At 35.5% G+C, this 253582-nt stretch overlaps 4 protein-coding genes and 1 long non-coding RNA gene across 6 annotated transcripts; 3 read left to right on the top strand and 2 right to left on the bottom strand.

Annotated features, from left to right (window-relative positions):
* Positions 1–552: 552 nt before the first annotated feature.
* On the top strand, positions 553–66226 carry LOC121738607 (neprilysin-2). The gene is made up of 16 exons (XM_042130778.1): positions 553–619; positions 25946–25996; positions 41921–42057; positions 51652–51762; positions 52395–52640; positions 56965–57176; positions 58223–58399; positions 60788–60979; positions 61341–61525; positions 62059–62148; positions 62471–62621; positions 63651–63819; positions 64221–64339; positions 65066–65197; positions 65506–65646; positions 65989–66226. Exons 1-16 carry the CDS (start codon positions 615–617, stop codon positions 66187–66189), a joined length of 2319 nt encoding a protein of 772 aa, XP_041986712.1. The 5' UTR covers positions 553–614; the 3' UTR covers positions 66190–66226.
* Positions 66227–75984: 9758 nt separating this feature from the next.
* LOC121738986 (neuralized-like protein 4) lies at positions 75985–115816 on the bottom strand. The gene is made up of 32 exons (XM_042131286.1): positions 115456–115816; positions 113853–113954; positions 113292–113405; positions 106303–106464; positions 104728–104854; positions 103856–103922; positions 103335–103467; positions 102024–102179; positions 101067–101207; positions 100593–100680; positions 100057–100159; positions 99585–99761; positions 98811–98901; positions 98544–98661; positions 96035–96143; positions 95382–95575; positions 94486–94659; positions 94051–94175; positions 93413–93525; positions 92713–92845; positions 91408–91549; positions 90837–91015; positions 88609–88696; positions 87401–87571; positions 85757–85839; positions 81831–81983; positions 80848–81033; positions 79673–80378; positions 79350–79496; positions 78678–78852; positions 78051–78110; positions 75985–76373 (listed from the first exon to the last, which is right to left on the bottom strand). Exons 1-32 carry the CDS (start codon positions 115606–115608, stop codon positions 76274–76276), a joined length of 4770 nt encoding a protein of 1589 aa, XP_041987220.1. The 5' UTR covers positions 115609–115816; the 3' UTR covers positions 75985–76273.
* Positions 115817–122873: 7057 nt separating this feature from the next.
* LOC121739422 lies at positions 122874–216858 on the top strand. The gene is made up of 9 exons (XM_042131890.1): positions 122874–122937; positions 164100–164248; positions 187677–188145; positions 196402–196525; positions 203147–203233; positions 206105–206266; positions 207928–208083; positions 212562–212664; positions 215463–216858. The coding sequence occupies exons 1-9, from the start codon at positions 122877–122879 to the stop codon at positions 215550–215552; spliced, it is 1401 nt and encodes a 466-aa protein (XP_041987824.1). The 5' UTR covers positions 122874–122876; the 3' UTR covers positions 215553–216858.
* On the top strand, positions 173101–184713 carry LOC121739424. The gene is made up of 4 exons (XR_006037444.1): positions 173101–173117; positions 174218–174219; positions 178111–178114; positions 184637–184713. It is a non-coding gene; the product is annotated as an uncharacterized LOC121739424 (long non-coding RNA).
* Positions 216859–226072: 9214 nt separating the features above from the next.
* LOC121739423 (G-protein coupled receptor 52) lies at positions 226073–247118 on the bottom strand. Of its 2 annotated transcripts, none has more exons than XM_042131891.1 (5): positions 247081–247118; positions 233977–234054; positions 232876–233047; positions 230575–230831; positions 226073–228741 (listed from the first exon to the last, which is right to left on the bottom strand). In XM_042131891.1, exons 3-5 carry the CDS (start codon positions 233045–233047, stop codon positions 228145–228147), a joined length of 1026 nt encoding a protein of 341 aa, XP_041987825.1. In that variant the 5' UTR covers positions 233977–234054; positions 247081–247118; the 3' UTR covers positions 226073–228144. The 2 variants fall into 2 exon arrangements, with proteins under 2 accessions (XP_041987825.1, XP_041987826.1); XM_042131892.1 differs by having other exon boundaries at positions 230587–230831.
* Between the last annotated feature and the right edge of the window lie 6464 nt (positions 247119–253582).

Below are 253582 nucleotides of genomic sequence, written 5' to 3'. Positions count from 1 at the left end.
ACTAAAAAAAGAAACTTACTAAAAAGAGTTATAGTAAAACACCCACCTTATGAAACCATACTACAGAAAAACATTACTGGCCAAGTATTTTTAAAAGAAAATCCAATGCTTATGTTACGACCGTCAAGAAAATTAGCTAAAATATAATATTATTATATATCAAACCAAAAAAATCGCAATAGGTGAGGGAAACCTAAAAATTTTAAGAAAAAAACCTACTTCAGAGAGGTTTTCAGAGGAAAAACTCTCTGAAGTAGGTTTTTTTCTTCACAGGTACCTGTGAAGTATCCTCTTTCCAACAAAAAAATAATCATCAAAATCGGTTCACAAACTGCGAAGTTATCCGCAAACAAACATTTAAAAAAATATTATAATATACGATCAAATTGAGACACCTCATCCTTTTCTGAAGTCAGTTAATAAAATAGATATCAATCAAAACAAACACCAATATTCTATGATGTAGGGCAGCATGCTAGGGTTGTCGCCGGCGAGAAACCAGGCGGGGTATATAAGTGAGTGTCGGTCGGGCGCGCGATTCAGTCCGCCAACCTCCACAGCACAGGCCGCAAAGGCCGCGCGACATCTCTCTCTACACTCCTTACCCTGTCTCCATGAGGTAAGCGCTTGCGAAGTGACAGTGAAAGTTACGATATTATTCGTGGTGTTCAAATTAAGAATTATCGTAACTTTTATACTTTAATTTTTTTTTGTAATAAGTGTTTTTGTTTATACAAGATAGATTGATAAAACTAGCGTTTAGTAGAGTGTTATGAATTTGATAAAACAATATACATGATGCATCGTCGTCTGTTTGTCCAAATAATTATAATAATTAGACTTCGAGGTCGAAATATTGCTGAAAAATTGCTGTCACGATGTCCAATTGTATTTTTTTTATTGCGAATGTATAAGAAAAAACTCAGATTGTGTGAAGATAGTTTTTGTTTAGAAATACGTAACAAAAATATTCAAACTCTCTCGAGTCTAAGTAATATTTAATAGAGATATGATTTGATAGAGATATGATTTTAAAGTTTGATAAAAGCTGTGCGTCTAGATAACTGCTGGCTGTATTTAAATCGAACTTTTTTATTTAATTTTAAATAAAAGTTTTCATGTTACCGCAGATCGAATAAAAAGTTGTTAGAGCTCTATGAATAACAAAGTGAGGCTGTTTTATCATTCATGTGTGCGTCAAACTACGCTACTTTTTTTTTTAAACGGGCAAAAGGCCCACCGCACATTCCCCCACTGCAACTCCTGTGTCGCCAGGATCAACAGTGGTAACCAACCACGAAAACCCTTTGATATGATCTCAGGGATGCCCGAGGGAGAACCTAAATCTGTCTCGGGACCCGCAACGAAATTAATCAGAAGAAATTTAGGAGAAGTAGGAGATATAATATAACGACGCTGCTGCATCCATCACGTAATTAAATATAAAGCAAAGTAGCGAGTTTAATGCATGTGTACGCGCGTAAATAAGTGGATTCAGTTAGAACAAAGACCATGCGCAATCTTGGTTTTTTATTTGATCTGAGATTAAGTCGAACAATGTGTAAAGTAACATATTTTAATCTTATATTTAAATCTGTAAATGTATATATTTAATCAGCAACTATTTAGTTATCTATAGGAGACTTTTGAATGAAAGTATCAGGAAGGCGGGATTTCGCAAAAATAAATAGACAGCAATAGATAAAACTAGATGACACTTGCCACTCCGTTGCACCAAAATTCGTTTATCACGAAGGAACCGTACATTTTTCCGGGATAAAAAGTATCATATGTCCTTTCTCGGGACTCAAAGTATCACCATACCAAATTTCAGCAAAATCGGTTAAACTAGATGACGCTCGCCACTCCGTTGCACCAAAATTAGTTTATCGCTAAGGAACCGTACATTTTTCCGGGATGAAAAGTATCTCCATACCTTTAAAAAAAAACGGTTAAGCGGTCTCAGCGTGAAGAGGTAACGGACAGACAGCCATACACCCTTTGTATTAATAATAATATTATTAGTATGGATATAAATTAAAATTTTCTCAAAAAAAAGTATTTAATAATATGAAAACAAGTATCAGTTAAAATGCGTACCTGGCCGTTGTTAAATTTCGGGGAAACGTAAATTTGAATTCCGGATATATTTTAACCCTGACATTGAATTTATTTTCTAGGAACTGAAAGCATATAAAACTTTTGAACTCATTCATCATCATCCAGCTTTCACCGTGAGAACGTTTTTATCCGACAACGTTAAAGATAATTAATCATTACACATTAAATTAATCATCGTTACACTGTATTCAGTCTATCTTAGATGCTGTAAATGTTGTAACGTTCCACGGTAACGCCTAAACTACACAGAAAATATCCTGGCCTTGTGACTTTCGCGGTGGTGTTTACGGTATACGGTGCGAGTATTCTACAAAAATATTTTGATTTATTTTAACTTTTTAATTTTACACGAGGCGCGCTATAACATTTAAGGCTTAGGGAAAACCTTTTTTTTACCGCTATAATATTTAATGAACAGAAAATGCACACTCGGAAAGCCTGAAAGTCCCAGATTAAAAATTATCGACCCGATAAACTTCGGCTTTATCTTATATTCTTAATCCTTTTATGAGGTTCCATACCCAAAGGGTAAAAACGGGACCCTATTACTGAGACTTCGATGTCTGTCTGTCTGTCTGTCTCCAGGCTGTATCTCAAGAACCGCTATAGCTGGACTTCTAAATCTGTTGCCGCTATAACAACAAATACTAAAAACAAAATAAAATAAATATTTGAGAGCTGTCCCATACAACAAACGTGTTTTTTTTTTTTTTTGCTCGTATTCCATAATGGCAACAGTATTTCAACAGCACTTGAAATACTTATTCACAAAATCCTTAATTATGTTTATTAATAATAAAATTCAAATAAAATAAATTATTAAGCCCATACAAAAAACATTACTTTTTCGCACTTTAACGGTACGGAACCTTTCGTGCGCGAGTCTGACTCGCACTTGGCCGATTATTTTAATAATTGCAAATAATGCAATTATTAAAATAATCGGCCAAAAGTGAGTGTGTGTGTGTAATTAGAAATTAGAATTTTAATAATATTAGATGACGCCCGCAACTCCGTTGCGCCAAAATTTGTTTGTTGCGCGGGAACCGTACATTTATCCTATGTCCTTTTCCGGAGCTGAAAGTATTTCCATACCAAATTTCAGCAAAATTGGTTAAGCGGTTTGGGCGTGAAGTAACAGACAGACCATCACTTTCGTATTTATTATATTAGTATGGATAGAATAATAACTAAAGCTTTTTAACCGACTTCAAAATAAGTAAGTTATCATTTCGACCTAATATACTATATACAATTCGAGTATGTAATTTGTAAATATTTTACTATCGTTAAGTAATTCATTTTTATTAATTTTGTCATATTTCTTGTTTGTTAACCATAATAATCGAATTAAAAAGTCAGAAAATCGACTTACAAATACATAAAAAGAAAAGTAAAACGAAAGCTACATTAAATTGTTTATTGAGTGAGCAACGATAAACTCTTTATGTAGAAACTAATGAAGGAATAAAGGAAACTGAAAGGATTGCGCCTTTTAATAAGTCCTTTTTAAAGGTTATTGCAAATAATTTTCCAGTGGACACGTGCACCACCTTTTTTGAATTTTGTGCTCTACATCAGGGGTTCTCAAACTTATTTTGTCTACTGCCCACTTTGAGAAAAAAATATTTGCGCCCACATGGTTTCAATTTTAAATGCATCCAGATGAAAATTCCAAATCACCCCCAAGCCTTTACACATCGTCCCCATTTTTTTCTGGGTCCCACACCCTTTAGACCTTCAGCGCCCACAAAGGGGCGTTATCGGCCTCTTTCGGAAAGGCTGCTTTACATTAAAAACTATATCGTAATGTAAAGGATTTTAATATTCCTATAACTAATATTGCAAGAAATGGGCCAACAAAACACCAGAGGCGTGGTTATAGTTACAGTTATGGTCAAAGTTATGGTTATAGTTAAAGCTAACTTTAACCACAGAATTTGACAGATGACAGCTGGTCCGACAAGGCTTTAAATGAAGGTGGGCAGGGGCGTAGCTGGTAAAGGAGAACTGTCACAAATGACTTTTTGTATGATGACAGCGTTAGTTCCTTTTTTCGCCACGTTCATTTAAAGCCTTGTCGAGCTCAAGGTTATCGTTAAATATGGCGTCCGTTATAGACTTTAACCAAAGATTTTACATTTTGGATTGTTATAGTTAAAGTCAGTTGGTGCAACTCACCCTTAGTTAAAACAGTTGAAATGATTAAGAGGATTCCACACCGCCATTTTTTCCATACAAACGTTGTCCCCTGTTTCCTCCCTGGATAATGCTAGTAGAGTTATAATTTTTTTCCTGAATATCTACGGCCACTAATACAATGTCCCTATGTTTTCTTTTTTTTCATAATTTAATTATTAAATAAGATATGAACGTTCAAAAACCTAAAAAAAATGGCCAGATTTTCCGCTGTGTTCAAACGTCCAGAAAACAGATTTGGCTAGATTATACAAAAAAAGCAAAACATAGGAACACAGCTCAAGCCTTTTTTTAATCTTTAATGAAAAAAGTACTTAAATCGGTTAAGTTTTGGAGAAGGAATCAGGGAACAACGAATCGTTGATTTTCTGGATTTTCTGCAGTTGTCTCTATCGCGTTCTGCGGTATAGGCTTGAGGTAAGGGAGACAGCTATAGATATTACACGTACTTTTTTTCATTTCTCTAGCCCCTGGTGTATCCTCTTAAGACCTACTTTGAGACCTGTCATACACAGACACGGGAAACTTTTCGGTTTTCACATATTATACTTTCTTCGTAAAATAAATTGCTATGGAAAAAAGAATGCTGAGAATTAAAAAAAACGATTTTGAAAATAAGTACTATATTTCTATACTTTTTTTTTAAGTGGATGAAGTAGCTAACTAACAATTTCAAAATTTTCGTTTTTTTTTTTGCATAAGTCAAGGCTTTAAAATGCCGGGAAAATGATTTGAATTAAAAATAATCGGCCAAGTGCGAGTTGGACTCGCGCACGAAGGATTCCGTACCATAAAACAAGTTTTTGTTCCTACAAAAAATTGTTTTTTGTATGAACCTTAAATATTTATTTGATATAAATTTTATTATTATTAAAAAATAAATACAATTGAGTATTTTGTGAAAATTTCAAGGGCCTATCTATTGTCATCATTTATATCGAACAAAAAATGGCAAAAAAATCACGTTTGTTGTATGGGATATTTTTTTTACCCCTTAAATATTTAATTTATTTTGTTCTCAGTAGTTACAACGGCAACAAAACATAATCTGCGAAAATTTCATCTCTCTAGCAGCTATTACCGTTGAGTTACAGCCTGGAGACAGACAGACGGACAGACAGACATCGAAGACTTAGTAATAGGGTCCCGTTTTTACCCTTTGGGTACGGAACCCTAAAAAGGAGGATTTTATAATGATGAGGTAGGTAAGTTACAAGGTTTGTCTAAACTATGAGGGAAAAATGAGTAATTGTCCTTTTGTTATAAATTTTAGTTATCCCCTTCATCTACTAATGTCTTCAATTCTGTTGAAAGTATTTCTCTTATCCGCTTTTAACAGGAGATTGTGTGCTCAATCTTCAGCCATCGACAGATATTACCATACAATGTAAACTATTTCCCATCTACTATCAGACAAGTAGATTCATCAGGCGGATAGCGCACATCTACGTTATTTGGTCGGGTTGTATCTAATATTGGGTCGGTTAAGACGGTTTGACATAACGTGACCAAATTACTATCTGTCATTTTATATAATATCAATTTCTTCGATGGTGTTATGTATAGTGATCAACTTACTTTTTAAATCATTCCGTTTCACTTAATTTGATAATGATCTGAGTGTAAACAAAGAATGTTGATAGACTACTCTAATCTATACTTCTATACTAATATTATAAATGCGAACGTGTGTCTGTCTGGGTGTCTGTTAACTCTTTACGCCCAAGCCGCTGAACCGATAAAAGCTATGGACATAGGATACTTTTTATAAAAATTTTGCGGTTCCCGCGCGATAAACGAATTAAACGATGTCATGGCCTGTATTCACTTTGATTACTGCGAGTGCAGGTGATAAGTGCAAGTGATTAGTGATAAGAAGAAATTAAAGGACTTGCACTAATCAGTCTCTGTCTACACTTGCTTTCCCCTGATTACTAAACACCTGCACTTATTACTAATCAAAGTGAATACAGACCTTTTGACACAACGGAGTTGCAGGCGTCATTTTATAGTCTTAATATTTCAAGCTAAAGAGTTTGTTTCTTGTTTATTTCAAATCTCTCTAATCTCAGGAACTACTGAACCGATTTTTATGAAATTTGACACAGATATAGAGGTAGAGCTGTTATAGTCCACCGGACATAGGTATTTTTGTAGGAAAAGGTACTGTTCCCCCAAAAGTATCTATTTGCGTGGGCAAAGCCGCACGGAAAAAATCAAGCTTTTTGTAGAATTCTCTACAATTTATCGGAAAAAATCAATTCCATCTTTTTGTATCTATTTATAGCGGAACCATTTAACTGAAAGTATGATTCACTATCACAAATAAACGAAATGCGATTGATAATAAACTCGCTGGAATTACAATGTAAAATGTTAAAGGTGACGGGTACGGGGTAGCTCGCACGTATACTGAAATCCATATTAATATTATAAATGCAAAAATGTGTTCATCTGTCTATCTATCTCTCTGCCTGCCGGGCTAGCACGGCCACCGGTAGAAATGCGAAAGTATGGACAAACGGTGGACATAAACTTAAGGTTCGTTCCGATCTTTACCGCGGCTAATCGCGACCGATAAAAATTCAAATAAAATGCCACTTTATGACAGACTATAATATTATTATATGTCATGAAGGAGGATATTATTTGAATTTTTAGGACTCTGTCTGTCATAAAGTGGCATTTTAATTGAATTTTTCGGAACGAAAAAGGATCGGAACTTCACCTTAAGTTTATCTCCACAGTTTGTCTATACTTTCGCATTTCTACTGGTGGCCGTGCTAGCCCGGCTGGTCAGGAAAGGACATAGGATTTTCGTGCGGTTTAGGTGTTATCGACGAATTTTGGCCCAACGGAGTTGCGGGTATCATTTAGTAATGTATAGTTTTAAAGGGATGAAGTCAGAAGTTCATTTATTGCGCATTGATCTGATTGATTGATTGATTGATTTTGATAAAACTTTAACAAGTATAGTAAACGCAGTGTCTACTTACTTCTTACTTATATATAAAATTCTTGTGTCACAATGTTAGTTACCGTACTCCTCTGAAACGGCTTTACTGATTTTTATTTTTTACCAAATTTTATATATGCATATTCAGTAGGTCTGAGAATCGGCTACTTGGTACTATTTATATTGACAAGTGCATTTGTTGAATAAATAATAGTAAATTATTACAACTCGAGACTAACGGTGACCATTGTTTGTGCTACGGGATAGCGATGGACGATGCCATGGTGCCATACTTATTTATTAAACTTCAATAAAATAATATCAGCTAAATACTTTATATGGCAAAACAACATTTGCTGGGACAGCTAGTAATATAAACACGAGGGTCTGTCTATCCCTCTTCTCCATTAACTCGGTATAGCTATTTCGAGTTTTGGCATGGAGATATTTTGTTTGCCCGAGGGGATAGTTTTTAGGATGAAAAAGTATACGGATCGCAATTCGCATTTTTTTTTATCTAGGACTATAATTTTAATCCTTTCAAGCGAAAAAATGTCCTTTTGTCCATGTGCAATAAAACACAAATTTGTTGTAAGAGATGTTTGATTTGTAATGTTACGAAAGAGCTAATACAGGCGATACGGTCGGTAGGTTCAATAATTGTAAGTGGTACACCACATATCCTACTGACTCTAGTTATGTGCTAAAGCATTGAGTTAGTACTCAATAATATACTAGTTGCGTGCGTCATCAAGTCACCTCACCTCGGTTGCTCCAAAATTCTATTATCGTGCGGAAAGGAAAACATTAAAAAGGGTGTAACCGGCGTTGTAAAATCACCATATTATTATGTTTTCATTTAAATTTTGAGGAGGTCACCACTTTTGCGAACATGGTACCAAATTGGAATAATAAATACCCTATACAATAAAACAAAAATATTGAAAATCGGTTCACAAACGGCGGAGTGATCGTTAAACATACAAAAAAAAATATCCACAGCCGAACGTATAGCATCCTCTTTTTTGGAAGTTGGTTAAAATCAGAGTAACTACTTAACTAAGTTATTCGTCTAAATCTCTTCCAAGGAGGATGAATCTCCAGACGCAAAATTTTAATATTTTTGCACCCGAAAACTCGTCCAATCCTAATTTTATTCCCCCTGATAAGCTCTACACACAAGTAAGATTGAATCTCATCTAAAAAACTAAAAATTTAAGCGTCAAATTCTAAGTAGAAGTCAGTGCAGTCAAGGAGTCAAGTCTGTGGATTCTGTGAAGTGGTAAACGCTTTTCTGAAACCTAGTCTAATGGAGTTTAGGAGGGAACACAAAATGCACGTTTCCGCCTATACTTATGCAATTATAAATTACATTGCACATTAAAACCCAGATAACACATTTTTAGGAAACTAATACAAAAAACACGTCACTTTTTTATATTCCCGGAAACCTCTTCCTTCGTATAAAGGCCAAAAACTTTGACTTAAGCTTGTGAACCTAAGACTGCTGTTGTTTTTATTTATTTTTTTCTAGTTGCTATGATCTGTTTTATTTTATCAGTGGAGTAATATTTTACATAAAATTTAACAATTTATTCCTTTGTTTATATTATGCAAAAAATAGATATATAAAATGATTGCCTACAACTAAATTGAATCTTTTTATTCAAACAAGAACCAGTTTTATGCAATTTATCGTTAGTCCGCAGACTACCTAGGTATTCTGCAGATAATCACGTTAATGTAAGAATAGAATAAACTTTTTGCACTTTAACTGACTCAGCCAGATAATCTGCAGAATACCACGTTAATCTGCAGTCTAACTGGTATACGCACATTAACAGCAATAATTACTGGTTTACGCACAATGCACATTAATTAAATTAAATTTATTTTAATGCACTTTTGACATAAATATATGAAAAATCGGCCAAGTGCGAGTCGGACTCGCGAACGAAGGGTTCCCTACCATTATAAAGCAAAATTAGCCCAAAATTTATATTTTGTATGGGAGCCCCCCTAAATTATTATTTTATTTTAAAATTATTATTAAATATTAAAGTACACATATAATTAAGGACTTTGAACCAAATTTAAGTACCTACCTGTTGTCATTATTGATATTATACTTAGAGCAAAAAAGGCCAAAAAAATCACGTTTGTTGTATGGGACCCCCCCTTAAATATTAATTTCATTTTGATTTTAGTATTTTTTGTTATAGTGGCAACAGATATACATAATCTGTGAAAATGTTAACTCTCTAGCTATTACCGTTCTTGAGTTACAGCTTGGAGACCGACAGACAGATAGACAGACAGACAGACAGACAGACAGACAGACAGACAGACAGACAGACAGACAGACAGACAGACAGACAGTCAGACAGACAGTCAGACAGTCAGACAGGCAGACAGACAGACAGACAGACAGACAGACAGACGGACAGACGGACGGACAACGAAGTGTTAGTAATATCCCGGGGTCCCGTTTTTATCCTTTGGGTACGGAACCCTAAAAATAAGTGCACGGGTGAAGGATCACATACAGAAATCTAAGGGCCCTTCCACACGACGTTTTTTTGCGCTCGTTTGTATCGATACAAACGCAAGTTGAACGCTCAGCAAACGGAAGGAAGCCGACACGTTTAATCATCCATAAAGACATTCTACCCAAAAAAATTAAACTCTTTATTTTCTGGCTTGCTCAGTTTATACGTCACATATAATCGAAATGATTTGAAACGCAATTTGTAGTAGAGTGGATTTCAACAACTTGCATTTTTTATATAATTTTGGTGGAAATTTTTGTTTCCACCAAAATTGGGGATTAGGTGTTTACGGGAAACTGGTACGACAACCACCACCTAGACGAGTTAGCTTGTGACAGAATGAAGTGAATGGCGTATTTTTTATGCTTCAAGAATCAATGGTATTTTGTAAAAATAGCGTTTTACACATACCCACCCACCAAAATTGGAATTTGCGAGAAAACTTATATTTAAAAAAAAACTACGTGCACTAAAGTTATAGCACATTAACTTAACTATAAACAAACCAAAACTCTACCGATATTCAAAATAACAACATGATATTATTGCCACAAGTATGATAATTTAAGTACACCAAAATTGCATAAAATCGGGGGTTTTATGTTAAAACGGTTTTCTTTCATTTCTGGCTGGAAACTGGTACGACCTAGCCCACAGCCACCTCCTAAACTGGTTAGCGTGTGGCTGAACGAAGTAAATGGCGTATTTTTTATGCTTAAGGGATCAATGGTATTTTGTAGAAACAACGTTTCGTAAATCCCACCAAAATTTAAAAATTCTCCGCGACAGACCTAAACTGTGTCATAAAAACTGAACTACAGAAGTTAGTACAATAAAATTCATATATTTTGAAGAGTCAACTATATAAAACGATTACATAAAAATAAAAATCTAATCCAGTATCAAGTTTTCTGTTAATCGGTCTAGATATTGAGTAAAATAGGTCGGCGACAAGCCACCAAAATTGGAAATCGCCTATTTATGTTTGTTTTCTTGGAAAATAATAATTATTTAAAAAAAATAAGGATAGGCCCAAATTATAAGCATTATGTTTTACTTTGAAAATCAAAAATTAAAACGATATCTTGAAAAAATAAGATAGTTTTCAGCCTTGCCGTGCAAAAAAGCGGTTTGGGAAATCCAGTCAGTAATATGGTAGGTGAAGCTATAGTCATCATTAATAATAATATTATTGTATCTATGGAAGTATGTTTATGTATGCTTTTGGTCAATCACATCTTTGGTGGTTAAACACGTTCCTGTGACTAGGGTTGCCCCTTACAAAGTTTTTATTATTCGTGTAAATCCATCCATACTCCCTTATTGATATTATGAAGTTGTATTTGTCTATCTGTCTATGGCCTCTTCACACTTCTTAACAGATTTAAATAAAATTTGGCATGGAGATACTTTCAGGCCTGGAAAAAGGACATGGGATAGTTTTTACAGAGGCAACGTGTACGATTCCCTTTAATTGAATTATTGTGTAACGGAGTCGCGGGCAACACCTAGTATTATAGATCTTATATATAAAATTCTCGTGTCACAATGTTAGGCCGTTACTGCTCCGAAACGTGATTTTAACCAAATTTTATATGCATATTCAGTGGGTCTGAGAATCGGCTTGGGGGTAATTTGTATATTGATAAGTGTATTTGTTGAATAAATAATAAGTAGTAAATTATTACAACACGAGTCTGACGGCGACCATTGTTTGTGTGACGGGATAGCGATGGACGTTGTCATGATAACATACCTATTTAGTCACTTCAATAAAATAATATGGGCGAAATACTCGATTTATATTATGGCAAAGCAACGTTTTCCGGGACAGCTAGCGTAAATATAAAAAGCATAGTCTATCAGGCATCAGCCACCTCTTTAAACTTGAAATACTGAATCGATATGGATAAAGTATGGAGATAGGTACTTTGATTTCCGGAAAAGGACATAGGATCATTTTTATCCCGGAAAAATACTTTACCGTGCGTTTCTAATTTCTAGGCAATTATGTTGCGGGAATAAAAATAATATTATTATACATACAGTTGGAAATACCAAATACGCAGGAGGCAGCCCTACGTATAGTTCTAACTGACAGGTCACGAATTACAATCCCACAAACCACCTTGTTTTATGTTATAAAACATAATATAATATGACGATGTGTTATATTCGACCACCACTATTAAATTCCTAGATAATTATGAGTGTTTTACTTCATAGTAAAGTGTGTGATAGGATTTAGGAAGGATCAATGTTTTGGATGCACGTGTACCTAAGCAAGCTTTGCACCAGTTAATTGCTCACGTGTATTGCATAAATACTTGGGACTTTGGTACTTTAAAATAATTCCTACCCACTAAATAACACTAATCCGCTGCAAAGTCTCGCCTAGAGCAGTGTAATGCTTAAACCACTGCGCGTGTGAATCGACATTCGAGGTATAAGAATTCGGTCCCTGGTTCCTCGTAACTGGGAAAGAAAAGATTTTGTTTTCGTGTTGAATAGAAAATTATAAATGATATCGCTACGTTTTTCTCGCGCCGATGCCACCGCTAATCTGCGTTGCCACATTTGATTGAATCGTAATGGAATCACATAATAAACTCTGAACATATTTTCTGAAATATGAATTTCCGTACTTCCGTTCCGGCATCAGAGTTACTAAGTTAAGATAATTTAAAAGGGCGATGTGGACTCCCCACACCGCCCTTTTTTCCATACAAACGTTGTCCCCTGTTTCCTCCCTGGATAATGCTGGTAAAGTTATAATTTTTTTTCTGAATGAATGAGTCCCTATGTTTTCTTTTTTTTTCGTAATTTAATTATTAAATAAGATATGAACGTTCAAACACCCCAAAAAAATGGCCAGATTTTCCGCTGTGTTTAAACGTCCAGAAAACAGATTTGGCTAGAATATACAAAAAAAGCAAAACATAGAAACACAGCTCAAGCTTTTCTTTAATCTTTAGTGAAAAAAGGACTTAAATCGGTTAAGTTTTGGAGAAGGAATCAGGGGACAACGAATCGTTGATTTTCTGCATTATGCTGTATAGGTTGGTACTACTAATATATATTCTGTGGTATAGGCTTGAGGTAAGGGAGACAGCTATAGATATGACACGTACTTTTTTTCTTTTCTCTAGCCCCTGGTGTATCCTCTTAAAGGTTATTGGGACGCCCACTGTCTTGGTACTCGCACGGACGTAAAAAAATGTACCTGTATGTTGTTCGTAGCTTCGTGCGCACAAAAAAACATTTCTTTTTTAACACGCTTTTATTAGCTTCTCTTATGTATGTAAAAAATCTTGGAATCTTAACTTGACCCACTTCCTGGTTAGTACGGGAGACCTAGAACAATTTTTTTTTTATTACTATCAAGCTAATTTTTTGTGACTAGCATTTTTTACATCAACTTTTGTATATTGATAGATTAATAGTCATATAATTTAAGAGTAACATTGTCCTACAAATAAAACAGTCCATATTTTAGGACCATCAAGTCAAAGTATGAAATCCTTTCTATCTCTGTTAGCTACCACTTTCAAGATTTTTCGCAAATAAAAATGTTGTACGTCTCATTAAAATGAAGCTACTCACAAAAATTTGCTTGATAATCATAAAAACAAACATTGTTCTAGGGCTCCCGTACTAGGTCTTCGATTAGGATGAAATTTTGCACACGCTCTAAATTCTGATGACAAAACATGATGAAGAAACGTAAATATGGCAGCTTCCCAAGAACGCGTACAGGCTATTTGAAATGCACCCCCATTATATTGGTATCAATTATCAAATGAAAGAAAAAATAGACGAAACAAATAGTCACACGACTTAAATGCAACATGATGGACATCCAAGATAGGTTGTCCATAGGTGGATTGGCTAAAGCGTGTTTTTTAGTTTTTAATTATACTTAAATCATTTTAAAAACAATCACAAAAAGTGATGTTGTTGACTGGACCCCTCTGGTGCTATCGAAACTCACTGTTCTTTAGGCAACATAATTTTAATGAAAATTATAATTTGAACTAAAGAAAATTTTAATTGAAATAGAGAATTTCGACTAGGCATCCCGAAAAATGAATAAGTAAATAATAAGTAATATCCATAAAGATACATTATAAATCTTGAATACATTTTTTTATAAGAATAATTAATTATAATCGATTAACATTTACCTATTAGCAGTTCCTAATACTAATTAATATTCTAGATATAGCATTATTCCATGCGTGTAGGTTATAAACGATTATCTTTATATTATCTTCGTTATAATATATCATTGTCGGAAAACTTCAATATAATACATACCTATAGGCTTCGATTTAGTACAGTCGAATATATAATTACTATTAACTCCCCAAACTTTTTTCTCATTTAATCGAGTAAAACATCGCCGGACAAAGTATACTGCTTTCCTTTTTTAAAGCAAATTAAAAAATCACATTTAAATCTTATATATAAAATTCTCGTGTCACAATTTTAGGCTTTACTCCTCCGAAACGGCTTTACGGATTTTAACAAAATTTTATATGCATAATATTCAGTGGGTCTGAGAATCGGCTACTGGGTACTTTATATATTGATAAACTATGCATTTGTTGAATAAATAATAGTAAATTATTACAACTCCAGACTAACGGCGACCACTGTTTGCGCGACGGGATAGCGATGGACGTTGCCATGGCGACATACTTATTTAGTCACTTCAATAAAATAATATTGTCGAAATACATTATTAATATATTATTAGGTATGGCAAAGCAACGTTTGAACCGGCAAACGTACAGCTAGTAATATGTAAATACACAACTCGATAAAAGCAGGGAAACGTGAAAAGAAAAACAAATCTTTGGATTTGTTTGAATCTGATTTAAGACCACAAAGATGAAGAATTATTTCCAACTTTATAAAAGTTTCATAAGTTAGAGAGGAGTCCACACCTTTTTTCCATACAAACGTTGTCCCCTGTTTCCTCCCTCGATAATGCTAGTAGAGTTATAATTTTTTTCCTGAATATCTACGGCCACTAATACAATGTCTCTATGTTTTTTTTATATTTTAATTATTAAATAAGATATTATGAACGTTCAAAAACCCAAAAAAAGGCCAGATTTTCCGCTGTGTTCAAACGTCCAGAAAACAGATTTGGCTAGATTATACAAAAAAGCAAAACATAGGAACACAGCTCAAGCCTTTTTTTAATCTTTAATAAAAAAAGTACTTAAATCGTCTAAGTTTTGGAGAAGGAATCAGGGGACAACGAATCGTTGATTTTCTGGATTTTCTGCAGTTGTCTCTATCGCGTTCTGCGGTATAGGCTTGAGGTAAGGGAGACAGCTATAGGTATTACACGTACTTTTTTTAATTTCTCTAGCCCCTGGTGCATCCTCTTAACATCGAGTTATGCCCAAGTTCATTGTTGTTCTTTTAATTTATTTTTTAAACAAAGGTGTTTTAATATGAGATACTTTATAGCGTAGCGTTATGGCTTTTTAAAGTTTTCATTATTTTACAACAAATATAATTTATGTAGACTATTTTAAGAGCTTTAAATACGAACGTAATTGGATATTCAGGAGGTATCTGCAATATTAGTTTTTCTTTCGACATTACGACAGAGCCTTTAATTATAGTATCATAATATTTTAAAATATTTGTATTATTTAAATAATACAACCGCGTAAGGCGTACCGCGTAAGCAATGGTGTTCTCGACTATACAGTTACCTTCAGTTACATCGCATTTCGTATGCCTCGCTCGTATTGGCATCTAATGAAATTGGTAATATATTACCCTACCTTACTTTCTCTCTAAAACAAACATTTTTATTTTCTTTCCATCTCTAGAGTTCTACTTATATTCGTTAAAGATAGAAAATGTCTTTCAGCTACCAATTTGATCCTATCTTTTATTATGTTAGAGTCGAATACTACTTGGAGGATTTTCAATATTAAAAATTCGTATAATATGGGAGATCGCAGACGACAGACTTTTTTAGATTGTATTTTAGTGCTTAGATTTCTATCCTATTATTCTTAATAGGATAGAGGGCAGGAAATATGAATAATAGTGGTTTTCAAATATAATCTTAAGAGGTGGGAGACGTGACGTGGGAGAGCCATGCTTCGGCACGAATGGGCCGGCTCGACCGGAGAAATACCACTCTCACAGAAAACAGGCGTGAAACAGCGCTTGCGCTGTGTTTCGCCGAGTGAGTGAGTTTACCGGAGGCCCAGTCCCCTACTATTCCCTTCCATCCCATCCCTACCTTCCCCTATTACCCTATTCCCTCTTAAAAGGCCGGCAACGAACCTGCAGCTCTTCTGATGCTGCGAGTGTCCATGAGCGACGGAAGTTGCTTTCCATCCTTATTTCATAATTTAAGTAATAATTAAATAAAAAGGTAGACCTACAGGCTACACTATAGATAGACACACTTTTGAGCGTTGTGCCTATGCAATAACTAAAAAACATCGTATTGTGGTGGTACCCACAATTCGTCTAAAAATCCTGCATCGCACTATCGAAGTTTCGGAAAACGGCAAAATAACCTCTGAAATGAAATCAGTGGTCTCCGGCCCGGCCCGACCGAGCAAGCGGGGAATTCACTACCGGGTTGCCAGGAATTCACTGCCCGTGACGGGCGGCCCGTAGCGGGCGGCCCGGTAGTCAATTCCCCGCTTAACACCTCGCTCGGTCGGATGGTCTTCCTTTATGGCCACCACAACTGTCCACAAAATAAGTACTTAAAATAATTCTATTTAAACACACCTACCCTTAGTTTGAGATTCATTCTTGAAGGAAATTTTATTACTAAATGATAATAATATTTTAAAAATAATGAAATCCGTATAGTTGTAAGTAACTAATTGTAACCTTCCAGGATTCGAATAATAATAATATTATGTACTTAAACGTTCCATGTAATGCTTAAATTATATTATTATTATCGATGTCTTTTTCTTATCATTGGACCAATGTCTCGAGTCTGTAACTCGTTCCGTATCATTTTCATTGAGGATGTTAAACGCGGTTAAAAGACATGTTTTAAGTTTATCAAAATGTTAAGTTAAAAAATAAATAAAAGAGAGAAGTAATGTGGTACTTACTGAAATACTAAAACTCATTTTTATTAGGTAATTTAATGTAAATTAGATGTTGCTAATACCTTTAGTCTAAAACCTACCTCTTTTCTTGTTATAACTATGAGTTAATACCTTACCGTCTAGTGGTCAGTGAGGAATGAGCGTTCAATATTTTTAAATAATTTATATTTAACTCTAACTAAACTAAAATAAAATACTTTGAGCATTTGGCTCGATCCGCAAACTGTAAGTTCCCGTTAAAAATAGAGACATAAAAACGCCAAATAAATCTGTGCGTTCATCTAAAGCGCTTTTTACATTGTCAGGAAAATAGCTTCATATAGTTTTTGGTATGAATTTTTCTTAATCTTTTTAAGATATTAGGTGTTGGGTGCTTCATTATCAATTTTTACCGATAGATGACTGGAGAGTGGAGTGTCATCGGTCGTCCCAATCTCGCCCATATTATGAGGAAATATTTTTATGCATCTCAATTATGTTTTCCCTCAAAACACCTCGAAGCAATTTATGCCTAAATTATTAAGTATAATTGCTAATAGATTTCAAAAAACCCTTAATACCTGAGTATCTTATTGACAGTCTCTACTACTACTCGCATTCAGTCCAGGTCGAATGCCCAAAAGGCTCAGTACCTACAAGGTCATACCAAAGTTTATGTGGTATCTATATCTTATATATAAAATTCTCGTGTCACAATGTTCGTTCCCGTACTCCTCCGAAACGGCTTGACAGATTCTCATGAAATTTTGAGAGCATATTGAGTAGGTCTGAGAATCGACCAACATCTATTTTTCATACCCTTAAGTAATAAGGGTTGTTCACCCTTAATAATTTATATGGCAAAACAACGTTTGCCTCGTCAGCTAGTCTTATATATAAAATTCTCGTGTCACAATGTTCGTTCCTGTACTCCTCCGAATCGGCTTGACCGATTCTCATGAAATTTTTGAGCATATTAAGTAGGTCTGAGAATCGGCCAACATCTATTTTTCATACCAAAAATTATTTATATGGCAAAACAACGTTTGCCGGGATAGCTAGTAGGAACATAGATATACCATATAAAAAAAGTTGCAAATTACAATACTCCCTAAATATAAGTGTATTTGTTCCTCACATAAATCTGATAAAAAACTAAGATAGTTTTCGCGTAACAACAGATGGTATGGATCCTTTTAAACGTACCCATAAACACCGAAACGCTATGACCCATCAATCTCTAGTTGACTTAAAATAGATTTTTCATAGAGCCATAAAGTCTATGAACTAACGACTGGAAATAACAATCCAGGAAAATACTTGGTAGGACAAACCATATTTCATATTAAATAATAATTAGCAGTTCGTTATAAAAGCATAGAAAATCATAAAAATGACATGGTTTGATTTGGGACAATGTGTTGCGGGACGAATAGCCAAATGACCTAACTGCATTTAACTAGAATTTGGATTTCTGTTTAGTATTGATATCTGAAGTCAATATTTTTCAACAAAAAACTAGCTGTTATAAATTACAAGATGACGCCCGCAACTCCGTTGCGCCGAAATCCATTTATCGCGCAGTAACCGTACATTTTTCAGGGATAAAAATTATCCTATGTCCTGTCTCGGGACTCGAATATCTCCATACTAATTTTCAGCAAAATCGGTTCAGAGGTTTGGGCGTGAAGAGGTAGCTAGTATGTTAGTATGCTAGAATGGTAGTAACTATTATTTTGTTGTAATTGTATTTGAATGAATTCGCGCACCGTTTACGAAGTATAAGTATCTGAAAACAAACACGTACAAGTGCTAACGTATATTCTTATAATAATGGGGCTATCGTAAAAATGTCTATAATTTCTGAGTGAGCTATTCCATCATCGTAAAACGGTGGACGGTAAAAGCTTCGATCCTCTGCTACGTTTTTATAAACCACTGAAAGATCTATCATATTACACTTTATAGTGGGCTTATTCTAACCAGTGGTCCAATCCAGCGCTGGATTGGATCACTGGATTGGAATAATGGAAGCGGGCCTTTATTCGTGCATGTATGACTTAAGAGCTGACTTTTCTGGTTCAGGTTTACACTTAATTCTAACTTATAATTGATCATGCTTTTAATTTTCCGATGTTATAAGTTTTATATTTCTAGATATTTTACATAGCTAGCTGGGCGTAGATTTTTATAGCTATATATTAGTATATATTATAATATTATACTTACGAAGATAAGTGGTAAGAAAAAACCGTTCCTGAATCATATAGGTCTCAACTAGGGCGTTCTTAAGTCACGTATATTGAGATTTGCAAATTGCAACATATGTAACAAGAACATAGTACATCACGTGAATCCAATGCAGAGAGTTAAAAAATTGTTCTCGAATCCCGATCAAATCCGCATAACTATAAGCGCCGTAACCTGAAGGGCTACTCCGAAACGGCGCATTGAAATCTTCGGATCCGACTGAAACCCGACCAAAAGACCTTTCTAGGAAGTTACATCGGGCTTATCGTCTATCGAAGTCACGTGAAAACTTTGAGGGCAGGGGCCGTACCACGAAACCGTTTTGAGACTCAAACAATCGTACGAGAATGCCGCTCCTCCTCTAAAAAACGTGAAATGACGTTGTTAGAGTAGGACGCGGCATTCACGTCCCAATTGGAGTCTCAAAACGGTTTCATAGGTAGGCCTACAGGTTACAAACTTCTACAGTCGTCCCGAGCCCCGAACTTTTGAACAAAAGCATTTCGGAGAAGGGAACAACCCAATCATTCGGTCGAAAGAAATTTGCACTTCGGAGTAGGTCTCCTGCATCTACCACCAATCCGTAAAATCGGCTGTCTTGAATTCTAAGCATCGGTTTCACACGAATAAAGCGATTGGTTCCGCCATTAATGTATAGTATAGTATACAAACACAGTTTGGTAATATCCGTCCAGCTAAAGGTCACGAATACAATTGATTTCGACAACTTGAACCCAGCCGTGCGTAATTGGTTTGTAATTACGATAAAATGTATTACGATTATTATAAACTGTATGATGATACCGACAGTATATAAATAAGTCTATGGATGATACTGTATGATGATGATGATATGAATATTATGTACTGTACTGTACGATACGTGTTATACCTATGGGCATATTTTATAAGTTGGTTGCAGGTCCCAGAATGGGCCGGGATATCCTAGGATTAATAATTAGGCTTCAAAGACTTTACAGGTCATCACATCCTGGGGTCTACCGTCTAAGATTCATAAAACATGCCTTTTTTTTTCGTTGGGAAATGCTTGATGTATTCCCGACGGCCTGGGGGGCCGCCAGGATATGTGGGACTCCTCGGGTGCTGCGGCAAGGAGGAGCACCCTTGGTTACCCACCAAAACCCAACGGTGCCTCCTCTCCGCGTGTCGCTGGGCCGCTGGACTCGCCTGAGGTGATAACTGCAGCAGCCCAGACAGTGGCATCTGCTCTGCCAGCAGAACCATCCGCGCGGCTTGACTTCTGCCCCTTTCTCCGGGAGAGCGGTCCGAGGCATCGGACGCTCTTCTACCGGAAGGGCTCGTGGGATAGGCGACGGATTCCTCAGTCCGTCGCCCTAGCCCTATTATGGCGGGAGTTGCCGCTCATGTTGAGCGCGTCTTCTACCCCCACGCCTTCTCCTTATCGGGTCAGCTGCTTCATCTGCCTCCCGATTTCTCTCAGCGGCCTCTTTCTGTGTCATTATGGACTCGCAGAAAATGGAGACTGCCTGCCAGGCTTCTCTCGACCGGGCCAATGATCTTATCTTTATTTTATTTTATCTTCATAAAACATGCCTAGATAATTAATATTTAATATGCATGCTTGTTGCACCCTATTTAGGGTTTACAAAAGAGGCAAATCTTTTCAAAAATGGAAAACGAAAAATTAAAAAAATAATCGTATATTTCAAACAAATATTATGCCACGCTCACGGTAAAGTTCTAGATAGCAATGGTAAGTAACAGTAAGGCGTTTATTCGAAACAAAATTTAATATTCTGCGCTCACAGAATCACTTGGCAATTTAAAAAAATGTACTATCGTAAAGTACTTTTTAAAACTTCACACCTCACGGTTAATTTCTAATGAGAAGAACAAACATTAAAAAAACTCCGTTAAAAACCAGATGAAGCAAATGTGTTCACGTAATTTCCATTTGAAAGTCGATTATTTAAATTAATATTGTTGCATGTTTATTATTTGTTATTAAAGCCACGAGCATACGAGTGGGTCATTAAGCAGGTATTTTAGTGTCGCAGTTTAAAAAACTAGTTAGGGAAAACTGCGTATTTCCATGTCACATGTTGGCCGCGACAGCTTCGTTAACGCCAAGGGTCAGTACACACCTACATGCAACCAGTCCAACGAGATCATTGGACATGATCCCCAAAATTTATTTCGACATAGATATTGTGTCCGCTACTATTTGTGACCTTCACTCCAAGTCATGAACCTCCAAAATTTCAGTTTGTATCTGCGTCTGAATAGCAACCATGATTGAAGAAAAACGTTTTTAAAACAATCCCTTTCTCTGGAGACAAGAAAGCCCGAGTTCGAATTGGACGTAGAAAATAGCTAATAGGTCTCAAATAAGATTATGAGTCGATATTAGTCGTAGGTGCCAACACTCGTTAAGTAAGATTAGTGGCTGGTAATCTTAGCCCTAATTATATTAGGGTGAACTCAAAGTGATGCCGATTAACAATTCTCGCGAGTTTCACTTAATTTTCATGATGTCGGCCGCGTTTCTTGCACTATGTGTACCGGGCTTTACAGTCAGTTTAAACTGTGATTATATTACGTGTTTCAAAGAGCCTGTGAGTGTGGTTTTCCTTCTTTACCATTACATCTAATGGTACTGAGGTGTAAAGTAACAATTAGCAGTAACCGACAATATACGGTAAATTGTTTACTTACCACTTGACTATTAAATAAATAATAATAAATATTTATGAATGTGTCACATCAATTAACCATAAAATTCATCTAAAACACATTAACTATTCAATTAAAATTAATCTTCAGTAAATAATATTATCTACATTTTACTGCATATTATTATACTGGACGAACTTAATTTGTTTAATTAATGAATTGCTGTATGACTAATGTGTTACAGTTGTTTTGTTTCTACGATAGTTTTAGCAAGTACAAGATTAAGCCTGCTTTGTTACGGTAGGACCCTTCATTTTTCCGGAATAAAAATTATCCTTCGTCCTTTTCTGGGATTCCAAGGACATACTAATTAATGTCTTCAAAACTAGTTTAAGCGTGAAAAGGAAGCAGATATACTTCCATTAACACACTCAGCAAGACGGACAAACAATTTCGAGTTTCTAAAGTACGAATTTTATTCTATTTATAATTTATTTATTAACTTTAAATCGATAATAAGGAAACTGGCAGTTATCAATATGTTGCAAAAAACTCCAGCTCGTACAGAGTTGTTTTGCCTTTAGTTTCTACAAAAGTAAACCCTAAGTCATCGGTATAAGGGTCCCGGTAGATGAAAAATATGAGTGCAGTTTATGTAACGTATCTGGACAGTATATCACTGAGAATAATGTGCTATAATCGATCTGTGACGTTGATATTTGATTTATTTCGCCACCAGCCATTGAGTCGAATCATCCAGATAGCTGCCAAATGGAATACAGAAATACATTGTAAAGAAAAATTCTAGATACTTTAATCAGCTTGCGAATTTTTACACAATGCTTCAAATATGGGGATCTTAACAAACTTATTGTTTAATTGCTCAGATAATAAGTTACTTAGGAACTTGTAGGAACTTGAGTTCATAAAGATTATGAATCTTTTATATCGAAAGTTACTTGCAAAAAACTATTGACATTCGGTAATCGTTAACGTTTTAAATAAGTACGTAGGTCTGTCTGTATCTGTATAGAGGAACTCTTATAACCTTTTAGAAACAGCCTGCTGTAAGTTGAACATTATAGATGTCTAAATTAACAAGGAAAGAACTATTGAATTGTCTATATCCATAAAAAAATATTATTAGAAAAAAATCCAGCTAGATCCTTTTTATCATAGATCCAAATTGGATCCAAAGAGTAGTTAAACTGTTAAGAGGATACCACAGCGGCTAGAGAAATGAAAAAAAAGTACGTGTAATATCTATAGCTGTCTCCCTTACCTCAAGCCTATACCGCAGAACGCGATAGAGACAACTGCAGAAAATCCAGAAAATCAACGATTCGTTGTCCCCTGATTCCTTCTCCAAAACTTAACCGATTTAAGTACTTTTTTCATTAAAGATTAAAAAAAGGCTTGAGCTGTGTTCCTATGTTTTCCTTTTTTTGTATAATCTATCCAAATCTGTTTTCTGGACGTTTGAACACAGTGGAAAATCTGGCCTTTTTTTTGGGTTTTTGAACGTTCATATCTTATTTAATAATTAAATTATGAAAAAAAAGAAAACATAGGGACATTGTATTAGTGGCCGTAGATATTCAGGAAAAAAATTATAACTCTACTAGCATTATCCAGGGAGGAAACAGGGGACAGCGTTTGTATGGAAAAAATGGCGGTGTGGAATCCTCTTAAATGAAATCATCACAACGCAAAGAAAATACGCAACTCGTGGACGTGCTAATTTTTATAATCAAATAAGTAATATGGCGCATGTGACGAATAATAAACACGAAACAGTTAATGACATTATGGGGTCAAGGTTGTAGAGCCACATGAGGGAAATACATTTCAGCGGGCGAAATACTTCAAATAGTTCCCAGGTCAGCCAAGGACTGACGGCCATTCGGCCCGTCACGCTACACACCTTCTGACACGCGAAATGCGACATGCGATGACATGAACACATAATACTTTGTCCTTGATCTCTACCTCAGTACATTCACTGGCAAACCTGCAGTACCACCATAATATATCTTTTACAAGTTAAGAGGTCCAAAAGTGTTATGTAAGTAAATAATTAGTGAGGTTGTTTTTGTGTCATTGTCACGACAGCGAAAGTACGAAACTTTTAAGGTATGGGATGTGTCATGTGACATAAGACATCACTAAGTAACAAGACGCTTGCGATTTTAATTTTTAACTCTCATACTTTGCCGATTTCTAACTACGGTTTTGAAACTATCAAATGTGATTGGACTCGGTATCATAAATAATAATACAATATATTATATTGAGACTCGGTATCCTTGTACTATCAGAGAAGTTGAATCCTAGGCAGATGGAGGACCTAAGTAACTTGATCTGATCACAATTCACAGCCATTGAATTGACATAAGCCGACCAAATGACGTAGGTCCGTCAACTGCCTAGGAATCAATTTCCTCGATGATACATTGGTGACCGTCTACGATCTACGTGAGAAATCGTCGACTAGTTACCATCAAGACAATACAGCGTTTAAAACCTCATATTTAATCTCAAAAACTAAAAATCTGTACCTACCTATTATTAAGATAATCGAGGTTGAAGTTGTGAAATCAGCCACGCCATAAAGAAAACTTACGATACAGCCCTTCTTTAACAAAAACTTAACGCCATCGTAATAATTTAAATTAAAAAGCATAAATTCTAAATTCGATTATCGATGACAGCTGTCAATTTTGAAAAACGATTCCACAGTCAACTGTTTATTCTTATTTCGAAAGTCGGCCGAGCCGTCCTGTATATTTTGAATGCACGATGCAGTCATAATCACAACCAGTAGAAAGTAGATCTGGTTAGAGAGATCTCAGAACCGGTATAGTTCATTAAGTAAAGACAGGTTTGACTTAAATCACACAATTATGTATCTAGCAAGTAGATAAGTGTAACTTTTCCCAGACGTAAAACTAGTGTAGCATGTTACGCATGTTTGTCTTATTTTCTTATTTAGCATTTGCAGATGCCAATTGAGTACTGGAGCATAAATTGATATAAGTATGACAGGAAGACTATAAAAATTAAAATTTATCATAACCATTAAGAGATTTCGCATAAAGAATTAAGGCATTTTTTTGCTAATTATAGTACCTAACCATAACCGCAAATGTTTCATATAAAAATTTCGACATGTTACTTAACTCTATCAGAATAAAATTACGATTACATACTTATAAGCTACGGGAACTCATGCTAAGTCTACAAGACTAACTGCCGCACTCAGAGTAAAACATTAATTACTTAATCTAAAATTTTGACATAAGCTTCATACAATTATTATCTGTGAAACTCTTCATTAAATCGAAGGTTATACACAAATAAATATCTCTGAGTGCGGTAGTTAGACTATAATATGTTATTATAAATAGTTATAAACTGCATAAGACTATATACAGTTAATAAAAACTTCTTAGCTCACATCCATGCAGCTCATCTCTAAATGTAGCTGGTCTTAATTTTTATATGTCACGAGTATTACAAGGATTCCGGAAACCGCGTTGCGGTAAAGTAGGAAACTGATCGTTATGCAGGCGGGCAACGTGGTATAATCTAAGATAATTCGATATTGTTTTGTTTGAAGGACTCGTCAATAGGACATATTACTGCGATGTTATCGCTAGACGGCAGGACCGGAACAGACGGTGAACAAAACGTTTTTCGGAATTTCGGACGGATAGTTTACTAATTAGCGCCCATTGCATGAACCTTTGCGCAATATTCCCTATTCCTAAATCAGCGGTTAGGTTGGGTTAGGTCAGCATTTTTTGTTTCTAACAAAATGAATCCGCTGTACAAATACTTCACATTTTATATTATGAAGTTCTGTGCCTCGTTCGTTTACAGCCATGCACATGAGAAATTATATGATTACTTAACTTTAATATAATGAAGAGTGATAAAAACGTATGGCGTTCACGATCTTTATTAAAATAAAGTTACAAAGCGGCCGTTAGACTCTAGTAACATAACTTGTTATATCATCTAAGTATATCTTAAGATTATACTCGTCATTAATAACATTAATTAAAGTTATGTAACACGGCGCAAGACGTTGCGATTAAACAACCATTGTTTTGTTGCAGCGCGGAGTCGGAGTATATCACAACCAACTACAACATGAGGAACAATGTTAAGTGAGTATGAACTTAATACTAAGTTTAGTGAAAAGAGACGATACGAGAACAAAGAGAAACAGAAGTATTGTTTATTGAGCCTGACAGTGGTACTGCGTCACGTTCCTGAAGAGCTCACCTGACTCTAAAAATCAAACATCGTCCTTCTCTCTTCACACTCACGCCCGTCTTTCATATGCCAGGTGAAAAAGGACGACGCGGAATCATCGCCGAGTTAGTTTTACTTGAATAAAAGACGAACTATAATGATTATGAAAAAAATGTTTTGAGCAAATTTAGGTTTATCAATACCTTTTTAGATATTAAAAAATATTAAAGAAAAGACAGCAAACTTCGAAGATCCAAGCAAAAATGTGTCTAAAACAAGGTTTTTTATAAAAAAGAAACTATCGAGCATTTTTTGAGTAATCGTGTTTTCGTCTTGAGCATTTAATCTTTATGAACTGAAGTTACTTGTGTAAAAAAATCAGTTTTCTAGACCTTACAGATTTTGAGATCGAGGTTAAAGTATGTAGTCAAGTTAGGGTCATATGGGCTCTTTCAATTTCGTATTGCTGTGTAGTATCGTTTCGTTTCAGCAAATTATTGGTACTCTTTGTTACTAACCATATTTTACAGAGTAGTTAAATAATTTTTTGCTGATAGTCTAGAGACTGTGTTGTCTGCTAAGCACTCACATGTGGTTTTGCTCGATAGTTTTACTCCAAATCGAGTAATAATTACTGTGTGGACCGTGGAATTAAATAATAAATCGATTTATAATAAAACAGCAAAACCGTATGTGAGTACTTAGCATAAGATTAGATTAGTCGAAATTAATGTAAAAGTTATGCGTTGTTTTTTTTCCCACCTCATTGTTTTGTACTTAAAAAAAAACTAGCTCACCGGTTATCCAATTAACTCTAACCTTAATATTTTAAATAAAATAAATCAAATATTTGAACACTGCACTGTTAAGTCAAAGTTTTGCAGTGAAAAAGTAGAGTTATGAGAATGTAGAGATATACTCGACTAGTGTGTAAATATGGCTTATATTGCATAAGTTTCTTAGTACAAGGAAGCTTCAAATTTAAAACTAGACCTTTGAAACACATTGAACCATAAAACATCATCTTTATTAATATAACAGAAAGAGCAAGAAGATAGCGACACTCGGGACATTGCAAGTCCCAATTAATACTACAGTTTCATATGTCCATATAAAAAGTCCTGTCGGTTTTCTTTGAGGCCATGGTATTGATTCGCTCGAGCATACTCATTCATCCCAAATTCGCCGACAATTTCTTTATAACTGTAAAAGCTCATATTATAGTCTATTGAATTTTTAACATAAATTCGTGGTTATTTAGAATTTTTACCACGTTCCAGTTTCGAAGAAAGCGATTTGCATCTTTAATGTCCTAGCTGTTAACCCAGAAACATGCTCGTATTAGGGCTTTTCTATCAATAAATAAGCATTTTATCGATTGATGTTAACGTAAGGTCTCTTTCAATTTTACCTTTTTCATAGGGCCTGAAATATAATAGTCGATTCATATATAAGGTATCTTTCGGAATTCTTATTGGTCCATAAACTCTTAGGGTTTCTTAAAAGTGTTCGCTGTTACCATCTCACGCGATATTGAAATAAAATACTAGATTAATCCTTCGATCGTGGATTCTTGGAAATCTATCGTTATTCTATTGTATCTTGCTCACCGGTGAGCTGGGGCTTGATGGGTTAAGGGACAACTAGACGGTTTCTCTCAAATTCTCTCATCTCAAATTCTCTAGTTCACATAACCGTTCATTACAATGCAATTTGAGCTATTCGGATTTCGGAACAATTTGCCAAGGCTGTCAATTCATAGTGTAAAGTTTCAGTTTTGTAAGAAAAGCATCGCAGTGCCTCATCACTGATCTGACCCTTAATCATAAATAGATTTGCAGAGCTTAGTGCACTGGAATCCACTGAATGCACTACAATGTGAACAATGGACCCAGTGTTATGGAACATACAATGCTACTAGTTCGTATGGCAACTATCCGATTCTACTAAGCGCGAAGCCATAACTCTGGTTGCGGTGCGATAGGACGCCTTCACATTATGTCGCGAGTAGTGCGGCAGCCGCGCGACTGCTATAATTTAGTATGCCGCGCGGCTCTTGACTTAATGTGAAGGCAGCCTTAGGCCGAAACGGCGGTGTCGCGCCTGCGCTTTACATACTTTTAGTGTCTAAGCACACTATGCCGAAGTTCCGTGGCGGAAATTCCGTATGATTACGTCAGCAATGTCAAACGCATACAGTGTAGCGCGACGGAATTTCGGCATGGTGAGTCATCGGTAATTTAGATTTGCAGGCGGAATCAAGCCGAACTTCCGCCGCGGAAATTCGGCGTCGTGTGTTTAGATACTCATGATATTATGTCTCATTGATCCTATGCATTACGGTGCATTATCACAGAAACCATATCGTCTATCTTTTATAAACATACTATCTGTGCCACGCGATTTATTAAGGAAAAATACATTGTGATAAATATCACAATGTAAAAAGTATTCTACGTGTTAATCCAGGGTATCAACTAACTCCACGTCAAATTTTACTAAGAGGGCGACTAACCCAAAAAAATAAAACATCGACCTTCTCTCTTCACACTCACGCCCGTCTTTCATATGCCAGGCGAAAAATTACGACGCGGATTCATCGCCAAATTAGTTTTTTCTCAATACCTCAATAAATATAGATAAATATACAAAATTTAAAAAATCCGCTAGGTCGGATCTCAATGATATAATTTTATACAATGTGTTAAAATATTTTAACCGCTCTAACCGTTTAGACGTAAAGAAGTAACAAACATACAAAGTCACAAATTTTCTCCTTTATTAATATGTTAGCGTGATGTGATTTTATAATAATTATATTATTACAATTATCCGTATCGTCGTCGGATGCGGTGTTTTCATATTGTAGGATGGTAGAATATCGCGTTGCGCTGTCACTATATCTAGTACCTACTGTGGTTTGGTATATCGGGCGTCGCAGCAACGCAACTCTGTGGCTGACATTGCGATATTCCGTACCGACAACGCACCGTACCGGAGCTGTATGGCCTCACCAAAGCCGATTATGTGCCATAGAGTCTCCGGTTCTAGCATGATCTACACAGTTAATATTATACAGGATAATAATATGTTTGTTTGCAAATAGAATGGACCACGAGAAAGGACATATGCCATGGAAGTATTAATTAAGCAAAATGAATGGCAAAATGCATACAATCAATCACAACACATGTTCTTGTAAAATTATGTCATGACTTACTTCTAAAATCTGTGGTCACTGGATGGCGCTGTCAAAACGCGACTAAATCTTATGTAAATCAGGATTCGGACTCTACCATCACTGTAACAGTGCTTAACTGCAAACTACACCTTAATTAATTACGTAGGTCACGACACACCACGGCCGCATACAGAAACGTTCAATAAAAAAATTATAGGTTCATAAGCGCCATTAATTTTCTGTGAAACTGTTCAATACAAATAAAGCTAAGTATAATAAAATAAAAGATGGGTGATGAGATGGTATTTGGTAATAATTAAACGTCGCGTCACAGAGTGCAGCAGCTAGCCAGTTCATTAGATGGCGTAATAATAAAAGAATTGGCACAGGAAAAGCCTAATCTTTATAATATGGGAACAGGGATAATAAAATAAAATATGAGTATCTTCGGGCCGCTCTGGGTAAATCGCAAACCGGTACACCTGCGGATGAGCCCACAAGGAAAATCATTGCCAATATAAAATACAACATATTTTACAAACTGGAAATACAGATGCCTGTTTTGCTAAAGGTACTTTTTGCTAAATGTTATGATTGTGTTATGTTTTGTTACATAGGACATCTAAACCAAGTTACGCCAGGAATCAGGATGGAAGAGGAAACAAAAAGAACAGAAATATACTAATTTTAAAGATTTTTTTACTCTTACAAAGCAAGCAAAAATCACGATTCATATAGTATGTCCAAAGAGTCTTTCCGTCTGTAATATATTTACGCCTAAACTCCTGTGCATCGATTTAGATGAGTGTAGAGATGCTTTGGGCACCGAATATATTAATAGAGAGTGACCAAACGTACGGCTTCACGCGAAAACTACAAAAATGTTTTATTATAATTTGTAGGCTTTATGTCTCTAGCTTATATCCATTGCGGTGAGAATTTACGCAGAAATAGAGAGTTGCGAGAGAAAAGTATTAAACATATATCGATGGGAAGTGGATCCCAACACAATGATCTATCTGTATTGGGAAGGTTTCTCCTCGATATGAGTTTATAACAATTAATCACTGTGTCAAAATTGTTGACAATGAAGTTGGAAATCAACAAAAAAATTGAGGGAAAAGGAAACCAAATGACACATTGATCTTAGCGTTATGTCGAACTTTTATATTTTTAACCGGCTTCCAAAAAACGAGGAGGTTATATATTCGGCTGTGGATATTTTTTTTTTACTTGTAACTCAATTGTCGAATACAAAAATGTATAAAAGGCTCCGATAGTAAGGCACATCTTCAAGCGTTATCTTTGTATCAAAAGACAAAATTAAATGACAAGATTTGAGTAAAACTGTTTCTAACGAAAACATATTTGCTTATTAACCCGATTTTGATAAGATTTAAAAATGTTTAAAACTCCATCACTCGGTCATTAGGTTCGATTAGCATACTGGCTGACATAGAAACAGACCGTGACTATATATGTTTAATGTTTAGGGTATACCAGGGCTCCCAAACTTATATTTTGTACTATGACGCCCTTTGGACTTTGCCATTTCTTTACGACGCCCCCAAAAATACTTTCTAATTTTAGAACCAGCCTACATAGGTTATCATATTAACACTATTTGGATATTTATCAACAATTTATCAAAACATAAGCATAAAAATTAAAAGAGATATCTATAGAGAAGTAAGAGACATAATATTATGCTCATAGAATTAGCACGCTGAAGTCTAATATATGTAGAAAGATGGACAGTCAGAGTAGAGTCAGTAAAGATGGTGGGAGATAATAGAATGAAGACCATGTTTAGGTAGTGGCAGGCAGTTAATGGATGAAGACATACCAACATAGGCAGGATAATAACGTAACCTGTTACCTACGGCAGCAATGCAACCGGCAATCTGCTGCCTTTTATATCTGTCGGAAAATACGTAATCGCCCCGCGATTGGCATTTGGAAAAGGCCGTTTAGCAGCATACGGGTGATGATGATGATAGAATGTAAATTAATTTGTCACCGATTATTTTTTATCGTGTTTGTATAAATTACAATAAAACTGGTATTGTTCGACAATATGAGGTCATTCAACTTAACGGAGTGAGTAGCGTTATCCTTACAATAGTCCTGTCCCTAATCATACCGTACCGTTAAATTGACATACTTTGTTTATTTTGTTAATTAAATATTTAGCTAAGTTTAATATGTACACTTAATGATAATTAAGCATAATATGGAAAGGTAGGTTTTATAATCTTTTAAAATATTGTATAAAATAATCGGCCAAGTGCGATCCGGAATCGCGCACGAAGGGTTCCGTACCGAAAAGAGCAAAAGTAGGCTAAAAATTGTGTTTTAAAAATAGTATGGGAGTCCCCCTTAAATTTTTATTTTATTTCAATATCAGAAGTAAATATTAAATTACACATTATATTATAAAAAAGGTATTTGTGAAAAATTCAAGTGCCTACCTGTTTCCATTATTCATATAGAGCAAAAAATCACAATTATTGTATGGGAGCCCCCGTTTAATATATATTTTATTTCGTTTTTAGTATTTGTTGTTATAGCGGCAACAGAAATACACAATCTGTGAAAATTTCAAAAGTCTAGCTATAGCGGTTACTGAGTTACAGGAAAGGATGCTATTTTTCATTGTTGAATTTAGAGTACTCTCGAGATTTCATTTTACGCATGCGTAGTCGGATTAAATAACAAAATAGGCGTCGATTTTAATAATGTAATAGTTTAACATGGGTTCGTCTCGGGGAGATACGAGAAATTAATAATTTAGATAGAAAAGGTTTAAATAGACCTTAACTATTTACATACAAAAGGGACGGGATATTTTCTAAAAGGTATTGAGACTATAATCGGCTTAGCATGCATATCAAATTTATGTTACATCAATAGCTTTTACAATAACCGATATCTATACTAATAATATAAATGCGAAAGCGAATTTGTACTTTGAGACCGAGATGCATCTTGAGTACTGACTATTTATACGGGCCTAAGTGTAGTTTTGCAAGGCGATACTTCAAGTCCCCAGAAATCAGTTTTTATCTCAAAAAAATTTATGGCTCCAGGCTCCAGCATGATTAACTTATATGTACCACGGAGTACACGGAGGGTCTCCTCCGTGTACTCCGTGGTACATATAAGTGGTACATATAACTGACTTTTATGCTAAATACTCACATACGGTTTTAATCGATATTTTTACTCCAAATCAAGCAATAACCACCGTGTGGACTGTGGACCACAAAACTGACGGCTTGAAGGCTCGCTTCGAGCCGGCTCGATGTAATTAAATTGTCAAATATGTCATTTCCTTCGATTCGGAGTAAAACTATCGAGCAAAACCGTATGTGAGTACTTAGCATAATAGATGTTGCAAGTTGCATATTTTTGGTAGAGAGTAGACACAGAAAATACTTGGGGCTTCAAAGTTAAATGCACTGCTTATCATATTATTATAGTGGTCGACGGATTTTCTTTTTATTCTAAAGTTTGTATGCTACGTGCATATTTTATGCTGAGGTGCTGCAGGAAAACGATGGTTCTTTAATAATTAAATAAAGAGCTATTGCATAGCATATTTTATCAACTTATGCAATTATAGTCGCATGCACCCAAATACCGTGCCGAAGTCTGTCGAACTAGACGATGAACGACAACGCCGCACTGACCGGTCGGAAGGGAGGTGTTAGGTTTATTTTCTTGATATTTCTTGATTCAGTCGCCGAGCGCAAAGCCCGTGATGCAACCGCATAAAATAAATATTTTAATTTAGTTTAGTTATATAAAACAGCTTGTCTATCATGGATTTCTGTACTGTTATAGGCATGTTGTAAACAAGAACACCCCCTATACCCCTATATTATGCAACGAGTGGCTGGCCAACATTTTTAAATCCAGACCGGTCTTAGTTCATCTGAGGTCGTCGGACCCAGCTGACCCCAGGAAATACTGGTTTTACCTAATATATTACTTTTTCTCTATATCTTATTATTTTTATGCCCATTATTATCCATTTTGGAGATCTATTGTTTAAGTTATTTAAATATGTTGCCCGTTAAATTCGTTTAGCGATGAATGTCCTATTATGTCCTTTCTTGGGATAAGATGTATGCAGTATACCAACAAATATCAATAAAATAAATAATCGACAAAATTAGTTTCGCAGTTTTTAGCGTGAAGAGGTAATAGAAAAAATTTAATACACTTTCTTAACTATACCTAATAAATAATAATATAACAAATGCATCGTCTTAAAATTATAAAGTATAAGTAGATTAGTTAGGCTGTGGTCCTTTATTTTTAATTACTGTTAGAGTCTTCCAATTAGATACAATAATAATATTATGCTTTTGTTTTTAAGAGGATACCACAGCGGCTAGAGAAATGAAAAAAAAGTACGTGTAATATCTATAGCTGTCTCCCTTACCTCAAGCCTATACCGCAGAACGCGATAGAGACAACTGCAGAAAATCCAGAAAATCAACGATTCGTTGTCCCCTGATTCCTTCTCCAAAACTTAACCGATTTAAGTACTTTTTTCATTAAAGATTAAAAAAAGGCTTGAGCTGTGTTCCTATGTTTTGCTTTTTTTGTATAATCTATCCAAATCGGTTTTCTGGACGTTTGAACACAGTGGAAAATCTGGCCATTTTTTTGGGTTTTTGAACGTTCATATCTTATTTAATAATTAAATTATGAAAAAAAAGAAAACATAGGGACATTGTATTAGTGGCCGTAGATATTCAGGAAAAAAATTATAACTCTAATAGCATTATCCAGGGAGGAAACAGGGGACAACGTTTGTATGGAAAAAATGGCGGTGTGGAATCCTCTTAAGTCTATTTGTGGACTATACTTACGTAATCAAGCCAATTATAGTGAGAATTCAGGAGGCTTAACTGTACATTTCTAGAATTTTATAGAACTCGGATTGGGTTGAGTGCTACTTTTCATTTTACGTGTCATTCTATAAAGGAATATATTACTCGTATAATACTAACTTAGTTTGAATACTAAGGTAAGAAAAAAGTTGTTAATATAATATTGTACGAGTTTATACTTATACATAATATTTTTTCCATGATAATAATAAAAATGTGAGTAGTTTCTAATGAGGTTGATTAATTTCTTGATTTCTAATTTATATATAATTTGCACACCTGCAAGTGCAACATAAACGTTTTACGATTAAGTACTTTCTTCTATTCCAAATAAAAAAATGTCTTGAAAAATATTTTTATATAGAATTTACCTAGATTCTATCGTAGAGCGATATTAGTTTTTCTGACAGTATATATTAAGTCTATGGTTTTTCTCGTTTCAACTTTCCTATTTGTTTTGCGTTCAATCTATAAACTCGTGTGCCGTATCAATCATTCAATTATACCTACCATTGCCACAGAATATATATTGGTAGTACCAACCATTACGTAATATTTATACATTAAGGGGGCGACTAACCCTAAAGTGTCGATTTTATAATTCATTTTTATACTTGAAAATGAGCCCTGAATTGTTTCATTTTCTAAAATTAGATACTGCATTATATTTCCGAGAATTCGATCTGAGCAAAAACACGATGTCTTAAAATTTTCTAGATAGAAAAAAATCACAAAGATGCATCTAATTTTCACGAATTTTTCATTTATTGCCATTACCGTGCATTGAACTAAGTCAATATTTTAACACATTGTATAAAATTCTATCATTGAGAGATCGACCTAGCGGATTTTTAAAATGTTGTATATTTATCGAGTTATTGAGAAAAAACTAATTTGGCGATGAATCCGCGTCGTTCTTTTTCACCTGGCATATGAAAGACGGGCGTGAGTGTGAAGAGAGAAGGACGACGTTTGATTTTTCCCAGAAAATATTTGAAATATTTTGTAATTAAGATGAGTCATTCCTGTGATTAAGCCTCACTGATTCAGTGCGGATGACACGGGAGCCGTGTCATACATGTTTTTAACGTGTGGCGTATGACACGTGAGCCGTGTCATTTAAAAAACGATTGTATCTCCCTCAAATTACACTTTAGAAGGTTCTACTCAAACAAAATCATCATAATTTTCCACGTAGAAGAAGCCTATAGGCTTCGCCTCTGAATATTCTGTGAATTGAAAAAAAGTAGGGGCCGTCAACCTTTTTTAAAGGTGCATTCATTGCGGATTACGCGGCAGCCGCGTCTTATGGGTGTTTAACGTGTGGCGTATGACACGTGAGCCGTGTCATTTACAAAGCGATTGCATCTCCCTCAAATTACACTTTAGAAGGTTCTACTCCGAACTAATCCGTCTTAATTTTCCACGTTAAACAAGCCTGCTGCCTGAGTATAGGCTTCGTTTCTGAATATTATGTGAATTGAAAAAAAAGTAGGGGCTGTCTTTTTTAGCCCGGCCGTATATTATCTGAAATTTCTGATCTTTTAAACAACAGCGAAACTCCCAAACAAGTATCTATAAGGAATCAGGAGTTCTGTTCAGCACCTTCGGAACCGTGGTATACCATGGTGAAAAATTCTACGTTTTCGTAGCATAATAAGATCAAAATACATCCCATAAAACCAAAATAACCATATGTTCCCATTTGATTTTCAAGAAGTCCCCTGGATTCCTCATGGTTCCCATCGTCAGACCACCACTTTTGTGAACATAGTACCAACTCGGAACCGGATCTGTCGGAACAAATACCCTATACAACAAAAGATAAAATTTTGAAAATCGGTTCACAAACGGCGGAGTAATCGTTGAACACACATAAAAAAAATATCCACAGCCGAACGTATAACCTCCACCTTTTTGGATGTCGATTAAAAAAAACTTAACAACGAACTTCGTTAACTTTATGTACGAACGTATAATATTTTACATCAGAAACCTAGATCTATTTAATATACTTAGTCATTTTTCTAACTTTGAAACATACAAAAGGTTTGCAAAATCTGAATAAAAAATCGCTTACCTGTCATTTTCAGGTTAACACTTAAGTAAAACTGCTCGAAATCAACTCAAAACAACGAAGCTTTCCGTTAATATCAATGGTTTGGGCTCAAGAACCAAACCAAACCAAACCAAACCAACCAAAAACAAAGAAAACCAAGAAAAACACTAAACCTGGTGATACGGTAGCCGTGTCATCTACTTCTATGGCGTATGACACGGCTAACGTGTTCGTTTTCGTATTGAATCGGTAGGCTTTCCATCTAATAAATAGACTAGCGGTATAGATTAGAAAAGGCTACAGACTTAGACTCTAGGGTTCCTTGTTGACTACGGAACCCTAAAAATGGAAGAAAACATAACAATATCAGAAAGACGGCCTTACTTCAAAGTTTTTTTTTTTCCAGATAACCGAGTATTATTTCCTTTCTATTTATTTATGGTAAAGCTTTGTTATCCAAATTGATGCTAAATCGTGCATTTGATACTAAAACATGTTCGTCCTTGACTTCTAATGTACAAAATGTCACGTCCATTTAGTAATTACCTTAATTTGGAATAGGTAAGATTAAGTAGGACAAGATGAAGTCATACTTTAGTCTTCTGCCCGTACTCTTTTCTGGAAGACAATTCTATCACCACAGAGTCCTGCATTAGTCTAGGTCTAGTAAGTAGTATCACACTAATTTTATAAATGCCAAAGTTTGTGAGTTTGTATGTTTGTTACTACTTCACGTCTAAACGACTAGAGTGATATTAATAAAATTTGGTATGGAGTTAGTTGATACCCAGAATACACAGGCTACTTTTTCTGCGGGAAAATATCACTATTTATTTTCCCTAACAATCCGCTTGTAACAACGTGGGCACAGCTAATCCTACTTCCTACTAATATTATAAAGGCGAAAGTTTGTTTGGATGTATGGATGTATGGATGTTTGTTACTCTTTCACGCAAAAACTACTGAACGGATTTTAATGAAACTTTACAATAATCCTACTAATATTATAAAGGCGAAAGTTTGTTTGGATGTATGGATGTATGGATGTTTTTTACTCTTTCACGCAAAAACTACTGAACGGATTTTAATGAAACTTTACAATAATCCTACTTCCTACTAATATTATAAAGGCGAAAGTTTGTTGGGATGTATCGATGTATGGATGTTTGTTACTCTTTCACGCAAAAACTACTCAACGGATTTTAATTAAACCTTACAATAATATAGCTTATACATCAGACTAACATATGTGTTAGTTATACATCAGATTACTTATACATCAGACTAACATATGTGTTAGTCTGATGTATAAGCTACAATTTTAAGCGACTTTCAAAATGAGGGAGGTATTATGTTCGTTTTTTTATGTTCAACGATTACTCCGCCGTTTGTTAACCGATTTTCAAAATGTTTCTTTTTGTATACGTGGTATCATCCCAATTTGGTATTATATTCACAAAAGTGGTGATCTGATGAAGGATCCATAAGTACTCGAGGAAACTCCTCAAAATTTATAAGGAAACGTGTGGTGGCTACGGTTTCGTGAGAAGTATTCCAAGCATATTATGCTACCAACAAGTAAGATTTTGCACCGAGGTATACCTGGTACACCATGGTTCGGTAGGTGCTAAGAGACTCCTGATTCTTGATAGATACAAGTTTGGGAGTTTTGGCGTTGTTTTAAGAACGGAAAGCATAATATGCTACTATGTAAATTACATTCATCATCATCATTACCATATTATACTATGCATCGTCCTAACTCCTATGATTATGAGCCTATTATGACCCTTTTATTGGTACTTTTCATAGTCTTTTAGATCGAGACTCGAGTTTGTCAAGCGATAATAAAAAAAAATCTATACTTAATTTTATAAACCTGAAGAGTATGTTTGCTTGAACGCGCTAATCTCAGGAACTACAAGTCCGATTTAAAAACTTATTTCAGTGTTAGATAGCTCATTTATCGAGTGAGTATAATATCTCTATCTTAGCGTGATAATTTACCTGAAGAGAGTAGGGATATACCTAAGCTATTTTTATGGGAAAATGCATGGTTTTCGTAAACTTCCTAATTTATGCGGGCGACGCCGAGCGGGACATCTAGTTAGAAATAAATTAATAATAGGCAATAGCTTCCACGCTTAGGGAGGTTTCGGCTTCGGTAATTGGTTTCATAGCTCTTTCGTATAAATAATTTCTTAAATTCTCATAAAACTACAAACTAATGTAAAAGCGTTTTTTTTTTGTCAAAACTCCAGAAATCGGTAACACGTTGACTAGATCGAATGTTGAATTAAATAAAATCCACTGCGGATACCACCATCGGTATTTTTAAAATTTATGGGATAGTTTGAGTGCGTTTATAAATTCATATTACAGACACAATTCGACAAATCGAAAAGTCAATAGGTGCTAACCGACACCAATCGACATCCCTAAACTAGGTTACGCGTCCATCAAAATATTAATTGGATTACGAGGATTCCACAGTTTCAATTTCGTACAAAATTGGATCTATGATTGTTACACGGCATGTGTCAACGGCAGAATGTACCGAATCCGATATTCCTTTACACCGGCAGGCTGATGGTTACACGTGTAGAAATCGGCACGTTTTAGGGTCAATTCAGACCGCAACAGGCGAGGCTCGGCGCGGCATTTTGTATGGATTTGACACATTTCAATTGCGCGAGACGTCTTGCGAATCTGTCAAATCCATATAAATTAAGAAATGCATCTACGCGTCGCGTTGCAGTCTGAATCAACCCTAAGAGTCTAAACACACTAGGCCGAAAATACGAGACCGAAGTTCGGCATGATTACGCCAGCAATGCGCTACGCATACAATATTAAACTCGACGTAATTTCGGCACAGTGTGTTGTCAGCAATTTAAAATACATTGCAGGCGTAAATATGCCGAACTTTGGCCGCGTTTAGAGTTTAGACCAGACGTCCCGATTTTGGCGGGATGTCCCGATTTTTCCATCAAAATTAAATGTCCCGCACGGGACAGGCTCAGTCCCGCTTTTCGGGGAAAGGCCAAACGTACGTGCAGCGTGCTGAGAAAGAAAGGTGCGTAATAAAGATAAGAGTGTGGGAGGTAGAGGGGTTTATTTTATATGGCTACATTAGCTATCTATTGTCACCTAAACGTTATTTTAACGCAAATAAAAAGACAAAAATTCAAAAACTTTTGATTTTATACCTTTTTTTACTTTGTCCCGCTTTTGACCGAAAAATCCTGCTTTTTCACTCAAAAAGTTCAAAAGTCCCGACTTGGCACAAAAAAAATCTGGCAACGCTGGTTTAGACACTAAGGGATACGTCGGTTGATTCAGTCTGAAATCTGTTAAATCCATAATTTATGCGGGGCGCCGCGCCTCGCCTCGCCTCGCCTCGTCCCTGAATCAACCCTAATGGTTGATTCAGACCTTAACGCGACGCGTAGATGCATTTCTAATATTATGGATTTGACCGATTCGCAAGACGTCTCATGCTCAATGACAGACTTCAATTGCGTGAGACGTCTTGCAAATCTGTCAAATTCATACAAATTTAGTAATGCATATCTACGCGTCGCATTGCGATTTGAATTGACTCTTATAGTGTTACATTTTATTAGTGACTAGTGGCTTAGCACGGGTGGACATAAAATTTTTGTAGGTTTTGAAAGATAGATAGATAGATAGAAAATGCTTTATTTGTACAAAAATTAGAAACTAAATTACAATTTAAAAAAATATATGACCGCCTGTACAAACAATCGGTCTTACCGCTGAAAGCGGTTTCTTCCAGACAACCTTAAAATTTTGATATGTTCTTTAACCAATTAAACAACAACTTTAAACAATGCGGCGCACAGTTTTTAAACTTTCAGGAGTGGTGGTATACAATTTCCTCGTGACACGTTAGCCGTGTCATAAGTCATAGAAGTAGCCGTGTCACCCGCCATGTTCAAAAAGGTTTATTGTTTTACTTGGTTTTTACACTTGATTTATTAAGTTGAACCCAAACCATTGATGTTAACGGAAGGTTACGTTGCTTTGAGTTGATTTCGAGTAGTTTTACTAAGTGTTAACCTGAAAATGGCAGGTAAGCGATTTTTTATTCAGATGTTGAAAACCTTTTGTAGGTTTCAAAGTTAGAACTATTAACCGCACGGAAACGTTTTATTCTTATGGATAAGGAATTTTTGCGGAAACAGCTAGTTAGAAATATTTTCGAAAGAAACAACTTAGATTAAAACAAAAATCGTTAGTGGATTAGTGATACTTTGATGTCAACGCAAGTATTTTTCTACATTATCGTTTAAAAAAAATCGCAAGAACTTCGAAGTCTAAAATAATATAGAAAATTTGGACTTCCAATATTACTTCTTTATTTTCTAAAAAGTTTACAACTAAAAAGCCCGGCCGCACACTATCCGAATTGCTGATCAGAAAAATTGGGACGCTCATATATTTTGACACGTCAGAATTCTGATAGTACGCGGGGTCCACATCAAAATGTATGAACAGAGTGCGTTCCGGCGGGCGTCCGAATTTTCTGATCAGCGGATAATGTACGGCGGGCTAAAAAGAAGGACAGCCCCTAGTTTTTTCAATTCACAGAATATTCAGAAAAAAAGCCTATAGGCTTGTTTTTCATGGAAAATTAAGACGGTTTTTTTGGAGTAGAACCTTCTAAAGTGTAATTTGAGGGAGATACAATCGTTTTCTAAATGACACGGCTCACGTGTCATACGTTAAAAACATATATGACATGGCTGCCGTATAATCCACAATGAATGCACCTTTAAAAAAGGTTGACGGCCCCTACCTTTTTTCAATTCAAAGAATATTCAGGAACGAAGCCTATAGGCATGTTCTACGTGAAAAAATAAGATGGTTTTATTCAGAGTAAAACCTTTTATAGTGTAATTTGAGGGAGATACAATCGCTTATGACACGACTGTCGTGTCATGCGAACTGAATCGGTATTATAGAACATGTTTTTGTTCTATCATTAATAGTTTCTGCAGTACTCCCAAATTAATAATGCGCATGCAAATCTTCATTAATTGTCGTAATCACGAAATCACCCAAATCGATGAAACGTAAGGATCAATTCAGACCGCAACGCGACGAGGCAAGGCGAGTTGAAATCTGTCAAATCCATACAAATTTGCTTTGCTTTATCTGTTTTCTCGTCTTACATTTTTTTTTACAAAATATTTTTGTACCACGTGTTCACTCCCTTAGCTAACAAATTGCGGATCACGAAATTAGGTTATGAAAGCAAATTGGAAATTTCGCGCCAATTTTCCTGTTCAAAGAGTGCTTCATTTTTTGGACCTACATATTTTTTGGGGTGAAATTAAAGTTTGGATTTCAAATTCATTTATTGTAATAATAAACATTTACCTTATGGCGCTACTGAATCAGTTAGATACTTTTTGAATTTTTGTTTTACCTTTTTGGCATAAATATTTTTTTCAAAAATCAAAAACGGCGCGGCGCTCTCGCCATGTTCTAATAGGTGTTTTCTATCTTTGAACCATGTATATCTTTGAACCATGTATATCTTAAAACCTATGAAAATACTTAAAAAACTTATCAAACCATAATATTTCCTTCCCCTACAATTTACGTTAAAACTAAACTGCTTTTCCTTGATTTATCCCAAAACTGAACAACCTCTACCTTGCAGACCATCGTTCTGGGAGCAGCGGACTCGTCTGGAGAAGCGGCTGCTGCTGGCAGTGGGAGTGCTGGCGATCCTGGCCATCGCCTTCCTCGCAGCCTTCCTCGCCACAGCGCTGCTGAAGAACTCCGTCGATGTCACTGGTAAGTCTTACCAGCTGTTGTTTTATCTCTGGGATCGGAGTGATCAGTTATTTTACCTGTAGGACCTTTATAAAAATCACTCACAAGATTCAAAAGCAGCTAAAATGAGTGATTGCAGACCATTCTGTTGAGTCTGTGCAGATTTCCGCGCTACCTTTCTCTATAGAGAAAGGTAGCGCGGAAATCTAGAGACTATAGTCTCTAATAGTCTCTACTAGTTATCTCACTTATGATTACTTTACTTACGCGCATGAGCGAGAGGCAAGCTCTTAGGTTCCCTGAGATAATGCTTCCAAAAGAATTTTGTCTAAACTGCCATGGCCCATCGAGTATTGACAACACCAAAGGCTCGAACCTGAACCCTCTCGATTGCCAATCAAAGGTCTACCCACACTAAGCCACAGGATCAGAGAAGTTACCATTTGTAAGCCTTCAACCTTATATTGAACTATGAAACTCGGTTCATTGTTTTTGATTATCGCGAACAAATTCGTGAGTGTACAATGCGCAACATTAGAATACAAAGAGAGTGAAACTGACACAGTCACGCGAACAAAGACACGTTCGTATGTCATTTGTATGCTGTTGGTAAAATCATATATGACCCTTATCACGAAGCCATAAGGACCATTATCACACAGGTAAATTAACCTATCTTAAAGTTCATTAAGACGTGTATTACCATTTACTGTACCTGATGAATAAGATGGTAATTATATTGGTAGGATTTAACGCCTAAGGGTCAATTCAGACCGCAACGCGACGCGTAGAAGCATTTCTAAATGTGAATGCCCAAAAATGTATGGACCAAAAACTCGGAATCGATTCAAAACATATTTTACTAGATGTCCCGCGTGGCTTCGCCCGCGTCAACAAGGATTATTTGAAAAATTCAATTGTCTACTCTAAATACTATTGTCTATTGCCATTATCGATGTCGAGCAAAAAAGGGCAAAAAATCAAGTTTGTTACAACAAACTTGATTTTTTGCCCTTTTTTGGGAGCTTCCCTTAAAATATATTAATTTTATTTCATTTTTAAGTAGTATTTGTTGTTATAGCGGCAACAGAAAGATAAACGAGATAACAGAAAATTTCAGAAGTCTAGTTATAGCGGTTTTTGAGATAGGCAGACAGACGGACAGACAACGAAGTCTCAGTAATGGGGTCCCGTTTTTACCCTTTGTATATGGAACCCTAAAAAGGCTAGTCTACTAGTTGACCCGGGACAAGGATATTAATTCCAATAACAAGGATTGTAGGTACAGTTGACCTTTGAGAGAACAAGGTAAAAGATGTTTTTGTGGTTGCCCTTTCATCGCGGTCACACCAAATTATCAAAATAAAGACGAACGTGAAAAACGGAACACTTCACTTATCATTATCAATTCTTTGTTATTCTTGTAATTATAGTAAATTGTCTTACATTCCTTTCTAATAATAATAATATCCATGGACGCTTCACACCACATCAGTCTGGCCCCGTGTACGTGTACTTACATTCTGTGCCCGTGGTAAGTAGGTACCTGAAGGACTTGTGTTAGGACTTATGTTCAACGGAAATATATTTAATACTTTTATATTGTGAAAGTGCGTTGAAAGTCTGTTGATGCTTAAACAACTATGAAATTATTATTTTTAACAAAAAATTAAAACCGACTTCCAGGGTAAAAACAATAATAATTTATAATGAACAAAAAAGTACTTATTAAATAATTTAATAATTCTTACTCTTTGAAGTGCCTTAGGCATAATTCTCCTAAACCTCAACTATTTCTGTACACAATCTTCATTATTTTGAAGACGGTACCAGCTAATAATACTGAGTTCTATGACAAAATATTTTTATATTTAAAACTGGTACCGACTTCAAATAATGAAGATTGTGTACAGAAATAGTTGAGGTTTAGGAGAATTATGCCTAAGGCACTTCAAAGAGTAAGAATTATTAAATTATTTAATAAGTACTTTTTTGTTCATTATAAATTATTATTGTTTTTACCCTGGAAGTCGGTTTTAATTTTTTGTTAAAAATAATAATTTCACTCTTTTCAGTCATTTATAAGGTTTCCTGTACAGACTTATGTGTTATGCTTAGTGACTTTGGATCCAGGATACACTTTCATGATGTGAGAACTCATTGTCTGAGATCACTACCACTTCAGAATTGCTTTAGCAACTCCAAGCATATACCACTGTATAAGTACCTGGATGACCGAGCTTTGCTCGGTATAGCAAACACTCATTGGCTTCGTGTTACTTAACAACGCCATCTGCTGGAACAGCTTTAGCTGTTGTTGTGTCGTTAAAGCAATTAGTTGCTCACGAAATAGTTTTATTATTCACCAATAGATGTTAGGAACAGACCAATTCGGGTTTCGATCTTAAAGACGATTAAAAGTACCAACAATAAGGGTTATAATTAGATAATTCATGGTCTGGTGACTGGTGGTAGTGATGATGATGATGATGATGAATGTAACTTGCATAGTAGTATTTTATGCTTTCAGTTCTTAAACCAACTCCGAAAGCCGCAAAATTATATTTATAAGGAATCCGGAGTTCTCTTCGGAGCCATGGTATATTATCTAATTGCCTAAAATCTTGCTTTTTGGTAGCATATGCTTAGGATACTTCTCATATAATCGAAATCACTATATGTTTCCATATAAAATTTGAGGAGTTCCCTCGATTAGTCATGGATGTATGGTGCAATAGTGGTGATGATGATGATTAATTAAATTTGCAAAGTAGTATATGCTTTCAGTTCACAAGACAACGCCGAAACCCCCAAATATGTATCTATAAGGAGTAAGGAGTTCTGTTCACCACCTTCGAACCATGGTGTATCCTGGTGAAAAATCTTACTTTTTGGTAACATATGCCTGAAATACTTCATATGAAACCAAAAAAACTATATGTTTCCATTTGAATTTTGAGGAGTTCCCTCGATTACTCATGGATCCCATCATCAGGTCACCACTTTTGTGAAAATGGGACCAAATTGGAGTGAAACCTAATATAACAAAACAAAAATTTTGAAAATCGGTTCACAAACGGCGGAGTAATCGTTGAACATACATAAAAAAAACATATAAGACGACCTTAGTGATGAGCGCGTTGGTAGCTCAAGCCGGGGGTCGCGGGTTCGAATCCCGCCGACGGAACAAAAAGCTTTTCAAAGTTCCTGGGTCATGGATGTGTATTAAATATGTGTATCATATAATAAAAATCTTAAATATATTATGTATAGTATAAAAAGTATTAAATATATATCCGTTGCCTGGTACCTGTAACACAAGTCCTTCAGGTACTTACCACGGGGCCAGACTGACGTGGTGTGAAGCGTCGATTTTTTTTTTTTATTATTATTATTATTATTATATCCACAGCCGAACGTATAACCTCCTCGTTTTTGGAAGTCGGTTAAAAAGGATCTGCATTACAAAGATTCACAATTTGGTCTGGGCCCTGGGGATACCTTGAATCCTGATCAAGGATAGTTTTTTATCCCAAAAACTGTGGTACCCGCGCAAACGAATTTTGGTACTTCCAACAAAATTTCGTGTAACATCCGCAAACGAAATTTTGGTGCAACAAAATTTCGTGTAACATCTAGTGCTAAAACTTTATTCTTTTAAACACGGTTAGTTTGATAACGTAGTTTGAAAGATTATAAATTACCTTTTAGTAATTTGGCCATGGTTTGAACTATTCGATCACAAAATATATTGTTTTGCAAACTCATGGGAAACATGCAAACAATATTTTTGCAATAATATGTACGTCGAATCCCAAAGTTAGGATTAATTATTATTTATTATCCTCATGAAAATGATTATCAGATTATAAACCTCATCTCTGACAAAAAATTACCAGCCGTAGACTACACAATGAATAGACACGCCCAAGTTGTAATTTGGTGGGATGAAATAAAAGAAACTGTTTATTGTACTATCAGAGAAGTTGATTCCTATGCAAATCGGGGACCTAAGTAGTCAAACCCAGCTGACAGATCACAATTAACATTGAATTGACATATTCGACCAAATAATGTTGGTCTGTCAATTGCATAGGAATCAACTTCCTCGATAATATTTCATTATTTATACTTAGCTATAAATACTAAGTGGCCTAGTGGTGAACAGGCTGAGATTTCATTTGTACTTGAGAGGGTGCAGACTGCAGATAGTTATCCAGGTGGCAGCATCTACCAATGAGCCTTATAAGACCTCAAGTTTGCGCTTGTACGGTGAAGGAAAACAATGTGAGGAAATCTGCACATGGCTGGCTCTATATTAACCAGTCCCTCCTCTATTTTTCTCAATTTCCCTAGGCATAATAATAATATAATATATCTATAAGCGAAACACAACTTATCCTTGAAAATTGTGTGTCGTACCGCATCTGTTTGTTAGTTAATCTAAGTCTGTATTGTTTTTTTTCTGTAATATCATAGGAATCATCACGTCATCCATATTATATATATATATAAGTTCATGGCCTTAGCAGGTGAAATAACCATTTACTTTTTATGCGATGACTGGGATTCAATACATCAACATTATTATTTATAATAGTTCCTATATTTTAGGGAGAAAAGGTGCATTGCGCTGGCTCCTTAATTACTGGACCAATTTTGGTGAAATTTTGCATAGTGGCTCACGCAATCCCGCGCTTCGCCCAGGCTGAACCGTCGATTTTTCTAAATAGGGTTTTGTCCACTTATTAATTTTAAGACCATTATTTTATTATTTTTAAGACCCCCATTCTATGTATTATCAGACAAGTTGATTCCTAGACAGACCGCAGATGGGGCACCTACGTAGTTTGGTCGTGTTACATCAAACCTAACCGACAGATCACAATTAACAATGAATTGACATGACCCGACCAAATGACGTTGGTCTGTCAACTGCCTAGGAATCAGTTTCCTCTATGGTACATTCTATGTATCTCCCGCAGTTTTCGACGTAAAATAATACATAATGTGGTTTCCGGTAGGCGTTACTTTGGTCCCGTCACTGGACACCATAAATTTAGCCAATTAATCAACGTGCACTATGCTTTGTTTTGATTGCCTTCTACAAGCCTTATGTAACTAACAAGCTACACGTAATAATATATGACCCCGGAACACCTGACATATTCGCATCAGCATGGACATTTGCTTTCGTTATGTAAGTAGCATGAGATCCTACCAGCTTTTAGGTATAAACTTAGGGCACCGGGAGAGCACCATACTACCTATTCATACATGCATGCATTTGGTCTATTTTTGAGTCCTTAACTTCTTAACTAGCTTGGTAAAGTTAATCGCTGAATGAATCTCTCTCTCGTTTGTCTTATGAGTAGAAGGTTTTAGACAAAATGTTAAGTAAACGGTGATATTTGAGTGCTTATTTTTATCACTGTTAGTCGCGAACAAGTTATATCATAGAACCTAAAAGTGGTAAACCTTAATCTTTTCTAGTTAACTACATAGCGAGTACTGACAAAAACTTGCACTAAGGAAATAGGTAAACTACTTACACTCTTAGCAGTATTAATATTTAGTCTTTTTTTTTTTTGTATTTGTATTTGATAAGTCGACCTTATTCCTGCATAGCAATAAAATTACAAGTAGCACACCGCATTGTCGACGATCGTACTTAGTTAGCGATAGCGGCCGGTAAATAATTTAATATAAGAAAAGAAAGAAAGAAAACAACCTCACAACATTTTTACAAGGGGTGCAATCTGACCATGAGACCATGAGACTATTCACTGCTTAAATACAGCTTCGTACACACAATAAGCTATAAGTAATATCTGCTAGTGATAAACTGTAAAGTGTAAGCAATGCATTGACACTATTTTGTAAAAAGTCTGTCTGCCGACTGCCGCAATCAGAGACGAATATTATCACATACACTATGCCGAATTTCCGCGGCGGAAGTTCGGCTTGATTTCGCCTGCAATGTATTTTAATTTTAAATTACCGATAACATACCATGCCGAAATTCCGTCGCGTTATATTGTCATGTGATATTGCTGACGTAATCATGCGGAATTTCCGCCGCGGAAATTCGGCATAGTGTGCTTAGACAATTATTATTTAATAAAGATTTTGACATAAGCCTCATACATTACCGTTCAAACTCTTGAAAAATGTCTCGGAGTGCGGCCGTATAAACTTTATCTACCAGCTCTGTTTATTGCAGTAAAGATTTTAGTTGTCCACGTGAAAGAGTTGTAGCAACAAATTAAAATACATAATAATTAAGTGAACTGTGAAGGGAAAAGGTGACTTCATCTGCAATTAATGATTGTTGTTAAACCTGCTCTGTGCTCATAATATGTAAAAATGAAATTATTATTTTAAATATACATAACCGCAGAATCAATTGATCATTGATGGTAATCGTGCTAACGTAATATTATTATTGTGACTTGTAACAAACTTGCCTTGTCGAGTAAAAACATTCTAAAAACCCACTTCTTGCAATTTTTGTGGTTTCGCTAGTCTGCTCCTGGCTTTATTTGAATTATAATTCATCAATCATCATCAATGCAATTTGTTTCAAAAATTATCATTATTTTGTTTGAATTTTCCAATTCGGAAACTTTGTAATTTATTTATCAGTATATACTTAGGTATAATATAAGTAGGTATATTATATATTTTTATTTTGTTACATGATTCGTTTTGCATAGTTTTCAGTGTTTTTTTTGTTTGATTTATTATGTAAACTTTATAATGTTTTTATTCTGTTTTGTTTATTATGTATTGTTTATATTGATTAATGATTGATACTTGATTGTGCATTGCTGAGATGAGTGAGGCTGTATTTCTTTCTATGTATTATGTATGAAGATATCATCCTTATCCTATAACTAATATAGTGTATTATGTAATGTACAAATATTGTACAATGTACTATCACAGAAGTTGATTCCTATGCAAATCGGGGACCTAAGTAGTTTGGTTGCGTTACGTCAAACCCAGCTGACAGATCGCTATTAACATTGAATTGACATATTCGACCAAATAACGTTGGTCTGTCAATTGCATAGGAATCAACTTCCTCGATTGTACATCAAATAATTTATATAGCATTCTTACACTCTGAGCTCTGACAGCTGATACATCTTCAACTTAGTTCATATTTATTCTACCTCCAAGTTACCGTGAAAATTATCTCTATGATGTCCGCATTAGGTTCTGTACGTCAACTGTGAACTATTGAGGAAGAACCAGTAAAAACCCTAGGTCGTGTTGTACGGAGCGTTTAAGACCTTGAGTCACATACGTCACGCGACAATGAACCTTAATATTTAAGTGATAGGCCGCACGCAACTTTAAGATTCCTCGGCAGAAATGGAAGGGAAAAGATTTTAGGTCTCTTTGGTGAGACGGGTATGTGGGACTGGCCGCGAATCAGCCGTATACCGAAGGGGTGTCCGGGATCTGTCAAACGCAGGACTCCCGTCATGACCGGCCTGTCTACCTCATAAGGAACCGGACTTCCACCAAAGAAAGAAAATGCTTCAGCAAATTAAAACGTTCCAAATATTGGTAGAGCACTACATATTTTATGCTGTATGGGCGGTATGACTAAGGTAACCATACGTCCCACTTTCAGGCAGTCTGTTCCGCTGTCCGCCGCGAGGGCGAAATTGTCCTGCTTTTGCATAGAGACCAAACGATTGTTAAAAGTATTTTTATGATTGAAATACCTGAGTAATGCCTGGAAGTAACGCACTCGCATTCAACAGAATACCTATGTGGTTATTCTGCCGGATTTTGCTCATAATAAGTACCTACTAGTCACTACTCACTAGACATTCACAAATTAATACTCAATCAATTGTATTTACCTCTAGTCTACGGCCTATAACACATTCGGTAGTGACGGAAACCGCTTTTGTCATATTCTAAAACTATTTTGCCATGATCACTAGCCCATGTCGTTGCGAGAGACTCTCGGTATATAATAGAAATTGTTGCAATTAATATTGAATAGACATAAAAGGACTGTTTTGCAATCTACTAAATACAATAATTTCTTTATGTCATAACTTATTATAAAGAACTAGATGTCGCTCGCTAACTCGTTCGCCAAATAAAATCAATTATTGTATATCGTGGTAAAAAAATATACAGTGTGTAACAAAAATAAGTGATAATACTTTAGGGTGTGTACGTGTTCCTTGTAGAGAGTTCACTGTGAAAGTAGCAGCTCTGAAAGACGAATTTTTTTTTTCACTTTTGTATGGGCAAGGGCCCGAGATTCACGAGTTTTCCCATACAAAAGTGAAAAAAAATTTTGGTCTTTCAGCGCTGCTACTTTCATAGTAAACTCTCTACAAGGAACACGTACACACCCTAAAGTATTATCACTTATTTTTGTTACACACTGTATATCTTTTTCCGGGTCAAATTTCATCCATCGGTTTAGCGAGTAATAGGACGTGTGGAGTGGAGAGATAGCAGACATGAGATAGAGCAATAGATTTTTCGTAAAATCAAACTTATTCTATTGTTGTTACGATCACCGGTGCTCTTATGGGGCTTGAAGAATTAAAAGTTGATTCGTGATTGTCTGATCCTAAATCATCCAAAACACTTTTAGTTTGACTCTCGGGCTCCCGAAATCACATTTTAATGGTTATTTCGTCATTGGTTATTTGGTATATATATTGGTCCATCCTGGATTACAGGAGTTGAAGTGACGGATAAGCTTAGTATGGTCCTATTTTTCTTACGAGCAATCTACGGATATTGGACAAAAATACCTCCAGGATGCAATAAGCGTTTAAAAGTGAAAATGTGTTTGTTACAACACTAAACGTGTGCGCTCTCACAACACAATATAACTTGTGTAAATAGTTCAAGTTCAATACGTGCTTCTGTTTTATTGGCTTGACTTTTCCACTTCGAAAATAGTTTTCGATCGTCTAAGTTGACGTTAAAAACGAATAGATTCTAATTGTAATAGATTGAAGAAGGCGAAACGCATCTGACGTGCCGATTTTCGGTGAGTTTGGCTCCCCCCCTCCTGAAGCACGGCTTCTCGTGATTTTAATATTAAATCCATAATTATACAGTTTGTTTTTGAAGTATTAATGTGTCAGTGATGGCATTGGGGTATGATTCTGATAACTGCAATGTCGCTTCTATCGTAGGCTTTCGTCGCGTGCGTGGACAGCCTGTGATCCAAACTATATTGGACATGATATTATGAGGTCTTCATAACGAGAACAGACAAAAAGTTGCGAGATACAAACCAATAATTATTATAAGTTATAGGCAGTCATCCTTTTATTACTTAGAATTAAACATTTTTTCGGTAGTACGAATGTTAGGATTTTGTAGTCTCAACTCTTGAAGTACCAGCCCTGGATTTATAAATAGGCCGCATAGGCCGCGGCCTAGGGGCAGCAGCATCCTATGTGACCGGTTGATTTCGTACATGTGGCGGTGAAAATAACGCCACAGCCTACTCTCACAAAAGTATAAATCCGGGACTATATTACCATAATATCGTGTCATGTACAATGTACTTACATAGATACATTACCGCAATTATTTATGATTGCTTATTGTTCGCAGACATACCTCAAACCAGCGAGCTGAGACTGACGCCGTCGCCACCTGTCATCATATCTAAGGACAAGCACAGCCCACAAGCTATATGCACCGCGCCCGGATGCGTTCATACCGGTGAGCATTAGCGTTTTTAACAATTTCCAAAGGGTCAGCCCTGGTTTCATATGAGTATAGGCCGTATAGGCCGCGGCCTAGAGATGGCAGCGTCCTAGAAGCCCTCCTAGGACGCTGCCACGTCCAAGAGGGCCAGAAGATTTCGTACTAGGAGCGGCGGAAATAAAATGGCCTACACTCATAAAAAATATAAATCCTGCACTGCAAGGGGTTCCAGACCCTATTGCTAGATAAGCCTTTGTTGCCCTCACTAGCGGGGCCTGAGTCCAAGATGCATCGAGGAAGCCCTTGAAGCCCAATAATCCTAGCTAAGGCCCTGTTATTGACTCTATAAGGAACAGCTTTCTTCTACCTTCCGCCTGTCGGGAAGCGAATGTTTACCATGGACCTCCAAAATACTGCAAACGTACAAAAATAATCGTAAAATCTTAAAACAACACTTTAACTCTTAAAGAGTAAAATGGTTATTTTGCAAAACTGTACGGTTAGGTACCGTTATAGTTTTGCAAAACATTAATTAATCAAGATCTTCTAACAGGTCGTTTAGCCAAGTTGCAATTTGATGATTTACTTTACCGTCCATCGAATACAATGACTAAACGTCCAGAAAGTAACTGACTCTTCTCTTCCAGCATCCAAACTTCTCGCCAATATGGACACCAAAGTGGACCCGTGCGATGACTTCTACGACTTCGCCTGTGGAGCCTTCGTGAAGAACACCCGTATACCTGACGACAAGACTTCCGTGAACACCTTCTCCATCATCACCGATCAGCTCCAGGAACAGATTCGGACGCTACTGGATGAACCCATCACCCCCAATGAGCCGAGACCCTTCGTTCTCGCGAAGACCCTGTACCAGGCTTGCATGAATAGAAGTAAGTTTTTTTAGTATGTACCATCAAGGAAATTGATTTCTAGGCAGTTGACAGACCAACGTCATATTTTGGCCGGGTGATGTCGGGTAGGTACATTGTACGCCTATAATTGTCGTGCATATTACCTTGATTCACGGACTGGACAATCATAAGACTATCATAGAATGCGCCATGTTCGCTAGCGCTACTATTGCATGGATTCATTTAAAGGTTCAGCGGTTTATGGTGTAATAATTGTCTAACATTCAAGTATTTTGTTTAGTTTTAATTAAAAATCAGAAATTAAATACTATGACTCAAAGTGAGACCATAATATAAGACATACAATTACTATACCATAGTAAAAGGAAGGGAAGTAAGTTATCTTCACACAACAAAATCTCAGCGGTGCCAGCCTCTAAAACCCCGCCGAGATTTTGTTGTGTGCCGTACGTAGCGACGCATTAATACTATGGCGCACCCATACAAGCCGCGCGCGGTGCGTTTGTATGAAGATAACTTACTTCCTCTCCTTTTACTATGACTATACTCATCAAATTTTTCAATATTGTTAAAAACGGCTACTGAATTCCTACGGTATCTAATCTGGAATCTCTAGATTTAATTTACTCCTAAGTAAATTATTAATATAATTTTTTGTGACTTGCTGCAAATTTCGGGCCATACTTATAGAGATTGCAATCCGGTGTCATTTTCAATCCGGACCGGATTTGTTCGGATTCCCATCAATCAGGCCGGATCTGACCGGATTGATGAAACTGAACTAAAAAAGAAAAATCATCACATTTTTGCTTTTTGATACAAAAACAATCAAAAACAAGAATGCATCCGTTGTGGATGATTATTGATTTATGCATTTTTTAAAGCGAAGAAACAACTCTCTAAATACCGTAATGGGTAAAACATGATTTTATAATATGTCCGTTTGTACGGCCTTCTTGCAACATAGTCGGCCTAGTCCAGGGGACGTCTGGGACCATATTTTCTTCACCGTACGAGCATTTGTATGTCGTGATATCTAAAAATGTCTGATTGGTTCACGCTTTCACCCGGGATTGGACCTGCAACCTCTAAATTGCGAACCACAGGTCTACGTACTAGGCCACGAACGCTCTTTCAGTTCAAAATAAGTGAGTTATTCAAGTGTCATTAAATTTAATATAATATTATGTATGTTGTTTATTAAAATAAATCGTAAATATAATTTAAAATTTATTTTAAACCCAAATCAATGCAAAGAATTATAGACATCAAGAAAATAATTTAGACTTACTGCGCTGTAGTTAATAGCGAGTTAATATTAACGATTTAAACTTAAAGAAACTAAAGCGTCACCTAGCAATTAATGACTTCTAATATAGCTGCGTATGTCCGTAAGGCCCTTTCAGCTTCTAGTGAAAAGATTAGTGTAAGTACTATTTACTAATTAGCTTAATTGTCAGCAAAATATCATAACAATGCAAGGAAAAGCTTAAATACTAGGCGTAACTCATTTAAAGTAAATAGGTACCCTATTCATGCAACAACCATATCAATTTGCCACAAATTGCTAGCATCGGATTCGGTTTCCAGATCCGGTATATTGGGACCGGATCCGGTAATCTTAAAAAGTTAAAATGATGCCGGATCCACCGGATTACTGAATCCGGTTTTTCGGATTGCAATCCCTAGACATGCTTAGTGGTCGACTATTAGCGGCCTTTAATGTTTATTATACTCGTACAATTAAAATGTTGTTGCATTTAATTTGGATTTGTAACAATAAAACTAAATTGCTAATTATATTTCTAACTGTAATCAATTATACGCCAATTTTATGGTTATAAAACAGCCTAAGTACCGTCTTATTCACAGGATAAAGTTGATAATACAATTAGGTTTATTAGTGGCTTTCCGAGACCTAGGTTGTTTAGGTTTATTAGCCGCTCAGACAATACCTAGGCTGCTCCAGTTTAGACTCGTGTCAAAGTTACACTCATATTCAATTAGTGTGTGCTATTGTTTTAACACGAGCGTAGCGAATGTTACTTTATTGGGGTTCAAACTATAACTAACTGCTGTTTCAAGACAATCCGAAAGATCAAAGAACTATGTAATACCTATGAGTAATTAATTCATGGATAGATGGCGGATCTACGTAATTTTGTCGGATCTACGATCTACGTAAGTTTGTTACGAGGAACAAACGATTATAAAACTATAAACCACATTAGTTTATGGCATTTAAATTAAAAATTAAGAAGAACTATCTGTAGATTATCCAATATCCAGACAAAAACAACGAGGCCCCACGTAATTCGATGTTCACTCAGTTGTCATTACTTATTAGGAACCATCCATAAAGTATGTCACACCTAGAGGGGGTCGATGAAGTGTGAGTTACGACATGGTGTGACAAAGAGTGGGAGGAGTCTTAAATTTTGTTGACGTCACAAAATTTAAGACTCCTCCCATTCCTTTTTCATACTCCACATTTTCACTTTTAATTTTAATAATTTGAATAGCGAAAATAATATTGAGGTGGTTTTAATTTTAAGATGTAAAATTGTAAGTTTGTGACGTCACACTAGGGACGGGTCTCAACATTTGTAACAAGGGGGAGTGGGGAAAAATCATAAAAATCGTGTGACGTAACTTGATGGTCCCTTAGACGGTTGTCGAATTCGAGCTACGAGAATTGGGCTCCTGAAGCTACGAAACAGCTATTACAGTGAAAGTGAACGCTTCCGATGTTTACACAATCGTGACGCAAACAACACTGTAACAAGATAATTACTTCATTGTGAACTGTAATTCATACCTTTTCTGTAACGTAACTTATTTGTTTTTATTCATTTTGAACTAATTATAAAAAAATGACCATTGATCATAATGCTAAATGCTACTGATTTAATCCATCAATCCCCAAGCGACAGCTGGCTGCCGTATAACAATTGAAAATCTATTTTGTCTGCGATACCCACGATGGAGGTGTTAAATATACACGGTACGTTACTTTGATCGATTTCAGAGTACCTATTACTTTTAGATCAAAGTCCATAATTTAAACGATGTTAGTTTAGTAAGGCAGGTAGCAGGCTAGTAATATTTCACGTATTGCAATCTAGTCCCAGGGGTAGTAGAAATTAGTAAGTAATTAAAAGTAACTTCACCATATTGTGTTATGTACCTACTTGGGAGACAGCAGTTTTACAAACATCTTGAATCCTCAAACTGAATATTATATTGTTTTAAGTAGGTACCTACCTACGCGTATAAAAATAATTAAATATAACCGAAAACATGTCCCTGAAAAGACTAAGGGCCGACCCACACGTACCAAAACCACACCACGTCGCAACGACAAAATGCCGTCAAGCAGTGGCTACGTGTGAATGGAGTCGCTGCAGCTTTTTGTAGTTGCGTCCACCCACAAAATGTCGACGTGGTTGCGTTGTCGCCAGTAGTTGCGATGTGGTTGACATACGAAAGTCTGAAACGGAGGGGGGAAGAGCGCGGGCGGTGCAGTGCGCGCACTGTCATTGCATCGACGCAACGTTGTGGTTGCGATGTGGTCGGTCACTAGTTCGCTTGTGGTTGCGATGTGGTCGGTATTACTCGCGCGGTCGACAACGACTGTAAAATTACGTGTGAATAGTCCAGTTCATTTACAATACGAAATATACGCCCGACCACGTGGTGTGGTGGTGGTGTTGTTGTGGTTGGCCCTTAAATGGATAAATATATTCAATAAGCCAACAACAAAAGGCTTTTACATAATGAAGACAATGTTGTTGCCTGTTGGCGAGCGTCCAAAACAAGTGAACTGTAAATAAACACTGAATAAACCATAAGATAACGTTGACGCATCGGATTATGAATGACAGCGACATATCAATATTCATCCTAACCTATTAAATAAACGTTCAAAATATCTTATACTCCTGGTATTATTATAAACGGAAGACTTATGCGTTTTATTTTGCTGTATGTTGAGAATAATTAAACTTACTTAATAGATGATTTGTTAAATTAGTCTTAGAAGAATTATAATTTAGTACGAAGCTGCCATTGCCATACTGCTAATAGTCAATAGAGCATTAAGTTGGATAAGTTACCAGACGAAAAATATCGGCAACCGTCAACCGATCTATTTCGACGACTAGCCACACTACCCAAAAAAGAAGCCTATAAAATTAAGATTATTTATACTCCTATATTAAATTTTATTGTATTATGTAAAATTTCGTAACTACGAAAGTCGAAGGTTACAAGCAAACTATAGTAATTTGCTTGTAACTTGTAACTAATTTGGACTCCTCTGATATGTATCTCCTATTTACAGCTGCGATCGAGGAGCGTGGCACCAAGCCTCTTTTGGACATGCTGAACCGTCTTGGCGGTTGGCCGGTGCTGGATGGAACGAATTGGAACGAGGACGGCTTCACCTGGGACGAGTCGGTCTACCGGTTCCGTCTCGCGGGTTACTCCGTCGACTACTTCTTTGATTTCTCTATCAGTGTTGATGTTAAGAACTCGACGAAGAGGATTATTGATGTAAGGGTCATTTCAGACCACGACGTGACGCGCAGATACATTTCTATATAGTAACGAATTGACAGATTTCGTGAGCGTGAGACGTCTTGCAAATCTGTCAAATCCATAAAATTTAGAATTGCATGTTCGCGTCGCGTTGCGGTCTAAATTGACCCTAAGAATTGTAGCAGTAGTTGCATCGTTATTTTCTACCTAAATATTTTTCGAGAAGCAATTGAAGTGATTATTATCCACGTTATTACGAGAGAACCCTAATTAGAAAAAGATTTTCACCGACGCTACGACGACGTATTATACCAATTATCAAATCCCATCAAAATCGGGCAATATCAGAGCATCAATGCAAACAAAATCTTTTATAATCGTAAGGTTTAACAGAAGTCATCGTTCTTAGTGAATGTTGACATAATATGCGTTCACCTTACCTCGTCCTTTCTATTATTCTATTGTGATGTCCTACATGACTTTGGTAAGATTCACACTAAGCAAATATTTGACTGTGACTAACTTTTTGTTATTTGTAACTTCCATAAGACAGCATATACTTTTCACGAAACACGTATCTCTTGTATATTAATTAGTACTGTAGTTATTGTTTGTTATTTGTTTCTTTTTACTAATTTTAATGAAGAGAAAAGTTTATTTTATTTGCATTAAATGGGTTCTGACTTCTGAAACAACTCCACCGATTTTGATTTAACTTGACACATACATTGATTTAACTAGCTGAGGAACATGGTCTTCTTACAGTGAAAAATATACAGTTCCCGCAGATTTTTTACGAATAAAGACAATCAACATTTAGTAACTTCGTTTGTTTAACCGTCTGCTAATGCCACTTTAACTCTATCTTCAATGCTGTGTTTCCACAACACTTTACTCTATGGCCGTTTGTGCACTACACGGAAAACCATCCGGCGCGGCGCGGGCTTTCGATTTATTACGTTTTGATATGGCAAACGCTATAAACGCCGGACGGTAAAATTCCGTGTAGTGCACAAACGCTCTATTGCTGTATTTCCTCATCGACTCTTTTTCTCCTGCAGCTCGACCAGGCCTCTCTTGGCCTGAGCCGTGAATACCTGAACCGGGGTTTCAGCGACAAGCTGGTCCAGGCCTACTACGAGTACATGGTTGACATCGCGGTGCTCCTTGGTGCTGAGAGGACCCGTGCCGAAGCGGAGCTGAAGGAATCTCTCATGTTCGAGATAAGACTTGCCAATGTAAGTTAATTCCAGACGAAGTTGCAGTAATGGGTCCGATTTTTTTTGTGTACTTTTTGGAACGAAGTTCCTTATCGCGCCTTGCAATTAAAGGGGGCCAGGCGGAAAAAATTAAGACCAAAATCTGTAATGACACTTTTTGCTATAGTTATTAGCCGTGCGGCGTGCGCGTGTTTCTCTGCCTGTCTCTCTCTCTCACATAGGCAGCAACTTCGTTTCATCCGTGTTCCTTGACACCTCTCAAGTTTTATTGAGACTTTATAGGGCAAACGAGCAAACACATCACTTGACGGAAAGCGAGTGCCGTTCGAGTCTTGCGCGTTACCGGATTTTACAAGGGAACGGGATGCGTAGTATGGCGCTAATGATGCTTAATGACCACCACATTTTTTGTCTGACTTCCCTGTTGATATTATCGAATGCATTTTGACTAAGTACACTGGACTGGAGGGAGTACGGACTGGAGTCAGTCAACATATTATTTTAACAGTACATACTAATATTATTAATGCGAAAGTGTGTATGTCAGACACCTTTAGTTACCTCTTAACACGCTCTTCAGTTCAGTGGTTCACGGCGATAAACGAATTTTGGCGCGACGGAGTTGTGGGCGTCATCTAAATTGTAATAAATTAACGTCTATTGCTTATTGATTCATAACTAAGTTAACATGATGTTACGTTGTTGTTTTCATTAGGAAGTGATGTAATACGGAATAAAATTATTCGCAAATTGTTATCCGCAACAATTAATACTGTACACATAACCGACGATGAACCGATTACGGGGCGATAAATCGATCTAGCTAGAAATCATTTTTAGAAAATGTCATTTTATTCGTGTTTTATCGAATACCGAGCAAAGCTCGGTCAAATAGCTAGTATTTACAAATAACGAGCTCTTAAAATGTAAGGTGGATGAAAAAAATATATAGGAGAAGGTGGTAATGTGGCCCCCCACTTTGTTTATCAAGCATTATTTTAAAAATATAGGAATTAGAAACCTAAAACATACATTATGGGACTTCTTATTCATTTGTTTAAACATATTGACTAATTATGGAATAAATAAAACTCGTGCAGGATAATCGAAAGTTTTTATTAAGTATCCTTCACATTTGGTATTTTGAGATCAAGTGATGGTAATGTGACCCCCCGGGGATGCCACATTATATATATTGCACAAGGGAAAAAGTCAGCTTTGGAGCCTCCACAGTCTACATAGCCCATTAGTCAAAAATTTGATACTATACCCATGGCTCTACAACTATCGAAATAAAATCACACCGGTCGCAAGTTTAAACTCTATTAAATAACAATCGAACTTGACAGCCTCTGTTGGATTTGGATGGTGCTAAATTAGTAGCATGCTGCGAGCATCCCGTTCCGCCAAAATTAGTTAAAATACTGGATAGCGTTGTTAAAACATTAAAATATTGAAGGGGGCCAACATAATATATGCAGGTTCCACATTACCTTTTCCCTGTAATTTGAATATTATTTGTCATTGAATGTTGCGATCACACACATGCTCACGAGGTAATAAGTATGTAGTTCATCTACGTCTGCGGTCGATGCGGTCATTTCATATGGCTACTGTTTTGAGACCTCCTAATGAACTTTACAATATATTTTAGCCACTTACGTCCTACATTACTCCACATATTATAAGAGCTTTGCTCTTGCGCATAGTGTGAGCACAGCTTTATTATGGCAGTAAAAGTGCCCAAGGTCCAAACTGATTGGTGTAATTACAGTAGATGATGCCAATTGGACAGTGATATACGAACATAATGTCTTATACACGTCTTCATACAATATCGGCTCATTCCAATACTCACTCTGCACTAGGTAGAGTTATAGTAATGTTAATGTGTGGTATTGCTTCTTACAATAATTTGTACTATACCGGCATCTTTCATTGTTCAAATAGCCTTAGTTATGGCAGTCAGTTCTTATAATACGAAACAGCTAAAAATTGGATTATCTAACAGGGCTACCACATTAGAAATATATTTAACGCTGAAGCGAACGACAATAACAACAGAGTTACCTGCATAAGCCCCAATTTCACCAACGTCTGTTAGTGTTAACAGCTTGTTAAAATGTCATGTCTTCTCTTTCATTCATAAGAAAAACGAAAGAGGTTACGTGATACTAATTCGAGCGTTAACTTTAACAGTCGTTGGTGAAATTGGGGCTAAGGCTATTTAACCTCAACAAAACGTTGTAAATTCTAATATTTTTTCATGGAATTTATAGACGTATGTCGTATATGTAACTGCTTAACCATAGCAAAAGGGGTTTGTTATGGTTTTTCTTTATTTTCTTGCGTACCTATAAACTCGAAATAACCTACAGTTTTTTTACAAACATTGAACTATTCCAGATTTCCCTGCCCTTGGAGAAGCGTCGTAACGCAACCAGCCTCTACAACCCTATGACAATCGCTGAGCTGCAGCAGAAGTTCCCGAAGATCCCCTGGTTGTCTTACATCAACCGTCTCCTGGCACCTCACGTGGAAGTTGGACTGGATGAGGTTGCTATCGTCAATGTGCCCAAGTACATTTCGGAACTGGAGGTTAGTTATGAAATTATTTTATTTAAAACGTTTAAGATTGATGTGTTTTTATGGTAAGTTTATTTGTTACTAGGTTGTTATTAAAAAGAACTGATTTTGATCTAGTTTCATCATTTGACAATATCAGTTATGAACCAATTTTGTTGGTTAATTCATGTAACTATAGTAAATACAGAGATTTTGGATGTTTAAAGCCTTTGCTGTCCTAGTTTTTAGAATCATAAAAATGAAAGACACTTAAATCATTATAGGAAATAACCATATTCTTCTGGAATAAACCACGAATGTTGTTAATTTTAGATCCTACTCGAAAATAACTGCCCACCCTTCCAAACAAGCCTAACCAAAGCCTTTTTTCTAGATCCTTCTCGAGAAGACTCCCAAGCGTGTGCAAGCGAACTACGTGATGTGGCGTGTAGCTGGTGCTTCTGTGTCCTACTTGACTGACACTCTCCGTCGGCGACAGCTTGCTTACGTCACAGCTTTGTCCGGCAAGACAGAGAGGGAGAGCAGATGGAAGGAGTGTGCCGACACCACTAGTGCTAGGTAAGATTTTAGGGCACGTCTGTGTTTTGCTGGGAAGTTGATGGTAAGCATAAGATTAGACTCCATTAAAGTAGAATGAATAGACAATGAGTGGAAGAAGAGAGCATACTTATAGGAGAGTGCTTACACTACTGCAGTGCTAGGTAGGATGTTGTTAGACATATTTTCTAGTCTGTGTTTTGCTCAAAAGTGTTTCTTTATGCCTACTTAGACAAATTTAACGTTACAGGTAAATATAGTGCGAAAGAGAAATATAAAAGAAAGAGCAGATATAATTATCTGATACCAATTCTCTATATTACAGAATGGACAATGAAACAACAACTAATTATCTAGATGAAATTATAGGTTATAATAAAGTTGCCAAACTCTATGAGCGGAATCAATTATACACAGCCTCTAAGGCTCCAAACGTCCTTACTTAGAATTAGGCTCTAGGGACTAAAACTGTTTTTATGTGAGATACCTTTACACCGTTGAATGTTGAAGACAATTTTGTACCTGTTTTTTCAATGTATGTAACTGTTTGACAGCATGGCGATTGCTGTTGGAGCTCTGTACATCCGGAAATACTTCAACGAGAACTCTAAGGCTAATGCTCTGGAGATGGTGAATGATATCAGGTACGTTCAAGCATGAGTATTGTTCCGTAAGCAGTTTTTCTGAAACGAATAAAATTTGCCGTATTTGCTAATACCTATTACCAAAACCAATTTGCTAATAGTTTTTAACGTGGTTTTTACTTTTATATTATTTTTATGCCATGCAAATGACAGAATATGATGTAATAAACGATGTGTAAAACGATAATACTTAAAAACCTTTGGAAGCAACGTTATTGCCATACTTTAAGCTATCTAGGCAGTACTTTTAAAATTGTGTTACTATTTCTTTTAATACTTTCTTTCATTTAAACGTTCTCCTTCATTTAAACGTTCTTTTCAGACAACAATTCCGCAAGACCCTGACGGAGGTGGACTGGATGGACGACAAGACGCGGCTCGAGGCCCTGGACAAGGCAGACTCTATGGCCTCCCACATTGCCTACCCGCAAGAGATGTTGGACGATAACAAGCTAACCGAGTTCTATTCTGGGGTGAGTTGTTACGTGTAATATGGTCCAGAGTCCTTTCACAGGCCATTAAGGGAGTACCTTCGCCTGTGAAAGGACCATATGACCAATTAAAATGACGAAGGCGGAAAGGAACCTCGGCCTATTACGAACATGTACTATCAGAGATGTAGATTCTTAGGCAGATGGCGAACCTGCGTAATTTGGTTGCGTTATGTCAAAACTATTCGCCAGATTTCGACGATTCAGACATTCAATGTTACTGAATACTGTGTAACATTCAGACTTTCATTCATTCATTCATTCAAACTTTTGCCAAAATACACCCAAGATACCGATTATATTTCCTGAGTTTCGATGGCAACATATTTTAATTTTTCTTTCTTTTATCTAAAACTATGTAATGATTGAATATATTTGTTACATTACACAGTTGACAGTATACTTACCTAGTCCATCCAAAAGTTGACAGTATACTGTAAATTGTTGCTATATTAAGTATTAAGTGTTGTTTTATTCTTAATATAGCAACAATTATATATCTATATCTAGTCTTAGTACCTAGTAGTAGTACTTTCTACCTTTTATCTATTCATCCTATAACTTGTACATTTGCTCTCTATTGAATGCATTGTTCAGTATTAAATCTAGTAATATGTAGTTATTTAATCTGTATGTAACTCTTTTTTTAAATAATATGTACTTTGGTTACTGTTTGTTGACTCAAATAAACTAAAAAAAAAAAAAAAAAATTTTGAATTGATCTAGCTCTGTCATCTGCCTGATGGTACCAATGATAAAGATGTAAAATATGTATTCATCTATGTTCGTACGTCGATGATGACGATTATGATAAACAGCTATTCGCAATCGTGGTGGTATTCGGTTTTTTACCTACATGTTACCCAAATAGTGTTTTCTTGATGTTGGTTTAAAATATGAAGTTTGTTACAATATAACTTTTTCCCATCCTATAATCACAAATGTGAAATGTCACGAGTTGCTAGCCAAGAGTCAATCAGATCAGAACTACAACTCATTGCTTGCTTTCAGCTCGAAATGACATCGGACAAACTCATGGAGTCCGTACTGAACCTGACGCTATTCGGCACCGAGTACCTGTTCGGTAAACTCCGGGAGCCCGTGAATAAGACCGACTGGGTCACCCACGGCAGACCAGCCATCGTAAACGCCTTCTACTCTTCCATCGAAAACAGCATACGTAAGTCTTATTAATATTACTAGGCTAGCTGACACGGCAAACGTTATTTGCCATATAAATTATTTCTAGTATCAATATAAAAGGTAGATAAAAACCTACTCTCAGGCCTAACGAATGTACTCTCAGAGAAGTTGATTTCTAGTCAGATAGCGGAGTGCGGACCAAAGTAACAAACCCATCCGACCGATCACAGCTAACATTGAATTGTTCCACAGGTCCGTCAACAGCCTAGGCATCAATTTCCTCGATGGTACATTTGCGGAGGGTATTTCATAGAAATACATAGAAACCAGTAGTATCGCGACGACACGTCGTCTGTTGCAACTTCATTGCTCTCAACTTGTACTTTTATTGTTAAAAATTTTGAGAGCTCGATTTCAGCGAAATAATTTTTTTCACAGAATTCCCAGCTGGTATCCTCCAAGGTGCTTTCTTCTCTGCTAAACGTCCTGCCTACATGAACTACGGAGCTATCGGCTTTGTCATCGGCCACGAGATCACCCACGGTTTCGATGATCAGGTAAATTAAGTTGTAAGATCCACTATGTCACATTAATATACGAGAACGGCTGAAAAATCATCTATTTTTGAAACTAGACTGGCGATTTTGGACCGGTAAGTTGGTGTTTATTGGTACAACTGTCGTAGCTTAGCTTCTGTATGTCTTTTATTTTTATAACACGCAGAAATTTACATGGTATCAGCTCTAATATATTCTATAGAAAGAGGTGCCTAGTTAACTTCTGCGTCCTATTTTTATTTTCGTATGCTAGATAATTATTATTTAAAAGCATAGAAATAGAATAGAATTTTAAGCAATTTAATGAGGTGCAATTTGCAACATTCTATTCTGTTTCATTCGATCGAAAGATACTCCTTGGTTAGTGATTGATCATCACTGGGCATGTAACTAAGTACCTACTTAAGTGGTAACTCTAGTAGTTATTGATAGACTTAATTTTCTTAGGACCAAGGATGACGCAAGGGTCTAGCTTAAAGATAATCTTGGGTTAAATAACACAGAGCCTGTTTCATAAAATATAATATGAAAAAAGATATCCGCAGTTAAATCTCGTCGTTATTGGCAGACGAATAAAAACGACAGTGATCACAAATGATACGATATTTAACCTAGGATAAACTTTAATTTAGATTTTTACAAGTGGGTCTTAATAGCGTAAGTATACCTAAAATATTTTTATGAAGATAATTTGGGGATACCACTATACTAGCGCCTATGTCACAGGGTCGTCAATTCGACAAGAACGGCAATCTCATCGACTGGTGGCAAGAAGTGACCAAGGAGAAGTACCTGGACAAAGCCAAGTGCATCATCGACCAATACTCCAACTACACTGTCAAGGAAGTCGGAATGAAGGTTTGTTTATTTTTTTACCACGTACTTCTGATTAACTTCTTACTAAAGTCTACTTAGAATATTGCAGTCTGTCTTGACTCTTATCTGACAAGAAAGGTGATAAGTACTTCGGATGATGATAATTTTACTCGGATGGGCATGTAGGCAGACACTAAATCATAAAGACTGACTAGGAGACCGATTTTCTAAAAGACCAAAACGCTATAAGTACTTAACTTATCCAATTATCGTTGAAAAATCCATTTGCAAAAATTAAATTAGTATACATGTGCTCTTCTAGAAAAATTTAACATTCGATTGTATTTCAGTTGAACGGCGTGAACACTCAAGGGGAGAACATTGCTGATAATGGTGGTATAAAGGAGGCGTACTACGCCTACCAGGCCTGGACACAGAGACACGGCGAGGAATCCCGACTGCCTGGACTAGAGAAGTACAGCCCCAGACAGGTAAATATTGTGTTTAAAGCAAGGAGGATTTAAAAAATTCGAAAAATAAATAAAGAGACCAGCATACAAGTTGATAAATGTGCGAACATTAATAACGAATATCCGAGAGACACCATAGTCCATAGCCTCTGAGAGTTTGCTTTTTATTGTGCTGTGTTAAGAGAGCCTATAGCCGGTATTGATTCCTACTACATGGGTCCAATTCGCGTACTTAGTCCTATGTTTGGCCGTCCCTTTCGCGCGCGTAGACACCAAAGGTACGCAAACGGGATACTAGTAATATTAATTTATCCGAAGTCACTCTATATAAACAGCTATATAAAAACGTGTTTACAATTCCAGCTATTCTGGCTATCAGCGGCCAACACCTGGTGCTCCGTCTACCGCAACGAAGCCATCAAGCTGCGCATCACCACCGGTTTCCACGCCCCAGGCCGCTTCAGGGTCGTCGGCCCAATGTCCAACATGGAGGAGTTCGCATCCGACTTCCAGTGCCCCGTAGGATCCCCTATGAATCCCGTCAAGAAGTGCAAAGTGTGGTAGTCCAATAGGGATGGAGAAAATAAAGTAGAATAATGGACTTGTCAAGTTATTCTATTTGGTTTTCCGGTTTTCTGGTAATTCAATTCGCAGTGTGGTTTAAGAATTCTGAGTGCTTAGTCAAATTGCATTCGCTAGGTTCGATAGCGAGGTTAGATGTCAAAAATGTATGGCATTTGACATAACGCATCGCAATCGCCATGACACTTGGCGATGCGTTGTGTCACAATTTTAGACATATATCTTCTTTATCTATCCTAGCGAATGCAATTTGACTCAGACTCATCGCGTGCAAGCGATATAAAACGTGTCTAGTAGAAGTACAGATAGGCAAACGCCGGTCTTTGGGCATCTACCTACATATACATGGAGAAATATCCAGGGGTTTTGGCATTTATCCACTTCTATAGATTCGAAAATGTCCAGACGTTTCTAGCATTTCTAGGCATTCCGCCTATCTCATACTCGATTTACACTCGCGGCGCGGCTCGCGGCTCGCAGGGCTCGCGTCGGGAGCAATTTCCAAAGGAGCTCGAGGGGGGCGCGAGCTTTGTGTTTACACTCGCGCTTCGACGCGAGCTGCGAGACGCGCCGCGAACCGAGCCACGAGGCGCTAGTATAAATCTCGTATTAGAAGCGTACTGCAAATGAATTACAAGAATACCCGTTGGTCGGAGTTACGTGTTTGATGTTGTACATAGGAATAGTTTGTATCGTTTTACCTTTCCACGGCGGACTTAGACTGAATGTGTCATATCAGTACGTTTGACATGGTATCGAACCCAGTACCACCTGCTTCGAAACGTCCTTACTTAGATTTTACAGTACAGAGTCTTAGACTCAACTATACACATTTTTAACATAACAGTTTTCGAATCTCATATAACTAGATGTAAGATTTAAGGATACAGTTCATATGTTTTGTATTTGGTATTTACTTAGACTTCGCAATGAATAAGTCACAAACCGATAAGGGCGATAATTTTTTTACAAAGATAATATAGTTTCTATTGTTTTAACTTATTCTTAATGACCGCAGGATTTTTTCGACGACGAGGGTAATTAAGAGAATAGTTTACAATATAAGTACAAGTGTTTCTCTCATTGACCGAATTTGATGTTACTTAAGGTTAGGGACGTCTCACATAAGCGATAGCCTGTTGATCTCGCAGTTACTTTAACAGTCGTCCAGGGTACTTAGACAACTTGTTTTCGATCGTTTTGTCGGTGAAAATGTATGTAATTTCAGCACTTAAATACGCGTTGTGTCCATACAATTTTGATTTCTGTCTTCGTTGTCGAAATTATCGAACCCAAGTTTTCTAAGTACCCAGCTTATGTGAAATGTTATTTAGAATATTATTTATTGTAAGTATAATAGATGTGCACAACACTTTTTGAATAGTATTTGCCTTCGCTAAGTATTTTACGTGTTGTAAAACTATTTTCAATATGTCTAACTTTAAAACGGTTGTACTATATAACAGCTGCAGTGTCGTTTTAATAAACAGTTAACTATATGTTTCATATTTGTTTTTTATTTCGTGAAAACTCAAGAATATTGAGTGTCGATAAACTCGGTTAGCGCGACCGACAAAAATTCATATAAAATGGCACTTTATGGCATAAGATATAGGTTTAATTTTGCTCTACGATAATACAAAACAGCACCGGCATGGATCGCTAGACCAATGTCGGTAGAAAATGAAGTGTAAGTATAGCCTATAAAATGTAATAACAAATAAATAAAAATTGTTTTATTTCTGAATAGATTTGTAACAAATACTGTCAGAACGTTGCCGCGCGTTGATACTACTGGTGCCTACCACCGGTTCGGGAACTATCCCGGCGAGAAGAACCGGCCGCGGCGTAAGAAACTCGCACGCGGTTAGGACCTAGAATCTGGATAATAAAGTGGCATTTTATTTATTTTTGTCAATCGCCATGGCTTGCGGCACCTTAATTTGAACTGTGAAATATAGTTGAGAATAGAATATTCTAATATTTAGTTTCCTTTGGAACTCATTTTTCACACTCTCAAAGCCCAATTTGTTTAATAAATGAGTAACAAATAATCTGATAATATTTCTTTATTGTTCAGAATATAACATTGAATCTACACTTGCATGCATCTTGTATGACATACATACATACATAAAATATATCCGACAATTAGCAACTTATTCGATATACTCCTATAAAATCTGTATAAACAAAAATGGCCGTATTACAATATCACTATTGGTCTATTTGCTTTAACTTTGCAGTGGTACTTCAGTGCTAATATGTCAAAAATTAACCAATTAACATAGTAGTTAACGTCCTCTCGGTGAGTTGGGACTTAACACACTGGTCTTTCGTCTGACTACACGGGTTGATTCAGATCGCAATGCGACGCGTAGATGCATTTCTAAATTAGTATGGATTTGACAGATTCGAAAGACGTCTCACGCAATTGAAATCTGTCAAATTCATACAAATTTATTTCGCGCCGCGCCTTGCCTCGTCGCGTTGCTGTCTGAATTGACCCTAAGGCTGCATTTCCACCAGAGATGTGTTGCGAGGAATGTGTTTTTGAGAACCAATAGAATCGCTTCACGTGAGCTCGCCGTGACCTCGCTCGGCGCAGCGATTCTATTGGATCTTGAAAACATTCCTCGCAACACATCTCTGGTGGAAACGCAGCCTAATAGGGAATATTACGCAAGGGTCGGAGTAGAGTGCGCTACTAGCACATAGTACATAGCACAGTCCAACATGTTGCACGCGTCATAAAAGAATATTGACAGAAATTTTGTCAAACGTCGAACATAACTTTATGTTTACTGTTTATGCTGGTGCTGCACTCTAACTCTAGCTAGTATATTTCAGTAATACATAATATATCTTTGTTTCCGTTAAAAATATCCAAAGACCTATTTCACTACACGATTTATAAAGATATTGTATATAATATAGAAGATATAATATACATAAAGTCATTTTGGACAGTTGACGCACTGCAAACTTAACGCAAACAGACTATAGACACTTTTATCGCGAACTGTACTTTGGTATAACAGCAGTTGGAATGTATTTAAATTCACTTTTGCATTTCATTGTACAGTTGAACTAATAAGTGTCTTAACACACTATGCCGGAATTCCGCGGCGGAAATTCCGCATGATTACTTCAGCAATGTCAAACGCATACAATATAACGCGACGGAATTTCGGCATGGTGTGTTTAGACACTAAGGGGCGATTTCACCAAAGAAATGGAACGCGTTCAAAGCACTCTGAAATAGTTCAAAACGTATAAACGCGATTATAACATCGAAATGCATTTCACCAGCATAAACTGAACGCGTACAGCAAATCCGAGTTTTATCTTCTGAACGTCCAAAGTCCGAAGTTTAACGTCATAAAACCCGTTCAAGCCCTGTCATGGCGGAACGAAAAACATAGACAAAAGAAATGTGAAGATGGCAGTTTTGACACATGCGTTTGTTTATTTATACTTTATGTATTGCTTCTTGCTATTTTGTAGTTAAATTAACGTGAAAAGGCTTTAAAATGATGAAAACATATAAAATAATCGCGTGACGTCACGTAAACTTAGATTTAATAATCGCGATCAAAAGAAGTTTGTGAAATCCAATCGAAACAAAACGAGAATTACGTCGCAGCATGAACTCGTTCAATGGGAACTAAGTTTTATGTGTGTTTGGTGAAATCCCACCTAAAGCTTGAAAATACAAAATTATCTTACGTACGAAAACAGACTAAGACAAAATAGGCTTAATTTGGCAGTTTAGGAAAGGATAGACTAGCTTGTAGTAGTTATTACTTATTTTTGGAAAGTGGCTTCTAATGTCTGTGTTTTGCCTTTCTGTTGTAGAGCGAGAATTTCTTTGTTACATTCGAATTCGAAAAAAAAAACTCAGTTGATATGTCGCGCGTCGTCGCAACGAAGTAACGCTTATCTGCGTCATGGTTTGTGGCGACCACACTACGAATATAAAATGCAGAGGCGTTACGCATCCCACTACCACTCCTTTTCTACTTTATCAATCCGTTGAAACATCGTATCTGAAGACACAACGCATGAATACAACTTGTCATATTATTATGTAAAACGACGCATATCTCTTTGGTAACAAAGCAATATAGCAATGTGCCTGTCATTTCAAATCTGAGCCCCTAGCCAACACGTTTTCTTTATCGCTTCTTTATAGAATCGCCGACCATAAAAAGGCGACGTTCGACTCATGTCATGTCATGTCATCATACACTTTGATCGACCATTCTAAGAGGAAACGGTAAAGCAAATATTGTGTTGGCTATGGTCTCTGGATTGTCATATTTTAGTATAATAATATGTAGTCTATGTATTTGACCTCCACTCGGCAACAATAATAACAAATAACTATCACAAGCTTACGCCACACTATGGATTACAAAATATTCATCTTAAAGTACAAAATAAGACCAAAGAGTGGAAAATATTTTCACTAGGCTCTTGAAATTAGAAAAACTAATATGAACGAAGCTTGGGGGAAGCAATATAAAAATTGTGCTCATTATATAAATCTAAAATAATGTCAACGACGAAAACCCTTTGGCGTTATTTTATACGTGGTATTGTAGTACATGTAGTTTACGTAAAGGCTCCGCGACACGTTGGGCCATGATGTATAAGTTAAAACCATTATGGCGGAGATGTATACTCCACGTTAGGTCAAGATAGATAGCCACGATTGCCATCATGATTGCGAAGCTGTCTATAGCATTTACAATCGACTTCTAACACAGTTATAGACTAGTAAGCCCCTCTACATAATCGTGCAGACGAGGTTATTTTTATCGCTTGTATTAGTGATGCATCCATGAGCCAACGTGGGGAGGACGCATTAAGTTTGAGGTAAGTTATCAATTTAACTGTCTGATGGTTTCAATTGGTGGACATGGTCTAAACGTCATGAAAGATACTCACTTCAAACTTAAGCGAATAGACTATTCTCTACAACGTTACAATGACTATTTAATTTTACACCAAGCTTTACCCCCTTACTAGTAAAATATTCACTGCGGGTATCTTCAAGGATGCTGCTAAGGATAAGGATGAACTAGACAAAGTTGCCTATAGTACATTGAAAATGTCACTACAGAGACAACGACCGAGTATTAGAACAAACCTACGCGTCAGTGACGGAGCGTCAAGTTGTCAAATGTGTTTTTTTGTATACAAAACACACATTTGACAACTTGACGCTCCGCTTCGCAGTCGCCTGGTTGCGCAGGTTTGGCCTAAGCTTAAATATTTTTATTAGTAAGGGGGTTAAATCTGCGAGTTCGCTGCATTGCAACCAGGGGCCGTACCACGAAACTATTTTGAGACTCAAACAACGTACGAGAATGCCGCGTCCTAATCTAACAAACGTGAAATGAGGTTGTTAGAGCAGGACGCGGCATTCTCGTTCGATTGTTTGAGTCTCAAAACAGTTTTATAGTAGGCCTACAGATCGTACGGAAAGTCAGCATTTCGTTGCTTTGTCGTAAAAAAGCCATCGTATTGTTTAAACTATAATACGATATTAAATAGTGACAGGGCGCACGGCCCAATTCCGATGCAGCGGACGCACAGCTATCTATTGCCAACATTTCGAGCAATGAAACAGGAATATTAGTTAAAAGTGCATCATCTAAGTATGTGTAGCTACACGCACCAAAGGTTTGGATTGGTTACAATAAAACCTACTTGCTCCAACTTAGCTAATCCTCTGTTAACTTTAATGAGAATCAACTTTAATGTCCACATTCAGAAACATATAAATATTACTTAACCTTAGTTTAAAAAAGAGTTTGTCGGAAAATGTATGGAGTTAATGTCAAAATCTTCATTTAATTAAAGTTAAGTAACAATTAAATTATACTCTGAATGCAGCGACAAGATTAGCGCAAATCGGCCTAATTGAATAAATTTTAGGCGCCGACTATACAGGTAAAACCGTACATTTTAAATCGATCAACAATTTATTTCACGCTAAATTATATATAACTACGCATTCGTAAACACGTGCATATACAATTGCACCAATTTATACAATATAATATTATATCGCCATAACGTATAATAATAAAATGCCATTATTCAATAATTTTGAGTTCTGTTCCAATAGTGCTTCCGACATTATGTTCTTTCATAAAACATTACATACACTTAATATATCAAAGATCAGATTTTATTAAATAAAATTACACTTATAAAACGGTTGTTTTATTAGGGTTCCGTAGTACAAGGAACCATTATATTATACAGATAGGTAGACATTTGATCTTGGAAGGGTTTCAAGTTTTAACCTAAGGGTCAGTTCAAACGTAGAAGAGACGCAACGCAGCGCCGTATAAAACAATTCGAAATTGAACTTATTTACTACTCAAAAATATTACATAATATTACGTTTTACAGACGTAACTTTAAGGAAAAAAATATTTATTCGCTCTCAAAAATGTAGCATATCATTTAAGTGTAAGCTGACCTTATGTCCTACTAATAGTAAGACAGTTATACATAAGGTATGTGTACAATACCTGACATATTTATATATGTAAATTTAGCGGCAAGAGACTAGATTCTAAAAATTGTAATGCACTGTGCAAATTATTGTTTATAAACTATATTATTTCGAACAATCGTTCATAGTTTTATGCAAGGTCCCATACCCATTACTAAATATCGACAGAGAGGATAAATAACTAAGGTCTTTGAATGTTACATTGAAAATATTGTCATGCCAGAAAAAAACAGCGTACGAAAATTTTTGAAAAAAAAAGAGTTACTTTCTGAGTTGGAAATAAAACATATTAATTCATTTGATAATTTAGACCCAATCCATACTAATATTATAAATGCGAAAATGTGTCTGTCTGTCTGTCACGTCATCACGCCCGAACCGCTCAACTGATTTGGCTGAAATTTGGTATGGAGATACTTTGAGTCCCGGGGAAGGACATAGGATACTTTTTATCCTGGAAAAATGTACGGTTCATCATCTAGTATAATTATAATATTACAATCCTCGATATAATATACACTGGATATTTTAAATGACTAGCCAATGTCTCGTGATAAAAGCAGCAAATTGACGACTACGGAAATATGAAAATTCGTTCTACAATATATTTTGAAGTGAATTTTGTATACAGTATACAATTATAAAATAAATTAAATGAGATCATAAAAATCATCAATTAGTATGTCAATAATAAAAGAAATACAACAAACTTATTAACTTAGAATTACACTATAATAAAATAAATATAAATCACTTAGTAGACTACGATCACAACTCACGAAATAGAAAGCTAGTAGCATATTATAATATAATCTTAATAGCAGCATTAAGGTACAAGTTGAAAGCCGGCTACATGAAGTTGCAGCAGACGACGTGTCGTCGCGATACTACTGGTTTCTATCTCTATGAACAAGTGTCGCTAGCTTCGTGTCGCTATCTGCGGAGGGTATTTCATATAAATACATAGAAACCATTGGGGCCCCGACGACACGTCTTCTGCGGTTGCTTCATGTCGCCCGCTGCCAACCGGCACCTTTTATCAAAAGGTGCCGGTTGGCAGCGGCGTACAAAGTACAAACCGAAAAACTATAAGGGCGTTTGTGCACTACACGGAATTTTACCGTCCGGCGTTTCGATTTCTTACATTTTGATATGGCAAACGTGAATTTTATGAACGCCGGACGGTAAAATTCCGTGTAATCCACAAACGCACTAAGGCAGGATTTTTATGCGTGCGGCGCGGACGAGCCTTTTGGCCGCTACACAGCGAGAGCACGAGCAATACTATGTAACGATTTATTTTAATAGCGGCGCGGTCGCGCTGCCGTTTACATACATTAGCTTGTCATCTCACAGTGTAGCCGCCAAACCGCGCGTTCGAGCGGACGTCGAGCCTCAATTATTATAAAAGTACGCTTCAAAACTCAAATAGTTCATCATCATATAAAAAGTATTAAAGCATAACTTAATGATAGCAAATTTAACTTCATTGCTACTTTGAAAAGCAATCTCACCTCTTATAGAATAAACAAAAATTAATAGTTTGTGATCCTTATTATATATTTTTGTTTATATTATGATTTTAATTTTAAGGGCTTTTTTTTCTTTTAAATTAACTCAACTCTCATAACTCAACACATAAGACAAAGACAGCAACATGAAATAGTTTGTGTTGAGCTACGAATAATAAAAACTATAGGTGTTGAGAAAATATTTTTATAAGACCCTAATATTTTGGTTACTTTAACCAATTTCCTATACATAATATTATGTTTCCTACCCATATATTATTAAAATGACTGAAACTGTTATATTTTATATAACATACAAGTTATAACATTTCTAATGACTAATATTATATTTGAGAGGAAACAGCGTTATAGCTTTGAAGTAATACGAACCTAATCGCTGACAATATAAATAATTATTGATAATAATCAACATAATCATGATCAATAATACATAATAATTATGATATCTACATTTAAAATGTCAAGGAATATTAGTTCATCGACTACATAAGCATAAGGTTGCCTTTGGATCAAAACGACCGCAACAAGAAAGGTAAAGAAGAACAGCGTTATAGCTACATAGGATGTGAAATCGATTTCACTATCTGGATGACTAATGAGTAATGACTATTATAGGTCCGCTATCTGATGAATCAACTTATCTGATTGTATATACTATATACATTATACATAGTATATACATTGTCAGGTTGTTAAGTGTTAAGTTATACACTTTCTGCCAAACCTTATTTTTTAATTGAATATCTCTAAGGCTTCAATGATTAAATAATTCAATTTAGGAAAGTGGAATAGGAGCTTTAATATGCAGCGTATGTAACGTTATTTATTTCGGTATCATACTATATAATATATAGTATGATACCAAAATAAATAACAAACTAACAAAATAAATCGCAAGTCTCAGTCGCCAATCACAAGGCAACCTGTACATATTATAGTGATAAATATTATTTAACAAGTTCAAACATCGACTTACTTCTGTAAGTAAACAGTCTTACGCTCTGTTATAGCGATGATACTTCGATTCTAATTACAACTAACATACCGTTTTCGAACCGTACGCTATTCAGTCGCATTTTAATATTTGAAACACACACATGTATCCCTATTCTACTAACAATGCAGACTCGTTCCTCGTTCGACCCAATCCGTTTTTCATCAAAAATTAAAATGGTACTCTCGTGTGTGTAAAACAAACATTAAACGATTGATTAGAATCTAACCAATCAAAATGTGTTTGAAATTGATGTGACATTTCTTGAAAATACCATTTTGTATATTGATAAGAAACGGATTGGATCGAACAAGAAAATATGAAGTTGCATTAGAATAGTAAAATCAGGGTACTGATTTAACATAAAATGATATGGATCTGACATCTGTTAAGGTAAGACCGCACTGGAACTAACTACACTGCAACGGAGCGACGAAACGCGACACAGCCAAATATTTTATGAAATTGTATGCCACACATCGCACTATGCAGGAGTAAAACATCACGACACAGCACTGCGAAAAAAGTTAACACATCATCTTTCGTAGTGTAGTTATGCCTTATGTGGTTTCACCTTTAATACTTATTGCATTTAGCCATAGTATAGCATTCCAAGTTAGCCAATATTTGTCACATCTAAACCAAACAAAACACTTGCCATTTAGCAAAATTAAAGCATAAAATGACTATAAATATAATTATCATAAGCACTAAAACTTTTAAATTATCAAAAAGTAATAGTTACTTAATTTTTTTTAAATAGCCGACTCAGAATGCCTACTCAGTACCATTTATAAAATCCTCTTAAATTCTGTTGCTTCAGTACAATAAAAACCTCTTGAATATAATTTAAAATGACATATCGTTTATTACGACGAGGTTTTTAGTACTTATTACAGAACATATTATGAGGTTTATTTTCGGCTATTACGTCCATAAGATCCTTTTAATGTTATAACAGATTTTTAAATTGTGCTCATGAAGTGTTTTTAATGTATGTTGTTTTTACTCATCTAAGCTCGGTGGGTTGTCTTCAACGAATACGGCGTGTGATTTCATGTAGATCAGGAATGCGAGTAATCTATCGTTGGCCGCATCTGATCCCCTGGAAATAGTTAATCCAAATAAAGTTGACCATAAAATTAAATTAAGAAATTTAAAAAATCGGCGCAAACAACTTTAAAAAGTAACGAAATTTCTACCAATCACTACATATTATAAAACAAAGTCGCTTTTTTCCCTCATGTCCCTTTGTTCCCTTTAATCTTTAAAACTACGCAACGGATTTTGATGCGGTTTTCTTTAATAGATAGAGTGATTCAAGAGGAAGGTTTATAAGTATAATAACGTCATTCATTAAATAGTGAAGAAATGCTGTAACTGTTGGCGTTTCTAAAGTGATCTCGTAAATAATTACATTTTTTCCGCTTACATTGCAAACGCAAGCTGAGATTTATCAAAATAATGTACTAAGTATTGTACACATGGAAAATGTCTACAGAAAACTCCGAGATGGTATATGTATATCTCTTATGGATATCAGACAACAGTTTTTTGTCATTTACTTTTAACAACAAATAATGTCTAATTTTCGAAGCGATTTTAACTATTACGGCACTAATCCTTATTCAATTAAACACTTTAAATACATTGTTGATTTAATATAGATCTATATGGCCCTTTACAGCATATGATTTAAATTAATATTTTTGAAGATATTACATATTTCAAAATTTGCTTTTTGCGTAGCTTTTGCAGGGGTACCGACCAACGTGGGCCACGGGTAGTAATGAATATAAATCAAAATTACTGAATCGATTTTAATCATTTTTTCAGTTATATTTTATACCCGTACGAAGCCGGGGCGGGCCGCCAAGAGTAAAGTTTCAAAGACCGATTCTAGTTGACATACGGATATGGGACAGGCACGGATTGCTTAGGACATCGAGTAGTCTTAATCCGTCACTGTGACCATCAACGACTGCAAGTTGCTAACGGCCTTTCATGAACCAGATAAACCGAGTTTTTCCAGATTATGAACTAAAGCTAAGAACACTCTCGATCATGTCAGCTTTCAAACAAAAAAACAAAATGAAAATCGGTCCAGCCGTTAGGATGATACGATGCCACAGGCAGACACACACACACAGACGCTATACAATGCTTTGTCTTTGTTTGATAAATGAGAAAATTAACTTGAATAAAAACTTGTCTGGCAAAAAAAAAAATTACACCTTTGCAGTGGCATGGCGGCCATTGGGCGCTGTCGGAAAAGTATGGCAAGGTGATTTTCGTGAATGGCTACTCGACGATGATTAGATATGCAAAAATTAGCCTGGTACAAATTGTTTAATTTTTTATTAAAATTAACGTATTCGCGTCGGTATGGCGGGCTGTAAGCCGCACCCGACAAGTATGGCATTACGCTTTCGCCTACTTATTTTTTTTCGACTATGTGAAAATGCAAGCATTTTTGTGGAATAAATCGTTCGACACTCGTTATTTATCCGACACGCTCAATTAACGCCCACGCGTTTGGGCTGCCAGTGCGAGCGCTATGACCATCATTTTCCTTTTTGCCTTTACGTAATTATACCCCTGTAAAACCGCCATACTGGTACAAATGACCAAGAATTTTGTGTCAGTATCTCCAGGGTAACTAACAAGGGTAGCCAATGTATAAACTATAAAAAAAATAATAGTAAGAGCGTTCCAGTATCATTTAAAAATAAGATTATGAAACAAAGTTGTGAAAATTACTTTCGCTAGTTCGAATACTCACTCAATATCAATTTCGATGGCCAATATTGTTGTGTGTGGTTTTCCTTCTTCATCCAACCACCTGCAAAAGAACACCATTTAAACATATTACGTCATAATATATCACATTAATTTAGGACCAAATTTTTATAACGATAACATTTATAACGATAATTAATTAGTATTTATTTCATACTATTTATAATTATATTCTTTACCTTTTACTGATAAAGACTCAGAGTATATAACTATTCAAGATTTCTCTTTCTGTTATGTGATTTTTCTTTATGTGTCGGACAAAGTCAAGTAGATCTTGTGTAGTTATTCACTGTATAAAATATAAATACATATTTATATTAACAACAAACAATATTGATTCTACCTCTCAACGCACATATAAAATTCATATTTCAGGACTCCAAATAAGCATCCGATCCCATCTAACCCTAGAAATATTACCATAGTTCAACTTAGCCGGCCCCTAGACGATCAATTGTATTGTGCAATATCATACTTCAATTTTATTGAACAGTTTATTTGACAATTAGATTAAAAGCGCGCGATGTTCAATATCAACCCTGGACGATCAATAATATTACGCAATACGTAAAATTGCGCAATAAAATTGCTCGTCTACGGGCCCGCTTACCCATCATCCACTGATATAGTATTGGAGGGTGCGGAAGCGAGACAGCGCGGTCGCCGCACTATATCCCTCTCTGTCGTGGTCGCGGCCTGCGCTGCGCCGAGCGTGGAGCGCTGTATGTGCCAGAAACCGCGCGACGCGGCTCCCACACCATCTATACGTTCTATGCGGACCCAGCCTGAAAAAATTTTAAAAGGTTTGGGTGCATACTCGACTATAGTAAAGGCAAATTATATGTGTCGCCTTAGATATTAGGCTAGCGTTGCAATGGCCATATAAATTAAATAATTGTGCACTTTTCGTAATATAAAATATTTTTTTAGAGCCAAGGTAGAAGCACATAATTTTCATTTAAAATATTACAGTTAATAAAACCCAATGATATTCTATGTTACTAACGTAACTAGATTGGAAGTTTACGGTAGCAACGCGTTGCCACTTCGAAGATGCCTGCAGGCATATCTCACATACATAATGACATAACGAATATATGACTTGACATTGTCTTTTGAACAAAAAAGTGGTTACGCATTTCTGAGAATCTTTTGTAAGACATTGCTACTCTAGTATTTTAGAAATTCATTGATAAAACCAATATGCCGCAGTTTAATTTTAATGTTTACTGTGATCTTAGGCACATGATGACCAACAGTAAATCGTATTTTCCTAACTCACCAGCCAAAGCCGGTTCCGCATCAGGCTGGCAGTTGGCGCAGTAACACCGGACCTGGCCCCACGAGACCGCGTGCCGGAGCTGAGGGTACGGCAGCACCAGGAAGTTCCAGTACTTTAGCACCAGGTGGAGATGTTCACAACCCTCACCTGAAAATTATTATAGAAAATAACATGAAAAACTATCTATAATTATATAGTTACAATAATCGAAATTGAAAAAAATATATATACCTATATATAAAGTAATGGATAATAAAAAAATATACTTATGAAAAAAAAAACGGGGGAAAAGAATAAAAGGGGCCATTTAAAAAAACTCTCACCTGAAGCCTCCCACTCCGCCTCCAAGCTTTGTAGACCAACGTCGTCCTGATCCAAACACAGTATCCGGTTCAAATAATTCAAGTTCTCCAACGTCAACGGTTCAGTAAAGAAATCGTCTCTACGCGTCGATTCGTCTATAGATGAGGATTGCTCCTCGGTTAAATCTGGTAGGTTACCCGTTTCTAGAGTCAGAGCATCCATTATTTCGTTGTCCAAATTATCGACGTCGTTCGCTTCGGGATATCTATCGTTATGTTGGATGTTGGTGTCACAAAACTGTTCTATCACCACTTCATCATGTCTGAAGGGCCTTCGGAATTCTTTTTCATCCAAATCCGATATGAAGTTGTGTGTGGAGTGGCTCCTTTGGACCGCTCTGACCGCGTCATTGTCTGGTTGAGTGAGGATCAAACTGTGATGCATTGTTCTACAAGGTCCTGGGGTTTGTTCTGTAGGAATACTCTCGGGTGGGACGTATGAGCTAGGGCCGGGCTGGGCTGGTTCTATTTCTATGAGGTTGTCCTGGCTGTACGCTTTGGGTTTGCGAGTGGCCCGCGTGTCAATTCGGTCTGAGTGAGCGGATACGTCGGGTGAGGCATCCATGTTGAGCTCTGCAAGGGTTTCCTCGCGACGGTTCTCAGCTATAACCGGCAGATCCAATGAAGTCCCACCCACTACGGTGTAAGGATGAAGCAATACTGACACCTGAAAAATAGATTCTATTTTAAGAAACTTGAACTTTGAAGATACTCCTTAGGATACATTGATTTATCAGTTATCCTACCTACCTACTCAACCTTCTTAAACGTTTTTATTTAAAATATTTTTTGCAAATGTTTTCCGAACGTCGGTACTACTGGTGCCTACCACCTACAGAAATGAAACTTTAATATTAAACAATATGTTTAATATTTCATTCGATTCTTCTGCATTGAAGAGGTCTCTTACTACAAGCATTTTATAATCGGCTTTAATTATTTTAAGATAAATAAATGACAATGATTATAAAGCAATTTAAAGATTGTGTTGACTTCATTTATCGGAATTTCGTCTATTGGAATGTCTGATTCGCATTGTTTTTTGCGTCAAAGACAAATGAGTGTCAAGCGAACGAAAGATATATCAAACAAGTAATAGATCAAAAAGTTACAAACTGTTGTTGCCTAATACGCACTTGGCTAATCTTCCCATACAGGTCCACGATGGGATACACATGGCTGAAGGTCCTGGGTACGGACCCGATGATGCCCACTACAGTACCGTCGATATCCACCACCAGCTCGCTGTTGAATCTGAAGTGTATAGTGAGTACACTCTGCTCACCAACGTCGTCGAATTCTACCGTCACGTGAGAACTTAGCTGCAACAAAACGAATTAATATTTTACCTGAAAAATTGGGGCTAGCATGCCATGTATGGCAAAAACCCTTTATTATATAAAGATTTTAAAAAATAGCTGAAAATTTTATTCATACGTAGGAATATGCGTAGTGGCCGCAAAGGTAGACCTTCCGACCGAGCGGAGTGGTATGCTCGATCAGGCCGAAGCCCACGTGATTGATTTCAGCTGTGGTATATACCGATTACCGACGCACATAGAAAACTTCGATAGCGCGATGCAGGAATGTGGCGCTAATTGTGGGTGCCGCCACACATAGACAGACAGAGGACCTACATAATTTGGTCGGGTCATGTCAAGCGTGGCAAACATGTTATCATGACAATATTGAATTAACAAAACCCGGCCAAAAAGCCTACTAGCTAAACACTCGACTACAGATACACATACTCCGATACCGCTATTTTAATTCAACATTAATTCACCTTGATTCCAGGTCGAATTGCATTTAACAGTAAAAATCACATCACAGTTATCATTGAATTGACATAATCCGACCAATTGACGTAGGTCCGTCAACCGCCTATGAATCAATTTCTTCGACGGTACTTTATTAGGCTGCATTTCCACCAGATATGTGTTACGAGGAATGTGTTTTGAAGATCTAATAGCATCGCTGCGCCGAGCGAGGTCACGGCAAGCTCACGTCAATGGAGTGATTCTATTGGTTCTCAAAAACACATTCCTCGCAACACATCTCTGGTGGAAACGCAGCCTTAATGTTGAATTTAAAGCCGAATCGCGGCACAGATTCTTACCTGTGACCCATTATACTGCAGATCGCTGGACAGAATCCAGGCCGGTGGGTCCAAATGCATGGCACCCTCAGGTAGACTCTCGGTGGGTAGAAACGGCACGCCGCCTATGCACAGGCTACCCTCCCAGTTGTTGTCTACTTTATCCACGCGAAACTGTGAAACAACTTGCATTTGAAATTACATAACACCCCATATAAGTTATAATACGACCTTTTAAAACAGGGGTTCCCAAACTTTTCTTGCTCTTGAAGGCATTACAAAAATAAACTGCAATAATCATTCTAAACATTTAAAAAAATCAAAAGGAAATAAAATATCATAAAAAAAACCTTTGATTCTGAACATGCATTTTTTTCATGGTTATCCTAGGATTAATATTGTTGAGTAAGTGAGTAATGTTAGTCATTCACGGGCCGCATTTTGGCTCCTGCGGACCCTGGTTGGGAACCAGTGTTTTAAAAGAACATACAATTTAGCAACAATCGCTTGGTCAATAATCAGTTAACATCAAAAAGTAATCCTGGCAATTTATAATCCACTAATGATACTAGTAATGATTAACTATTATTTGCCAACCAGTTCTTAGGAAGATCATTCAAGACGTGAGTATAAGAATAGGGTAAGTAACATGTTCATTTTTATAAGACAAACAACAATTTCCTCTGCGAAAATTCTCGAAAGTGGTAGCTAACAGAGATAGAAAAGATTTAATATTTTGATTTGATGGTCCTAAAATATGGATACTTAGTTCTATTTGTAGGACAATGTTACTCTTAAATTATATGACTATTAGCCTATCAATGTACAAAAATCAGCTGGTTAGGGTCCCGTTTTAGGGTGGGTTGCACCAACTTACTATAACTGTAACATTAACTATATTAACTACAGTGCAAAATGTCAAATCTTTGGTTAAAGTCAATAATGGACGCCATATTTAACGATAACCATAGAGCTCGACAAGGCTTTAAATGAAGTGGCGAAAAAAGGAACTAACTCTGTCATCATACAAAAACGTCATTTTTGACTGTTCTTCTTTACCAGCAGCGCCCCCGCCCACGTTCATTTAAAGGCTTATCAGACCAGCAACAGACATTTGTCAAATTCTGTGGTCAAAGTTAAGATTAAAGTTAAGTTAGCCTTAACTATAACCATAACTTTAACTATAACCACGCCTCTGGTGCAACCCACCAGAGTTAGGGTTCCGTAGTTAACCAAGTTTTGTTAACTTGATAGTAATAAAAAAAAAATGTTATAAGGAACCCGGACTAAAACTGTCTAGGTCGTGCAAACCTCATAAATTCAGATGAACAAACAAGAAAGATAAAAAATTGAAATAACAAGAAATAGCCAGCAATATATCATTAAAATTTTACCAAAGATTCCATTCGCAATTCATAAGTATAAAAAATAAACAAACCAGTCATCAATTATATACTTTATCTTTTGACTAGTTGACATCATTACAAGTTACGACACTCTAGTGTTCGCCCTAACCAGCGAAGTCACAAGATATTTTGACCAAAATGTATTCCAAATGATACTAACCGCCTTATAATATAATTTAAAATCATAATATCAGCCAGGTCATAAGATATTTTGATTTTTGACCAATACTAATAGATACTGCTAGTATGATAATTTGCCCTATGATAATTTCAAAATTAGAGCATCACAATATTTATGACCGTCCTTTTAACGCTTCATAGTTATATTTTTTTACATTCAATACACTTACACAAATATACCACAAAGATAATAAAAATAATAATAATTAATAAATCACTAGATGTCCCGCGCGGCTTCGCCCGCGTAAATTAGAAATTTTACAGAATCCGTAGGTACATTTTCCCATAAAAAATATTGCCCCCGTTTTTCCCACATTTTCCTGAGTTTCTTCTGTCGTATTAGTCTTAGAGTAATAATATAATATAACCTTCTCGATAAATGATGAGTCTTACTCGATAAATGATCTATCTAACACTGAGATAAGTTTTTAAATCGGACCTGTAGTTTCTGAGATTGACGCGTTCAAGCAAACATACTCTTCAGGTTTATAATATTAGGTAGATATAGATTTTTTTTAATTATCGCTTGACAAACTCGAGTCTCGATCTAAAAGACTATGATATGGTAGTGATGATGATGATGATGATGATGAAGAATGTAATTTGCATAGTAGCATATGCTTTCTGTTCTTAAAACAACGCCGAAACTCCCAAACTTGTATCTATAAAGAATCAGGAATTCTCTCAGCACCTTCCGAACCACAGTATACCAGGTATATCTCGGTGCAAAATCTTACTTGTTGGTAGCATATGCTTAGAATACTTCTCACGAAACCGAAGTCACCATATGTTTCCCTATAAATTTTGAGGAGTTCCCTCGATTACTTATGGATCCTTCATCAGATCATCACTTTTCTGAATATAATACCAAATTGGGATGATACCCTATATACCAAAAGAAAAATTTTGAAAATCGGTTAACCAACGGCGGAGTAATCGTTGAATATAAGAAAACGAACATAACACCTCCCCCATTTTGAAAGTCGGTTAAAATTGTAGCCTATGTGTTATTTATTTAATATTTTAATCAGCGCATGAATTGAATAACAAAATTTTTTTCAAATTAATCGTAGCACCATCTGTCAGGACAAACTAAAATTGAAATAGAATAATATTGAATGCGATGATAGCGCCGTCCGCCGGATCTAATGTAAAACATTCCAAAATCAACAACTCCTTATAAATAAGAAATTAATTGAAAAAACATTTTCCAGTAGACCAAACTGTAAATCTAAACCATTCTCGAATCTCCACGAACACACACAAAAAATTTCATCAAAATTGGCCAAGATAAGATAAATCCGTTCAGCCGTTCTCGAGTTTTAGCGAGACTAACGAACAGCAATTGATTTTTATATATATAGATTTATCTTTCGATTTCTATATAGTCTTATTAAAAAAATAATCGGACAGAGTAACAACTTAAGTTAGCTAAAATAAAAAAATAATCGGACAGAGTAACAACTGAAGTTAGCTAAAATTGTGTTTATTTATGTACTATGTATTTTGAGACTATGCAATTTTGTCGCGTTCGCGATTCACTTTCACTTTTGTTGAGTTTCAGAACGCGATATTAGGTCCTCCAACGCGCACGCGAATTTGAACTTTATGCAGCGGTAATAAATTACAAATTGACTCTCCATTTTATTTAGAAAACGTTTGTATGGGAAATAGAAAAATGCTGTTTTGAGGATTTTCCCGGCAATTATTCGAATTTTTCTCACCTTTTAAACCTTCCCTAGACCTCCACGAATAATTCAAGACCAAGATAAGATAAATCCGTTCAGCCGTTCTCGAGTTTTAGCGAGACTAACGAACAGCAATTGATTTTTATATATATAGATTGTAATATTAAAATCGCTTTTGGCTTTTAACAATAATAATTAATCACTTTGGACTTCAACCCGGAAATAAATAAAACGTGTACCTATATCAAACTTATAAACGACTTAAGTAACGAGTAACAATTCAATAAAATTAAAAAAAAAACGCATTAGCTTGTTTAATGGTCGGCATAACTCAATAGTTTTTATCTTAGATATTTAATCATTATTTTTTGCAAAATTTATATTACATGTTTACAAAATTCGCAAATAAATTAAACGTATGTGGTGAGAGTAATATATCATAACAATTACATAATATAGGAATAGACATATTTTGAATTTAATAGGCTGCGTAGGTAATGAACCGGGCTTTCATGAAATATGGCACAAAGAGTTTACCACGCGTACATAGTTCGGTTCGTTCGGTTCCCGCAGATTATTTTATAATGCATATTCGCATAGTCGCCAGCAACATCTTACAATATACAAACACCGACTCCCCCTTTTCGGAAATCGGTTAACGTGATTTACTTACTCTGAACTTGTGACCTCTTCGTAACGGCTGACTGACTATGGCGATCGCGTCTTGATATCCGGACGTCCTCAGAGCTACGGTATCTGAAATATACAATTAAGGGTCACCACTGATATACAATTTCAAGTTGGCTGACTATCGGCCAACTAAATTGCGTAGTTTCACAATTTAATTGAACAACTTTTGAATTTGTTGTTAATCGAAAAGGAATCGCATCTCTTATACGATCAGTGTCCAATTATTTAGTTGTACAATTTTGTTAGCGCAATGTGCGAGCTCTCATAAGCCGCTATAACTATTGGTATACTATGCGATTTAGACCCAATTTCACCAACAACTGTTAAAGTTAACCATCGAATTAATATCACTTTACCTCTTTCGATTTTCGTATGAATGAAAGAGAAGACATGACATTTTAACAAGCTGTTAACACTAACAGACGTTGGCGAAATTGGGCCTTAGTTGGCCAACTTGAAATTGTAAGTCTGCGGTCGCTCTAAATCATTTACTCAATATTTACATGCACGTTGTATTGTTACAACTGCACAATTGATTAACTTTTTTCAATCACGGTTACATATTATATATTTGTTGTAAAGATTTAGAAAAATTTTAAACGTAATTAACGAATTCTGATTGAAAGAACTGAACTACAATGTTATGTACGTCAATTAACCTTTTTTCTTTTTAGCCCGGCCGCACATTGTCCGAATTCTGATCAGAAACAGTTGAATTTCGCCGGACCGCCACCCCGCACAGTATCCGAAATATCCTTCCGGCGAGTTCGAGCTCACTCGGCTCAATACAAAATGTAAGAGACAGCACGGACGTTCAACTGTTTCTGATCAGAAATTTCGGACAATGTGCGGCCGGGCTTAATCTCTAGGTATGTTACTCTAAAAATTTAAAGCGAATAAGTAGAATCAGATACAATAATTACTTGTGATGAAATATCCCCATGAATTAATAAACACGCTATGAAAAATAACACACTATTATATGACATAAATAATGGTAATACTTTAACACTGCAATTTTTCTTGTACATTATTTGCTTGTCTTATTTTTCTCCTGAGATTTACAAAAGAAAAAGTAATAGTGGGACAGGGATTCGTCTACTTAATTATTTTCAAAATTAAAATATTTTATTTTATTTTTAGTTATTATATATATTTTAGTTTTTAAGCAACCCACCTCGCAGAATCTGTATAGATTAATCTGACAGAGGTCAATGTTACCTGCTAAAAAGACCCGACTGTAGATTTGAATATTACAATAGCTATGTCCACACTGTGCACTTTCATCTTCAATATTCGTCATCAACTTTCATATTGGCGCATTCAATTATTGAATGCTTCAAAGAACGCAACGCCAATATTGTCATTTTTAAAGTTTTGGACACGGTCAGAGCGCATACGTCGCTGGTATGCCTCACGTGCGCAACAGCGCTGTTCAATCAAGAGCATGCGTTATAGCGCAGTCAACAGACTGCGTTATAACGCATGCTCTTGATGACTTTTTTGTTCATCAAGAGCATGCGCAACAGCGCTGTTCAATCAAGAGCATGCGTTATAGCGCAGTCAACAGACTGCGTTATAACGCATGCTCTTGATGAACAAAAAAGGCATAGCTAATCGAACTTACCCGAGCTACACAGCTTAATATTCTTCCCGTGTATATAATGGAATGTGTACGGCAGGCCAGTCCTTCGCCGTCTGTTCTCCACCGGCGCCGGTGGTTCTGTCTCGCTCACAACTGTCTCACACACTTGAGGCAACTCTTCTTCAACTTTCATTTGATCGCCGTTGTTGGGTACTAAAAATTTGATTAAACTCATAAATACTTTTGCTTTGTAGCGTGTGTACAGACTATACGTGTCAGAAATCAAACTTCTGTTCAAAATCGTGACGGCGTCTTGACGCAATTTTTTAAAAGCCTATACTACCCCACTGGGCTGGGCAAAGGCATCCCCCAAAGTCATCCGTCTGTCTCGCTCCAACACCACCGCACGCCAGCCTGGCTTGTAGGCATCCAGTTCATCACGCCATCTTTTTCGAGGCCGTCGGCGGCGGCCACGGCGGCGTCGTCCGTCTTCTGGTGCCCTGGTACTCTGGCACTCTGGTGACCTTTGCCCACCAGTCAGGACGCATGCGGCTGGTATGACCGCTCAGTCCCGCTTTAAGAGTGCGGGTGCCATCGCAGTAAGATAGTAGGTAATTACTAAGCTGAATAATAACTCAAATATGGTAAATATTCTCGTATGGGAAATGATCTTGGTATTACGTTTGTATGAGAATTGCGACGTACGGTGATATTTTTTTTAATGAAATAAGGGGGCAAACGAGCAAACGGGTCACCTGATGGAAAGCAACTTCCGTCGCCCATGGACACTCGCAGCATAAGAAGAGCTGCAAGTGCGTTGCCGGCCTTTTAAGAGGGAATATGGTAATAGGGGAGGGCAGAGATGGGGAAGGGAATAGTTGAGCGTAGGGAAGGGAATGGGGTAGGGGTCAGGGGATTGGGCCTCCGGTAAACTCACTCACTCGGCGAAACACAGCGCAAGCGCTGTTTCACGCCGGTTTTCTGTGAGAACGTGGTATTTATCCGGTCGAGCCGGCCCATTCGTGCTGAAGCATGGCTCTCCCACGTATGCCATCTATTGCGATAAAAACGTAATTTTAGCATAATTCAATACTATGCGTGCAGTTAGTTCCTCTTGTAAGTGCAGGCGCTGTATTAGTTAGAGTTAGAAGGGTTCCAAATGAAGTATGGCGATTGACTCTCTGTTACGCCAGTATTATAGTACTCTGTGGTATACATATAAAAACAAAAGTCACAATGTTTGAACTTACTAGTTAGTGGTAGGGCATTGGGATTGCCTCTAGACACTGCTTGTATCTTGAACACGGAGCCAAACAATTCCATCACTACGTACACTTTCTGTAAAAGAAATGTCTTATAAGGCATCCTAAAGACTAATATTATAGTTGCGAAAGTGGGTTTGCATGTCTGTCTGTCTATTACCTTTTCATAAGTAAACAGCTGAATACTTTGGGACACGGGGAATGGCCAAGGATAGCTTTAAGGAACAAAACTTCCTTATGGGTGAAGGAATATCGGAGCAACAAAGTTGCGGGAGTCAACTAGTATACTAGATGTCGAATTGTTTATAGTTGGGGAGGGGAAGAGGGGATTTCGGGACAAGCTCGAGCGTGTCAGATTAAGCTTGTATAGGCTACCGACATGTGTCTAGTTATTATGATATAGAAATCAGATTTCTCACGTAATGGGTTAAATTTTTTTTTGAATGTTGAAATGTCATCGGATTTGTCAGATTAAGATAGGGGATCTAGTTTACATCTAGTATACTTATGAGATTGTTACACTAAGGAACGTACAGCTATTGTTACTACTACATTATAGATTTAGCGACATTTGTGACATGGTAATGTACAAAGCGCGAATGGACTATACAGGGTATAACAAAACTAAGTAATAATACTTTAGGGAGTGTACTGGTCCTCTGTATTTAGTTCACTGTGAAAGTAGCAGCTGCTCCTAAAGAGTAACTTTCTTACTTTTGTATGGGGAAATTCATGAGGCTAGCCCATACAAAAAAATGGGGTTTTAGAGCTGGTACTTTCACAGTCAGTTTTATACAGTGCTCCCAAAGTGATAATGCGCATAGAAATTTTCGTAATTTTTCGGCAACGGTCGTTTTTCCTGAGTGTCGGAAGACGTCGCTGCAAGCGCTGTTTTAAACTTAACTTTAACCTAACCTAACGTAACTAAGAAAAACAGCGCTTTGCAGCGACGTAGAGGCGTCTGACGTTGCTTGGACGCAGGGCCGTCTCTAGCCCATGTGGCGCCCGTGTGCAAACATTACCCTAGCGCCCCCTAACAAGCGCGCGCGCGGTCAAAATGAAATGGGTACAAAGTATAAGTACAGTTTTTCCGGCTGCTTAAGGGTGTGGACTCTAAGCGGTGGCTTCTTTCGTTCCACCAGACGAACTATAACAGCACATCAAGTTACCACATAGGCACTGTCAAATTTCTCCAATATAAAATAGATAACAAACTCTATTGTTATTTATTTGTAGATTGAAGTTTTTTTTCGGTTTTGACCATGAAGTGCTCTTGAGTCTTGACTGACCCTAACAAGCCTAACCCCAAAACGTAAATTTTATATCGCTTAAGTACTTCAATTTTACTTTAAATTTCATGTTCTATACTTATTAAACATCACATCATTACAACATCGGTATTAATTCGATTTCATTATTCGATTTCATTGAAGAGCTCTAACTTCTCTACATCCGAAGAGCCAGCATGGCACAGTTTGTTTTCTAAATTAGAACACTGTGGTTTTTTGTATCTAAATCCAAATCCTCCCACTACCTATTTCGAAAAAACGAGCGATAGGACACTCACTATTACACCAAATAATATAATCTTCATTGATTGATCATGTGATTTAAGGTTCATTTCACGTTGAAAAATAAAGATTATAATATTTATATTGTAAAAGCCTAGCCGCTCATGGCGCGCCTTGCTTTGCTGTAATTCTACCAATATAAGAAGAGCTTCGGATATTACAAAAAAATTTTACGTTGTACGAGTTCTTTTTACGTTGGTCATTAAAGCGTGGGCCGTGGCAGACGGCCAGCGCGGGCTCGCGCCGAGGGCGAGCGGCGCTCGGCGTCCCTAGGACCGCGGCGCCCGTGTGCACCGCACACATTGCACCTAAGGGAAAGACGCCCCTGCTTGGACGTTACCATGGTAACGCCGTGATGGCCTCCCGGTGAGTTGTAGAACTTATTGACGGACCAGCGACAGCGGACAGCCACCGGCTATATGATGTTTACTTCTGTTTCCTTTGAACAAGGTGCAAAATGCAAGTGCATTGTTTGGGGCTCTTACGTTTCATAGATGCTGTTGTCGTGTTTACGACAATTGGCGAAGATTTCCCATGCGCATTATTAATTTGGGAGTACTGTACATGGGACACATACACATTACACACCCTAAAGTATTATCACTTAGTTTCGTAGCACCTTGTCTTGTCGTGTCTAGCACTTACATCAGGCACCCACTCGAACACAGTATCAATGAGCTCGCAGTTGTAATACACCAGTACTCTGTTGTCAGGGGTTTTCTTCAGTCCGACTCTATCGCCCGGTCGGAGCCAGTCGAAAGACGGCACTATTGCTTTCATTTCTTGATCCCTCGTACCAGGCTTGGAGTATCTGATGTAGCGATCTGGGAGAAGCAATAACATTTTACTGTCAGTATTTTTAGATATTCGTTTTATATATTTTATATGATTTTATGAAGTATTTTTAAATTATAATATGTTCACCCTAAACTTATAAGTTATGTCAACTAAATATTCAAGGCAGTGAATCACACAGTCAACTGTCAGTTAATTGCAATTTTTAGAGTGTAAAACTTAGTTAATAGCAATACCTGTCCAAGCGTACATAAAACATTTTAGGAACTTTTAAGACTGTAATTAAATGCAATAGCACTATTTTAATCAAAAGTTATTCACTGTTAAAAAACAGTTCAAAATTTTTAATTTCTTATGGACTGCTAATTATACAACATTACTAATGGCACTCCGCATATGTTTATAACTCTAATACGCTCACCATCAATATAAGCGGTGTAGTGCGGCAGACACGACACAGAGGGTGGCAGGCTGCGATTGACGTGCGCATTCAATATGTTGATATCCGTCACACCCATACGGAAACTGCCCGCGTAGCCCGTCCTACATTCTAGAATCTTTACCTGAAATTGCATTGATAATTAAATTCGATATTAGGAGGCTTTTACACTGCCAGCGAGTGAACTAGGCATATTAAAGATAGATTTATATGAATGGTTTTAGCGCTCGCTCAGCAATGTTTAATGCAGTGTTGAAAACCCCAATCCATGATGCGACCCCCGGCCCTGGTATAAAAAAATGTTTTGCGACCCCCCACCCTCTGTCTTTTTATCATGTGTGTATATTGTATGTTTATTGTATTGATAAGTCATTTTTAAATGGTCCTACTGTTTCTAATCTTAGTTTTTTTTTCGAAATGGTTTTCTCAACCTCTGGCCCCCTGCAGAAGCTCGCGAGTCTTTGGGGGGTCGCGACCCACAGATTAAAAAACACTGGACTTTAATGTATGCAGCGTCCATTGTATAATAATAATATCTATGGACGCTTCACACCACGTCAGTTTGGCCCCGTGGTAAGTACCTGAAGGACTTGTGTTACAGGTACCAGACAACGGAAATATATTAAATACTTTTATACTATACAAATATTTAAGATTTTTATTAAATGATACACATATTTAATACACACATCCATGACCCAGAAACTTTTGAAAACTTTTTGATCCGTCGGCGGGATTCGAACCCGCGACCCCCAGCTTGAGCTACCAACAGCTCACCATCTGAGCCACAGAGGTCGTCAATATATGTATACAGTGCATATGTACACACTACAGTGTATTACAGTGCTCAATGCTGATCGGACAAGTATCTAGTGATATTGGTGCCCGCTGGCGTATCAATGTAAACCAGTACTTAGTGCGAAAAGGCCATAAGTAGATTTTTTTTTAATATTCCCCTGGATTATCCACAAACGATTAATTTGACAGAACTAATTAATACATTTACATTGTTTTACATCTTTAATACACGAAAAATATAAATCATATAAATAATGTTTCTATCCTTGCCTTGTACGTTATAAAAACCACTTGACAGCTAAGGAACATTGATTGGTTAATTATGTCAAGATGATCTATCATCTTTTAGACATAATTAACTACAAAGATACAAAAGTGTCTTCATAAGACCATAAGTGGTATCGGCAACCATTACAAAATTGTGTAAAGTACTAAACTGCATATTATTTCAGGTAATTTTTACGAGTAACGATATTATAAGTAACTCACTTCGAATATCTCTCCCACAGCGAGATGCGCGGAGCTGAACACTAGCGCCGTCGTCGGATCCGCGGACAGTCGGCGAGCGATCGAGTACTCGTGCATCAGGCATATATTGTCGCCGCAATACTCGGAGAAACTCCTACGATTACGGTAAACATAAGATATATATTCGTCAGTTATAAATAGGTAAACTGATGAACAGTACAGGTAATTGTAAACATTTTTTTACAGTACCATCATCGAATAAATTTATTCATAGGCAGTTGACGGACCTGCGTCAATTGGTCTGATTATGTCAACTTATGTAAGACGTCCGTCACTGCGGCCTAGCATAATCTGCGTGTGTCTTCAATGCTAATTTCATAAAGAAAACAGTCGTACGTATCGAGTGACTTCCAAAAAATCTCCCCCGTTCTCTTTTTCTTCTTGTCAGTTAATCTTAACTAAAACTCAAATAAATTAATCTTTGGGGCCTGTTTCACCACTTTCTGATAAAGTGCCTAATAGGCTATTCACATCATTTTTGACAGATTCTCCTGCTTGAACTGTCAAGTTAATTGGTGGATAGCCTTATCAGGAAGTGGTGAAACAGGCCCTTAATATCGTAAATTTGGTTCCAACACAGCCTAGCTAAGCCAAAGAGATAATTTTTGCTATCTTAGCAATACTCATGTAATATTCTAAAGACTCTAATTTATTAACTTACCAGTAAGGTGGCGGTGGAGACGCCAGACCACGTGAGTTGCTGAGAATGGAGTTATCAGAGTTTGTGCATCCGTTGTAGTTGAATGCTCGCTCTTCATTCTGCAGGATGGTCACCTGAAATAGTTTTCAATTTCAATCACATTGTTTTGTCAAAATATACAATATCTTATATATAAAATTCTCGTGTCACAATGTTAGGCCGCGTACTCCTCAGAAACGGCTTTACTGATTTTAACCAAATTTTATATGCATATTCAGTGGGTCTGAGAATGGGCTACTGGGTACTTTTTATATTGATAAGTGCATTTGTTGAATAAATAATAGTAAATTATTACAACTCGAGACTGACGGCGACCATTGTTTGTGCGACGGGATAGCGATGGACGTTGTCATGGTGACATACTTATTTAGTCACTTCAATAAAATAATATGGGCGAAATACTTTATATGGCAAAGAAACGTTTGCCGGGACAGCTAGTGTTTTGATAAAAACGCAATTTCGTACATTTACTAATCGCTTGTCTTTCTCATTGCTACGTTAAGACAGGTACTGATAAATCAATGTATGTACGAACATTTACGCACTTCACCATACTTCAAGCAATATTATATGATTAAATATTCAAATGCTGTATTTACCTGTGTACACTGTCCATAAAGGTCTACCACTGCATATATATTCAGGTGAGGCACATACCACGCTTTGCCCATGTCCATACCGTCCAAATAGTAGTGAAGACTACGGTCTGCGTGCCACATCATACCTAAAAATATTTTAAAGTCCTAATTTTCGTTTTGAATGATATTTACTAAAGTATGGTTCTAAAACCGTTTAATATACGATCACGATTTCACGCATTAGATTAAAGAGTGCAGGTTGAGATGACAATTCACAACCCTTTATTATTTTAAGGGTTGTTTGTTTGACCGATTTTTATTAAGTTTAGCACAGATATGGTGTAGACCGAGAGAAAATACTTTTTAGATTGTATTTCACACGTATCAAATCGTAGGAAACAGACATCAAGTCACAAAATACATATTTTTTTATACATATAAAGTATCAAGACTTACCGACTCGACTGCCGACGGTCAAGGTATCAAGATCTAACGGATATCCGCTACGCACACATTCGCCATCTTTCATCATGGCCGCTCCGCTCAAAATGTACGTGTCCCAGTTTAGATCCGTCGCGGTCCCGGCTAGACCATTCGCTTCGAGATCATCCGGTCTTATGGCTGTTACACCTGAAAATAAATAACTAGATGTACACAACTGTAACCGTAGTATATGGTCTAATATTATATTACCTGGGTCTATAAAATACGTATAATGTATAATATATACGCCGCAGATCTGACACATCTGCGGCGGCAATAGGAACAGGGTTACTATCAGCGTCTTGACATAAATACGGATTTTTTGGAAATTTATTTTCTGTGGGCCATTACTACAAATAATTACAATCACCGAACGTCTGACCGACTGAAGAGTCAAATTATAAAATAGTGTTTCGACAAAAGCGTTATGATATTGTATTGGAGCTTCACCATTTTGTATGTGTCACATGTACTCAGTAAATCATTTTTAAGGCTGGCCGCAATCACGCGTTTTCCGTATTCGATTTCCTGATAATATGGAATTTGAATTTGTAATTGTGAGACTGAAACATGAGACTAGCGCAAACGCTTGTTTTTTTTTCATTCGAACGTGCCCTTCAACTCAAGAACGACGTGCGGATTTTGTTCCGTTCCGTTGGGAAAAAAGGGTGTGCGCCAATTAATATATTTTCTACTGATTCCATGCTTTCTGATGTCTGAATACCGAAACCAACTTACCGATCTCGAGACTCCCGATCCAGCAGTCGAGCATTGCGTCTATTCTGAGCTCGAACGTATCGCACTCCCGTAGCGGACGAGCAATGGTATAAGACGTTATACATCACAACAAACGTCTTTCATCAACTTACCGATCTCGAGACTCCCGATCCAGCAGTCGACCATTGAGTCTATTCTGAGCTCGAACATATCGCACTCCCGTAGCGGACGCGCACTGAACAGCACCGCGTCGTTGAACTCCGCGTACACCGCCGCTCGGGACGCAGTGAGACGAGTGCGGCTTAGCGTCGCGTTGCGTCCGTGTACTCGGTGGAAACACATCTCGCTGAAATCCATACTAGTATTATAAATGCGGAGTGTGTCTGTCTGTCGAGGTGGCACGCCCAAACCGCTGAACCGGGTTTGATATATTTAAGGTATGGAGGAAGTCTGAGTCCCGAGAAAGGATACTTTTTATCCCGTAAAAATATACAATTCTCGCGCGATGAATTTTAGCGCAACGAGTTTGCGGAGCGTCATTAGTAATATTAGAATAGTTACTTAGTCTCAGAAATTGGTTCCAGAGTTGGTAATCTATTTATTTCTAGAAACAAGCTTGGTACAATATTTGGCCATAATTTGTGTCTGTGATTTTGATTAAATTCTGATATCTTGGATTAACACATGTTCTACATTTCACTGCCAAAAAAACACCATATCGGAAATCATACTAATTTATTTTTAAACAGTGGGTCACAGATAGTATATTATAAAACGATTAAATATTGTGAGATGTAAAACTTACGGATATATGGTAGCGTTGGACTCTGATGACACCGGCGATTCAGGAGAGTACACGGGCGGTGGTAGATAGATGTCCACTATAGTAGCCTGCGCCACACGACCGTACAGGTCTGAAATATAAGTTCACATAAGAAAAACAAGTAGATTGATTCTCTGGTATACCAGGGTATACCCCATATTTCTTATTTTATTATAGTTTGTGCGTTCTAAGATGATATGGGTGACAGTTTTCATGTTCCTTGCTACGGGTTTTTTTACAAGAAAACAAAAAAAATCAAAATCTACAAAAACAAATGTTTCCTATAATTGTAAATGAATAAAAATGAAAAGACGCTAAATACTAACTTATTAATAAAAATTATAAATTATAACTGTGAAATAGGAATATAAAATTATTGTTACGAAAACATTTGAAAAATGTCATATGCATGAAACGGAACTTATGTCAATAGAGATTGACTATGTTGAATCGAAATCAAATCGATAAAAAGGGCGGCCATCTTAAATCGCCGGCACCACTGAAATGTCAGTATGAAATCGATAATTTCGATTGCAATTCCTTTACGAAGTGATTCGATATTTTTAATCTATCGATTAATTTTTGTTAGGTAACTTCCCTACTATTGTCAATTATAATGTGTCACGCATATCATCATAAAACGCACAAACTATAATAGTTATTAATAATTATTCTTATTTGTATAAGGATAAGTGTCCTACACTAAATAATACTAATAAAATACTAATCACATATCAGAAAAATTATTAAAAAATTACCTGGAATGTCTATCGAGCTATTTATCGTAGCTTAGTTATAAAGAAAGACTATGCAGAAAGAATTGCCTTTAATAGCCTTTAAAGAAATAAATCACCATTAATGAAATGAATGAAAAACTTTTTATATCCAAGTTGGTTAGCAAAACTTTCGGAATGTCCTACTTGGTGCCTACCATACGTACAATATCTTATCTATACTAATATTATAAAGCGGAAGAGTTTGTTAGTTAGTTTGTTTGTTTGAACGCGCTAATCTCAGGAACTACTGGTCCGATTTGAAAAATTCTTTCAGTGTTAGATAGCCTATTTATCGAGGAAGGCTATAGGCTATATTTCATCACGCTAAAACTAATGTGAGCGAAAAAATAGAGAAAAGTGTGGAAAAAACGAGAGAAAATATTTGAAATGGCTTATTTGAACGCGCTAATCTCAGGAACTACTGGTCGAATTTGAAAAGTTCTTTCAGTGTTAAATAGCCCATTTATCGAGAAAGGTTATAGGTTATATTTTACTGCGCTAAGACTAATAGGAGAGAAGAAATAGGTAAAAGTGTGGGAAAAAACGGGAGACAATATTTGAAATGGCTTATTTGAACGCGCTAATCTCAGGAACTACTGGTCGGATTTGAAAAGTTCTTTCAGCGTTAAATAGCCCATTTATCGAGAAAGGATATAGGTTATATTTTATTGCGCTAAGACTAATAGGAGAGAAGAAATAGATAAAAATGTGGGAAAAAACGGGAGAAATTATTTGAAATGGCTTATTTGAACGCGCTAATCTCAGGAACTACTGGTCGGATTTGAAAAATTATTTCAGTGTCAGATAGCCCATTTATCGAGAAAGGCTATAGGTTACATTTTATCATGCTAAGACTAATGAGAGCGAAGAAATAGAGAAAAATGTGGAAAAAATTGGGAAAATTATTTGAAAGGGCTTATCTCACGAACTACTGGAGCAATTTTTCTGATATTTGGCACAGGTAAGAATTAGACCACGTGAAGGATCATAGGCTATTTTTGTGGACTAATTTGTCTGTGAAATATTTAATTTAAGCGGGCGAAGCTGCGCGGAACGTTATATTTCGCGTGGTCACGATATCACGCGTAAACGGCTGGACCCATTTTGCTGAAATTCGGTATAAAGATACTTTGAGTCCCGAAAAAGAACATAGGATACATTTTGTCCCGGAAAAATTACTGTTTACTGCACAATATACGAATTTTGATGGAATTTAGTATGGCAATACTTTCAGTCTCAGGAAAGGACAAGGGATACTTTTTATTCCGGAATATATACGGTTCCCGCACAATAAACTTTTCTGATTTGCGCGTAAACGACTCAATCGATGTACGGGAACAACTATAAAGTCCACGCGGACGAAGTCGCGGGCAACAGCTAGTACTTATATAAAATTCTCGTGTCACAATGTTAGTACTCCTCCGAAACGGCTTTACTGATTTTTACCTAATTTTATATGCATATTCAGTGGGTCTGAGAATCGGCTAATGGTTACTTTTTATATTGATAAGTGTATTTGTTGAATGAATAGGTAATAGTAAATTATTACAACTTTGTTTGTACGACAGGATAGCGATGGACGTTGTCATTGTGACATACTTATTTAGTCACTTCAATAAAATAATACGGGCGAAATACTATATACGGCGAAGAAACGTTTGCGGGGACAGCTAGTATAGTATAATTATATTTTAACCACAATCAATTTTACTCACCAATAATACCATACACATGTTCGGGTATATTAAACGCTGCAGGGCCCTGGTCTACGCCGTTCACGTAAAAATGCAGGATTCCCATGTCCCTCCGCATCACTCCTACTGTATCACCCTCCTGTATTAACACGATAGCTATGCAGTACTACTTTAGTCTAATACGTTCACGTTAAAAGTAAGTAATTATTTATCAATTTTCCAATTTCTAATGTCTTCTTAATATATCTAAGTGCGGTCATAAGTCTTCTAGAAGTAAACAGAACTTACCACAAGTCTGCTGAGGTTTCTGACGTACTGTGGTATTATGACGGCACCGTCGCATATGACATCCTCGCCCGTCATTGCCCAGGTACCCGATCTATAACACGACAAATTAATAAGTATTTATAATACCACGACAAATAAATGTGCCACGAATTCCTAAAGTCGATCGCTTCAATAGAGATATCACGCTAATGTAAGCGTCCGCCTAATTCAGGCAATATAGTATAACGATGGTTTTATTATATTGTAGTATAATAACGGTCAGCTACTAATGAAACGTGACGCGTGGACTCCGCGAGCTATGCATTTCAATATTATATATGGAATCGACAGACCTTCATGGGTGAGACGTCCACAAGTTACATTACAGTCTGTCGAAATGTAGACCATTTAGTAATGCATCTGACGGCACTTTGCAGTGGGAATTGACTGTAATGCTCGATTCACACGGGTGACTAACGGGTCGATTTTAGTCACCCGGCAAGCCCCCAGTCGAATCGCATGTTCAAGTCGAATCGCCACCCCATTTACACGGGTGACTAACGGGTCGATTTTAGACACCCGGCAAGTCATCAGTCAACAGTAGTATTCGCAGCAAGCGATCGCTTGCGACTGAGCGTTTGCACGGTCGATTTTAGTCACCAGCCGCATGCCATTGGCCGCACGACTTTGGGGCTTGCGACTTTGTTTTTGCCATTTACACGGTCGATTTTCGCCGTACGGCGTAAATCGTGCGGCTTTAGTTACCCGTGTAAATCGGCCATAAGTAACACTCACTTGGCGTTGCTCATTTTGAATGGAAACTGTATATCATTAGAGGTATGCTGCGTGACTCCTATTTCAATGCTTCCAGCCCACTTCGGGATGACAAGATCTAAACGCACTTGAAACAGCTCGTTCGTTCGGAGCGTGCGATTCGTCATCACTATACCGTTATTGAAGAACTCGAAAGCACTGAAACAATCAAAATATACTATTAAAACCTGTATTTTTTAAATGGGTTGTCTGAAGCAAAGCTAAGACTATTTCTTATGTAAGATTCTCCCGTGAGAACTTTGTTTTTGTTTTTGAAAAATAATTATTGTTAGAAATACTAACAATAATAATTAATTTTAAGAAGTTACCACTAACCTAACTTTGTATTTACCAACAAAGAGAAAGATTAAACGTATAGCAGGCATATAAACAGCAATGTGAGGACTTTAAACTGAAAGTGTATACAATCGAAATATTATGAAAAAATACTCACTTAGGCCTATGAGCAGTCTTACCATCGTTAATAATAATAACATACGAATCACGCAGCGTATGAAATAAAAGGCTATCCTCGTCTATTCTCGGACGACACCGACCTGAAAAAGTTCAAAAGGCTCAATACAAAAGTATGAAAAATTTTAAAACACTAATCACAAAAGTATGATAGGCGAAAGAGCGCTTTACAGCAATCACGGCACTTGTTGACGGCAGTCGACGTCAGCCGTCAACTGCCGTCGACAGAATACACTTCTTTGCTTTTCAACTTTATAACTGAACATGATTAACAGCTCAATGTTGTTCGCAACTTATTTCGATAAAAACTATGCTATGAACTAAAATATTTTTATATCCAATTTCATCCAAATCGGTACTTAAACTTAAGAGTGAAGACATTTTTTCCCTTAAACTTAAGATAGACAGACAGACAAGAACACCGCCTTTTATTTTCAGAGTTTGAGCCGCATCGAGCTGCTAAGTAATGACATTTATTGTTATTTAATATAAGGGTCAAATTGCCATGAAACTTACTAGAAGTAGGTACTTCAGGCGCGGTGGGTATGGCTGGAACGTTGCTCGCGTTACATTCCGTTTCCTCGCTAGAATCGACTATGGATACCTGCAATATATTAAAATTGTGTATCAATTGAATTAGGTAAAACATTAAAAGTTCTTCTCTAAAATTTTAATGAAAACCAGCTTTTCGCGAAAAATTTACTATAACACAAACGAATTAAAAAATAACACGAAGTTCTCAGTTTCACACAACGAATCTATACATCTAATCTCTATCTACGTCCTTATTCTGTGTAAACAAAGTTCTATCCTTAAATTTTTATTCTGTCCACAGAATATAAAATATTTTAATTTTGATATAGCGCACGCAGCACCTTAGTAACATTTGTATTAAAATTGCACGTCATAGAACTAGACCTAATAATAGCTAGACCGAAAGGACATAGAATAAGAGCTTCACTTATAATGTATATTATAGAGGCGTCTTACCTTAACAGTCATACCGTACAAGTCCACCACTCCCCAGACCTGTTGCTCCACTCTATCTGTGGCCACCCCCTGGTCTATGCCGTTAATGAAATAGTGGAGTTTGCCAGTGTCCTTGCGCATCATACCGACTGTGTCCCCCTCCTGTTCGTTGATTGTTATTAAATGTGTGAAGGTCAAAATATTATACTATAATACAGAAGGCTCTATACTATGTCACCTAAAGCACACATATCAACTCATAAACGGATCGTAACCGAATCGCGTCGAGCCGTTATGTATTATTTATACATATACTAATCGGAATCGTAACGTAATCGCATCGATTCGGAACGTAATCGTCTAGGCTTACATCTCGTTGTCCCCGCGCTTACAGCCCGTCGTCCACCCTTGCCCCTGTTACGATTAATGCCTGGGTTACACAGTGTGAGTGACATGCGAGCTGGCCTAGTCAGTTACTGAAGTGCAGCTACTTGCACCGAGTGACCGCATGAAACGAGTTACTGTCATGTGCAAGTGGGTCAGTAGCTCGCGTGCGAGTTACTACAACGTTTTTTGATTTCACTCGCCACTCGCCTTCCCCCATTACAGCGCCATGTCACTGGGACATTACCTATCAACTGCGATGTCAGCAGCGTGCATGATGTGACCCAGGGAGGCGAGTCGAGCCCTATACACCGGCACAATAGCTGCCTACTGTCACTTCAGCCGCTCGTACTGTGTAACCTATCCTTAACGTTAGGATTCAAAAGTCACTCAGTCATAGTCGGCATGCAGTAAGCGCCGTGTCACCTAGCCGTTATAGCCGAGTTGACGATAGGTGATAATGATCCCTTTCCGAGTTGACATGTGAGGTGTGACCTTTATTGCTCGAGACCTACAAGTCCTATCAATGCCATATTCTAATATTCATTTTGCATGTGATCTTTGTTATCTGCATGTTAGTATTGACCCTCTTACCCTCAGCTCATCCAGATTAAAGTTGCCATACTCCATGCACGTCCCGTGACCGTTCAGCAGCACCTTGCAACCTGACATCATGATGGTACCGGAGTCCATGTTGGTCATGGTCGACGGGAACCTGATGGTAGCCGGGTTGTGGGTGGTTACACCAACCTGTAAAAATATTTTGGTGTGAGTTAGTAGAATAATAGAATTTTTTAGAATAAAAATTAGTAGAATAAAGGGCGGGGGGGGAAATTACCCAGGTTCTGGTGCCAGGGGAGGGCAAATCACCCAGGTTCTGGGCCAGGGGGCGGCAAATCAGATTTTTCATAAGCTAGGTGTTTATAAAGAATAAAAAATGTATAATTTTTAGTTGTAAAAATATTGTGTGAAAACAAACAAATGGCAAAAATTCGTTCCTAATTTTTAATTTTAATAGATAAAATACTAGATAATATACTTAGTAGGAACGTCAACATAATCCAGGGGGGGGCAGCTGCCCCCCCTTGCCCCCCCTCAGTACTCCCATGACAGCGGGGCTAAAATGGTCACATTTAGCAATTCCTCTCAATCAATTCAGCAAATGAATTGTCAAAACTGTCAAACTGACAAATATCAAATTAGTACGAATTACTAAACATGAATTGCAAGCAGACTTTAATTTTGCGATTTAAAAAAAATGAATCATAGTATGATTCATAACATGATTCTCCAAAGCGACCATTTTAGCCCCGCAGATCAAAATTGACCAATGGAATCCAATAAACCGATAGAGATACAAATAGCATGCATATTTAAAAAAACTTTTTAAACTCTTTTGTCACAGTATTTCAGTCCGATCCGAACGAAGTGCCGCTCGGATTGTTGACTGCCCATGATAGTGGATCCCGTGGAGTTCAAGCATGCTGGACCCCTTGGAATTGCGCCGAGATGTGGCTTCGCTCTGAATCCTCTATCGGTTGTGTCACAGGGGGCTCCGAGGAATAATTGTTCGGAAGCATACCTCCTGCAAGTTTTCGCCGTCGTTCCACGCGAAAAATATACCATCCTCATCACCTAGGTAAGTGACAGTCTTCTACCATGCGTTTTTCGCGTAACTTTGTGCCACGCACAGTAAAACTCTAGAACGAACTGTCGTCAGTAGTATATCCGGACCAATACGACCTGCAAACCTTTAAGAAAAGAGCGTATTCCTTCTTAAAAGGCCGGCAAAGCACCTGCAACGCTTCTAATGTTGCAAGTGTCCATGAGCGACGGTAGTTGTTCCATCAGGTGACCCGTTTGCTCGTTTGCCCCCTAATTTTATAAGAAGCATACTATACTAACCTCAATACTGCCACTCCACTTGTCGACTAGTCTGTCTATGCGTATCTCAAACAGCTCGTTGTCATACAGCGGTCGGTGCGTCATAACGACGCCGTTGTTGTAGTCGTCCAACGGACGAGCTCGCTCCGCTGACCTGAAATACATTTGGCTATCAAAAGAGCAGTGAGATCGCCTGATAGTAGTAGCCCGGTAAAGCACCTGCAACTCTTATGATGTTGCCAGAGTCCATGAGCGACGGCAGTTGCTTTTTATCTGGTGACTCGTTTCCTCCCTAATTTTATAAAAAAAAAGTCATCCGGAGTCAAACGTTTCCGAAAAAGAAGGGATAATTTTTTATGGTGGGTCTGTGCGATGTGGCCGCTGGAGGAGCGTCTGGGAACCCACATACACTGCAGGGGATGCTGTAAGTTTTCCCCATGAAAAAAGACCTCCAGATCATTTGTCATATTATTATTTCTACTAATTTTAAGATATTTCATATTTCCAACTTTTTTGTAAAAAACAAAATATGTTATACTTACTTGTTATTCTGCGACAGTTTGACGAGAATACCGCATCTTGGATGGAAGCGCAGACGATCGTGGACAACTGGATCGTGGACAAATTAAAAATTACAAACAATCTAACACGTAACTAATGTAAAATAACATCGATATTGGCCCTTAGGTACTGATTTTTATTGTTTCTCTACGAATATGAAAATCTATGAATGAATATTGAATGCATTTAAAAAATTATCAATGGCTCACTTTTCGTGTAATAAAATGGTGCTACTAAAGGTTCACGACTCACGACGGTGAATATCAACCTGTGACTACTTTCAGATAGATTCTATCCTCTCTTTATGCTATAAGTCCCAACTGTATTGTTAGAGTTAAGTTTAAATTGATTGGTGCTTAGAATCTAAGAAATACTTAATTCAAACTTACAGCGTATATACACATATTATACTTAATATTATTGATGCGAAAGTGTGTCTGAGTCTGTTAGCTCTTCATGCCTAAACCGATTTTGCTGAAATTTGGTATGGGGGTACTTTGAGTCCCAGTAAAGGACATAGCATACTTTTTATCCCGGAATAATGTACGATTCCCGTGTGATAAACGAATTTTATCGCAACGTAGTTACGGGCGTCATCTAGATTCTAGTAGAGCAGCAGTCGTCAGCAGTTGGTGTGCCTCGGAAAAGGTCATCGTACTTTGTTCTGGTGCTAACTGCTAAGTGCCAAAAAAGGGACATCTCAGGACGATCGACGTAGGTGTGGGAGCTCAGAGTAAGCCTATACACATTGATTAGTTTGTGGTGTACCTTCAAATATTTGTATTTTCCTATGTATTTTGAACATTAAAAATTGCGAAATACATTGTAAATTGTAATAGACTGGATAACTCACCCATAGCACAGGCGCCGTCGCTCGGCATAGGCACGTAGACGTCGTTGTGCTTGGCGGAGGTATGTGGCTGCGGCGCCTCCATCTCGCTGGAGGTTAGCGTATCATCGTTGTTGGGGTCCTCCTCGATCTGGGAGAGAGATGAGATGAGAAGAGAGTACTCGAGTTAGCAGTGAGAGGTACTCGAGTGACAAGCGAGTAGTGGAGTGAGACGCGAAAAGTACTCGAGCGAGAAAAAAGATGTTCAAAAGAAATCTCGGCTGAAGCCCGATGCTTATAATATGTATATTAGGTGTAACTAAACTTAATATCATATTTTAGTTTTGTTACAGCCTGTATAAAAATTTCGTTAACTGTCACAGTAGCAGCGCTGAAAGAGCGACTTTTTTTACTTTTGTTTGAGCAAGCGCATGCGCTTATATGAGCAAGCGCCCCAGCGTCATGACGCTGGGGCGCTTGCTCATACAAATAGCAAAAAAATACTCTTTCAGCGCTGCTACTTTCACAGTGACCTCTACGTCTCTACATAAGGGGCAAGTACACACCTTAAAGTAATATCACTTAGTTTTGTTACACCCTGTATAAACGATTGCCGTTTCTATAACGATACATTATAACGCGCGTCATTTGCATACCGACATCGCGAGTCAAATACAACAGCTGATATAATAATCTCGACCTATCGTTTTTCGCGACAAGCAAAACGATACTTTTGTTATGTACCTATCTGCTCAAGTAAGCGTTAAGCAAGTAAGTTTAAGTAGCTTTAGCCCCAATTTCACCAACGTCTGTTAGTGTTAACAGCTTGTTAAAATATCATGTCTTCTCTTTCATTCATAAGAAAAACGAAAGAGGTAACGTGATACTAATTCGAGCATTAACTTTAACAGTCGTTGGTGAAATTGGGGCTTAGAGTTGCATATTTTTTAATAGAATTTAACTAGAGTAACTGCCGCACTCAGAGACATTGAATGTTAATTAAACTTTAATTTAATTAAGAGTTTGACAAATAATGAATGGGGGCTTATGTCAAAATCTTCATTTAATTGCAATTAAGTAATTCAAGTAATTCATATTGGTCTCTGAGTGCGGGGGAGTTAAGAGTTAAGACAGATTAATCTTCAAAAGTTACATAATTTGAACCACAAGCCTTCATTGCACTAAAGTGGTGTTAAATTATTTCGATAAAACCCTGTGGGAAATATTAATTTCTTTAATTACAAATCATATAAATAGTACATTACGCACGTTGGCTGAGGCGACGCCGAGGTCAACAAACATGGGATTTGAGGCCTTCTTATTTCCTGCCCACGGTGCGTATACTATTTTTCTCATCGACGGAGGCAGAAAACGGCAACATCGGTAAGCGCAGCGGGACGAAAGTTGACGTTTTCCGCCCGAAGGTGAGAAAAAGCCATTTTACATGAACCATCAATGAGGGTTGTTGAAAGTCATCTGTAACGATAATATTATGTCTATTTGACACAATAGACCGACGGCTACATCGCGGCACCTGGTGGCAAATAGAATTTCAACAACCCTCATTTTAATACCTCAGTTAAAACCATAATGACTCACTTGATCCAAGCTGTTCTCCATGATGGTCCTCATGGTGTTGGAGTTTGTGATGGAGACCTGGACGCATTGACCGTACAGGTCTATGACCGCGAACAGCCGCGGCGGGATCTGCTTAGCGGCTATACCCAGACAACGCCCGTTCACGTAGAATAGGAGCTCCGCCTAGGAACAAAAGACGTTCTATATTAATAGGGAATATTACGCAAACTTAAAGTCGCTACTAGCACACACAGTCATTAGGCCGCGTTTCCACTGACGCGGAGCTGGGCGGAGAGGAGCGGTGAAGAGCAGTGAAAAGGTGTCAGTTTTTCCACTGAAGCCGAGCGGAGTGGAGTGGAATGGAGCGGAGCGGAGCATACTTTTGGAATTGATTGAATGATTAACTGAGGCACTGCGCGCGAGTCACGCACCGCCCCGCTCCGCACCGCTGTCCTCCGCTCTGCACCCCAATGCTCGTTGTCCTCCGCACCGCATCGCCTCGCTGTATTTTTATTATGAATCTCAGCTCAGCTCAGCTCTGCTCCACCCCGTTCGTGCTGTTTCCATTGAGGCGGAGTGGGGATTTCAAGCATAGTAATTGTCTCCTGTCCGCCCAGCTCCACGTCAGTGGAAACGCGGCCATCCGACATGTTGCACACGTCATATCAGAATATTGACAGAAATGCTGTCATACGTCGGACAAAACTTTAATTTACTGTTCTAAGTGAACGGAATTAAAAGTTTACAATAAAATCATATTATAATATTATCTCAATTCCGCCATATGCGTTTGCTCTTTTACAAATGGATATGAACAATCATGCAAAACACCATCTACACTGTTTCCGACAGAAGTTATAACTTGTTTTATAGGTATTTATAAAGCGAATGAAATATGTTTCTTACTAAAGTTTGCAACAAATGTCTAGGATCCAAATTCCAGCCTACTTATTATGTTTTTGCATACAAAGTACCCCTTATATCTATAGACGACTGAATTTAGTACTTAACCTTTTACTACGCCAACTTCAACTTCTAAATGACCTTAAAGAAGTAGGACAGACGCTAATGTCGCGTAAACCCATTTCGGATTGGCAACTTTATGAATAGTCATTGTGCCGAAATTCATTCTATATTATGCTACGTTACAGACTGGTTTTATATTATTAGAAATCTTCCCAGCCGTGGGAAATTTGGATCTACAGCTCTGGGCTATTTCTATAGAACTGGAAATCGAAGCCTCGTACATCGAGTTAAAAAGGTCATACATCGTGTCCTTAATACTCATAATATCCTCCTTTTATGAAGACCTCTGATTACCTGAAGATTACCTTAGATCTTTGCCTTAGATAGTTATAAACAAGCAAGACATACTATACACCGCAACGAACCGTGCATCTTTGGCACGAAAACTGAAATACAAAACTGAGGTTATATCCCATTGCAGGACTCAAAGTATAACCATGCAAAAATTCTGAATAATAAAATATAACAGACTGACAGTCAGATACACTTTCGCATTAATAATATTAGAATTATTAAGTACAACTAGGTAATGATAGCATATATAATGTATATTGTATACCATTATACATGCTATCATTATCTAGATTCTAGTATACCAATATATATAAGTTTATTCTAACTCAGCAGTCAGCAATATGGATTTCGCTATAATCAACATGTGGTGTACACTGAGTGCAGAAACAACATTTCCCTAGCAGCTAATTAACTTAACTGCATCCTACTAACGTGATATTAAATTAGTATCGGCACACAATCCTGCATTAACATAATGTTAATGCACGATAATGGACTTTGCGGACGAAAATAGAATAGAAAATACGAGTAATAAATATAGTTCGAGTAAACTAAAAACCGAAAGGGAAAAGAGAGTTAAGTATATTCAAACATACATTCAGTAAAGCTTATAAAAACACGTTAAAAACATTGTATGCCTTTTAATTTGGCAAGTATGGAAATTTTATTTTTGAAAGCGAATATTTTTATAAATTAATTACATTCATAATAAAAAAGCAAAAGATTTATATGAGTGTGAAAGGATTTTGATCATAATATTTGGCATGGAATGGGCTGTGGATTAGCACAGCCTTTATTTATCGCATTAATCCTTCGATCGCGGATTCTTGGAAATCTATTGTTATTATATTGTTGTCGCGGTCACCGCCGTCCTTATGGGGCTTTGTAGAATAAAGGGCATTGTGCCTGTGGGATCAACGACATAATTCGTATAAAGAATGCATGACTAGAATAAGAACTAGTCTATATATATAAAAATCAATTGCTGTTCGTTAGTCTCGCTAAAACTCGAGAACGGCTGAACGGATTTATCTTATCTTGGTCTTGAATTATTCGTGGAGGTCTAGGGAAGGTTTAAAAGGTGAGAAAAATTCGAATAATTGCCGGGAAAATCCTCAAAACAGCATTTTTCTATTTCCCATACAAACGTTTTCTAAATAAAATGGAGAGTCAATTTGTAATTTATTACCGCTGCATAAAGTTCAAATTCGCGTGCGCGTTGGAGGACCTAATATCGCGTTCTGAAACTCAACAAAAGTGAAAGTGAATCGCGAACGCGACAAAATTGCATAGTCTCAAAATACATAGTACATAAATAAACACAATTTTAGCTAACTTCAGTTGTTACTCTGTCCGATTATTTTTTTATTTTAGCTAACTTAAGTTGTTACTCTGTCCGATTATTTTTTTAATAAGACTATATAGAAATCGAAAGATAAATCTATATATATAAAAATCAATTGCTGTTCGTTAGTCTCGCTAAAACTCGAGAACGGCTGAACGGATTTATCTTATCTTGGCCAATTTTGATGAAATTTTTTGTGTGTGTTCGTGGAGATTCGAGAATGGTTTAGATTTACAGTTTGGTCTACTGGAAAATGTTTTTTCAATTAATTTCTTATTTATAAGGAGTTGTTGATTTTGGAATGTTTTACATTAGATCCGGCGGACGGCGCTATCATCGCATTCAATATTATTCTATTTCAATTTTAGTTTGTCCTGACAGATGGTGCTACGATTAATTTGAAAAAAATTTTGTTATTCAATTCATGCGCTGATTAAAATATTAAATAAATAACACATAGGCTACAATTTTAACCGACTTTCAAAATGGGGGAGGTGTTATGTTCGTTTTCTTATATTCAACGATTACTCCGCCGTTGGTTAACCGATTTTCAAAATTTTTCTTTTGGTATATAGGGTATCATCCCAATTTGGTATTATATTCAGAAAAGTGATGATCTGATGAAGGATCCATAAGTAATCGAGGGAACTCCTCAAAATTTATAGGGAAACATATGGTGACTTCGGTTTCGTGAGAAGTATTCTAAGCATATGCTACCAACAAGTAAGATTTTGCACCGAGATATACCTGGTATACTGTGGTTCGGAAGGTGCTGAGAGAATTCCTGATTCTTTATAGATACAAGTTTGGGAGTTTCGGCGTTGTTTTAAGAACAGAAAGCATATGCTACTATGCAAATTACATTCTTCATCATCATCATCATCATCATCACTACCATATCATAGTCTTTTAGATCGAGACTCGAGTTTGTCAAGCGATAATTAAAAAAAATCTATATCTACCTAATATTATAAACCTGAAGAGTATGTTTGCTTGAACGCGTCAATCTCAGAAACTACAGGTCCGATTTAAAAACTTATCTCAGTGTTAGATAGATCATTTATCGAGTAAGACTCATCATTTATCGAGAAGGTTATATTATATTATTACTCTAAGACTAATACGACAGAAGAAACTCAGGAAAATGTGGGAAAAACGGGGGCAATATTTTTTATGGGAAAATGTACCTACGGATTCTGTAAAATTTCTAATTTACGCGGGCGAAGCCGCGCGGGACATCTAGTCATGCATAAAAATACATGTACATTGTACAATAATATAACAATAACACCACAAACTACAAAACCTTTTCATATTATTGTGAGATTATGTTTGTATTTTTGTGTAGTATAAAACAAAGTCGCTTTTTCTGTCCTCATGTTCCTTTGTTCCCTATAATCTTTAAAACTACGCTACGGATTTTGATGCGCATTTCTTTCATAGATAGAGTGAATAAAGGGGAAGGTTTATTCAAAGTATAATACCAATAATTAAATAGTGGAGAAATACTGTTAATTTGAGGTTTCTAATCTGATGTCGTAAATAATTACATTTTTCCGATTACATTGCAAACGCAGGCTGAACCTTACGACATTTATCAAAATAATGTAATAAGTATTGTACACAATGAAAAGGTCTACAGAAAACTTCGCGATGGTATATGTCTATCGCTTATAGATATCCCACAGTAACTTATTCAATTAAATACTTAAAAGTTTAAATACATTGTTGATTTAATATAAATCCTATATACTTATGGCACTTTACAGCATATGATTTAAAAGAATATTTTCGAAGGTAATACAGATTTAAAAGTTGCGGTAATCGATTTTAATATTTTTTTTCAGTGAGTGACATATATTTTATACCCGTATAAAATATAATATAGGCTAAAATATATTTTATACCCGTGCGAAGCCGGGGCGGCTCGCTAGTAATATTTATAGTGGTGTTGTCGTCAAATTAATGTCGCTAATTAGGATCAATTTCAGAAGTGTGCTATCCTGCTTAACAATCTACCGTATTTGCACCACTGCGTTACAACTGTATTTGCAAACTTTAAGGTTGGGTTGCAACAGAGACGTGGTTAAAGTTAAAGTTATGGTTATAGTTAAGGCAAATTTAACTTTAACCTTAACTTTGACCACAGAATTTGACAGAAGACGTTGCTGGTCCGACAAGACTTTATAAGAACGTGGGCGGGGGCGCTGGTATTTAACTATAACCTTAACTTTAACCACGCCTCTGGTGCAACCCACACTAAGTAATAATATAAACTCTAAACTGACCCCAAGTAAAAAGGAATTATCATCATAACATTAATACGCGAACGAAAAACTTTGTAACCCTTTTTACGAAAAATGGGGAAACGTAGGTGCATGAAATTTTGCACAGTTATAGTTTATATGGTGAAGAAGTGCATCGAGCTAATATTATTTTGAAATTATGCTTTTATCATACATTTTTTAACAAATAAAACGTTACACACACTACAACACACACACATGAGAAATGACAGATTTTTGAGTGACAAGCCTATACATACGAATTATAACTCTTTTATTTATGGTTGAAGTCTGTTGACAACAAGTTGACAAATTGAAAATGGATTATATTTTTTTTTTATTGAATCTAAGATACCATTAGACAATGCTTACACTGCCAGTCTGAGATCAGCTAAGTTCCAGAAACAAGAGTTGAAAAAAAATGATAGTCAATATTTTTTACAAAATATAGGTAGTAGTCCTAATGTCGTTGAAACTAAGGTCGAATTTCGACCATTGGGCGATCTCTAGTTAAACTAATTACTAATGGTCTAATGACAGACAGACAACTAACTTATAACTGCACCCCTCGTCTTCCGTCAGTGGTTTTTAAATAGTAATATTTATTTATTTATTTATTTATTTATTAACACTTTATGCAAATTTACAAAGGCGGGCTTAATGCCTTGTGGCATTCTCTACCAACCAACCTTAGGGTGATACTGAGAATGTATAATACAGGCGCATTCGTGGTAATGAGACACAAAGGATAATATAGAGTAATATCTATGGGATTTTCGCCCATATCCTTTGTATGTCGCTTTTTATTAGGGTTCCGTACCCAAAAGGTAAAAACGGTACCCTATTACTAAGATTTCAATGTCTGTCTGTCCGTCTGTCGGTTCGTCTGTCTGTCCGTCTGTCTGCCTCCAGGCTGCATCTCAGTAACTGCTATAGCTATAGCAGTTACTTAGTTTACTTAGTTAAATTTCAGAAGTCTAGCTAGACTTCTGAAATTTTCACAGATTGTGTATTTCTGTTGCCGCTATAAAAACAAATACTAAAAACGAAATAAAATAAATATTTAAGGGGGGCTCCCATACAACAAACGTGATTTTGTCGTCCTTTATTTCTCTATGTCAATAATGGAAACAGGTAGGCACTTGAATTTTTCACAAAGTCTTTTGTAATATGTGTACTTTAATATTTAATTATAATATTAAAATAAAATGCCTTAATGTCATGTTAAATCACCTAACACGGTGTTAAATTTAATTCCTGCTATGGAGGTCCGTTAAATATTTAACAGGCTGTTATATGAGTCAAAATAACAACTTTCAAAGACAATAATATGCAATATCAATAAAAGAATCTGTTTTGACTTTTGAGTCTTTCCGCCATGTTTCCGCTACGTCCTTATTATTAATTATTTTCATAGTTATGAATAAATATTTATTTTCACTTTGCCAAAAATTCAGCCTTCGGATTTCCTTGACATTGCAAATATACTAACTTGTTGATACAAGTTAGTATATTTGCAATTTTGATAAATTACCAAACCGAAATATGTAAATAAAAGTTTGTATTATGATTCATGTTTTTAGCTTTGACAGATAATAATTATTAACCTGGTAAATTAAGAAGAACTATTATAGCGTAACAAATGTAAGCGATCAGTGATATTTTAATTTGTCGCATTATCTACTATAATACTACTATGGAAGAAAGTGACACATTGCAGAGAACATGTCGTATTAATCTTTTACATTGCAATTTCGTCGCCTTATAACAAGAATGAACGAATTGATAGTTGTTCACTCGTTGTTCACTTATCATTGCATTTACTAATGCGCTGTTAAATTTTTACTGTGGGACATAAGTATTTTAACAGTCTGTTTAATTTTCCAAGGTCCGTTAAGTAATGCCTTGTTAGGATTTAACAAACAGAGGTTGGTGAAATTGGGTCTAAGGAATCTCAATAAAGCCATGTATGTTACTTTATGTAAGCCATAGAGTAAAACAATTTCCGATCTTTTTCTCAAACTGGATTCAGACCTATTACATAATAAAGAGACACATACCTTACTACTTCTCATAACACCCACGGTGTCCCCTTCTCGAAGAAGTTCTAGAGCGGGCCCATATGATGTCAGCAATGTTATTCCATCTTTAACAATGGAAGCCCCGGACATAATCTGTAACAAAACATAATATTATGGTAAAAATGAGTGATTCTTGTTAGTCTTATATCTTTATATATAAAAAGGGATATTATTTACCTCTACAATTGCAACTGAATATAATAATATTGTGTCGGGCAACCTGGTATATAAGAACATGTTTATGTCACAGCTAAAGAGTAAAACTGACAATGGCCTTTCCCGTACAATTTCTTGTATGAAATTAGGGGGCAGACGAGTAAACGGGTCACCTGACGGAAAGCGACTTGCTCATAGACACTCGCAACATCAGAATAGTTGCAGGTGCCTTGCCGGTATTTTAAGAGGGAATACAATGGGGTGGGTTATTAATAATGTCTGGAAATATTTTATATTTGTGTTATGTTCTTATTTCCAAACATGAATGATTCCAATAGAGAGTTACTTTACAAAACATATATACTATACAAAACATATACATACCCATGCTGTGTTCCGCAGTTTTGTTGCTGTTGCTGGTAGCTCCATGAACTCCGGGTCCAGAGTGGTAACACCAATCTCCAGGCTGCCATTCCAGACGTTTACCTGCACAAAAAATTAGTAACATTATTTCAATTTAGAATTAATGTTTCACAAATGCCTAATAAACTTAAAAGGAACAAAACTTATTAGATTGTGGAACAGACCTCTAGCTTTGGCAGTACTCAATAATAATTCGACAGCCCTGCAAAACATTTATCGGGTTACCGGGTCTACACTATTTACTTTACCATAAACTGCTTATGCTGTGTTAAAATTTTGTCTTTTAAGGTATTCTCTATCAAGCACGGCATCCTTTCACTGTTTGCATAAAGAGCTGATTGTTTGAAAATACATATATTAATAATATACTATGATTTCACTTCTAGGGTTACTTAGTACCATAAAGTTAATATACCTAGCGGAATAGAACAACAATATCGAGCTGTCAAACAAAAGCGAAATTGGTTTCATCTGTGTGTAAAAATATGTGTACGTATACACTTACACAAGCATGATTGAACATGATTTCTATGAGATTAAATTGTCAACTTGGATCGGTTTGTACCAGCTCTAAGTGTGTCCATGGGACCACAGCGGGGTAAGTATGTAACTATTTTTGTTTTTAGCAGTATATTTTTTATAAGATTTTCTTTTCTTTTTAGTGTACAAAATGGCTTCTAACAATATAATTAATGTCTTGGACGATAATGCAAAGTCAGTTGTTGCTAATTGGCTACGAAATCTCGATAAAAGTGATTCTGACGAAGAATGTAATATTCGCCATCATATCGGAAATAATCCAAGTTCTTTTGCCTTCTGAAGCCACACAAGATGACCAAAAACGAGAGGAAAATTTGTATCTTTGCCCTTGGCGTCTTTGAGGGAGGACTGAATACCCGTGTCACAGCTGTTCAAAGCCAGTCTGCCTATAAGCTGCACCAAAAAAATATGTTCGAGCTGCGTCGAAAAGACCAATAATTGACCCTTGCACATTTTTTTTTGTTAAGATATAAACATTTAATTCATGTTCTTTTGTGTTTTTTTAAATACATTTTTTTAAGTTTATATGTTAAATATTTAGTAAAGTAACAAGAAGGTTGTGATTTTTAAGTCAGAAGTTGACACTTGTTATTTTATATGAAAAGTTCTGTGATTTTGATTTATAGTTCCTATAAAAGTGTTCACTTTTAATTATGTTTAATAATTCTATTGTTAAGACTTGTTTTAACAATAAAGCTGATTACAAGACTGTAAAAGCGTTTAATTGTAGTTTTAGAGCTATTTCAATATGAGTCCACAGGAGGTAAATTATGTACTAAAAATCCACCGGGTAAACTGAGGGTTAAGATTAGAGGATGAAAATTTTAGAGAATAGCTAAGGGCAAAATGGCAAATTAAAACAAAGGGTGTGTCAATTATATTACCCCTCTTTTTGGGAATTTGCATGTCACAAAATGCACTTATTGATTTTTGTCCCAAATACCTACATGCAGCTAAAAATGTATGAAATTATTTTTGGATATGAATAAATTAGTGTGAGAGATAATTTACTAGTAAAGCCTACCTTTCGGTCGATGCATATTTCAAAAACGACGTCGTCTTGAAGAGGTTCCGCGCTCAGGATCAAGCCGTGATTAAATTCGACGAAATTGCGAACAGCAGTTGTGTTCTCGTGCAGCAGAGTTACTCTGTCGCCACACCTCCGGTGAAATCTCATCGTTCACTTATTTAATACCACCGTCATATCATCATTCATGGAAGAACTCCATCGTCCCGAATTTTTTTTCGGAAATCAATTGTTATGATTTAAAAAAATGAACACCTTACACAATCGTAATTCCATTTATACGAACACATCGTAATTCTCTATGTTACGTTCCATGTTGAATATATTACGGTATTTTATTCAATTATTAATTTTGTAAAAGCACGCTCTCAAAATTGATTTTAATTTTAAACAATGAGCGAAAACTGAAAAGCACTCACGGCTCGTCCCACTTTTTTCACGGTAACTGACAAGTGACAGAAAATGATTTGACATTTGTCAACACAAAATACAAATGTCAATGTCAATGTTTTTTTTTTATTCCCCCAGCCATTATACGGGTCTTGTTTTTTTTCAATCAATGTGTTTTATAATATCACTAGCTGTCCCGGTGAACTTCATGTCACTTTGAAACCTTCCCTGGACTTCTACGAATATTTTAAGACTAAAGTCAGCCCAATCCGTTCAGCTGTTTTCGAGTTTTAGTGCGACTAACACATTTGAAAATCCATTTATATATAAGAGGAGAAGATATTATTTTAAGATCAAAAATTATCATTAATAAGTATAGTTTAACTACCGTATTATATAAATTATATAATGAGCAATCCAGCAAGAATAATTATTATTTATTTTAATTAACCGTGCCGTCTTTAGTTTACTAGCAACACTTGAGAATATTTCTTGATTGACACTAGATGGCGTTTCTTGGTACTGATCTCCGATTTTCTGATCTTGTTTGTTCCCACTTTGTTCCAATCAATCAGTAGTACAAGAAATTTTAGGATAATAAATTATCATTAATAAGTATTGTTTAACAATTCAGCAAGAAAAATAATTATTTTATTTTACCGAGCAAATTTCTTTAGTGTACTAGTGACAGGTGCCAACACTTGAGAATCTTTCCTACTCGACACTAGATGGCGTTACTTAGTACTTAGCTCCGAGTTCAACATAAAATTTACTTATTTTAAAATATATTTTGTACTTGCAGCTATTGTTAAATTTTTATTGACAAAATGGCCCCGACGATTATTAGAAATCTGACAAAAACCTTTTCCGTCAGTATAAACTGTACTTATAATAGATTATTACAGGGGTTCCCAATATTTTTTTAGCCTGCAGCGCAGTTACACGTAAAATATCTTATCACGGTGTCCTACTCTAGGAATATATAACACTGCCCTACTCTACCTAGCTATTAGAAAAATATACATAAATAAATACCTTCAATGATTATAGCTAGTATATGCAGGTAAATAGTAATAAATTTTAAGCAGATCTTCCTGCTTTACATAATTAATAATTTTATAATATTTGTGGTTCGGATAGTGAGGATCCACTCACGGCGCCCCTCTTGCCTTTCCACGGCGCACCAGGGCGCCGCGGCGCACAGTTTGGGACACAGAAGTTAATCAGAAACTTTTTCAAATCTAAAATTGCCTTCTTAAGAGTCCGTTCTTTATAAGGCTAAATGTTTTATTAGTACCATACACATATCCCTATACGACAATGCCCTGTAATAAATGTGAGATAGATATAGGAGGATATAGGTTAAGTATGTAACTAAAAACTAAAGTTTTTCAGGGTGCGGAAATTACAATTATTGTAGCCTCGTCATCTAAAGTCTACAAATGCGGCGCGATCGACTCGCCGCCGCGTTTAGGGCCAGAGACCAGCCATACAATGGATCCAAGTGTGTAGTAGAAGGAATATGTCTTACCATGACGATAACTACGACTTTTTTATAGTTAGCCTTCAAAGGAACGTGGCCTTCTATGGTGCATAGCCGTTACAAATTGTTTGGCTGCCTTCACATAGTATCGCGAGAAGTGCGGCTGCCACGCGACTTCTACAGTGTGTAACCTCTATAACACCCTAAAGTATTATCACTTATTTTTGTTACACCCTGTATACTAAAACGAGCCGCGCGGCTAGAACAATTTTTTATTACTATCAAGTATCAAGCTAATTTTTGGTGAGTAGCTTCATTTTGATAAGAGGAACCTCAAATTCCTCTGCGAAAATTCTCGAAAGAGGTAGCTAGCAGAGATAGAAAGATTTAATATTTGGATTTGATGGTCCTAAAATATCGATTGTTCTATAATATTTTGTAGGACGAGGTTTGTACCTCGCCGCGCTTCGCCTCGCCTCGCCTCGCATCGTCGCGTTGCGGTCTGAATTGACCCTAAGCCCAAGCGCACACTAGCGGCCAAGGCGCAGTTATAATGCGTTTCTAAGCATTGAATATGTTGAAAGTTACAGTTGAGCCCAGCTCGGGTATATTCGCTTCGCCCGTTTGTTTGAAGTCGAGGTAATCCTGGGTCAATTCAGACCGCAACGCGACGCCACAATAGACATAACTACATAATTCTGTCTACTCTGGCGACGCGTAAATACATTTCTAAATTTAAATGGACAAGGGCGTCGCCAGCCGATGGCGCAGGGGGGGGCAAGTTGACTTTACCTACTACAGTCTACAATTCATACTTTACTCACTCTCTATAAATGAGAAAAGTAGGTATGAATTGTAGGTAAAGTCGACAGCACATGAAACTTTTCATTTGTACTACGAGCCTTACATCTATTACCAGATTTTAATATTATAGTGGTCGTTGCTTTTGCATTATATTTGGCAACGTTTTTTAGAGTCTATAGGGGGGGGGGGGGGGCAGCTTTTGAGGTAACAGACTTCAACTGCACGAGACGTCATGCAGGTTACATTGAAATGTGTAAATTCCATAAATATAAATGCATAATATCAAATGTACTGATAGCCACGCTTCAATTGCATGGAACCTCCTGCAAAGTTACACCGAAATCTAGGTCAACTCCAATATAATAATATAATTATTTTGAAATGCACCTGACGGCAGCCGCGCGTCACGTTGCGGCCTGAATTGACCCATAGGCCATATCTGGATCATAATTACTATACGCGACGCGTTTGATCAAATTATAAGTATATTATTTTTGAATTTTAAAATATGATTAACCAACTAGAATAAAATGTATCAATTTTATTGAACTTAAGGAAGCTTCCGAAACCATCAACGCGATAAAGGCTTTTAATGGCTTCAAAAGTTATTTTATCTAGTTTCTTCTGTTATTTGTAAAGTATTACTGCTAAAAACGATTTATTTTCATTTATGCTAATAAACGAACATATTACCTATTAGCACACAATCATTCTGGGGCCTAGATTGTAAGCAGACGAAAATAGCACATAAGTAATTATTATTTATTAACTTGATGCCCGCAACTCCGTTGCGTCAAATGTCGTTTATCGCGCGGGAACCGTACATTTTTCCGGGATTAAAAGTATCCTATGTCCTTTCTCGGGACTCAAAATATCTCTGTACCAAATTTAAGCAAAATCGGTTCAGTGGTTTGGGCGTGAAGAGGTAAAAAACAGACAGACAGATAGACAGACTTGACAGACAGACACACTTTCGCATTTATAATATTAGTGTGGAAGTATGGAAGTATGGATGCTATTAGCTAATAATAATACGTGTTTGTTTTAACAACGATACAGAAAATTAATGTTTAAGAAATTATTAAAAGATAATAATAAAATAGTAAGGGAGCCCTAGAACAAATTATTTTGTGATTAACTACATTTTGATAAGACGAACAACATTTTTATTTTCGAAAAATCTCGAAAGTGGTAGCTAACAGAGATAGAAAGGATTTCATACTTTGACTTGATGGTCCTAAAATAATATTTTAGGACCATCAAGTCAAAGTATGAAACTAAAGTACCACTTTACAAATAAAACAATCCATATTATGGATTGTTTTATTTGTAGGACAAGGTTACTCGTAAATTATATAACTATTAACTTACCAATATACAAAAAATCTGCTGGTTAGGGTTCCGTTACAGGGTTCTGTAATCAACAAAACTCGGTTGATACTGTACCCTAAAACGGAACCCTAACCAGCTTATAGTAATCACAAAATAATTCGTTCTAGGGCTCCCGTACTAATAAAATTTAATAATTTTCCGATGGTAGTCCAGATTTAAATCGCTGATCCGTACACCTGAGGGATCCGGATAATTGAGTTTCTACTGTAAATCAAAAATCCTTTACTCGAGTACAATGGTATCCTATTTCAAGATTTATCTGTGAGTTTCCGAGCAAGATTCTTATGCATTTTCAATTTCTCACATATCAGATATACAGCTACTCGAAAAGCTTTCAACAGGAGCATGAGTTAATCCGGATATTCGTTTTTACTTTTACAGGTTCCCTACGGATACTAGATTAAATTTACAAGAAAATAATCTTGTAGTTATCATGTAGATACTAGATCAGATATCCGCAAAGTGTGCGGCACACTGGTGTACCGCCGTGGTTTTTGGTGTGGCTCAGAAGTTATGGTCTACATATGGTCTTCGTAGTTCCGAGTTCATACTAAGTTCTAGTGCTAAGTGCCAAAAAACGAACATCTCAGGACGATCGACGAACGCGTGTTTATTTCCACAGTTTGTCTATACTTTTGCATTTGTACTGGTGGCCGTGCTAGCTCGGCTGGGCGAGATTGAGAGAGAGGGACTGCGGCGCTCTTTGTTTGCCTTCGGCGCCCCTTTTTACCCGGCACCCTGGGCGGTCGCCTAACGTCACCCCCCCTAACCCCGCTACTGATTATACTATCTAATCCTAAAATACGTGCTGGTGTGTACCTGACTTTATCTATAAAGTAACGATATTACGGAGAATTTTCTCGGATTGATAGCAGCTTCACTAACATCCGCTACGGCTAGGAAATGTATTATTCGAATATATAGGAATATTTTTAAAGAAATATTTAAATAATAATATATTCGAATTACATTCCCTAGCAGATATCAAAAATGAAAAGCTACTGAAAGTAATATTATTATTTATCCATGCTAATATTATACTTAAATTTTTTGTGTCTTTCCTTACCCCTAGAGGAGAGACGTTTTGCTGATGTAATCTTTTTCGTAAAAATTGATTAATTTCTCATTGATTCTCAGTAGAGTTGTTACTGTCGAAAATTAACATACGCGTGCCTATATAAAGTAACACACATAAGTATTATAGTAGATAGAAGTATTATAGCAGAAGCCATGGAGAGAGTCGGTCTATGTCGATAACTACAGGCAAAATTCTTTCTTTATAAGGTACCATAAGGTAACCACTACAACACTCATTGGGCGGATGGCTCCGCACTCGATGTTTTTACCTCAACACCGAAAGTTGTCAGAAATACACTTTTTAGAGACTGGTTTTCGAAATAATTGTTAATTGTTAATCAGTTTAATTGAGTTTTATTAAATGTCTTAATTTATTCCCTCTTGTAAGTTGCTACTATTTACAGTGTGTTACAAAACTAAGTGATAATACTTTAAGTTGTGTATAAGTCCCGTGTAGAGAGTTCACTGTAAAAGTTTCAGCGCTGCTACTTTCATAGTGAACTCTCCACAAGAACACACACCCTAAAGTATTAGGTGTCACTTAGTATTGTTACACCCGGCCTATATTAAGACGTATATGCGTTAACAATGTAATAATTGTGTATCTTCTTGTATATTATTGTTACTTAATTTAATTACTATTTGTTTTCCGGTAAAATTTACATTAAAATTTAAGAAAGGATGTCCGTCTGTCTATCTGTCTGCTCGTTACCTCCTCACGCCCAAACTGCTAAGGGTGGGTTGCACCAACTTACTTTAACTATACTAACTGTAACTTTAACACTTTAACTACAATACAAAATGTCAAATCTTTGGTTAAAGTTAAAAATGGACGCAATCAAGATGCCTTATTTAACCATAACCATAGAGCTCGACAAGGCTTTAAATACACGTGGCGAAAAAAGGAACTAACGCTGTCATCATACAAAAACGCCATTTTTGACAGTTCTCCTTTACCAGCAGCGCCCCCGCCCACGTTCTTATAAAGCCTTGTCGGACCAGCAACGTCTTCTGTCATATTCTGTGGTCAAAGTTAAGGTTAAAGTTAAATTAGCCTTAACTAAAACCATAACTTTGACCATAACTTTAACTTTAACCACGCCTCTGGTGCAACCCAACCTAAGTCGATTTGGCTGTATGGCATGTGGATATACTTTGAGTTGTGGGTGTCATCTACTTCATATTAAATTTATTATTATCTGATATTCAAATGATTATTACAAATGATTTAAATGAAACAAATAAATAAAAAACAAAATATATAGATTTATTTAGTTAAGTTCTGAATTTTCAGCGCGTGAAATGAAATGAAAATGAAATGAAATGAAAAATATTTATTTCTAAGTAGGTTAACAAAGTTAACATTTATAGAACGTCGTGTCTACATGAGGCCTACCACCGGTTCGGGAACTACCCCGCTGAGAAGAACCGGCGTAAGAAACTCGCACGGGGCCACCTTTTACCAAAAAGGTGGAAAATAACAATAATAGCTTAAGCTAAATTACACTAAGTATGTAAAAATGTAGTGCCATTAATTATATTATAGAAGCGGCCTATGGTTTGTCACTTCGATCACTAATATACGGCTCAGCCTGGTTATTGGTATATCTAGCTTGTGCTTATTGCTAGTGTTCCTGCAGTGAATGTCACTTTTCATTTTAAAATTATTTACATTAAACCAATTTACTATTTTTGAGAGAGCACAATAATTTACCTCGTTATAATTCGACTGTTGTCTTACCTTAAAAATAAGTGAAGTGTCATCAGCAAAAAGTACTATCTCGTTATTACTTAACTAGATAAGGTAAGACATTTATATAGATGAGAAAAAGAAACGGACCCAAAATGGATCCCTGTGGGACACCTAATTCTATTTTGGTCCCAGTGGACCTTTTACTATTGACTTCAACCCTTTATGATTATGATTTTTTAAGTTTTAAAGTTAATGCGGTGCATTTATCATTTTATTTTACACGCAATTTTCGGGACGCGCAAAAACAGACTTTCGCGAAGTGTTTTAGAGTTTACTCCGGAGTAGAATCCCAAAAATGGGATGCACAGCCCTTCGAATGTAATTGGAAGAATGTCGTATGTGCGCCAACTGTTTCTATGTCAAGGGAGTAAGGTTAGGTTCGTGATGGGCAAGGAGATAGGTCGTTGTGGGAAAGATACGGGCCGCATGTGGGCGGCTATCGATCGGTGCGCGCCAAGTCGAGTCCGCGGTCCGCCTGCCAGCGCTGGCAGTAAACATTCGCGTTCGAGAACCAAAAGCATGCACACGTTCCTGGCCTTGGTGCTCCTTGCACTGGCGTACGCGCTAGCCCGCCCATCTGGTAAGTACACGAAACAATTTTCCGCAAACCCCGAACACCGAAAGGGAATTTTATTAACATGGCGATAGGTTTGGCGGGTTTTAAAACTCTCTGACACCTGTTACACCGGCCTCGGAAAGTTTGAATTTAAGTTTCGGAAACTATTTTAATTACACGATTGGTTGATTTAATTAATTTTGTGAATGTTGGTGAATTTTTGCGGAATAAAATACGTTTTTTTTTATTTTTCTATAGCGTCGCTGTGTTATCAGCGGACGCTCTTGTCGTTGGTGATAAAACTGTGTTAGCGTACGTCAACAATTTGTGTTTCGTGCGGTTCGCATATTTCGGATTTCTAATGAATATGTAGAAAGCAACCCTTAAAATTTAAATATCTACTTTTAGCGTAAAATAATTACATAATAATATAATATAATAAACAAAACTCTCGCTATTTAAAAAAACAAAACGCAAGATAAAATATTATTTTATCGTGTGGCCTACTATATTATTATAAATACTTATAAAGAAATTGAAAAACATTGAAAGGGCCAGTAATCACTTCTATTGTATGTTAAAAGATACCTACGTGTATTTTATTAGGTATTGTTGTTATTTGTTAATAAAAAAAACATAAAATGAATGATGTGCATTGTACGTAACATGAACTAAATTGCTGCAGAGTCTTCATTGTATTTTACTGTAATATAAAAATAAAATATTTAAAATAAAAATTCGGCCAGGTGCGAGTCGGACTCTCGCACGAAGGGTTCCGTACCATTATAAAGCAAACATAGGCAAAAAACTGTTTTTGTATCGGAGCCCCCTTAAATAATTAATTTATTTTATTTTTAGTATATTTTGTTGTTATATAGCGGCAACAGAAACACATAATTTGTGCAAATTTCAACTCTTTACCTCAACCGTTCCTGAGATATAGCCTGGAGACATACAGACGAACAGACAGGCAGACAACGAAGTCTTAGTAACAGGGCGCCGTTTTTAACCTTTGGGTATGGAACCCTAAAAACTTTGCACCTCTTTGGTTTCATATTTAAAGGTACTTAATTTTAATAATATCTGCAAATTACATTTTAGCAGACAAGGTTATTGTTTGAAAGTACACCTTTCTGAGGGTGCAATGCTCTATGATTATAATGCTCTGACTTGCCAGACAGTCAACAATAATTATTATCAAATGTTAATAATTTCGTCTGCAAGCAGATTAAGTTCTATGTTATCGCACGCAAAAAGGGTTTCAAAATATTCTAAAAAAATACATTAGAATCAATTGATGAGAATTTTTACCTTCAATACCAAATAGATAATTAGTTTTTTTATTATTGAATAATTTCTGATCTAATAAAATATAAGCTTAAAAAGTTAATAGCAGCTTATCACTTATGAGTTATGACTAAGCTTTTACAACCCTGCGAAGAAATGCGCGTGCGCAGATACACAGTGCGAACTTAAAACGGTAGTTCTAACATCTACCTAAGTATCAAATAATAATAACAGCTTTTTTTAAATATAAATTCAATAAAAAAAGGTTAATGCCAGATGCGACTTCATATTTTTTCTGCAAGCGAATTATTCTTTTTTTTCTAATTTCTAGTTTTTAAGAATTGTGATGTTGACAAGGTCAAAGATTAACAGATTTTTAGACAAAGTAAACTTAAAACGAAAAAATAAGCTTTTGTAAAATTTTAGCTTTTTATCTTATGTATCTTTTTTTTGTTATGAGCCTTCAAAGTTGGATAGTCATGTCGATTTTTTTAATTTCTTGTATTAATATGTATATAGATATGCGCGTACATTTATAACAATTTTTCTACCACCACTATCAAAACGCACATAGCATTTAACATAGCTTTCGAACAAAGTTAATCTCATTTCTCCCGCGATGCTAGGTACTTACAAGCTGTCAGTCAGTGACGTCATAGCCCACTATCATTTTGTATGGAGCGTTTTGAGAAGGTTTATTTTAAGTGATTTTCGAATTGTTATATCTTGGAGAGTTATTAAGATATCAGAGTCATTCTTTCACCGATGTTTCTATTTTTGCTAGTTCTTTTATATACCAATAATAAAAAAGTCAACTAGCGAATTCTTGCTAAAGCGATCTGCTTGCTTGTCAAATATACTGGTGCAACACAATATCTTGTCATATTATGTCAATATCTTATTTTAAAAAAATATTCAGCGTGTACCAAAAATAAGTGATAATACTTTACTATAAATTATTATGATGATGTGTTAAAATTATTTACTTTAAATTATATATACCATTATTGTCTTGGTTGTTAATTTCATATTGATAGATATTATTAATTAGAGGACTTAATATTGCATTGCACACCATTTTAATATGGTAGAATGAAAGATTCAATTGTATAATATATAGAATTAAGACCAACATGTACTTCATTCTGGCAATAAATGAATTATGGTGTGTATGTCTTCCTTATAGAGAGTTCACTGTGAAAGTAGCAGCGCTGAAGGACCAATTTTTTTTTCACTTTTGTATGGGCAATCGCCCGAACGTCACGAGTTTCCCCATACAAAAGTGAAAAAAAAATTATGGAACACATAGCCACCCTAAAGTATTATCACTTATTTTTGTTACACCTTGTATACAGCCGAACCTCCTCCATTTACGGAAGTCGGCTAGAAAATATTATCTTATACCTCTAAACGAGCAATTCTTGTGTATATATATATATATATATATATATATATATATATATATATATATATATATATATATATATATATATATATATATATATATATATATATATATATATATATATATATATATATAATTGGAATCTCGGAATCGGAATCGGCTCCAACGATTTTCATGAAATTTAGTATATAGGGGGTTTCGGGGGCGATAAATCGATCTAGCTAGGAATCATTTTTAGAAAATGTCATTTTATATAGCTAGTATTGTTTTAAACACGAGTGTGACATAAGCAATTATAGAAAACTATAAAAGTAATAAATAATTTATTTAATAATTGAATTTAAATTGACGAACCAGTTTGATGTGTGTATGTGGTCCATTATTATTATAGTTCTCCGAGAGAGCCGACTTAAGTGAAAAACATAGTAAAATATACCTATAGCGTGCTCCATGGTGGTATGTTAAGAAGAAAGTCTCTAAAAATAATATTGTCTGGAATAAACAAAATAAAGGGAGGAAAAAAGGATCTGAAGCATGAAACACCCATAGACGATTTTAAACATATCATTGGCGTGCATGCAGTGGTTTTCGTACATTAAAAAGAAAAAGATATATTATTTAACTTTTACAACCAGGTACATTTAAGAAAATTTATTTTGTACAATGTAGTATCAGATAAGAATGATATCTAATGTATCTCTGCTCAACTCGTAAGGAAGATATATAAGACATAAAAAGACTAAAAGATCTCGGATATCAGAGCTTGGAAAATAAATAAAACAGTCAAGTTCCAAGACTAAGTCAAGTTAAAGACTTTGAGTTGAAATTAACCATTGTTACGTTATGCCGACAGTCCAATATAGAACCTCCTATGGTGGATTTTTAAAATACACATCTAGTTTGGATTAGGTTGCGTATTCTTAACGCGAAAAAAAAGTTTGTAAAAGTGTGGCACAGAGAGGTCGAGAGACAATAAAGAAAAAAATATATTCAAAACCATGTCTGGACTCTGGAGTCAACGACGAGAAAAAACAAGTAATAAATAAACCGCTAAATAAAGGGAAATGAGACTATATTTTAAAAGTGATAACTTTATTTGCGTGAAATTACTTCTATTTAGAGCTTATCCCAGCGATGGAAAATAATTCTTAAGAATTAAGATAATATTTTCAAGAAGCAATAAGTATAATAATATTATACATTAATTTAACTTTAAGGTGAGAATTAATTATTGTTATTTTAATAATTATACTGATGAAATATATCCAAACTGATGTTTTAATTCAAACTCAGTGCAGATGCTTCCATTATATCACAATATTGTATCAAAATAATTTTTGTAAGTAAGTATATCTTCATTTTCACAGTATGATGTATCCACGGACGTAAAAAAAGTAATGTATCTATAAATTTAAAAAAAACTCTGTATACTTACTAAGAATTTTCTAGCAAAAACTGTATAAATAGCTTCACGATAAATACATGTTGTTTTTAATTAGAACATTGTCACGCTTCAGTAGGGATAAAGGGATTAGCCGTACGTGAAATGTGTTTGAGAACACTTTATAAACCTACTCTATGCCTGAGCGTTAGACCCTAAATCCTAATCACTCAATTTCTATCTGTTATATTAGGTACCTCTTACATTTTGAAAACCACGATTAAAAGCTCTGCTACATAAGATAAGCATTAAGCATGCATGATTTTAAGTGGAAAACCTACTGAAGGATCAGGCTTCGGCCACATGTTCAATGTGTTTCGGATACCCAACACCGGTGTCAGAGGTGTTAAATGGCTTAAAATTATTTTCTCTCTCATACGGTTGCGAAATGGCAGCCATTTTATTTTTTACTCGGGCTCTAATATACTAATTTGACCGAAACTTCTCATATCATATTCTCATATTAACATACAAAACGAACCGGTTTATTAATAAATTTTCACAAAAAGCCAATAACCAAATAAATATACAAAAACCCTAACTTTTTTCTTTAACTTTTGTTTTTCTGTGTTTTATCCACGAAAATTAAAACATTGTAAAATTATTGTTATAGTCTACTTATTTAGCTATCACCAAATGCGACCTTTTTAGGGTTCCGTACCCAAAGGGTAAAAATGGGACCCTATATTACTAAGACTTCGATGTCTGTCCGTCAGTCCGTCCGTCTGTCTGTGTGACTCAAGAACCGCTGTCCGCTATAATAGCTAGCCTTCTTGTGTTACATATCTGTTGCCGCTATAACAACAAATACTAAAAACAAAATAAATTTAATATTTAAGGGGGGCTCCTATGCAACAAGCGTATTTTTTTTGCCACTCATAGAGGCACTTGGAATATTCACGAAATACTCAGTTGTATTTGTACTTTAATAATTAAATTTAAATAAATTCATATACTTAAGTAAAGGTATAATCGGAGACATCCACTTTGTATTCCTGCCCGCTAGGCGTGGTATGGCCCCTCAGCATTTACACATACTTATTTTAAAAATCAAATCAAATTAACATCAATAAAGTTATTATATTTTTTAAACTATTAAGCACTAAGCCTTTGTGTATCAATCATATAAAGTCTAAAACCTAGAAATTAGGTACTCATTTTACTGTTACAGTTGGGACTATACCTAACTTTAAAATATTATGTTATAGACAACTGTAACTAAACTCGTAGGTAGTTTCAATTATTATCGTCTTCGCTCGAAAGCAATATCTCAATTTTACAATAACTTGGCCACGTCTGAGTGCAGCTTACTTCGGAAACTGCTCGGCAATAGCTCCAATAAGCTTTATTGAAGTGGAATCTAGACAAGATTGAGAAAACGTTCTGAATCTGAGAGCAGTTTGACAGTTCTAGACAATGATATTGTATGTTACTATTAGAAACTCATTGGTTCTAGAATTGACTTAGTCTTTGAAAACTTCGTAATGACAGGCTCGAGTTTATTTATCCATATAATATTTTTTAAGTAGATAACGAACATCAACATTATATTTCAGCCAAAAAAATGACATCTGGAAATTCAAGTTCCTATGTCTCTGAAACTCGATTTTCGATCCACTCGCTCGGCCCCTTCGTCTGCAAAGCGCCTTATTGGTACTTTTCATAGTCTTTTAGATCGAGACTCGGGTTGTCAATCGATTTAAAAAATCTATACTTACAATATTATAAACCTGAAGAGTTTGTTTGTTTGTTTGAACGCGCTAATTTCAAAAACTATTTTTATGACAATATTTGGTACAGATATAGAGTAGACCATGTGAAGGGACATAAGCAATTTTTTGCAGGAAAATATACGGTTTCCGTATAATTCCTAATTTACGCGGGCGAAGCCACGCAGGACATCTAGTTTATTATAAATAAGAAAGTGTGTCTGTCCGTCTGTTACCTCTTCACGCAAACAGCTGAACCGATTTTTCTAAAATTTGCGTCACCTAGTATTTTACAAATTCAAAATCATGTGTTTCTGGAGTGAACGATTTTACCCGGGTTATTTATTAACGCTTCTGTGTGCACCGTCCATCCCCGTGCGTTCTCGGTTCGTCACGTGTTACGACTGAGTTGGCAACGACAGAGGCACCGAGTCGAGACAATAAACCAAGACATACAAACTGTTGATCGACTGACTTAATAGTAAATATAGGAAGAATACGAGACGAGAACTCTTATAAAATTCGTTTAGCACCCGGGAACCGTAAAATTTTCCAAGACAGAAAGTGTCCTCTGTCCTTTCCCGGGAAATCCTGTGTCCTTTTCCTTGTCATCGTGTTTGGGACTGAAACCTAAAACGGAACCTTAACAAACTGATTTTTTGTATATTGATAGGTAATAATTATATAATTTAAGAGTAACATTGTCCTACAAATAGAACAATCCATATTTTGGGACCAGCAAGTCAAAGTATGAAATCCTTTCTATTTCTGTTAGTTACCACTTTCAAGATTTTTCGCAAATAAAAATGTTGTTCGTCTTATCAAAACGAAGCTGCTTACAAAAAATTAGCTTGATAGTAATAAAAAAATGTTCTAGGGCTTCCGTACTAATATTTTTTATCCTCGGTACATACCATAACCAAATGGAGCACAGTTTTGAATCTCGCTTATTTAATTTTGGACCATCGATCTGCGTGAAATTTTACAACGTTAGATTAGGACAAGCTCGCTTTTTGAGCATTATATTCCTACGCCGTTTAAGTCAAAACAACGTTAGCCGGATCAGCAAGGGGTTATACAATATACACTATACAGGCTGTAAGTTTTAACAAAACAAAGTGATGATTTTGGGTGTGTAATGTGTATAGGTATGTAGGTATGTACTATGTATGTGTCCCTTGAAAGTTCATTGTAAAAGTAGCAGTACTATGTTTCATGAGAAATGCCCCAACTTAAGGGGGCGCCTAACCCTAAAGTTTCGATTTTATAATTCATTTTTATACTTGAAAATAAGCCCCGAATTGTTTCATTTTCTAAAATTAGATACTACATTATATTTCCGAGAATTCGATCTGAGCAAAAACACGATATCTTAAAATTTTCTCGATAGAAAAAAATCACAAAGATGCATCTAATTTTCACGAATTTTTCATTTATTGCCATAGCCGTGCATTGAACTACGTTAATATTTTAACACATTGTTTAAAATTCTATCATTGTGAGATCGACCTAGCGGATTTTTAAAATGTTGTATATTTATAGAGTTATTGAGAAAAAAACTAATTTGGCGATGAATCCGCGTCGTTCTTTTTCACCTGGCATAATATGAAAGACGGGCCTGAGTGTGAAGAGAGAAGGACGATGTTTGATTTTTGGGGTTAGTCGCCCTCTTAATGAATTTTCCGTAATGAATATGACGTATAATAACATTTTAAAATAAAAACATTTTGTTTTTGATTTCAGTTCTGAGACTGTAGGATAATTGACAAATAATAATAACTCATGTTTATCTTGATTAGCAGGTAATTATAGGAACTTATTCTACCCAATTAACGGAAAGTTCAGCTAGTAAGCTCTCTCTGTCAAAAAATTTGTTGTGTTTGAAGCTTTGTTTTAATGCTAGCTTTTTATAATTGAGCTTTAATGCTACGCGAGAAGAAAGTAAGACTGAAGCTATTCCCGTTGCTAAATCAAAAATTATAAAACTTATGAGGAACCGTCAAACTTTTGCTTAAACGTTTGCAATTTCTCTCTCTTTTAAACAAAATCTTACGTGAGCAATTTGGATAAAACAAGCAATAATAAAATTTAATAAAATGTCATGTCCAAATAGGGTTGCCTTCCGTCCGGATTTCCCCGGATTTGTCCTAGTTTGAAGGGCGTCTGGGGTGCGTCCAGCCGGGTTTTCGAAAAGTGTCCGGTTGAAATCCAGGCACTTTTGATAAGAGAAATTTAACTTTTAAGTCATGCAGCAATAAACGAAAGATAAAAACTCGCTAAGCATACACAATTACACTCGGTTTCTAGCACGGACTTGAGTTAGTCAGATTTTTACAAAATCTTTGTTGGAAAAGCAAAAATTGGTAAGACGTTATCGTAAATGGGCAATTTCAGAAAAACGTGTACAGGGTATAAAATTTCATTTTAATTTTTATGTCAATTTTTTCTTTTTTTCTATATTTTTTTTCTTTAATGTAATAGGACATATAGTTTATTATTATGCAAAAAAACAAAAAAGAACGCGGAATTTAAGGCATTTTCCTGATAATATCAAAAATGACCGTAGAAAAAGTCACCCAACGGAGGTCACATAATGCTACCTGCTTGTTGTTTTAAATTGTTTAAAAATTAACCATCTTATTTAGCACAAATACATTTTTGGTATCAAATACTATACAAGTTTTGCAATGTGTAAACAATAACAATAATGAAAGAAAAGTGATTAATAACAGTAAAACTTGGTCACATACCTGAACAAAGAAATTGAAACACCTGCATTTTAACAACATTTCCGCGCTTTTCACTAGTTAGTTCGCCAGTAAAAACAAAAAGACGTACCTATCGATGAAGAACATACGTTGTTTTGCCAGATCGTGCCGAATAATTTCTAGTATTAGAAGAATTTTTGCAAAAACGAGCGGTCACAAAGCGGAATCTTCCGGAAGACTAAAATTTTCGTTTTAAATTCAAATTAATTTTTAAAAGAAATTACATATAAAAATATATAATTGATACTTTCAGCTGATACATTTGACTTTTGAGATTTTAAATTGTGTATAGAAATCACTTCAAATACTGGATATTTTTTAAAATCAATCATTATCTCATCTTAGTTGGGAAGGGGACAGGTATATTTGATGGTTTTCAATACTTTAAAACCTTCGTAAGTTTTTTATTTAGTAAAGTAACAACAAGACGACAATTTATATACTTATGTATTGAAACATATACTTTTGTCACTTAAATTAATATATTCTGTTAAAAGTTATTTATCTCAACAAAATAAATTAACAAAGTCGAGGGACAAGGCAAAATCAGGGGGAACACATTTTTTTGAAAATGCCCAAATACTGTTTAAGAGGTGTTCGGGGAAATAACCACATTTCGGCCAAATGTCCGGGAATTTTGTCGTGCCTTACCGGCGAAGGGAATTTGGGTGATGGCAACCCTCGGTCCAAAGTACATGTAGGTACATTAGTACATATCAGCTGTTAGCTGTACTTATACGTATTTATACTTATTATTATGCGGTACATATCAGTTTTATTTTATGTATTCTTTAATTTTCCTAGTTTTAATGCCATTTTTAAAGAATTTCTAATGCTAGTATCCTAGAATGCTGTACTTATTTAGCGCACAAACGAAGCTGCTAGCTCTGGAATTTTCGCTGGCATTTCAAATTTTTCCGCTTCCGAGTGTTCACAACTCAGCTGCTTGCATTTCTATGATGTTTGGAATTTTACTGAGAAGTTTTCGTTTATTCCTGCGTCAAGGTTTACAATGTTAGGTATAATAATTTTCGCATTCATCTACCGTCTTTTTCACAAATAATTGTCGGTTGTTTGTTAGTAAACATACAATTTATTACGACTAATTTAGAAGTTTACCTATTCACTAGAGATTTTTATTTGCTAAAGTCAAAATAGTAACCAATCATACAACGCTTAATAATATAAACACTCCTGTCAAAAAACAACAAAACAAAAGCTACAAATGAAAAATTGAAAGAACGTTTGTAGCGTAAAATTATAATAACCTTAAAAATTAAAATATACTCGTAGAGTAAGATACATAAACTACATATTATAATCCAACATGTTAAGGGAGATCGCAGACGGCACACTTTTTGTGTGATCGAGTCTGCGGCGCACTTAATTATAGTCGGTGCATGCATCCATGCAGAATGTATGTGCGCCGCAGACTCGATCACACAAAAGTGCGCCGTCTGCGATCTCCCTAAGTATTATAGTAAAGTATAGGGTACATTCGTAGGTACACACAACGGAGGGAAACGCGAGAAATTTTCCAAAAAAGACAACTTTTAAATCTTAGACCTTCTCATTTAGCCTGTAGTCATGACACGAGACAATGATCATATTGTTCAGATTAAATTGTATGCGGTCGAAAGCCGTTTTGTAACTGAGGCAAGTCCGAATTGCATAGTCCCTCGCGGTCGAGAATAATTGAAAAGTTATTTATTTCGAAACGGTGCCAATAAAACGCTTTACCGCAGGTCTTTTTAATCAATCAACAGTATCAGAAGCAATACTGTACTAAGCTGATATGATAGTTTATAATAAAATATAATAAAAAATGCGCTACTTTGAGGTCGTCAGCTGTTACGAATATTGGGAAAAATTAAGAATTTCATACCACTAAGGTATGAACCTTAGTGGTATGAACGCTGTAGCCGATATTATAATATTATTATAATGTTTAAAAAAGAATGTTGGCGCTGCCTCTAGCGTGAAAAACAGAAAACATTGAAGTACATAATTTATCCGATTTTTCATAATAGTTATTTCATTTTTAAAAACTTGCATTTAATTTTCAAAAATTAACATTTAAACGTTGATTTTTTAACTAGCTACAAATACAACTTTCTCCTCGGAAGTTGATAAGTTGTGATCAAATTATACGATCGTAGCTCAAAGTTGAGCGGAACAGGCTAACTACATTACGGAACCTGGAGTTATACTTACCAGGTACGAAGTTATTAATATTATATTACCCTCATCTTTAGCTTCTCAGTCGGTACAAATCTTATGAAAGTATGAGCATCCTGGGACACGGTAGTGTCCCCGCCGAGACGTGTTTTATTTTTCCTTTATAAACACACACAAAAATTCAAAGTGTAATTATTAAAATATTTAATTTATGTTATTCTCCGAGCCAGAATCTAATTGAAATATTAATATTTGCGGGGTAAAATCGTCACATCTTGGACCTGGGTGCACGGTAGTACACCCGCCGAGACGAGCCAAGCGAAGCGCAAATATTTTGGTGGGGTTATTAAATAATATTATGTAGATATGTCCATTTTCGAGTCTCATAATATAAGTGTATAAAATATTATCAAAATCTGTTCAATCCTTTAGCTTTTTATGGGTGGGCTCGAGAATGAATATAATGAATAATGGTCTAAATCTTCACTTTACGTACAAGAGTTAAGACTACGTTAAAGCGTATCCAGGGCGCCGAAGGCAAAAAAAGGCGCCCCTTATTTTAACACTGCCAGCACCCTGGGCGGCGGGCGCCGAAGAAATCTCGTTATAAGGGGTACATAAAAATACACCTAACAACTAAACTCAAAAAAATATTCGAAGAACTAGGTAAGTGTAAAGAAATAAAAGTTGATCGAACATTAATATTTAATAAAATATATTTTATTACATAATATCTACTTAAGGCGGGGATTAATCTCAATCCAAAACGATAACTTTGCACACAACCAAAGACCAAGCGTATGCGCATCGCAATAAGATTCATTTTAGCTTAGCATAAAACTGTACTCACCGCGAGCGGATCTTCTCTATTTTTCATGTTTTTTTTAAATATCTTTGGAAATAAACATTAAGAAACAAAATTGTTCGGTTAAAGAGTTTTTAATATAGATTTACTAACAATTTATTCAAATAAAATGTATAATTATCCTAGTTAATACTTATATTTCGATGAAATAGATTTTTATCGGAGGTGAGTTTGTAAATTAATTACAGCCAAAGTATTACGTTTTATTAAAATGTTTATGGTTTAAGGTATTTTAAATATTGTGCTTTATACCTCATATTTTTTAAAACTTCGTTATTATATTGGAACTAGGTAAACCGGAAGTCGCGAAATAACAAATTGGGGTTTATCCTCGCCTTAACCAATTCTGTTTAGAATGCGCCTATTCTTCTCATTATCACCCTAACTTTGGCTGGTAGATAATGCCGCAAGGCATGAAGCCCGTAATATAATAGTAAATAAATAAATAAAATAAAGAGTATAGTCGCATTAAGGAATTTATTATCTTCAGTAATTATCTGTAGGTTTTATCCGCGCTGGGGGGAGGTTATAAGTTGCTTTACCTTTTGGTACTTATTTTTAGCACTTAGCTAGAGACATTTAATGAATATGATTAAACCTTCTTTTAATGAAGAGATCGACAGATAATATATATGGGGCCTATGTCAAAATCTTTCTTTAATTAGGTAAGTTTGGTCTACCAGAATCTGATGGCAAAACGTGAAAAAGTAAATTGACTCTAGCAATACCGGGGTAATTGGAATAAAACATTTTGATCCCTTTTTTCCTTATAGCGGCTGATTCTGTGTGTGAAAAATGCAAATATATAAATTTATCCAATGATCAAGGATATTTTTTAAAAATCTGCTGCCACCAGCCATCAGTTTCTGGTAGACATAGGTCCTATGTATACAGTGTGTAACCAAAATAAGTGATAATACTTTAAGGTGTGTACGTGTTCCTTGTAGAGAGTTGACTGTGAAAGTAGCAGCTCTGAAAGACGAAAATTTTTTTGTCACTTTTGTATGGGCAAGGGCCCGAGCGTCACGACTTTCCCCATACAAAAGTGAAAAAAAAATTTGGTCTTCCAGCGCTGCTACTTTCACGATGAACTCTATACAAGGAACACGTACACACCCTAAAGTATTATCACTTATTTTTTTACATCCTGTATAGGTCTACGTATAGAAAAGACGGCGCGAATAAAATCTATGCCCCAAGTGCCCCAACTACTAGTCATAGAATAAGATATCACCGTGACAGAGAGGTGACACTTTTACATGAAGTGACATTTTGAGTTGATCCCAGCCAGTTTCAACGCACAGCGCAAAAAACCACAAGTTCGCTGGATCGTTTAATAATACTCGTAGTTCAATGGTGCAGTTAAGTTATAATATTAATTATATTCGTCTCTGAGTGCCTCAGTAAGGGCCTGCGTTTTACCACTTACTGATAAGGACCGGATAGGCTATCCACAACTTATCTGACAGATACTGCAAACTGTAGCTGTCAGATAACAATGTATCATATTATTTTTTGGAAAAAATGATTTTAAATATGGCAAAAACTGTAAAGAAATTGAATTGCCGTCGATCTGACAGATTTAGCATGATTGATTGATCAACAATTGATTGACACAACACAGCTACAGCTGTTATAATGAAACGAGAATCGGAAACGAAATCCAATAAATATCGGAAAAATATTTTTAGCGAATTGGTTTTGAGAGGAATATTTTCGATGTGACCGAGACTTGTTTGTAGTATTGTCAAATGTAGGAGAGCCATGCTCGAACTCGATTGGATCAATACTACGGTGTCACAGAAAATCGGCGTAAACAACGTTTATGTAGTATTTATAGTTAGGTGACTCGTCCGCTTTCCTGAAAAATACCTAAATAAAAATAGAAAATCGACAGCACATTCCACTTTTGAAATCGATCATTAGTCTTTTGCCCTGGATTATGAATTTAAATATAGATTCTATGAATTGACGCCATGCTCGATGGTAATCAAATAAAACATAATTATGTACTCACACAAATTAACTTCAGCCTATAAACAGCTTAACATTATATTTCTCTGACTGTACTGACGTGTGTGGAAGCTGTGTAGAGGCACCGTGCTCTCGCGTTGACTACATACCCGTCTCCAAAGTGGCAATAAACGTAATAAAACATAAATGACGTCGTTAGAATTCGTTGTCGTTCGCAAGTACAAGTTATCACTTCGTCACGTTGACGTGTCATACGTAAGGATGTATCTTAATAGTATGCGAGTTGAGGTATTTTTTATTAATTCAGCTTCATTTGTTCTTGGATATCGTTCATCGATACGTCATAAAAACTTTATGGTATTAGTACAATAAACTTAACCAATCAGGAGGCTGAATTCGAAAACTGATAAATCGGCTCGGGTACCGTTCGCGCTATTGCATTCTATGAACCGCTCAGGAACGCAGTCACGGCGAGCCGGTCGATATAACATACTACGTCAAACATATATTCCAGAAGAGTTCTAAGATCTCTTACGGAAGAACGTCGGCCGACAAGTGCAGTTCGCCTGTAAGAAGCCTAAGTCGGCCTTTTGGTTCGTTCTGTCTATTGCGGTATTAGACAAGATGTTCCCATAGTTAAAATTCAACGGGTTGCATTCCGGGCACAAGTGAAAACGAAATAGTAGCAAGCATAAATTTTTCTCTTACGAATTTTCTGGGATCGGTGCTGGGTAAAAAATAATAAAATCGCGGTTCAACATTTTTTACCTATCCCAAAAGAGTATAAGCGCCACTAAAGAAGTTTACACTTCAAAAGGGCGATTAGTCAGTGTCGGTCGAGTTCCTGGAAGTCAGCTGCCTTACTCCCGAGTCCCGACTGACTCAGAATCGAATCGAGAATTGAATCACTTGAGGTGATTAAAAACTTAAATATTAGTATACCATACTAGCGCACGATCAATTTAAAACTATAATGCCAGTAAATCAAAATAGTCGTAGTATCAATTTCGGTGGGAAGGCAGCTGGTGTCAGTCCAATTAGCTCATTTTTTCGTCGTAGCCAATACGTTAGATACTACGAATAATAAAAACTAAGGAAAAGTAACTCCGTCAAGAAACATGCTCCACAATACTTGTCAAAAAAGTGTTCAATACATTTGCAATATTTAGGTGACCTTGAGCGGTACTAGGCTGACGTTACATGACAGATCAAAGGAACCAAAAAAACGGTAACAGTATGGGAGTAACGATTCCTTAGTTTTTATTATTCGTAGGTTAGATAGGATGAAATAATTAAGTCGCCTTCAAGACAGTTAAAATTATAGAATAAATAAAGAAGATGTTTGACCGCTGAAACTTCAAATGCGATGTCCCCGGATATAATACGCGTCTACGTTACGTACCCTGAATATTCTTTCTCGGAGAATTTATTTCGAAAGGTCATCCATAATCCGTTAAGGTTAACTGATATAATCATTATTCAAAATTGTTTTTATGAATATCTTATTCAAAACCTCGGAATTTACTGTTGGTGTTTCCCAAATCTGCAAAGTATTAAAGTACTATAACGTTTGTAGTAGAGCGCCGTTCCTATACAGATTGTATTTAGTTTGAGTTTTGGTACTCTCGCTTCGTAATTTTCGTTATTTTGTGCAATTTGCAGGCCCGGCCTTGCCCTGTTTCAATTATTTGTAAATCCGCCACTGACCTAAAACCTCCGTTTGCATTTGTATTGACTAAATAAACTAACAAATCAAAATGTACTATTTGATGCTTATTTTGAAATGCACTTACAGCGAGACCAGCACAGTTTTTGAATTTGCACAGTTTAGTAGACACGCGTAATAGTACGGGAGCCCTAAATCTTTTTTATTACTATCAAGCTAGTTTTTTGTGAGTAGTTTCATTTTGATAAGGCGAACAACATTTTTATTTGCGAAAAATCTCGGAAGTGGTAGCTCTAATCTAACAGAGATAGAAAGGATTTCATACTTTGAATTGATGTTTCTAAAATATGAATTGTTTTATTTGTAGGACAATGTTACTCTTAAATTACGAGTAAGTATATAACTATTTATCTATCAATATACAAAAAATCAGTTCGTTAGGGTTCCGTTGTAGGGTCCTGTAATCAACAAAACTTGGTTGACTACTGAACCCTAAAACGAAACCCATAAGAAGCAGATTTTTTGTATTAATAGTTACCTTCTATGTTCCTACCTACCTCTACCATCTACGACTTGAGTTCAAATCTTATACTCACGCAACGCATTATAAAATTGACCATTAATTTTTTTTTTTTAATGAAATAAAGGGGCAAACGAGCAAACGGGTCACCTGATGAAAAGCAGCTTCCGTCGCCCATGGATACTCGCAGCATCAGAAGAGCTGCAAGTGCGTTGCCGGCCTATTAAGAGGGAACAGGGTAATAGGGGAGAGTAAGGAAGGAAAGAGAAGGGAACAGGAGAGAGTAGAGAAGGGAAGGGAATAGGGGAGGGTAGGGAAGGGAATAGGGTAGGGGATTGGGCCTCCGGTAAACTCATCCGGTAAATCATGATAGAAAGTTGTCGTATATATAATTAATAATTATAATATTACTTGATGACGCCCGCAATTCTGTTGCGCCAAAATTCGTTTATCGCGCGGGAACCGTACATTTTTCCGGGATAAAAAGTATAGTATGTCCTTGAAACAGCAAAATCGGTTCCGCGGTTCGGGTGTACAGAGGTAACAGATAGAAAGACACACTTTCGCATTTGTAATATGAGTATAGTAAGTATGGATCTGTCTTGTAGATCTGGAGCAATAAAGACATAAACTACGCACGCACTTTTTGCCTCTCTATACATTTTCTTGACCGTATATTTACAGTTAAATAGGGAACGCTCCGCCAATAAGACTAACCAGACACATCCCTGTCTTATAACCCATAATCGGTAGGCATTCACGAGCGATCTATATTATGGCTCTCGCGCCAATTGACTCGATACTCGATGTCGCACCGAGCCAAATTCATGGCATTCACGAACACACCAGCGAGCATTTGAGTGTAGGTGTTGGCAGCACAGGACGTGTTCATAATGAACTTGAAAAATCAAAATGGCGTCTTTGGCTCGCGAGTCACCATTCACGAACGAGCGAGCCGTATGGCACGACGGCCCTTAGTTTTCTACATTCACGAGCGCGCCGCCTGCGTATGCGCGCTGCGTTAATTGGCTCGGCGCGATGGATTTCGGCGAAGTTGGAATCCCATCGTGTCGAGCCGATCCATTTGGACCGACAGGGTTTTTCACATTCATGGACGAATTTTGGATCGACAGCGTGCCAAATAAATCGATGGATCGCTCGTGAATGCCGGCCTTTACAGAACAAAACTATGGTCAGACAACAATGTTGGTGTAATAAAATGTACCATTTATATTAAAAGTACTTACGTTGGCACTTTAATATATCGAATAGTAAATACACTGTTATTATTAACTAATGAAAAAGCTCACTGTTGTGGTTGTGGCAATTTATTAGTGGTCACCCATGACTCATGTGATAATATTATAATTAATACTGGAAGCTCATATTATTTACATCCGTAGCGATATGCATTAAATGTTATTACACTAATATTTATCGTATATGTATGTTTCCTGTTGTGATGGGTGATTTTACCTCTATATCGGATATAGAAGTAAATCACTATCCTATACTGAATACGTGTAACTTCAGTCATTAGCCTCTGTCACTAATTATTAACCTCTTTCAGTCACGTGCGAAAATATCGAAAGATAGCTAAAATATATTATATTCGTGCGCGATTTAAAGATCTGGTCAATGGCCGAATAGGGGTTTGATAACCGGATGATTAAATTAACGATTAATTATTATTACAATTAATTTAAACGGTGGTATTTGAACAACGGTGGAATCAGACTTGCAAATATCAATTTTGTTACAAATTCCTATTTTTTAAGTAAAACAAAAGTACCTAACTACTCTTTTTTACCCGACTACGGCGAAGCAAAAAGCAAAAAGGCGCGGTCACAGGGGACATGACCCCCGCCAAAATCTAAGGTAAAATTGAAAAATCTCAAAATCTTGCTAAATAATAAAAGGAAATTTCTTGATATCCCCTAACCACCACTTCGTCCGACCTTAGACAGCTGCTGTGAACCCAGAACCGTCCGAGGGCGCAGATAAAAAAAATAGTGAAGTGACTACTGAGTCACTTCACCGCTCCCCCTCCCCCAAAATTTTAGGCTGCGACCGCGCCTGAAATAGGAAGGTTATGATTTTGGCCTGCATGTACTATGTATGTATGTATGTGTGTATGGATATTCATCTGTTCCCTCGTAACTTTAAAACTACTTATCGTATTTGGACGAATGAGGTGTCTTTAGAAGCCTCTTGATTGTCCGCTGGTTATAGGCTACATGACATCACGTTAAATTGACTGTAGCGCCACTTAGGACTTTAGAGCGTGTTTTAGTAGTCGGGGTTTAGTCTTTTAGTAGTCAATATAATTATTAAGTGTATGTACTCACGTCACGTAACATCATGTACTAGTTTGTACATACGTGGCATTCAAAGATAAGGTGTGGCAGGTCTCAATAATCCAAAAACCTACGCACGTAGAGTGGCAGCCGGCAGGTTCTACGAAAATTGAAAGCTTATATGAAAGCGAACTAGTTACTACTAGGTAGGTCACAAAAATAATGAAGTACTACAAGTAGTACCATGTTTTATTTAATTTTAATGGAAAGAATGTAGTTCTTTCCTACCATACTAAATTGTCACAGAAATAGTTTTTTTTTATTTATCAAACAGTTAAAACTTTATATTATGATATTAGATGACTCTCTTCTGATAAGTAAGTTGCGCTAAAATTCATTTATCGTAAGGGAACCGTACATTTCACCGAGAAAAAAATAATCCTATGTTGTTTTCCATGATTCAAAGTATCGCCATACCAAATTTCAACAGAATCGGTTCAGCGGTTTGGGCGTGAAGAGGTAACAGACAGACAGACACACTTTCGCATGTATAAGTATGGACGTGAAATCATGATTATAATGTGTTTTGCAAATTTTCAGAATAAAACTTTGTTAGCTTCAAAGCCGCTAAGCCGTATTAGCTAAGCCCGTACTGTAGTTAACATTAGTTCATTTACGGCCGTTCCCAATATTTGATCTATCTCTGGTTTTGCCTTACTAGAGATAGGAATAGCTCACAATTGACATAAAATATTTTATGTCTAAGGTGAGCTATTCCTATCTCTAGTAGGGCAAAACTAGAGATAGATCAAATATTGGGAACGGCCGTTACTCAGTTCACATTATCCGCATAGTACCTACAGGTTTACCTTAGAACATTTTTTTTAGGGTTCCGTACCCAAAAGGTAAAAACGGGACCCTATTACTAAGACTTCGATGTCTGTCCGTCTGTCTGTGTGTCTCCAGGTTGTAACTCTAGAACCGCTATAGCTAGACTTCTGAAATTTTCACAGATTGTGTAAACAATTTTCAGCGTATTTTTGCGCTATTGTGGTACGGAACCCTCCGTGCGCGAGTCCAACTCGCACTTGGCCCACTTTTTTTTATTACTATCAAGCAAATTTTTCATGACTAGCTTCATTTTGATAAGACGAACAACAATTTCCTGGTAAACCTGTCGAGCGTAATTTTTAATTACTACTTAGGTAGGTTTCCTGGGTTAAAAAGAAACTGAAAAGTGAAAACTATTTAAAATAACGATAAATACTGTGTTTCAATGGCGCCAATAAAATAATAAAACAGGAGGGAAACATGAAAGTGTAAATTGTTTTCATAAAATTTAATCTCATTTATTGAGAGAGCTCGGTAAACTTATATTCGTATAGAAAAATGTAGTTGTATTTATCTTCATTACCGACGACGGAAATAAATGAAAATTAATTTAAAAAGTACCCTCAATCTACTTCTTGGTGCAGCTTCGATATGTATTAGTTTCTTATCAATGTAAGAAAAGGTATTTTTTTTTATAAGTCAAAATTAACAATACATATTTTGTTTGACGTAATATTATATACCTAAAGCACTAAAGACGGTAACATTTTTTTTTTAATTTTCGTTTTTTGCATACTTAAATGAAAATTAGGACCGGCAAAATGCATTGCAATAAAAATGTGGATTTTAATTTTATGCATACTTACAAAGTCAGCCAGATGATGAAGAACGGATGGAACAATCATAAATTGGAAAAAATTAGGTTTATCTTCATGTGCTATTTTCTTTTATAAAAAGAACTTTTTATCATAAAATCAAGAAACGATGCTGCATTAAAGTTGCATTAATATAATAGAATAGGGGTTCCACTTCAATATTATACTCTCAATTATTGAGTGTTAGTTCTGTATCGATGATCTCGGTATCGTGACGAAAATGGCTTTCATATTTTAAAGGCATTCATTTTATATTAATAAGCTATTCATTTATATTTTATTGCTTAAAAGTGTATACTCCAATCAACAATTGATTTTACTACAATAACTTTAAAATAAAACTATCACAGGTGGCATTTTAATAAATCAATCATTATTTATTTACTTAAATCGTAGTTTAGTAGATCACTTACACTTCTAAATATATATAAGTCGCAGCCAACTGGTTAAAATAGCCGTTCAATCAAATAGCAAGCCCTTTAACTGAACAACGCCATTCAATCACACGTCTAGCTTTTTAATTGAATATTTAAATCGCTCGAAACGTTCAAGACTACAGCTGATTCAAAAGCAGCCGTTTTATTGAATTAGTTCAGCGCTAACCACTGCGGCGCATAGGTACAATTTGTTTTCAATATATACGTCATAAACTAGCTGTTGCCCGCAACTTCGTCCGCGTGAATGAATTTTATTAAAATCGAGATTTAGCAAATTGAACACCCATCCACGACTATTTTATTTGGATCTACATTACACACGAAATTATTAATGCACCACGAAAATAAACTACAATAATAAAAATTGTAACTGAGTTAGGTATAGCTAAATTAATATTGGAATTTGTTGTGTTAGACTGTTGCCAATAATAATTATGACAAAAACGCTTTAAGGCACGGATTAAGTTCCTAAAGCGCTGTCCTCCTATATCACCGTAGTCAGATTTACACTGTAGGTTGTCTAGCATTGTAGTTCTTTCGTCTTGGCAGAAAAAACTCACCCAGAGAACATGATGAGAGGTTTATTCAAACAATATACTGCCTTCGGTCGTACATATTCTACCATTTCTACCTATTTGCTCGACTGATGCTAGTAACTTAGATCCATAAAGTTTTACTTTAAAATTTCCATGGCCGGTAACGAATTGAGATACACAGTGGTCAATATCCATCCAGGGTTTGGATAATCGTTTACGAATATTAGGAAAAGTTTTAAAGATCGACCTTTGCTAGAATTGGTAATCACTTTGGTTGACCTTGTAAATTTCGAGGAGTTTCTTCAATTCCATTGCTTACTCACGGTAACTTGATAAGTTACCGTTTTTAGGGTTCCTTACCCAAAGGGTAAAAGCGGGACCCTATTACTAAGACTTCGTTGTCTGTCTCAATAATTACAACAGGCAGGCAGTTGAAATTTTCTCAGAATTCTTAGTTGTATGTGTATTTTAATAATTAATAATAAAATTAAAATTTAAGGGGGGCTCCCATACAAAAACACAACTTTTGGTCTATTTTTGCTTTATAACGGTACGGAACCCTTCGTGCGCGAGTCCGACTCGCATTTGGCCGATTTTATTGTAAACATGGTATCAAAATTGGGCAATCTATACAACAAAAAAATAATTTTGAAAATCTGACCACAAACAGCAAAGTAAACATTAACTCCTCCTTTTTTGAAAGTCGGTTAAAAAAAAGTATCTAAGATGTTGACCAGGGATGTGAGGTATCATCATGCCAAATTTCATTGAAATCGGTCCAGCGGACTCAGAGATTAGCCTGTACAAACAGACAAACAGACAGAGAAACAAAAATTTCAAAAACAGTTAAAATGTGTTCTATTACTCTTCTAACATGTCCCAGACTCGTTTTTTCAAGTTTATTTTCAATGTACAAAAATTTTACCTCTACGATTTTATTATAAGAAGATCCATGGTCAACATCTTAGATACTTTTTTTTAACCGACTTTAAAAAAAGGAGGAGTTAATGTTTACTTTGCTGTTTGTGGTCAGATTTTCAAAATTATTTTATTGTTGTATAGATTGCAAGAATAAAAAATAGGCCAAAAGTTGTGTTTTTGTATGGGAGCCCCCCTTAAACTTTAATTTTATTCTAATTGTATTATTAATTATTAAAGTACACATATAATTAAGGATTCTGTGAAAATTTCAACTGCCTGCCTGTTGTCATTATTGATATCGAACAAAAAAGGCCAAAAAAGTCATGTTTGTTTTATGGGAGCTCTCCTTATATTGATTTTATTTTGTTATCAGTATTTGTTGTTACAGCGGCAACAGATATACACAATCTGTAAAAATTTCAGAACTCTAGCGTTATGAAGGTTTTTGAGATACAGCCTGGAGAAGACAGACGGACAGACAACGAAGTCTTAGTAATAGGGTCCCATTTTTACCCTTTGGGTACGGAACCCTAAAAACGGTGACTTGATAAGTAATGGAATTGAAGGAACTCCTCGAATTTTACAACGACAACCAAAGTAATTACCAATTCTAGCAAAGGTCGATCTTTAAAACTTTTCCTAATAATATTCGTAAACGATTATCCAAACCCTGGATGGATATTGACCACTGTGTATCTCAATTCATTACCGGCCATGGAAATTTTTAAGTCAAACTTTACGGATCTAGGTTACTAGCATCGGTCGAGCACATAGGTAGAAATGGTAGAGTATGTACGACCGAAGGTAGTATGTTTGAATAAACCTCTCATCATGTTCTCTGGGAGAGTTTTTTCTGCCAAGACGAAAGAAGTACAATGTTAGAAAACCTACAGTGTAAATCTGATGTCGCATACTACGGAGATATCGTGGACAGGGCTATAGGAACTTAATCCGTGCCTTCAAGCGTTTTTGTCACAATTATTATTGGCAACAGTCTAACACAACAAATTCCAATTTGTTTACCTTCGAAGAAGGGATTTTTCAAGACGATAAGTATCTGAGGTGAATTAAATTAAACATTTCGTGTGTAATATAGATCCAAATAAAATAGTCGTAGATGGGTGTTAAATTTTCTAAATCCGGATTTTAATAACATACATTCACGCGGACGAAGTTGCGGGCAACAGGTAGTTGAAAATAAACTTGAAAAAACGAATCAGGGGCATGTAAGAAGAGTAGTAGAACACATTCTAACTGTTTTTGAAATTTTTGTTTCTCTGTCTGTTTGTCTGTATGTCTGTTTGTCTGTTTGTCTGTTTGTCTGTTTGTACAGGCTAATCGCTGGACCGATTTCAATGAAATTTGGCATGATAATGCCTTACGTCCCTGGTCAACATCTTAGATACTTTTTTAACCGACTTTAAAAAATGGAGGAGTTAATGTTCACTTTGCTGTTTGTGTTCAGATTTTCAAAATTCTTTTTTTTGTTGTATAGATTGCCCGAATTTGATACCATGTTTATAATAAAACCAGCCAAGTGCGAGTCGGGCTCGCGCACGAAGGGTTCCGTACCGTTATAGAGAAAAAATAGGCCAAAAGTTGTTTTTGTATGGGAGCCCCCCTTAAATCTTAATTCTATTCTAATTTTATTATTAATTTTATGAAAGTACACATATAATTAAGAATTCTGTGAAAATTTCAACTGCCTGCCTATTGTCATTATTGATATCGAGCAAAAAAAGGCCAAAAAATCATGTTTGTTGTATGGGACCCTTAAATATTTATTTTATTTTATTTTCAGTATTTTTTGTTATAGCGGCAATAGATATACACAATCTGTAAAAATTTCAGAACTCTAGCTATAACGGTTCTTAAGATATAGACAACGGAATCTTAGTAATAGGGTCCCGTTTTTACCCTTTGGGTACGGAACCCTAACAACGATGACTTGATATAAGTAATGGAATTGAAGGAACTCCTTGAAATTAACAACGACAATCAAAGTGATTACCAATTCTAGCAAAGGTCGATCTTTGAAACGTTTCCTTATATTCGTAAACGATTATCCAAACCCTGGATGGATAGTGGATATTGACCACTGCGTATCTCAATTCGTTACCGGCCATTGAAATTTTAAAGTCAAACTTTACGGATCTAAGTCACTAGAATCAGTCGAGCACATTAGGTAGAAATGGTAGAATATGTACATGTACTCTGGGAGAATTTTTTCTGCCAAGACGAAATAACTACAATAGTACAACCTACAGTGTAAATCTGATGTCACATACTACGGTGATATCGTGGACAGAGCTATAAGAACTGAATCCGTGCCATCAAGCGTTTTTGTCACAATAATTATTATTGACAACAGTCCACAACAAATTCCAATATTAATTTAGCTATACCTACTATGGCCATCATCCCCTGACCACGCCAAGCGGTCTTCAAAGAAAGGATTTTTTAAAACGATAAGTATCTGAGGTTCAAGTTTCCTGGGTCTTTGATGTAAATTAACAATTTCGTGTGTAATATAGATCCAACTGAAATAGTCGTAGATGGGTGTTCAATTTTCTAAATCTCGATTTTAATAACATACATTCACGCGGACGAAGTTGCAGGCAACAGCTAGTACGTCATAAATTTGGCTAAACGACGTATAGATGCGTAATTGAATGGCGTTATTCAATCAAAGCGCTAGCTGTTTGATTGAACGGCTATTTTAATCAGTCGACTGCGATATATAATATAACTAAAGGACTGACTGACATAGTGATCTGTCAAGTATCAACGCACAGCCCAAACCACTGGACGGATCGGGCTGAAATTTGACATGCAGTTTGATCTTATGACGTAGGCGTTCGTTGACATGATTTTAATTAATTCTACCCCCAAAGGGATAAAATAGGGGATGAAAGTTTGTAATTAAACTTTGTTAATTTTTAACCAATCAGGCTGAGACTTTGCATGCGTAAAGCTACTATGACGTAGGCATCTTCTAAGAAAGGATTTAGATAAATTTCACACCTAAGGGAATAAATAGGGGACGAAAGTTTGTATAAATCTTCTAAGATTTTCGACTGATTGAACTGAAATTGAAGATTGGAGCTACTATGATCCACATCCGAACAAAGAACCTCCTTCTGTGCATGTGTCAGTCTAGCACATTAAAACATTTTTAACTAAGCATATTAAAACACCCTTAAACTTTCTTAAAGTGTTACACTTTGACTAATTAGACACCCGTCTAGCAGTGGGAAGCAACTGTCAAAAATGTCCGGCACTGGAAGTGAGATTCCCTCACTTATCGCGAAGAATATAAGCTATGAAATTGAGCTTAAGTGCCAACCCACACGTACCACAACCACACGACATCGCAACGACAAAATGTCGTCGAGCTGTGGTTACGTGTGAATGGTGTCGCTGTAGCATTTTGTGGTTGCGTTGTGGTACCGACAAAATGACGTTGCGATGTGGTTGCGACGTGGTTGCGATGTGGTTGCGACGTGGTTGCGTCATGTGCAAGTCGAACTATTGTAGTTGACTCCGGCTTTTATAGCAGAAACACGTCTTGCCCAAAGTCGTGGATTTTGAAGAGGACACTTTATTGTTGCTATCCTTGCTATATGTATTATTGATAAGAAGAAGACGACGGCGATGTCAGCGTAATCGTTGAAATAAAATTTATCGGGTACATCCTTTATTATGGTAAACCAAAGTCAAAGCCAATTTCGTACTGATTATCTTATACTGCGAAGGTTCAAGATAAAGTTTTTCAAAAAATTTAGAATGAGCACAAACATATTTGACTACTTGTTAAAGGAACTGAATAGTGATAGTGATAGTGAACCCTAAAAAAACTTAATAATAATAATATTATTATTATATTAAAAAAACATTAAATAAAAAATATACGGCAATGAAGAATGCGAGTACCTAACGAAACGCATTCGTGAGTAACGTTTCGTACTAGATGGCGTACCCGTTACTCAGTACCAACTACCAACTTTTGCTTTGGAAGAGCGCGGGCGGCGTGTCGTTGCATCGACGCAACGTTGTGGTTGCGATCTGGTTGCGACGTGGTTGCGATGTGGTCGGTATTTGACAAGTGGTCGACAACGCCTGCAAAATGTGGTATGTGTGAATGGTCCAGTTCATTTACAATACGAAATATACGCCCGACCAAGTCGTGTGTTTGTCGTATGGTTGCGGTTGTCGTGTGGTTGTGGTACGTGTGAGTTGGCCCTTACTCTTTCTCGAAGGTCAGGTAGACCTTCAGAACTGAATACCTCCTAAAGTAACCGCGACCGAAACTCCATAGTTGCTGGTCGTTTTTACCTCTGTAAAGGTCACAAACAGGTAAACTTTCAGCTTTACGAAACTGAGGAAGGTTGGGCCGTCGCAGGCTCTTACTCTATTTAGTTTCACTTTTGACAACGTTTCTGGTTTCTGTCAATATTCTGATGTGAAATATTCAACATATATAATGATTGTACTGTCGGTTCTTGGTAGAAATTCATTTTAAACACAAATAAAACACAATATTACGTGCACTTTGTCCACTATATTAGATTATATTATATTATTAGAGTATTATAGTGGAAAAAGTGCACGTAATATTGTGTTTTATCTTATATCTTTAAACGAGCAATTCTTATATATATATATAAATATATAATTGGAATCTCGGAATCGGCTCCAACGATTTTCGTGAAATTTAGTATATAGGGGGTTCCGGGGGCGATAAATCGATCTAGCTAGGAATCATTTTTAGAAAATGTCATTTTCATCGAATACCGAGCAAAGCTCGGTCAAACAGCTAGTTTGTGTTTAAATATGCAACATGTCGGATTTCGTACGTCTATCCAGAAAGGTCCATGGGTGACGGATGTTGTTTTCCATCGGGTGATTCCCTTGCTCGTTTGCACCCCTAATTTTACTTAAGAAATCCATCAAGCCATTAAGGCTGCAGAGCGTGCCAAATAATTATTCTAATTTCGTCAAACTTAACCTACTTTCTGCTGGAGCAGTCGAGTAACAATGAAAATAACTTTATTTATCGGTATAGAGCAGAGGTTAACAAACTTATTTTGTTTACCGCCCACTTTAAGAAAAGAGTTTGTTTTAGCATCCCCTTTGTTTCACTTTTAAATGCATGCAGATGAAATAAATCACCCCCCAGCCTCTATACAACGCCCCCATTTATTTTCTGGGTCCCACACCGCCCCCCTTCAGACCTTCAGCCCCCACAAGAGGGCGTTATCGCCCACTTTGGGAAAGACTGGTATAGAGTATGTAAATGGTGTTTCCTCGTGTGGAAGATAACGAGCGTGGGTAGTGTTTTCCTAATAGTGTACACGCGTGGATCAACCTGTGTTATATCTTTACTAATATTATAAATATGATAGTCTTTTTTTATGAAATAAGGGGGCAAACAAGCAAACGGGTCACCTGATGGAAAGCAACTTCCGTCGCCCATGGACACTCGCAGCATCAGAAGAGCTGCAGGTGCGTTGCCGGCCTTTTTGAGGGAATAGGGTAATAGGGGAGGGTAGGGATGGGAAGGGAAGGGAATAGGGAAGAGTAGGAAAGGGAATAGGGTAGGGGATTGGGCCTCCGGTAAACTCACTCACTCGGCGAAACACAGCGCAAGGCTGTTTCACGCCGGTTTTCTGTGAGAACGTGGTATTTTTCCGGTCGAGCCGGCCCATTCGTGCCGAAGCATGGCTCTCCCAACTTTGTCCCAGCTCCGTCTGTAACGCTTCAAGCCCTGAACGTATTATGAACTTGATGTGATGTAATTTGGTGTAGGAATACTTATATGCTTACTAATGTATTTACTTACCGTTACATTCATTACTCGGCCATTCAAATTGGTCGAGAGCATTGTCTCGCCACTCTACTCGGTAGGTGTGATCAAGGCTTTAACGGCCGGTTTCGTACTTAAAAGTTAAAAGTACTTTGGACGTCATTTAGTCAGTAATACGAGTAAAAATATGGTTTATTAGACAGAAAAGTTTTCGAAATGAAACGATTTGCTGACATTCATTTGAATGACTGGATAGCATTGTCGCCGGCCCGACCTTTAATTACTGTGATACTGTCTATCAGCTTCGCGAACAATGTCATTTAGCATTGAGCGATCAAAGTGCAATCAATATGGTCGCTTTTCCATTTAAGCTTAGGACAAACCTACGCGACCAAAGCGACTGCGAAGCGGTAGCGTCTACCGCGCGGCGGACGCCCGACGCTGCCCATGTAATCTTATGGCGCCGCGGCGTGCACACCTACGCGACCGCGACGCGAAATGTTCGCGTCGGCAAAGCGAAACATGCGCGTCGAGTTGTCAGACGCGTGTTTTGAAGTGTACATAACTAGACTTTTTTTTTTAAAACCTTTTTTATATTATTTTGTACAACTCTTCAGTTTATGAATTTTTGATTTGTTTACGTTTTGATAGATTGTGTCATGATATTAAGGCACGTACCACATGTGCATGCTTGAACACAGTTTTGCTAGCGCATGCTTCTCGCATGAAAAGATGTAAGACTGACTTATCTACTACATGCATGCGCAAGCCACATTCTTGCCGAGATCGTCGGCGTATAAACAATGTATCTCAATGAAGAACTATATTTTCCTTCTGCTTTAATTTTTGCAGTGTTTGCTAGTGACAAAATTGATAATACATAAATAAATTTTTTTTTTCATATGCGTATTTTTTTTATTCTTTCATACTCGTAAGGTATTGGCAAAACAACACTAGCCGGGACCGTTAGTAAAAATAAAATTATTTCCATGTCAATTTAAATAGATATTATTTAACTGACTCACTATCTGTCACAAATTAAATACTATACAATTGATAATAAAACGATTTTTCATAAAATCATTAATTTTTGTGAGACTCAAATTAACATTGAAAAGTTTATGTCATTACGGTTTTGAAACAAGCGGTGGATGTTATTACAGTAAATCTTAGGCCAAACCTACGCGACCAGGCGACTGCGAAGCGGAGCGTCAAGTTGTCAAATGTATGTTTTGTATATGTCGTAGGATGATTTGATAAATCCGTGTTTTCGCGAAATCCCTAGAATTTTCGCGAAAATTCGATTTATCAAATCATCCTACGACATTCGTAGGATGATTTGATAAATCGAATTTTCGCGAAAATTCTAGGGATTTCGCGAAAACACGGATTTATCAAATCATCCTACGACATATACAAAAAACACATTTGACAAGTTGAAGCTCCGCTTCGCAGTCGCCTGGTCGCGTAGGTTTGGCCTAAGCTTTATTAATTGAATATCGCTCAAGCCAACGATGCTCAAGCCATGTTCGGCGTACAACAGTCATGTAGTTTGCGTGTCGTGTGCAGGCATGCAACTCTAATTGCTCTGATGCAAGTTTGTGACGACCTTACGTGTATAATCTCTCATGCATAAACTTCCGACTATTTACCAGACATCTCCTCTTTCAGTCCGTCGAGTTCTTTGTTTATAATTTGTGTAAAAAAATAGAGAAGGAAATATTTACAAATTTTATTCCCTTTTCTGTTGTCAGGAACCTTTAGCTTAATTTAAATTTAGGAGAGTCACTAGTCAGGCTTTCAAAATTATCCTGCATAGGAGAAAAAAAAACTACCGCGCCCAGAAAAAGTGTAGTGTAGTATTAGTCCACACCTAAACGTAACCAGCCCATACTGCTACTTTTCCTGAATGCAAAATGAACGCTCCTTGTGGGAACACTCCACACTAACAATAGACCTTCGACTACTAAGAGACGGACGAGTATTACACAGCATTTCTTTCGGGTTTCGCCTTGCTATGTTAAGGGCTAGTGCGCTGGCTGATATATTGTTTATTTTTAAAATGAACGACTTTTATGAACGATTTTTAAAATAACGACTTTTGTCATAATACGAAAAACGAAATTTCAACAACGTTCTCGGCTCTTTCTACTCTGCGGTCTGCCATAGTTGCAGACAAACTAATACACGACAAAATTGTTTTGTTTCAAGTAGGATGTTGTTTCTTGCAATTTCCTTCCTCAATCAATATATAAGCGGAGATGCCTCTACGTCCTGTTATCGAGGAAATGCACTTCCTTTATCGCTATATCGAGACAACTAAAGCCAGGAAGTCACTATAGTATACTACATTAAAGTTAATAATAATGCAACGAATGAAAAATGAACAAATGGTAAATAATCACAAGGAAATATGATGATTTTCAAAGTAAAATAATTTATGGCAAGTTAATTAAAACTTAAGAAAACCGACCAATAATTATTATAGAGTAGGTTATAATATTTATATTGCAATTTGGTTTGACTAGGAAAATAATATATTTCTCTAAATTTAATATGATTTTTTTTCGATTATTTATCGAGGACCGATGACAATACACTAATTTGATATAATTACGCCATGCATCATAACGCTATGACTCTATTATTGATACTTCTCATAGTATTTTCATCGTAACATGTCTTTGATAATAATTGTTCTGTCGTTAGTTAAACTTCTTTTGATATTTTATAGGATATAATCTGACCTTGATGTTTTGGCCAACAAAGTCATGAAAATCATGAGGTATCGAAAGAACTCCAAAATTTTTTTTACGAAATAATTCAAGTATGTTGTGACAATGATGTGGTTTTAAGAAGCTTGAATTAAAAATTTGAAGTTGAATTAAATAAAGCTAAGGCGCTTCTGGATCCAAAGTCACTGAACAGAACATCCGAGTCCTTTAAGAAAGGTAATTTGAGAATTTTGACGTTGCATAAATTAATGCAGCCATACACCACTTACTGATTTGATGAGTTTTCATTCAAAGTTGTTTGTTGGTTCCGAAGTCACTGAAAGGATCTTCTGAATTTTTAATTTTGGCATTCCTTTTAAATAATAATTTCAAGCATAATATTATCGGCATTTGAGCACGTCGTAGTATAAAGTGTGGCTGATAGAGATACCAAATGTAAATATTTTTGAAATCCACCTAAGTATGAAGTACTTATTTAATAATTATGACCTGTAACTAAAAAGAGCGTAATATGAATCAAATGGCGCATTTTTCTATTAGCATTATATTTTGTTTTTTTATTTATTTTACCAAAACCGAAAATACCGAATATCCCGGTTTTTGTAAAATGAATACCGGTATTACTTAGATCTAAATTTGGCCCGGTATCCCGGTATTTTCGAAATTCGGTATCCCGGTTTGCAACCCCTAAAATAGTAGGTACTGCACAAGCGCCCCTGGTAGAATAAATTGTACATAATATTTATAGATATAGATATAACCAAACTATAAAGTAAAAAATAATTAATAGTTAAAAAAAACTAAAAACACGCTTTTTAAAGAAAACTAAACTAAAAAATTGAAAATAAATTTTAATAATTTTAAAAAATTTAAATTAAGAAGTGTTAAAAATTTCAATAAATATAAATTAATAATAGTGTGAATAAAAAAATATATTATTCTAAAAAAAAGTGTGGGGTGCTTTTTAAGATATTATCAAAAATGACTCATATCTGTCAATAAAATATTTATAACTATTGACACCATGCACCCTACGCTTTTTTTTAAATAATATTTTTTTTATTCACACTATTATTAATTTATATTTATTGAAATCTTTAACACTTCTTAATTTTTTTTTTTTAAATTACTTACTTTATTTTCAATTTTTTAGTTTGGTTTTCTATAAAAAAAAGGTGTTTTTAGTTTTTTTAAACTATTATTTATTTTTTATTTTATTTTAATATTATTATTAAATATTAAATGACACATATTATGACTAAGGTCTTTGAGCAAAGTTTGTTTGGATGTATGGATGTATGGGGATGTTTGTTACTCTTTCACGCAAAAACTACTCAACGGATTTTAATGAAACTTTACAATAATTAGCTATACATCAGAATAACACATAGGCTACAATTTTAACCGACTTTCAAAATGGGGGAGGAGTTATGTTTGTTTTTTTTATGTTCAACGATTACTCCGTCGTTTGTTAACCGATTTTCAAATGTTTTGTTTTGGTTTATAGGTATCATCCCAATTTGGTATTATATTCACAAAAATGGTGATCTGATGAAGGATCCATAAGTAATCGAGGTAACTCCTCAAAATTTATAGGGAATGATGTGGTGACTTCGGTTTCGTGAGAAGTATTCTAGGCATATGCTACCAACAAGTAAGATTTTGAACCTGGTATACCGTGGTTCGGAAGGTGCTGAGAGAACTCCTGATTCTTTATAGATACAAGTTTGGGAGTATCAGCGTTATTTTAAGAACGGAAAGCATATCCTACTATGCAAATTACATTCATCATCATCATTATCACTACCATATTATACAATGCATCGTCCCGGGTTTATGAGCCTAATATGACCCTGTTATTGGTACTTTTCAAAGTCTTTTAGATTGAGACTCGAGTTTGTGAAAGCGATAATTTAAAAAAATCTATACTTAATATTATAAACCTGAAGAGTATGTTTGCTTGAACGCCCTAATCTCAGGAACTAAAGGTCCGATCTAAAAACTTATTTTATATGAGTGTACTTAATCGCGAGTGTGTTAGGTAGCTCATTTATCGAGTAAGGCTATAGGCTAATACGACCGAAGAAACTCAGGAAAATGTGGGGAAAACGGGGGAAATATAAGAAAGGGTTTATCTCACGAACTACTCAAGCAATTTTTATGGCAATATTTGGCACAGATAGGATATAACCTGAAGGGAGTATAGCTATTTTTTATGGGAAAGTGTACGGTTTCCGTGAAATTCCTAATTTACGCAGGCGAAGCCGAGTGGGACATCTAGTTAAATATATTTTATAACAGAATAATATTAGAAAATTTGTTGCCAAAAAATCCTGGACAGACCATTCAGGATTATTTTAGGCAATCTATTCTTGGATCTATTTTTATTTTTTAGTACAATTTTGTTATGAAATATATTTCATTCTGTTATCAGCACGGTGAAGGACGATCTAAGTTCGGATCTAAGTTCGGATCTTCTACTAGGAGACAATCCATGCCAACTTTTTTCATTCATATTTAGTTAATAATTACTGGCAAACAGTCGCGACAAACAGCGCCTCTTAATCATCAATTGCAAAGTTAGAAATTATTTCATAGTTTCAAAAATACATAAAGTTTAAAAAACGTAAATAAATAATCATAAACAACACGACAGCAATGTTAGAAAATTACACGTGTCAATTTAGACCGTAACGAGACATGCAGCTACTGCCGTGAGAATTGAGATGCATAATATTTTCTTGCATAGTTTTCTTGTGCCTACTGCCTATTGAATTGATAGACTTCAACTGCATGAGACGTCATGCAGGTTACATTGAAATCTGTCAATTCCATATTATGTTAACGCATTTCGAATATTATACTGAATTGACACATTTCAATTGCATGGGATGTCCTGTAAGTAGATTGAAATCTAGGTCAACTCCAATATTCTATATTCTATCTTATTCTCTTATATATAAAATTCTCGTGTCACAATGTTAGGCCGCGTACTCCTCCGAAACGGCTTTACTGATTTTAACCAAATTTTATAATCCGTATTCAGTGCGTCTGAGAATCGGCTACTGGGTACTTTTTATATTGATAAGTGCATTTGTTGAATAAATAATGATTTTGATGATTCTTTCAGTGTTAGATAGCCCATTTATCGAGGAAGGCTATAGGCTATATTTTATCGCGCTAAGACTAATAGGATCGAAGAAATAGAGGAAAATGTGGAAAAAAACGGGGAAAAATTTTTGAGAGGGCTAACTTAAACGCGCTAATCTCAGGATTAGTCCGTTTTGAAAAATTATTTCACTGTTAGATAGCTTATTTATTGAGGAAGGCTATATTTTATTACGCTAAGACTAATAGGAAAATGTGGAAAAAAACGGGGCAAATTATTTGTAAGGGCTTATCTCGCGAACTACATGAGCAATTTTTATGTTATTTGACATAGATAAGAAGTAGACCACGTGAAGGATCATGGGCTATTGATTTTTATTATTTTTTCAGTGGCTATATATTTTATACCCGTGTGACGCCGAGGCGGGTCGCTAGTATTATTATATAATTACTATTTATTTTATTTATGCGTATATGTTCATTTATTAAATGAACATGTCGACATAAATGATAAAACCAAAGGAGATTAGTAGATATTTTAAACATTCTTGGGCCTATATTATTTATTAACTTGATGACGCCCGCAACTCTATTGCGCCAAAAAACGTTTATCGCGCGGGAACCGTACATTTTACCGGGATAGCGAGGAGTGGTACCCAGCTGTAAAAAATAAAATTTGTATTACTGAAAATAGTGGCGAAATTATTTCCCTAGGTAAATACTGAACTGAAACAACAGTTTATTCCATCAATAACATTGCGACGAGACAAGAGTAATCAAGTTCGTTTACCGGAATAAACGGATATGTTTTCAGTCTCAAGCCAATCTATTGCCGTATTTCTTATACGTTCACGCTCAGGTAGCGCAAAATTAATGTACAAGCGCTGTGAGCACGCTATTTATATAGCCATTGGCTATGAAAGTAGTCGTATATTGATATATTTAAGCTTCTCTGTAGCGTCTATATTACTGAATTGGGCGCACTTTATATATCTGATTTGCTATATTATTTTTGCTATATAAGTAATACGTTACGTGTAAATAATTTGCTTATTATTAGTTATTTAATACTCTTGAATTTTTAATCCATACTTAATATTATAAATGTGAAAGTGTGTCTGTCTGTCCGTCTGTTTGTTTATCTGACCTCTTCACGTCTAAGCCGCTGAACCGATTTTGTTGAATTAATTTGGCATGGAGATACTTTGAGTCCCAGGAATGGACATAGGATACCCACTTTTTTCCCGGAATGTAATTTCATCTAGTAAATAATAATCTAGTTGCGTGCTAATACGTGGGAGAGGCATGCTTCGGCACGAAAGGGCTGGCTTGACCGGAGAAATACCACGTTCTCACAGAAAACCGGCGTGAAACAGCGCTTGCGCTGTGTTTCGCCAAGTGAGTGAGTTTACCGGAGGCCCAATCCCCTATCCTATTCTCTTCCCTACCCTCCCCTATTCCCTTTCCTTCCCATCCCTACTTTCCCCTATTACCCTATTGCTTCTTAAAAGGCCGGCAACGCACCTGCAGCTCTTCTGATGCTGCGAGTATCCATGGGCGACGGAAGTTGCTTTCCATCAGGTGACCCGTTTGCTCGTTTGCCCCCTTATTTCATTAAAAATATAGTCACAAATACAAATTCAGTATTCACCATATTTTCAATATGGCGTTTGTGTACTTCATAATAAGGTTTTAATATATAACAGTTTATTTTAATTTAACTCTTGAAATAACTGTTGATTTTAACTTTTGCTCGTGCTTCATTGTAATGTTCAAACTATTTCATAACTGAACATTAACGTCCAAATGGCAAAATAACTGTGTTTTAATGTTTACTACAAAATACTACATTTTGCTTTCAAAATATATGAATTATAGCGAAACAGCAATGTTTAACCAACTTTTAACATTGGAATTTGGAACATAAAATGATTCACAGCATGTAAATAACTAGATGACACCCGCAACTCCGTTGCGCCAAAATTCGTCTATCGCGCGGGAACCGTACATTTTTCCGGGATAAAAAGTATCACCTTTCCTGGGACTCAAAGTATATCCATATTCCATGCCAAATTTGAGCAAAATCGGTTCAGCAGTTTGGGCGTGAAGAGGCAACAGACAGACAGACAGGTAGACGGACAGACAGACACACTTTCACATTTATAATATTAGTATGGAATATGGATCATTGCTGTCCAATCAACAGTAGTTATTAAATACTGTAATTCGTGAACCTCAAGCTTTCATATACGAAGGATTAGATCGATCCGTTTGGACTGTTCTCAGGTCAACCTGATCAGACCTAGTGTACACTACTACTGCACTGGAATGCACAATATGAAACGGGTCTGCTCTGGTCGGCCTGTCGTCGCAGTCACAGCCACTTGCCTGATTTAATGGTTGCTACAACTCGACTAGATTAAAATACTAAATGACGCCCTCAACTCCGTTGCGCCAAAATTTGTTTTGCGCGCAAACCGTATAATATTACCGGGATAAAAAGTATCCTTTGTTCTTTCCCTAGACTCAAAGTATCTCCATACCTTTCAGCAAAATCGGTTTAGCGGTTCGAGCGTGAAGAGGTGACAGACAGACAGACACAGATACACAGGCAGACACACTTTCGCATTTACAATAATATTAGCATGGTATATTTTAATATAGTTGTATTGTAGCAACAAATCAATCTAGTAAGTGGCTACGTTACTTAACCTTTGTATCACACCTTCTATTACTGGATTGAACGTTGGCGGTCAGACGACTTGATCAATCTATGTTAAGACGTTCACAGGTTGTAACAAAACAAAGTGATAATACTTTAGGGTGCGTATGTGTCTTTTATATGAGTTCACTGTTAAAGTATAGCAACGTTCAGAGTTTTTGTGATTTGTATGGGCAAGCGCCCCACCGTCATGACTTTTTTCATCCTAAAATAAAAAAACAAGTAACTCTTTCAGCGCTGCTACTTTCTCAGCGAACAGCATTCAACATACCCACACACCCCCTAAAGTATTATTACTTATGGTCAGTACTCACTATCGGTATTACTCGATAGTTTTACTCCAAATCGAGTAAAAATTATCGTGTGGACCGCAAAACTCACAACTCGTAGGCTCGCATCGAGCCGGCTCGATGGAATCTATTTTCTTCGAACTTACTCGACGCGAGCCGTCGAGCTTTGCTCAAGCGTGTGAGTTTTGCAGTCCATAGGATATTTTTTACTCGATTTGGAGTAAAAACTATCGAGTAATGCTAAGTGAATGAATGCAGAGTGCATGAAAGCCCAAGCCGTGGGTTTGAGCACAGCATCTGCACCTGTTTGTTACACCCTGGGCTTAGGCGTATGATAGCAAAGCTGTCATCAGAATCGACGTTGATTGTGGGCTATTATTGTGTTATGTATAATATGTACTAGTACATTACTGATAGATATTATGATATTAATCGTTATTGGTCTCAAACAATATTAGTACAGCAATTGTTTTGTCTACGAAATATTGGACACTGTATAAATAATAATATAATCAAGTGAGGTAAATAATATTCGTAATCGCTAATCTTATATCGTTCATCATGGGCCAAAATGGATAGGCTGTAAATATAATATTATTATTAAAAGTTTGGCGTAAGACCTTCGGTCTTATTTTAGCGTAATAATTTCTATAATACTTCAAAATTACCGTTTGGTATAAGTATACAATATGTGAAAGACAATTCCATACAACAGTCTCATAAAAGGAAAGAGCGTTAAAAATTCTTACGTTGTTTATGCCATGTGTGAGAGTAAATGTTAAAGATCTATATTTGGTGTAGCTTACCATTAAGATATCCATCACCTTCTTCCCTTTATTATCTGCGATTTTTTTATTTTATAAATTCCAGTAAAAAATACGATGAATGCTACTATTATTTATCATATGAACTTTGACCGCAGAACTCAGATACATTAAATTATCGAGAATTAAGATTAAGCTTGCATTTAATTTTGTTAAGATAGTTTCGTTAATAATTAATAAAATTTTAATTTTGAGTTTGACAGAATATGATGAATGAGGCTTATGTCAAAATTTTAAATTAATTACACTCAAGTAATTAATTTTTCACTATGAGTGCGGCAGTGAGAGTTAAAACTATTTTCTCGTTGTTTCGTAGACCTTCGTAGCTCTACGTGACGTAGTTTCGTAGCAGCGAATATTATTATTGCAATACTACATGTAACTATAATTATATTATTACAGTGTAACTACATGGAGTAGATGATATTATGTGATGCTAATTTTACATCGTGAAACATAATAATAAAATAACATACTGTCTTGTATATGTAATGTATACCCAATAGAAATGTCAGAAATTAACTACAACACAAATTAACACGACAAAATATTGTAAAAAACGACGTAGCTATCGCACGATCTTATCATACAAAAAACTAAAAAGGCATGATAATTTTTGACAAAGTTGCGAGCAACATCTCAAAATAAATTTTATAATATAGGTATAAACTATAATTATATATAGATATAAACTAGTTTATAAAAAGACACGCGGAATACTTTAAACAAGTTTATTCGTATTGAGCTCGCAATATCCAATGCATCTGATTTCTCCAGAGTCGCTTGATATCATGTTCATATAACTTTGCTTATAAAGTCTTTAAGGATTTTGCTCGACCTTTCGACTAACTAGCTATATTTTGTAAGTTGTTTTGCGTTTTGCTGCTATATATTATATATATATATATATATATATATATATATATATATATATATATATATATATATATATATATATATATATATATATATATATATATATATATATATATATATATATATATTTACTTTGTCTCAAAACTCAAAAGACATAGTTAATACTGTCAATACTTACACGCCAAAACTACTAAATCGGTTGTAATGAAATTTTGTACACAGTTTGTCTAGAGTCTGAGAGAGGACATAGGCTACCTTTTGACTGGAAAAAAAGGTTGTACGAAGCTTTGAAATTTAACACCAATTTTGTTTATTACATGGATTTTGAGGAAACTTTGCAGTAATGCAGGCTACAATTCATCCCGGGCATTCACACGGACACAGGAACCACCGCGCATTATAAACTGAAGTCCACAGTCCACACGGACGGAGCCGCGGGAATAATACGCGATTTCCTTTTTCCTCAAATTCCTACATAAAATTATTGTTGAATAAGTAGCTCTAGGGTCTAAGTAGAGAAAATCTTATAAATACGAACACAATGCATCTCGACCGTCGTTTCCGCACGTGTACGCCACAATAAAACCTCAGGTGCGCCATTGTACATTTTATCGCCATATTAAATATTAAGTTATAAGTATTTACACTCGAGCGTCATGGAGATCTAGTAGGTTTTTTACTTTAGGTAAAGCTGATAAAAAAATAATAAGAGCGTTTTTTTACTTTAGTGGTGGGTTCAGAAACTGCAGCCATTTTAAAGTTTTAAAAAAGAAAATATATTGAGAAAATGGCTTATTTTAAATATCAGTTATAAATATATTTTAGACAACAAGGATTAAATCACTTACTTTAGTTCAAAATAAAATATCTGCGAAGCGAAGTCCCTACAGGTCCCTACAGACTTACTTAACCTTTGAATCGTTAGTGCTTTATATGGAAGCTTCTTTGGGGTATACTAAACATCTCCTATCTTAATCTGACAGATCCATATTACAATATTTAAAAAAAAATAACCACCACGTGAGAAATCTGATTTCTATACCCTGATAACTAGACACATGTTGAAAGCCTACACAAGCTTAATCTGACACGCTCGAGCTGCTCCCGAAATCCCCTATTCCTCTCCCCAACTATTCTTAACCCACTTTCTGTACGAATTTTGGAAGCTTAAATCACTCTCCTATGTTGGAAAAATAGGAATCCCTTTTTTACAGAGGTCTTTTAGATTGATTATTCTGTTTTATAAAAGTTGGCCAATCGTGTTATGCCCATCATCGTGTAAAATCGTGTATTACCCATAGTAATTCAAAGACAAAGACATGATGAATAAAACTGACAATGAACTTTAATTTCTTAGCTTTAGTCATTATTGAGAAAAATCGATATCGCTACAGCCAAATTATCAATTCGTCGCGCCTAGGAAGTTCTTATAAAAACAGGAAATTAAATTTGTACATTGAATGTTTCTCGTACGTATTTAATATCATTAATATCCTCTCAACACGAATAGAAGATATAATAAAATTGTCAACGCGGTGGTTTCCGCGCAAAACTTTTTTTAATAATCGGTTAATTGAAACTCGTGATTTTAAAGTAGGTCAGGTCACGTTTGCCGAATAGAGCGTTTCATTATAACATTATGCAAATCGGGTGCCACGAGGGTGGTCCAGCCAAACCATCTTTTTTGATCCGCCTTTTTGGTGCATCAAAAAAGATGAGTATATTAAATTTAACTAGCTATTTGACCGAGCTTTGCTCGGTATTCGATGAAAATGACATTTTCTAAAAATGATTCCTATCTAGATCGATTTGTCGGCCCCGAAACCCTCTATATGCTAATAAAATAAAAAGAATTGCTCGTTTAAAGATATAAGATAAGTGTGGTACTATACCACATTTTCTACTATATCATTGTGCATTGCGAAGTTCCCTCATTTTCTATACATTAATAATTGGTCTATTTATTCTGTAGTCATTCAATTGAATAATAACGAACAATAAATAACAAATTATGCATGTAAAACTAATTTATTATGTAAATTATAAGTTCTGCTTATTTCATCTAATAATATAATAATTAACAATTAGTAAATATTCAATGTAAGTGAATTATTCTTGTAAAAATCAAATGTATTTTTAATCATTTAATGTATTTTTTTATGGAAATCAATAAAGCTTTATTTCAATTTATTTCAATTTCATTCAATTGAATAGTTTCATTCAATGAATGCGCTAGCCGCGAATCGCAGATTGAACAAGACATAATAATATAAGTTTATTATTATTGAATATTAGTAATTTTTCATTGATCATTTAAATGTTAGAACTTCTCTTAAAGCAGAGTCTAATAGTGTTGTAGAATTATGATAAGCTTTTACATTTTATGTTTTTTAACCGACTTCCAAAAAGGAGGAGGTTATAATAATATGTTCGGCTGTGGATATTTTTCGTGAATGCATTTTATATGGTTCTGTTAAAACAGATTTTGCTTTTACTTAACTTTAAGAATATAATATACTTTCGTTTATAAGGTTTCAATTTGTCAAGACAGTAAGAATAAGATATTAAATTATTGAGCCCGCGAATAAAAGAAAAAATGTCAACTGATTTCTGAAACTTCTTTAAGTTGCTGGCGAGGTTCGCTCTACGAATATAATACGTAATGCTTTAGCCGCAAGGTTTATAATTGATCGTGTAATGTGAACGATCATTCTATTTACTCTTGTTTAATATTTCAACATTTGTCGAAGATGAAAACATTGCGGCAGTATTTCATTCGCTTTTGTTAACATTGCGCTTAATAACTTTTGTTACACAGTTATTCGCATTTGAAGTATTTAAGAAAAGGTGTATTTAGGCATAAAATGTATTACAGTTATATGTATAGAATACTACTAGCTAAAAGCCGAGATTTATGAGGGCTTGCGTCGTCACACCTTCACTGACTGATGATCATCTACATATTATAAAATATACAAATTAGCACAAATATATTAGAAAAAAAGGTGTTGCAATTAGCAAACATGTTATCTAAAATAAAATGGTCACTTAATTTTTCTATTAGATAAGAAACAAGACACAATTTTCGATATACACAGTATAATTTGTTTCCCAGCGCCAGCGGAAAAGCGCATGATGTTGTCTGAGATCCCGCCGCACGAGTTCTACGAGAAGTACCTGGTGCGTCGAGCCCTGATCCCCAACTACTACTTGGACGACCTGCCGCGATACGAGCCACATCTCAACGAGGATCTGCTAGATAAGGTACGAAAATGCGTATGTTCCAAAATATCATCCAGTTGCTGGGCTATCGTTGACGTACTTGTCAGAAAAACATGACGTACATATTAGTAGCACAATAGACAAAACGAACCAGTAGGCCGACAAAGGGTCAATTCAGACCACAATTTCTAAATTATATATGGAATTAACAAATTTCAATGTAACCCCATTATCCTATCAAAAACATCCTGTAAAAAAACCAAGTCTCGCAACTCAGTTTTTATACCGTAAAAATTTAAGAGATCCATGCAATAACAAGTCGGTTAATTTATTCAGTCCCTACCTAGGGGACCTTCTGTCTCAAGTTATTACGTAAGTTGTTATCATATCAATATTAAAAATCTTTTACGTTTTAAATAAATATATCAACTTGGACATCGCATGATTTGATTGTTTAGTATAACACTATACAGTATCACACAGCACTAGGGCCTGCGTCAATCGCATGGAGCGCAGTAGACTAAACAGTCTAATATATATTATAATAATTATGTAAGATACACATATATATATATATATATATATATATATATATATATATATATGTATATATATGTATTGTTATGGGGTTTCGGGGGCGATAAATCGATCTAGCTAGGAATCATATCTAGAAAATGTCATTTTCATCGGATACCGAGCAAAGCTCGGTCAAACAGCTAGTACATGTTATATAATATGGGATTACAAAGTTATTCACGAAGTTAGAGAAAGAAGAAGAAAACTGCACATTAATTATGAAATGTTTGTTAGGTTTTCCCTTAATTAAGACCCTAAACATTAGCTAGATATCTCTCTTCCGACGATTAACCGGAGAGGCGGAGATATTGATGGTACGGGTACAATGATTCATAAACCGCAAATGTTACTTTGTAATCCTATACATTTCTATCGGATTACAAAGTTATTTATGAAGTTAGTGTATCTAGAAAACTGGACAGAAATTTTTAAATATTTGATTTTTTCCTTGATTAAGACACTAAACACTAATTATATTCTAAATTTGGTTCTATGTCTGCTAGAAGTGCCTTAGACTTTTGGTGATCGGTTAGTCAGTCAGTCAGTGACAAAATTAAGAAACATTAACAAGTTACAGTTCATAAACTACTGGTGCAAATTGAATAAAATTTTAAATATACCGTGTTTATACAATGCTTGCTTAGCAACTGAAAATACAGTTTATCCACAATGAAGTTATAGGGGGGTCAAAAAGAGCCTGAATCGGTTCGAGAAAATGATAGTACGGCCGTGCCGCTTTTTTGCTCGACTTGGAGGGGGCACTGCCGTGCCCCCAATATATTAAGTCTATGCCCCCAGATTCGGCGTGCGCCATGACACTTTGCTGAGTCATTCATAGCATGCTCAGTGCTTACATGTCGTTTTTCAGCTTGTTTGAAATCGGAAAATTTGGTTAATTCCATCTATCATGTCATATTTGCAGTAAACAGTACTAGTAAAATTAATACGCAGAATTAATACAAGTTAAAAATATTCTTGCAACCATACATTAAAAACTAATAGAAAAAACATGGCGTCAGCACTTCGCAGCATCTCTAGAGAAATTAAACATTTAAAGCTACATAAAAGTAAGCTGTAACGCGGTAACATTTTCTGAGAAATGTAGCTTAAGATATGCTTAACTATTTATTATTTCTTGGCGATATAGCGGACCTAATTTTGCAGGAAATTTTCGCTCGGAAGCTTATTTCGGTGTTATAACAAACTTTAAATAATACGATTACGAAGTTGTTACAGTGTACAAGAATATAAGAGTTTGTTTGTTTAACATTTTGCCTTTGTATTTTCAATTTCCATTGTTGCAAAATTATTAATTCAAATTTCGTAACCAGTGGTGAGTCGGGTAATAAATTCAATATTAAAGCAAAGGATATAATATCACTAAATATACTTATTTACCTCGTAAATTATCATATTAAAAGAATACACGTTTTGATACAAGATTTTTAAAGTTTACTTATAATATTATATATTTACTTATAATCTATATATATAACTCAAAGGTGACTGACTGATTGACATAGTGATCTATCAACGCACAGCCCAAACCACTGGACGGATTGGGCTGAAATTTGGCATGCAGGTAGATGTTATAACGTAGGCATCTGCTAAGAAAGGATTTTGATAAATTCCAACCCCAAGGGGTTAAAGTAGGGGATGAAAGTTTGTATATAATAATGCTTCTTAACGCGAGCGAAGCCGCGGGCATAAGCTCGTATTATATATAGATATTACAAGTCTCTTCCTCTTAGCCATTCGTTGATAATATTAAACAGGTTTCCGGGTAAATATTACATAACATTTCATCTCTTCCATATTAATCCGAAGATATCTTTACAAAATATGATCTCTCTGTTACATTCTCCGTCCTTTACAAAATCCCCTTACGAATATATTTTACAGAATATTCCCGTCCAAGAAGCTTATCTTATGCTGCACTTTAAATATTTCCGTGAAATACATTTCTCAGACCCAGAACCTATTTTTAATTTTGATAAGGTTCTCACAGTACAAAGGAGTCGATGCAAGTTTGTATACGGATTTCCGTATTTCTTTAAAGCTAAATCCTATTTTATAATAAAACTATTTGGAAATCATCTGAAATACGACTCTTTTAAAGTTTAAATACTTACTTATCAATATTTTACGTATCTGGTTGTGCACTCACTTAATTTTGTTATAAGTTAATATATTATATTTCCTTAATTTCCTTAATAATTAAATAATAAGTTAAAACTGAATGTATCAGAATTTCTGCCGACCGAAATTCTGTGGCTCACGACTCATAAATTACACTCGTTTGGCCTCACCCTTAAAGTTTGAACATTATAATAGGCACGATGACTATTTTTTTTTCTTATCGGTAATTGAAAGATACTTAAAAAATAGAAACATCGTTGAAAGAACGACTCTGATAGCTTAAAAATTCACCAAGATATGACAATTCAAATATCTCATAAAAATGACCTGCCCGAAACGCTCCATACAAAGTACTACGAAAGTATGACGTCAGTCTTTCGTAGTTTGTACGCATCGGGAGACAACTTTGTTCGACAGGTATATTAAATATTGCGTTTATGAAAGTGGTTTCATAACAAAAGTTGCTTTTAATTGGATAAGTTATCGAATTGTATACAAATATTAAGAAATTTAATTGAAAAAAAATTTGACTTTAATATCCAACTTTGAAGGCGCATTACAAAAAAAATACAAATGCTATCAAGCTGAAATTTTGGGAACACTTATTTTTTACCGTGATTTCTTTATTTTATTAACAAAATTCGCTAATCTTTGACCTTGTCATCATCCCTATTATACGTACCGTATTTAGAATTCTCGATACCTTTGAGACTTTTTTAACTTTATCAAAGAATACAACCCAAAATAGTGCCAAGGTGAACCTTTTAGAGATAAAGTCTAAGTATAAAGATCATTTGTAAACCCTAGGGACGCTCCGAGCTGTCGTTTGAAACAACTTTTTAGGACCTACTTTGTTTAGGAAAAGTTGGTGGAATTTTGCGATTTTCGTGGACAAATAAAACACAAAACAGTGGTGCTTGGTAAAAAGTTAATTAATATGAAAAATGTCTGATCTTTTACTAAGTGGTTGATTCAGACCGCAGCGCAGACCGTAGATGCATTTCTAAATTTGTACTGAATTGACAGATTGGCATGTCGCCTCGCGCAATTGAAATCTTTCAAATCCATAGTACTAATTTATGCCGAGCCGCGCCTCGCCTCGCCTCGTCGTGTTGCTATATTCTTGTGTGGTAAATAAAATTGATTTTGCAATGCATCACAAAATGATGAATCAACAATTCCCCTGTAATCCAATAAACATTTTTGTTTTGGTTAATTAACCAAATTAAAATTAGTGACTCTTCGTACCGACTATGCCTAGAATTTACAATATAATATAAGTAATATGTTTTAGCGTTGCCTTAAACTATTTTGAATATAAACTTAGCAAAAAACGATGAAAACGAATGTACCTGAAACTACCCGCAGGCAAAATTGAGATCGGTTGTAAGCTTTGAATCAGAGAACAGTTGAAACTGAAGACTATCATTGAAATATAATAGTCGAATAAGTGTAAAATATTCACTAAGCCAGTGCAATTGGCCTTTGAAAATGGAAAAAGTGTACAAAACGTAAGAATAAAAAAAACGTAAAAACGTAAGAATAAAAAATACAGAGGAGGAAGAAAATATAACAAAGTTATTTAGTGGCGATATAATGCGTCGTTTACACTCAGCCATTGCCGCAGCTCCTCGCGCTGCCAGAAATATTTCCCTGACTACTTCTGCGGCAGTAACGACGAGAGTGAGTGTTTACATTCAGCCAGTGACGGATTAAGACTACTTGATGCCCTAAGCAATCCATGCCTGTGGGCCCCAACATCAGTTTTTTCCTAGAAACTTTTTTGGTGTGGTTTTTAGTGACGTGACGGTGAGAGTCAGACGTGATGCCCTAAGGACAGATTTTTTTTGTGCTTCATCTGGTGCCCCCTCAGACGTGATGCCCTAGGCTATTGCTTAATTTGATTAAGGGTTAATCCGTCACTGCATTCAGCCTACATACTTGCCGCATCGGGCAGCGGCAGCGGCATGAAGAATGCCAGCGCGAGTGACATATTTACATTCTCGCCCTCTTCCCTGCTCCCTTTCCTGCCCAACAGAGCACATAAACAACGCATTAGGTTGGTAAGTGGGAGTGGAGTAAAAAACTACTTGTCTCGATTTCCGGAAAAACTACAAGTCTGGAAAATATAAAATAGTTATACCTATTAAAAAGTTTCACGTAATAAAAAGGCACTCTACAGCCTTTTTTATTTACACTTTATGTACACATATTTTGTTAATCCGGCATTTGTATATTTGTTTATTTAGTTGTAAACTTGTGTTGCAAGTTTTACAGTAAAATACTGTAAAATACAAAACAAAATATAGTACCTACATAAATCATAATTATTTACCTACGGTCGATGACAACGCGGGCTTACCACATTTCGATCTAGAGTCATACACAATTCAAGGTTACATAGAGATTCGTTTTCTATAAAATTCAAAACTATCACAATCCCTCTGATTATTATGAAGGCGAATAAAGCAAAAAATAAAACATCGTCCTCACTCTTATACCCGGCTTCTACCCTAAGAACGACGCGAAATTAGTTTTTTTCGTAATAACTCGATAAATATACAAAATTTTCAAAATCCGCTAGTCCAGTCAATCGGTAATTGAATGCACAGTTTTGGAAATAATTTGAAAAAATATGAAAATTAGAAACATATTTTTTAATATCGACAAAAAGATACCGGGTTTTCGCTAGTGTAGTCCCTCGCAAATATAGTATATCTATTCTTTTATTTAAACAATTCGTGGCTTATTATCAAGTGTAAATATGAATTGAAGACGTGAGAGGATGAAGCATAAAGTTAATATACCTAGCGGAATAGAGAAACAAAGGCCTGAGCAAGAGAGATGTCACTATCGGTAACACTGCGTGGTAAAAAGAGACGTGTGATACATGACAGCAGCACTCTTTTTTGACGTCCAGTCGGCACGTGCCGCACGTTGACAATTTAATCGCATAGAAATCATGATCATTCATGCTTGTGTAAATGTATACGTATACATATTTTTACACACAAATGAAACCAATTTCGGTTTCGTTTGACAGCTCGAGATTGTTGCTCTATTCCGCTAGGTATATTAACTTTATGGGATGAACACGATAACTGACCATAAAGTTAACTGACAGTAAAAAATGACGTTTTTTGCATAAATGGATGTTACAAAATGTTAGCTCTCTAGTATTCTTGCACTCACGTCTTCAATCTTTATATTAATACGTGAGCCAAAGTCTTTGTATCCCTTTTGACAATAAATGGGGAAACGTGGGTGAATCAAATTTTGCACAGTTATAGTTTATATGGTGAAGGAGTGCATCGAGCTAATATTATTTTAAAAGTATGCTTTTATCATACATTTTTTTAACAAATAAAACATTAAACACACTACAACACACACCTAGGAAAATGACAGATTTTTGAGTGACAAGCCTATATAAACGAATTATACTCTTTTATTTATGGTTGAAGTCTGTTGACACTTGACAACAAGGTGACAAATTGAAAATGGATTATAGTTTTTTTATTGAATCTTAGATACAATTAGACAATGCTTACACGGCCAGTCTGAGATCAGCTGAGTCCCAGAGACAAGACTTGAAAAAAAGATGATAATGTCAATCTTTTTTTTACAAAATATAGGTAGTAGTCTTAATGCCGTTGAAACTAAGGTCGAATTTCCACCATAGGGCGATCTCTAGTTATTATAAAATCATTAATTTTGCTTTCTACGCCCTCTTAAACCTTGACGTACTAGAAAACTGCTAGGCTATTTGAAGTGAAATATTATTAACATTACAGTTGCCCTTCCAAAGCAATGATATTCTATGTTACTAACGTAACTAGATTGGAAGTTTACGGGTGGTTTACGGTATCAACGCGTTGCCACTTCGAAGATGCCTGCAGGCATATCTCACATACATAATGACATAACGAATATATGACTTGACATTGTCTTTTGAACAAAAAAGTGGTTACGCATTTCTGAGAATCTTTTGTAAGACATTGCTACTCTAGTATTTTAGAAACTCATTGTTCCAAAGCCATAACTTATTCAGATGTCAAATGTACTCAACACTAGGGTTGCTGAGGATTCCTCTTCCGCTTCCTCATAATGAGGAAGTTCCGCAATATTTTGGGTTCCTCAACCGTTACCGCATCCTCATAAATAAAAATAAAAAAATCCTCTTCCGCTATCGCTTCCTCAAAATTTAAGAGGAATTTATGAGGAATTTCACTGCGCATGCGCATCGCGTATCCAATCATGACAACGCACACGCCAGAGCCAGATAATTGTATCATTCACTCATCTTTCTTTTTTTTTGTGTGCGTTGTGTATGTTTAGCCTGGGAAAATTAAGGAATTCAGACAGAATAATTCGTGTAGTTTTGAAAGTTGGTACAGTTGTTCCTAAAGGTGTCCAGGTGAATATACTAAAAGTCCCCGAGGGTGGGACAAGAGCCGGCGGTGGGGGAGGGGGGGAAGGCTCTTCCTGAAAATAATAAAAAATAAATAAAATTAGATAGACTCTATTTTGAAGGAGGAATCAGGGGACTACGTTACGCCGATTTACTGTATCTGTCTCTAGGTACAGTTAATCGAGGTAACGTATTCCCGTGATTTCTCCTTCAAAGTTAATCCTATCTAAATTTATTCTTTTTTAATATCTTCAGGGAGAATGAGTCTATACCACTACGTTTTTGTGTTATCGTAAACATCTTTCAAATTAATTTTATGGTCGGTCGATTGGCGGGGTACGGGGCATTCATTTTTTTGCAATTTTAAGGGTGCAAAAACCTTGAAAAAGAGACCTTTCCCCCCCCTCCCCCACCGCCGGCTCTTGTCCCACCCTCGGGGACTTTTAGTATATTCATCTGGACACCTTTAGGAACAACTGTACCAACTTTCAAAACTACACGAATTATTCGGTCTGATCGTCGATTTTGAAAGTAATTTTCTTAGACTAGTTACTGAACTCCTCCTTAATTGCTGGACCGGTTTTGATGATTCTTTATTGCGTGTGTTTTGAGAATGGTTTAGATTCATAGTTTGGTCCACTGGAAAATGCCCTTTGAATTAATTTTTGTGTAATGTATGTACCTAGTTATGTACAGACAGAACAAAGACTTTTGGGTTGGGTCCGCTAGTATTTATAATTTCCTATCATCCTCTTCCTCATCCGCTTCCTCTTCCGCTTCCTCATCCGCATCCTCTTCCTCAAAAAATATCCTCTTCCTCATCCGCATCCTCTAAATTTGCGCGTGAAAATTCCTCTTCCTCCTCCTCTTCCTCATAATCACTTCCTCAACAACCCTACTCAACACACACGCCACATCCTACATCGATAAAGGGTATTTTGTGCATAGACATTTAGTATAGTGCGATACCTACCGTTATCAGCTACATAATGACTCCCGCAACTCCATTGCGTCAAAATTCGTTTATCGCTAAGGAACTGTATTTTTTTCCGGGATAAAGTACCCTTATATCCTTTCAGGGACAGAAAGTATCTCCATAACAAAGTTCAGCAAAATCGGTTTAGCGTTTTGGGCGTGGGGAGGTAACAACATACAAACACACTTTCGCATTTATAATATTACGAACTTTTTCCCGGAGCTTAGTAAATATATATTATATAGTATGGACTTGTCCATCAACTCATACTTCCATATTTTGTCTTTTGTTACCTCGCACTTTTCAGTTACAGTTATTTTACATCATTAGCGTGGAACATGCATTTTGCGACAAATCAAACAATTAAGAACAATTTGCGCCGCGCCGCAGTTTTTTGCCGCTCTCAACTCTTTTTCTTTTTCCTCTCTTTTTCTTCTTCTAACTGCAACTTCGCTCAAACTTATAAAACCTTTTTTTCTTTTCTTCATTTGTTAGTAATGGCTCTTTGTAGTTCGAAGACAAAGGTAGTAAGACTTTAATTAAACATTTTACGAAGCGAAACAACTTAGGTCATTTTATATTCATTCTCACTGTTACTGTTAGTGTTGTACAGTAAACTTTAGTTCCTAGAGTTCCATAAAACGGATACTTAAAATTTTATTTTCGTTAAGTCCTGCAATTTAAACCAAGGGCAAATTGTTCCATTGCGTTCTGACAACGAGATGCTTTTTAGGGTTCCGTAGCCAAATGGCAAAAAACGGAACCCTTATAGATTCGTCATGTCTGTCTGTCTGTCTGTCTGTCCGTCCGTATGTCACAGCCACTTTCCTCCGAAACTATAAGAGTTATAGTATTGAAAATTGGTAAGTAGATGTAGTATGTAAACCGCATTAAGATTTTGATACAAAAATGGAAAAATTATTAGAAATTTTAGGGGTAATAGGTACAACTGAAACAAAAAAAATTTTTTTCATCTAACCTATACGTGTGGGGTATCTATGGATAGGTCTTCAAAAATCATATTGAGGTTTCTCATGTCATTTTTTTCTAACCTGAATAGTTTGCGAGAGAGACTCTTCCAAAGTGGAAAAATTTGTGTCGCCCCCCCCCCCCCCCCCCTCTAACTTCTAAAGTAGGGGCATGATAAGTCTAAAAATAATATATGATGTACATTACTATAAAAACTACCAACGAAAATTGGTTTGAACGAGATCTAGCAAGTAGTTTTTTTTTATATGTCATAAATGGTAACCTTAAATTAAATTTCATTAAATCAACTGAAATATAAAAATAAATCAAAAACCTTTTAATTTCATTAAAATAAACCTTATTACTGCTGCGGAACCCTTCATGGGCGAGTCCAACTCTCACTTGGCAGCTTTTTTTTATAAGCCACGTGCTTATTTTGATTTGCTACGTTGCTGCGTTGCATCATCGACCTGAAATCCTTCATCCCCCACTCTTTGGGCCAAAATTCATTTTTTGTTAGTATTGCCGCGCGATGCCACAAATCATAATAATAATAACACCGGTTTCGGTGACGTTGGCCGGTTTCATTGAAACCAGGCCAGTTACGCAGGAGTGATTTTATAGTGCCCAAGTGTGTGCGCAGTACACAAGAGCACTCTCTATTCCTTTTCTCTCATAACCAAATGAGACGGAAGACCGACACGACTGGCGAGAGATCATGCGCAAGACCGACTTTTTACATGCCCATCCGACGCATGAATCATCTAACTTGTCAGATAATCAGCCTGCATTGTCCTAACCAAACTTGGAAATAACATTTTTCCAACGTGGGAATCGAACGACCTCCGAGCGAGTCAAGAGCCATGCTCTTATTCACTGGACCACGGAGGCGTACCAAATCATACTGAATGTGTTATTCCAATGATGAAACGCTTCGCAGCAGTGTTATTTTGTCTCTAAATAGATGCTATTCAGCTAAACTTTAACTTAAATGCCATATAATGTTTCTGGATTGTTATAACGTTGGAACTACCGCCCACGCGACACCTACGTATCGTTATATAAAACGTAGGTTTTATAACGTATCAGTTTACTAACGTTATGGTTGAAGTTCCGCACTACAGTAACTTCAGTACTGGACTTACCACGCGGTTTGAGCCGCGTAAATATGTTTTTTGCGGAAACCATTTTTCAACAAAAAAGTATCCTTCTCTTTTCCCGTGATCTACTCTATATCTCTTCGTCCTTGATTTATGTACCTACTAAAAAAGGATCGTCCTAAAATTTCGCCCCCATGAAGCGACTGAACTTTATAAGGTCTTTTTTAGCGAAAACCTACATCATTTAGCTCTAAGAGAGGGCCTTGATCGACGACTATGACTTGATAGACCGATCCGTGGTCCAGTGAGTTAGAGCGTGGCTCTTGAAGGTCGTGGATTCGATTCCCGCGTTGGAAACATGTTATTTCTAAGTTTGGTTAGGACAATGCAGGCTGACCACCTGATTGTTTGGTCAAGAAAGATGATCCATACCTTGCATGAACAGGTAAAAAGTCGCTCCTACGCCTGATTTCTCGCCAGTCGTGTCTTTCTTCCCATTTATGAAAGCTTATGAGATTAAATGATTAGAGAGAGCTCTTTTGTATTGCAATTATGTAATTCTTGTGTATTGCGGAAAATCACTCCTGCGCAGCTTACAATAGCACATTTGGAAAACATGTATATTTTATTTGTATGCATGACATTTATCAAATTAAGCTTTATAATAATAATAATATAATAATATCTATGGACGCCTGACACCACGTCATTACCTGAAGGACTTGTGTTACAGGTACCAGACAACAGAAATATATTTAATACTTTTTTACTATACATATATTTAAGATTTTTTATTATAATATGATACACATATCTAATACACATCTATGACCCAGGAATTTTGGAAACTTTTTGTTCCGTCGGCGGGATTCGAACCCGCGACCACCGGCTTAAGCTACCAACGCGCTCACCACTGAGCCACAGAGATCGTCGAATTAAACATTCGAGACAACAAAATATTTTAAGTATGTAACTTATTTACTTAACATTTAAAGGTAGTGTCTGTATGACGAAAATTTCATATTAAAGATATCAAAATTATTATAATATTGGACATGTTACAGTCTCTATTTCATGCATCTATTAATTATTGCGTTTACCATTGCTTATGTACTGTAAATCAATTTCCATGCAGATGAGGTTAGGTTATATAAACTGTCTTGAGCTATTAATAATGACTAAGAGCCGCTTAATCAAAACTAATTGGAATTGTGCTAATTGGCGACTAGGATTACACTCCGATAGTCTTGCACTAGTTAAAGCTTATTATCGATAAGTATTCTTGTGAGTTGTGTACGATAGTTCGTCGAAGCAATTTAAGATGTAAGTGAATAAAGTTACGATATAGACTATTTATTCAGATTCTTTATGCACAAAGTTAACCAGACACATTAAAATGTAATAATAATGGAAAGGCGTGGCGCGTGCGATCTCTTTGAAATTTCTTCCAGCAAATACCTCATAATTTGTGAATATAATGTAATATATGGGTCATGTACAAAGAGACAAAAAAGGTGAAAGAAAAAAGTATCTTACAATCTCAAGCAATCTTTAAGGGCAATTTTTTTCATTATAATATAATTTATACAAAACTTGTAACTTATCTACAACATCATAAATTACATAGAAATTATGAGCGGTTGCAGAAAAACCTATCGGCAAATAACAGGTTCGTCCCTTTTAAAGTATAAGATAATTTTCTTTCTCAATATATTTTGTAATGTGATGTATCTAAAAATTAATGTCATATTTTATGTAAAAGGTAATACTTGATTAAGTCTCTCCAATATCACTCACAAAGGTGCTAACAAAATATTAAGGAAAGTAATAAAGCGTATGTATTTTTAGGGAAAGTCTCGTCTAAGTAAAATACTACGCATGGGGTCAACCGTAAAGTATGTCACACGTAAAGGGGGAAGGGGGTCGATGAAGTATTACATGGTTTGACAAGGAGTGGGGGTGGCCCTAAGCTGGTCCTAAGCTGTGACATCACAATATTCAAATTCAATACTTACTTTGAATCGCGAAATTTAAAAAATTGAGTCAGTTTAAATATTTTGATGTTAAATTGTAAATTTGGGAAGTTACACTAGGGAGGGGGGGAGTCTCACAAATGCCCCCCTGTAACCGGAGGGCGGCGAAAATTGTGTGACGTACTTTATGGATGATCTCTATAACCCGGCAAACAACCCAAGGAGGGTTGTTTGTTACTCTGCTGAGCCATTTTGTGTGAGCTTTTCTGAGTTTTCCCTTTTTATAATTAGTTCCGGTAACATATTTTATTCTAAAGAAATATTTTATTATAAACCTAACTACTATTTAGTACAGTTACTAGTACGTGATTAGTTACAAAACTAGTCTCGTCTTTTGAAGCATAATTTCTTAAGTAGCTCTAGTACACTAATTGTGAGAAATTATTGCGGTGCGATCAGATATATCGTTTAATTGCCGTTATAATATTTTATCCAAATAAACCTCAAAACGATTACACCATGTACATTGTACACAGAGAATAAGGGCAAAAAAACCGCAGTAGTGCTAAATTCTACATCAAATATAATTATTATTATATTATATACTAAACAATAACTAAGTGTTTGCTTCTATACCAAATTGTGCTTAAAGCTTTCCCTAGTAAATTGTGTTCAAACATTGCAATTGTATTGACGTTCAATTTCCTAGCGCCCTAGGCATGCTATGAAATATAGATTATATGACTCCGGGTCAATGAAAATGTTTTACTCGATTGTGTATGTATAGAGGTACAATATTTTGCTGAGTTTAAGATGGCCTTTTTATTATGAGGCTAGTTTATTACTGTAGTACAATAGGTATTCAATCGTTCCATTCTAAATTGTGTTACAAAAATCTACTGAAAACGTTTTTGCCTGTTTACTTAATATCTTATTATCCTTAGCAGTACCCGAGTATAACGACCTAACGACGACAATTCTTATAATTTGAAAACTCAAACTCAACATTTTTTATTCACGGTAATTTTTTTTGCAAAATATTTTCTGAACGTCGTTAGTACTACTAGTGCCAACTACCGGTTCGGGAACTAATCGGAGAATAGTCGGCGAAATTATGACTATAAAATCTACATAGAATCTTAATATATACATGGGAGAGTCATGCTTCGGCACGAATGGGCCGGCTCGACCGGAGAAATACCACGTTCTCACAGAAAACTGGCGTGAAACAGCGCTTACGCTGTGTTTCGGCGAGTGAGTGAGTTTACCGGAGGCCCAATCCCCTACCCTATTCCCTTCCCTACCCTCCTCTATTCCCGTCCCTTCCCATCCCTACCCTCCCCTATCACCCTATTCCCTCTTAAAAGGCCGGCAACGCACCTGCAGCTCTTCTGATGCTGCTAGTGTCCATGGGCGACGGAAGTTGCTTTCCATCAGGTGACCCGTTTGCTCATTTGCCCCCTTATTTCATAAAAAAAAGAAACAGAATCGCAGATCATTGTCTGGTAAAACTGATGTAAGCAGCTGTATGACCGCCTTTTTGTACCATCGAAAAAATTGATTCATAGGCAGTAGGACTCAATGTTAGCTGTGATCTGTCGGATGTGTTTAACATACCGCGACCAAATGACGTAGGTTCGCCATCTGCCTGTGAATCAACATCTCTGATAGTACCATCGAGGAAGTTGATTCCTATGCAATTGACAGACCAACGTTATTTGGTCGAATATGTCAATTCAATGTTAATTGTGATCTGTCAGCTGGGTTTGACGTAACGCAACCAAACTACGTAGGCACACGTAGGTCTCCGATTTGCATAGGAATCAACTTCTCTGATAGTACATATTTTTCCTGCACTGTGTTTTAAGTTTATGTTAAAATACAAATAAAGAAGTTTTAGTACTATTATATTCTAAAAAATCTCTTCCTTTCGCGTATTTTGTCTCACTTGAAGCCTTAATAATAATACAATAAGCAGTAAAAGTAATGTTTTATACAACACAAACATTAAAATAATTAAAAGCTGGCATCGACAGGAATAATTGGCTTTTATTTTTATACAATTTGCTATCACGTCCATTACGAATGTTTATTCGAGCACTTATCAGAAATAATATTTTATTACCACGTGGTTATAACACCATGTTATTGAACTAAAATAATGGAGAATATTAATTTAATTGTGTATTCGTTTTAATCTTGTATGCGGTATCCATCCGTACTAATATTATAAATTATCTGTCTGATACCCCTTTACGTCCAAACTACTGAACCTATTTTACTGAACTTTCTTGTGGACATGTTTTGAGTCCCGAGAAAGAACATGCGAACAATCATTTTTAGAAAATGTCATTTTATTCGTGTTGTATCGAATACCGAGCAAAGCTCAGTCAAATAGCTAGTTTAATTATTAAATAAGATATGAACGTTCAAAAACCCAAAAAATGGCCAGATTTCCCGCTGTCTTCAAACATCCAGAAAACAGATTTGGCTAGTGTCGGGTCCTATCTACTGGTAGTTTAAAATAAAAGAGGTAAAAGATAGAATTCCGATATATTACGATTTTACAATGTTGGTATATTGGTAATATTTAGTGGACGCGAGCTGCGCGGCGGGGCTCGCTCTCTTCTTCCCGAACCACCGGCGCACGCGCACGTCCACTAAATATTACCAATATACCAACATTGTAAAATCGTAATATATCGGAGTTCTATCTTTTTCCTCTTTTATTTTAAACTACCAGTAGATAGGACCCGACAGCTAGAATTTACAAAAAAAAAATAAAACATAAGAACACACCTCAAGCCTTTTTTTAATCTTTAATGAAAAAAGTACTTAAATCGGTTGAGTTTTGGAGAAAGAATTAGGGGACAACGAATCGTTGATTTTCTGCAGTTGTTTCTATCGCGTCCTGCGATATAGGCTTAAGGTAAGGGAGAGACAGTTATTATTACAGGTACTTTTTTTTTCATTTCTCTAACCCCTGGTGTATCCTCTTAAGAAGATATCCAAATTGCACATAGCTGATCTACAAAGAACTCGTAGACCCTCTACGATGTGCTACGAAGTGCTACGAAATCTCGTTCAACCGCGTGACTCTCTTTTGTATAGAAGTCGCGCGGCTGCAGCGCTGCTGCCGCACTGCTTGCGACGTAATGTGAAGGCGCTCTAAGGCTAAGTATAGGCCAAACCTACGCGACCAAAGCGACTACGGAGCGGGAGCGTCTACCGCGCGGCGGACGCTGCCCATGTAATCTTTGGTGCTGTGCATACCTACGCGACCGCAACGCGGGATGTTCGCGTCGGCAAAGCGGGACATGCGCGTCAAGCTGTCAGACGTGTGTTTTGAAGTGTACATAACTAGATTTCTTTTAAAACCTTTTGTGCAACTCTTTAGTTTATGATTTTTTTATTTGTTTACGTTTTGATAGATTGTATCATGATATTAAATTAATTCGACTTGACCATTGTGGACGTGTTTTATTCTTCTGCACCTTCCAAATCAAAAGCAAGCTTAGTACTTCCCAACCGACTCTGATGTTAAGTATGAGGATGACATTACCACATCAATATAGCATAATTTGCACCAGATAAAGTCACGCGACTTCTCGTCTCAGTGACTGTTCATTGACAAATGAAGTTTGACGGTTCGCACCGTAGTCGCGCAGGTGTGCACGCCCGGTTTCGCGTTGCGTCCCGCGTCACTGACGCGTAGGTTCGTTCAAAGCTTAACAAGTTTTTTTAATTAACATTATATATTTTCATAAATGGATAGAATAATTATTATGTTAATGGATATTATATTACATTAATTTATTAATCCTCTTCAGTTGAATGTAAAGATAAAATCTCATATTATATAGGAATATACTAATGATATTAATTAGCTGACCTAATAAACGTAGAGCGTGCACTATGTAAACAAACAAAAACGGTACATGTTGTTAGCCGCTAATTAATTGTTAAGCATCTGGGAGCACGGCAGTGCTCCAGCCAAGCTTTTTAGCGAAGGCACGGCCGTAGCATACTTTTCTCGAAGCGGTTCGCGGCTTTTTCACACCACCTTTATCTTCGATGTTAACAAAGCTAGGGATTTAGAATTTCTGTGACTAGAAGCAAGTATCAAAACTAGCTTAACCTCCAAATTACATAACATTTCGATGAATAGTTTAATAGTTACGGATGATCAAAGTCACTACATTTTGTCACTCACTGACTGACAGATCATCAAAATTCTAAGGTACTTCTAGCAGACTTAGAACCTTGAATTTGGCAACAAGGTAGGTTGTTATCCACAATGAAAGGAAAAATTATGAAACTGGCCAAGTGCGAGTCGGACTGGCGTACCTAGGGTTCCGTACCGTAAATTTGTATGGGAGCCCCCCTTATATCACAAGTTTACATAAACTTTACATAAAAAGTACATACTTTTTATTACTTATTATTAAAGTTGAAACACAATTTAGTATTTTCTGAAATTTTCAAAAACCTTATTTTTACCATTATGGATATAGAGCAAAAAAGGGCAAAAAAACGTATTTGTTGTATGGGACCCCCGATCAATCATTTATTTTAATTTTAGTTGGACTATTAGCTTTTATAGTGACAACAAAAGTACATAATCTGTAAAAAATTAAAATATCTAGCTATTGCCGTTCTCGAGATCTAGCCTCGTGACTCACGGACGGACGACAGACAGACAGCGAAGTCTAGACTCATTAGGAATAGGCTCCTGTTTTCATCCTTTAGGCAAGGAAACCTAAAAACTGAAAAGTATAATGTAACTTTATTAAATAAAAGAAAAGATTTTTATGTTTGTGGCTTTGCAAGAACATTAAAAATGAGTTTCGACTTCGTAATAACTATTTTACGTACAAAAGGAAAAATAGTGTTAACAAAGTTTACAATGAAACAATGCTAATTAAATTCGATTAAAATATAAATGAAATCAGAACTGCGAATTACGATGTACACTCCATACTCGCTCGATAGATGGTGTAGCACTCCCTTTATATCGCGGTATCGCTTGTTTGCGGAGTATAATTATTATGGTTTAAAAAAATCCGGGATAGGTCGTAATACTCAATCGAAAGTAACATCGGTGCACGAACAACCTCCTGAAAGTTCAAAAATTGTTGGGCTATCATCATAGAATTTGTACTTTGTAGAAGTACCTACCTGTTATTATCAATTAATTTTACGACCTAGAATATATACCTAGAGATAGAGAATGGGTGCTAAGCTAAGTACAGAAAAGTTTTAACGTGACCTAAAAAGAAAAGAAACCTTAAAAAAAGAAATGAAATCCCACCAAAACATAAATGTAAAAAGGAGCTAAGCATAACCATGCAATATATCTATCGTAAAAAGTTTTCAGATCACATTCAAGCCAAGCCTTCAACTTATTTTGTAATTTAAATCAACATTCAGTGAATTTATCAATAGTTTTCTGTATTTTATAATTATTATAGTAGCTTGGCAATGAGCACTAGAGAAATAATCAGCGACTGATTGGATTTATTGGGTACCATCGTCCACATGCGTCGTTACAATATACTAAAAACACTTTACGCTTGCCGTTTGTGTAAGTATGAACTACCCTAAATATGAAGTTTTATATTATTTGTTTTTCTTGTGCTCATTGCCGAGCCACTATAATAATAATTATAAAATAAACGGGACAGGATAATTAAGAACAGGTTTTTCTGGAAAAAAATATATCTGCGCGTTAAACGAAGACGCTGTTAATAAAGCGTGGCCAAATACAGCAAAGAATAGAGACTGTGGAAAGAAAGAGACCTTTGCCCAGCAGGGGGACACTATCGGCTATTAATAATAAAAATAATGAACTTACCTACAGTTGTTTGACCATGACAAGCCCACAACTTTGGTAAAAACGCGTAAAGGAGAATCTTAAAGATTTAAAAATATATATAATATATGTGTATATACGAATACAGCAAACGAAGTTGCGGCAGCGCTTTAACTTATTTCAACCTTTACCACGTAATTTCAAGGTTAACTAACAATATTACCGCTTCCACAAACTCCTGTGAGGTTTACTGAGGTAGAAAATACATTGCGCGACGTGAGTGCACGTGCGACCTTTGCGATTGTACTCATGCAGCAATGTAATTAAGCGTGCACTTTAATCACAATACTGTCGTTACTATGATTGCTTAGTAGGGCCTTGATATTATAATTGAACTTCATAAAGTTGATTAAGTAAACAGTAATCAAACATGTGTTTTCAATTAATTTAATTACATTAATTAAAATAGCATTTCATTACTTTAATAAGTCAGAGAAAGTCGTATTAATTTTATACATTTTAAATACAAACAAAGCTAATATCAAAATCCGTATTTAAAAAAAATACTTTCTATTTTGTTTCCCTTTCATTCTCCTTTTACATTTCTCTAAGTAGTTAAAGTTTTTCTTGTCTAATGTAAATCTGAGAGAAATTCATTTTTATTTTATAAGTAATTTAAACAAACCTTGTAACGTAACTACTTCATTATCTAGCTAGCTAAGATATATTTTATCCAAACATGGACTCCACATTGCCTAGATTTCAAATCGTTTTCCCGGTATTAAAGCATTGTAGTGGAGATTGTTAACTGAATCTCTGAATCTATTATTAGACAAAAGAAAACAATTTATAAACCACCACTTTAGTACAGTTAATGAAGGCAAAAATCAGGCACAACCTCCGATTTCGTTAAACCTCCATCGATTTGGATGAAATTTTGGAATTGAGTATGTTTTACCCTCTACTTCAAAAGTGACATACGCTCGTATTGCGCTTTTTGCATTTTAGGTGTGACATTCACCCCTTTTTCAAAAAGGAGGAAAAATGCAGTTCTAACCATTCTGGCTTTAGTAATTATGTTTAATTCGATAAAATAAACGTTTTTTTCAATAATTTTATGCCTGATTTGTGATTCTAATAATTTTTTAACCCTTTTAACAACCAAAGTTAGAACTATTACTAAAAAAAACCTTAAATGAAAAACTATGAAAAAATCATTTTTTGTATTTCTGAGTTTCTAAATATTACACACAGGGTTTGTTTCATATTTATGATAATATAATTTTTGGTTGACGATGAAATTTCAACACTTACAAACTACTCTCTTGATGCAAAATCACTGTAAAACTATTGGTTAAAAAACTTAAGCCTTTTAAATTATTGTACACGAGAGAAGTAAAATCTTATTTACTAAGTATGTATTAAAATTATAATTATTGCGAAATTTTTTATCCTTAAAAACTACGGCTTGTCTTAGTAATAGTTCTAACTTTTTTATCAGCTAGTTAAACCTGATAAAAAAAGGTTGGATGGAACGTTAATTTATTTATATTATTAATAGTATTTTAAAAAGATAAAACCGACTTCAAAATTGTACGAAGTTGAGAATTAAAATTGCCTTATCTCAAAAACTACTGAACCGATTTTGGTGAAACTTGTAGTGTTCTCTAAGTTTAATAATGCCCAGTACAACAAAAAAATAATTACTTAAATCGGATTTGTTGTTCCGGAGATATGCGAACACAAACATAAAAACATATATACATTTTAAAATTTTGCACTTTTGTTCAGACACTGAAATAGACTAACATATACAAAAAATGGGCAGTTTTGGAAATATTACATACATACGCGTCGAATTGTTATCAATCCTACTTTTTTTAAGTCGGTTAAAAAATAAGCACATTTTTATTCTAGTTCATCACAGCTCTCAGCTGAGTCATTACTCAAAAGGTAAGAACGGGACCCTATTACTAAGACATCGATGTATGTCCGTTTGTCCATCTGCCTGTGTGTCTCCAGGCTGAAACTCAAGAACCGCTATAGCTAGACTTCTGAAATTTTCACAGATTATGTATATCTGTTGCCGCTATAACAACAAATACTAAAAACAAACTAAATTAAATATTTAAGGGGGCTCCCATATAACCAACGTTATTTTTTTGCAACTTTTGCTCGATATCAATAACGGCAACACATAGGCACTTGAAATATTCACGACATACTCAGTTGTATTTGAACTTTAATAATTAATAATAAAATTTAAATTAATGAAATAATTGAGAGGGGCTCCCATACAAAAAAACACGATTTTCAGCCTATTTTTTGCTCTATTGTGGTACGGAACCCTTCGTGCGCGAGTCTAACTTGCACTTGGCAGATTTTTTATTTTTGGATTGTTTATTGTTTTTCCACTGATCTGAAATTAATAGCAGGTTATCCCCTTTCTATCGAATCTCACTAACCTAGTGGAGATTTTGAGAGTAAAGGGAGAGAGAAGGCTCTAGTGTACTGCGCACACACTTGAGCACTATAAAATTATTCCTGCCTATCACCAAAACCAATGTGGAGGTATTTTAATTGTTATAATTTAGAAAATATATTAAAATATTCAATAGACCACGTCATCCTCGAAAGCCCCACCACTTTTTCCAGTAAATGTTTACCATTTCTTTCACTTTTTCCGTCATGAAAAGACACATACACATTACACGTACCCATACATGAGTGTATTTAGTTTAGTACCTATTGACACGTTTTCCTACAATTTAAAAATACCAAATCTCTGCTTCAAATTTTTTTCAAATAATAATTTATTTGTTTTATTACCATAGCTCCCTTAATTTTTTAGTTATCAGGTTCATTTAAAAAACATTTTAAAGATAATTTTAAGAGCTTTGAGATTATGCTAAGAATTTTTTTTAAAGCCCTTAATTTTAAAAATAAAAAGGATTAATAAGTGCTGGTTACGTGATTATCGCAGTAAAAGTTAGGCTTTATACGTCTCTATCTTGGCTATTTTTCATTCTACAAAAATAAAAAGGAAACCAAAAGCTTTTTTAGGAAACGAACTCAAATTTTGTTTTTATGTTTTTTACGAAAATCCAATATTTTAAAACTTATATCCAAAAGAAAATGAAATTTACGAAAATTAAAAAAAATAAATTTGTATAAAATCATCTTTTTTTTCAAAAGTAAGCATTCTAAAGGAGGTTAATTTTTTGAGGTCATAACTTATGCTAAAATAAAGAAAATCCTTTAGGGATAACCATAAATTTGAGATATTGTAGAAATGGTGAACGTTTTATTTTTCGTTTTTTCCAAAAAAATCGTAAGTGTCATGTTATTTTTATCATAACTTGCTCAATTTTATGCTATTAACTTTTTACAGTACTCAATAGAAAGGTAATTTTAAGTACTTTAAAAAGTGTTCAAGAAGTATATATCATAAAATGCATCAATTTTCCGATATTTGTGTATGAATGTTTAGATTAAAGTACTCGCCGAAAAAAGGTATACATATAATCACCTATATTTCACTTTCAATTAAAATTAGAAGGTTATTAAAATTAGGCATTTATTTGTCATTTTATTGACTTTAATTTAGGTTATAACACATTTTTCGTAGAAACGTATAGTTATTGAGTTATTTATGAAAAACCGTTTTAAAACATGTAGTTTTATCTCGAAAAATCACAATCTTCGATCTTTAATTCCTCAGAAAGTATTGATTTATTCCAAAAACTTTATAAAATAAATTTTGCTTAAAATTAGTCTGTTTATCGATTTTTGCGGTTTTTTTTATTTAAAAATATTTCACCCCCGAGAAGGGTTGGCATCCCACAGGGCAAAAGCGCAAGTTGGCACTTTTGTTTCTTGGGGTATCCCTCACCTACCCACCAATTTTCATGAAAATCGATGGAGGTTCAACGAAATCAAACTTCAATGACTCCACTACTTATCAAAAGTTTATTCACTGGTTTTTACAAATATCATATTAAACCAAAATAATAACAAATATAACAGAGAAATAATAAACATATTAAATACTACTGAAACTACACCAGCGGGCCATAGAATATCATAGAGCGGGCCCCCCGGTCAAGAACTCAAAGATGGCGGCCGTGAAAAAAATGAATCATTTTTTTAAATTTGACGTGGGCGCGATCTGTTACAGCATCCACTTATAAAAAGACAAAATTTCTATATAAATTGTGTATCCACTTCAGCCACTCATGTCTTCATCTATAATATTACGGATATTTGATATTGATAACCGTTAGGAATCAATATCCATGTGTGATAACTCAGTCACCCGATGCTCTCAGTTATCCGTAACACCACTCAGTTAAACCTAATACAGCTAGCTCTAATTGCACAAACATAATCCTAGTAGGCTAGTACACCGAATATGCCTAATGTAGTTCTATAATTGGACTAGTCACTTTCAGTGAAACATGACCACAAACCAATTACAGATTTGCAGGGCGTAACAAAAGAAAAATCGTTATTGAAGGAAAGAGGGGTAGAGGAAGACCACGAAAAAACTAATATTTTATGTAAGTCAACGTCAGGTCACATAGAGAACTGAAAGTGCTGACAGACACAGGAAAAAGTGCCTAAGCCTTAAGAGGAGTCCACACCGCCCCTTTTTCCATACAAACGTTGTCCCCTGTTTCCTCCTTGGATAATGCTAGTAGAGTTATAATTTTTTTCCTGAATATCTACGGCTACTAATACAATGTCCCTATATTTTCATTTTTTTCATAATTTAATTATTAAATAAGATATGAACGTTCAAAAACCCAAAAAAATGGCCAGATTTTCCGCTGTGTTCAAACGACAGAAAACAGATTTGGCTAGATTATACAAAAAAAAGCAAAACATAGGAACACAGCTCCAGCCTTTTTTTAATCTTTAGTGAAAAAAGTACTTAAATCGGTTAAGTTTTGGAGAAGGAATCAGGATTTTCTGCAGTTGTCTCCATCGCATTCTGCGGTATAGGCTTGCGGTAAGGGAGCTACAGATACTACACGTACTTTTTATTCATTTCTCTAGCCTCTGGTGTATCCTCTTAAGCCTAACCCTTACATAGGAAGAAAGAGAGAGAACAAATGAAAGTTATAATACTTTAGGATGTGTATCTGTTGGTTGTAAGGAGTTTACTCTAAGAGTAGCAGCGCTGGAAGAACTACTTTTTCTGTTATGTTACTTTGAGAAATACCCCAACGTTATAATATAGTTGCCCAAACAAAAATTAAAAAGGCAACTCTGTCAGCGCTGCCACTTTCATAATGAATGTTGTATAACGGACACTTGCACACCAAGTAGGATCACTTAGTTTTATCACATTTTTTTAACATTTCAGAAATAGTGTAATGTTATACTTTTATGTACTACTGCCAGTATTTGTATACTACTGCAAATTGCAAATATTTATATACTACTTCCAGGCTATAGCCAATCTATTTTACCTTCATGTAGAGGTATATATAACTTTCAATTTTTTTGCAGGAAATCGACATGATCAACCGGATGAACATGCGGGAGAGACTACCAATGATACACCCAGCAGCATTCCCATACTGGATACAAGGTTACCCTCAAATCCCCTTGCTGGAACCCGTCGTACCCGACTTGCAACCAATAAACTTACATCCAATGAACCTGCAGCCCATGAACATGGAACCAATGGACTATCATCCGATGAACCTGCATCCCATGGGTGCTATGTATGAATCACATGAAGTCGCAACCCATGATGTACAAACGAATATGGTGAAGAAAGACAAAACGGAGAAAGAAATTAAGACGACCAGTAATACACCTGTGAATATTGCGAGTGAAAAAAAGAAGACCAAAATTACAAAAGAAGAAAAGAATAAGCACAAATTTGCGTTAACGCCTTTTGAGGCCGGCTACTACGACCACAAAGATAAAGTTCATGGGACAGTAGAATACATCGAGAAGCCAAAGTCTGCAAGTAGGTATTAGTATATTTAGAGAACCTCATTCATGTTGCTAAATACTATATTGCCGCTATTTAATATATTACAATAAAAGAATTAAAATCCATTTCCATCTACGAATAATAAAAACTAGTTTCCATAAATCTTTAAAAAAAGATAAGGGTAAATTAAAATGGTTACTGCAGATGAAAATTAGCGATATACATACAATATCGCAAAAGCCGTGTTACGTCAAAAGTTGCTTTGCAAGAAGGACAAACCTTTAATTTGCATATTATAATTTTGATCATGATAACCTAAATAACTATTTCTTTTACGAGTAGATTAGTGTATCGATATTATGTTTTAATATTTTATTTAAAATATTCAACATACAGATGTAATATTTTAATAATGACTTAATTTGAATTCACTCAAAAGTTACGAATTTAAATGAACCTGCATACGCGTAGAAATTGTAAAGCTATGTAACAGATTTAAATTTTAACCAGTAAGTTAGTTAAATTTAACTAACAGATCGTTTCTCAGTAATCGTCTCACTGCATGTAATCAAAACCAACTTGCATTAACCGCGCTTTTAGTTAAAGGTTTTGAGAGCACTTACTGGGAATTGGGGATTTTATATCGTTGAGTACATACGCCTTTTGCGTAGATATTACGGATACGCATAAGTGCCCGGAATTATACCTACATGTTGCTTTGACAACGAAAATATTATGATGTAACATAGCCAAGGCAATGTTACTATGGTATCCACAAGAGCACTGCATTTTTCAGGGTAAAATACTATGTAATCTATCTAATCTATACATAAGTAGGTGATTCAGTTGTCTTTTCTGAAGAAGATACAATACAGAACTCTATTATAATTTATGAGCGTGATGTACTTTATACATTGGCAGATGACATTGATAACAATTCCAATAGCTTTGGTCATTGGAATTGCTACCAAGAAAAAAGAAAGGCATTAAAAATTTAAATAAAATGCCACTTTATGACATAGGCTATAAGTTTCATTTTGCTCTGCGCCACTACAAAGCAGCGGCTACATGGGTCGCTAGACTAATGTCGGTAGAAAATGAAAGCTATAGCCTATGTCATTAAGTGGCATTTTATTTGAATTTTGTCGGTCGCTTGCGGCAAAGATCGAAAAGTATAAGACGAGTCATGTCCACTAGCATATAATTTCACTCAGCCTACAGCATACGAAATTGTTAGCTCATTTTTAGATCAAACACGTTTTATGAGCTCATAAAATATAAACTTTCTGCCTTGTTTACACGTGATATTAGTAAATTATAACATCAACAGGAAAATATAACTTTTCAACTATGTATTTAATAAGTACGCTCAATGTATGATAAAGTATATGAACGGAAGAAAATTACGCCATACGGAATAAGAAAACACAGAAAATAAAAATTTCTGTAGCTAGAGTTCAATTGAAGTAGTCAGTGGAATTAATAAGTTATAACTTATAATACTAACTAGAGATCGCCCAGTGGTCGAAATTCGACCTTAGTTTCAACGACATTAGGACTACTACCTATATTTTGTAAAAAAATATTGACTTTATCATATTATATTTTTCAACTATTGTCTCTGGGACTCAGCTGATATCAGACTGGCCGTGTAAGCTTTGTTTAATAGTATCTAAGATTCAATAAAAAAATATAATCCATTTTCAATTTGTCACTTTGTTGTCAACAGACTTCAATCATAAATAAAAGAGTATAATTCGTAATGTATAGGCTCGTCACTCAAAAATCTGTCATTTTTCATGTGTGTGTGTTGTAGTGTGTGTTATGTTTTATTTGTTAAAAAAATGTATGATGAAAGCGTGGATGAAAGCATAATTTCAAAATAATAGTAGCTCAATGCACTCTTTTACCATAAAAACTATAACTGTGCAAAATTTCATTGACCTACGTTTCATTTTTCGTCAAAAGGGATACAAAGTTTTTGGCTCACGTATTAATATATAGATACTATCCATACTAATATTAGAAAAAAATCTAAAAAATCTTAGTCAAATCAAAAATCAAAGTCTTAGTGTCTTTCCCAATGAGTTTCTAAAATACTAGAGTAGCCAATGAGTTTCTAAAATACTAGAGTAGCAATGTCTTACAAAAGATTCTCAGAAATGCGTAACCACTTTTTTGTTCAAAAGACAATGTCAAGTCATATATTCGTTATGTCATTATGTATGTGAGATATGCCTGCAGGCATCTTCGAAATGGCAACGCGTTGCTACCGTAAACTTCCAATCTAGTTACGTTAGTAACATAGAATATCATTGAGAGTAGCAATGTCTTACAAAAGATTCTCAGAAATGCGTAACCACTTTTTTGTTCAAAAGACAATGTCAAGTCATATATTCGTTGTCATTATGTATGTGAGATATGCCTGCAGGCATCTTCGAAGTGGCAACGCGTTGCTATCGTAAACTTCCAATCTAGTTACGTTAGTAACAGAGAATATCATTGGTCTTTCCACTGAACCACATTAATGAATTAATGAAATTTGGTATACAGACACGTCGCAAGGAAAGGACATCGGATATTTTCATCCCGAAACAAATTACGGTTACCACTTTATATCGTACTGAAACGCAATGAACTAGTTTAAATATACAACAATTAAACTCAACAAAAAAAGTATTCAAATAATATGATAAACAATTCCATAGATCAGCCATTCTTAAAATTGGCTTCAAAAAGTGCTGGAGTTGTACTGCCCTGGAGTTAAGCCCAGGAGTACTCAAAGGTACCACGAACGATCGATACAATAAGTTGTTTATGGAGACAATTCGTTTAAAAACATACCATATTTTTTTGGAGTCTGTCAAAAAGTCACTTCTTTAAAGGGATCATTATAAATAAATTTGAGTACCGCTGCCAAATAACTTGAACATCTGTGATGTATTTAACCAAGGAACTAACAACGAACTCATAGTAATAACCTGAAGTATGTAAGAATAACTTCTCCGAACTCAGTAATACGAGCACCTCTATCACAGACCTTCGTTGAAGTTAGATTCAAAACATGGATGTTAAAGCAAAGTTAGTAAGGACTAAGGTCTCTGTTGTAACAGAAAATATAATAAAGTTAAATCTAAACAAACTTAGGTGCGCATCAAAACTAAAATTTATCTCTACACATAAAGACGCCTATTCACAGCCGCAGTCAGAGACGAGTATTAATTATTATTTAACTGTAATTAAATATAGATTTCATAATCATAATCTCAATTTTATCTATCTAACTCTTTATTCTTACATTTAGGGCCTGTTTCACCACTTCCTGATAAGGCTATCCACCAATTAACTTGACAGATCAAGTATGGAGAATCTGTCAAAAAAGTTGTGAATAGCCTATTAGGCACTTTATTAGAAAGTGGTGAAACAGGCCCTTAATTATTTTGTAATGGGGATTGTCCATTTTTTTTTTAATTTTGCTCATTACAAAAACATTTCGAGGAATAAGGTGAGTGATCTTTTTAACCGACTTCCAAAAAATGAGGAGGTTATTTCTGTATATAAACGAAAAAAATACCCATTAGTTACTTATATTTTTGAACAAATATGTTTAACCTTTGTTTGACCTTCAATGGCGTTAAATTAGCAATAAATTCGACCAACATTACGTTTCGAACTTTTGGTAAGCTTCTCGTATCAGCTTTCACATAACGAGAACTTGTATTTGACGAACCAGCCATTATAAATAAGATTGAAAGGAAATTTAAAACATACTCAGAGGTCAATTGTCCGCTGATGATGACGTCAGAGCGAAACTTTAAAAATTTATTGAGAAAAAACTAGTCAATGAATTTCAAAATTATTTAATTTGTATTCTTAAAATACCCTATTTTAACGAAAAAAAATATAAAAAGTACATTTGATTTTTTTGGACAATGCCCATTCTGTAATTCAATGAAGAGTTTGACATAAGCCCCACACTATATTATATTCTGTCAAACTCTTCATATAATACCAGTTAAGTATTAATTCATATTCTTGTCTGAGTGCGGCAATTAAAAACTTACGATACGCTAACTCCATGACTCTTACTGGTAAGTCGAAAAAACACTTGACAGATAGTATAAGAAGCATGTATCTGCGTAAGTCTGAAGTAAATTAAATAAATAACAGGGCAAGACATTACGTAATAAAATCGGCCAAGTGCGAGTCGGACTCGCACACGAAGGGTTCTGTACTGGTATAGACTAAAAGTAGATAAAAATTGTGCTTTTTGCATGGGCGCCCCCCTTAAATATTTACTTTTTATGGTTAATTGTTAAAGTGCAAATATAATTAAGGATTTTGTGAAAATTTCAAGTGCCTAACTGTTACCATTATTGATTACGAGCAAAACAGGCCAAAAAAATCACGTTTCTTGCATGGGAGCCCCCCTTAAATATTAACATTATTTTATTTTTAGTATTTGTTGTTATAGCGGCAACATATATACACAATCTGTGAAAATTTTAGTAGTCTAGTTATAGCGGTTCTTGAGTTACAGCCTGGAGACAGACAGACGGACAGACAGACATAGAAGTCTCATGAATAGGGTCCCGTTTTCACCCTTTGGGTACGGAACCATACAAACTGAGGTGTGTCTATTGGTTACCTCTCACCCACAAAAATACTTAACAGACACTTAGGTACAAATATTGGTTAAGGTTTAGAGAAAACTGATTTAAAAATATAGTTCCATTTTTATTACTTTAAAATTGAAATCTATTGGACAGTTAAATCGGTCTCTAAAGACTTTGCTTGTGACAGGCCTTTCAGTGCATTTAAATGTAACGTAGCTAGAAATTAATTTTAGATCTGTCTAGGCTAGATTTGAAAAGGAACGTTGGATGATTTGTTGAAAAGATTAATTTATTCAGACTTTAGAATTGTCTAAAGCCTGAATTAATTATTAGTACTTATGAATTAATCTTTTCAAATATTGATTTATCACGGTGTAGTTATGATTTGTTGTTAGCTTAATATGATTTCGTTTTCCTACTAGGCCAGAAGGACTGTTAAAATTACAGAATGATACCTGGGTATTTGAATACTTATAAAACAATGATATTAGAATGTTAATTAGATTTTTAATCTATTTTAAAAAGTTGTATATGATCAATACTTATCAGTGCTATGTATTTTGAATGATTTTGAAATTATTTGATTCAATGAAATTTTCAACGATTACGTGTTTCTATTGCCGCTTTAACAACAAATGCTGAAAACGAATTAAATTAAATATTCAAGGGGCAAAAAAATGTTGTATTAAAGGAGGCCCCATACACCAAACTCATTTATTTTTTTGCTCGATATCAATGATGGCAACAGGTGAAATGTTAAAGGACCTGAAATATTAAAAAATACTCAGTTTTATCTAGATACTTCAATAATTAATAGTAAAATATAAATAAAATAATTAATAATCCCATAAAAATACAAGTTTTACCTAATTTTGCTCTTTAAAGGTACAGAATCCTTCGTGCGCGAGTCCAACATGGACTTTGCCGACTTTTTGAATTTCTTAAACATATTATTTAATATGCCGCCCATAATATAGATTCAGTTATAGTACAGTCAATTTACAGTAACATAGAATGTGAATGGACCCTTTGAATAAAGTTGATATCTAATTTCTAACTTCGATTAAACCTCTCCTTCATGAGCTTTTGTTGTACCTCAACGCGATATCTATGACATACTTTATTTAATGGATAAACTATTTATAACTTGCGGAGCAATATCTATATAAAATATTATATATACTGTCAGGCTTTGTATAGATAAGAAATGATAGTTAATAATTCAAACGCATGTGACTTTGTTCGTTTATTAATCGTTGTAATTAATTCATACTAATATTATAAACTAGCTAAAAGTCGAGCTTTGTGAGGGCTCGCGTCGCTTTTCTGCATGGTAAGATATTACTTAAGGCAGTTTTTTTTTATATTTTAATAGTAACCAAAGTCAATTCCGTCTATCATGAATTATGTTTGACTGATGGTGACTGATGGACTGACGAATGGTATTAGACGGTCACTCAATTCTCTTCAGTTTTATGTCAACCAAAGTCGAAAATTTCAAAGGTATAGGTTTCTAATTTCTTTCCCATTTTGTCAGATGTGACAACACTCACTTAAAATTCGTGACTGATGGTTGCATGAAGCAAAAATCAAAATATCCATTTTCTTCGTCTCATTATTTTCGTCAATCAACTTCATGCAACCGTCTGTCACGCTCTTACACGGTAGGTTATCCATCAGTCACAGTCATGCCTGTGGTAAAACTGACGTAATGGATGCCTACGGGATTTTACATGAGTATTCGCAAGCGAAATGTCATTTAGCGATGGCTTATGTCAAACCGTAAACATTTTGATAACCATTTCGCCATCGTTTTTAACAAAAGATACTTTGTCTAAGGGGCCATGTTAGAAATAATGTAGAAGTGAGACAATTAGGAAATAATATTATACGTGCGCGAATGAAAAAAAAAGCAACGTTTGGTTAATACGCTAGTTGTGCTATACCTAGTTCGCAGCTGTACTACATATTCCTTTTTGTTACGAAAAAATTATTAATGTTACGGAAAAATGTTACTGTTAGTAATAAATAATAATACTAGTTAGTGCGAGTGACGCCCGCAACTCCGTTGCGCCCAGAATTCGTTTATCGCGCACTCGAAACGTATTTTCCCGGGAAAAAGTATCCTATGTCCTTTCCTGAGACTCAAATTTCAAAATTTCAACAAAATCGATTCAGCGGTTTGGGCGTGAAGAGGTAACAGACAGACAATTTTCATTTATGCATCACATAAATTTGTATATAATAATGCTAATTAATAAATTCCAATACCTATTATATAGCTTAATTTGAAATATTGGCTTAGCGATTATTGATGTAGTACAGCCTGACGTCATTTTGTTATTTTAATTTTACGTCTCTGCTGAATTTTTAATAACCCTTGATCGCGTTGTTCTTGTATCAATATGCTATCATTATGCTGTAAAGGCCACACTGATTTTAAGTAGGCCAAGGCCGAGCTTCAATCATGTCAGTTTTTTTTCCCAAATGTCTATCTTGTTTGATCAAAATCAACTATTGTTCTTTTTTTAATCAGTAATAATTATAATAATTGATATAATAGATGTAAAAAAAATACGTGTGGCACTCGGGGACTGCCGCGTAAAAGCTATAGCAGTTAGCAGCTAGTTTACACGCATACGTCTAGTCGCACGGACACAAACACTGTGCCGAAGTTTGCCAAACTGAAACGACGTTAGACGATGCACGGCTTTCAACGCCACACCGCTCATTGTGCCGGTCGGGAGTGTTAGGTTTATTTTCGTTACCGATTTTTTTGTTCCGGCACCGCGCTCAAACCCGCAATTAAAAGTAAAGGAAAATAATAATAAAGGCAGGTGTAAACCTACCGAGCAAAGAGTCTCGCCACTGTCTTGCCACTCTACTAGGTCACAGTATAGCAATATGACATAACTAATATTGCTATACTGTGACTAGGTAGACCGTGTAAGAAGGTCCTTAGAGAACTATCTATTTACCCTGCGTACATATCCCACTATGTAGTAATTTTTATCGAACTGCAACATCTAAATAAACGAAGGCACTATTATGGCTAAGGCCCTTGTACTACCTACACCTATGTAACGATAATTTGAATTTTGAAATTGAATGTGGAATTATTTGCGGCTACAAGTTTTGAATTCGCAATATTTGCGGTTCAAACCGTGAAATTGGGACACTACAAATGAATTTGGAATAATTAAAGTATCGGTAGTTCGCTGTAAATGCATCCGCTTTTAATTAATTCGTTCCCGGATATTTTACAAGATTTTGCACTATCACAATTTGTAACGTGCACTTGGAATTTAAATTTTAGAATCACAGTTTCATAAAATTCACTGTTCTCCTTTAATCATACTGGAAATGAATGATTCCAATTATAAGACTTAAAATTTAATTGAATTCTCGTATTTGTCTTAGACTTTAAATAATTCAATAATTAAATGACATTTTTCAATGAAATGAAATTAAAATAAAATGAAAATATTAATTTGTAAATAGGTTAACAAAGTTAACACTTTTAGAACGTCGAGTCTACATGAGGTCTACCACCGGTTCGGGAACTACCCCGCCGAGAAGTACCGGCGTAATAATGAACCTTTTATGCTATAAACAGAATAATTACTTTCTTTATTTTCTTTAGTTGTTTCTTAAACTTGGGCTTAATTTTTAGTTGGACCCATGGCCGCAGCGCAGATTCTTGAGCCCCTCTCGCCTCGCCAAACCCGTCAGAACCCAAACCTTAGCAAAACGAAGACACTCGTAGCCGAAAATCTCGAGCGCCTCCGCATCGGCCTGTAAGTACACTTCCTACATTTTTCTTTACTATATGTTACGAGCTTTTGTAGTGGTTAGTTTATTTCAATGGTTTCGTAATTATATATTGTGACAATCAGTATCTACTTCAAAACTAATTAAGAGACGATCAAAACTTTTAAGGCATCGTGTTCCAACTTTCGCTCTTTTGATGTTCACAGCCTTTTGGAAACATTAGAAAATTAGTCTCTAAAAAAAATGAAGAAATTAAAAAGTGGCAACATCGTAGTGTCATCCCTTTTTTCATAGATTGATTTAAAAGGGATGACACTACGACGACACCACTCTTTAATTTCTTCACTTTTTTGACAGACTATTATATAAATATGACGTTACCAAAATAATTTAAATTCTCCACTGGGGTCTGACGTATTCTTAATAGTTTTAAGGTAAAGATATACAAATAATAAAAATTGCTTATACTTATATCATTCACTCGTATCAGAAACGTGTTTTCGGTTTGTCGAAATGAGAGTATGATATTCGCGTATAAAAGAGACGGAGCGCTCAGGTGTTTCTTATGTCATTGCAGGAAACGAACGAATCTCTGCTATCCTTGTCCGGTATAGAGTATAACTCAACTTTTTAAGAGGGTGTAGAAAGCAAAATTGTCAATTTTATACTTGATAATTATAAGCCACGAGTTATTTTATTTTTAAATATATATACAGTGTGTAAGTAAAATAAGTGATAATACTTTAGAGTGTCGACGACGAAAGACGATTTTTTTTTCATTTTTGTATGGGCAAGGGCCCGAGCGTCACGAATTTCCCCATACAAAAGTGAAAAAAAAATTCTCGATAGAAAAAAAATACAAACACGGACTAACCTAGCGGATTTTGAAAATTTTGTATCTTTATCGAGTTACTATCGATATTTATTGAGTCGCATCCTTTCTATTCACCTGGCATATGAATGACGGGCGTAAGAGTAAAGAGACAAAGGACGATTTTTTATTGTTTGCTTTATATAGGGAGCGATCCCTTAAAGTAAAGTGTAGCAGTTAAGCCTAAAATCTGTTTTCAAACAGTGTCCCACCTTTGCGTAAACATGCGGGCGACTGTTTACAAAAGAGCACGGTAATCTGTAGCGTTTAAGGTAAATCAACAATGCAATCCCATCTAAATCGTTGCCGGTAAACGCCGCATTTCATGGCTAGTCGGAGCAAGAAATCGTCTTCTCAGGGTTCCATACCCAAAGGGTAAAAACAGGACCCTATTACTAAGACTTCGATGTCCGTCTGTCTGTCTGTATTTCAAGAACCTCTATAATAGCTAGACTTCTGAAAATTTCACAGATTGTGTATTTCTGGTGCCGCTATAAGAACCAATACTAAAAATAAAATTAATATTTAAGGGGTGCTCCCATACAACAAACGTGATTTTTTGGTCTTTTTGGCTCGTAAGCCATAATGGCGTCATCGTCATTATGGATTACGACATTAAGACATTATAAAAAGGCCATTAGTAGACACTTACAATATTCACAATATCCTCAATTAGGTATATGTGTACTTTAATATTAAATAATAAAATTAAAATTAAATAAATTAGGGGGCTCCCATACAATAAACAAAAAATTGTTGTATGGGAGCCCCCTACTTTTGCGCTATAACGGTACGGAACCCTTCGTGCGCGAGTCCGACTCGCACTTGGCCGATTTTTTAAATTTTATTACTAAATACTTCCTTTTATTGTCAAGATCAGACTTTTAAAAGTAAATATTAATTTTAATCGAATCAGATAATCCCTGCAACTCCGTTGTGGCAAAATTCACGCTTGAAACGTATATTTTTACGGGATAAAAAGTATCATAATATGTCCTCTTCCGGGACTCGAAGTATGCTAAATTTTAACATCAGTTCAGCGATTTAGGCGTATCAAACAGACGGAGAGACAGACATACTTTCGCATTTATAATATTAGTATTGATTACACTACTGATAGCTGTTGATAAATGGCGCAAGGAAAAGAAGTGCGTGTAGATTTTAAGATCCAAGTTCTAGTTGTCTAAGGTTCTGTTGAAAGATTACCAGCTACACGTAAGATGACTGTCCCATGGACGAGTAAAATCGTAATCAGCAGCCCAATGTCTAGTACTCTAGTCGGTCATCCGTGCCATTGAGTACTGGATTACGACTGCAAAGGACAGAATTTCTGGGGCCGTACCATGAAACCGTTTTGAGACTTAAACAATCATACGAGAATGACGTTGTTAGAGCAGGACGTGGCATTCTCGTCCGAATATTTGAGTCTCAAAACAGTTTCGTAGTAGGTCTACTGGGTTCAACAGGGACCAGGGACCGTTAAAGTCAGCATGGTATTTAGGTATTTAGATATTATTTTAAATTGATTATAATAATAATAATAGCTCCCACACCGGATTCGGTGACGGTGGCCGGTTTCATTGAAACCAGGCCAGCTACGCAGGAGTAATTTTATAGTGCCCAAGTGTGTGTGTTACATGCCCATCCGACGCATGGATCATCTTACTTGTCAGACAATCAGGTGATCAGCCTACATTGTCCTAACCAAACTTGGAAATAACATGTTTCCAACGCGGGAATCGAACCCACGACCTCCGAGTCAAGAGCCTCGCTCTATACCACTAGACCACGGAGGCGTTCAAAATTGATTATAATAATTATTATTGTAGATAAAGTTATGGAAAGGCAAGACTCGACTCGGTTAGTTAGTTAGGAACATAAAACACATTACTTTAAGTGCTCTTTCATAATAAAAATTAACTATGAAACGAGAGCACCTGGTAGAAGCACTCACTTGTTCATGCTAATTAAAAAGTGTAATGAAAAATATCTTTATGACCCAAGAGCTAGCGACGGCCAGACTTTCGTCTCTTTGTAAAAGCTCAAAGTATCAAAATATTATACTTTAAGGGTGTCTGGCAGTGGGAAGGAACTGCCAAAAGTGTCTGGCTCTAGAAAACAAGATTCCTACAGTTATCCTTAAGAAAATAGATAAAAAATTAGCATTACACTTTATCGAAGGTTAGGTAGACCTTCAGAACTTGAACTCCTAAAGTTACCGCGACCGAAACTTCATAATTGCTGGTCCTTCTTATCTTTATTGGGGTTATATACAGGCAAACTTTCAGCCTTTATAAAATGACGAAAGCCTGATTGTGGCTGGCTCTTGGATTATAAGTGCACAAAGTGCCAGCTCGTACATTCTCGCTCCAATCAATCGTAAATTACTGATTTAAAAATGCAGTTCGCTTTTCAATAATAATTGCCAAAATTATCATTTAAATTGATCGCAGTTCTTTTGAAATGTTTTAAACATTATAATAAATAAGTGGGTATCGTTTTACGATGTATATTTAATATTATTAATAAATAAGTATAATTTAGAAAGAATATAATAATAGGAAAAATATAATAGCTTTTAAAATAAAGGATGAAAACTCTATTAATTTATTATTCAATACAATAATTCGTATCAAAAATTATGGAAGCTTTTAAAAGTTTACATTTTATCATGGTAAAGCTTAATTTTGGTCTGTCTTTGAAAACCTACGCATAACGGGACGGGACGTTGATTAGATATGAGCACAAGTTGTTATTTTTAGACCAATTTAAGTACCTACTGAAATAACTCGGAGACAATATAAAATATTAAAAACTAGATGTCCCGCGTGGCTTCGCCCGCGTAAAGTAAGAATTTTACGGAAACTGTACATTTTCTCATAGAAAATAGCTTATGTCCCTACTCTCTTCACGTGGTCTACTCTATATCTGTGCCAAATATTGCCATAAAAATTGCTCCAGTAGCTCGTGAGATTAAACCCTTTCTAATATTTCCCCCGTTTTCCCCACATTTTCCTGAGTTTCTTTTGTCGTATTAGTCTTAGCGTAAATTATCACGCTAAGATACATATTATATAGCCTATAGCCTTACTCGATAAATAAGCTATCTAACACTGAAATAAGTTTTTAAATCGGACCTATAGTTCCTGAGGCTAGCGCGTTCAAGCAAACATTCTCTTCAGGTTTATAGTTAGATTTTTTTAAATTATCGCTTGACAAACTCGAGTCTCGATCTAAAAGACTATGAAAAGTACCAATAACACATAACCCAGGTAGCACAAATGCTATGTAAAATTTGGCTTATATCGTTTTTGTTTTCATATTGCAGTGATGTAGCGGTGATTTACATTAGAAAGAGCCAAATAGCGCCATATTACATAGCCAACTATATTTTTTCATTAAAAGCTGTGTAAAATTACGCTGTAGACGTCTATATAGCGTTTTTACACAGCTGTCATATGGAAGCTCCCAATACAGTAATTTCTAGCCAAGTAAGTTCCATCTATACAGCTTTTCGCCAATTAGAAGTTATTAATATAGCCTAGTAGCTATTAATATTTGCTTACCGCCATATAATTCACCTTTCATGGCTTTTTTTCTTATGAATGCTGCATTCATAAGAAAAACAGTCGTGAAAGGTGAATTATATAGCATTCATAAGAAATATTAATAACTTTTTGTCATATGAAAAGAAGTTATTAATATAGCCTAGAAGCTATTAATATTTGCTGACCGCCATAAAATTCACCTTTCATGACTGTTTTTCTTATGAATGTTGAGTAATTTGATTTGAAGCAAATTACTCAGCATTCATAAGAAAAACAGTCATGAAAGGTGAATTATATAGCATTCCTAAAAAATATTTCTTATGAATGCTAAGTAATTTGCTTCAAAGCAAATTACTCAGCATTCATAAGAAAAACAGTCATGAAAGGTGAATTATATAGCATTCATAAGAAATATTTCTTATGGATGCTGAGTAATTTGCTTCAAAGCAAATTATTCATCATTCATAAGAAAAACAGTCATGAAAGGTGAATTATACGCTAGTGTAGAACCCTTTAATTGGTTTTGATGGAGTGCAATCTGTCAAAATTTTTGCTAATTTTATGAATAATCGATTTTAACGTTTAATTTCGGTTACGCCTAATAATAAGTTGTTTTTAACAGTGGTTTTTGTTAACCGAATAGGTATTTAGACTTTTAGGAAACTTAATTTCAGCTTTTAGTGACAAATAAAAAATAAAATATTTAAAAAATATGTTTTAATTATTAATACAATTTATGAAACCATCGAAAATTAGAAGCGCATTAAAAATTTAATTATAATTCATAGATACATTAACAGTAAAACTTTATTTGCATATAAAATTACGCTCATATTATGGCGAGTAACAATTTTTATAAAATATATGTAATAAGTCAATGTTTTAAAAATCATTTAATTCTGTAGTCGCCATAATATTATATTTATAGTCGTGTGATATTTCAGATTTTTATTATCTATGTTTTTTGGTAACGTGAAAGCGACTTAAATGACAAAAACTTCTTAGCAAAGCTACTTACATCGTTTCTATATAGTAATAATTTGCTATATAAAGTGTGCCCAATTTGGTCATATAGAGCTTAAGTAGAAGCTTATATATCAATTTTTCATAGCAAATGGCGATGTAAAAAACGTGCCCACAGGCGCTACTCAGCAATTTTGTGCTACCTGGGAATAGGCTCATAATCGACGACGCATAGTGTGATATGGTAGTGATGATGATGACGATGAATGTAATTTGCATAGTAGCATAATATGCTTTCCGTTCTTAAAACAACGCCGAAACTCCCAAACTTGTATCTATAAAGAATCAGGAGTTCTCTCAGCACCTTCCGAACCACGGTATGCCAGGTATCGGTACAAAATCTTACTTGTTGGTAGCATATGCTTAGAATACTTCTCACGAAACCGAAGTCACCACATGTTTCCCTATAAAATTTGAGGAGTTCCCTCGATTACTTATGGATTCTTCATCAGATCACCATTTTTTGTAAATATAATACTAAATTGGCATGATACCCACTATACCAAAAGAAAAATTTTGAAAATCGGTTTACAAACGGCGGAGTAATCGTTGAACATAAGAAAACGAACATAACACCTCCCCCATTTTGAAAGTCGGTTAAAATTGTAGCCTATGTGTTATTCTGGTGTATAAGCTATATTATTGTACAGTTTCATTAAAATCCGTTCAGTAGTTTTTGCGTGAAAGAGTAACAAACATCCATACATCCACACATCCATACATCCATACATCCAAACAAACTTTATAATATTATAGTAGGATATTAGTAGGATATTTATTATATTATTCGCGACTTTTTAGCGCTTTGTATGCGTCAATATGCATGGTTGTTTACTCGAAAAGTTGGTTGTTAAGGCCTCCATATACTAGCGCATCGACTGAATCCAGTCGGCCTGATTGCAGGTCGATCTGACCGGATTCGTTTTGTGCATTCCCTGGTTGTGCACGTGTCTGGAATGCAGCCAGATCGGCCTGCAATCAGTCCGATCCGATTCGATCGGCCTCTCCGTTTATGGGGTCTTTTAAACCGCAGATGGGTGGACATGACGAAGCTAGGTTTCCGTAACTGAACTACGGAACCCTAAACGAACATGAAATACGAAAATAAACACAAAATAAATTGCACGACATTAATTTTATTATACACCGCCTTTCTATGTCGGTTAAAAATATACTTTGTAATAAGTAAGTAAATTAAATTGCAGGGCAAATAAGGAACTGCGAATTCCCGTCTCCTTAGTACCACTAAATCTCCGCTGGTTGAAAAAATACGAACCTCATGATCACGAGAGGTGATGAATAAGATTTATCACTTAGAACCCCCTGAAGATCCCTTAGTAGCATGGACATGGAGTGAAGGAAATGAGTGAAGACAAAAGTACAGGCTTTTTTGAGACCACCATTATTATTATTACTATTATACTTTATAGAATATAGTATAGTATCAGGGTTTGAGCTCAATCTGAAAGCTAACGCTTATATCATAATATTATAATGTAAGGTTTGGCATTCCACCCACTTGATATTATAGCCTTTACAATTCATTGTAAACTCAAAAGAGCCTGTATTTTACAACTTAGCAAATATCTAAGCCTGAAATTTTTTTTAATAATATAATGAAAACTCTACTACAAAAGTGATGATTATTTGAATCTCTACATACTCGTACTATCAACAATGATAACTTACAGAATCTTCTTAAGAAACTTTGTCCCTAGTGTTTAAAATAGTTCGCTATTAGGATATTTGTTCGATTGCCAAATTCCACAAATAAGTTTAAAAGTTGCGCAGAAAAGAAATAAGCCATTCGTTTTTTTGCACTCCGTTCTAATTAATAAGGTGAACGACATTGTCAAAGGCACTTTACTAATTAAGCTTCGAGCACGTTGTGATGGAGCGCTACGGGGCGGGCCGCGTTGTTTGTACAAGTTTCATGATCGAGTACGCGATGAGCCATAAAACTTGTGTAAAATTTGCGGCCCACCACGGTGCGAACCCTATCAATATGTGTGGAGCTTTAGCCTTCAAAATAGTTTCAATGAGACATTTCGCTGCTTTTATAAGATGTCAATTCAAAATTGTTAAATGAGGTCGATAGGCATCCATTACATGCTCATGCAAGCGACAGTCAATTCCGTCAATCATGAATTATGTTTGACTGATGATGGTGACTGATGGACTGACGAATGGTATTAGACGGTCACTCAATTCTCTTCAGTTTTATGTCAGTCAAAGTCAAAAATTCCAAAGGTATACGTATCTAATTTTTTACCTATTTTGTCAGATGTGACAACACTCACTCAAAATTCGTGACTGATGGTTACATGAAGCAGAAATCAAAATATCCAGATTTTCGTCAATCAACTTCATGCAACAGACATTCACGCTCTTAGACAGTAGGTTATCCATCAGATACAGCCATGACTGTGGTAAAACTGACAGCAAAACCTAGCGTGTAATGGATGCCTTAGAAACTTGATAAATTGCCAATATAATTTGCCTTTGACTGAGTAGTTTCCCTAATTTGTGGTAGAATTTCCATTAGAAAAATTGACGAATTTTATTTAGATGATGATCAATTGTTTTAGAGATGCAACTATCGTTAGTGATACAGACTTATAATCATCTACAATACGATAAGGGTAATATGTCAAAATTTTATTTCACAACTAATAAACACACAATTGGCTTAATACATAAACTTTATTGTATGATGAATTTTATTAGTTGCATGCTAGAACGGTAGAGAGTATTGTTATGTTCTAGTATGGCATAGGAAAGTACGATTTTTAGAGACTTGTAAACGAACTCGTGTTGGAACTTATGAACGAATGTATAAAAGTATGTTTTAGGGAGATCGCAGACGACAGACTTTTTGTGTGATCGAGTATGCGATCGCCATGCCGACTATATGGGCGCCGCAGACTCGATGGCACAAAAAGTCGTTTGCGATCTATTTAATTTGTATAGGACATACTTTTAATACATTTTTCAAATACATTTTATGTTATAAATATTTCTTACTTCTGACTGGGATTTTAATGGCAAACATGTACTTTACTTACGATCTCCTTAAATCGTACTTAAGTTAACTATATGTTAATTGTGTGAGCAAAAGTAGTTCATGATAGATAACGTACTAAAAACACAGCTAGCTTTTAGATTCAACACAATATATACAGGGTGTAACAAAAACAAGTGATTATACTTTAGGGTGTGTACGTGTTCCTTGTAGAGAGTTTACTGTGAAAATAGCAGCGCTGAAAGACCAAAATTTTTTTTCACTTTTGTATGGGGAAACTCGTGACGCTCGGGCTCTTGCCCATACAAAAGTGAAAAAAATATTCGTCTTTCAGAGCTGCTACTTTCACAGTGAACTCTTTACAAGGAACATGTACACACCCTAAAGTATTATCACTAGTTTTTGTTACACACTGTATAATATAGACTCTATGGCTTACACGAACGGTCGACAGAAATGTGAACCATTTATTTACATTAATCATTATAATAAGTATTGTTAACTTTATGAAACGTAAAAAAATCAGTATTCCATCTTACTTATTGTCCTATAAAATCAACAAGTTGTTGAAAAGTATTATTTACTTTGCGTGTGCTAGAGTCTATATTCATAACGCAGAGCCGCTAGACGTTTTCTTTATCGCTTCTTCATAGAATCACCGATCAAAATGTATGAAATTGACGATATTCGTTCGTTATGAAGTTGACGTTTGACTCGTGCAATGTCAACTCCGTAGATCAAAATGTATGAAATTGACGATATTCGTTCGTTATGAAGTTGACGTTTGACTCGTGCAATGTCAACTCCGTACATTTTGATTGGCGATTCGATAAAGAAAATGTCTTGGTCAAAGGGCAAGGTAACACTACAGATATACTATAGTGTCGACAGTACGCATGAGGTACATTAAGTGTTTGCACGAAGAGAAAACGCTTTTAAGTAGCATTATTGTAATCTTAAATAGTGATAACTTGATAAGCTATAATAAAATGACAATTATAGTATTAGATATATTCTAAATAACCTTAGAATTCAGATTACATGCTTATATAATTTAATAATTGTAATACTATGTGCTTATGATACCCTTACTTGTTTTATTTAATAACAATATTATGTGCTAATGATTCTCCTATTGTAGTCCTCAAGACAAAAGTGTTGGGACAGACAAGCCTCCACATTTCCATGTCTTGGAGACACCAACTGCGGATCCGGCCGAGTCTCTCTTCGGTGTGGCCCTCCTAGCGGCTGTAGGGGCTTCATTGGCTATGGCCCTCATCGCGTTCGGCATTGGATGGTATACGTACGTATCTTCAGATTTTTTTAAATATATAGTTGTATCTCTCTAATATTATATGAAATTCTCGTGTCACAATGTTAGATAGCGTACTCCTCCGAAACGGCTTTACTGATTTTAACCAAATTTTATATGCATATTCAGTGGGTAATTATCTAAGGAATCGGTTACTCGGTACTTTTTATGTTGATAAGTGCATTTGTTGAATAAATAATAGTAAATTATTACAACTCGAGACCGACGGCGACCACTGTTTATGCGACGGGATAGCGATGGACGTTGCCATGGTGACATACTTATTTAGTCACTTCAATAAAATAATACGGCCTAAATACTTTATATGGCAAAGAAACGTTTGCCGGGACAGCTAGTAGTCTACATAATCGTAGGATATAATATTATGATTGGATCGACTTGCTATTTTTTATTCATTACTCTCATTAAAGTTGTAAAAAATATAATAATGTAAAGTGGAATAGGTAAGTATATTTAAACTTCTGTGAAACATGAATTTTAACCAACAAGATACAGATTACAGAGCATATTTTAATACCATAAACTCATTATTTAAACACTTGGTGATTGCTTAAATAACTTATTCATCGATTTATTTATAATGTAAAGAAAAACTTGCCTATAAATTGTTCAAACTTAGCATTTACAAAATTAACAACTTTAACTGTTAAAGTAGATAAGGCAAGAGAGCAAGTAAAGTTGGCGAAACTTTTATTATATTCTCTGAAAGCCTTAGGCAGGTAACTTTTACACAAACAATATAAACTTGCTATCCCGACGTACGTTGTTGTGTTGTGTGAATATTACACTGAAATGATTAACTTTTAATGATTATCGCTCACATACTTTCCTCTCAATTTTACCAAAAATTCTTACCTTAATCAGAACTGATACGATCAGTTTAAGAGACTAATTAAATAGATAATTATTTTGTCTAGTACCTCTAAATATTTTAGCAAAACGTTTAGTTTAAGATCCATATCCATTTTGCAATGATTGCAATAATTTCATCAACTGAAGTTGCGTCAATTGATTCGACTGCTTGCTTGGTCTTTTTGCATGGCTCCATTAAAAATAACTTGAAATAACATTTTATCAAAGTTGCAAGAGCTGTAACAAACATGTCTGAGTAATTACAAACATATTTATACGTACTATATTAAAACAAAGTTAGCAGACACTTTGCAGCTGTTGTTGTATAATAGCGTCGTCTGTTTAAAAGTAGCTGGGTTATTGTTGACTCTCAACTTCGACCTAGGCTATTCAAGAAGGTGAATTTTTTTCCCTCGTTGGGATCCGAATTTTTTCCCAGTCTATGCAAGAAGGTGAAGGCAGCTGCTGTCGTAAATTTTTATAAACGCCATGGACTAGACTTATTGGTGTATGTTTTTAGACAAAATATATTTAAAACACATTTTATCAATGTCAAATAATAAATTAAACAAAGAAACAGTGATAACCGATAACAAACTAAAGACTTAAAAAAATACAATCTAAAATATACAAATAAATACAAACTTAAAGTTATTATATTATAATTTGTCTATAAAAAAACAACTCTAATAAAAAAGACACTTGCTAAGCCCATGTTCCCAGGCTATTCCAAGAAGGACATTAAAATCCTTATCATCATCTAAAATATTAATTCCCAGGCTATCGAAGAAGGCGAAGGCGGCGGCCGACGTGGACTATCCGGCGTACGGCGTGACCGGGCCCACTATCGACGCGACCGGCGACCGCAAGCTCGCCCACTCCGCACACATGTACCACTACCAGCACCAGAAACAACAGATCATCGCTATGGAACGGTGTGTACTTACTGCACTCACACACTTCTGATGATTAAATTTAATTATGAGAAAATTTTGTCATAATGTATTTAGCATTGTGACAGAAAGTGTAAAAGTGTATTTAACATTTTCTTCTTTTACAACAGACAGACAGACATAAGTACAGACAAAAATTGTAAAAAATGTTGTTTTGGTGTATGTAGCGTATATAGATTCATATTCATGTAGTAAAAAACGGTTCTTTCAATATTACAAACAGACGCTCCAATTTTATTAATATGTAATGTTTGTGTTTTTTCGTCATACCATAAAATACATTTCTTTAGAAACTTTAGATGGATGTGCCCATTTTCTACTTTAGTGGGTTTAAAATGGTTATTTTCGTTAAGGAACATCTTGACATTAAACAAATATGTAAATTCTCTTTTTTAGTTACACTTAACATTGTCATAAGTATACATATTCTAGTATAAAATTTGTATGCATGCTGACATCAAAAGTTAGTTTTTATTTGGAAAATAATGGTCCGTCCGACGCACCTTACTTATTTATACCCCTTCCCTTCCCATCCCTACCCTCCCCTATTACCCTATTCCCTGTTAAAAGGTCGGCAACGCACCTGCAGCTCTTCTGATGCTGCGAGTGTCCATGGGCGACGGAAGTTGCTTTCCATCAGGTGACCCGTTTGCTCGTTTGCCCCCTTCTTTCATAAAAAAAACTATAAATGTTGTTGAGATTCCTGGAAGAAAAGCCAGGAATCGCAAAAGGGTACATAGCGGGCGAGCCAAGCTAAGCACGATACCAAAATTAAATGGGACCGTATAGCTGTAGAGCTCCATTGGAGGTGCCATCAATCACATTAAAAAAGCTTGCAGGCGAACTATATTATTATGTTAAAATAATAATGAATTAATATTTATTATCAACAAAAACTGAAACGACACCATACCAATCGACCCATTGTGACCCTAAAAACGTTTACAATATATAACTCGGCAACAATCGATCTCAATCGATGTCGATGCCTCGGTTGCTACCGTGAAATTTGACGTTTGTAAACGATCTGAAAGTCGATTCTCAGACAATTTTGTTTGTCGCGAGCACCTAAGATTTCGATATAAGATGGCGAATGTTTCGATGCTGATTAGTTCCAAATTGAGCCACAGCCCGATCGTGCGCTAGCATAGCTGTCAGGAATAGCAAAATCCATTGAGGTTGATTAGTTTCAAACCGATCCGCAGCACGATCGTGCGCTATTTTAGGTGTCAGCATGTCTAAAGTCTCAAAAACCGTTGAAATCGAAAATCGAAATCGATATCAGTTTCGGGAGTAAGGCCCCAGGTTATCTTTTTCCTTGAAACGCCTCCGTGGTCTAGTGGTTAAGAGCGTGGCTCTCGACTGGGAGTTCCTGTCGAATCCCGCATTGGAAACCTGTTATTTCCAAGTTTGGTTAGGACAATGCAGGCTGATCACCTGATTATCTGACAAGTAAGATGATCCATGCATCGGATGGGTATGTAAAAATTCGGTCCTGCGCCTGATCTCTCACCAGTCATGTCAGTCTTCCGTCCCACAGGGTTATGAGAGTGAAGGAATAGAGAGTATTCTTGTGTACTGCGCACACACTTGAGAAGTGAGTACTAAATTACTCCTGCGTGCCTGGCGTTTCAATGAAACTGGCCACCGTCACCGAAATCGGTTTGGGGAGTATTAATTTATTTTTTTAAAAGACAATTTTTCCACTTTTTACCAAAAAAGTGACCCCGCGGCCCCATGCGAGTTTCTTACGCCGGTTCTTCTCGCCGGGTTAGTTCCCGAACCGGTGGTAGGCAACATGTAGTTCAACGTTCTGAAAACATTTGATTCAAATTTATTCAGAAATAAAACAATTTTTATTTATTTTATTTATTTATTTATTAAATCATTTTCCTTGCGTATCTGAAAACTCACATGACAAACAAAGACAGGGATCTTGTATAGTTAAAAATTATTTATTTATCTAAGTTCGCAACCGCAAGGGGTTTATTTACTGCTTGAAACTCAACACTTAACAGGATTCTCATTCAATTACCATTTCTAGATCGTCTTATTCAAGTTTCATTGATACAGCTGAAATAGGTCATGCGAAAAGGCTAAACCTAGATTTACTATCTAGTACTAGACCATTAACTGATTGCAGTATTGTGATGAACTTATCGTATAATTGTGGTTATATAAAGGATGTTAGGCATTTTGTGTGTATGTTTTATGTATTATTAATGTTTAATGTATGTTTGAAATGACAATTATTTTTCATTTTCAAATATTTAACAGGAGCAGCAGCACATGGCCGCCACATATTATATTATACCTTTATTACCATAGATTAAGAGCCCCCGCAGACTGCAGACTTTCTATCGGGCGATAGTTTCGTCGGGTTGGGCTGTTTGCGCGCACACTACACCATATAAACAGTTGAGTTGGTGGTGAGTGCGCAGTTTCTGCCGAGTCGGCCGACCAAACAATAATAGGCGTCGTGTGCGCGCGTGGAAGAACGTCGTACTGATTAAGCATCGGCCGACAGTTGCCGATGGTTAAGTTTGAAGACAATCGTATAGCCCATCAAACTTAATTATCGGCCGACTCAGTGTCGTTGTAATACGCGCACTTCCATACAGCTTTATATGGATCAATAGTCAAACCAAACTATCGGCGAATATTTAAAACCAATGAATCACTCAAAAACTGAAAAATTACTGAATGAAATGTAAAAACCAATGTAAAAGCTAAGCCAACATAAAAAGGCAAAGGGGTAGCCCAAAAATGAATCAATCAATAGAGCCAACAGCTCGAGTGTAAAAAGCCCGAGGCAGCGAAATATTCTCCAAACCAAATTCAGTTGCGAGTTAACCGCGGATTTTAAACGCTTGAAATGATTTAAAATATTACAATTTTGACCAACGAAATACCATACAATGGAAGAGTAGCTAAGTCAAAAAATGGTTTTCACAAGACAGTAAGTTACTTTAGTGTCTTGTGAAAACCATTTTTTGACTTAGCTACTAGAGCCATATACAGAATGTAACAAAACAAAGTGATAATACTTTAGGGTATCTGTGTATTTGTCCCATATTGTGTAGTGTTCACTGTAAAAGTAGCAACACGGAAAGAGCAATTTTTTTTGAGAATTGTATGGGCAAGCGCCCCAGCGCTGCGTTGTGAATTTGCCCATACAAAAATAAAAATAAAAGTTACTCTAGAAAGAGTAACAGCGAAGAATCGCTGTTTCTTTCACAGTGAAATCTTTACAAGGCACTCATACACCCTAAAGTATTATGAAGTTATGTTTTGTTACATCATCTATTATAAACGGTCAAATGAAAAAGAGTTATCAGTGTATTCGATATTTTGATGCTCCAAACCAAATTCTGTTGTGAGTAAGCCGCGGTTTTCAAACTTTTGGAATGATAAATGTTATGACTTTCGCTATTAATGGGTTTGAGATTCCGTGGACACTGCGAATGTATTTAGATTTTGACAACGAAAGTTTTTGTTTACTACATTGTGTATTTTGCGTTTATGTAATGGTTGATTCAGACCGCAACGCGACGCGTAGATGCATTTTTAAGTGTATATAGATTTGACATATTCGCAAGACGTTTGCTGCACTCAGAGACAAATATTAATTACTTAAACATAATTTAATAAAGTGTTTGATATATGTATGTTATGTCGAAATCTTCAAAATTTATTACAGTTATAAGTAATTAAATAATATCCGTCTCTGAGTGTGACAATAAATGTCACACTCAAAGACGAATATTAATTACTTATTTGTAATTAAGTTAGTGTCAAGGACATTAGGACTACTACCTATATTTTGTAAAAGATATTGACTTTAACATATTTTTTTTAACTCTTGTCTCTGGGACTCAGGCCTCAGCTGATCTCAGACTGGCCGTGTAAGCATTGTTTAATAGTATCTTAGATTCAATAAAAAAAACTATAATCCATTTTCAATTTGTCAACTGACTTCAACCATAAATAAAAGAGTATAATTCGTATGTATAGGCTTGTCACTCAAAAATCTGTCATTTCTCATGTGTGTGTGTTGTAATGTGTGTTATGTTTTATTTGTTAAAAAAAATTATGATAAAAGCATAATTTTAAAATAATATTAGTTCGATGCACTCCTTCACCATATAAACTATAACTGTGCAAAATTTCATGCACCTACGTTTCCCCATTTTTCGTAAAAAGGGTTACAAAGTTTTTCGTTCGCGTATTATTATTATGATATAATGACATAACTCCCATACATTATCTGTCAAACTCTTTATGAAATTGAAGTTTAATCATCATTAAATGGATCTTAGTGCGGCCGTTAATCTTAACGCGCCGAAATGAGAGCATCTAAAAGATTCTATTTGAAACGTGTGTACAGATACCTATCGGGTAGACTGTACTAGTTGCTTATATATTTTATACTGTGCTAGTTACTTATATATTTTATGCAGGTCCGGCATGGATCAGCGCAACGGCTCTGTATCCGACCCTGAGTCTGAGGAAGAGAATGAGGAGGGCGACTACACCGTGTACGAGTGCCCTGGATTCGCCACTGTAAGTAGATTGCACAGACTATTATGATATACTACGTATGTAGATTGTATCACCACCTCATCACCTTGATGAGTGGCAGTCTTCCACCGTGCGTTTTTCGCGGAACTTTCTGCCGCGCACTGTAAAACTCTGGAACGAACTGTCACCAGCAGTATTTCCGGACCGATACGACCTTGCAAACCTTCAAGAAGAGAGTGTATTCCCTCTTTAAAGGCCTGCAACGCCTTTACAGCTCTTCTGATGTTGCGAGTGTCCATGGGCGACGGAAGTTGCTTTCTATCAGGTGACCGGTTTGCTCGTTTGCCCACATATTTCATTAAAAAAAGTCTCTTTTTAAAATCTGAATGCACGGCAGTGCGCATGCCAAGTCCCAGCAACAGTATCATTAACATGATGTTATTTTTGTTGAAAAATTAAAATTTGGAAAAATGGAAGGTTACTATTTACCTATTTTACGTAATACATACGTAATACTCCATCAAATTGGTTTCGACATAATAGTATTAAAAGTATCACTAAAAGTAATAAAGCAGGTAGTAATCGCTCGATTGACAGTAAAATTACATACAGATGGACTAGGCAACATTAAAATAATCTTTTGTTATTTTCAAACAATTTTGAAAGAGTTTTATAAAACTGCCATAAAAGATAGCGTTTATTACGAAATACTTAAAGGGCCGGCAATGCACTTTCAACTCTTCTGATGTTGCCAGTGTTTATGGCGACGGGTAGTCGCTTTCCATCAGGTGATCGGTTTGCTTGTCTGCTCCCAATAATAAAAAATAACGAATTACCCCAATAGTATTATGTATTATAATAATAAAAAGCTATAAATGTTCCGCGACACCGTTTCTAAAGGTCCACAATTAATATTATGCATAATTCATTCGCGGCACTTTCGGTGCATAATTTATGCATTAGTGTCATTTCACTAAAGCCCTGAATATCCAATATTTGATAGCGATATGTTCTCAAAGATTCACTTTCATTAGAAGCAAAATTAAATTGAAAAAAATTGACAGAAGAACCACGCACAGCGAGTGCGCTGTTTCTAAAAGGCAATGAATAAATTAATATGCATATTTATTAGTGACCCTTTTGTTGCAAAATAAAGCGCGATAGTGTCATTTTGTACTTAAAGCTTTGAATATTCAATATCCAATTGCGGGATAGTCTAAAGCTCCAAGAGATATTCGATCGCTTCTCCGAATGTTCATGAATTGCCTCGGAGCTATTTTTAAATGAAAATTTCCACGCTGAAATTTTAAAGTATTTGGCGCCTGATTTGCACTTTGCATGATAAAAAGGTGATTATTAAACGATTAAATTGAATATTTCGAATGGGTAAAAGTGGGTAAGGTACGATAGGTAAAATACGATTAAGAGTATAATATAATATGGACTTTAAGTCAATATCTTCTTTTAATTGAAGTTAACAAATCATTTATTCCCTATGAGTGCAGCGTGTACGATACGAACAAACTTTTGCTAAGGGGTAAAATAGGTAAATAAAATTATATTAACATGCCGTAACATTTTGGTTTTTAGCGTATGATAAGAAATCTTAATTTTATATTTTACTTATTCTTTCTACATAGGTATATATTAAGATTTGCTCATATTATGCAATAACGTACATATAGGTTTTATTATTATCCGCCATTATTCCAGTCTACCCAAAAGTTTTTACTTTCAGCAATATGAAAATGTAATGTCTTTATAAACTTATCGTAGTTCAGCCCACATGGATAGAGCCGCATTGCGTCTTTGATAATACATTATACACAGCTCGAATAGAGTTAAGTCAACATTAATTTTAATACAAGTATATAATCATATGATCTATAATTATCATAGGACTAGATGACCCGGTTAAATTTGTACCACTTTCCTCTTAATGGTCAGGGTTACCTAGAACAGATCAAGCTAATTTTTTGTGAGTAGCTTTATTTTGACAAGACACATTTTTTTCTGCGAAATATCTCGAAAGTGGTAGCTAACAGAGAATACTGGTGCGGAACCCTTCCTGGGCGAGTCCAACTCGCACTTGGCCGATTTTTTTTTTAGATGTACTTATATTTTTTTAATATAAGCAAAAAAATTATTTATCAACAAAAATTACATCAGATAATTTAAAAAAAAAACCTAAATATTGTAAAAAAATAATACATAGTATTTTTTCTTTTTGCAATTTAAGTCATCGTTAAAAATGTAAATGTATGTCGCAAAACGCAAATGCTATTCACAAAACTCGATGAAACTATAATGTAGCCACCAGAAACTATTTATTTTGTAAGAAAGGCGGGCTTCTTGTGTCATATCGTTTTACACAAAGGAAACAGTTACGCTTAAGTAAGCGTTAAGTTAATAAGAGCACTTGTGTGGTAGTCCACGCGAGTGCTCTTATTAACATAAGTTTATGGAAGACTGTGTGTTGCCCGCATCTACGTCGCGCAAGAATTCGTGAACAACTCGAGAACCGTACATATTTTCGCCGCAATAAAACAATCTAGATGACTTTCCCAGGGCCCCAAAAATTCTGCATACCAAATTTCATTTAAATAGGTTTCTTAAGAAAAGATAAAGACATACTGTCACAATTAGTAATATTAAAAAAGCATCGTCGAAATTACTTGGATAAATTATTATTTCTTTACTTGAACTACTTTTCGTAGTATTTAACCTTCGATCGCTAATATTTAACCGACTTGTATGTATCGTGTTCGATATTTTTTAATTAACATAAATTTCAGATAAATATTAGGTAAGATTAAAATTACGAACATTTTCTATTTCAGACCGGGGACATGGAGGTGAAGAACCCTCTTTTCCAGGACGAGACCACCCCTGCCACCCCCGGCAAGGCGGAGAAGCCCCAAAAGGAATAATTACTACCCCTTCGCCGCAGCGGCGACTTCTACGCGTACAGAAACATCCTCTCCCCAATGTACCTCGTACGCAACTTCGGCACACCCAACTTCTTCCTGATGCTCATGACTAGATACCGACGCTCTTAAAGACCCCTGGATTCGACCGCCTCCTAGACTACAGGTTCTTAAAATAGGTGTTGCTCTTAGACTCAACTGCCTCCTAAACTATAATACCGACGTTCTTAAAATAAGAGGCTCTTAGACTTAAAAACGTTGACGTTTTTAATCTGGCTCCTAGACTCATGTGCCTCCTAGACTACAGATACCGATGATCTTAATCAGGGTCGCTTGAACTGACTCTAGCGACGCTGATGAAGATTATCGGATCAAGAAGTCAGATACCTATAGTCACATGAGCAGTCAATGCTCTATGTTTAGTTACAGTGCTAAACTCAGTCTTAATACTATGTTTAGTTTACCTACTGCTGAATTCTGCTGCAACAGTATGCATAGAAATTAAACTAGCTCAATTTTACGACTCTCTTTCATTTAATGATTACTTACTATAAATTTAATAAAGACCTGCATTAGCTATCAAACTGTTAAATCAAAGTTAAGTAGTCTCTGAGTGCGGTCGTTATCTATACCTTTAAAGCCTTTGGAGCTCTTAGTCACGCCACTTCAACAAACGTTGATCAAAAAAAATCCGCGTATATTAGATTGCTCTACGCTTGAAGCCACGCTTAAATAATTTGATCGGCTTTTAAAGTTGTCGACCTTCAGGTCTTGTGCATATGGAAAAACTATTCATGGTGTTGAAGTTTATAGTTGGGTATTTGACCAAATTATTTCAGCGTGTGTGACGGGCATTACTATGTGTCAAATTTAACTTAATCATGCCAATATCGGTGCTGTATGCGGCAAATCGCGAAAGACTGTTGCGACTTTGACCTCTTTAAATTAAAAAGAAATAGTGAAGTACACTCTAAAAGTGAAAATATAATTGAGAATTCGGACTCTAATAAAAAAAGATCGGCACGTATAAGCACGAAAACGATTTCGATTGAACGGATATGAATTATACTTAACTAGCGTAAAAGTGTATAACAGATCATATTTTATTACTTTTATTAGTAATGAAAAATGTGTAATGTGTGTAAATTTTACATTTTATTTTGTCATACCTACGGCCTATTTTTCTGAGTTTCGAGTTGTATGCATCTCTCAGTACGTACAACCATGAACACTGACATATTTCACCTGTTGGTGGTAATTTTACCGCCTCTTTTTGGAAAACGTCCTTTTGGTCGAGTCGAGTCATATTTTCATAGTCATAAAATACGTATGCGGTATCCCGCTGCGCACCCTCACGATGTTATATGTCAGTGTTGTTGGTCGGGCTTATGCACTATGGAAGATACAGGAAACCCTAGTTATATAATTGTACCAATTACATGTCTAAACGATCATGTCAATTGTTTACAATTTTATTCAGTCCTCTCTAAATGTTTTACCATATTATTATATTATTATACATAATATTATACTATTCATATTATATATTTATCGTGATTTCCATGATCCTAAAAATGTCTTAAGTGATATGTAAAACTTTAAAAAGAGTCTATTAAATGAAAAAAATATTTATAAGAATTATCGTAGTATGCATTTTTCTCTAAATATTGTGTATACGCTATAATCCCTCTGAAGTATTTAAATATATGCGCGGGAATAAAAAAATTTAAAAAAATAATAATTATAATGTTATGTTTATGTTATGTTAAACGAGCTATATAAATTGTGTTTATATTACACGTGAATGTACCTATGTTATTCTAGTCATTAATTAGGTAATAATAAGAGGCGAAAAATTTATTTTCAGTTTTACAATGGTAACTGTATGAATTTTCATATTGCGACATTTTAGCGGACCCTCGAACATAATATCAAAATCAAAACCTAAAGCTATTTTGATAAAAAATCTCGTAAAAACTATTATTGTATCAACTTTCGCCCTAACAATATACAACTAAGGTACTGACAATTTTTGAGATACACTTTACACTATATTCTTGCTACGATAAATCTAATTATTTAAGATCATTAACAAAGTAACATATCTCCGATATCGCTACGAGATCGGCCCTGTCATTTGTTCTACAGTCGCAGTATAGAAGATATTCGATTTATTTATTTAATTTGAAACATAAAACGGAAAGCTTCAAGCCTCTTATTCTGTATGAAGCTCGATTTACAATAGCAACAACTGCCAGACTCGTTTTGAGACTAGACTCTGCGCGAACGGGCTACTGACGACGAATTACAGTATAAAAGTCAAACAGACGCCTAATTTATATCACAGTATTCGATCACGGCTTGGCACAAATGTTGGCCATACTTGATCGTGTATAGGAGCCGACAGCTTTAGTAGCCCGTTTGCGCCAATATTTACAGTAATTATTATAGTTATAGGAAGCTTGTCACTATTTACAAAGTGTTAGGTGTAGGCTTTCTTCGACACTAAAGATATATATTAAATGTTACATATCTCAATATATATTGTTATTGATTATATTTATTGTTTATCGGTGTATTCTGTCAGGTGTTTCCGAACAGCTGTTATAACTTTAAATTTGATTTTTGACCAATTATGCACAAATTCTTAAAATTTGTGTTATAGCTATTTAGGTCTCATATAATATTGCGTTTTATTTTTTGCACTTAACAAATATGAACCTAAGAGTTTAGATAGAGGTTTGTCAAACATTGAGTGTGGCCAGTACGTCCATGTGTAGCTACGCCATAAATGCTCAAATCATATGCCACAGCAACTTGTGTTACAAAGTGTCAGACTATGTAATTATTCTGAGGCATGTTTTGCAAGTATTAGTGGTCTGCTGCTCTTAGAGGTCAGCTGCCTTGGTGGTTTGTTGCTCTTAGGGTTTTGAGCTTTAGGATGTGTATGAGCCTCTGTTCACTGTGAAAGTAGCATTGCTAAAAGAGTGAGTTTTGTTTTTAAATTGTTGTAAAAGCAAATCTATGACGACGCGCTGGGGCTCTTGCCTATAAAAATCACAAAAAATACTCTTTCAGCGCTACTACTTTCACAGTGAACTCATATGTACACCCTAAAGTACCTATTATTATCATTTTGTTTTGTTACAGCCTGTATACTTTGCATGCGATTTGCATTTCTGTTAATATACTATGCCTCTTTAATGGAAGCACCTCACGATTAGGTTATAAGTTGAACTCAATGTGTGCTCTATCGCTTCCAGGTTATTTGTTAAAGGAATATTATTTTATAAATTCTGATAAAATTCTATCCTTTATATTTTGTATATTGGAGGTACAGTTTGACCATCTTTCTTGCTCACAGCGTTTGACAATCTTCGTTTTTCTTTCGGTACCCTATTATTAAGACTTCGTTGTCTGTCCGTCTGTGTGTCTTCAGGCTGTATCTCAAACACCGCTATAGCAATACTTCTGAAATTTTCACAAACTGTGTATATCTATTGCCGCTATAACAATAGATACCTAATAAAAACAAATTAAATTTTTTATTAAAGGAGGCTCCCATACAACAAATGTATTGTATTGGAGCTAAACTAGGCTAATAAGAAAAGCATAAAAATGCTCGACATCAATAATGGCAACTTGTCACAAGATTTTAAATTAAAAGTGTTCTTCAATAATTAAATGAAAATAAAATCAATGTTTAACCCTTACCTTATACAATAAAGACATTTTTGGCTTATTTTTGCGCCCTTCGTGCGCGAGTCCGACTCGCACTTGAGCGGTTTTTTATTCTATAAAAGATATTGTAAGTAATTTAGATTGCCGAGTGCTAATAGAACGATGATCAAGTTGTTCACTTTATTCTATGTTAATTATTATTACATCTATATTGAAATATACTTCCTATATATTAGTATAGTGAATTTAAATTATATGCATGTTGCTTATATATTATCAATTCTAATATGATATAAGCTATTCAAATATAAAATTAGAATTAATGTGAATGTTGATGTTGATGTCTATTTAGATATTATATTAAACTATTCACTTGTCTACATATTTTAATGACGAGAAGAGAAAATAGAATGATGGTTTTTGGAACACAAAACATAACAAGACTGAAGAGGCGTCTATTATATTATGTCTTTTTAACATTGTGTAGGCTGGTCTCGATCATATTTGGTATTCTCAACACTAAAAGCACAAAGAGACTGTGCGATATCAATTATAATTAAAGTAGTATTATGGTAGTATTGTGGTATTTCCGACTGCCAATGTTTAACTTAAGTAAAAGTTTATTTTAATCGAAATCATACAGTATAACTTCAATAAAATACAAATTCAATTAAATTTATAATGTCATATGGCAAAAGTTGTAACTTCTAAATAATATCACAAAAAATGTGTTTTTTTTTTTGCCTCAAACGAAAATAAGGTAGGCAACAATATTTTGTTGCCTACCATATGTATGTCCAAGTAATCTTAGTTACAATTACGACGTGCCTAAACACTAAGTTTTTCTATCTTATGAAGGTTAATATAAAAATATATATAAGTATTATATTTTTGCAAAATATATTAGATAGGCGAAATGAGTCAGGCTATATTATATTTTCTCTTCTCGTTATGAAAACTGATCTCAATGTGACCAAATTGTTTTGAATACTTTTAGTTTTAATGGTGTTTTTAGTTTATAATATTGTTACGTAAAAATAATTTTAGTTTTAATCTTATTATATTTCATGTTTTGTTTTTTAGATATACAAGTTAATGCTATACTAGTTTTATTTTTTATTTGATCTATTTTAACCTATTTATTTGTGCCGCCCAAATTTTGTTTATTAATTTATTGTTTCTCAGATACAAATTATATTATGTAAGTAAGAAGATTATGCAATGTTACGAGTCATTTAAAATGTTTACCATAGAGAGATATATTACACTAAAATAGTTGATAGAGAACAAACATTAATTAGTGCTCGTCTGTTCAAGCTTAATATGATGATGATGATGGATGAAAAGTGACAAATGTAAAAGGTGTTTCATTATATCCTAGGAGGGTTATACATATTTTTTTTTTTAAACATAACATTACTGTCCTACCTATAAAAACTGTAGGACAAAACAAACTAACTTTCTGCTTTTATTAGGCACGGCATCTTTATGTAGACAAAAATACTGTTATAAAACTTATACTTTGACTTTATTTTGTTATTTACATTCTTATTTTTATTAATACAAAAAAGTATATATTTTTATTAAAATACATGGCACGAGAAACAAACTGAGTGTTCTTTGAACAGACGACTACCATTTCTATAGATTTAATCACAGATGTTTAACCAAACGACACGGATTGCATTAGTTAGTAATAAATGTATAGGCAGCAAAAAGTTTTTTACTATTCCACAAAATTACCCTTTCCTCGAAATAACGACCAATACTAAAAACAAAAAAATATATTTAAGGGGAGCTCCCATACAACAATCGTAATTTTTTATCTTTTTTGCTCGATTTAATAATGGCAACGGGTAGGCACTTGATATTTTCACAAAATAATGAATTATATGTGTGCTATAATAAATAATAACAAAATTAAAATGAAATTAAAGGGGGGTAACAGTTTACGGGATTCCAATACAAAAAACACTATTTTTGGCTATTTTTGCGGAACCCTGCAATTTTTGCGGAACGGATGGTACGGAAACCTTCGTGTGCGATTCCGACTCGCCCTTGGCCGATTCTTAATTTGTTTAGGTCCTACAAAATCTTACGGAAGTATTAATAATTTCATGCATTTAAACCTTACACAAACTGACTTACTAATCTTTTACGAATAATAAAAACTAACTAATCTTTAATACTTTTTGGGTACATAATACATGATAAGGTTTTAAAAATAAAAGCGCCGTTTGTCGTCGAGTAGACAGAAGATATTATGAAAGCAGTACAGGTAGAAAACGGAATCTATAGGCATTGGTTGAAACTTAGTATTAAAGTCGGTACCTAACTGGCTTAGTCAATTTCAGATTTTATAACAGATGTCGCTGAAGATGCTTACTTCGTCACGAAAAAACATCTAAAAATCCAGAATTGCCATCTGTCGTCGAGTAGGCAGAAGATGTGAACGCAATAAAGGTTGAAAACGGAAGCTATTTAAAGCACTGGTTGGTACTTACTATTAAAGTCCTGGCTTAGCTAATTTCAGATTTTATAACAGATGTCGCTGAAGATATTTCATATTTACTTCATCACGAAAAAACATCTTAAACCCAGATCATTCAGTAGAACTACCAAAAAGTAAACTAGTAAAGTAAGCTTTACTTATTTTTCAATATTACAAAGTTCCCTTGTCTACTCTATAATATTATCAATAGCAAAATTTATCGAAATCCAGTTTCAATAAATGCAAATATAAGCAATATTGTGAAATCATAAAAAATATCTAAGTATCCCTAGTCTTTACTAGTATTTAATATTATATTTCATTATTGCGACCAAGGCGCTAAAATAATGCAACGACGACTTCACGATGTTGCTACGACGATCCCACGATAGTGCTATGACGACGCTGTCACGCTGCCATAGTGCTTCGCCGATACTACGGTGATGCTACGACGATGCTACAATAGTGCTACGACGATGCTACAGTAACGCTACGACGATGCTACGATAGTGCTACGATGATTCTACGATAGTGCTACGATGACGTTAAGGTGGTGCTACGAAGACGCTACGATAGTGCTACGACAATGCTACGATAGAGCTACGACGATGCTACAATAGTGCTACGACGATGCTACAGTAACGCTACGACGATGCTACGATAGTGCTACGATGATTCTACGATAGTGCTACGATGACGTTAAGGTGGTGCTACGAAGACGCTACGATAGAGCTACGACGATGCTACGGTGATGCTACGACGATGCTACAATAGTGTTTCGACGTCGCTACGGTGATGCTACGACGATGCTACGATAGTGCTACGATGATTCTACAATAGTGCTACGACGATGCTACGGTAACGCTACGACGACGCTACGATAGTGCTACGATGACTGTAGGATAGTGCTACAATAACGATGTGACGACAACGCTACAATAACGATGCAAATAACGAAGTCGATGTATCACCATAGTGACGTCGTAGCACCATAGTCACTATGGTTATCCATCGACGCTGCTACGATAGTGTAGCTAAGATTCTACGAAATATTATGTAGAAATTACCTCTATATACTGATGCGTTGTAGCAATATTATACTGAACGTACTAATCATCTACTTACGACGACTAATAAAATCACTGAAAATTATTTTTGTAATAAAAATTATAAAGCAATTTACAGCTGCTGCAAGGTCACATCCATCAAAGCGAATTGCATAAATAATAATAAAAAAGTTAGTAAGGATTTTTCAAATACGAATCATTTAAATTGCCTCAAAATAATATTTAACATACAGCATTACAACAAGTTCTTAATGAAATTCGATATTTTTAGGATTCCGTACCCAAAGGGTAAAATCGGGACTCTATTACTGAGACTTCAATGTCTGTCCGTCCGTCCGTCTGTCTCTAGGCTGTAACTCAAGAACGATAATAGCTAGAGAGTTGAAATTTTCACAGATTGTATTTCTATTGCGGCTATAACAACAGATAGAAGAAACTAAATTTAATATTTGAAGGGGGTTCCCATACAACAAATGTGATTTTTTTACATTTTTTGCTCGTTACTAATGATGACAACAGGTAGGCAACTGAAATGTTCACAAATTACTCAATTTTATTTGTACTTTAATTATTCATACTAAAATTTAAATTAAATTAATAATTAATAATTTTTGAAGGGGGTTCCCATACAACAAATGTGATTTTTTTACATTTTTTGCTCGTTACTAATGATGACAACAGGTAGGCAACTGAAATGTTCACAAATTACTCAATTTTATTTGTACTTTAATTATTCATACTAAAATTTAAATTAAATTAATAATTAATAATTTTTATTTAATCCCATACAAAAACACTCATATTTTTCTTATCTTTGCTCTATAGCGGTACGGAATCCTTCGTGCGCGAGTTCAATTACATGTGAAAGAAGATGCGAAAATAACGTTGGAATATTTAATAAAAATTGATGTGGATGCACTTCTTATTCTTAAAACAGTGACTCTGAATCAAACAGAGAGTAGCAAACATCAGAAATGAACTGCTACCTTAATTATGTCTTTGGTAGGAAATATGTTAAATAAAACTACAAAATTGCTAATCTTTATATTTAGAAATATTAATTTTAAAATTGATATATTGATTAATTTTGTTGGACTTTAGAAGAATAAAATTACAAATTTCCTGGATCTACAAATTTTCTAGTTCCCTCAGACAGACAATTATCTCTAATTCTATAATTATAATTTAGAACATTAAACTACACATAAACTAGTACAAAAAATAAACTATAAACATAGTAATCGTTTAATATAAACGTTAGAATAATACAATTAATTTAATATATTTACAATCATAAAGTAGTTTTTATGAAAACATTTAAAGAGTATAATAAAAATGTTCGGCGCAGGCAGGATACAAGCGACTGGAAGAGTTTCTCCCGCAAAATTCAATTCATTTTTTATCAATTTATTAAATTATCATGACATTTTATTACCAAAAGATGTAAATTTATTGTGTCATACGTTTTTCGTATTTAATTTCTTAATCTGAAATTTCGATTTGGAAATCCGTAAGACTAGCACAAACGTTAGTTTTTTTCACTCGCGAACGCCGGCTTGTACTCGAAAGCGAACATGTGCGTTAGTTAATGTATTTTCTACTGATTCTATGCATTCGGATATCCGAATACGGAAAACTATTACAAAAATTAAATACGAAAAACATGCGTTTTCGCTCCACAAGGTTCCACAATTGCGCAACGAAGGAATTTTCTGTAAAAGTATAAATTATTAAGAAAAACTTCCAAAATACGGAATGTGATTATTAATATTTTATCCGTTTATTTATCTGTTTGTTCTTATTATCCATATCCCACTTTACAAATTACAACTTTGAAGACGTAATGGTGTGATAAAATAAGTGAATCATGCTTATGTTAATAATTTTATTTAATTTAATAATTTATATTTGGCTGCGAGGCTACCATTAATTAATTGACTGTTAAGTTAGTTATGTTACTACGATTGACTATTCAGAACCGCAAAAGCTTGAGAGATTGTCACTTTACAGTCGTTCGTATCCCACCTGCACTAAAATCAGTAGGTATACCTAGATTTAACAGATTCTTTCTATATTTGTTAATATCATTTTATATTAGGCAACAATATTAATCATTGTTTATCAGAAATTGGTACAGCATATCGATCTCTAGCGTCTTCTTTTCGAATATTTTCGTGGCCTTCCAAGATTAGTTAAAATTATAGCTGTGTGTTGAAATGCGAAGCCGTATAATAATCGGATGTAGCACAGCTTTGCGACAGTCATTGCAACGTGACTTATATGTTTCATATTGTTTTGCTCTACATAAATACATCACGTACGGCGAAGACGAGATAAATAGTAAAAGTCATAAGTTTTCCTTTTTTAAAAGCGTAATAATATGATATTTACTATCCGAGAAATTGATTCTATGATAGGCCGTAATTTTGTTAGGGAAAGGGTCAATTCAGACCGCAACGCGACGCGTAGATGCATTTTTTATAAATTTGACAGATTTACAACGTACTTCCGCCGTGTGTGATGCGCTAAAAAGATGCACAACATTGTGACTAGGCCCTTAGACAAAGTAAAATATAACGATAACGAATTAAAAAAATAACAAAATTATTAACACCTTAAGAACCTTTCCCACACGACTAAAATTTATCGGGTAAAATGATCATTAAGCAATTTTGTTAGGTTGCCGTATTTTTTTCAAGAAAGGCGAGTACTAGCTAGTACCTACTCAGATAAAATCAACCTGTCTAAGCCTACATCACACACACAAAATCCTTCCATCATGCTTTTCATTATCGTTTCTAATATTAAATACTTTGCCAAAGTGCCGTGTAGCACCATAGTTACTTACACCTCCATCATAAATGTCGATTTAATACCAAGAAGTTTTTTTTAATATTTTATAATAAATAGTTGTAAAATACAACTTCAAGATTATTTAATACTAATCAATTGAAAAATTGGTGTTAAATTGTGAACTCTTTATAACTTAGTATCAATGCCACCGACGTCGGTGAACGTTATCCATGATGATCATGTCGAAAAGACATGGTATTTTGATAACCACAAACACGCTTTGATCAAATCGGACACAAAATAAATAGATTTAATTAAAAACAATAACTGCATTAAGATTAAAGTAAAAAATAGTGAAAAATATTTTGTGCTCATAAATTAATTGCAGAGTCTAAACACGGATAGTTACATTTCAAGTTATTATAACATTATTAATAACATTATAATCTAAACACTTATGAACGACACAATAATAAATAAACTTATTATAATTATTACTGCTCTTTACATATTAGTGTATTTCACATTCGAAGGTTAAGACTATCAGCCTGCAAAAAAACGGTTAAAACTACTTTTGTAAAATGAATTTGTACAGTCCAGTCGTATAAGGCGACGATCAATACTTATATTATGTTGCCCTGATACAAACTGGCTGCGTCTACAAGGCCTCTTCATTATATGTGGCAGTTATGTGGCGACTATCCCTATAAAGCCCATATACACGTTCAAGTAATTTCACCAAATGAATGACCAAATTTTCTCCAAGCGGCCAGCGCTACGTAGTAACGCTTGGCCTTTTGGCTCAAAGTGGGGACGATTGATTACTATTACCAACAGAGAAATTGATCTTATTCGAATTAATCTTTTAGCTATGATAACTTCTTTACAACACTGTTTGCCTAATGAAATCAAATTACATGAACGTGTATGGCCCGCAGAAAATTTGCTTTCTTCGAGTGTGAGTCCTCGAAAGCAACGAATTTAATTAATTTTAGCGAAACGATGCGAATTCTCCACAAAATTAAGGCGAGACGCGACGTGACGAAACTATACAACTAATACAATGAGGAATGTGAATTTTTTGCCACGCCTTTCTTTAGAAATTGGAGACTCACACTCTAAAGCGAGTACACACCGGTGGCTTGCAACGCGCGATTTTGTCGCTTGTCAAGCCGCGAGACCAACTCGCAATTAAAATACACAATAAGATAAATTGAACATTATATTATTATCTTAACTACAACTACTATATGTTATAATAATGTTATTTATGCAAAAAATATTACCCATTATTTGGCAGTTCTCGTAAACAGTTTACGAAATTCCCTAAGATCTAGTACATGAAGTGATATGAGTTTATTGCGATCGAAGCTGCTTATTTCAAATAATATTATTGTCATAAATATGAAGCAACATAAGCTATTATGATATTTTTATTTATATTTCTAGGTCAATATTAGATGATAGGCGTTCAGCAGACGTTTTTATTATGAAAAAATTCGTATGTCACAATATTACACCTTGACCCTTAGCGAAGATATTGTGATAAACTTAACATAAAAATTGCACAATGTTATCATACAGTCTTCCTCAATGCTTACACAAGATAACTTTAACGTTACGGCAGAGAGGTCCATATAATGTTACTAATTTCGTTTGGTGTAAGATTATTTTTATCATTTTGTGATCACGCGTTAAACACCTAACATCTGCATATATCTTTTTAAACACTACGAACAATAAACAAGTGTAAATAGTTCATCTATTTAACAATAAGCTAAATTACGGAATGACTTTTATAGTGATTTTTGTTGTTTTTAATTTATTTTGTTTACATCAGTAGCTTTTTCCACAGTCTATCAAAAATTTTAAGTGTTAGTTCAAACCACGATGCGAAGCTAGGAAACGAAGCTTTTATGTTAGGAATAAAATACAGCGTTGCGTAGCGCGTCGTATTTCGCTATTATGTATCGTAAAATCGCATTGCGTCGCGTCGCACCACGGTGTGAACTAACCCTGATACTGTCAGAACAATCGAGGTAATAATTTATTGCTAATAAATGGAATGACTTTTGTGTGTTGTTGTTAACTTATTACTAATGTATTAATTATGTGATTGAAAATATTTCTAAAAATACAGACCATAATATATCCATAAACGACTCAGAAGTATTCACAAAATTAAAATTTTAATTGAACATAACCGTACAAGAAAATTTCTGATTGATATAACAAGATTATATAGCATTATAATAATTCTAAGAATAATTTAAGTCAAGTTGTGTCATTATAAAAGGCATGATCATAAATGAATGTATGTTGATGACATTTTTATATCTTTATCTAGAAGTTAGATCACCGTAGAGTTCTCAATCCATTATAGAACTAACATTGAGATAATTTACTCGAAAAAAGATATTAATATTTAGTTATTTTATATTGTTGAGCACGTTTTTCTACTATACTAGATCCGCACAAAAGGAAAACCTGTGGAGACTATTGACTTCGTCATTGTGACCATAAACGCTTTTAGCGATATTCCCGTTAGTATGACTTACTTAACTTAGTCATCGTTATCCAGCCCGACTAGCTCAGCTTGAAGTCGGCTTTTGCTTCGACAGCAAGCGGTGAGGCAGAGTATTCGGAGCGCCAGGCGGAATTGAGGACTGAGAGCTATGAGAATAACGATTTTCCAAAACGAATTCAGTATACCTAGCCAGACTACGCCGAAATGGAGCATGGGTATCTTCAGCTCCTGATCTGTGACGTACTCGTAGAGCCTAACGCCAGCGTAAGGCGCCCAGCTGAGCCAGAAAGCGGACACTAAAACAAAACTCATCCAGTGGCTAGGGTTCGCTAGATTCTCAGCCAACGCCGTAGCGTACTCCTTATCGTGAATAGGTACTCCGCTGTTAAGCTTCCGCTTCATGGAGAAAATGTAGAAGTAGTTGTAAACGATCGATATGACGCTCGGTCCAAGGACAAGTATGGCGAGGGTTGCCGTGTAAGCGTACGTGGTGCCCCAATCTAGCATACAAATAAAGGTCTCCTTGTCGAAATTGGCGTCCTTCTTGTATCCGAGCAGCGGTGGACAGCATAGCATGGCGGCGGAAATCCAAGTGAACACCATCCAACACTGACTTCTTGTTCGCGTTTGTACCTATCGACATACTGTGCTATTATTTGTTCAAAAAGTTCTTGGACACTCTGAGTAGAAATGCAAAAGCCTTTGTTTTTTTTGTGTCATTTATATTTTTAGTTGCGATTAACACATCATCATTTTGATGAAATATCAATGTAATTATCGTGCTAATCGCAAGTTATGGAAATATAATATGATCTTGAAACTCAAAATTAGTTATTAATAATTAGAAATACGGAAAATATTACAAGAATAAATTGATACATTTTTGCTTCTAGTTCAACAAAGTGCGTATAAATAATATCAACAAACAGGATTCTTATATTTTATTATAAAAAGTTTAATACATTTTTATAGGCTTTTATACTTCTAGTCAAGAGTTTAAATGCACGCAACATCGCACGAAACAATTCAAAATTAAATTCGAATCTAAAATGGAAACCTTTTTAATATCAATTAATCATAATATACAATTTTTTATTCTGACGCTATATTGTATTCTTCTGAGATATATAATAACAGTATTTTTACAATGTGTTTCCATTGTCTGTTTAAAGCCGGACTATGAATGCTCCATTCAGGCCCGTACGCTATTTCTGGCGTCATAACTTTGCTATTGTCTCCGTAATTTTTCATTTAAACTTATTTTCTGTAATGTTTTTAGTATCTTTTATTTAAATCATATACTTTTTAATCATAAAAAAATAATGCTTACTGTTTAGTTAATAGATAACAGATGATTTCTGAATGCAACGCCGTAAGGTACTTTGCACAATTACAATATTTTTTTCTACCATTCTGTATAAAACCTTTTTCCGTTTCTTGCGTTTTTTCGTACGATGTTACGACACATATTACCATGGGCATGAATGATGATGGGCAAAAACTTCTATAGGAATAATTATGATACTATTATTAGTAGAAAATATACCATACTATGTTCTATTATTTATTCATACCAGAGTATCATGAAGCTATAACATATGGCATCGATAGCAAGTTTCTTATTGCTCGTATTCATATTGTACATTTAGTGTACCAATATATTTTATTTACCACATATTTTAAAAAGGTGGCATAACTTAATAGGTACACTTTAGGTGTAGTTTTCTCTAAATGATAACATATCTATTCTAGTTCGAATTGTGATTCGGATCCGATTTTCTCTTTCAGATAAAGTTGAATGTTTAAAATCAATCTCGATTTTAAATCGTTAATTTTAAAAATTCTAATTATTTCCTATTTAAACATGTTGTAATGTAAGGTAACTGTAATATTGTATACTTGATAAAAATAGAACATTTCTTAGAATAATAAAAACTATCAAGAGAAGAGTCGTGAGAATGATATTATGTGGGTGAGATGTGATCGTTTATGGTATTTTGGCTCTGATGACTTCTTTAATAAAAAATGTATGTATCCCTATTGAGAATTCTAGCATTTATTACAACCATGCGATGTATTATTAAATTTATCTTTCTCCATGCTAACATATTAAATTATCTATTATTATCATAAACCATGCATTAAAACAGGAAGGTATCCCTTAAAACCTTCGTAGTCTTGTCAATTACAAAAATTTTTAATTTAAAAACGAACCGATTTAGAATTTGGAACTTCGTCGTCATTTCCGTGACGAAATGACAAAGGGTACTTTCATGCTGGGAGCGGGCTCGCTACGCCCGAAGCAGACGCTTCCCGACCTCGGAGCGGTCTCAAAGCATGCCAGCGAGAAACGACTGCGTCAAACATCGAAGCTAACAAAGCGCTAAAGACCGTACCGTCAATAGAACCAAACCACCACAACTCGAAGGGTGCAGAGACGATAATAATAAAGAAAGGGATAGCTACCGTCGCACTAACCGTCTCATAGCGGAGAGGTTTCCTGACGGCGAGGTACCGGTCTACGGATATCCACATGAACGTGTAGACCGAGACGGACCAGAGGGTGACCTCGATGTAGCCGACAAGTCGGCACATGAGGTCGCCGAACATCCAGCGGCCCGTGATCGCGGGGTACACCGACAGAGGGACCACGAATAGTCCACATAGCAGGTCGGCCACGGCCAGGGACAGGAGGTAGTAGTTGATCACCTCGTGCGAGAGACCTGCAACCGCACACAATTTATACGAATGCTTAATAAAACTGAAGCCCCGACCGACTTTAATGTTTGGTGTAAGGGTGAGGCCAAACGAGCGTAATTTTATGAGTCGTGAGTATTCCTCACACGGTTTATTTTTACAAACAAATATGAAAAACAATTTACGTGACCGAAATTCTGCCACTAACTCACAAAATACGCTCGTTTGGCTTCACCATAAATATAAGGTTTCCACGTGATTTCCTGCACGCAATGTTTAAATAACGCATAATTTAGACTATTAATAATATAAAGTGTCTAAGAAAAACTCATGAATGTATAAAGAAAATCGGTTTTCACTTTTTCAGTCAGTATTTGACTTTACTACAATATAATTGTCTAATTAATTTCGCAACCTTCATCCTTAGTAAATGTTGCGTTTTGTAAGGTTTCTTAAACAATGTCAATCACCTCCCACTTTTTATGACCATTGATACTTTTAATAAATTTTTAATGACTATTATATTATTATAGAATAACCTATGTAGTTCAGTTAGCGTAAAAATATATAGCATGTAAGTGAAACATTGGTGTCCCCAAATAGTAATAGTGTCAAAAATTAAGAATTTATTAGGTGACTAGATGTCCCGCGCGGCTTCGGCCGCATTATTTAGGAATTTTACAGAAACCGTACATTTTCCCATAAAAAATATTTCCCCCGTTTTTCCCACATTTTCCTGAGTTTCGTCGGTCGTATTAGTTTTAGCGTGATAATATATAGCCTATAGTCTTACTCGATAAATGATCTATCTAACACTGAGATAAGTTTTCAAATCGGACCTGTAGTTCCTAAGATTGACGCGTCAAGCAAACATACTCTTCAGGTTTATAATATTAGGTAGGTATAGATTTTTTTTAAATTATCGCTTGACAAACTCGAGTCTCGATCTAAAAGACTATGAAATGGTATAATATGGTAGTGATGATGATGATGATGATGAATGTAATTTGCATAGTAGCATAATATGCTTTCTGTTCTTAAAACAAACGCCGAAACTCCCAAACTTGTATCTATAAAGAATCAGGAGTTCTCTCAGCACCTTCCGAACCACGGTATACCAGGTATATCTCGGTGCAAAATCTTACTTGTTGGTAGCATATGCTTAGAATACTTCTCACGAAACCGAAGTCACCACATGTTTCCCTATAAGTTTTGAGGAGTTCCCTCGATTACTTATGGATCCTTCATCAGATCACCACTTTTTGTGAATATAATACCAAATTGGGATGATACCCTATATAACAAAAGAAAAATTTTGAAAATCGGTTAACAAACGGCGGAGTAATCGTTGAATATAAGAAAACGAACATAACACCTCCCCCATTTTGAAAGTCGGTTAAAATTGTAGCCTATGTGTTATTCTGATGTATAAGCTATATTATTGTAAAGCTTCATTAAAATCCGTTCAGTAGTTTTTGCGTGAAAGAGTAACGAACATACATACATCCATACATCCACACATCCACACATCCATACATCCAAACAAACTTTCGCCTTTATAATATTAGTAGGATAATAAAACCTTAATGTGTTACTTATTATATTATATCGCAGGAGACAAAAACTCGACGTGACCAAAAAACGTGGCAAAAGAACGCGACCGTGTTTGTGTGTGCCAAAATCAAAATCAAATAATTTTTATTCAGGGTTAATTTTTTACAAAAAAATTTTCTGTACGTCGGAACTAACCCGGCTAGAAGAACCAGCGTAGTAAACTTGCACGGAGCCATCTTCTACCAAAATAGATGTAAAATTATTAATCTTTTCAAAAAGTAATAATATACTTAACAATAAGCTGTTATGATTTATGACTTATAATATCTTTTAACAATAAAAAGTATAATAGCGCTTATGGGGCCACCCTATTCCCAAGTTAATGAAATCATTGATTTTATAATAACCTTTAGCATACAAACGTTATTTTACTACTTTTTTAAATTTACTAATAGAAAGATTTTAAACGTTTTCTGTGATTCCATTGTATAGACGTAGCCTTTAGATTTCTCTCACCTTTGAAGTTAACGAAGGCGGCGATGATGAGCAGGTTGGAGACGACGATGGCGACGCCCATGACCGCGATGACGGCGGCCTGGGTGAGCGACTCCAGGGTCGCCAGCGGCGAGTCCGCCACGCTGACCTCCGCGCCCCCCACCGCCCGCCCGCTCACCACGCGCGCCGGCATCTGAAAATCTCTGCTATATTAATATCTGTATTAAAATTCTCGTGTCAGAGTGTTTGTGCTCGAACTCTTTCAAAACAGCTCAACCAATTTTAATGAAATTTTGTACATAGGTACATTCGTTAGGCCTTTTTTTTATTGTTGGGGAAATGCGTTTACGCATCCCCGGCAGTCTGGGGAGGGCTGCCGAGGTATGTGGGACACTCAGCTAACTGAGGCACATCCCCAACCCGGGGCACCCATGATGGGTTTACCATGCGCACAAAAAAAAAAAAAAAAAAAAAAAAGTATGTGGGACACCCTGGGGGCCGCGCCCGGGCATACCCACTAAAACCCCAACGGTGTTCCTGCTCTTCCGCTTAAGGCAGAGCCACGGGATACACATTCGTTAGGCCTGAGAAACAACAAAATGATATTGATACTAGAAATAATTTATATGGTAAAACGACTTTGCCGGGTCAGATAGCTTCTGATATATTCATATTTCATAATACTAGCTCACCTAGCTAATGTTGTTCTGCTATATAAATTATTTCTAGTATCAATATAAAAACTATATAAAAACCTATTCTCAGGCTTAACGAATATGCATACAAAATTTCATTGAAATCGGTTGCCATTGCCAAAAACCATTGTATGGTCAAGTATATAATTTTCCGGTAACCAAGGTTGTTTAGTAATTATTATCTTATATATAAAAAAATTAAAATAAAAAAATCTCCACAGCCGAACATATAACCTCCTCCTTTTTGGAAGTCGGTTAAAATGGATTTTCAAACGTATTAGTCGCGCTAAAACTCGAAAACAGCTGAACGGATTGGGCTGATTTTAGTCTTAAAATATTCGTAGAAGTCCAGAGAAAGTTTTAAAGTGACACGAAGTTCACCGGGACAGCTAGTAATGTATAAACATGAAAGAGTTTAAAAACTTACTTTTAAAATTTAAGTTCGAAGATACTGCTTGTGGCTACGCCGAGGCAGCCATCCCTCAGATCGCCATAATTTGTGATTCTACAAGAGAAATTAAAATGGTAATAAACTTAGAAGTTCTTCAGACACTTCAAGATATAGGTTCTTTTCATATCATATCACTAATATAAAAAAATAACATAGATTAAAAGAAAGAATATTCCGATAAGTGTTTTTAAAAGAAAAGCAATAATAACATTAAATATTAATATATTTCTGTTTTGTTTGGTCTCTTCGGAAGAGACTCTTCCCTCTCCAGTACTCATAAGCATTCATTTTCATTCCGTTGCGCAGTATGTGTGGGCGTCCGAGCGAACGTTCTTTAAAACCACTTTCATCTAGTACTTGTGAACGCTTGCCATATTTTAAAGGCGTAAATATACTTAACTATGTGTTTCTACTCTTGCTTATAACTTTGAACATAATTCACTAAGAATAGAAATGTTTAAAACCTCTAAGTACAGCAAGAAAGAACTGTGGTCGCACTATATATTGCGACGGTCGTTAGATCATATTATCGTGCCCAATTTTACTAATTCAATTTGCTCTAAATTTAACTGCAATATTAAGGACGGCAAAGCAGTCGACAGCATATTATGCTGATGATGATAATGTATACTTTAAGGTCTTTAAAATACTCCAAAGGCATTTATTTAACCATCTTTGTACAGCGTTTGACGTATTTCAAGATTTTATCGAATACCTTGTTACTTAAAAGTCATAACAAGTATTCGTACAAAAAGTCGTGACTAAGTTTAGTGATCCTTAACATCAACATAGTATAATAAAATAAACAGGTACGAACTAGGTCATTGAAAAGCAATTAAACAACGATAGCGCGATCTTGGAATCTGCGAAAACTGCGGGGCGACATCTGCTACAGGCATTTTGAATTATTTCAGCAATGTAACTAGGAACCCGGATATACTTTAGTGAATAAACTTTAGGATGTGTTTGGGTTATTATATAATAGAGTCACCTATCAATGTAGCAGCGATAATACACCCTGTATAAAAAATTTAACCATATAAATCTACTTGTTTCCGGTAACAAAGTGTATCATAATAGAAAAATATATTAAAAAAATATAATAAAAATATAATAATTACTATAGAAATAACATCATAAAAAGATACAATACTACGTCACAGTTCGCTCTGCATTAAGCTCTTCAGTATTGATCGGAGACGCAACAGCTTTAAGCTCTACCTGTGTGAAAGCGCGAGCTTCACCGAGCTTTCAGGTATTGAGCTTTAGAGCTTTGATTGGCCGATAGATGGATTTAGCTCTGACTTCACTTCATATGAAGTTTTAAAGTTATTAAAAAATATGTTTAGTTACTAGATGACGCTTGCTACTCCGTTGGGCCCAATTCGTTTTTCGCGCGGGCACCGTACATTTTTTTAGGATAAAAAGTATCCTTTGTCCTTTCCCGGGACTCAAAGTATCTCCATACCTTTCATCAAAATCGTTTCAGTGGCTTAATCGTGAAGAGGCAGCACCGACACAGAGAGTATACAAAAAGTTTTGTTCGACGTTTGACAACGTTTCTGTCAATATTCTGTTATGACCATAAAGTTAATATACCTAGCGGAATAGAGAAACAAAGGCCTGAGCAAGAGAGATGTCACTATCAATAACACTGCGTGGTAAAAAGAGACGTGTGATACATGATAGCAGCACTCTTTTTTTGACGTCCAGTCGGCACAATTTAATCTCATAGAAATCATGTTCAGTCATGCGTGGTAAAAAGAGACGTGTGATACATGATAGCAGCACTCTTTTTTTGACGTCCAGTCGGCACAATTTAATCTCATAGAAATCATGTTCAGTCATGCTTGTGTAAGTGTATACGTACACATATTTTTACACACAGATGAAACCAATTTCGGTTTCGTTTGACAGCTCGAGATTGTTGCTCTATTCCGCTAGGTATATTAACTTTAACATGTTGCATTTTGGTAGGATTATTGTTTACTGTATAGTGTATGTGCCAGACAGGCCAGTATCTATAGTCTACCAGAATCTAATGGCAATTTTTGACAGCAGATTTTCAAAAAATATCCTTGATCATTGGATAAATTTATGTATTTGCATGTTTCACACACGAAATAAGCCGCTAAAGGAATAAAAAAGGATGAAATTATTTTATTCCAATTACCCCGGTATTGCTAGAGTCAATTTATTTTCTCACTTTTTGCCATCAGATTCTGGTAGACAGACCTATACCTCTGCCCCGACTTGATTTCCGAAAACAGAGTAGTTAGAGTAAGGCTGTGGAGGCTCGACATTGCTGTGACGTATGTTCTTGTGACCTAAATACCTGGGCTTGGTGACGTCAGCTTGTGACCTGTCCTATTTAGGCCATGTTATTTTAGTCTATACCTTATTATCCATACTAATATTATAAATGCGGTACGTGTCTGTCTGTTATCCTTTCACGCTTAAACCGCAGAACAGATTGACAAATATAAATCGCGGTGGTACGTTATTGGCAGCCAGCATGTCATTAGTATTCATATTTAAATATTGTATACATGCGTCTATTGCTCTCTTCAGTTTCGCCGAAAGTTCTTAAACGTGTGCGCGGGCTATAGAAAATACAATGATATTCTATGTTACTAAGTATTTTAGAAACTCATTGAGAAAATATGTCAAACTGTATGAGTATCAATTAATTCAACTAGTACTAATAATTGTACTATTTATAAGGATGCCCGCGAACACACGTTTTCCGTATTCGATTTCCAAATTCGTTTTCCATATTCGGAATTCCGTGAGACTAGTGCAAACGTTCATTATTTGCACGCGCGATGCGCCGGCTTGCTTTGAAACGTACGTGCGGAATTCGTTCCGTTCGGAAAAAAGCGAACGTGTGCGCCAGTAAAATATGTTTTTTCTACTGATTCTATGCATTCGGATTCCCGAATACGGAAATCGTATGCGAGTAACGCCACCCGGAACCTCACAGTTAGTTTTAAAAAGGAAATTAACACAAATATTAATCCAAATACTAAAGTATATGAAGACCATCCGGAAACGTCGATGATGACACCTTGGACGGTAAACCGAGCGCTGCTGATAAACAATAAGCCAAAGTAAACATTATTGTTGGAAGCAAGAACAAAGGACCATTGAAATGCTACTTCATGGAAACCACCACTACCGCGCCACCTGCTATATAAAGGCCAACAAGCGGCAGAACAGGGATTCATACTGTAGCTTCACCTTAGTTAAGACTTTAGTTTTATATATAACCTTGTAGTTACTGTAATCCTTTGTATTTGTTTTAGTAAAGTTTTTTTTTAAGAAACTATAAGTTTCAAGTATTTTGACTGGCGCCCAACGTGGGGCCCAGCGACGTAAAGTATACGGAGTCTTTTAAGACCTTGTGCTGAGGTACCACAAACAAACAAATTTGTCAAATACGGAGAACATGCAAACTGCGAGGTTGCTGTGCTTGTTGCCATTGTGAGTAAAAGTATTATCCTTGCTACTAATTCCAAATTTGTACTAACATCCTTTAACTGTGTAAACTAGGTTAGGAGGTATAGTGTGAATCCACTCTCCTTCTATAAGCGTAGAGTATTTCAAGTTCGACAAATAGATTTTGTCCAACTATTTTTATAGATCCCATTTAGTTATCTAAAAATGGATCCAAAAACGTTGTTAAACTTCGTCCCCGCTTACGACGGCGACGCATCCACTCTGTATATATTTTTGAACACGGCCAAGAAATGGATTGACCATGTTGGCGATAAACCGGAGAACGTGATGTTGCTCCTAGGTAAAATAGAGGGTAGAGCATCCCTAATATTATCTATGGTTAATCACTCCTTTAGTTGGAGTAATATTGAAAAAACTTTGAAGAATGAATGTGGTGATAATAGAGAATTTAATACGTTATTAATAGAGTTAACAAATTTAAAAAGAAAAGGTAATTTTAAGGACTTTATTTTCGAAATTAAACAGAAATTATTTTTCATAAAAAGTAAATTAGGAGACCATTATGATAATGAGGTAGTTATAGAAGCAATAATGCAACCATACATTAATGTTGCTCAGAATGTTTTAAGAAATAGTTTGCCATATCATGATCAAATTTACGTATCAAACTGTGGTTTTAATGAAACGATATCAAAGATTTTGCAATTAGAAGCCGAAGGTAGATTTGATAATATCAAACAGAAGTTTTCGAATATTTTACCGACCCCAAAGATTATTAACCCAATTAAACATACTTACACACCTAATTACCCACAACACTCGAAACATACCTACCCGCCGACGCCTAGATCGTTAAATCAGCATTTGCCAAGACCATCGAATCAATTTAATAATCAACGCCCGGGGCAGGCTAACCCAAATAATGTGTTTTCCAAACCTCAACATGAATATTTTAGGAACAATAACCAGATTAGAAATGTACAAAGACGTAACATGAATACAACAGAGGACGTGTCAATGCGTACCGCGAATATTCGACCCGGACAAATTCCCCTAGGTAGAAACATGGTAGCGGAGGAAGTATTCCACCATCCAGAGGATACTGAATCGAAGCAGGATCCATATTTTGAATACCCCCATGAATATGACGAATACTGTCATGATCAATTTTTAGAATCAGAAGAAAACATGCAAAATTTTCAAAATCCTCAAGACCCAGAAAAAGAATCATAGAATTTAACTTTGTAAAATCGTATTTACCGTATTTCGAGATAGATAGCCCCAAATTAAAAATTTTAATCGACACCGGTAGCCAGAGATCGTTTATAACGCAAAAAGCATCTCAACACTTTTCAGAGTATTTTAGGCCCGAGAAGTTTTCAGTACGAACGTCACACGGCATAACACACCACAATGGTTTAATAGAAACACCCTATTGGAACAAATATTTTGGACAGGGTTCAGATCCAATGAAATTTTATATATTTAACTTCAGTAAAAAATATGATATATTAATGGGAACGGACATGATAGAACAAATTAGTGCGAAAATAGATTTAAAAGAAAGAAAATTAATTTTGCCCGACCAAGAAATATTAATTTATCACATGACTAACGAAGACGAAGCTTTATTAAATGTAAAAGACCTTTGCGAAACATATCAGGACCTTTTTACAGAAGACGTGACAAATAGCGCGACTACCACTATTAAACATAAAATAAATTTAATTAATGATGAGCCCATTTATCAGAGACCCTTCAGGTTACCCCAAATACAACAAGAGGAGGTAAATAAACAAATAGATAAATTATTAAAAGAAAAAATAATTAGACCCTCGGAGTCCCCGTGGTCTTCTCCAGTTCATATAGTACCGAAAAAGATGGATCAGTCAGGAATTAAAAAATATAGAATGGTTATAGACTATAGACGGTTAAATGAAATTACAAAATCAGATAAATTCCCACTGCCAAATATTGAAGAGTTATTTTCAAAATTACAAGGTAATGAATATTTTAGTACGTTAGATTTAACATCTGGATACCACCAAATTCTTATGGGTGACGATTGTATAGAAAAAACTGCATTTAGTACCCCTAACGGTCATTATGAATTTCTTAGAATGCCATTTGGTTTAAAGAACGCTCCCGCGACATTTCAACGTATGATGAATAACATACTAAAAACCGAGATAGCGCGTGGTATATGTTTAGTTTATTTAGATGACATAATTATATATGCAAAAACAAAACAGGAACATATTAATCGTCTACTGCAAGTTTTCGAAGCCTTGCGTAGAGCCAATTTAAAATTAAATAAAAATAAATGTGTATTTATGGCAGAAGAAATTGAATTTTTAGGACACATATTAAATAAAGATGGGTTAAAACCAAACCAAACTAAATTAGAGGCCATAAAGAAATTTCCTATTCCAAAAACGTTAAAAGAAGTAAGAGGATTTTTAGGACTAATTGGTTATTATAGAAAATTCGTCCCCAACCTTAGTAAAATTGTGAAACCATTAACAGAGGCTACAAAGAAAAACGCGACGATAGATATAAAAAATAAAAAATATATTGAATCATTCGAAGCATGTAAACATTTATTAATGAATGCCCCAATATTAGCTTTTCCAGATTTTAATAAAACATTTGTAATTACCACCGACGCTTCTGATATTGCGTTAGGTGCTGTTTTAAGTCAGGATAGTCATCCGATATCTTATGCCTCTAGAACTTTAAGTAATACAGAGCAAAAATATAATACAACGGAAAAAGAATTATTAGGAATTTTATATGCAGTAACACAATTTCGACCTTATATTTACGGAAGAAAGTTCATTTTAAGAACAGATCACAAAGCATTAATTTGGTTGTCTAAATTAAAAGAGCCGAATCAACGTCTTACAAGATGGAAACTAAAAGATTATGACTATAGTATAGAGCACGTGAAAGGTAAGGAAAATCATGTAGCCGATGCACTTAGTAGAATCAAACTATTCCACACATCAGACAATGAGTCTATTAAAGCCCAATGTAGTACACATCCTTCTTTAAACAATACCCCTTTAAACTCAAACATAAATTCTTGGATGTCCGATAGCGAGTTAGCGAACAAAGACAATGCGTCATTAGTAAACCAAAGCAACGAGTCTTCTATAAACACAGTGCATTCATGTCGGGACGGAAACGATTCCGGCATACCTTCTATTCATAGTTATCCATCCAAACGGTTAAGACGTGTAGTGTTCGAATTAGCCCCGTGTAGTGAAGCAAAAAGGGAAAATGGTATGTTATATTTTTATATATCACCGGATAGTAATATGTACGATAAAATAAAAGAATATATGTTAGAATATTTATCCACCGGTAATTATGCATTTATCATCCCTAACGATGAATTATATTATAAAGTTTCCGAAGTTTATAGGAAAGAGTTTGATCATTCGAAGTTTAAGCCAGTTAGGTATACGAAAACATTAATAGAAGTAGATAGTAGGGAGGAACAGTTAAAATTAATTAAGGAACATCATTTAGTAGATAATAGACACACAGGTATAGAAAGTATGTATAAACAAATGAGAGAAAAGTATTATTTTGAAAAAATGAGAAAATTAATTAAGAAATATGTAAATAATTGTGAACTTTGTAAAACAGAAAAATATAATAGACATCCTAATGTAACTTTATCCTTAGAAACAGAAACCCCTAATGAGCCTATGGAAATTTGGCACACCGATTTTATGTCATTAGAAAGAAATTGGTATCTAACCGTAATAGATAAGTTTTCGAAATTGGCTATTATTAAACCTGTAGAGAAAAGTAGAGTTTACGATACTTTATCGGAAATTTTTGCGATGATAGGAGCACCGAAGAAAATTGTTCACGATGGAGAGCAGTCCTTTTGTAGTGAGATAATTAAAGAATTATTTTTAACTTATAGCATACAAGATCATACTACATCACCACAACACCATAAATCAAATTCGGATGTAGAGAGACTTCATAATACTATTCAGGAATTATTTAGATTACAAAAAGATTCTGATTTAGATAATACTCAAAAAATTAATTATATTACACACGCCTATAATAATACTACACATAGTGCAATTAATATGTCCCCATTTGAAGTGCATTTTGGTAGAAAGCCTAGATTGCGAAGCTTTGAAAACAGGAAAGTAGTTATACAAAGGTACACTGCCCAGCAGAAAGAATTTTGTAAAAATTTAAATAAAAATGTAAAGGAATTGTTAACTAAGCAAAAAGAAAGTAGAAACAATAGAATAAATAAAGGTATTAAAAACGTTAAGACTTACAAAGTAGGTGACGTTGCATATTTAAAGAATAGTATGGCGGACCGACATAAGACGAAGTCGAGATTTTTGGGTCCATACACAATTGTAAGCGTAGAACCTAATAATAAATACACGTTAAATAATGGTAGGACATATCATTTGGAAGAACTTGAAATTGTTTCAGAATCGTCGTCATCACTGGTTACAAGTTCAGGAAATTAACGCCAGACGAAAATGTAATTTTAGTAGATTCAAAACCATCCCGTATAATAGAAGGACAGTGGACAATTATCCATAAGTTAGAAATAAAGCCTATAAAAGATAGGTTAGGGAGCATTCGTAGTTCTGTAACGTACGCTGTAATGATATCTAAAAATTTAAATGATATAGAGACCTTTATAGAAGTAGCATGTAGAATTATAGATCAGACAGCATATTTTATAATAAGGATACCTTTAGTTAAAGAAAAATATTATAGTACTCGGAAAATTGTACCTATAATCCAATCCAATCCTTCCTGTACCTATCCTATAATACGAAAAGTTACATTGGCATACGACAAGGAAGAAATGTACGAGACCGAAGATTGCATCGAATTAGATAACTTAATATGTAAAGGAAAATTAGTACAGGCGGATTCGTGCGAAACGGAGATAATATACAGAAAAGAAAGTAATAAATGTAAAACTGTCCATGTAAGGTGTCCCATACAGGAAATCACCGAAATATCGCCCAAAAGTATCTACATGTATTTTAATAAAACAACGGAAGTCAGCATCGACTGTAATAACCATAAAGAGATAACATGGTTAAAAGGTTCCAATATACTCTATGGCGAGAATTGCAAATTGAATGTTTCAGGCTTGAAAATGCTGCAAACAAAGGAGTCCAGTGACAAAATTATTATTGCAAACATCGAGATCCCCGTAATCGAAACAGCAACGGAGATCGAACTTACTTACGATCCTAAAAAGGTTGAAAACAGGCTAAAACAGTTGAAGAATCTGGAAGCATTCGACTTCAACCAGCAGCATCAAATAATCCAGTACAGTTGGGTAACAACCTTAACCATAATTATAATATTAATAATTCTGCTTAAATTCCTCAGATCCGGAATTTGGAAATCCCGGACTTCAAATTTAGGGGGGGAGAGTAACGCCACCCGGAACCTCACAGTTAGTTTTAAAAAGGAAATTAACACAAATATTAATCCAAATACTAAAGTATATGAAGACCATCCGGAAACGTCGATGATGACACCTTGGACGGTAAACCGAGCGCTGCTGATAAACAATAAGCCAAAGTAAACATTATTGTTGGAAGCAAGAACAAAGGACCATTGAAATGCTACTTCATGGAAACCACCACTACCGCGCCACCTGCTATATAAAGGCCAACAAGCGGCAGAACAGGGATTCATACTGTAGCTTCACCTTAGTTAAGACTTTAGTTTTATATATAACCTTGTAGTTACTGTAATCCTTTGTATTTGTTTTAATAAAGTTTTTTTTTAAGAAACTATAAGTTTCAAGTATTTTGACTTGCGGACAACATGACGTGTTACATGCGGCCAGCCTAAAGGTTACGTAGGAGCTACGACGCTGCTACGGTGCTACACTGCGCTACGAAAACGCGTAGCAGCCCGATTTTATCATATTCCCTTTTAAAGTTGATAAAATACGTATAATATTTTATTCCTATGAAGCAGTTATTGTTATTGTTCTCTAAGTTGTAGTATCCAATTTTTATTTATTTATTTATTCATAATTTCGCAATGCATTGACAAATTGCGAGAGATATATAATGATATTAATGAGAAATGTAAAGTAATAGGGTTTGCCAATTGTATCATTCAATTTATTTTTGTAACACGTGTTTCTGGCCTTGTATAATCATTAATGGTATAATTGATTTTTTGAGAAATAAAGTCTTAAAACTTAACAAATTACAACTTTAAATATTTTAAAGGTAAATATTAAACATTTTTGTAACATACTAGTTTTGGTCCGTAACTTCGTTTGCACATTTTTTAGACAACGACTCACGCGGAGAACCGTTGGTTGGCAAAAGGGCAAAACAAAATTACCCTTAAAATATTTTCATCTAAAAATTTTATAGGAACTCTCTTCAGTTTAACGATGTAACATGTTTTGTACAATATGAAAGTATAAAAGACATTTTTGTATTAAGTATCTCAAGTATGGATTATTGTGTCTTATCTTCAGAAGGCACAGACTATTGGGCGCCTATTCAGGTTTCTACTGCGCAGGCGTACGAGAGACCTACAAGGACATTGAGGGAATCTAACAATAGAACTCTGTAGTAAATAGTATTTTCCCAAACTAGCAAAACCGGAAAATCTGTCTTCAAAAACACTTACTCTTTGTTTTGTTTATCAATGAATAACATAAACAATGTGGTACATTTTTCCTTGTTAAGGGAAGAAACAGAAACCTCAATTAAGTAATACAAAAACAAAAAATCTAAATAAATAATTAATAATTGGTTACTCACTTGTTTTTATTTCTTGAAATTGCCTTTACATTTATTTCACAATTTTTTTAATGCCAAGCACGATTGTAATGCTTTAAATTATATACATGAGCATTTAAACATTTAATTTACTACAATGATTCCATTCAAAAATGTATACTCAAACTCTCGATTGCTCCTTATGTACCTAAAATATCTATATAATATGTTGTAGCGATACCGGGGGACACGTAAGTGCGTTGCGGGGCTTAGGGCGCGAGTGTTGGGCGCGGCAGGAGTCACGGCCAGCTGAGTCGCGACTCCAAGGTCGCCTTAATCGATATAAACTCCGCACGAGCTCCGAGGAATCGGGGGCTGAGGTGCGGGGGGACTATTCCAAAATATAAGCAACATTCCATATGAATACCCTGCGTTTGCGAAAAAAATGAATCCCGCGGAAATTAATTAAACACATAAATGAACAAAATTGGTTTTACTCCTTTTGGATAAAATAGTAAGTAGTTTGTTTTATTTCGAATAATAAGAGAGAGCTTAAACAACTTTTAAGCGATTTTTCCAAAAAAGTTCAAGTAGAGGTAGAGTGCACAGACAACCATCGCGCTGTATAAGCTATACTGTATTCGGCGAAACATGGCGGTAGCGGTCATTGACTCCCTGTCAAAAACGTCATTTTCTATATTAACCGCGATTGATAATGAAGTGTCAGATGTTCCTAGTCCATTTTCAATCACGGTTTATAGAGAAAATGAAATTTTTTTTTGACAGGGAGTCAATGACCGCTACCACCATGCTTCACCGAGTACAGTATAGCTCACTGAGGTGATAACATAATCAGACGAATTCAAATTATTTCTAATAAGACTGAATGTCGCCCGCAACTTTGTTGCGCCAAAATTCGTTTATCGCGCGGGAACCGTAAATTTTTCCGGGATAAGCAGTATCCTAACCTTCCCCGCCCCCGGGACTCAAAGTATTAACATACCAAATATCAACTAAATCGGTTCAGCGGTTTGGGCGAGAAGAGTTACACACTTTCAGACGCAGAGACACTTTTGCATTTTGTTAGTATGGATTTCAAAAAGTACTTTGAGCTGTGGGCTTAAAGAATTTTAACTTTAAAAATACACTGCAACAAAAACTTCGTAATATAAAACTACTTACATTTCAGATCAAAGATTAAATACATTAACCCAGTTTCTACGTCCCGTTAAAAATAATAACAGAGTAAAAGCCGTGCAGTTAAAGTTTCCTCGATATCTCGTTGCGTTTAACTTTTAACTCATTAATTATTAAACTTCCTTCTTTGTTCCTATTCTTTACATAACCAGTAAAGGTTAACCTTTAGAATTTATTCTTTCGTTTTCATCGATAAACTCCGAAACTATTTAAATATTTATATAAATTTTGTTATTCTCGCTTAAACTTGAGAACGGCTTAACCGATTTTGCAAATTCTAGTCTTGAAATATTCGTGAAAATCCAAGGAAGTTTTAGACCGTAGAAAATGTTTGAGTTAAATGATACAAAGTTCATTGATCATCTAGTTTTTAATGATTTTTTCAAAATTCAAAACTTGTCGAAGTTATTTTCAGAGCAATATTATAGGAAATTGATAATATTATAAACTTGATATCACACCTGAATAGTTTGTCTGAAAAAACTATTATTACTGCTTTACGAAAATATTATGTCTTTCCATTGACTTGAGACAACACCAAACCAATCCATTCATTTAGATGAGGATAATATGCTTTGAGTCCCGAGAAAAGTCGGTATTTATTATTCAAATAATATAAGTTATTAATAATGTAAAATGTCAAAGTAAATCCATACATTTCATGGAGTACCAGAAAAGGACATAGGATACTTTTTCTGGGAAAAATGTACGATTCCCGCGCGACACGAATATTGGCGCTACGGAGTTGCAGGCGTCAGTTAACACGACACGATACAAGGTGCGGAATATTAGACGAAAGTTTCGTGTGAACCGACCCTAAAAGGAAAGGGTGAGTTCACAAAGCAAGCCTCTTAAAATGCTGGTAACGCACCTGCAGCTCTTGTAACTAGTGTCCATGTGCGACAGTATTTGCTTTCCATCAGGTGACACGCTTGCTCGTTTGCCCGTATTTAAAAAAACTTTCGCATTTAGAATATTAGCACACAATATGGAAAAGTTTATGCAGGTGTAAAGTGTTGAGTGCGGAGTGCTCGTTGATATCGTTTCGCTGGGCAAAATGCATCGAGTACACTCGCGAGCGCGAGTGTTACACTTCAATTATAATATCCTGGTACGGAGTTTTGATGTCATTAACCTTACATTAATAGCATTGGCAACACTTATTTTAATAAATTACATATTGTATAGAGACAAAACTACTGTCTCATATTAAATACACCCTAGCTGGTTATTATGAATTATAATATTTTATTTTCACATGTGGTACTTATAAAAACCACTGTAGTTTAATATCCGTTTAGTAAAATAAATGTCTAAAAATAATTTTAGTTTGATTTTAATGTTAAATAATATTTTACGTATTAGTAAAAGAAATTATGCAATTTCAATAATATAATAAAAACATACATGCAAATCTTCAAAAATATTATTTTATCGCACACGAAAAGTTTTTAAAAAAAATTTCAAACACTTTTGAAAAGTAATAAGAACTAAAAACCAAAGAACAAGAATAAAGTAAATACGCTAGCCAAAGCAAACATTTCGCAATGCAGCACATAAAGAAACAAAAAAAATGTAACACTTCCAACTTAAAAAAAGTACACTAAAATTTAAAACAAAGCAATTTAAAAAATTTGTAAGTTTACGTCATACATACCAGGTACAGTCGCGTTCAGCCGGGCTGACAGTTGGCGCGAGACTGCGGCAGGCGCGCGCAAACTACCCCTACCATCGATTCTGCCTTTATCGCAAAATAACTCAAATTGGGTCACGTAAACGTCACCACTTCCAAACGAGTTCGTCGCTATTTTTTTATCTATTTATGTATATAACGTTATTATGGATAGTAATTACTATAATTTATAAGAGTATTGAATAAAATATAGTATCTTTGGGTTAAAATAAAAATATTTGTCAACGTATATTCTACGCGATTGTACTTAATATTTTAATAGCGAATAGTAGAAACAAATTTTCTCTCATTTTAGCGTGACAAAAAAATCTAAATACTAAATGTAATAAAGAAAATAAAAAAAAAAACGCTCGAATATTTGTTCAGAATTTTATTGAACACCGGCACAGCGTGCCATAAATACACTTACACTAGATACAAGTCGTACAAAGCTTACGATAACTAGCCGCCTCCACATTACTATATAGGAGACTAGAGAGCTCTGTAAACCAAAAGGACGTAACTATTGTTTTTCAAAAATATCCCTTATTACAATAAACTTAATAAGACAAACGAAAATAAACCAACACTAGAGTGGTTATAGTTCACTCTTATTCACATAATGACATGAAATTAAATATTTGCATTTATACAGGTAATGTAATATTATGAACTTTATGTTTCTTAGGCAAGGTTCAATTTACTTTAGGTTATATCTTGTCCAGAAGGCGCTATCGCAACCAATAGATCTCGAATCGAAAGAGATTGTAACTTCGTGTGTGATCGTTCCATCTGGATACAGGATAGACATAGACTACGCAATTTGTCATTTAATAAAAAAAGCTTAAACTTTATAGCAAGGCAACTTATATTATATATTTAAACGAGCAATTCTTGTATATATATACATATACAATTGGAATCTCGGAATCGGCTCTATGAAATTTAGTATATAGGGGGTTTCGGGGGCGATAAATCGATCTAGCTAGGAATCATTTTTAGAAAATGTCATTTAATTCGTGTTTTATCGAATACCGAAGCAAAGCTCGGTCAAATAGCTAGTGATACATTAAAAGACTGTTAAATATATTTATTAATATAAATAAAAATATAAGACTTAAAATAAGCATAAATATGTATTTAAAACAATAAACATAAAATACAATAATCATGATCTATTTCTAAGTATCATGTTCGTACACGTTTGGTAACAAAAATTTATAAGACAAACAAATTACAAAAAATATTAAAATTCTTAATCTCAAATGTTCCTTTTGGTTTCAGAACATTGTAGGAGTTTCAACAAAATATATCATCAACTATTTCATATTTCTAAATTATGTAAACATTGATATTTATTTAATCGTTTCACGTAATAGAATAGATATACAATTTTCGTATGGGATAGAGGTAAGGTTTTTTAAAAAAATAACTATCGTTCTATGTTAAAATGCATAGTAATAAATTCGATCTGTATTTGAGATATATTATTGAAAAACTTTTTGATGTTATATATTATACAAATTAGTGCTCGAACGTACCTTGACAAAATATTATAACACAAGGATTTTTTCTGTATTTTAGAGCGGGTGTACACTACGTCCAATTCGAATCCGATTCAAATCGAGATTCACAGAAGCCGGACTAACGCACTCAGAAATATTTAATTATTTAATTTTAATTTAATAGTTTCATAGTTTTTGACAGAAAATATTACATGGATTCAATTAAAATTAGGAGTAATGTAATCTTTCTGAGGGCAGATTCGACCAAACTGGAGTAAAATTTTACTCGAGTATCTAAGAGTAAGCTGGTTTTGCGTTTTTCCAACTTCTAATCCAAGAATGAGGTAATTACACGGGGGTAAATAAATATTTACCCCACCAAAATAGCCAGTGTAAATACGCTGGCTATTTTGGTGGAGTAAATATTAAACTAAGAATAGTTGCACAACAGGGTTCAACTGTCACGGTCGGTGTCATTGTAAACTATAATTGACATTTTATTTCATACTCTTTGAGTAACTTGGTAAAATGCAAACGATAATACCCTAGAGTAAATTAAAGGAGTAAAATTATTCTCATGATAGTTATACTCGTGTAACTTCAAGTTTGGTCGAATCGGGCCTGAATGAGGTATTTAGTGCGTGAGCCATCATAGAAATATTTCGAATCGGACGTAGTCCAAAACAGTTATAATTCAAAACCATGCTTAGTCGTCTCGTCAGTACAGGCATATAAATCGACAAAGTTTAGTTATAATCGGACTAATTTGGCATATAAAATATGTCGAACAAAATATAAATACATAATCTTCATAGTTTTAATAAAGATCTACATTAGGTACATATTATGGTATGATAATTATTGATAATGCACAAAATGGTATTTCTTAATAATTATCAAGCTGAGAAATTGTTCTTTTCTATATATTATAATTTATAAGTGTGCACTGTGCAGTCTGGCGATCATTTTTAGACCTTATTATTATGGTAAGAAGGTTGCAAATTGGTGCATCGGCTGTTATGTTCTCTTACGTCATATAATATACGATAGACCGCGGCATATCCCAACTCCCAAGGACAGAACTGCCCCCGTAGACAAGTGGCAAAACGCTAACGCTACAAAATGTATGGATTTGACATTAGTATTCGCTAGCGAAGCGATGACTTATGTCAAATCGCATACATTTTGCAGCGTTAGCGTTAGCGTTAGCGCTTTGCCACTTGTCTACAGGCCCAGGTACAATTTTGTTGCATACTCGGTTTACATTTCAGAGTGTATGACTAGCATAACACTCTCGTTTCTAAGCTTCATCGGTTCTTATATAACGTACGACATAACATTGGAACATTTGAAATTTCGTAGGAATAAAAACACAGTGCGTAATTTTAGCAACTACTTAAATATCATTACATCAGTCGATTATAGCCTCGCTTCACCGCTCGAAACCTGGAGCCTTAGCTAAGATGTCATTGATAAAATACATAAAAGATAAAAGAAACTGTGGTAACGACCACAAACTTACAAAACTCAATACCGTACGTAAAAAAGGTAGGTATGGTTTTATTCGAGCTCGTTATCGTCATTAAACGAAGCCATCTTGGCTAAAGGCTCTGAGATTCACATTCTTTTCGAGTCTCGACAACTTTTTCGATAACTCCCTAAAGGAGTTACCAACTACAACTATTCGGCAAGCATATACAAAACTTATTTAAAGGATATGTTGACTATAAACTATCATGTACTATATTTCGGAGGACGTGGCTAAAATAGACACGCATCTAACTTACTAAAGTTCGGTCGTGGAACACGTAGTATCATTACTACTTGTCTCTTTCTCGCGCACGAATATATATATATATATATATATATATATATATATATATATATATATATATATATTGCTTTCACGATCACACATTGTACGGTATAAACATGATAGGAATACAAAGAGGCAAGTAGGGATGATTGAACGAAACTCTACATATGCCGCGACCGCCCTTAAAAACATCTAATAACTTGACGAAAATCAGAAAATCATGTCATATAAAACTTTCTTAAAATCGGGAGTTTTCTCATAAAACTAAGAAGGCTAGAAAATATTCGACTTTTAATAAGTATACTCTTTATTTCTGCATAGCATGTAGTTAGAAGTGTATTTTCTATGTATTTAGTTATAATTATTTTATTTGTGTATTCTGTCTATTTATAAGAAACACTTGTACGCTGAATCGCTAAAATAGCATTTTATAGCACTGTTAGATATCTATAGGAGAACCGCGCGCGAGCTCCAGAGAATGAAGAGTGTGAGTTTTTGGGAGGTCACACCATAACGACATAAACTATAACAATAATTTGTTTAGTATCCTACAGCGCTCCTAGTAGCAAAGGTAACAAAAGACGAAGTAAAAATTGTTGTTTACGAACTCACGGTGGGAAGAGACATTACTCACACTCAGCATTCGCCTTTGCTTTCGAAGGCGTCTACTGCATTCACACATTTTCCGTATTCGATTTTCGAATTCGTTTTCCGTATTCGGACATCCGAATGCATAGAACGAATTCCGCAGGTACGTTTCAAGTACAAGCCAGCGCGTTCGCGCGTGAAAAAACCGGACGTTTGCGCTGGGCTTACGGAGTTCCAAATCTTAATTCCACATTAGGATATTGCATACGGAAAATGTGTGTATGCAGCTATAGGTACCGCGGTCCGATCATTGCCACAAGCGACTGCGACCGACAAAAATTAAAACAAAATGTCACTTTGAATAGTGTCGCTGCAGCTTTTGTCGATGTGGTTGCGTTGTCGCCAGTAGTTGCGATGTGATTACGTCGTGTGCAGATATAGTTCGACTCCGGCTTTTACAGCGGAAACACGCGTTGACCAAACTCATGAAATTCGAAGAAGAAGAAGACGAAACTTTATTATTGCTATCCTTACGAGAGCGCGGGCGGCGTGCGCGCACTGTCGTTGCATCGACGCAACGTTGTGTTTGCGATGTGGTCGGTATCACACACGCGGTCGACAACGACTGCAAAAGTACGTGTGAACAGTCTTATTCATTTACAATACAAAATATACGCCCGACCACGTGGTGTGGTGGTGGTGTGGTTGTGGTGCGTGTGCGTTGGCCCTAAGACCTAGGCTACATGAAACCTATAGCACAGCCTTTCCCAAAGTGGGTGATAACGCCACCTTGTGGGCGCTGAAGTTCTGAAGGAGTGAGATCCAGAAAAAAATAGGGGCGTTGTGTAGAGGCTTGGGGGGTGATTTATTTCATCAGGATGCATTTTAAAATGAAACAATGGGGGCGCGAAAATATAATTTTTTTTTTTTAAGTTAAGTTGGCGGTAGATAAAATTAGTTTGGGAACCTCTAAAGTGGCATTTTATTTGAATTTTTGTTACTCGCGGCCGCTTATGGCAAAGAATATTTTGAAACTGCAATAAAACATTTGCTATAACGAAGCACCATAATATTTCATATTTACATGTCTACGATTTCATATTAGAATAGTATTGGCATAATATCTGTATATTAAAAACTTAGGGCTCTTTATGCTGAACTTACACGGGTGACTATGAAAAAACCGATTCTTTAGTCAACTTTTACGACGAAGTTCAAAATCAAAAATGTATTAATGTATTAATATTTTATATTTACTTCGCATTTATTGAATTCAACTTGATTAAGGCTGGATTTAAGCTTAGGCCAAACCCACGCGACCAGGCGACTGCGAAGTGGAGCGTCAAGTTGTCAAATGTGTGTTTTGTATACAAAAAAACACATTCAACAACTCGACGCTCCGCTTCGCAGTCGCCTGGTCGCGTAGGTTTGGCCTAAGCTTGATAATATGCATCCGCGGGAACGAGCGGTTTGGCAGCCACACCGCGAGATCACAAGCAATTATAAATCGCGACTAGCACTAGCGACCCTGGCCTAGTTAGTGAATAAGGTAATTGGAAACACAAGATACGTTACGTTGATATACTAATCGGGGACCTTGCGACAGGTCGTAAGTGGCTTCAGGTGACATTGGAATGCGTCCTTTGCGTGACATTGTACTAGCATTGTACAGAGATAAACTCCTAAGTGTAATGCCAAGGCTAACAATGACTCTTCCATTTTCAGTACACATATCCATAATAATACTTACTTTACTACGAAAGTGTGTCTGTCTGTCTGTCTGTCTGTTACCTCTTCACGCCCAAACCGCTGACCCGATTTTGCTGAAACTTGGTACGGGGATACTTTGAGTCCCGGGAAAGGATATAGGCTACTTTTTACCCCCAAAATATGTAATTATGGAGGCGAACACCAGTGATACATTTCCATCCCAAGAACATAATTTAAAAAACCCCACACATAGTAGAGTCCCAGATGTATTGACCCGTTCATTCCTCGGGACTAGGCCAACTATGTTGCCAGAGCGCCGTAAGTGATTGGGCAACCATACATATACATTTAAATCTTGTCCCAGGCACTATAGTATTTGAAGAGTGGTCACTCCGCTCTGAAAGTAACTACTGTAAAAATCATAAAGTAATGGATAAGATGAAGTCTTTATCAAGATCCGACGTACTCGAAAAGAGTAGAGATTACTGGCCTCACAGAAAATAGGTTTGAAATAATGTTTACGTCTCGCCGAGGGATATTATTTAACGAAAACAGATTTACAGGACCAAGGTTAAATTACACTCGGTAATTTCGACAGCGAATTAGAAAAATGTTTGAGATTTAACATAAGGCTCGATTCATATGAGTTTGCCCGAGCTCGCCGCAACACCGCAAGATTACGATTAAATATGTATATATTGATAATAATTACGAGTAAATTTTAACGATTTATTTAAACAGCGGTGCGGTCGCGCTGTCATTTACATACAACGATATAGCCGCTAAACTCGGACGTGTTTGTTTGTTTGTTTGTTTGAACGCTGGTCCGATTTGAAAAATAATTTCATTGTTAGATAGCCCATTTATT

The sequence above is a fragment of the Aricia agestis genome, chromosome Z (assembly GCF_905147365.1).
Source record: "Aricia agestis chromosome Z, ilAriAges1.1, whole genome shotgun sequence".
Classification (NCBI taxonomy): domain Eukaryota; kingdom Metazoa; phylum Arthropoda; class Insecta; order Lepidoptera; family Lycaenidae; genus Aricia; species Aricia agestis.
Note: the sequence above shows the minus strand (reverse complement) of the source record. Positions and strands in the feature narration are given on the sequence as shown.

Bases quoted from the DNA above. Each gene is read 5' to 3' on its own strand.
- LOC121738607 (XM_042130778.1), top strand. The intron at 58,400-60,787 runs GTAAGTTAATTC...GAACTATTCCAG, and splicing joins TCGAGATAAGACTTGCCAAT to ATTTCCCTGCCCTTGGAGAA. The intron at 61,526-62,058 runs GTAAGATTTTAG...ACTGTTTGACAG, and splicing joins GCCGACACCACTAGTGCTAG to CATGGCGATTGCTGTTGGAG.
- LOC121738986 (XM_042131286.1), bottom strand. From the start codon at position 115,608: ATGAGATTTCACCGGAGGTGTGGCGACAGAGTAACTCTGCTGCACGAG. The intron at 95,576-96,034 runs GTAAGTTTTACA...TATGGATTTCAG, and splicing joins TCCAACGCTACCATATATCC to CGAGATGTGTTTCCACCGAG. The intron at 91,016-91,407 runs GTGAGCGTATTA...TGCTTCTCCCAG, and splicing joins CTACACCGCTTATATTGATG to ATCGCTACATCAGATACTCC.
- LOC121739422 (XM_042131890.1), top strand. From the start codon at position 122,877: ATGCACACGTTCCTGGCCTTGGTGCTCCTTGCACTGGCGTACGCGCTA. The intron at 196,526-203,146 runs GTAAGTACACTT...ATTAAATTGCAG, and splicing joins GAGCGCCTCCGCATCGGCCT to GGCAAATAAGGAACTGCGAA. The intron at 212,665-215,462 runs GTAAGTAGATTG...TTTCTATTTCAG, and splicing joins AGTGCCCTGGATTCGCCACT to ACCGGGGACATGGAGGTGAA.
- LOC121739423 (XM_042131891.1), bottom strand. From the start codon at position 233,047: ATGCCGGCGCGCGTGGTGAGCGGGCGGGCGGTGGGGGGCGCGGAGGTC. The intron at 230,832-232,875 runs GTGAGAGAAATC...GTGCGGTTGCAG, and splicing joins CGCCTTCGTTAACTTCAAAG to GTCTCTCGCACGAGGTGATC. The intron at 228,742-230,574 runs GTAGCTATCCCT...GTATGTCGATAG, and splicing joins ATGAGACGGTTAGTGCGACG to GTACAAACGCGAACAAGAAG.